This window comes from Microcaecilia unicolor, chromosome 12 (genome assembly GCF_901765095.1).
Source record: "Microcaecilia unicolor chromosome 12, aMicUni1.1, whole genome shotgun sequence".
Lineage (NCBI taxonomy): Eukaryota > Metazoa > Chordata > Amphibia > Gymnophiona > Siphonopidae > Microcaecilia > Microcaecilia unicolor.
The window spans coordinates 68,494,588-68,782,945 of NC_044042.1; the positions used below are offsets into that span (position 1 = coordinate 68,494,588).

Consider the following 288,358-nt stretch of genomic DNA (forward strand, 5'->3'; position numbering starts at 1 on the left):
ACGACGAAAGAAAACTTATCGGGGCAAAAAGCTGGAAGTACGGGGAGGATTGACACGAAACCCGGGGAGGGTTTCCGGAGCACTTCCCGCACTAGAACAAAGCTTTTCCGAAGAAAAAGCACGCTCAAAAAAACTTTGGACGCGCGAGGTCGACTTTCCGGGGCTCGACACGGCGAAAAAACGACCGTACCGAGTGCGGACAAAAGAAGACTGGCCGGCTCGAGCCGGTTTCGGGCGGGAAGACGGCCGCGCATGCGCGGTGCGCGCGGGCGCGCGAGGACTAGCAAAGGACTTTGCTAGTGAAGTTTTCCGATTGGAGGGGCTGCCGTGGACGTCACCCATCAGTGAGAACAAGCAGCCTGCTTGTCCTCAGAGAATATGTATTATATCACTCACATCTTCATTCTGACATCCTTTCTATCTCAGCTATGTTGTTAAAATTCTTAAAATGGCAATAAATTGCAATAAATCACATTTCCTGTTATCAATACAATTTTCTCCCCGCAAAAACTACTTATATATTTCTTTCAACAAGATTTTCCTTTATAGCTTCACTCCATACACTTCAATACAAAAATTTATTATTCACTTTATTTTTTAGTTTTTTTCATTTTTTCATTATGGATATTTATCATCATCATGAATCCTTTATTTTTCTTCCTTTTTAAAATTTAATTTATTTGCTTATTTTATTTATTCATATTCATTTTCTCATCATTTTTTCATTATTTATTTTTTCATTTTGTATTGTTTATTGTTCATTTTTTATTTTTATTTATCCAGGGATATGCTATTTTGAGCTGCTCAAGCTGTTTTTTTATGAAGAAAATTTCTTATATCCTTGTCCTGATAGATTATTTGATAGTAAGTATTACATATCTACTTGTTTGGCAATCTACATTATTTATATCTTTATTTTTATCATCATTTTTAATTACTTTTGAGCTGTCATCTCATTATTTTCATACATTTGTAATTATATATTTGTTCCTCTTCCTTCAGCTGCTCTTATTCAAGAAAGATACAGACTAGGTAGGTGTCCTGAATTTTTTGTTTAATTATTAATTTTTTGTTCAATTAATTTTTTGATTAAATTAAAAAAAATTTAATCTTGCATTAAAACAAATTTTTTTAAATTAATTTTCTATTTATTTTTTCATTTATTAATTGTTTTTTGATCTTCCAATGGTTTTATAACCAATTTTATGGACTCATTTTTATGATTGTGCCCTTCTTTTGCTGGCATTTTATAATATATGTGTTGTTGTTCTGTTGGTTGTTATATTTATATATTTTATGTATATTTACATGCATCCTTATATTATATTTTTGATGAACAGTTGATGTCTATTATATTATATTTTATATGTCTACTGTATATATTTTTTAATTTTTGAACTAAAAGTGACTCTCCATGTTTATAATTCATGTCTATGGTTTACATGTACATTGTAGTTCATATCGATGTTTTATATATTTTTGAACATATTTACAATTCATATTTCACATGTACATTATAATTTCTATTGATGTTTTATATATTTTAGATACACATATATATTTTTATGAAATTTTCATGTTTTATAATTTGACGTGTTTTATAATTTAATATGTTTATTGTTCATTATAGCCCCTGACGCAGCCCTATTGTTGGGCGAAACACGGCCTGTGTCGGGCATTTGTCTTATACACGGTATCTTCAATAAAGTTTTCTAGATATTATATTGATCTGCTAGTTTGTTTTCCACGTCAGTTATTTTTGGTCTGGTCAATTTTTTTTCCATTTTTGCAACTTTCCTAATTATTCACAATGTCAGCGCATATTCTTACCTCAGTACATAAAGCAGAATAAAAATCACAACATAACTTAAAATCTAACATTTATGCTTTTCCCCATTATATCTTGTGTTTCAATTTTGTCTTCGTTTCCTGCAACTAAGGAAACAGGATATGGCCACTAATCTCACAGAAACAAGCAAACATTTCATGTCTAACACAGCAGTGCTAGGAAATTTCACTTATTATCAGAGTAAATTAAAGACATCCTATCTAGCACATAAGGTAAAATTATGTATCATACCTGATAATTTTCTTTCCATTAATCATAGCTGATCAATCCATAGACTGGTGGGTTGTGTCCATCTACCAGCAGGTGGAGATAGAGAGCAATCCTTTTGCCTCCCTATATGTGGTCATGTGCTGCCGGAAACTCCTCAGTATGTCGATATCCAAGCTCCATCCGCAGGACTCAGCACTTAGAGAATTACACCCACAAAGGGACACTCTGCCCAGCTCACCACCACCGAAACGGGGGAGGGGAATTAACCCAGCTCATCCCCACACAAGTGGGGGAGGGGAATCCGTCCAGCTCATCCCCGCGGAGCGGGGAGGGACACCACCCCGCCGATGCGGGGGGATCTGGCTTATCCTGCAACCGCAACCGCGGGAGGAGCTGACTGACCCTAACACCGCCGAAGCGAGAGGGGTACAAAGCTGCCCTACAGCCGCACGAAGCGGGAGGGAGCGCCGGCAGAATTTATGTCTCAATCCAGCCCTGTAAAACGGAGGGGAGAGGAATGCAGCAGCTCACTGTAACACAAACTCGTCTCAACTCTTGAAGAATCCAATTGAAAAAACTTGAACACGAAGTCCTCCTGAACAGGAACTGAAGACTAAACTTGAATCTGAAATGCAACCAGAATATAAACAGTACAGATATCTGGGAGGGGCTATGGATTGATCAGCTATGATTAATGGAAAGAAAATTATCAGGTATGATACATAATTTTACCTTCCATATCATCATGCTGATCAATCCATAGACTGGTGGGATGTACCGAAGCAGTACTCACCCAGGGCGGGACATTGAAATCCCTGACCGCAACACTGAAGCTCCAAACCGGGCCTCCGCCCGAGCAGCCACAGTCAAGCGGTAATGCCTGGAGAAGGTATGGGCCGATGCCCAAGTTGCCGCCTTGCAAATCTCTTCCAAGGAGACGGACCCGGCCTCTGCCATCGAGGCCGCCTGAGCTCTAGTGGAGTGAGCCTTCAGCTGGATAGGCGGCACCTTCCCCGCGGCCACATAAGCCGCTGCAATGGCTTCCTTGACCCATCTTGCCACTGTAGGCTTAGCAGCCTGCAGACACTTACGAGGACCTGCAAACAGGACAAACAGATGATCCGATTTCCGGAAATCATTGGTCACTTCCAAGTATCTGATGATGACTCGTCTCACATCCAGATATTTGAGAGCAGAGTATTCCTCTGGGTAGTCCTCCCTACGAAAGGAAGGGAGACAGAGCTGCTGATTCACATGGAAGCGAGAAACAATCTTGGGCAGGAAGGAAGGCACTGTGCGAATACTCACTCCTGCCTCAGTGAACTGCAGAAAAGGCTCTCGACATGAGAGTGCCTGGAGCTCGGAAACTCTTCTGGCTGAAGTGATAGCCACCAAAAAGACTGCTTTCAACGTCAGGTCTTTCAGAGATGCCCTCGACAAGGGTTCAAAAGGCGGCTTCTGCAAGGCTCTTAGCACCAGGTTGAGATTCCACGCAGGCACCACTGAGTGCAGAGGAGGGCGCAGGTGATTAACTCCCTTGAGAAAACGTACCACATCTGGCTGCGAAGCCAGGGAAGCACCCTTCAGGCGGCCCCTGAAGCAAGCCAGAGCCGCTACCTGGACTTTAAGGGAACTGAGCGACAGGCCTTTCTCCAGACCTTCTTGCAGGAACGCCAGCACTGAAGAAATTGGAGCAGTGAAGGGAGAAAGTGAGCCTGCTTCACACCACGCTGCAAAGGTACGCCAAACCCTGGCGTGAGCAGTAGAAGTAGAGCGCTTCCTCACTCTCAGCATAGTGGCGATGACCTTGTCTGAGAAGCCCTTCTTCCTCAGACGCTGTCGCTCAATAGCCAGGCCGTAAGACCAAAGGGGGAGGGATCCTCCATCACCACGGGACCCTGATGCAACAGGCCCTGCTCCACTGGCAGCCGCAGAGGGTCGTCCACTGAGAGCCTAATCAAGTCCGCATACCAGGGACGTCTGGGCCAGTCCGGACCCACCAGGATTATCCGGCCCGGATGCTTTGCCACCCGGTCTAGTACCCTGCCCAACATGGGCCAGGGCGGGAACACATAGAGAAGCTCTTGTGTCGGCCACTGTTGGAGAAGAGCATCTACTCCCAGAGATCGAGGGTCCCGTCCTCTGCTGAAAAAGCGCGGCACTTGGCAATTGGCCGATGACGCCATCAGATCTAGGCTCGGCTGGCCCCAGCGCTTCGTGATGTCCAAGAACGCCTGAGCCGATAACTGCCACTCTCCGGGATCCAAGGTATGGCGACTGAGAAAGTCCGCCTTGACATTCATGACTCCGGCAATGTGGGCAGCTGACAGCTGTTCCAGGTTCGCTTCCGCCCACTGGCATAGATTCATGGCTTCCTTGGCTAGAGGGGCGCTCTTGGTACCTCCCTGGCGGTTGACATAGGCCACTGCCGTGGCATTGTCCGACAGGACCCGTACTGGCTTCAACGCCAGTACCGGGAGGAACTCCATAAGCGCCAACCGAATGGCTCTGAGTTCCAGGAGGTTGATAGACCACCTTGCCTCTGCAGGAGACCAGAGCCCCTGCGCTGTCCTTCCCAAGCAGTGGGCTCCCCAGCCCGTCAAAGAGGCGTCCGTCGTGACAACAATCCACTCCAGGGTCACAAGAGGCATCCCTGCAGACAACTTGTCTGTCTTCAGCCACCAGCTCAGCGCCTTGCGTACTGCTGGGTCCAAGGGAAGGCGCACAGCATAATCCTCCAACACCGGAGTCCAGCGCTGCAGCAGAGAGTGTTGTAGTGGTCTCATATGAGCCCTGGCCCAGGGCACTACTTCCATCGTGGCCGTCATAGAGCCCAACAGCTGTACATAGTCCCAAGCCCGAAGAGGAGAGGCTACTAGGAACTGGTCCACCTGAGCCTGAAGTTTGACAATCCGATTGTCCGGCAGGAACACTCTGCCCACTTGGGTGTCGAATCGAACTCCCAGATACTCTAGGGACTGAGTCGGGCGCAGCTGGCTTTTCTCCCAGTTGATGATCCACCCCAGGGAGCTCAAAAGAGCAATCACCCGGTCCACAGCTTTGCCACACTCTGCATAAGAGGGGGCTCGGATCAACCAGTCGTCCAGATAAGGATGGACTTGTACTCCTTCCTTTCGCAGGAAGGCCGCGATGACCACCATTACTTTGGAGAAGGTCCGCGGAGCAGTAGCCAACCCGAACGGGAGGGCTCTGAACTGGAAGTGTCGGCCCAGGACTGCAAAACGCAGAAAGCATTGATGAGGAGGCCAAATAGGAATATGCAAGTACGCTTCCTTGATGTCCAAGGATGCCAGGAACTCCCCTGCCTTCACTGCCGCTATAACAGAGCGGAGAGTCTCCATGCGAAAGTGCCTAACTTTCAAGGCCCGATTGACCCCTTTGAGGTCGAGGATAGGCCGTACAGAACCTCCTTTCTTTGGTACCACAAAGTAAATGGAGTAACGTCCCTTGCCAAGCTGATTTTCTGGCACCGGAACGACCGCACCCAGGCGGATCAGATTGTCCAAGGTCTGCTGCACTGCCACAGCTTTGACCGGAGACTTGCAGGGAGAGGGTACAAACCCGTCTCTTAAGGGTCGGCAGAACTCTAGCTTGTAGCCGTCTCTGATGACTTCCAGCACCCAAGCGTCTGAAGTTACCCTGGTCCACTTGCCCAGAAACGAGGACAGGCGTCCTCCAATCTGCACTGGGCCATGGACCAGGACCCCGTCATTGGGTACGAGACCCTGGGGGAGGACCGGAGGGCGCACCTCCGGGACGGCGGTCTCTGCGAAAGGAATGCTGCTTGGGGGAGAAATTCCTCTTGAAGGAAGAGAGGGCAGAGGAGCCCGACTTGCCCGGGCGGTACCGACAGGCTTCCTGAAACCGTCCTCTGGAGATACCGGGGCGAGCACTGGCCCGAGCCCTGACCTCTGGTAACCTCTTACCCTTAGACGTGCCGAGATCGGTCACAATTTTGTCCAGCTCGACCCCAAAGAGCAGCTTGCCTTTAAAAGGCAACTTAGCCAGGCAGGACTTAGAGGCGTGGTCAGCAGACCAATGTTTCAGCCAAAGCCACCGCCGCGCAGAGACTGTCTGAGCCATACCTTTAGCCGAGGCTCTCAAGACATCATCAAGTCTGCCAAATAAGCCAAGCCCGATTCCAGGGCCGGCCAATCAGCCCTCAAGGAAGGATCCGAGGGGGAAGCCCGCTGCACAATCGTCAGGCACGCCCTGGCCACATAGGAGCCGCAAACTGAGGCCTGCAAACTTAAGGCAGCCGCCTCGAAGGACGACCTTAAGGCCGCCTCCAATCTTCTGTCTTGCGCGTCCTTTAGGGCCGTGCCACCTTCCACCGGTAACGCCGTTTTCTTAGTTACCGCAGTGATTAAAGAATCCACGGTAGGCCAAAGAAAGGCCTCCCGTTCACTTTCAGGCAAAGGATAGAGGCGGGACATAGCCCTAGCCACTTTGAGGCTCGCTTCCAGGACATCCCATTGAGCCGAAATTAAGGTGTGCATGGCACCATGCACGTGGAAGGTTCTAGGCGGGCGCTTCGTCCCCAGCATAATGGCGGAGCCAACAGGGGCTGAGGGAGAGACGTCCTCTGGAGAGGAAATCTTCAAAATGCTCATGGCCTGCACTAACAGGTTGGGCAAATCCTCTGAGCGAAAGATCAGCGCTGCAGAGGGGTCATCCGCTCCATCCGAGCGGGAATCCGTCTCTCCAAGGAATCCCCAAAGGACCGTTGGGAGAACTCAGATACGCTGCCCTCATCTACATCAGAGGAAACAGAGTCCTCTAAGGCCTGGGAATCCACCCGAGGGCGTTTACTTCCGGGGGCCTCAACCCCTTTATCAGACAAGGGAGAAGGGGCAGCGTTTTGCATAAGGAAGGCCTGATGCAGCAGCAAAATAAACTCGGGGGAGAAACCCCCCAGACTGTGCACTTCAGCAGCCTGGGCCACAGCCCTAGACGCACCCTCAACCGGCGCTCGCAAGAGCGGGGGAGAAACATGCTGCGCATCCAAGATGGCGTCCGGCACGACACTCCGCGAAGGAGCCGCGCGGGAAGAACGGCGCTTAACTTTAGCCGCTTTTTTGCCGTCGCCCAAATCAAAGGCGGCCATGGCATTAACGTCTCCCAGCTCAAGGGCGGCCCAAGAAGAAGCCGTCCGAGCAGAGTGGCTGGCCAAGATGGCGGAGGCGAGCAGCGGGGGATGGGCGTTTATGGCGGGAAAAACCACCGCACCGGAGGAAGACCCGGGACACTGACCGGCCTCCGAACTGACACCCAACAAGGGCGAATCAGACTTTAAGACCCCCGCATCCCCGCTAGAAGCGCACACGCGGTCCGGGGAGCGATTCTTCGCGCCCTCGCCCTCCGACGCCATAGGCCACGTGGAGATCGATCGGGGAACCCCCTGCCCACTATAAAAAGGTAAAAATTACCTGCTTCTCGCTCCGAGCTGTAACGACCTGGTGTCCCAGTGAGTAGCTGCAATAAACGTTTAAATAAACGTCGAAATAAACGCCTTTAAGGACGTCCAAAATTTTTTTTTTTTTTTTAACGGAGCCAGCGAGAGGGGGGAGAAAAGGAGGGCCCTGGCGCCACCAGGTTTGCACTTGCTCAAGAAGAGCCCTCAACCCCAGGTACTCAACAAAACCTAAAAATTAGGCTTGGAGACCTAGCCAGAGCTGCTGCTGTGTGGGACCACCACCTGCTGAGATAGAGAACATACTGAGGAGTTTCCGGCAGCACATGACCACATATAGGGAGGCAAAAGGATTGCTCTCTATCTCCACCTGCTGGTAGATGGACACAACCCACCAGTCTATGGATTGATCAGCATGATGATATGGAATAGACATTAACTCTACACAGTGCTTTTTTTGTAGACAAAAAGGTACCGGTACTCATACAGTGCCAACCTTAAGGGCTGGGTCACTATCTATGGATCCACCCCTACAGTAACCATACCCATTTTAACAGCCATGGAGCATATAAAAAGACATCATTGAAAATAGTACACAAGACCCTAGGCCCAACAAAAGAACCCCTAAGATTGACCATAAACTAATTTTAAAAATGTAGACAAAAAAAAAAATCATCTGAAACGCCCAAAACCAGACTCTGGCATGCAGAATAACACCAGAAAAACAAAAATATCCTACTACTACTACTTATCATTTCTATAGCGCTACAAGGCATACGCAGCGCTCCCCTTTCTATAATAGTAGCAGACATAAATTTCAAATATTCCGTTGAATACATTACAAATTAACAACTACAAATAAAATAAAAATATTAGCACAGCTACCACATTATTTTATTTTAAAATAAAATTCTTTTTTTTTCTACCTTTATTGTCTGGCTACGTACTTCTTTTCATTTGTGTTGGTCACAGTCTCTGCTTCTTTGTCTTCTCTTAACTCTATTGGCAGGATTTCCTGTTTGTCATTTTTCTCTCCTCCTTTTCCTTTCAGCTTTCTTCCATTTTATTTTCTGCCTTTATCCACATTTAGTTCTTTCTTACTATCCAATCTTCAATTTCCCTCTTTTGACTGTGTCTAAATTACAGCTTGCCCCTCTCTCTCCTCCCCGTATCAATCCAGCATTTCCCCCCTCTATCCTTCCTACTTCCATCCAGCATTTGCCCTCTCTCTCCCCCCCACACATCCATCCAGAATTTGCCCCTCTCTCCTAACTCCCAACTAGCATTTCCCCCTCGCTCTTCTCCCCACTTCCATCCAGCATTTCTCCTTTTTCCCCCCTCTTCTCATCCAGCATTTCTCCCCTTGCCCCCTCTCTGCCTGTCCAGCATTTCTCCCCTTGTCCCCTCTCTCCCCATCTAGCATTTCTCCCCATGCCCCCTCTCTCCATCCAGCATCTCTCCCTTTGCCTCCTCTCCCCATCCAGCATCTCTCCCCTTTTCCCCCTGCTCCCCCATCCAGTATTTCTCCCCTTTTCCCCATCTAGTATTTCTCCCCTTTCCCCCCCTCTCTCCCCATCCAGTGTCCCCTCTCTTCTCATCCAGTATTTCTCCCTTTCTTCCTCTTTCCCAATCCAGCATTTCTCCCCTTGTCCCCTCTCCCCAACATTTCTACCCTTGTCCCCTCTTTCCCTATCCAGAATTTCTCCCCTTGCCCCCTCACTCTCCATGCAGCATTTCTCCCCTTGCCTTCTCTTCCCATCCAGCATTTCTCACCTTGCCCCATCTCTCCCCATCAAGCATCTCCCTTTGCCCTCTCTCTCCTCATCCAGCATCTCTCCCCTTGCCTCCTCTCTCCCCATCCAGCATCTCTCCCCTTGCCTCCTCTCTCCCCATCCAGCATCTCTCCCCTTTTTTCCCTCTCTCCCCATCCAGTGTCCCCTCCTCATCCAGTATTTCTCCCCTTGCCCCCTCTCTCCATCCAGCATTTCTCCCCTTGCCTCCTCTCTTCCCATCCAGCATTTCTCGCCTTCTCTCATCCCATCCAGCATTTCTCCCTTTACCTCCTCTCTCCCCATCCAGCATTTCTCCCCTTGCCCCCTCTCTCCCCATCTTCCTCTCTCCTCCATCCAGAATTTATTCCCTTCTTCCTCTTTCCCCCATCCAGTATTTCTCCCCTTCCAGCTCTCTCCCCATCTAGCATTTCTCCCCTTGCCCCCTCTCTCCCCATCCAGCATTTCTCCCCTTGCCCCCTCTCCCCCATCCAGCATTTCTCCCCTTGCCCCCTCTCTCCCCATCCAGCATTTCTCCCCTTGCCCCCTCTCTCCCCATCCAGCATTTCTCCCCTTGCCTCCTCTCTTCCCATCCAGCATCTCTCCCTTTACCTCCTCTCTCCCCATCCAGCATTTCTCCCTTTACCTCCTCTCTCCCCATCCAGCATTTCTCCCCTTGCCCCCTCTCTCCCCATCCAGCATTTCTCCCCTTGCCCCCTCTCTCCCCATCTGCCTCTCTCCTCCATCCAGAATTTATTCCCTTCTTCCTCTCTCCCCCATCCAATATTTTTCCCCTTCCAGCTCTCTCCCCATCTAGCATTTCTCTCCTTGCCCCCTCTCTCCCCATCCAGCATTTCTCCCCTTGCCCCCTCTCCCCCCATCCAGCATTTCTCCCCTTGCCCCCACTCTCCCCATCCAGCATTTCTCCCTTTGCCCTCTCTCTCCCCATCCAATATTTCTCCCCTTGCCCCCTCTCTACCCATCCAGTATTTCTCTCCTTGTCCCCTCTCTACCCATCCAGTATTTCTCTCCTTGTCTCCCTTCTCCCTATCCAGTATTTCTCCCCTTCCTCCTCTCTCCCCATTCAGCATTTCTCCCCTTGTCTCCTCTCTCCCCATCCAGCAACTCTCCCAGGGCCACTGCTGCTTCTCCCAACGAGCAGCAGTATCGGGCAAATCAAAGATTAAAAGGCGCAAAGCCACAATGCTCAGATGTGTGCTGTCAGCTCTGCTGATCCCCCGCCCTTCTGACATAAACTTCCTCTTCTGGGGCAGGGATCAGCAGATCCAACAGTGTGCGCAGTCCCGCACCTGCTACTCTTTGCTGTACCTGTGGCGCTGCTGCTGATCATTCAGAAAAGCAGCTATGGCCTTGGGAGAGAGGTAGAAGATGGGGGAGATGAGCAGGGAAGGGAAAATAAAAGGTGCAGGTACACTGTACTGGTGCGTACCAGCACAAAAAAAAGCCCCAACTCTATAACATTCAACCAAAGCCATAAATCCCTATTTATTCTATACTACGACAAAGATCAAAATACTTCCTCAAATCCACTTCAGGCAGTATGACAACATAAAACTTATTTCATTAACTCATAACAGATTTAAAATTGGGGAAGAAATTATAGATTAGACCCTTCAGTTATTGAGAGACTCTTTTCTCTTCTTAAGTAATTTCCCTGGGTACAGCCCTCACTGTAATGTAATTTCTATAAACCTTAAAACCCAGACAAACAGGCCTTGCTTGCAAAGGCAACTACATTTCCCAGAAATCTCAGAAACTAACATTGTCTTTACAGCAAGAGAAAACTCAATCCAATGTCCATAGGCGCCTGGTATAAGAGGCTTGGACACGCTAAGCCTCCCCTGCTGTGCTCTGAGAGGTTTAAATTGTTGATTTACCTCCATCCTCACAGCAGGAGCTGCAGTGAAAGCCCTCTAGCCTTGTGTAACCAATTGTAGAAATTGGTTTATGGTTTGTTTACCTTACTGCTGGGAGAGCAGGGGGGGGGGGGGGTTGGCTGGGTTGCCAGGGAGATATTTAAGAAGGATGACTTCCTGACCTGCACTGAGAACAGATAGCAGCAGAATCGGACAACCAGACAACAAAGGTAGAAAAGATCATTTTATTTTCATTATAGTGTTTGGAATATGTCCACTGAGAATCAGGTGCTCAACATTAAAAGTTTATATTTATTTACTTATTTATGGCATTTTATCCCACATTAAACATGAATTAGGGTGTTTTGTGGCTCTACATGAGAATTGTGATGATATGATCCCTTGTTTCATATTGGTGACAGTCTGCATTTTCCGTATGGGTGGTATATTGGTGTATTAGGTTCTGCCCAGTGTAATATTTATGGTACAGTAAGGTTCTGAGTGTGTTTTTGCACAAAGTTGTGCATAGTGTTTTGCAGTTGAGCGATTGTGCTTAGAATATGCTTTGAGCAACCACTTTATTCTTTGACATATGATACATATCTAATATCTAAATTTAATAAAAGGTATTAATTGTGACTTTTATTTTTATTTATTTATTTTTTTCTGTGTGTTATCAGACAATTATGGATTTAAGCTCCACCCCTGGCCCTACCCCTAACCCCACCCCCTTTAGCCTCCCCAAACAGTTGGACCACTGACCACCTATGCCAATGTCACATTCCTCTAACAGACAGATTCAAGAAAATACACACTATTTGTATCATACACAAATATATTATCCTAAATCTGAGGCTCTGTAAAACTTTGCTGCATTTATATGCCATCAGAAGTAACACTACTTTTAAATGTAGTTTGCATTCTTGTTCATACACATCAAAACAATATTATAAAATTTCTCATACTATATGCAAACTGATGTGCTGTGAAGGATTAGAAAACACATTAGACAAAGGAATGTACAGCTCTCATAAATCACACAACTTAGAATTAACATAATAAAAATTGTTTCCTCCTTCAGTTCGCTTAGTTGAATTTATTTGCAAAGCATGGCAAAGTAATATTATTTTAACATTCTTGCTAGGAGAGAGGTACACAAAGAAAAATATCTTAACATGCATTCTTACTCTCTCCTTAAAATTCTAAACATTTAAATATAGCACAGGGCTGTCATCTCTGCTACAGAATTTTTATTACTTCCTTTCCTGTCCCACTAAAAAGGAGAGGCAGACACTTAAAAAAAAAAGAAGACTGCAAACAGCGTTAGGCAAGAACATGCCAGCATAAGACTTTAGTCAGCCTATAGTTCCCTAATCTGGCCACACAACACTTAAACGCTAACAAACACAGTGGAGACCCACATAACAGACACACATATAAACAGGAAATTGCATACATAAAATTCGGAGCAGATTTTTCAACTTAATCTGGAATATTTGACAGAACAGGCTGAGTACTCAAGTTCTGCTCCCTCTGCTCATAGAAATCCATTAGATGGGAATCCTCTAGTATTCTCATTAAAAAGCACTATTTAGAATGATCAAAAGAAAATCTCAGTTTCAATGCATAGTTTTCTCGAGAACATTCACAATTGTTTTCTTTGCAGTTCTGACAGCAGTGCAAGTGAACCATGTCCCTGGGCTGAATTATCTTTTTCATTTAGCAACTCAGAATTTCCTAACTTCAGTGCACTTAGACGTTATCAGCTCTCTTTCTATGTGGTTTCCTGTCACCACAAATTCTACCGATCAAGGCTTTTCTGATTCCCTGTATGACACACAGACTGCTGGGTCACCAGATAAAAAGCGCAGCTTTAGCCCTCCTTGCAGCCGTACATCATCAACAAATAAGAATGAGAGCCTTGCTGCCATGACTCTAATTCAGACTGGTCTCAGCCACTCCTACCCTGTGGCCTCTCTTAACATCTTAATATTTCCTGCAGTAGTTTCCTTTATGTTTAAACAGTTTTTATTAGCATTTAGCATATTAATCACACAACACATTTCGCTGGACTAAATCATCAACGAATTATGCTATATAAGCCAATACAATTCTGAACAGCAACTTCAAACTTTTAATTTCTCTCCCCCCTTTCCCCTCAGCCTCCCCCTCCTACCCCACCTCCCAATCCTCTGGTAATCATACATCCGAATAATCTATAGACTAAGGAGAAATTAGATCTTACCTGCTAATTTGCTTTCCTTTAGTCCCTCCGGACCGGACCAGGATTGGACTGATGGGTTGTGCTCGCCTACCAGCAGGTGGAGACTGAGAAAAAACTCTGACTCTAGAGAGCCAATAGGAGCCCTGGCCATGTGACCTAAGCCTCAGTATTTGAATAACAAAGCAGGAAAGAAAGAAAGACCTTCTGTGCCGTATGGAATCCTAGCAGCCACAAAGCACTCGGCAATGCCAAGTATCAGAGCTCACCAGCAACTCTCACCAGAGAAGTGGTATGGCCCGATATGTATTACAGCTCACCAGCAACTCTCACTAGAGAAGTGGTATGGCTCACTTGTACTATAGCTCACCAGCAACTCTCACCAGAGAAGCGATATGGCTCACATGTAATATAGCTCACCAGCAACTCTCCCCAGAGAAGTGGTATGGCTCACGCATAATATAGCTCACCCGCAACTCTCACCAGAGAAGTGGTATGGCTCACTTGTCTTATAGCTCACCAGCAACTCTCACCAGAGAAGTGGTATGGCCCACTTAAGATTTTATATATATTCCATCAACTGAGCTTACCAGCAACTCTCACCAGAAAAGTGGTAAATCATATTTAAGGTTTTATAGATATTCCAGCAACTGAGCTCAGCCACAACTCTCACCAGAGAAGTGGTATGGCGTATTTAAGGTTTTATAGATAGATTCCAGCAATTGAGCTCACCAGCAACCACCAGAGAAGTGGTATAGACCACGTAAAGTTCTGTATATATATAGTATTGTTCCACGAATCGTAAAGGAATGAATACACTTCCTACTGAATACACTTCCTACTTAATAAAAGAAGCTAAAGAGTAGAGAGAACATGGGAGGGGCCTGGTCCGGTCCGGAGGGACTAAAGGAAAGCAAATTAGCAGGTAAGATCTAATTTCTCCTTCCTTAGCGTCCCTCCGGACCGGACCAGGATTGGACTGATGGGAAGTACCAAAGCAGTAATCTGAAGGGAGGGACCCTATGAAAACTGCAGAGAAATGTTCATGCTGCATAGGCCACCTGGCGACAACTAACATGTAGTGTGTCCCAATGAGCAAAATAAAATGAAACTAGGACTAAGTTGCCAACTTACCAATGTGCACCGAGAGCACCAAAAATCGCCGTAGTAAGAATAGAGCCCGCTTCTGAAGTTGTGGAATATGTTGTAATACGCTGTGGAACTGCCCTCTCAGCGAGAAGAGAAATAGACATTCTCATTTCCTTGATCCTTCGCGATATAGCGGGTTAGAAACAATGAAAAACTTTTACGCCTACTGGCTAGAAGGACAAAACCAATAAGAAAAAAAGGATTGGGAAAGGTGAAAACTTTAAACTACAGCAGACCGAAAAGAAGTTACCAACCGTAGAAGTATTCCACACATAGATCTACTTGCTGCAATGGCTACTGGGAAACACTGCTTGAAGAGGAAAACTTTATAGAAAAAGTTATGGCTACTAGAAAACAGAACTTTAAGAGTCTGTTCACCTAGTTCACCTAGCTGGTGGACGAAGCGGGAGGTACAGGTGCAGGACTCCTTTAAGAAACCGCTTTGACAGTGGATGCTGCATAAGCGTGCGGTTGTCAACAGTATCATGCATCACTGATAGAGCTGCCAAATGAACTCTAATGGATGAGTAAGACAGACAAGATTTCGCAAGATGCAGAAGATATTCCAAAACATGCAAAATGGATACTGTTTGTGGAATGAAGTGGCGAGAGGAGTACCACAGAGTGAACCGTCGCCACTTTGATTCATAGGACTTTAATGTAGATTTCTGTCTGGAAGCAATTAAAACTTGAAGTACTTCCTGCGAAAATATCAAAGATGTTGCAGACCCAGTAACCACGCCATAAGTTTGAGTGACTGGGGGTCCGGATGTAGAAGGGTGCCTTGGTTCTGCGTAAACACCTAGTGAGATGATGGAAGAAACGCATAAAGAAGGCTGAAAAACCCCTGCTGGACGTTGGCATCTGTCCCTGTCTCCGTCAAGACTGTTGCTGAACGGAAGAAGCAAGAAATGTTCGTGAGCCTGAAGGCAAAAAGAGATAGCCCTGAAGTGTCGCAGTGAGGAAGTAAGGCTGAAAAAAATGAGAGTCCATTCACCTAAATGCAGGGTGACACAACTAAAAAAAAATGAGTACAAACTCAAGAGTATACTCTTAACTCCTCCTTGGCGGATGACATAACCCATTGCCATGGCAAGGACCAACATAGCTCTCTCCGCCTTGTTTGTCAGTAGGGAAAACAAAATTCACCCGAAGGTAAAACGAATTGCTGAGGTCCCCCAGAAAAAAAATATATACAAACAAGCTTCTGCCAAAAAGTGTACTGCACGAAGCATCCCAATGACAGAACTAAGGTTCTTGAGATAACTAGATGACACTTAAATAGTGCGATTGATGACCCTGAGATTCGCAATAGGATGAAGGAAAATTCCTTCTTGGGCATTAGAAAGTAAAATTGCATTCTGCAGAATAGAGCGAGGAAATGGCCGAAGGCCCAAGGTCACCAAGAAAAATATAAACTGGGATGTTTGCAGAGGAGACAAAAGACTGTGCGCCAACCTGACTAAACAAAGAGAAAATCAGAGATATCTGATGAGAGATCAAATGAGAGATCAAATGAGAGGCCTGGCTACAATCACCACCCAACCTAGAGACTGTAAGAAATGCAACACCCGGTGCGTGACCTGAGAACTCTGCTGATAAGACTTTCTCCAATTAGGCAGTCGTCTAGGTAAGAATGAAATGACCCTAAGAGCGCAATGAACATCCTCTTAGATCTATAAAAGAACGGAAGAGAGAGTACTGCTGAAAATGACCGGTTAATGCATAAGCAAAAAACTAGCCATTCTCTGGATCCTGAGGAGAAGAGGAAGGGTGACCAAGGACACCAGTTAAATAGGGCTACAAACTCCAACCCTATCTCTATGGCGTTCCATAGTTGGGTAAGTTCTGAATATAGAAAGTTCTGAATATAGGAGTCCACCAGCTATGGTAGTACGCTCCGGACAGAAAAAAAATTGTCCCAGTATGAACGTCTGATTCACCGGCCTGTAATTTCTTGGATCTCCCTAATCCACATACCACTAATCCACGTACCACGGTCATGCGTCCTCCCTCACTGAGATGTAGATTGTAAGCGCCTTTGAGCAGGGAACGTCCTTCTTTGTTAATTTGTACAGCGCTGCGTAACCCTAGTAGCGCTCTAGAAATGTTAAGTAGTAGTAGTAGTACCAGACTCACACCCAATAGATATGAATGTTGAGCTTGTTTCAGGTTAAAACACCGAACCTAGGCCCAGGGTCCCCGGTGTTCCTAGTGGTGAACAGCCATGGCAAATATTGTATGCGTTAGTTTGCAGAATTACTGCAAAGCCTTGCTTTTGGAGCAGAGATTTCTGTTCGATACTCTCGTGAGAGTTTTTTTTTTTTTCTTTTCTTTTCTTTAATGCTGTTCTGGCTGTAGAAAGGTGGACATTTGAGCTTCCCCAGAATGGCAAAACTTATGTACCTATGCCCATTAGATATGAATGCTGGACTTGATGGACTTTAGGCCTTACCCAGCATAACCATACTTATGTACCTATGGTATAAATACACAGGAAGTGAGTGAATCCCCTTCCAATTGAAAGAACACTCTGGAGTGAAGGCGCATAGAATGAAAATGAAAAAGGACAAACTTGGAAATTACCTGTAACGAAAAAAGTGAAGTTGTGCCACAGCCACTTGGTGAAGGCAGTGTAGACAAGACTGTATCTGAATTCAAGAAAGCTTGATATAACATCAGGTCTCTAAGGAAGAGGAAGAGATAGCAGATGGTATGTATAGGCATACTGGACCAAACCAGGATGTTTATAATCTGCCAATGCTGAACTGATAGAGTAGAGACAAACACGAGTAGATGGTTTGAGGACCGTCCACTATCTTTAAGTGAAAGGATGACTTTATTCTCTAAGTGACCATATGTCCTGTAAAAACCAGAAGAAAGCTAAAATGAAAAATGAGAGGCTTCAAGGCAGTTGGAAAAGAAGGGAAGACATGAATAAAGCATGCCTGCTAAGGCAGCTGAGTGATTGGGAGCTTGGTAGACAGGACTGTCCCTCAGAGAATATGAAAGAGCTGATATATCCCCATGGCATCTGAACAATATACTGTATGCCTCTAGAGAAGGCTTCTTAAAGTCTGAAAAAGAAAACACTGTATAACACTACAGCCATTGAGAGTGTCTGTTAAGTTCTTAAAACACTATATAACATCATAGGCATGGAGTAAAATGCTTGAAAGGAACTAATATATTATGGTCAGAATTGCAAAGTACCAATCAATTGACTCTTAGACAATGTAGTCCTATTCACCAGGGAATGAGAAAGACAGAAATTTACTCTATGCCTATAGAGAAAGTTTCTAAAGTTCTTAAAACACTGTATAATACTACAGCTATTGAGGAAAATGCTTGAAATGAATTATGATATTATGATAAGATGTAGATTTTCCACCAGGCAATGAAAAATGACTGAGCACCATAAAAAACTAGTGTTAACAGCCCCGTGACACATAGAAATTTAAAAGAAGAAAAGCTTGTTATGTATTCATATATGAAAGGAGCCCCCTTTCAACCAAATATTGCCTGCTGATGTGAAGAGCATTTTAGAATACGCCGTTCAGCACATACAAAAGTGTACACATCTTGGAGCCGAACTGCTCTATGAACTGTAGCCTTACCTTCAGCAGAGAGATCCCCGACTGATAAGATGGAGGGAGAAACAAAATGGCCGCCGTTCGCTCCACTGGCCCTGTGGCGATCGTCGACAGCGCGCCAGACACCTCCGAACAAGCGGAGCCCAGTGGAACGGCGAAGAAACAACAGCCGGCGAAAAAGGCCCCGAAAAAACTGGAGGCAGCACCGGACCCGAAGAAACCTTGAAGGGAGAGCAAAATTTACACGTTCCGGCTGCGTGAACTGCGCGACGCTGACCGACAGCAGCTGTTTGAACTTTTAAGCCATATCGGAAAAAACAGGTGGCCGCGCTTACGCGGTTCGCACATTTCTTTTTTTTTTTTTTCATTTGTTTAAACTGCCGCCACCAAAACGCAAGAAAATGGAGGAAATTAAATCTGACGAGAAAAATCGCTGTTTAAAGTCACAGATACTGAATTATTTTCTTCTGTTTGTTTTTTTTTTTTTTTTTTATAACCCCTCAATCATAATAAAACACTGGAGCTGCCTGCTCGTTAGAAGTCTGGGGAAAGAAAGGCTGCTTCTTTGAATTTCCTTTTATTTGATTTAATTCTTTTAAAGCAGCTACCTGTTAAAAGTGGCTGCCTCTCCCAAAGACGGTACACCTTTCCAGAGAAAGGGACGGCCCTTCCCTGCTAAGCCAGGGAGATGGGGAGGAAGGGGGGTGGACTCGAGACACCCGAGTTTAACACCCCCGAGGCTGTCAAAGAAAGAAGAGAAAGGAAACCCTGTCAAGCCTCTAAATAAGATTCCAGGCACAGAAGAATTATCACAAATATCTGTAATATCTAAAGAGAAAAGGAGAGAGACTAATGGGCTCACTTCCTACCTGCTGGGAGACTGAGAAAATACTGAGGCTTAGGTCACATGGCCAGGGCTCCTATTGGCTCTCTAGAGTCAGAGTTTTTTCTCAGTCTCCACCTGCTGGTAGGCGAGCACAACCCATCAGTCCAATCCTGGTCCGGTCCGGAGGGACGCTAAGGAAGTACCCATTTAGTACCTCCTATACCCCCTTACCCCCTCTGGGCTTGGACTCTCTACAAATCTCTTCTGGAGCTACCACCCCAGGATGTGGTCTGAGCCATGTGGAGCGGGCCTTCAGGCCATGAAGCACTGGATGATTTTTGTAAAAGCAGGCAGTCTCAATAGCCACTCTGGATGCCTTAAAGGCTGCCTGGCCCCTCCTAGGGCCATAAAAAAGAACATAGAAGTGATCAGAGAGGTGAAAATCATTCATCTCCTTTGGGTACCGGAACACAATCCTCTGGACATCCAGCTTGTGGAGTCTCCTGTCTGCATGAGCAGAGCCTTCCGCCACAAAGGAGGGCAACCAAACTTCCTTATTCACATGGAATGGAGAAACCAACGCTGGAAAAAAATGAAGGGACCATTCGAAGTGCAACTGAGTCCTCCAGAAAGAATAGATAGTCTGCAGCTCAGAAACTCTGTGAACCAAGGTAACTGCAATCAGAAAGACTCTCTTGAGAGTATAGGCCAAACCTAGGGGCTCAAACGGAGCCTTGGCAAGCATTCGGAGAACCAGGTTGGTGGCCCACGAGAGAAAGGAAGGAGGTACGGGGGGGAGGGGCACAGATGCACCATTCCTTTCAGTAAATGGGCCATCTCCCCATGCAAGTCCAGGGAGATGCCCTTCACTTTACCCCCAAAACTGGAAAGAGCAGCTACCTGGACCCTCAGGGAACCCAACACTAGACCCTGGTCCAAGCCATACTGTAAGAAGCCCAGAATATCAGGTGCTTGAGCTCTCTAAGGGGACAGTTAACATCTCACACCCAGATCTCAAAAACTTTCCAGACCGATGTAAGCCAGGGACGTGGAAGACTTCCAAGAGCAGAGTAAAAACCAATGCAGGAGAAAAATTACACTTTTCTAAGAATCTCCTCTCAATAGCCAAACTGTTAGCTAGAAGAGATCCAGATCTTCCATTTCCACCGAACCTTGCTGGAGAAGGCCCTGACCTCTGGGTAATGTGAGAAGGTCGCTCTTCAACAGGTGCACGAGGTCTGAGTACCATGGTCTGCAAAGCCAATCTGGGGCCAGGGCTCCTATTGGCTCTCTAGAGTCAGAGTTTTTCTCAGTCTCCACCTGCTGGTAGGCGGGCACAACCCAACAGTCCAATCCTGGTCCGGTCCGGAGGGACGCTAAGGAACGGAGCTTTGCTCCACGCTCGACCAAGTCCAGTCCAGGGACTGGATAGCCTGGGAGCGGCCGTTAGGCTCAACCAAGCATGTGTGCCGCAGGCAGCAGAGCGGGGAGCTAGGCCAGGGACCAGGAGCACCAGACAGCACAACCTACCATCTGCTGAAGTAGAGAAAATACTGGATCTTTCCAGGGAGCACCACCAGCTAATAATCGTGAGGTCACTGGTAAAACTCAGTTTTTTCTCTACCTCCATCTGTTGGTAGGAAAGGATAATACCCACTTGTGAAGAACAGTTAAGCTAGCTACTAAGGAAACCCAGCTTGTCATGCATTCTTCCTGTAGTATTGTGGTTACACAGCTGTGGTAATCCGTACTGGAGGTAATTTTACAAAGGAATTTCTATACACAAAGCCAATTTTATATGCACAAAAGGCCTTTAATAAAACTGTGCAGCTGTTTAAGTATGTACTCCTACAAGATCTTGGGTACTTATATGCACACTACAGTCAGGTGTACCTAGGGGTGTAGTTTAGGCAGAGCGGGGGCAGAGTTGCAATGCATATGTGTAGCTTACAAAATATGCAGGTATACATGTAGAGTACGCACACATATTTACACCAACTATGGAACAAGTGTAAATATGTGCTTTTCAATTTGTATGCTATTGGGGCTGGGTCTTAAAGCCTAATTTATTTATACAGGAAATAAACACCTATGCTGCCTTTATAAAAAGAGCCTAAAATAGACATCCTTTTATTGAATTATCCTCACTATCACATACATCTTCCAAATGCATTCCTATTAACATCACCTAGAGATTTGTAGTGGTGTGGTAGAGAGGGTCCTTGTCTTTTGTCAGGCATCTGAAGGCTATGAAAATCCTGTAGCAAAAATCGCCTGCTTCCGGATGGTGTTGATATGTAATTAACAAGGTGATTGCTGATGGTCTTCGACACCATGCTTAGCATGCTAATATCCTTCACTGTGAAACACAATAGCAATACAAAATAACGCAGTAATACTTATAAGCCCATGCTGCACAAGGGCAGTTGATAGGAACAATCAAGAATTTGGCTACAAAGCATAAGGTTTCAAACTACTGATTGAGGTCCGCTTTCTCTACAATTTTCTCATGACAATGTAATGGTAGAAAACCTTTGAAAAACAAAGCTTGTAGCTCCTTATGTCAAAAACTAATAAAACAACTAACATATTAAATTAACTTCTTGTACTGAATGACTGAGGGAACTAACAAAAATATATGTTTTCTAAACAATATTCAAACTGTACTACTGTAGCTATGGATAGTTTGGGGACCGTGGCACTGTCTGGTCAATTTAGGATGCATGTTTGCGGATCCATACCTGTGAGTAGTTTTAGTGTTAATATTGATAGTTTGTCCTTTTTGCCAATCTGCACTTCTAATCAGAATAAGGTCTTGCGTTGTAAATCTGAGATAGTAGCAGTTATGATACTAATGGGCTCATTTTCAAAGAACTTAGACTTACAAAGTGTTGAATACAGAACCAGTTACTGATTTAATTTCTTAACGTCTGGTATTTTCACACAAGAGTTTACACCCCTGAAGAAGACAGATGTCATGCCGAAACATAGCTGTGTCTGGTTTTCCCTTGTTTTCAGTCGCTGAGTATATTAAAGAATCATCTGGTTCCTATTTTCACTGATTGATTCTACTCTTTTCATTGACTTTATCAATGAAGATAAAGTGTGGAGATAGAGAGCTCAACTGATTTGTGCCTCATAGTGCTGTGTGCAACAAGTCAGTATCTTGATAACCAAGCAGTAGAAATTGCTTTTAACAATGTAACTCCTGCCTCTATAAATGAAAAAATAGAACATTTGAAGAAACTAACCAAACTGCAAAAAACATGGCCCATGAATAAAAAAAACCAGGAAAGCTAAGTTACTTACCTGTAGCAGGTGTTTTCTGAGGACAACAGGCATATATTCTCACATGTGAGTGATATCTTCCACAGAGCCCGATGCGGACACTGCCAAGCACACTGTCACTTTAAATCTTTGAGGCAATGTCCCCAACATGCATGTGCGGGTGCCTTCCTACCTGACGCTCGAGCATGGGACCAGTAGTACAGTACCAAAGAAAACAACTCCAAGGGGAGGCAGGAGGGATGAAAGAATATTTGCCTGCTGATCTAGGAGAACACATGCTACAGATAAGTAACCTAGCTTTCTCTGAGGACAAGCAGGCATAATATTCTCACATTTGGGACTCACTGGCTACCTGGCTCGCCTCCTAAATGAATTTTGCAACTCAGTAGATAGTGAGCCTAGTGGAAAAAAAGGGCCAGAGGGCACAGTTGACTTGTAAGCAGTAAGAATATTCTGCAGGACTGCTTGTCGAAAGCGGTTATCATGCCTAGAATGCTCCTCCAGACAGTAGTGAGCAGTGAAGATGTGGATAGAACACCATGTAGCTGCCTTGCAAATGTCTTCAATGGAAACAGAGCAGAAATCAGCGTGGAAAAGTCCGTTGGTGCCGCCGGTGATAAAAGTGATACATAAGATGGACTATCTATACCAAATGTTCAAATTGACAGCCATTTGAATGGGACATATAACAAAATTTAATATGCAATGGGAACGCTATAGATCCTGGAGAGCACAAAATGGGATAGATCTGGATGCACCTAAGTTGATTGTTCCAAGATTGTGATTGCCGTACTATTAGACTTCACATTATAAGTCTCCACTAGTAACAAGGGGGGAGGGGGGGTTTGTTACTTGGGTAGGGGAGGTGGGAAATGGGGGGGGGGGGAACTGCTGTATTATGTTATTGTTATTTCAACGTGTAGTACATGATGCATGATTGTCAGTTGGATGTTGTCAACAGGTTCTTGTTAAAAAATCTTAATAAATAAAACATTAAAAAAAAAAAAAAGAAACAGAGCAGAAATGAGCTACTGAAGCCGCCATGGCTTTTACATTGTGAACAGTGACCCGGCCATGAAGGGTCAACCCAGCCTGAGTATACGTGTAGGAGATACAGAGAGGCATAATCGAACGCAAACGCCTATCTCCATGGGCGTTTATCTCCAAGAACGTGTCCATGAAGGGGTGGGCCGAACCGTATTTTCGAAAAAATGGATGTTTTTGAGCTGGGCGTGTTTTTTTTTAGCGATAATGGAAACTAAAAACGCCCAGCTCAAAAACGTCCTAATCCAAGCCATTTGGTTGTGGGAGGGGCCAGGATTGGTAGTACACTGGCCCCCCTGATATGCCAGGACACAAACTGGGCACCCTAGGTCAGTGCGGTGGACTTCAGACAACACTCCCACATGCATAGCTCCCTTACCACGGGTGCTGAGCTCCCAACCCCCTCCCCCAAAACCCACTACCCACAAATGTACAACACTACCATAGCTCTTAGGGGTGAAGGGGGCACCTACATGTGGGTACAGTGGGTTTTGGAGGCCTCCCATTTACCAGCACAAGTGTTACAGGTGGGGGGGGGAGGGATGGGCCTGGGGCCACCTGGCTGAAGTGCACTGTGGTACCCACTAAAAGTGCTCCAGAGACCTGCATACAAGCAGGCCTTTAGGACTTGTTGCTGCTGTATAACATTGGCACACCAGTTGACACCTGAAGACTAATCTCTCCGAAAACGTCCTTTATTGGAATAACCGTGTTTACTCACAGTTAACTGCAGATCAGAGGTTGTGCCCCACTGGCAACGAGTCTCCCTGGTACTGAGATTAGCAGTAGGTCAGAGTTGGCAGAATGCTGTACAATGCCCTCTTTCAGCCACATTCAAGGTAAGAACTAAGTTCTCTAACGTGGCTAACACAGGAAAGGGAACTAAAACTGGCTTACAAAAATGGCCACTACCGCATGGGCTACAACAGGAAACACAACAGGGCACACTCTGACCCAGTAGGCAGGAGGAAAAGCACCATGGGAGAAGAGCCTACCAACTACCAACATCGTGAGACTGTAACACAAGCTAACACAATACCCTACACCCACCACAATGCAATGCTGATGTGACCCTGTACTGCACCCGAGAGCCACATCTGACCCAGGGAAAGGCTGAGAGAGGATCAAACACATTCTGCTGTCATGGAGGTGGGTACGGCATTTGAGGCTGGCATACAGGCTGGAAAAAAAGTTTTTAAAGTGGGGTTTTTTTTGGTGGGAGGGGGTTAGTGACCACTGGGGGAGTCCGGGGAGGTCATCCCCGATTCCCTCCAGTGGTCATCTGGGCAGTTGGGACACTTTTTTGGGACTTGTTCGTGAGAAAAAAGGGTCCAAAAAAAGTGACCCAAAATCGCGGTCAAAACGCCTTTTTTTTCGATTATCAGCTAAAGACGCCCATCTCTCCTCAGCTGATAACCACGCCCCAGTCCCGCCTCCACCACGCCCCCATCAACTTTATTCATTTCCGCGACGGAGTGCAGTTGGAAACGCCCAAAATCGGCTTTCGATTATACCGATTTGGGCGCCTTTGCGAGAAAAACGCCCATCTCCCGATTTGGGTCGAAATATAGGCGTTTTTCTTTTTCGATTATAAGCTGGACAGTCAGCCAGCCAAATTGGGACTGTATATTTGGTGATGGAAATCCCCAATCTGTTAGGGCTAAAGGACACAAAAGGCTAGGAGGACTTCCTATGAGATTTTGTACATTCTAGATAGTATTCTAGAGCACACTTGCAGTCTAAGGTATACAGTGCTGCTTCTCTAGGATTACAGTGTGGTTTAGGAAACAAGACAGGTAGTGCAATGGACTAATTGAGATGGAATTCGGGGTTGGTTTGCAGAACAACCTTGTCATGGCAGAACCTGGTGTAAGGTGGGTCTGCCACAAGGGCTAGAAGCTTGAGGACTCTTCTGAGAGAAGTAAAAACTATTAAGAACACTACCTTATATGTGAGGAACTTTAGAGAACAGGAACGAAGTGGTTCAATTGGAGGTTTCATGAGAGCTGTTAAAATCCCACACCACTGGAGGTGGTTTGATAGGAAGTTTGGTATGAAACAAACCTTCATGAATCTATTAAGGGATGAACTGATACTGGCTTATTATCATAGAAACATGATGGCAGATAAAGGCCATATGACCCATCCAGTCTGCCCATCCTCTGTAACTCCTAATTCTTCCTGTTCCTAAGCGATCCCACATGCTTATCCCATGCCTTTTTAAATTCTGGAACAGTCCTCGACTCCACCACCTCTACCTGGAGGCCATTCCACGCCTCCACCACCCTTTCTGTGAAATAATACTTCCTTAGGTTACTCCTAAGCCTATTCCCTCTTAACTTTGTCGTATGCCCCCTCATTCCAGAGCTCTCCTTCATTTGAAAAAGGCTCTCTTTCTGTACATAAATGCCCTTGAGATATTTAAACGTTTCTATCATGTCTCCCCTCTCTCCTTCCTCTCTTCCAGCGTATACATGTTGAGGTTCATAAGCCTGTCCCTATAATTTTTGCATTCAAGACCGCTTACTAATTTTGTAGCCGTCCTCTGAAACGACTCCATCCTGTTTATATCTTTCCGTAGGTGCGGTCTTCAGAACTTAACGCAGAACTTGGCCGCTCTCACTTAAAAATCGGTGGATAGCCGGTTATATCACCTGATATAAGCGGCTATCTAAGCCGATAAGCAGCGATATTCAGTGCTGGAGAGCTAGCTATCCGGCCCCTAGTATCGTCAGATAGCCGCTTAAGTGCCATTTTAGCGGCCATTTTCCTTTGAATATTGGTCGGACTGCCTTCAAAGTAAGGTCTTGTACAATAGCCTTCCCAAGGGTGATTTTTGAAGAGCTCATAAAACTAAATTCAGATTCCAATCAGGACATACACATCTATGGAGGAGTCACAATCGGTTTACATCTGTTACGTCTGTGCTTTCCTCACCCTCTGGTGGCCAGAACGGGTGGCTGCTATGGACCATCACCTGTTACAGATTTCTGCTCAGTCCGGTGCGGATCTTCCAGGCTGCCAGGTTTGCTTGTGTTGTTTGAGCCTGCACAGCACCCGTAGTTGCCGGGTGATTGCTGCAGCTGAGTTCCAGGTGCTGCTGGGCTTATTAGCCTTTTGGAATCTCTCTGCAGGTGCTTTTGCATTGCGTCTTAGGCCCTGGTATGTGGGTGCTTGTGCAATTCTGCCTGAGAGATTTTGTCTGGACTTGTTTCTGCTTTTGCTGGTTTCCTACCTTTTGAACCTTTGCCTGAACCTGGACTTTGCTTTGCTTGCCGCCTGCCTTTTGAACCTTTGCCTGAACCTGGACTTTGCTTTGCTTGCCGCCTGCCTTTTGAACCTTTGCCTGGATCTAGACTTTGCTTTGCTTGCCGCCTGCCTTTTGAACCTTTGCCTGGATCTAGACTTTGCTTTGCTTGCCGCCTGCCTTTTGAACTTTTGCCTGGACCTGTTTTCTGCTTGCTGGCCTGGAGACCTTGCCTGGATTTGCCGGTACGTCTGTTCTGCCTTGCTTCTGGTGTGGGGTGATTTTGCCTGCCACTGCCACTTCTCGGCGGTGGTCCAAGGGCTCACAAACCTAGGTTCCAGCCTGTAACGTGACAGAATGCAAAGGCCATGAGCTCGGCAGAATCATCCTTCCAGTGGGGTTTCCTGCCCATGAATTTCTCCTCTGTTGACAGTCCTGCTCCCAGCCCGGGCGTAGTTCCTAGTTCCAGTTCGGAATCCAGTTTCAACTTAATGTTTGCACTTGACTCTTATATGACACTCCATGATTACCGTGATAAACTTTTGTGGGATCCAGTCCTGAAGAATACCACTGAAGCTGCAGCAGAGAGAAGACGTGTTTCATGGCTTGGGTTCATTGATAACCCAGTTTCTGCTATTGATCCTTCGACCCAGCTCTATGAGTACCGCCTCAGACTTTCCTTTGATCCAGCCCTGTAGGGTACCCCTGAGGCTGACGCTGAAAGGAGGCGTAGTAGTAGTCCTGAGTTCCAGGCTCGTGCGCAGGAGGTGTGGGACTTTCTGAAAGCTACTGAGTCCCCGCTGAGTTCCAGCCAAGCTTCGGAGCCTGCCCTGAGTTCCAGCCAAGATATCCCTGAGTCTGCACTGAGTTCCAGCCAAGTGCCTGAGCCTGCTCTAAGTTCCAGCCAAGCGCCGGAGTCTTCTCTGAGTTCCAGTCAAGCCTCTGAGCCTGCCCTGAGTTCCAGCCAAGATGTTCCTGAGCCTGCACTGAGTTCCAGCCAAGTGCCTGAGCCTGTTCTGAGTTCCAGCCAAGCGCCAGAGTCTGCTCTGAGTTCCAGTCAAGCCTCTGAGCCTGCCCTGAGTTCCAGCCAAGCTTCGGAGCCTGCACTGAGTTCCAGCCAAGTGCCTGAGCCTGTTCTGAGTTCCAGCCAAGCGCCAGAGTCTGCTCTGAGTTCCAGTCAAGCCTCTGAGCCTGCCCTGAGTTCCAGCCAAGCTTCGGAGCCTGCACTGAGTTCCAGTCAAGATATCCCTGAGTCTGCACTGAGTTCCAGTCAAGATATCCCTGAGTCTGCACTGAGTTCCAGCCAAGTGCTTGAGCCTGCTCTGAGTTCCAGCCAAGCACCGGAGTCTGCTCTGAGTTCCAGTCAAGCTTCTGAGCCTGCCCTGAGTTCCAGCCAAGATGTGCCTGAGCCTGCTTCGAGGTTCAGTCCTGAGAGCGGTCCGAGGGCCGGCGCTGATGTCTGTCCGGATACCAGTCTTGACTCTGGTTCAAGCTCCAGCCAAGCTACCCCTGGTCAGGTTGAGGCTCCTCCGTAGATTCCGTCATTGCTACCCGTGGAGACCTGACTTCCCCGTGGAGGTAGGGGGGGCCTTGAGGAGGGGGTACTGTTACGTCTGTGCTTTCCTTGCCCTCTGGTTCCAGATTTCTGCTGAGTCCGGTACGGATCTTCCAGGCTGCCAGGTTTGCTTGTGCTGTTTGAGCCTGCACAGCACCCGTAGTTGCCAGGTGATTGCTGCAGTGAGTTCCAGGTGCTGCTGGGCTTATTAGCCTTTTGGAATCTCTCTGCAGGTGCCTTTGCATTGCGTCTTAGGCCCTGGTATGTGGGTGCTTGTGCACTTCTGCCTGAGAGACTTTGTCTGTACCTGCTTCTGCTGGTTTCCTGCCTTTTGAACCTATGCCTGAACCTGGACTTTTGCCTTTGCTTGCTGCTTGCCTTTTGAACCTTTGCCTGAACCTGGAGTTTGCTTTGCTTGCCGCCTGCCTTTTGAACCTTTGCGTGAACCTGAACTTTGCTTTGCTTGCCACCTGCCTTTTGAACCTTTGCCTGGATCTGTTTTCTGCTTGCTGGCTGACCGCCTGGAGACCTTGCCTGGATTTGCCGGTATGTCTGTTCTGCCTTGCTTCTGGTGTGGGGTGGTTTTGCCTGCCGCTTCTCGGCGGTGGTCCAAGGGCTCACAAACCTAGGTTCCAGCCTGTAATGTGACAACATCTTTTAGGAAGCCCACCACATCAGGGTGCACTAAGGATGTATGCTGAACATGGCCTCTGTAATATGCAAGTGCTGCTACTTAAAATTTAAGGGAATTAAGAGCCAATTCCTTCTTAAGGTCATCTTGCAGAAACACTAAGATCTGTAGAAGAGAAGTACTGAAAAGAAAAATATTCCTGTCCTTAGACCAGGACTCAAATAAATCTCCAAACTCTTGCATATGCAGTAGAGTGCAGCATTTGCATACTTGGAGAAGCGTAACTATAACGCCCTCAAAATAACTTTTCTTTCTTAGATGCGACCTCTCAAGAGCCAGGCCGTAAGACCAAAGAGTGAGGGATCCTCCATCAGAACTGGACCTTGTCGTAACAGACCCTTGTGGACAGGTAGGTGTAATAGAGAAGCAATCTGAAGACGAATGCGATTCGCATATTATGGATGTCTTGGCTAGTCTGGTGCTTCTAACATTACTGGTCCTGGGTGATGAGTTATGCACTGAAGTGTCCTGTCTATCTGTTATGATTGTGGTCAGAACCCCTCTCAAACTTACCTTTTTCCTGGTGGTCAGCTTAGCTGGCTTCTGTTTCCTTTGTCTGTCCTTTCTGAGCTAGCTCTGTCTCTCTATGCTGGCAGCTTCCAGCAGCATGACTCTAATTGCATCAGTATACTGCAGCTGTGTGTGTAAGTTAGCTCTACCTCTCTTTGGGTGTACTGGCTTCAAGTGCTTCACGGTGCTGCATTGGTGTGGGTTGGGCCTCTCTGGGTTTCAGTGTGCTGTCTGGGGCTAGGGAGTGTGACATCATCAGGGAGGGCCTTGATAAGGAAGTGGTGTTCTTCCTTTCAGGGCCTTTGCAAAGTTTGCTTGAGGTAGGGTGGTGCATGTGCACTTCTGACTTTGTGTCTAGTTTCCCTGTTTGCTTTTGCTAAAGGTCCAGGTTAGTGTTAGTGCAGTGTGCACTTGTGACTGTGTGTTTAGCTTTCCTGCTTTTCCCTTGTGGTTCCCCCGCTTTTCCCTCTTGGTGCTTTGGAAGCATTGTGTGTGTAGGGCTTTGGAAGCTCTGTTGCTGATAGAAGTACTTCAGGGTTTGGTGTTGCTAGGAATACTGCAGATTTGGCTATTAGAAGTACTTCTGGTGTTTGTGCTGTTGGGAGCATTGCAGTCTTTGCTGTTTGTGTTTGGTGCTTTGGAAGCACTTTAGGCTTATGTGTTTAGCTTCCCTGCCTTTCCCTTGTAGCACCCCTGCTTTTCCCTCTTGGTGCTTTAGAAGCATTTCTGTGTCTACGGCTTTGGAAGCTCTGCTGTGTTTGGTGCTTTAGAAGCACGGTTGGGTCTGGTGCTTTGGTAGCACTTTTTGGCTTATGTGTTTAGCTTCCTTGCTTTTTCCTTGTGGCTCCCCTGCTTTCCCTTTTGGTGCTGTGAGAAGCACTCCTGTTAGGTCAGTGCCTTGGGGCACTCCTGTTAGTATTGGGCTTAGGAAGTCCTTTTGTTAGTTTACTGTGAGGAACACTTCTGTTGGTTTAGGGCTTGGGAGCACTTAGGTCAGTTTAGGATTTAGGAGTACTTCTGTTTCCAGTCCTGGTCCCTGTGTCATCCGGTATCCGGTAAGTCCTGCTGGCCACTCGAACCCAAGGGCTCAACCTTTGGGGGGGCAGTGGCTAAGTGCAGGTGAAGCTGTACGGACCAGTCCAGTGTGTTCCAGTCCGGTGTGCTCCAGTCCAGTGTGTTCCGGTCCGGTATGTGCTCCAGTCCGGTGTGCTCCAGTCCAGTGTGTTCCGGTCCGGTGTGTGTTCCAGTCGTGTGTGCCAGTCCAGTGTTCCAGTCCGGGGGATTCCAGTCCAGTGTTCCAGTCCTGTGTCCTCCAGTCCGTGTGTTCCGGCTCGCTGGGCGGTGCCTGCAGTCCCTGCCGGTGCCAATGTGCTTGCCCAGCGTTGGTTGGTGGGTTTTGCCTGCTGCTGTCGCTCCTCGTCAGCAGCCCAAGGGCTCACGTTTGCTCCAGAGCCCGGCCCCGTGAGAACCTGACACTATCATTGGCCAAGGAAAACGAATATACAGAAGATCTGCTGTTTGCCAATTCTGAAGAAGAGCATCTATTCCTTGAGATGCCAATAACTTCCACAAACTGAAGAATTTGGGAACTTGGGCATTCTTCCTGGATGCCATAAGATCCACTGAGATGTGATCAGATTGAAAACTGTTGTCAACAGCTGCCATTCTCCCGGATCCAAGAATATGCTGCTGAGAAAATTTGCTTGAGTGTTCAATGTTCCTGCAATGTGTCTCGCTGAGAGAAGGGGAATGTGAGATTCCACCTAATGAAATAGCAATTCTGCTTCTCTGGCTAGGTGCGCATTCCATTTTTCTCCTTGCCTGTTTACATCCAGAGTGGCTGCCATTGTTCCCAAGACTTGAACATAGTCTCAAGCTCTGGGCTGTAACAGAGAAAGAAGACTGAGGATTTGATTTTGGATCTTTAATTGATGGAGACAACAGAAGAAAGACCTTTCCCTTGGCTTGTATTTAAATTGTCTCCCAGATATTCTAGAGACTGGGTTGGAACCAGCTGACTTTTTTTCGAAGCTGATTATCTAGCCAAGTGACACGAGTAGAGCCACCACTCTTGACATGACTTACAGACTTTCTTGATGGGAGAAGGCTCAAATCAACTAATCATCTAAGTAAGGATGAACTTGAATCCCTTGCTTGCAAAGGGATGCTGCCACCACCATCATGACCTTTGAAAAGGTCCTCAGAGCTGTGGAAAGGCCAAAAAGCATGCCTGTAAACTGGTAAATGCTCTCCTAGAACTGCAAATCAGAGGAACTTTCTGTGTGGAGGCCAAATCGGAATGTGGAAGTATGCCTCAGAGATCCAGAGATGTAAAAAATTCTCTGGGTTGAACAGAAGTTATTATTGAGTGTAACATTTCCATTCTGAAGTGTTGCACTTTCAGTGACTTGTTGACTTTTGAGATCAAATACTTGTCACAACAAACGCCCCTTTTTGGGAACCACAAAATTACTGAACTGCTCCTAAATGGAGGAGTGTCTGCAAAGTTAAATATATGTTTTGACATTTGATAAGGGCTTTGCAGGGAGACTCCAAGAAAAAAAAAATCTGTCACTGGACGACAAAGCTCTAGTTTGTAACCATCCTTTATTAGGTCTAAGACCACCACTTGCTGGATACAAAGACATGTTGCACATGGCACTATAAGGCACAAATCAGTTGCACAGGGTACCATAAGGCACAAATCAGTTGAACTCTCTATCTCCACCTGCTGGCATATGGGCATAACCCATTAGTCTGGTCTGATCCTTTGGTGACGAAAAGGAAATTTCTTTTTACTTCCTGTCATATTAAAACTGTATTAGATGCCTTTTATATAATGGGGTCACCATGTGAAGGTACTCAGAAGGACTTGGTTAGAGTAACTTGCTCTCTTTCAACCAGAGATAAAACAAAAATTCATCAACTTTGCAGCTGAATATGATGTTGTGATCTCTGTGAAAGAAATCCAGTTGATAGTGGCGAACCTGAAGATGTTTTGGTTATCAATTTCATAAGGAGATAGTTAAATGACAGGAGGAATTTCTGTTGTTCAGCTTACCCAAATTCTTAAATATTAAACTGTTTTTACAAAAACAACTCAGCAGATTAGTGCGTGGGAGGAGTAGCCTAGTGGTTAGTGCAGTGGATTTTGATCCTGGGGAACTGGATTTGATTCCCACTGCAGCTCCTTGTGACTGGAAGGAGAAATTAGACCTTACCTGCTAATTTGCTTTCCTTTAATCCCTCCAGACCGGCCCAGGATTGGACTGATGGGTTGTGCACGTCTTCCAGCAGGTTGGGAGACTGAGAAAAAAACTTTGACTCTAGCGAGCCAATAGGAGCCCTGGTCATGTGACCCTAGCCTCAGTATTTGATTAACAAAGCAGAAAAAAGGGAAGAAGACAGTCTGTGCCCCGAGGAATTCAAGCAACCAGGGAGCACTTATTGGAAACGTGCTCTAACAAAGGCTCACCGACAACTCTCACCAGAGCAGCGGTATGGCCTTATCATCATGGCTCACCGAAAACCCTAACCAGAGAATCGGTATGGCCGAACTGTAATGGCTCACCACATACCCTAACCAGAGCAGCGGTATGGCCTGAATGCATTGGCTCACCACGTACCCTTACCAGAGCAGCGGTATGGCCTAACTGTAAAGGCTCACCACGTACCCTTACCAGGGCAGCGGTATGGCCTGAACAGAAGAGCAATGATTTCATTTGATTACTTAATTGTTTTTCTTTTTTTTTTTTTAATATCATTTATATTTTCAAACATATATGTAACCAGCAAAAAACAGCTCTGCAAATAAATAATCTGAACATCCAAATACAGACAGAAAGATAGCCCAAGGGAGGGACCTGGGCCGGTCCGGAGGGATTAAAGAAAAGCAAATTAGCAGGTAAGGTGTAATTTCTCCTTCCTTAGCATCCCTCCGGACCAGCCCAGGATTGGACTGATGGGACATAACAAAGCAGTAGTCCTATGGGAGGGACCCCAGCAAACCCGCTGAAAGTACCCGCGACGCAAAGACCACCTCCTGTCGACAATGAACATCAAGCCTGTAATGTTTAGAAAAGGAATGGAGAGAAGATCAAGTCGCTGCCTTACAGATCTCCACCGACGGAACCAAAGAACACTCGGCCCAGGACGCTGCCTGCCCTCTAGTTGAATGAGCTTTAACAGAGTCCGGGACTGGTTTACCTGCCAAAAGGTAGGCTGACGCTATCATCTCTTTGATCCACCTAGACAATGTGGGCTTGGAAGCCGACAACCCCTTACGATGACCGGGCACCAGAAGAAAAAGACGGTCCGTGCGACGAAACTCCTCCGTAACAGCGAGATACCTTTTAAGCACTCTCCTAACATCCAGAGTATGCAACTGTCTCTGCTCCTGAGTCCCTGCGGCCGACCCCAGAACAGGAAGAAAAACTGACTGGGCCAGATGGAAACGGGACACAACCTTAGGCAAAAAAGAAGGAACCGGACGAAGAACCACTCGCTCCTTAGAAAATTCCAGAAATGGAGATCTACATGAAAAAGCTTGCAACTCCAAAACTCGCCGCGCAGAGGCAATAGCCACCAAAAACACTGTCTTAAGTGTCAAATCCTTCAAAGAACATGATCGCAAAGGTTCAAATGGGGGTTTTGTCAGCGTGGTAAGAACCAGGTTAAGATCCCACGATGGGAAAAATGATCTGACCGGAGGCCGAAGAAGACTGACACCCTTCAAAAAACGGACCACATCGGGAAGACTAGTCAAAGACTTACCCAGGAGCAAGAAAAAGCTGCCGCCTGCACCTTAAGAGAAGAAAGCGACAGCCCTTTATCAAAACCTCTCTGCAGGAAATCTAACATCTGAGCCACGGACGCCCGAAAAGGAAGAATACCAAACTCCGCACACCAGGCCTCAAAAATTCTCCAAGTGCGAATATAGTTGAAAGAGGTGGAACGCCGCCGACACCGAAGCATGGTGGAAATCACTGTCGCTGAAAAACCCCACTTAGCTAGACGGGCTCGTTCAAGAGCCAAGCCGTAAGACAAAATCGAGCTGGATCTGGATGCGGAACTGGCCCTTGTCCCAGCAAAGTCTTGTGAAGTGGGAGCGGAAGAGGAGACGCCACCAACAGACGTTGCAGATCCGCGTACTAAGGCTGTCGAGGCCAGTCCGGTGCCACCAGAACTACCAGTCCTCTGAGTTCCTATATCCTCTGCAGGAGACGACCTATCAGCGGCCACGGAGGAAACGCGTAAAGAAGGCCCGAGGGCCACTGCTGTAAGAGAGCGTCTACTCCCTCTGCCCTTGCATCCTTTCGGCGACTGAAGAATCGAGAGACCTTTGAGTTGAGACTGGTGGCAAAAAGATCCAGAACTGGAGTGCCCCAGCGGTCCACTATCAGCTGAAACGCCTGATCGATGAGAGCCCATTCTCCCGGGTCGAGAGTGTGACGACTGAGAAAATTGGCTTGAACGTTCTCCACTCCTGCTACATGCGATGCTGAGATGGACGAGAGGTGAACTTCCGCCCAGGCTAGTAGACTCTCCGCCTCCCGACACAAAAGGCGACACCTCGTTCCTCCCTGGCGGTTGATATACACCACTGCCGAGGCATTGTCTGACAGGACTCGCACTGCCTTGCCTGCCAGTAGAGAACTGAAATGTTGCAGCGCTAGCCTGATCGCCCTGGTCTCTAGAAAGTTGATGGACTGAACTGCTTCCAGCTTAGACCAGAGCCCCTGGGTCCATTTGCCTAGGCAATGCGCTCCCCAGCCTCGCAGACTGGCATCCGTCGTTAACTGTATCCAACGAGGAGGTTCCAAAGGCATTCCTACAGTGAGATTCTTCATCCTCAGCCACCAGAACAGAGAGCTGCGCTCCCTGTTGCGAAGAGGTAGCCGCATCTGTATCGAATCCCTCTGAGAGGACCACCGGGACAGAAGGGACCACTGAAGAGGACGCATATGCAGCCTGGCCCAGGGAACTACCTCTATCGTGGCTGCCATGGAACCGAGGACCTGAAGATAATCCCGCACCGACGGACGGTGCTGGCGAAGTAAGTCCTGAATCTGAGACCAGAGCTTTACAATCCTGGTCTGTGGCAGAAAGACACAGCCCCGAGCCATATCAAAAACGGCCCCTAGGTACTCCAGAGACTGAGAAGGAACTAACCGACTCTTGGGTACATTTATTACCCAACCTAGAGACTGTAAGAACCGCATCACCTGGTCTGTGACTCGGCAACTCTCCTGATAAGAATTTGCTCTGATTAACCAGTCGTCTAGGTATGGATGAATGAGAATACCTTCCTTCCTGAGGGCCGTGGCCACCACGACCATGACCTTGCCAAAATGCGCGGGGCCATCGCAAGACCGAAAGGCAGGGCGCGAAACTGGTAATGCCGCCCCAGAATCGCAAAGCACAAAAACTTGTGGTGGGCCGGCCGAATAGGAATATGCAAGTAGGCCTCTGTGAGATCCAAGGCTGTCAAGTATTCTCCCTGGCGCACTGCAACTATGACTGAGCGAAGAGTCTCCATACGAAAGCTTGTGACCCTGAGAGCTCGATTGACCACCTTGAGATCTAAAATAGGACGAAAAGAGTCTTCCTTCTTGGCAACTACAAAATAAATGGAATAGCAGCCTAGCCTGTACTCTGCAGGAGGAACTGGACAGATAGCCTGCAGATCTAAAAGCCTTCGTAGAGTGTCCCGAACCGCCCTCGCCTTGAGAGGAGAGCGACAGGGAGACACCAGAAAAGCGTCTGAAATAGGCCTTGCAAACTCTGCACAACCGTCTCGAATAACCTCCAGGACCCACTGATCCGAAGTGATGTGGGCCCACCTCTGATAGAACTGAGAGAGATGAGCTCCGACAGGAACCAGAGGAGAGGCCCTCGCACCTTCATTGGGAAGGACGACTCTGGGCTCGAAAACCTGGATTGGAAAACCCTGCTCCTCTGCGAGGACTACTACTACTACTTAACATTTCTAAAGCGCTACTAGGGTTACGCAGCGCTAAAGACTGAGTCCTATTGCCAAAACGAGTCCTAGGAGGCTGATAACCGCGACCAGCTGAAAATCTACGGAAGCCTCTCACTGAACTCCTACCAGAAAAAGAACCTCGGTTGGCTAGACGAGGCCTATCCTGCGGTAGACGAGGAACTTTGGCATCCCCTAAGGAATTAACCAGCTTATCTAATTCTTCTCCAAACAAGAAAGAACCTTTAAAGGGAAACTTGCTCAACTTTGACTTGGAGGCCGCATCTGCCGACCAACCCTTCAACCACAGAGACCGGTGAGCGGCGACCCCCAAAGCCAAGGACTTAGAAGATGCTCGCAGCAGATCATACAGAGTATCAGATAGAAAAGCTGCCCCCGTCTCAATTCGAGCTACCTCCAAATCGATAGCTTGCAGATCATCCGAAGTCCTGTCCAAGACTCTCTCGGCCCATCTAAAGCAGGCTCTAGCCACCAAACAGCCACAAATGGCAGCCTGTACTGCCAATGAAGAAATGTCAAAACCTGACTTAAGCAGATAATCTAGCCTTCTATCCTGAACATCCCGCAGAGCCGTGCCTCCATCCACGGGCACCGTATTGCGCTTAGTAACCACTGACACCACTGCATCAACCACCGGGACCTTAAGCATAGCTTTATCTGCTTCTGGAATCTGATAAAGACGAGACATAGATCTAGTTGGACGAAAAGCCGCATCTGGGATCTCCCATTGCGCTTTAATGACATCCCAGGTGTCCTGATGCATGGGAAACGTTTTAGCTGCGGATCTAGACCCCTTGATCAAAAAGTCTACCTTAGGGGTCTGAGGAACTGGAGGAAGATCGTCAAAATTCAAAGTAGAGGAGACCATAGCAATCAGCTCCTGCAAATCATCTCTGTGAAAAACTCTAGCTACAGAAGGGTCATCCCCCTGGACAAAAGAAGCAGCCTCAGGATCTGAGGAAGCAAAATCAGGATCATAGCAGGCATTGTCCGTCAGATCCTCCTCCTCCTCTAAATAGGGCATCTCCTGATCCCAAAAAATCCCGTGCAAATCACCTTCCCTCGATTTCAGAGGGAGGAGGAGCAGGACTGGTAGTATCTCCTGCCCCCATCCCTACATCACCTATGTGCATCAAAAACGCCTGGTACATCTGGAGCACAAACTCAGGAGGAAAACCCCCTGCCTGAGCGGGCCCAGATTGTACCAGAGCTGAGGAATTAAAAATATCAACATTTGATGCAGGTAAGATTGCAGGCTGTGAACGCAAAGGCGACTCCGTAGCCAGATTCAAAATGGCCGCCGTTCGCGCCAAATCCGAGAGAACGGCGTCCTGACGCGAGCCCGAATCCTCCGGTACCACAGAAATAGACCGCGACGGCGATCCGAAGTCGGAGAGGAACAATATTTGGAAGAACCGGCGGACGAAACCCCCCCGCCGCTGCCAGACAGCGCAGCGCTTCAACTTCTCCGACATCGTGGAGACGCGCGTGCACGCGCCGGAACGGTTCGCGCCAAAAACTATTAAAGAAAGGACGCTCCTAATCGACAAAAATTAGCGTTTAGCCAACTACACACCCGCGAAAAGAGATCTTAGAGACTCCTGAAGAGCAACTGAAATTCTCAGAGTTTTTCTTTCCGTTCCTTTCTCTTTTTTTTTTTTAAACCACTGCTGCTGATACAGAAACAGACACCATAGTAAACAGACACCAGAGCTGTGTGCTCGTTAAGTGTATGGGGAAACACTGCCTCTGCTTAGGTCTTTCCCCCCCTTTTTTTTTTAAAGTTTTAAACCTGGCTGCCTCTCCCAAAGGCAACAGCCTTTTGCTTGCCAAAAGGGGGCCCTTCCCTGAAAATTGTAATCTTTAGCAGGGAGATGGGGAGGAAAGCAAGGGGGAGGGACCCGGGACACCCGAGTATAACACCCCTGAGGCAAAAGATAAATGCTAACAAGCCTCCAAAGAATTCCTCTGGCACAGACTAAAATAACCACCAAATTTCAGAACAGACAGAAAAAATAAAAAATTTTGAAGATAACAAAGAGAGACTAAAGGGCTCACTTCCTACCTGCTGGGAGACTGAGAAAATACAGAGGCTAGGGTCACATGACCAGGGCTCCTATTGGCTCGCTAGAGTCAAAGTTTTTTTCTCAGTCTCCCAACCTGCTGGAAGGCATGCACAACCCATCAGTCCAATCCTGGGCCGGTCCGGAGGGATGCTACGGAAAAGTCATTTAACCCTCCATTGCCCTAGGTACAAATAAGTACCTGTATATACTATGTAAACAGCTTTTGAATGAAGTTGCAAAACCCACAGAAAGACAGTATATCAAGTCCCATTTCCTTCCCCCCCTTTCCTTCTTTGTGAAAATGGGAAGGGGGAAAGGGGATGGGATTTGGAGTGGCCTAGTGGTTAGGGTGGTGGACTTTGGTCCTGGGGAACTGAGTTAAATTCCGACTTCAGACACAGGCAGCTCCTTGTGACTCTGGGCAAGTCACTTAACCCTCCATTGCCCCATGTAAGGCGCATTGAGCCTGCCATGAGTGGGAAAGCGCGGGGTACAAATGTAATTTAAAAAAAACCAAACCTTCTTTCTGTGGTTACAATCAATGTGATTTACATATTATATACAGGTACTTATTTTTGTACCTGGGGCAATGGAGGGTTAAGTGACTTGCCAGAGTCGCAAGAAACTGCAGTAGGAATTGAATCCAGTTTCCCGGGTCACTGCACTAACCATTAGGATAAGTTTACCATAAAGAACTCTATAATAAAAATAACAAACAGGTGTTGAATTTTTCTGTAAGAGTTGTTTTGACTGATCATAACAAGGTTTAAGATTGTATTTTTGGCATCACTTTTTTGGCACCACCTAGTTTTTGAATCTTGGTGTGACTCTGGTGATTGCAGTGGTCACTTTCGTACACTAGCATGTTTTCTGTAATTTAAAAACATACATGTGAAACTAGAAATATTTATAAGCATGCATGTGAAATTGTAGAAGTACAAATTAAATGAAAATGCATTCAGCTTCAACTAAGCATAATGAAACCGGTACCTTCCCTACTGGCTAGATTTTAAAGTTTTTATGAAGTTTTTCATCAACCTTTAAGTGCTTGCAGGCTTCTGAATGAAATGTGATGTCCTTTCTCTAATGGCCTCACCTGAGAGATATTCTAAGATCATGTAAAAGATCTCCAAAGGCAGCTCTTTAAAGTAGCCAAGCGTTGATAAGTGCTGAGACTCTGTGTCGACATTGCTGCAGAGCTGGGTCTGGCTGGGTCGTCGGTTACTACGCCTGTACTTCAGGTTGGGAATCAAAGTGAAGCTAGTACTTATAAGGGATGTCATCCTCCTGCTTGCCCCATAAATTTGCCCTGTATGAATAAATATAGAGACAAAAGGAAAGCATAGCTGAAGCATACAGTTTTGATGCCTCACTAATTAGTTCAAAGCATTACCAAGCAGAACAAATTTTAGGGGTTTTCCAATGATTATACTTGTTAATTTCAGATTTATATATGAACAACAGTCTTCTTTTAAGTCTTGCATTACTACCTTGATCATGTGGGTTCCCTGAATCAGGCCGTGGCTTGGGATTCATATAGCTGTTTTTTTTTTTACAGTAATCGACTATATATTTAAATGTTATCTGTACCTTTCTGAAATCAAAACTTCTTTGCATTTATCAAACCATTTTGATATCACTTAACCACCTCATGCTTTATGCCAGGGGTAATTAACCTTATTTTTGTCCCCACACCCTTTTTATTGATCAATAAAACCTTCGCATCCCCTTCCTAAATCAGGCGTCTATTAGTGACTACTGACAGCTACGTGTCACTACTGTTAGCTGCTAACACTGCAAACTGCTACTTCTAATATGTCACTAAAATTATAGCAAACCTCAATATCTTCAGCACCTTGATTACTTCAAACAGAAGAGGGTAAACATATATCAGTAGCAAAACACCCAACTCCCTGTCATATTACTTATATTACAGCCAACAGTAGAAGATTGTTATTGGATCAGTCAGAATCGCATGCTACCACCACATTGACATTATACTTAAGCCAAACCATTGGTATGGGTGGGAATGTAATCATCATCGATCCAGCTCTGCAATTTTGTATATTTTTTGTATACATTTTTGAATACTAGTAAAAAAGGCCCGTTTCTGACAAATGAAACGGGCGCTAGAAAGGTTTTCCTCGCAGTTGCAGCTTGGCCTCCTCCCTCACTCCCTCTGATGTGAATTCCAGGCCCCCCTCCCTGTCCTCGGACTTTGGAGTTCCACACCCCTGCGCGTCCGTCCTTCTCTGTCCTCTGAGTTCCAGCCCCCTTCCCCTCTGAGTTCCATGCCCCCCGCTTTCCAGGCCCCCCTCCCCTTCGAATTCCAGGCCCCCCCTCCCGGTGAAGTTCCAGGACCCCATCCCTCCCTCTCCTCCGAGTTCCATGCCCCCCCCTCGTCCGAGTGCCACACCCCCGCGCCTCCCTCCGTCTGCCCTCTGAGTGGAAGCACGACGTGTCTGCCTGCCCCTCGCCGTCGTAAGTGCTGGCTGTTATTTAAAACTTGTTACCCCCTCCCTCCCTCTCTTCTGAGTTCCATGCCCCCCCGTCGTCCGAGTTCCACACCCCGCGCCTCCCTCCCTCTTTCTCTCTGCCCTCCGAGTGGAATCACGACGTGTCCGCCTGCCCCTCGCCTTGGTAAGTGCCGGCTGTTATTTAAAACTTCTTACCTTGTGGTCCGCCGGCAACAGTGAAGTCGAGCAGGCACAGCACGGCGCTCAGACTGCCTTCGCTTCTGTTTTCAGCTCTGCCTCTGGTCCCTTCCTCATTTCCTATTTGCGGAAGTGCCTTCCCTTCTGTTTCAGCTCTGCCTCTGGTTCCTCCTTCATTTCTTGTTTGCGGAAGGGTGGGACCAGAGGCAGAGCTGAGACAGATGGGAAGGGAGTCTGAAGCGCCGCTCGCCTTCACTGCTGACACCGGACCCCGAGGTAAGAATTTTTAAATTACAACCGGCAAGTAGGAAGGCGAGGGGCTGCCGGAGGGCAGGTTGTGGTTGCAGTCGGAGGGGAGAGAGAGAGAGGGAGGGAGGCGCAGGACCGTGTAACCCGGAGGGGGGGGGGGGGCATGGAACTCGGACGGGAGTGGAAGGAGGGAGGGCGGCGTCCTGCAACTTCAAGGGGAGTGGGGCGTCCTGCAACTTCAAGGGGAGTGGGGCCCTGCAACTGGAAGGGGAGGGGGCCTCTAACTTGGAGGGGAGGAGAGGGAGGTAGGAGGGCATGGAACTCGGAGGGGAGGGGGCTGGAACTCACCTCCCCTGGCTGGTGCTGGCTTCCCTTCCCTCTCACGTCCCATTGGTCTGCCCTCTGACTTCATCCCCAGGGCGGACCAGTGGGAAGTGTGTTACAAACCCAGGCATCCAGACGGAGGTGCAAATTATTATATAGGATATGCTCAGTTTCCTAAATGGAGATACAAAAAACTACTTAGCTCCATATGATTTTCTTTTTCACCACAGTGTTCCATAAAGTAGTCCAAAATCAATCAGGAGACTTTTCTTAACAAATAAATAGGCAAGAAAAGTCTCCTTATTGATTTGGAAGAGCTCTCTCTGTGGATTTCCAGTGGTACTTATCCAGATAGCACTGGGAGAGCAAGGGCCAAGCTTGGGCATTCCGTATAACTCTATAGTTAATTGCTGATATTCAGCGGCTATCTGGTTTTATTTGGCCCAGAATGCATTCAACGCATATAAAAGGTCACACCTTGGACCTCCTATCCTACAAGTTCCTCAATGACAAGAGTTTCTTTTTGTCTGATATCAAGTGGTCTGAGGTGCCCTGGTCTGATCACTATAAATTAAATCTCACATTGCACTAGTTGAAATCGGGTTTATCTATCAAAAGAGAACCCTCTTCCAGGGAAGACTGCGCAGACAAATTTCGGAGAAGAAACTGACACAGTCTGCAGACAAGGGATGAGACTGGATTGAGTTGCTGGGAGAAGCAATCGCAATTTTGTGCTGAGTATGATCTGCATGCAGGACTTGAAGTTGTGTGGCGTTATGTTAAGACTGTTAGCAAGTTGCTGAAGGATAGACGTGACTTCCTCTATATGGACATGCCATGTATGGGTAACAGGGTATGTCATGATTGGAGGAGGGGGAAGGTAGGGAGGGGGGGGAGGGAGGGATGGGAAGGGAAAGGGCACTGGGGGGGGATTTGACTAGCGAGACAGTAACAGATAGCTATGACTGTATGCACATGTATAACACTTAATTTGAGAGGTCTTAACACCCCCCAGAAACGTAGACAGGTCTTCAGGGAAGTCATACGCTTAAAAGCAGATGTGCTGTTTATTCAAGAAACTCACCTAAAGCGTAATCATGAACATTTGATGCGTCATAGACGATACCCCATAATGCATGGAGCATCCAGCTTAGATAACAAGAAAACAAAGGGGGTGCTTATAGCCTTCTCGGGCTCTCTTCCCTGGGAGGTCCATAAAGTACTAAAGGATAAAGCGGGCAGATACGTAATAGTGGTGGTATCCCTGTACAACACGTACTATACTATGGTATGTGCATATGCACCCAATGAGGGACAGGGTACATTCCTGGAGGAGCTAGAGAGGCTTTTGCTGAGAACTGCCAAGGGCCATCTGCTTGTGGGTGGGGATTTAAATCTAACAATAGACCCCTTGGTGGATAATTCGGGGGGAACAGTAACGTACGCAAAAAGAGAGCGAGCAGCGCTGAAGGGATGGATGGCACGGTGGGGGCTGATAGACCTCTGGAGAGAATCCCACGGGTCAGAAAGGAACTACACTTACTTCTCCCATAAGTACAACACATACTCTAGGATAGATTATTGGCTGGGAGATGGTCTGTTACGGGAAAAAATGATGGAGGTGGTTATTGAGCCTAGAACCTGGTCTGACCACTCCCCTGTGGTGCTGACTATGAAGATAAGTGAAGGGGGTAAACAGCGGAGGCAATGGCGCTTGAATGAGGCGATTCTCTTGGATCCACAGAATGTATCTGCAATCGAAAAATATATTGGGGAGTATCTCCAGTTCAATGATACGGGTGAGGTACATCCGGTGAACCTATGGGAGGGATTTAAAGCAGTTTTACGGGGACAATTAATAGCCCTTAAGGCACATCTGGACAGGACGAGGGTAGAGCGGGAAACCTCCCTTAGGGGGGAGTTGGCAGAAATGGAGAGATCGCATAAAGCAGACCCGAATGATAGTATGAAGGCAGGAGAGTTACATAATCTTAGAGCCCAAATAAATGACTTACAAATGGCAGAGATCGCGATGCAACTACAACAAACACAACAAGAACACTTTGAATTTGGGAATAGAGCCAGTAGGTTGCTCGCGCTAAAACTTAAAAAGCAGGCCCAACGTAACGCCATCTCGAGCATAAAGAATGAGACGGGAGAACAATATACCCAAACAGAGAAAATAAAGGAAGTGTTCTGGGAATTTTATACACGACTGTATCAGTCGGAACGGGTGGCAGAACCAGAGGAAGTAGCCCACTATCTGCAGGGGATGGCATTCCCAGGGGTGTCTAGGGGGGAGCTGGAGGAGCTATCGAATCCTGTGACCTTGGAGGATGTAGAGAAGGCAATCGCCGACCTCCCTAATAATAAAGCCCCGGGACCAGACGGATTCCCCATTCGGTTCTATAAATTATTCTCCAAGTGGATAGCGCCCCTATTGCTAAGGGTAATTGCCTCTTTTGATGAAGCTCAGGAACTTCCGAACTCCTGGAGAATGGCAGAGATAATCGTGATATTAAAGCCGGGGAAAGATCCAGTGCAGTGTGGATCGTACCGACCGATATCATTACTAAATACAGATTATAAGATTTTCACCAAAATTTTGGCCAAGAGGCTGCAGGGATTGATGCCCTCCTTGGTTCATGAGGACCAGGCGGGCTTTATCGCCGGACGTCAGACTTTCGACAACACCCGCTGCCTACTACACATTATTCAACAAGTTAGGGACGAGGAAGTACCGGTACTTCTGCTCTCGGTGGACGCCGAGAAGGCGTTTGACCGAGTGGAATGGCCCTTTTTGTTCGCAGTACTAAAGCAGATTGGGGTAGGAGGCAAGTTTTTGAAGTGGCTCCGACTTCTATATACCAAGCCAATGGCAATGATCAAAATTAATGGTTCACTTTCTAAACCTTTGGACTTGGGTAGGGGCACCAGGCAGGGATGTGCGATCTCTCCATTATTATTTGCACTCTCAATCGAACCATTGGCCAAGAGAATCCGTGAGCACGGGGAAATAAAAGGGGTGATAAGGGGTAAGCGAGAGCATAAAATTATGCTCTTTGCAGATGATATTCTGTTGACCTTAGCGCATCCGCGACAGTCTTTAAAGCGAGTAATAGAGGCCATGACACAGTATGGGCAATTGTCTGGTTTTAAAATTAATATCAATAAATCAGAAATACTTAACCTTACAACACCAGCACAGGAGGCCCAGATGTTACAGAGGATGTACCCTTTTAAGTGGGCCGAGAAATCTATTCAGTATTTAGGCATTCAGGTAACTGATAGGTTAGAGACCATGTTCCAGGGGAACTACCCCAGAAAGCTGAAGGAACTGTTTGAAGAATTAGACAGATGGGAAGGCATGACACTGTCATGGATGGGGAGAGTGCATGCCATAAAAATGATGTTATTGCCCAAGTTATTATATCTATTTTTGGCTCTCCCAATACCGATCCCGAGCTCCTTTTTCCAACAGCTGAATAGGAAAGTGTTTGCATACATATGGCGGAAGAGACCACCGAGGGTGCGCAGATCGATGATGTTTCAAACACCGTCCAGGGGAGGTATGGGAGTCCCAAATTTCCTCCTCTATTATCAAGCAGCACAGTTGCGGGTTTTGGCCAATTGGTACCCGGAAAACAACAAAAAGTGGTTACATTGGGAGAGAACTTGGCTAGCTACACGATATCTGGGAAATATCCTCTGGTCCCCGGAGAATGAGATAAGAACGGTAATCCGCAGAGTCCCGGTGGGCATAAATCACTTATTGACAACCTGGTTACAGGTTAGAAGGAGGGTGTTCCCGGATAGAAAGTACTTCTTACAAATGGCTATCAGTAGAGCTCCGGGGTTCCCACTGGGAGAGTCTGAGAAGGTCTACCAAGATTGGGCACGCAAAGGGCTGTATAGACTGGGGCAGGTGTGGGAACAGGGATCGATAAAGGGGTTTGCTGAGCTGCAAGAAGAATATGGCCTAGAGGAGCGCGACCTGGTGTTCTACCACTGTTTAAGGAATTTCCTACGCCGGCGCGCAGGGGAGGAACTGGATCTGGTGGAAACAGGATTAGAGAGAGCAATTAGAGAGGGAGGGGGGAAAGGAAGCGTAACTAGAATATACAGGGCACTGCTCTTGCTGGTGACCCCGCAGGATTACTATGTCCATAGATGGGAGCAGGAGCTGAATAGGACCTTCCCCTCGGGTGACTGGATGTATATCTTTAGATCTTTGTTGAAACCTTCAATCGCACAACCACTAATCGAAAATGGGTATAAAATTTTTTACTGGTGGTACTACACGCCGGTAAGGCTTAAACGGATATACCCGAGCCTGTCAGCAGACTGTTGGCGAGAGTGTGGGTCACAAGGGACATTTATGCATATATGGTGGGATTGTCCAAAGGTGAGGGAGTACTGGGCACGGGTGTTACACATGGTTTATACAATCCTTAAAGTGCAATATCCAGGGCGAGTGGAATATTGCCTGCTACATCTTAGACCCCCGGGAGTGAAGGCCCACTTGCATAAATTGGCTGTGCAATACTTTGTAGCAGCAAAAATTGAAATAGCTCGGGCCTGGAAACAGAAAAACACACCATCATTACAGTTGATAACTCAAAAGGTGGATTTCATCTATCAGATGTCAAAATTAACAGCTATGAGAAGGGGGCAGGTTGCATTGTTTCTAAAAATCTGGCAACCATATGAGCTTCTGAGGGAAGAGCTGCTATCTTCCCCGTAGTGCCTGAGGGAGGGAGGGTGGGATGGGGATTTATGTTTGAGCGACTAAAACAATGTTCAGTTAAGCATTGGAAAGCTATATGATGTGTTATGGCTATGATTTGTTTTGTATTCAAAAATTTTCAATAAAAATATCGTTAAAAAAAAAAAAGAGAACCCTCTTCCTACTATTCAAGAGGAGTTGTTGACCCTAAATCGTTTTGGCAATTGTTATACAATACTGATTGGTTAGTTCACCCGGATTCCGTGGATTTTCTTTTGGCATGGGACTCCAGATGCCGTTCAGTGCTGGATGTCTTGGCCCCTTTGCGAATTAAAACCTCCTTTAAGCGTACTTCTACTCCATGGTTTAATCAGGACTTAAAAATATTAAAAACTCAAACTAGGAGGTATGAACGTGAATGGTCCAAATCAAAAAATGAAATTGCGCTTGCTGCTTGGAAAACACAGCGATGAAAATATAAACGTGCTATTAAACAAGCTAAGAGACTTTATTATAGGAAACAAATTACTCAATCTAGTAAAGACCCTAAGAAACTTTATCAACTCATAAACTCACTTCTTGACACTACTGCAATTATATCACCTTCCAACTGCCGATCAGCTCACAAGATATTTCCAAGAGAAAATTTTAACCCTGCGCAAATCACTGTGCCTCTTCCCCACAGACTTTGGCAACTTTCTTAATGACCTTTGATTACTCATCTGTTCATTGCCCTGCAGATCGCATTTGGATCAACTGCACGCCCTTGACTTCAGAGACTGTAGCGCAACTGCTTACAAGGTTTTCAAAAACTTTTTGTAAACTAGATATTTGCCCTAATTACCTATTGTCTTCTCCTCCTACATGTTTTATTACTGATCTCACGTCTCACCTCAATTTTATGCTACAGGAAGGTCGTTTCCCAAAGGATCATGGTAGTATTCTGCTTACCCCAATTCCAAAGGACCCGAAGAAAAAGGCTAATATCATTACTATCGTCCAGTTGCTTCTATCCCGCTATTAATAAAACTAATGGAAAGTATGGTCACTAATCAGCTTACATGTTACTTGAACAAATTCAATATTCTTCACGAATCTCAATCAGGTTTCCGCACCCAACATAGCACTGAAACAGTTCTGGTTTCTCTGTTGTCCAATTTTAAAAGAGAAATCTCTGTGGGCAAAAATATACTTCTACTGCAATTTGATTTGTCCAGTGCATTCGACATGGTTGACCATACTATCCTTCTCAGCATATTAGATAAATTCGGTATCGGTGGCAATGTGTTAAATTGGTTCAAGGGTTTCCTATCATCTAGGTCCCTGATGGCGAACCTATGACACGCGTGTCAGTACTGACACGCGTAGCCATTTTCGATGACACGCGGCCGCATGTGGCCGCATACAGAGAAGCAGCGGCGTTCCTTGCTGACACCCGGGGCGGATCGCCGATGCGCCCCCCCCCAGGTGCAGCGCGACCTCCCCCCCCGGCGAAATCACCCCCCCCCCGGTGCATGTTTACCCGCTGGGGGGGTGCCGTGCACGTTCCTATTGGCTCCCTCCGAGTCCTCTGCTCGTTCCCTCCCTGCTGCTCCCTCTGCCCCGGCTCCTGCACGGCCGTTAGGGGATCTTTGACCTCACTTCCGGCCGGTGGAGCAGACAGCAGCGGAATGCCGTGGGGGCCGCATCTCTGGGGGCCCTGTGATCGCCATTACCAGCAACCACATAACCACAGCAACCATCATCCAATCTACTGTTCTGGGGTGTCGTGGATTTCTAATTGACTGTCATTACTGAGATAGGTGAGGGGGAGGATGGGAGAGGCAAGGGCATGTGCTATGGGTGCCGTTTCCCGCCATTAGAAATAGCGGCAGCCATCTTAATTTACATAAGGTGGTCAGTTAGGCTAGTTAACCCCTAATTGCCTGCAGGGCTAACAGGCTATCTATAATTTTATCTTCTGTCACTGCCCCCCTGATGGAGAACCCAAAAAAATAAAAAAACAAGGTTAAGTAAAGGAAGTGGTAGTAGCAGTAGCCAACCCTTTCAAGAGACATGGACCGAGATGTATGGCATTATAGAAAAAAAAATGGCAGATCATTTTGCGTTCTATGTACTGAAACGGTAGTAAGCAGAACGTGGAATATAAATAGACATTTTGAAACTAATCATTCCCAGCTCTTGAAAAAAAGTGAGGATGAAAGGAAGGAATACATTTCCAGGCAGCTACACTTTTATAAGAGCCAATCTAATTCCATCCTTAAATTTGTAAAAGGTTCTACAAATTTAACATCTGCAAGTTTGAGCATTGCTCACTCCATAGCTCAGCATGGAAAAGCACTCAGTGAGGGAGAATTTATTAAAGAAACTCTCCTAAGATGTGCACCAGTTCTATTTCATGATATGCAGAATAAAGATGCAATTATTAAGAGAATATCTGAGTTACCACTCAGTAGAAATATCATAAAAGACCGAATAATGAGACTGAACACAAATGTACAACATCAATTAAAGAGAGACATAAGTAATTGTAAATATTTTTCGATCTCTCTTGATGAAACTACTGATGTCACATCACATGCTCAGTTGGCCATTATTGGTCAATATTCTGATGGTCTCACAATGAGAGAAGAGTTGATAAAGTTAGTATCAGTGCCAACAAGTAAATCAGGAAGCGAAATATGTAAGGTTGTTATACAAACATTCCGTGACCTAAGCATTGATATCTCTAAAGTTGTGTCAGTGACGACAGACGGGGGCACCAAACATGGTGGGCAAAAAAGTTGGATTTGTCAAATTGTTTACGGAAGCTATTGGACATCCGATTGTGCCTTTTCATTGTATTATCCATCAGGAGACTTTATGTGCCAAGGCAGGATTCACCGACTTAAACGACTTAATGTCAGTTGTTACAAAAATAGTTAGTTAATTTAATAGCTGCTCGCCCCCTTCACAAGCGAGAATTTTCTGCACTTTTACTGGAGGTTGATTCCACCTACAGTGGACTGCTGATGTACAATAATGTAAGATGGTTGAGCCGAGGCAAAGTTCTTGAGCGCTTTGTGGAGTGCTTTGAAGAAATTAAGGTATTTCTTGAGGATAAGGATCTGGGAAACTTTCCTCAGCTCAATGATGATAAGTGGGTCAACACCCTGATGTTTTTTTACAGATCTCTCTGTTCATATTAATGAACTGAACTTAAAGTTACAAGGTTTTGGCAAAAGTATTGACGTTATGTTTGATACATAAAAGCTTTTGAAAGTAAACTTAAAATTTTCAAGCGAGATGTAGAAACTAAAACTTATAAGTATTTTCCTCAAGTAACAAAGTATTTTGAGAAGGCCAGTGCAGCTATACAAAATGAAATGGAACCCTTGCATATAAAGTACCAGCATGTTTTAGACTCGTTACTTGACCAGTTCAGTGATAGATTTAATCAATTTAGAAGCCTAGAACAGACCATGAAAATAATTAAGTGTCCTGATGTAGTAGTCTACAGTAGTTTGGAATTAAATGGTTTCCAATGGATGCAAATTGATGATTTGGAGATGCAACTTGTAGAAGTTCAAGACAGCATCTGGGCTCAGGTGTTTGTCGACTTGAGGTCAAAGCTTGAGAATCTGGAAAGGTGCCGCTTGGAGAATCAAGAGGAGTGCCACTACGAACAGGAAATTTGGAGTGCCTGGAACTGATTACCAGACACTTTTAGCACCCTGAAAAATATAGCAATGGCTTTACTCACAATTTTTCCCTCTACGTACTTTTGTGAAACTTTATTCTCAGCGTTAAATAATATCAAAACCAACAAAAGAAACAGATTGACAGATGAAGTTAGTAGCGCTTGCTTGGGCTTGAAGTGTACAAAATACCAACCTTCAATTGAAGATTTAGCCAATGAAATTCAGCAACAAAAAAGTCACTAATAGGCAGATTAGTTAAAGAATTCCCCCTCCCCCTCACTTATCTTAGTTCACGGCACCCCATACAAGTTAAATAATATCAAGACCAACAAAAGAAACCGACTGACAGATGAACAAAGAAGTCACTAAGCAGGTAAGTTAAATAATTAGTTTTTGGTTTATTAAATACAGTTATATATTACAATTATACATTTTTGTTATTTAAACTATAAATATCGCGAAATTATGGTTTTTTTCTCGAAGTGACACACCACCCGAGTTATGCTCGGTTTTTTGGCGAATTTTAACACACCAAGCTCAAAAGGTTGCCCATCACTGATCTAGGTCTTATCAAGTCAAAGTGAACTCCACTATATCACCACCTTGGAAACCCGTTTGTGGAGTTCCACAAGGTTCTCCTCTATCGCCGATGCTCTTCAACATTATGCTGATTCCTCTCACTAATGCATTATCCAAACATGGCCTCTATCCTTTTATTTAGGCGGATGATGTAACCATATCCATCCCTTTTAAGTCCACACTTTCTGAAATTTCCGGCACAATCCAAGCCAGTTTTTCCATTATGGAATCCTGGGCTAATGCGTTTCAATTTAAACTCAATAAGGATAAAACTCAATGTATTGTTTTTTCTTCACAACATACCAAGTCTATTCCCAAAGCTTTGGTTACTCCTGATTATACCCTCCCAATCTTGAACTGTTTGAAAATTCTTGGGGTCACGCTGGACAACCATCTGTCACTTGATTGTCATGTTAAGCAGATTACGAAAAAAATGTTCTTTTCTTTGTGGAAGCTTAAACGCATCAAACAACTCCTGCCAAAAGATATATTTCGAACCCTGATACATTCCATGGTCCTCAGCCACATCGATTACTGTAGTGGAATTTATGCTGGTTGTACACACTATATTCTGAAGAAGCTTCAGACGGTTCAAAACACCGCAGCCAGACTATTCTTTGGAAAATCTCGTTTCAACAGTGCGCAGCCTCTCCATGAGAATCTTCACTGGCTTCCCATTAAAGACCGTATTGATTTCAAGATCTGCGCCTTAACTCATAAGATCATTTACAGAGAAGCACCAGTTTACGTGTGATTTGCTTGATTTACCTCCTAGAAATTCATTGGCGCCATCTCAAACTTATCTTAATCTGCACTATCCTTCCTGCAGGAATCTAAAATACAAGACGATCTACGCTTCTTCCTTTTCGTTCATCAGCCCGCGAATCTGGAATGCTTTACCGAGACTCCTGAAAGAGACTCCGGATCATCAAACATTTAAAAAATTACTAAAAACTTATTTGTTTAGTAAAGCCTACCCTGAAGTTCACAATGCTCTTTAAACCCCTTTTTTTTCCGTTTTGTTTGTTTTCCCGCTTTTTCCCCTTCTGTCTGCTTCCCTTTTGTTGCTCCTGTATTCCCATCCGTATTCTCTTTTTCCGCTGCTTCTGTACTTGTATTTGTCACTTTTTTCTGGAACAATTTTAACATTGTATTATATAATTTTCTAGTAACTTTGTTAGCCACATTGAGCCCGCATAAGCTGGGAAAATGTGGGATACAAGTGAACCAAATAAGTCAGGAATGCAAAAAAGCTGTCTTAATTTAAAGTGCAAATCTATACAGACAGCGGCTGCATATTGTCATTATCCCCTGGATTCTATATTTGGCGCCCAAAGATCCACACAGAAATTGAAACATATTCTATAACAATGCGCATCACTTAACTGGTTAACAATCAGTGCTGTTAATTGGATGGTAATAAGCAATTATCAGCACCAATTGGCACTGAGATTTATGCACACAACTCACTAAGGCAGGGCCGGCGGAACTCGGTAAGCGTGGTATGGCAGGGGGGCACCTACCTCTGGAGGGTGCCACAAGCCATGCTTACCGCTGCCCGGGAGCTCACCTACAGGCAGCTCTAGGTTCCCACCTGCCCGCCCTCTGCTCCCCGACAGCCCTCCTTTTGTTCCTGCCGCCCTGGGGGGTTTAAATCTTTTATTTTACCTCAGTTGCCGTGGCAGTGGCCGCATCTGTGAAAGCAGCAGGCAACTCGTCTCTAGCCTTCCCTTCCCTCTCAGTGTCCCGCCTTCTTCTGACGTAATTTCCTCTTTCCATGAAGGCAGGACACTGAGAGGGAAGGCTAGAGACGGCGAGCCTGCCTGCTGCTTTCACCGCCATGGCCGCTGCTGTGACTGAGGTAAAAGATTTAAACCCCCACAGGGCGGCAGGAATGAAAATGGGGATGTTGAGGGAGAAGAGGGCAGGCAGGTGGGGCTGGGGTTGGAACCGGAACTCAGGGGCTGAAAAGGGGGGCAGGTGGGGGTGAACGAGTCACTGGACATGGATGGGAGGGGAGGTGAGAGTTGCTGGACATGGATGGATGGAGGGGAGGGTAAGAGAGAGGAGTGTTGCTGGACATGGATGGATGGAGGGGATGGCAGGGAAGAGAGGAGAGTTGCTGTACACGGATGGAGGGGAGGGCAGAAGAAATTCTGGACATTGATGGAGGGGAGGGAAGCTAGGAAGGAAATGCACATGGAGGGGAGGGGATAGAGAAGAAATGCTGGACATGGATAGAGTGGAGGACAGAGAAGAGAGGAGAAATGTTGGACAGGGATGGGGGGAAGGAAAGACAGAGGAAGAAGATGCACACAGATGGAGGGGAAGGGAGAGAGAAGAAATGCTGGACATGGATGGTGGGGAAAGAAGACAGAGGAAGCAGATGCACATGGATGGAGGGGAGAGATTACAGGAGAAATGCTGGTCATGGATGAAGGAGAGGGAAGATAGGAGATACACATGGATGGACGGGAGAGAGAAGAAATTTTGGACATGGATGGATGGAGGGGAGGGAAGACAGAGGAAGGAGATGCACATGGATGGAGGGGAGAGGACAGAGGAGAAATGCTTGACATGGATGGTGGGGAGAGAAGAAAGAGGAAGTGAGATGAACATGAATGGAGGGGGGAGAGGAAAATGCTGGACAGGGATGGAGGAGAGGGAAGAGAGAGGAAGGAGATGCATATGGATGGAGGGGAGGGAAGAGAAGAGAAGAGAGAGGAAGGAGATGCATATTGATGGAGGGGAGGGAAGAGAGAGGAATGAGATGAGGGAAAAGGAAGAGAGGAGAAAAACTTCACATGGATGGAGAAAATAGGCAGAAACTGGATCCACTCTATACTTCCTCCAGTCAAGTCTGCAGAGGACCCAGCTTTTTACTTATGGATGTAGGGCAAGAAATGAAGAAAGGAGGAAAGTAAAGAAATACATGGAAAGGAAGCCCTGGAAACGGAGTTAAAAGGACAGTCAGAGAGCAGCAGAATCAGATACTGGGACCAGCATGACCATAAAAACAAAGTCACAAGACAACAAAGGTAGAAAAAAATAATTTTATTTTTATTTTAGTGTTTGCAATATGTCCACTCTGAGAATTTACATCTGCTGTCTTAATTTGCTATGTATAGCAATGTGTTTCTTTCTGTTTTTTCAGGTATTGTGCTGCATGCAGAGTCTAACTTCTTAGGATTTCAGGTTAATTTTTTTAAGAATTTGAAGAGGGGCTATCTCGGTTCTGCATGTGTGACTGCAAGGCCAAGTGTCTGAATAAGGATCTGTTTGTTAGGTTCTGCAATTTTGATGGCATATTGTTTTTCAGATTTGGTAAAGCTGTTCTCCTAATTCCTGGTCTGTTTGCTAATTTGGTTTGTGTCACTTTGGGTATACTGGAGCTGTAACATCTTACAGAAATTATTTATAATGAAAACAAAAAAACCCCACAAGTTATTTTTCTTCTCCTATACTGGTGTAATATTTTCAGTGATGCCTGTTTAAATATGCTGTGGCTGGTAAAAGGGGTGTGGTTATTGGGGTGTGGCTACTGTAGGGGCACAGCCATAGTGATCCCACCCCTGGATGGGTAGGGGCACCGACTAATAGGCTGCAGGAGGGTGCCAGAAACCTTAGCACTGGCCCTGCTCTAAGGGGGTCTTTTACTAAAGATTAGCTCGAGTTATCTGCAGCAGGACCCAAAGGAATAAAATGGGCCCATCTGCAGATAACTCAAGCTAATCTTTAGTAAAAGACCCCCTAAGAGTATTCTAAAACATGGTGCGCCTAAATTCTAAGTTGCATAGATGAAAAAGAGCATGGCCAGGGGTGGGACAGAGCATGGGTGTTTCTAAAATCTATGTGCATTATTATAAAATACACCCAATCTGTGCCAAATTTAGGCATCAGGATTTACACCAAATAAAATGTGGCCAAAGGGACGCGACCAAATTTAGTTGTGTGGCAAGCTGCTCGGCATATTCTATATACCACGTGGAAATTTAAGTCTATTCTATAAAATTAGAGAATGCACCTAGGCATAATTTTTTTCCATGCAGATTTTTCAGGTGCCATATATAGAATCTAGCCCTATATTCCCAAGTTTGGCCCTCACTCTCTCAGCACTATAAATGCCACTGGTGGTCATATGTATAGCTGCTGACTCCATTTGTTGTACAGCAATGCTGAATATGCATAACAGATTTAAAAGCCAAGGACAGCATTGAAAAAAAATAAACACTAAACACGGCATTTGAATATTGACTCAAACCTGCTCAACTGCTAATATCTATTTTATTCAGTAATTGGTATTGCTGACATTTTGGGGGTCATTTTCAAACCATATGGATGTCTCAAAATGGCCAAAAAAACAGTCATCTGTCAAAAACATCCAAATCGCAATTGCTGAATGCAGAATTTGGACGTACACTGCAGTTCGTCCAAATAGCAAGGGGGCGTGTTGTGGCAGGACTACAGAGGGCCCAAATTTAGGATGTCCAATGGCAAAAACTGAACGGGAAGAAACATCCAAGTCAAAAAAGAAGGGCATCCTAAGTTTATACCCTGGATGTGATTGAAACAGGTTTAAAAGGTCCCCTGATTGAATAGCTGACCACTGGAGGGAGTAAGGCATGAACCCTCTTTAATCCCCCAGTGGGTACTCTCCCCTTCCCTCACCCCTGAAAGTGGCACCAGAAAGAGAAACTAAGCTCTCTGTCAACATCAGATATAATGGGCATTCTGAATACAGCAGCAACTAGGTTTGAAGTGTAGCCTAGTGGTCAGTGCAATGGACTGTAAATTCAAAATCACACTTCAATTCTGTTTTGTTTGCCTTTAAATTGTGAGCCCAGAAACAGAGATTTACCTACTGTACCTGAATATTAAAGACACCTGCAAGCCTGAGTGCTATTGAGATGGTGCACATTCAGGTACAGAAGGTATTTCCCTGTCTCTGGAGGATGCACCATTTAAAATAATTGGGTTGCAGTGGAATATGAACCTGGGTGTCCAAGATTAAAGTCCACTGCACTGACCAATAGGCTGCCCCACTGCTCTGCTGGGGCATCTGTGTAGTCAATTTTGTACAAATGCTGCCAGATGTCCTTATCCCTGTTTTTTTGGTGTTCATAATATGGACATTTTATTTTGGAAAATGGTTGTTCACTTTGGATGTTCTCATTTATTTTTGAACAGGAAACCCTGGCGTTTTTCCTGTTTGAAAATGGCTGTGAGATGGACATTTTGGTTTGGAAATTATGAGCAGGACGTCCCAATTCTGACTTGGACGTTCTTTCAAAAATGCACCTCAATGCATTCTAAGGTTTTTCATCTTATAGCAAAAGGGATCCAAGGCAACTGGCCTACTACATACCCAAGAGATTTACATTTATACTGATCAATCTGGGTACAGTATTTCAAAACTACACATTAAGAGGTAATGCACATCCCATAGCAATTAAAAATGTTATTTCTAACTGTGCTCATGAATAAAAGTATGGGCATATTTCCAAATTTTCAAAGTGAAAGGTGTCTGTACATCTGCTGTCAAAAATTACCCCAGAATAACTATACGGTTACATCTGCACCAGTTCTTTGTGGTATACAATATTTTCTGGGTTAATTTGCACACAGATGATCACATTTTCAAAATCATGCACATGTTAAAACCTCACCAGTGGGAATGCCTCTGTTTGCTGCAAGTAAAAATACGGTGCCCAAATTTGGGTGCCGAAAAGAAATGTGCACTGAGTGCTATTCTATAAACGGTGCTCTGAGTTGGGCACTGTTTATAGAATAGCGTGTAAAACCAGGATCTAAACCCAACTTTTGTCGTGAGGATTTACACTAACTGAAACTTGATGTAAATTCTCATGCATAAATTAGGCATGGATCCCCCAAATTCTATAATACTGCACACATCTTCAGTGAATGCTCTTGACCCGCCCATGCCCCTCCCATGGCTATGCCCCCTTTTCAGTTGTGTGCTAAAACTTTACCCACATCTAATATAATAATTCGCACCTCCAATGTTCTGAAGCTGACTCCGTGGCAGTGAAGCCGTGTAGTGTTCCTGGGTTCCTAATCACACTCGCTCTCACTGCCCCGCCCTCAAAGGGAAGGGAAGCCTACATACTCATTCACTCTCTCACACATACTCACTTCAATCTCACACAGCGCCTGCCACACCACCCCCAGCAACGCTGACCCCCTCCAAGCCCTCCGCCACCCCCTCCCAGTTCGGCAGTCCCCTCCGAGTTCAGCAGCTCAGCAATGCTGACCCCCCCCCCTTTAAGCCCTCCGCCACCCCCTCCCAGTTCGGCAGTCCTCTCCCAATTCAGCAGCCCAGCAATGCTGACCCCCCCTCTAAGCCCTCCGCCACCCCCTCCCAGTTGCAAGTGACCCCCCGCCACCCCCTCTCAGTTCGGCAGTCCCCTCCGAGTTCACCAGCCCAGCAACGCTAACCTTGACTTACCCAGTCGGGGTTACGGCAGCCAGCAGCAGCAGCAAAAGGTGCACAGGCTCGGCCCTTCTCTCTCTCTGAGCTCTGGTCCCGCCTTCATTTCCTGTTTCCACAAGGGCGGGACCAGAGCTCAGAGAGAGAGAAGGGCTGAGCCTGCACGCCCTTTTACCACTGCTGCCGGCCACCGTAACCCCGACTGGGTAAGTCAAGGTGACTTTTAAAATTCGGAGGGAGGGGGCCTGGAACTGGAAGGAAGGGAGGGACGACGACCCTGGAACTGGAAGGGAGGGGGGACCCTGAAACTTGGAGGGAGGGGACGACCCTGGAACTCAGAGGGAGGGGGTACAACGACCCTGGAACTCGGAGGGAGGGGGGGATGACCCTGGAACTCGGAGGGAGGGAGGGGGGCCCCTGGCACACAGTCTCATTCTCACACACACACTCTCTCTCTCACACACACTCGCACCCAGTCTCACTGCCACACACAAACATTCACACATTCACTCTCTCTCACACACACTCTCTCAAACATACACACTCCGAGGAAAACCTTGCTAGCACCTGTTTCATTTCAATGAGAAACGGGCTTTTTTTTTTTTTTTTACTAGTATCTTTCTAAAATAGCGCTTAGCAAGATGCTTGCATAAATCCAAATTGTTGCCAATGCCAATAATTGATTGTTAGCATCCAATTATTGATGCTAGTTGTCTCATTACTCAATTAAATTACACGTGCAATTTTGAGCACCATACATAGAATTTGGGGGAGAATGGCTTTAAAAACTATCTGCCTTAGAAACTCTCCAGCAATTCTGTTGAATCACTCATCAAATCCATATCATCAAAAAATCAAAAATTACCTCTGGACTAGATCTGATTGGCCCATTCTGGGTAAAATATAGCAAAAGAGATTCTATAATATTCAAACACCAATCAGACCCTATTCCATATCAGAAAATTTGGAACACTGATCCAAACTTTTTTTTTTTGACCTGGAATTTGGATTCAGAGACACTGGATAGGAAATTAAGTCTGTCTCATATTGACATAGTCCACATTGACTGATGATATTGATCTTATTATGGCTTCTCTTCTAACTTCCTACTGTATTGTGTGGTATGAGTGGTTCTTACCCTATCATTTTATTGGTGTTCTTTTCAAAAGTTGTTTTTATTGGTTTTATCTGGTAACCACTGTGACCTGTGCACCAGATATGGCAGTATATCAACATAAACATGGCTGCTCCTAGGGGTTTAGGAAACTCATAGGGGATGCTTAAAGCATTAAAAAAGCCTAGCAGTAAAACATTATATTAGATTAGATAAGAATGAATAATGACTTCCTAGATATAGAGCACAACATTTTACAGGATATCTAGATGTGAAAATGGACATTTAGGTCCATGTGTTTAAAACCTCTACAATTTTAGAAAAGTATTGGTGAATGCAGAGCCTTTTCTAAAATAGGTATAGCACTGCCAAAGAATTACTTCCACATCATAAGATGCCATTTTGCAAAAGAAAACATTAAAATGGAGTGGCATCACTTGTGACTTTGCATGTGTAAGTATGTGACAAAGTGCATGTATGTGGGGTACTTACACATTTAAGTGGTAGATTTTGTAAAGCATTACATCTGTGGGCAACTGATTAAGGAAGCAGACTCTAAAACTCTAGCTTTTGGCATTTTGATGTGATTTTGAAAACCTGAGCAGTAAGTACAATTCCCTAAGGTCTCCACCAAACTCCAGGCAAGTTAGCTGTCATGTGTGACTCAAAACAAGTGTAGTAAGTGCTAATGGGAAAAATTTTTAAATAGGGAATGCACACATATTTTGAGAGACCGCATAAAACCAGGTCCAGAACACACCCTGAACTGTCTGCACGAGGCAGCATATATGTATAAGTAGCAAATTTTCTAAAATTGCTACCTATATGTGCATGCTGATTTGAATTTGTAAATCCACCATTTATACATATAAACGGTGCATAACTCTTCTACAATCACTACAAAACTTTGAAATATAGCAGAGTACATGGCAGGTGCTTTCCTTCATTAAATATGCCCTGCCTCCTCATAAAACTAACTTCCCCTTTATCAAATTATTTAAATAGCAACAATTGATGATGTCGTCATGATTTATTTTCTACTCACCTTCCAGGCTCCAGTGTTGCCAGGTGGGCGGTTTTACCGCCCAATTGGGCGGTTTTCCGCGACCCGCCGCGGGAAATTTTTGACCGCGGCGGGTTGCAGTTTTTTGGGCTTCTTTTTTTTCTTTTGGGTGGTTTTCAGGCGGTTTTTTCGGCCGCGGGGGGCGGGGTTAGTGACGTTTTGGGCAGGGTTAGTGACGTTCTGGGCGGGGCCGTGATGGGGAGGCGGGACCGATGACGGCGGGGACAGTGTGATGACGCGGGGGTGGGGGTGTCAGGGGCGGGGTTTAAGTTTGGGCGGGTTTTGGGCTGGATTTAGGCTGGTTTGGGTGGGAAAAAAATTTTCCACCTGGCAACCCTGCCAGAGTTGCCAGGTGGGCGGTTTTCCGCAACCCGCCGTGGGAAATTTTTGCCTGCGGCGGGTTGCGGTTTTTTGGGCTTCTTTTTTTTCTTTTGGGTGGTTTTCAGGCGTTTTTTTCGGCCGCGGGGGGCGGGGTTAGTGACGTTCTGGGCGGGGCCGTGACGGGGGAGGCGGGGCTGATGATGGCGGGGCGGGGTGATGATGCGGGGTGGGGGTGTCAGGGGCGGGGTTTGAGTTTGGGCGGGTTTTGGGCTGGATTTAGGCTGGTTTGGGTGGGAAAAAAATTTTCCACCTGGCAACCCTGCTTCCAGCCTTAGGGGGTCTTTTACAAAGGTGCACTACCATTTTTAGCACGTGCTAAACACTAGACACCCATAGGAATATATGGGCATCATTAGTGTTTAGCGCATGCTAAAAACACTAGCACACCTTTGTCAAAAGGGCCACTTAATTATATAAGCTTAGTAGAGGAAAAGTGTAGAAACCTCATCAATGACACTATTATTATTATGCTATTTTCTACCTCTCTCCCTGCCTCAGTGTCATAGGAGTGGGGTTAACTACAGCCCTTAAAATAAAATGTCAAAATGTTAAAGAATACTCTAATGCAGAGAAACCAACAATACGTTAGAGGAAAAAATCAGTAATACGTAAAATCAAAAGGAAGGCACACCAAATTCGGGTAAAACGTGGATCTCGCGGATCTAAACCGAACGGCCTTAAGTACAGGGAGCTGTAATTGTGCCGGCAGCTCTAGTGACCATTTTCCTTAATTTGGCAATTGTTCTTGTGGCTTGTAGATAATCAATAACACAGGAAATCTATTTGATTGAAACAATTCTGAGAGAAAAACTTGTGATAAACATTTGACTACATCCTTATTTAGGCTGTAATCCTTCCCCCTTCTCCAACCTCAGGGAATGGGTGATATTTTCTTATGCTCACACTCACACACACTGTCGCTCGGGCACTGTCCCCACCATGGTTGCAGCCGTGACCCTTGACAAGGAGGAACATGTTTTTGTTTGGAGGGGCCAAACAAATCAATCTCCAGTCGTGTTCCAAGTTCTCTGGTAGCTGATGCTGTCCTAGGCAAAACATTGGTGAGGAGGCCATGGCCCCTGTGGTCCACCCCATTCCGCTACATATACCTAGCCTCACCTTCACTTCCAGGCCTCGGCCGACTTTGGGCACCTCCACGCCCCCTACCGCTCTACTTGCGGAGAGTTTTCTTCCCTTCCCTCACACCGTCTCCGCGAGCCTAGCAATCGAAGCTCATGTTTCCCGCCCAGCCGCACAACCTACCATGGGACGCCAAACTCGTGACGGCATAGCTAATGGGAAGACAGGAGCGCGCGGCGCCACGTGCCACTGCCAGTCCAGACAGAGGCAGACTGGACTACAGATTACGGCTTATTGTCACACATTCTCTTACTCTTCCCTTTCCGGTCCTTTTGCAGGTTACTTCTCCCCCTAGGGGGGCTACAGCTGGTTGACCACACAAGGGGGATGGTGCAGGGGGCAATTCCTATCAAGTTATGGGTTTTACCATATCTATGGCTCCAGAAAAAGGCCAGATTGAGCCACTCCGTGTTTTACTTCCATTGCTTTCAATGGAAGTAAAATCCGGATTGGCTAAATATCTCCTCTTTTTACTGGAGCCATATAGTAACCAATAACTTACTGTCACGCTCCTTTCGTGCAAAGGGGGCTATTCCTGATGAAAAATAACATATCTCCCCTCCCCCTGTTGCTATTCCTGAAGAAGTTAGATAGATGAGAACAGGAGCCGGCATGACGTCAAAAAGCTGAAACCAATTGATATCCCTTTCCCTCTCCTCTGCACAGCCGTCACCCTGTTTCACGCAAAACAAAGCCAGCAACCCTATGAGCTGCTCTACGTATCCACCTTGTCGTTCTTTATTGTTGGTAGCATTTTTATTTGATCTCACTTATAATTTCAAACATGCCGGCTTGTGCAGCATATGGATGTACACAGAGGAAGTATTGTTTTCATCGGTTAGAGGAGTAATTAGTTCTAAATTGTAAATCATTGTGTATAGGGAGTCCCTGTATTTGTGCAGATCACCTAGTAAAGGACCACCAAAACAGACATCATGTTATGAGAATCTGGTGCTTAACAATCAGACTTACTATTTATTAAGTACAATTTAAAAACAAAACATTAATTAGGTTAAAACCTGGGAGCATTTAACGTCTTTTTTTTTTTCCCTGTGCCTACATCAAAAGAAAAGATGGCATGTGGGAACTTGCTCCCTTTGTTTTGTGGAATGCAGTGGTATATTATACAAATGCACTAGCCTTTTTTTAATTACTACTATTTCACATAGAGGTCTTGAATAATGAGGGAAGGGCTTGCTCCATGCACATGATCTGTCCAGAGTCAGTCTAAATGTGCCAACATTGTCCAGTTCAGCACACTATTGAAGTTCATACAAAAATAATTATGTTAAGTGGAAAATACATCTGTTGGCTCAGGCTGCTTGCTCTGTGAATATTCCATCACTGTTTCATTATTGCTACCAAGTATTTACATATTAAAGGCATTTGTTTTAAACTTTTTTAAATTTGTTTATCCAGTCTTTATATGCACATGGTTTTGCTTTTTAAACCCAAAGGTGAATCCTAAGAGTGGTGGAATGATTAGGTATAAACTGTGTTGTTTCTGACTTGTTTTGAATTGCTTTGGGTCCTACTGATCTGTACATCTGCTGTCTGGAATTTTGGAAGATGGTAATGAGAAAATAAAAATTAAGTTCTGGATGTACTCTGTAGAAGTTGTTGTTTACTTTTGCAATGTATATATGTATGCCTGTTCTGGTGTGTGCATGTGATAATGTTTGAATAACTGTCTATACTTATAGCTATGATTTCAGAACATGCAGTATCATTAAAAGGACAGACTTTTAAATGCCCATTTTGGGTATATATACTAATCTCATCTTTGTTAAATGTTTCAGACATATCCATCTACTGCTCCCATGATATAACTCAATTCTATTATTCTGTCTCACTGTATTTTCGAATATAAGCCACATTGAACCCAAGTTTGATTGGGATAATGTAGGATGTAAATATTTTTTTAAAATCCTTATCCTCCACCTTTTAAGATACTGCCTATCCAGCTGGATGGTGATGGCACAAGGAAAGCAAGTTTGGTTCAGTGAAGATTATCAATAGATTCAGTGAAGACTAACTCAAAATAAGCTGTTCCTTAGCTGGGCTCTAGTATTACCATATTGAAAATGTGACCATACCATGCCTCTGTGGTTATGTTCCACTAATAAGTTAAACAGTTAACTGGCTTTCTTGAAATACAACCTTTGGATGCATGACTAGGAACAAAAACAAATATTTATTTAATTCCTCAGGCACAGCCACAAAACAACCTTTTAGCGTGGATAGTGTTCACAATGAACTCCTTTTATTGTCGACCAGCTAGAAGAGGTAAGATTTTTCAGTTGTGGCACAGTATAAGTCATCACAAGAACAAAATATAAGAAAACCAATGAACTGCATTAGGGGCTTTTAGCCCATTTAGTTATGTTTAATCCATTTGTGTATCTACAATGTAAACTTCTACAAAACAGATAAAGTGAAGATGTGAGTCCATGTGCCCCAGTGAAAGGATAGTTTCATTTTACTTCCGTTTAATTTCAATATATTTCATCTTTATAACACCAGGCTTCCAAAGACAGATTACAACAACAGTTAAGATGATCCCATCAGGAAGCAGAATATCGTTACTGAAATTTGACCATCTGTATTGTATAGAACAGTGTAGTAAAATGAGCACAAAATACAGAGTTTATAACTGCTGTTTCTACCAGCTACAATACATTTTCTAAGCTGTTTTAGTGATATTCAATTTTTATCTACATATGGAAAGTTTTCAAATAAATTAAAAAGCTGTCAAATAAGTAAACAAACAAAAGGAGGAAGACTTCTGCTGGCGGGGCCTCGGGATTCCTACCAGCCAAGGTATTGATCTTTCCGCTGCTTTTGACACTGTCGATCACAGCATACTTCTCGATACCCTGTCCTCACTTGAATTCCAGGGCTCTGTCCTTTCCTGGTTCTCTTTCTACCTCTCCCTCTGCACCTTTAGTGTTCACTCTGGTGGGTCCTCTTCTACTTCTATCCCTCTTCCTGTCGGCGTACCTCAGGGTTCTGTTCTTGGTCCCCTCCTCTTTTCTATCTACACTTCTTCCCTTGGTTCATTAATCTCATCCCATGGCTTTTCCTACCATCTCTATGCTGATGACTCCCAAATCTACCTTTCTACCCCTGATACCTCACCTTGCATCCAAACCAAAGTTTCAGCGTGCTTGTCTGACATTGCTGTCTGGATGTCTCAACGCCACCTGAAATTAAATATGACCAAAACCGAGCTTCTCATTTTCCCCCCCAAACCCACCTCCCCGCTCCCCCCGTTTTCTATTTCTGTTGATGGCTCTCTCATTCTCCCTGTCTCCTCAGCTCGAAACCTTGGGGTCATCTTTGACTCTTCTTTCTCCTTCAACAGATTGCCAAGACCTGTTGTTTCTTTCTTTACAACATCCGTAAAATCCGCCCCTTTCTTTCCGAGCACTCTACCAAAACCCTCATCCACACCCTTGTCACCTCTCGTTTAGACTACTGCAATCTGCTTCTTGCTGGCCTCCCACTTAGTCACCTCTCCCCTCTCCAGTCGGTTCAAAACTCTGCTGCCCATCTCGTCTTCCGCCAGGGTCGCTTTACTCATACTACCCCTCTCCTCAAGACCCTTCACTGGCTCCCTATCCGTTTTCGCATCCTGTTCAAACTTCTTCTACTAACCTATAAATGTACTCACTCTGCTGCTCCCCAGTATCTCTCCACACTCGTCCTTCCCTACACCCCTTCCCGTGCACTCCGCTCCATGGATAAATCCTTCTTATCTGTTCCCTTCTCCACTACTGCCAACTCCAGACTTCGCGCCTTCTGTCTCGCTGCACCCTACGCCTGGAATAAACTTCCTGAGCCCCTACGTCTTGCCCCATCCTTGGCCACCTTTAAATCTAGACTGAAAGCCCATCTCTTTGCTTTTGACTCGTAACCACTTGTAACCACTCGCCTCCACCTATCCTCCTCTCTTCCTTCCTGTTCACATTAATTGATTTGATTTGCTTACTTTATTTATTTTTTTGTCTATTAGATTGTAAGCTCTTTGAGCAGGGACTGTCTTTCTTCTATGTTTGTGCAGCGCTGCGTATGCCTTGTAGCGCTATAGAAATGCTAAATAGTAGTAGTTGCGGCAGGGGGGAGGGGGAAGATCCTGGGGGGGGGGGCAGCGGCCCCTGGCCTGGCTCAGTCTCTCGGCGGCCCTGCCCACAGGAGGTGTGCTTTCTGCATCTATTATCTTTAAGTAAGCTACTGTGGCTATTGCTTTTACAGATGGTTCAGAAAAGATACATCTGTCTGGTAGGTAGCATTGAGTATCACAGAGATGTATGTATGTATGTGGAACGTGAAGCTTTTCTAGAGAATATTTCCATACTTTCCATTCTTTTTCTTTTCTTGAGGCAATGGGGTGTCCCAGTCACTTGTGCTTAGTGCAAGTTCTCTCAATAGGGATCTTCCTTGTATGGTGACTGGAGCCACAAATTCTAGTGTATGGTTTCTCTTTGGTTGAAACCTGGAAGGTGAAGACAACTTTGTTTTTTTAAGGTCTCAGCTGAGTCCAAGACTATGAAACTTGGCATGAACTGCCAACATATCTGTTTTGAGTTCTAAGAACTGTTTTTTTTGGAGTTCTGACCTGAGTGATGGGTCTTCTGGTCTCTCTGCAAGTGCTCCTTCTCTCCTTCTGGGCTGCCTGATCATTGCTGTTTGTGATGTGCTCTGCATTGCCCTCCATCACTTGTGCAATCATACCAAGATCAGTTTTACATTGTGCGGCTATTAAGAATTCATCTTTGAGGTAAGATCAAATATTTCCACTGCAATGCAGACCCCTTATTTGCACTATAGCATTGAGGTTTTCAACCCATCGAAGTTTTCAGGATGACCCCATTGTGGAACCAGGTTATTCTTTGAGCTGGGGCTTGGCATCACTTCCTTGCCCAGCCTATTTATCTTGATGGGGAGCATATAGCCACTATGAAGTCTAGAAGGACAATCTGCCCCCTTAGGGAGGAACTCTGCAGTAAGAGTGTTTATGTGGCTGTTGAAAGCAGGGAAGTTGTTTGCTTTCAAGTGGGTTAAAACAACAACCATATTCTTTATTTTTTTCATGTTATTCTAAAAAATGTAAGAAAAAATAAAGACAAAAGAGAAAAAAAAAATAGGACACAAAAGCAGAAAAGGAAGAAAAAAAGAAACAAAATATAGACAAGCTATTATTCTGAGTGACTGATGACTTCTGTCCTTTAGATCTAGGCTGTCATGGACACATACCAACTTAACTGTTTGATTGGTCTAATTTATCTTCTCTTAACTGGCAATCTACAGAGCAGCCTGTAGAGGATTAAAAAACCCCCCTCAGTGCTCAAATACCACAGAGACAGGTGTAGCAAAACCAAGATCTAAAGAAGAGGCAAAGTAAAATGGAAAGAAGCAACATGTTTTAATCTAACAACTTTCATTTTCCTGTTAAAACTGCAAAAACAAAGCTGCATTAATGATATAGAATCAAGGAATGTAAGTTGTCCAAGTGGTCCTGTTTCCATGGTTACCGTCTTCCTTGCCAGGCCTTTTTTTTTTTTTTTTTGCCTCTTGATTGTAGCTGTCCCATTGCCCACAAGATGGAGTCATAAGACCATATCAGGCTTTTATGACCATTATGCAGATGCTGTCTTTAAAATTAGCACCAGATCTCTTACACTACACAAAACTTAACCTATTTTTGTTTTTCATTTTTATTTTTTGAAACAATACAATTGGAATTTCTTAGTTTTCTGATACAGTAGCATTCAGAACCATTTCTGTCAGAAGAGAAACTTGTTTACCACCAACTCACCACACTCTGGATTCATTTCCCTCTGAGATTTTGAAGTCGCAAGTGCCTTATTATGACATTTATTTATTTATTTGGATTTAACACACATGCTTCACAAGGAAATATGCTGGATTTTTTTTTCTGAACAGCATTGAGCCCTATGGTTTAAACAGGGAATTGGACTTGTGATTTACTCCAAACAAGTTCTGTGAGCTGATGACTTGTGATTTCTCTCTTTTTTTTATGCATGGTGTTCCTTTTTTTTTCTCACCAGCCCCGAGTATTGTGAAGTTCAAGGCATTGTTACACCATGTATGAATTGATGTAATGTTTTTTTGAGTGATAACGTTCCTTTTTGTTGTTATGGCTATTTAATGTTTGCTAAAGTGTCCCAAAAAATGTTTTAGAGACTTCTACTGTTATTTCTTGAATCACTGTGGTGATGTTTTATTTATGTATTTATTTATTTATTTATTTATTTATTTATTGCATTTGTATCCCACATTTTCCCACCTCTTTGCAGGCTCAATGTGGCTTACATCTTTGCTGTTTTGTTTCTTGTTGATTTCCTTGTGAAGACTGGTTTCTTCTGTTTTTTGTATTACAGAGACCTGTTACCATTCCAGGATGTCAGATACAATTGGTGATGTAGAAGGATTAGGATGGTAGAAAAGGAAAGATCTAGACTTCTTGTTTCCTTTATTTGATGCAAGTATAGAAGACTGACTTTATATTAGGTTGAGGTACAATAAATGATTATAGTCATGCTTGATGGTCATGACCTGGAATACTTTGTGCTATAAGAGGTCTGCTGTCCTGTTCAGACTGTATTTGATCTTATATGATGTCCTCCACTTACTAAAAGTAAACAGTTATTTATTTATTTATTTATTTATTTATTTATTTATTTATTGCATTTGTATCCCAGATTTTCCCACCTCTTTGCAGGTTCAATGTGGCTTACAATACATCATGGATAGTGGAAATAAGAAGAGAATAGGCATTTGGTGTTACAGAAGGATTTTGGGTTGCATGGTAATGGAATCCATGATTGTAATATAACAGAAGGCATTATTAACATTTCTGGATATATGTGGGAGTTTCACATGTTTTGATCTTTGTGGTATATCTTGTCGAAGAGATGGGTCTTTAGTAGTTTACGGAAGTTGGTCAGTTCATAGGTCGCTTTTAGGTTGCGTGGCAATGCGTTCCAGAATTGCATACTCATATAGGAAAAGGTTAATTTGTATTTTAGACCTTTACAGTTGGGGAAATGAAGATTAAGGAATGTGTGAGATGATTTATTAGCATTCCTGGGTGGTAGGTCCATCAGGTCTGACATGTAGGCTGGGGCATCGCCATGGATGATTTTATGTACTAGGGTATATACTTTGAACTTGATGCGTTCTTTGAGTGGGAGCCAGTGTAGCTTCTCTCATAGGGGTTTTGCACTTTCGTATTTTGATTTTCCAAATATGAGTCTGGCTGCCGTGTTCTGGGCTGTTTGGAGTTTTTTGAGTATTTGCTCTTTGCAGCCAGCGTAGAGTGAGTTGCAGTAATCTAGATGACTGAGTACTAATGATTGTACCAAATTACGGAAGACGGTCCTTGGGAAGAATGGTCTTACTCTTTTTAATTTCCACATTGAGTGGAACATCTTTTTAGTTGTGTTTTTCACGTGATTCTCAAGTGTTAGGTGCCGATCAATGGTAACTCCAAGAATTTTCAGGGTTTCCGAAATTGGTAGATTTAGTTTTGGTGTGTTGATGGTGGTAAATTTGCTCGTGTTGTGTTGAGAGGTGAGTATTAGGCATTGGGTTTTTTCTGCATTGAGTTTTAACTGAAAAGCATCTGCCCAGGAGTGCATGATATGTAGACTTTGGTTGATGTCATTGGAAATTTCTTTTAGGTCTTGTTTGAATGGGATGTAGATCGTTACATCATCAGCGTATATGTATGGGATGAGGTTTTGTTTTGATAGTAGTTTGGCCAAGGGTGTCATCATTAGGTTGAATATAGTTGGTGAGAGGGGAGATCCCTGAGGAACTCCACATTCAGGTGTCCATGTGGCTGATGTAATCGAATTTGATGTCACTTGATATGAGCGTGTGGTTAGGAATCCTTTAAACCAATTAAGAACGTTGCCTCCGATACCAAAGTATTCAAGGATGTGTAGTAGGATTCCATGATCAACCATGTCGAAGGCGCTTGACATGTCGAATTGTAGAAGTAATATATTCTTGCCGGTTGCAATCGTTTGTCTGAATTTAGTCATGAGCTTAACTAGTACTGTTTCAGTACTGTGATTAGAACGAAATCCTGACTGGGAGTTGTGTATTATTGAGAACTTATTTAGATAGTCTGTGAGTTGTTTGGTTAACCTCCCTTCTGTTATTTTGGTTAAGGGAATGGATGCTACTGGTCTATAGTTGGTTAATTCACTCGCATTTTTCTTTGCATCTTTGGGTATGGGGGTGAGTAGAATGTTTCCTTTCTCCTTTGGGAAGAGTCCATTTTGTAGCATAAAATTCACGTGTTTCATTAGATCTGTTATAAAGTGTTGGGGGGGGGGCCGATTTCATAAGGTTATTTGGGCATATATCTAGTTTGCAATGAGATTTGGCGAATCTTTTAAGCGTTTGGGAAATGAGATCTTCCTATAATATCTCGAATTCAGTCCAAGTCCTGTCTGCTGGGTATACTCCAGGGTCTGGGTCTAGACAGTCTAGGAGTGCAGCGTATTCGATGGGGCTGACAGGTGTTTTAAGTCGCAGTTATCACTCTATGACCTACCTTTGTTCTTTTTGGGTCATAGTTTTTAAGTGATCTTGTTTGTTTATATATTGCCCTCTTTCTTTTTGACCCATTTTCACCAATCATTTTAACAAAGAAGGAACCAGAACTGATTTCCATGAACTTGCTAAGGTCAGACATGCAGTGCCAAACAAAGGAACAGTATCTTCCGTCAAACTGCTTTCACACCCCCCCTCCCCCTGTCATCCAGCTAAATAGGTACACAGCAGGATCCCAGGGAAGCTTCACCCCTAACAAGGGTTGAAGTCTATCCTGTATAGCTTTCCAAAACACCTGGGCTTTATGACAAGACCACCAAATATGGCCCATAGTTCCTCTTTCACCGCATCCTCTCCAACATAATTCTATAGCATATGGGAAGGTGCGGTGCAAGTGAACAGGAGTCAGGTACCAGTGATATAATACACCATAGGAAGTAATTTCATAACAAGGCATCTATGTAGAATGTCTACAAAAGGCACCTATTTATACTTATTTTATAAAGACTACATAGATGCTTAAAATGTGTAAATGTGTGCAAGCATTCTATGCACATGTATGCATATTTTCTAAAATACATGCATATATCACAGCTCCATCCAAACTACTCATTTGGGAATGCCTATGGGCAAATCATATAACAGTAGGTGCAATTTAAAGACATTTCCATGTGTAAAATATGCTTTAAATTTAGAAAAGGCTATATAAAATTACCCCTATAATGCGGTTTATCATATGCAGGACTTAGAAATGTGGAAGGGCATTTTAAAAAAACCGTCTAAGTGCAATGTTCAAAACATCCAGAAAAAAAACATCCCATCTCACAGCCATATTAATATTCTCCTGCAAATTTACTGCTGTAGAAAGCCTAACCAACCCCGCCTCCAAAACCTCCCAAACCCCCTCTGCATAAGAAGTACCCAGTTCAGTTTCCTACTTCTTTCTATGTGCCAAAGGTACCCTCTCAGTATCCTGTAAATACCTATAAAACGTTGCTCCCAGCACCTTATACTCACAAAATCATCACACACTCCCTCCAAAAAGGTCTCCTCCCTACAAAGGATCCTCCTATATCTAGCTGATGAAAGAAAACGTATGAGTTATGCAAACAAGTCTTGAGCTGGAACACCATAGTCCTGGGCAAGGTCCTGAAAAGAAACACAACTAGTGTCATCCCGTACCTGCCTCCAGGTTACTAAACCCCTTCTTGCCCAAAGCCTAAACATTCCAGATCCCACCCTGGGTGGAAATAATGGATCGAAGGCAATAGAGGTAAAACGGGAGAGGTAGTGATCTGAATCTTTACTAACAGAATCCTAATAATGAAAAGTACTTATGATTATTGAACACAGGTTCGAGGCAGACTTCTCATCTTTCCTGGCAACCAAAGGAAATGTGCTAGCTTTTGGGCGCCTGTCAAATATTGTTCTATAGCAACCCATCTCTTCTAAGAATGGTTCTAAAAACCATTCCACTGCTGACCTCACTTGAGTAGCACAGTAGTACCATATAAAGTTCGGGTCACCCAACCCCTCCTTTTTCCTATCATGCTCAGAGCAGAAGGAAGCAGCATGAGGAGGGGAGTGGTGGCACTGGCGGGGTCTTGGTATCCCCACCAGCAAAGGTATGGATAGCACATGCCGGGGGTGGGAGGGAGAGAAGACTGAGTTGCTCTCCACAGTCCACCTCTGGGTACCCCCCATAATTTCAGGGTAGGCTAAGCTACCGGAGCAGAGGAAGCTGGCAAGGAGGAAAAATAGTTTTTAGAATGTCTGCTTTTATGCAGGGAAAAAGCCAGCAGGAGTAGAGTCCTTGAAGGGTGGGGTGTAGTCCTGGTAAGAAGGACAAGAGAATCCCTGGGCAAGAGTTTGTGATTCTGAAGTAAGGTTCTGGAAGAGAAGTTAACTCTTCTTACAAGTTTAAACTCAGAGGGAAGGTTACTGGGGGAAAGTGGAGCTTGTACTCTGTTTGGCACTTTCATGTTGGAGCAATTAGCTAAGAAATGTTTAGTGCTGTGTATTGTGTACCAGGGGCGTAATACCTAAAAATGTTTAAAATACCCATCAACATTGTCTGGGATGTTTAGAAAAGCATAGAATTTACAAAAATTAACCAAATAAAAATTTTAAGAAAATAATTTTAAGAACACCGGTGACAATAGGAGAGTGGCTGCTTAAGACAACAAGGCTGCACAATTCCGTTTCACTGAGGTCTTCATAGCCTACAAAGTAAGACTTATAAATATAAGCATTTATTTTGTGATATTTGTGATCATTATTTTTGCTTATTTAAAGTATTGGAGCATATTGGATAGTCTATTAGAAGAAGCACCATTTCTCTGAGAAGGGACTACCAAATCAGATAAATACTCAGGAGCTAATGCATTTAATATTGAAAAAAGTAAGTATGCATAATTTAAATATTATCTGAGCCTTGATAGGCAACCAGTGAAGTTTTCATAGTAACAGCGAATCACACTCATATGTTGAGACCTGACAAATCAGTCTGGCCACCGTATTCTGATAAGTTTGCAATCTCTTATATAGCCTCTCAGATATTCCCACCAATACAGAATTACAGTAATCTATCCAGCTTATTTTCGAAAGAGAAAAACGCCTATAGTGCGACCTAAATCGGGAGATAGACGTTTGTCTCGCAAAGGCGCCCAAATCTGTATAATCGAAAGCTGATTTTGGGCGTTTCCAACTGCACTCCGTCGCGGAAACGAATAAAGTTGACGGGGGCGTGTCGGAGGCGGAACTGGGGTGTGGTTATCAGCTGAGGAGAGATGGGCGTCTTTAGCTGATAATCGAAAAAAAAAAAAGGCGTTTTTACCGTGATTTTGGGTCACTTTTTTTGGACCCTTTTTTTTCACAAACAGGTCCCAAAAAAGTGCTCCAACTGCCCAGATGACCACTGGAGGGAATCGGGGATGACCTCCCCGGACTCCCCCAGTGGTCACTAACCCCCTCCCACCAAAAAAACCCCACTTTAAAAACTTTTTTTCCAGCCTATATGCCAGCCTCAAATGCCGTACCCACCTCCATGACAGCAGAATGTGTTCGATCCTGTCACAGCCTTTCCCTGGGCCAGATGTGGCTCTCAGGTGCACTACAGGGTCACATCAGCATTGCATTGTGGTGGGTGTAGGGTATTGGGCTCCGTGATTTCATTAGCTTGTGTTACAGTCTCACGATGTTGGTAGTTGGTAGGCTCTTCTCCCATGGTGCTTTTCCCCCTGCCTACTGGGTCAGAGTGTGCCCTGTTGTGTTTCCTGTTGTAGTCCATGTGGTAGTGGCCATTTTTGTAAGCCAGTTTTAGTTCCCTTTCCTGTGTTAGCCACGTTAGACAACTTAGTTCTTCCCTTGAATGTGGCTGAAAGAGGGCATTGTACAGCATTCTGCCAGCTCTGACCTGCTAATCTCAGTACCAGGGAGACTCGTTGCCAGTGGTGGGGCACAACCTCTGATCTGCAGTTAACTGTGAGTAAGCATGCTTATTCCAATAAAGGACGTTTTTGGACAGATTAGTCTTCAGGTGTCAACTGGTGTGCCAATGTTATACAGCAGCAACAAGTCCTAGAGGCCTGCGTGTATGCAGGTCCCTGGAGCACTTTTAGTGGATACCGCAGTGCACTTCAGTCAGGTGGCCCCAGGCCCATCCCCCCTACCTGTAACACTTGTGCTGGTAAATGGGAGGCCTCCAAAACCCACTGTACCCTTCACCCCTAAGAGCTATGGTAGTGTTGTACATTTGTGGGTAGTGGGTTTTGGGGGGGGGGGTTGGGAGCTCAGCACCCGTGGTAAGGGAGCTATGCATGTGGGAGCGTTGTCTGAAGTCCACCGCACTGACCTAGGGTGCCCAGTTGCTGTCCTGGCATATCAGGGGGCCCAGTGTACTACCAATCCTGGCCCCTCCCACAACCAAATGGCTCGGATTAGGACGTTTTTGAGCTGGGCGTTTTTAGTTTCCATTATCGCTAAAAAAAACAAACGCCCAGCTCAAAAACGTCATTTTTTTCGAAAATACGGTTCGGCCCGCCCCTTCACGGACCCGTTCTCGGAGATAAACACCCATGGAGATAGGCGTTTCCATTCGATTATGCCCCTCTATGTGAGTCAAAAACAATGATTAGGCGAGAAGTCTGAAAGCATTAAAAGAAATCTTTTAAGCCTTTTCATTGTGTAAAAGCTTTTCTTTATCACTTGACTAACGTGGGATTCAAAGGATAAATATTTATCAAAAACCACCCCAAGTATTTTCAATTGTTTTTGCAACTAGAATGAAATGTTCACAGACAAAGTAGAAACTTCAAAGGGTTTAAACGAATTACTCAGAACTATAAACTTACCCCCCTGTTTACTACACCATTCTAGCGGCTGCCGTGTGCTAATGCCGACACAGCCTATTCACAGCTTAGTAAATAGGGGGGTTCGTTTTATCATTGTTTAGCTTTATCTTGAATACAGTCTATTCATTCTGTATTCTAAAACCATGGTCAATCCTATGCGTTATTTCAGAAAAAGATTTGGTAAACTGAATAAGTACCGTAACATTGTCAGCATAAATATAGGAATGAAACCCATTTTTAACAAGAATAATGGCTAACCGAAACATTAAAACATTATATAATATTGGAGAGAGAGAGATGATCCCTGAGGGACTCCACACTCTGGAATCCAAGAGGAAGAAAGATTGTTAGCCCTCTTGACTTGGAACAATTGTTCTTAAGAAATACCCCCATCCACTGAAGGACAATTCTACCTAGTCCTTAAAAATCAAGTAAAGATCCACCAAGTCAAAAGCGGCTGACATATCAAATTGCATTACCAGAATTCTATTGCCTTTACTTATTTCTCTTCTTGCATCTGCTAACAATGACGTTACTACCATCTTGGTACCAAAAAGGCTTCTAAAGCCTGATCGGGACTCTGAAAGAATGGAATGACTTTTAAATATTCTGTCAGTTGTATTCTTATGGGTGTCTCTAGCATTAGCGCACACTAAAATTGCTAGCATGCCTACAGCGTGGCTTAGTAAACAGAGCCCTAAGGTTGTACCTGAGGCAAAGAAGGACTATGAGATTTGCCTACAGTCACAAGGAGAGTCAGTGAGATTTGAACCCTGGCTTCCCAATTTCTTTAACCACTAGGCTACTCCTCCACTCTGATCTGAAAGGATACATGGTCGGCATTGCCACAACATGGGAGCTGGTGTGTGACAGAAACCTCCCATGTCTATAAACTCATTTGCAAAATGACCTTTTGTGTATTCTGGGCTAAGTGATCTGCTGTCTTCATCTCACTGCAGAAAATAGCATAAGCCTCTCCATCCCTCTCTGACAGGTATGTCTGGATTGGAACAACATCAAGACAAGTTAAAAGCACAATTTAAGTTCTACATTTAGCCTTAACAGGCATATGACGCCAGTATTGGAGGGGGTATCATAGATTACCTAGGCACTGCTGTTGATAGTAATCATTGACAGCTAAACTACATAGCACTGAGTGTATGCATCAAACATGATAAAAATGTATAGCACCAACACTGTAAAAAGCTCCTCAGAGTTTAGGGGGAAAATGTGAAGGGCAGTTCCATAGGTGTGTTCCAAGGGTGTGTTCTGTTTTGCATATGTAAATGCACAAAATTAGCACTTATGCACATAAGCGCTGTAAGTGCTTTTGTGTAAGGGTATGGTGGGTGGAGCACGGGGTGGGATATGGGCATGCCTCTCAGTTTTGTGCATCGCTTATAGAATACTATAAGTTACGTGTGCCTTTGCAGTGTCTAGGTGTGCCCAGTTACACCAGGTCTATGGCTGGTGTATCTGCATGTGCATGTAAGGCATGCCAATGCTTGGTTACGTAGTATTTTATAATGGAATCTGGGCACACAGATACCATTATAGAATAGATTCTCACTATGTAGCATCAAAAGGATGTGCCCACTTATAGAATTGCCCAAAAAGTGTGCAGACTCACAAGTTCTTACCCCTTTTATGTTTGTTAGAAGGGGGAAAGGCACAGAGAAAAATAAGAGTACAGCAGATTCGGTCTCCTCTACATTTTTTTTTCTGTTTATTTTAGTCTCTTGCTCATTAAACATTTAATTACAGCTTTTCACTTTGCTGAAATGTTGCCTTTCCTTTTGCTATATGAGAAGTCCCTTATTAGGGTTCAGGAGTGCATAGTAAAGGAATTGAAAGCCAGCAAGCAAGTCCAGAAAGTTCATATTGCAATTTTGTTCAACTCTTTCTTCCATTCCTGTACTGTCCCTCCTTCCATCCCTGCCCCAAAGAGAAGGTTTCTGACATAAACCTTGTAGGGAACAGATACTGTGCCTAGCCACTTTATCACTGTTCTGCTTCAATAAGGGCCGTGGGCTCCACCTCTGAGTGTGCTGTGCTGTCAGCATGGTGGTTCCGAAACTTAATAGCAGGCCAGCGGTATGGACAACGCTGTGAAGAAAAAAGAAAGCAAGATAAATGTTAAAAACAGGGCTAATAAGAAGAGCTTGGTGCTTGAGAAAGCCAGTTCTCGTTTCCTCACTGTTAGAAAGGCATTGGAGCATACATCTTCTCCTTTCAGAGTTTTGGATCCTAATTCAGCAGAAATAAATTGTAACCAATTTATTTACTATTATTTATTTAGATTTTGCTCACACCTTTTTCAATAGTAGCTCAAGGTGAGTTACATTCAGGCACACTGGATATTTCTCTGTCCCAGGAGGGCTCACAATCTAAGTTTGTACCTGAGGCAATGGAGGGTTAAGTGACTTGTCCAAGATCACAAGGAGCAGCAGCGGGATTTGAACCACTGGTGCTCTAACCACTAGGCCACTCCTCCACTCCTGAAATAATTTGTGGGAGCAATTCTATAACTGGCTGCTTCCATTTAGATGCCTCAAGGGTGGGTGGTGGGAGCCTATTCTACAGTGGAACCTTGGACCGTTACAGAATAACCCAGTATCATTTGGTCACCTGTTAAGTTAAACAAGCCATAGAGCTGGTGTAAGTGCAGGCACTTAAATGAACCAGGGACACATGTTACTTACAGTATTCTGTAAGTTGTGCACGAAAATGGGATCCCAGCATGCTTCACCATGTGTATACCTCCTGGCAGATATGTGCTATGTGAGATAGTTGCATGTCAGTGTGTATATGCACACATATACATGTATTTGCTAGTATTCTAAATATATACATAGATAACATACTACTACTACTACTACTACTTAACATTTCTAGAGCGCTACTAGGGTTCGGCAAACTGAAGAGTAGCAAATCTCCTGGACCGGATGGTATTCATCCTAGAGTACTGATAGAACTGAAAAACGAGCTTGCGGAGCTACTGCTAGTGATATGCAACTTATCCTTAAAATCGAGCGTGGTACCGGAAGATTGGAGGGTGGCCAATGTAACGCCCATTTTTAAAAAAGGCTCCAGGGGAGATCCGGGAAATTATAGACCAGTGAGTCTGACGTCGGTGCCAGGGAAAATGGTAGAGGCTATTATCAAAAACAAAATTACAGAGCACATCCGAGGACATGGATTACTGAGACAAAGTCAGCATGGCTTTTGTGTGGGGAAATCTTGCCTGACCAATTTACTTCAATTCTTTGAAGGAGTGAATAAACATGTGGACAAAGGGGAGTCGGTTGATATTGTGTATCTGGATTTTCAAAAGGCGTTTGACAAGGTACCTCATGAAAGGCTACAGAGGAAATTGGAGGGTCATGGGATAGGAGGAAATGTCCTATTGTGGATTAAAAACTGGTTGAAGGATAGGAAACAGAGAGTGGGGTTAAATGGGCAGTATTCACAATGGAGAAGGGTAGTTAGTGGGGTTCCTCAGGGGTCCGTGCTAGGACCGCTGCCTTTTAATATATTTATAAATGATTTAGAGATGGGAGTAACTAGCGAGGTAATTAAATTTGCTGATGACACAAAGTTATTAAAAGTCGTTAAATCGCGACAGGATTGTGAAAAATTACAAGAGGACCTTACGAGACTGGGAGACTGGGCGGCTAAATGGCAGATGATGTTTAATGTGAGCAAGTGCAAGGTGATGCATGTGGGAAAAAAGAACCCGAATTATAGCTACGTCATGCAAGGTTCCACGTTAGGAGTTACGGACCAAGAAAGGGATCTGGGTGTCGTCGTCGATAACACACTGAAACCTTCTGCTCAGTGTGCTGCTGCGGCTAAGAAAGCGAATAGAATGTTGGGTATTATCAGGAAAGGTATGGAAAACAGGTGTGAGGATGTTATAATGCCGTTGTATCGCTCCATGGTGCGACCGCACCTTGAGTATTGTGTTCAATTCTGGTCGCCGCATCTCAAGAAAGATATAGTAGAATTGGAAAAGGTGCAGCGAAGGGCGACTAAAATGATAGCGGGGATGGGACGACTTCCCTATGAAGAAAGACTAAGGAGGCTAGGGCTATACAGCTTGGAGAAGAGACGGCTGAGGGGAGACATGATAGAGGTATATAAAATAATGAGTGGAGTGGATGTGAAGCATCTGTTCACGCTTTCCAAAAATACTAGGACTAGGGGGCATGCGATGAAACTACAGTGTAGTAAATTTAAAACAAATCGGAGAAAATTTTTCTTCACCCAACGTGTAATTAAACTCTGGAATTCGTTGCCGGAGAAAGTGGTGAAGGCGGTTAGCTTAGCAGAGTTTAAAAAGGGGTTGAACGGTTTCCTAAAGGACAAGTCCATAAACCGCTACTAAACGGACTTGGAAAACTCCAAAATTCCAGGAATAACATGTATAGACTGTTTGTACGTTTGGGAAGCTTGCCAGGTGCCCTTGGCCTGGATTGGCTGCTGTCGTGGACAGGATGCTGGGCTCGATGGACCCTTGGTCTTTTCCCAGTATGGCATTACTTATGTACTTATGTAGGGTTACGCAGCGCTGTACAGTTTAACAAAGAAGGACAGTCCCTGCTCAAAGGAGCTTACAATCTAAAGGACGAAATGTCAAGTTGGGGCAGTCTAGATTTCCAGAATAGAGGTAAAGTGGTTAGGAATAGAGGTAAAGTGGTTAGGAGCTGTGAAATAAAGTGGGATATAAATACATGAAATAATAAATAAATAAATGTTAATGCCTACTTCAGAGTAGCCTAGTGGTTAGTGCAGTGGACTTTGATCCTGGGGAACTGAGTTTGATTCCCACTGCAGCTCCTTGTGACTCTGGGCAAGTCACTTAACCCTCCACTGCCCCTGGTACAAAATAAGTACCTGAATATATGTAAACCGCTTTGAATGTAGTTGCAAAAACCTCAGAAAGGCGGTATATCAAGTCCCATTTCCCTTTTGGTGGCCAATGTGAAATAAGTTGGTGGTCTCAGTCTAGTTCCCAATTAATTTATTTAAAATCATTTTAATTTATTGGATTTATTAACTGCCTTTATGAAGAGATTCACCCAAGGCGGTGTACAGCAGGTATAGTTTAACATAAAACTTACAATTTTGTTAACAGTATAACAATAGTAAAATAACCAGGAATAAACATAAATACAATAAGGCCCTCTTTTATCAAGCCACGCTAGCAGCTGTTGCGCGGTAATACCGACAAATCCCATTCAAAGTGAATGGGCTATGTCAGCATTACCGCACCGGCAGCCACTAGCGCGGCTTGATAAAAGGGAGCCTAAATGAGGTAAACTTGAAAACAGTAAATTGAAACCTAATAATAGAACTATCGTGAAACAGTATCAAAAATATACACATTTAACAACACTGGAATTCAAATACCAGAGATATAATATAGTGTTAGCATAATACTAATGATACACTGCTTGCCCTGGGATTTGTAGTATGGAATGGTGCTACTCTGAGAATCTGCATGGAATCTTGTCACTCTTTAGGATTCCAGAATCTTCCTATTCTTCGGGGTTCTAATGGAATGTTGCCACGATTTGGGTTTCTGCCAGGTACTTGTGACCTGGCTTGGCCACTGTTGGAAACAGGATACTGGGCTAGATAGACCATTGGTCTGACCCAGTATGGCTACTCTTATGTACTTATGTACCTAATAAGCATGCATTAGAACATAATTATTGTTCATATCACTAAAGCAGACAAAGAAATTGGCATACTAATTGGCAGCCTGGGCAAAAGGTCAAAGATTGGATCTCATGGAAACTAGTGTGCTTTCCAGCAAAGGGTTCTGAAGTATACTCAACGTGGGAATGAGGGAAGCTTGGACTGTGGATTTGTTTATGTATAGTTCAGTTTCAGTGCTGCTAACCTGGCACTCTCTCCAGCACAAAATTCATTAGAGTTTTACAAAATTATAAAGCTATTTAAATATGGCACCTATGTTGTTTAATTTATTTCCAGATTTATAACCTGCAATCACAGCCAATAAGGCTGCCCGATACAGTTTATAAATATGCAAGATACAGTACAGTCTTGATTATCCAACGTAAATGGGACTAGAGTACTTAAAGAATAAGTTAACCCTTTGCACACCTTTAAGATCTCTGAGGTCCTCTCAAGGATCATCACTATCTGTACCCTCATCAAAAGAAATTAACAAAATTCTAAGTTTTATGTTAAACTGTACCTACTATATACCGCCTTGGGTGAATCTCTTCATAAAGGCAATTAATAAATCCACATAAATAAAATAAATAAACCTGTTGTTGGATAAGTGAAAAAGTTGGATAATACAGAAAACACTGCATTAACCTGTCAAACAATGCATAAACAAAGGCATAGCATTCTTGATTTTCAAATATTGTTATAAAACAAAGATTTTTAATAGAAATAAACGTGATGACATCACCGGGGGGGGGGGGGTTCTGTTAGATTAGCGAAGGCTGGATAATCGAGACTGTACTGTATATGAAATTTGGCAGCATTCTGCATGAGACAACAGCACGTGAGGGCTTTGAAAGAACAATTCTGAACTGATGTGTTTTACGTTTGGAAATGAAGTCTCTGAGAGATTGTTTTCTCTACAGGTTTTCCTGAGCAGGGCACCTCGGTCCCATTTATTAGGCACGTTAGAAGAACTGCTCTCCTAACTCCTAGACTAGCAGAGGAGCAGTCCTGTTCTCTCCACTGAAGGTCTACCAATGGATAGTTCAAAGATGTAGGTATGACCACTAGCAGGAGACACCCACAAACTCCAACATGGCTCGAAGTCTAAGCTCTTCTTAGCCTGTAACTGTGCCATAGGATCAGATGAAAGCAGAAAATAAGATCTATTTAGAGCATTGCATCTATAGCAATAACTTGTGTTGCTCAACATTTTCTGCTTCATTTAACTAGATGGGAAGGAAATGGACGTAAAGGATGTGTTCCCTGCATGAGACAATTCACTATGACAGAGTTTAACTGCGTGCAAATATGAACACATCTCAGCACAAGTAGACTTTAAAAGGGTAATTATATACCTATATTTACCAGTGCTTTATGCAAGCAAATGTTTACAATACTAGCACATACCCACAGAAATACTAGCAGGGCGCCTATGTACTATTCTGTAAATAGGCTTCCAGTAGAATACAAGTTACACACCTAAAAGTGAATAAAAATGCCTTTATTGGCAAATATCAATAATATCAGGATTAGTGGAGGAGTAGCCCAGTGGTTAGTGCAGTGGACTGGGGACCTGGGTTCAATTCCCACTGCAGCTCCTTGTGACTCTGGGCAAGTCACTTAGCCCTCCATTGCCCCAGGTACAAATAAGTACCTGTATATAATATGTAAACCACCTTGAATATAGTTGTAAAAGGAGGTATATCAAGTCCCATTTCCCTTTCTATAGGAACAGATGATCAAGGGACTTGACACAGACCCACATTTTGGCGCTACTGTGCCTGCTTCAGGAATCACAATTTTATCAGAATTCTGCTTTGGTAACAAGTTGTTGTTAAGGATGCAGCACTGAAATGCAGCAACAAATAGGTGAATCACATGTACATTAAAACCCTTATTGCTTGACACGCAGCAGTGTACAACGCCTACTGGACAAGTCAGCGCTACTGGAAGACCATTCGTCTATCCCTTTTTTTTTTTGCCTGGATTGTTTCCGTAGGGTTGGGTTGCCCTCTTTGCTTTGTGTTCTATTCTGTAAATATCCACTTAACATACAGAGCAGGTATTTGCAAGGAGAGGCATAAAGAAGCATGGAACATGGGCTGAACATAGGTGAGGCTCTCGCTTTGGCATATAACTTACAGAATATTGTATGTTATGCATGTTCCTGCTGCATTTAGATGTCTGCGCTTACACCAGCCCTAAATGTTATGCATACCGATAATGGGTTACACTTGTATGCTATAACAGAACCTAGGCGCCTGGGTTCGAGTATAGAATAGACACCTATCATGCAGCCTTGGGGCATTTGAATGGAGGTGCCCAGTTATAGAATTGCCCCATAACTGTTAACTGGCAGAGCTGGGTATGGACATGTGTGTAGATTTGCATGGGAGGGAGGGTAAGGAGAGAAACGATCAGTTATTTAGGGGGGAAGTTATCAATACAGGCTACTGTTGAGATGGGTTATTTTACCACAAGTCGTGCTATTTTAGCACAGGTTTTCATGGCATGAAACTTGTAAAGTAACCTGTCTTAACAGCAGCCCATGTTAATGGAGTGAAGGAGTGGCCTAGTGGTTAGAGCACCAGTCTTGCAATCCAGAGGTGGCCGGTTCAAATCCCACTGCTGCTCCTTGTGATCTTGGGCAAGTCACTTAACCCTCCATTGCCTCAGGTACAAACTTAGACTGTGAGCCCTCCTGGGACAGAGAAATATCTAGTGTACCTGAATGTAACTCACCTTGAGCTACTACTGAAAATAGGTGTGAGCAAAATCCAAATAAATTAATAACTTCCCCAAGTCCTACCATCTCTATTACAGCACAAAGAAGGATGAAACAAAATAATGGCTGTAGCAGTCATAGAACATTTAAAATGTTCATAGGCAAGGGAACTTAACTCTGCTTCTGAAATCCACACCCTGACTCCAAGCTATCAGTAGCTGAACTGTAGCGCATCAAACTTTCAAGGTTATTTGTTCCAGCTGCCCCAAAACAGTAGGTGTGGCACAAGACACTATTGAAGCCTCTGACATGTTGGGTACTCTTACAAGTTAAAACAAAATTCTAAAACGTGTTATTGCAAAAGAGGGGGAGGTGCACTGAATCAATACATTTATTTGTACTTTTCAGTCTAGATTCTACTTCAGTTGCATCTCACCCTTTAATTATTTATTGTAAACATCTTTTGATCATTCTTATTCTGGTTCAGTTAAAACTGGCTTAGCCTTAAAAGGATCCAGAGAAACCAACAAGATTATTTTTGCAAAAAAACATAATTTGTTATACTTTATTTTTTTTTTATTGTAACAAATACAATACCAACATCCTAACACTTTATTCCACTTTGTTGCACTCATGATCCCTCCCCCTCCCCCAAAAGTTACATCAGTATCCCTGTCATGCTCAACGTTAGTGTTACAGCTACATAAATGCACACTTGTTTCAAACTGTCTCAGCGTCACCATGCTCCTAAGTCTCCTCACTCTTCCTCTAGCTCTCCTCTGGGTTTCTGGTAAGTTTTACTGAATGTTACATCCTAGCTGGCCTGCTTTGTCCAATCCTCAAAAGAAGCCCGTGTTTTTAGAGAGGTGTCCAACTGCCCCCTCTGAATAGTCATGAGCTTGCTTAGAAAGTAAATCTGTTAAAGTCCTTGATATATGATAGATTTTCCTGGAATGGGGTTTGTACTCCATGCCTGCTCTAGAAAGCCTTTTATGGCAGCAGTCTGTGTCATGAGCATCCTTGTATGATGAGTATCAATTTTGTCAGGCAGTGGTTGCAAGAGAAAAAAACGGAATTAGAAAAAGTTTTAGTGGAATTAGAAAAGGTTCAAAGAAGAGCGACCAAAATAATAAAGGAACTCCCCTCATATGAGGAAAGGCTAAAATGGTTAGGGTTCTTCAGCTTGAAAAAGAGACTGATGAGGGGAGATATGATTGAGGTCTACAAAATCCTGAGTGGAGTAGAGCAAGTAGAAGTAAATCGATTTTTTTTTTTTACTCATTCCAAAAGTACAAAGACTAGGGGACACTCGAGGAAGTTACATGGAAATACTTTTAAAACAAATAGGAGGAAATATTTTTTCACTCAATGAATGGTTAAGCTCTGGAACTCTTTGCTGAAGGATGTGGTAACAGTGGTTAGCATATCTGGGTTTAAAAAAGGTTTGGACAATTTCCTGGAGGAACAATCCATAGTCTGGAGGAATAGTCTAATGTTGATTCTGGTGACCTGGGTTTGATTCCTTGTGGTCTTGAGCAAGTCACGTAACCCTCCATTGCCCCAGGTACAAACAAAAAAAAAGTTAGATTGTGAGCCCTCTAGGGACAGAGAAAGTATCTGCATATAATTTGTATAGTGCTGACTATATCTCATAGTGCTATAGAAATGATTACTAGTAGTAGTCTGCTATTGAGACAGACCTAGGAAGCAACTGCTTGCCCTGGCATTTGTAGTATGGAATGTTGCCACGATTTGGGTTTCTGACAGGTACTTGTGACCTGGCTTGGCCACTGTTTGGAAAACAGGATACTGGGCTAGATGGACCATTGGTCTGACCCAGTATAGCTACTCTTATGTTCTTATATAGCATAACCACCAAAGCATCTGTCAATTACAGACCCTGGAAGAAGCAAGTGAGAGGCTGTGAGCTTGCCTTCATTGTAGCTCAGTATGAGCTGTAAATGGAATCAGCTTCTGGGTGAAAGAGTGAGATACAGTGAGAGACACGGGATACAGCTACAGACACCAGAGTGAAGAGGTCAGCATAGATCTCACTAGTCCAAGTTTATTCTTTATTCTTGGAGTGTCTGAGGAGAAATGTTCAATGTAGTATAAAATATCTCATAGGAGCCACACAAGACTCACATGGCCATGGGATTCTCTACAATAGTGCAGAAGGGAGCTTTTAAAAAAGGACATTGTGTTTATGCTTATTTCAGTTCTTGATATACTTTTTTTGCTGACAAACAGATTCAAACCAGTTTACAAATTTAAGAATGCCAATAATTATTAACAGGAAAGAATCACTCAAGAAAAAATAGGTCATGCAATCTGAGTAATAGCAAGCACTGGATCATTCCACCCTACTACTACTAATCATTTCTATAGTGCTACTAGATGTATGCAGTGCTGTACACATATATAGGTACTTTCTCTGTCCCTAGGGGGCTCACAGTCTAAGTTTTTTTGTACCTGGGGCAATGGAGGGTTAGGTGACTTATCTAAGATCACAAGGAGCTGCAGTGGGAATTGAACCCAGGTTGCCAGGATCAAATCCTGATGCACTAACCATTAGGCTACTCCTCTACTCCCACTCAAGTCCCATCATGTCCCAAAGGCAATCTAAAAAAAGTGAGTTTTAGTAAAACCGTAAACTTTCTGTGTGAGAGTTCAGAAAGAATAGATTCCAGGAGGTCATTCCATAACTTAGGAATCAGACCAAAAAAAGCTGAATGGTGAGTTTGTCTCATAATGTGTCATCTTAGGTTCAGAATGAATCAGCCAGTGTGCATCCAAAGATCTAAGTGATTTCAGAGGAATGACAAGAGATGACAAAGAAGGGCATTTTCGAATGGGGACAACCATCTCTAAGGGCGCCCAACTCTAAGGACGGTGCCGGGAAGGGGCGGGGCAACACATATTATCGAAACAAGATGGATGTCCATCTTTCGTTTCGATAATACGGTAAGGGACGCCCAAATCTTGATTTGGCCTGTAAAAGTTAATCCTGAGTCAATAATGACCCCCAGGTATCTAAGGGAGTGAACTGGTGCCATAGGTAGTCTGAAAGGACTGTGTTAAGTTGTGGCTGAGATAGTAGTCCCGTGATCCAACAGACCACTGTTTTACTTGGGTTCAACACTAACAAGGAATGGGCAGCTGAGGAGGAAGTGAGCTGGGAGGGAGGTATTAACGCTCATGTTCATCAAAAAAAGGACAGAGCAGTGATTCCCAAAGCTGGTCCTGCAGGCGCCCCAGCCAGTCAGGTTTTCAGTATATCCAAAATGAATATTTATGAGATAGATTTCCATGTGATGGAGGCAGTATATGCAAATCTCTCTCATAAATATTCACTGTTGGTATCCTGAAAACCTGACTGGCTGGGGTACCTCCAGGACCAGCTTTGGGAACCACTGGGATAGAGTGAAAGGTACATATTGACACTCACCTCAATGAAGAACAGGGCAGAATGGGAGGTGGGATGGCTGTTAATGTAAATTCCAGCCAGGATGATGGCAGCAATGAGCAGCAGAGCGAGGACAATCCCTACAATGGTCCCTGCATGTACTGGAGAACCATTTTGCACTGAAGGGACATCATTTCTTAGCCCTGGAATGAAAATAAATTCTTATATTTAAATCTTGCCCAATTATAATATCAGGGTAATCTTTCACAGTAGTGAGATGCTGCCTTATTCCATTAAGACGTCAGAAGTAGGTGCTTTACCGAATATTTGTATTCGATTCAATAGTGCCCCGAATACATTATTCGTATTTGGCTGTATAGTGATTTAAATTTAAATACAAATAATCCAGGGCTCTGCTGTGCTAAATCCTGCTAAAATAAACACAATTAGTCTCTGATTTCACATTGCTTCTTTTATTTTCTGTTATGTTAAAGCTCAGTGCCCATTATGTGTATTCGGTATTCATATTTGGCGAATAATATTTTTTATTATTTGTATTTGGACAAATAGTAAAATATGGTCTTCGGTACCGCTCTAGAAGTACATAGCTTGTTGATCCTCTCACTCTTAGAATGTGCAAGATAAAGTGAATTCAGCTGATAGTCAACCGGCAGAGATCAGTGTTTTACTGTCCGTCACCGACTGTATTCCCAGATATTCAATGCTGGGGCCATGTCCAAACACCGGCATTGAATACCTGCTTGTATGTTGGCTGCTAAAACTTATGTGATTTAGTGCAATATTCAGCCCTTAACCGCATAAAGGTACGGCTGCTCTTTATGCTGTTCAATTTATGCAGTTAAGGGCTGAATATCAGCCCTTAACCACATAAGTGCTGACTCCGCCCCTGAAATGCCCACAAGTTAGCCAGTTTCTGCATAGGTGTTTACTGTGGATAATCAGTGGCACTAATCAGTTAAGTGTCGCTGGATATTTGCATTTAACCCCAGACAAACAACTTAAACAGCTAGGAGTGGAATATTTTTCAAAAGCATTTGTGCAGGTAACACAATGCTTTCATAACATTGTGTAGCTTGCATGCACATAAGCCTGTGCATAATATAACTTTATCTGGACTGAGTGGAGGCATTCCTGGGGGTTTGCATTTACATGCATACTTTGTAAAAATTTGTCTGAATGCATATACATTAATCCAGGAAATTTGTGTGTGTTAGAGAGCACATGAAAAAAGATATAAATTCCCTAGGGTAACTTTTAAAGTGAAAATATGCACATAATTTCATTTTGAAAATTCACCAAAGCCTGCATAGGGAGAAGTATGTGCATACTTTCTGGGGTAATTTTATAACTGTCACGACTCAGGAAAGGGGAGCCCTTGGGCCACAGCTAGGTTGACGTTGCCCAGTCAACCCAAGGGCTAGCTGGGCCCCAACTGACTGCAGACAAGTCACCTGGACTAGGCACAGGCTTAGCAGGAACTGAAGACCAGGCTGGAGTTGGTATTAAGGCAGACTAGAGATTAGGCAGGCAAGGCTGGAACTGAGTCCAAGGCAGGAACTGGAGGCAAGACAAGGTTGGAGCTGGGAACAAGGCAGGGCTGGAGCTAGATGCAAGGCATGCGAGGCTGGAACTGGGGTCAGGGCAGGCAAGACTGGAGCAGAAGGCAAGACAAGGCAGCAGGACTGACAACAGGGTAGACAAGCTTGAGTTAAGGCAAGGCCGGTTCAAGAGACCTGTTGCAAAGGCAGTGTGAGAGAAGATCTCGTCGCCCCAGATAGGCCCAGCGGGCTGACATCAGCCAGGCATGCCCAACCCATTCACCCACCGCGGCACTCTGAAAAGACATGCTGCCATATGTATCTAAGGATGCTGCTGGCCGTCACCAACAGACCACCAATGGGGGATGTCCTTATTCATGGGAAAGGACCTAGCCTGCCGCTGAATCCCCTTCACCAAGGGATCCACCTGTCTAACCTCCCCCAAAACCGCCTCTGGCTGATCAAACTTGAGGGTGGAAGAAATCTGCTCAATGAGCTCCGCAAGCTCCTCCCTGTGAAAAATCCGCACTACAGAGGGATCCTCCCCCGGGACCACCAACTCCTGATCCTGAGGCCCCTCAAGCCCCTCAGGGTCCCCAATATCACTGAAAACACCTTCGGATCCTACCGGGGAGAACCCCTCCTCGTCATCCCACTCAAACCGGGGCCTCTTTGCCAGCGCCGCACTAGCCCCCTCCCCTAAAGATGGGGGACCAGCCTTCCAGGCTTGAAAAAGGGTCCAAACAAAATCCGGAGGAAAACCAACGCCTCCTGTACCCTCAGGCACCCCCTTCGGAGCCGATCCGGGAGCAGCAGGGCCAAAAACAGCTGATTCCGCGGGACGCGCGGAATCCAAAATGGCGGCCGTTCCCGCCAAAACTAAATTTGTTGAAACCGTCCCTGCCGGTGCTCCTGCTGTCCCCGATGCCCCCGAACTAGCTGGGGCCTCCGCAACCAACACCGGGGGTGCCGCCATCGGCGAGGCCTGCTTTGGTTCGCCGCACAAACGGCACTGGCCTCCCGGCGCTTCTATGCCTCGGCGCGAGCACGCGCGACAGCGGAGCAGTTTGCCTGCCATGCCCTCGAAGCACACCACCCGCTGTGCTGAGCGGCGCACACGCTGTCTCTCACAGCTTCCCCCCAACAAGAATCGCTCTGCTCTCTTTCGCTATCGATAGGAAACGAACCTGCCGTCCGTTCCTATCTACATAAAGCCTCAGACGGCTCTTAAAGAAATATCACCCAATTTCTCTTCCTTTCTCTCTTTCTGTCTGGCAGCTGAAAAGTGGGGGGCTCTCAAGGCTACAATCATAGAAAGCAGCCGAGGCACAACGCTGCCAGCATCTCCAAGGAGAGCAGCACAGGGGGAGGGACCTGAACACAGGTGTAACACCCCAGGGGGAAAAACTGGGCCCCACCGGACCCAGGGCCCCGAAGCACTTTTTTTTTTTTTTTTTTTTTTACCACGTACAGGGAGTAGTCTAAACTAATAACTTAGGCAATAAGAGAGGAAACTCCTCAACTGAATAATCAAACTACCTCACCAGACTATTGAAGACTGCACAGGCTGTCCATCTACCTCTGCTGAGACTGAGAAAATACTGGCTAGTGGATGTACTGCACAGGTTATATATACAGTATTCAAAAGCTCAGTGTTTCTCAGTCTCCCTCTGCTGGTAGGAGGACATAACCCATGCGTCTTGACCGGTCTGGAGGGTCGTGGAGGAATGGGTCTTTATAAAATAGGCTGGTAGTCTTCTACAATCTAATAAAAATACTTGTATTCTACAAATGCCTTCAGTTCTATGTGAATTACATATAAAAAGAGACTAGGCAAACCTGGGAAAATACATTAAAAACAACCAAATTAACCATTAAGAACATAAGAATAGCCATACTGGGTCAGACCAATGGTCCTTCCAGCCCAGTATCCTGTTTTCAACAGTGGCCAAGCCAGGTCAAGAAGCCTTCAAGTGGCATATATGGAAGATCATTGGTTTTGCGTTTTTTCGCAGTGACGTCTCGGAAAAGACTTCCGGCTAATATGCATAAAAAGAGAGCGTCACCACAAGTTACCTCATAGTCATGAGTAATGTGAGAGTAATGAGAGGCTGAAACAAAGTCAGGATCAAGACAGAAGGAAGTCGGCAGCAGAAGGCAAACGCTGCAAATTAATGCCTTTAACCCGAGTCCCTGAAGAAAAGACATTGAAACCCGTGGTGCCGGGCGTCTTCTAGGGGAAGGCAATTGGACATTTTCTTGTTATGACTCAGCAAGCCCGAGCATTTGGACTATAAGATAAGTGCATGTGAATCTGGTCACAGTGTTATTATTATTATTGGCTACAATTACATATCACTTTAAGTAGAGGTGCAGAGGGTGAACTTGTGAATTGAATATTGAAATCATATGAATCCAAGCACACAAAAAAAATGTAAAAAGAGTTACCCAATGAACGAAGTGCTGGACCACCGGGCAGTTATATTATGTGTAAATCCTTTTTATTGGCAAAAAGAAAAACCAATACAATAAAAATTATGTACAAACAATCCACTGCATCTGCCTCTTATATTTTCTAATAGTAACTCCCCCCAGTAACCCCCACCCCACCCCTCAGCCATCCCTTCCAACATTGCACCCCTATCATATCCATATTATCATATTGAGATACTATGGGAGTGGGAACTCTGAGGGTGTACTCAAAAAATGGAAAATATATATATATAAAACAATCTTTGTAGCCTAAACAGTGATTTTTTTGATTTTGGATTGGGTAACTTTTAGTCCTGCTTGGGATAGTAGTTACATCATTGTATACCAGAGACCGAAGGATTTTTTGTATTAGTATCTGAAGGAGAACAAATATCACACTACTTTCACTGCCTTAACCATGATACAGATATCAGTGTTTGCTATGACCAAAGTGCAGATGCTGGTGACAGGACTTACCATCTCCTGCATTCTGGGTCATCTTGGTGTCATCTGAAGTGAAAAGAAAAAAGGGTAATGTTTAGTGCTGTGGGATTTCTCATATTATTTCCCCCTATCTCTCTATATAAAAGGCACCACCAACGTTCTAAATGAAGCCTCCAGCCGGAAGTGTGAAGGGGGAGAGATATCCGGTTTCCCCATGAGTGTCTGCCCCGCTCTCGCTCTCTCTGTAACACAAACAGTGAAGGAAAACACAGCAAAGCACGAAATCAAATCGCTCTCTCTGTAACAGTGAAGGACTCAGAGGGGGGAGGGGAGAGAGGGCAGAAGCCCTCACTATCTCTCTAACACAAACACAGCACAGCAAGAAACTTAACACTGAAGGACTCGACTCCGAGGGGGGAGGGGACAGACAGCACAGGGGAAGGGAGAGAGGGCAGAGGGCAGGGACACACACACTCCCACATGCACACAGAAGAAAACCTTGCTAGCCTCCGTTTCATTTGCATCAGAAACGGGGCTTTTTTACTAGTAAAGCTATAATTGATGTTGTTGCTCCTAATTTTTCAGTTACTACTCCTGTAGCTATTTCGTTTGCATATGCCATACATAGCTGAGCAAACATCTCTTCTGCTACACTGGCAAAGCCAGTATTTTTCTACATTTCTGAGATAGCCAGTGAGGCAGAAGAAACAAGAGAATGAAGGATCCTTTTACAAAGCAGCAGTAGGGCTAACACGTGAATAGCGTTCGCTAAATCAGTGCTACCAAAGGGGTAGCGCAGGCACCCAGCAGTAATTCTGAAGTTGGCACAAGTTGGTTCCCGCAGTAGGAAATAATTATCTACAGTTGGGGCATTCTCAGTAGTAATCGGCAGCGCACCCACATTGGCGCGTGCTGCATGATTACCGCGAGAATAGCACGCGAGCCATTACCACTAGGTCAACAGCTGGTGGTAAGGGTTCAGGCATTAAATAGCCACACGCTACCTTTAATTTTAGTGCATGGCCATTTACCTGCCCAGTGGCGTAGCCAGTATGGGACCATGGGGGCCTGGGCCCCCATAGATTTGCCCCTGGACCCCCCTGCCACCACCCCGCCCGACCCCCCTCCCACTGCCAACCCGCCGTCGCCTACCTTTGCTGGCGGTGGACCCCAACCCCCGCCAGCCGAGCCGAGGTCCTCTTCTTTCCAATCCCGTGCAAGGCTCCGTTCTAGTCTGACGACGTCAAACTCACAGAAACAGAAACTCCAGATCAGCCAGGCTTCGTTCTGTTTCCGTGAGTCTGATGTCCTGCACGTACAATGTGCAGGACGTCAGACTAGAATGAAGCCTTGCGCAGGATTGGAAAGAAGAGGACCTCGGCTCGGCTGGTGGGAGTTAGGGTCCCCCGCCAACAAAGGTAGGCGACGGCGGGAGGGGGGGAGGGCGGGTCAGCAGCAGGGGGGGGTCAAAGTTGGTGGCAGGGGGGTTCGGCAATGGTGGGGGGTCAGCGGTGCCAGGGGGGCTAAAATGTGCCCCTCACCTCGGGCTCTGGACCCCCCCTCCCGCCGAAGTCTTGCTACGCCCCTGTATACTGCCCCATTGAAAAATGGCTTTTTTTCCCCAGCTGCGGTAAAAAATGGCCCAGTATGCCCCCAAAACACATGCCCACACTACCGCAAGCCACCTTTTTCCGCAGCTTAGTATAAGGACCCCTGATTTTGTTGCAAGAGTAGTATATCAAATGTCCCTTGAAAAAGAATGGTTAAGTTGAAATGCAACCAGGTTGAATATATTACTTCTTACTAATGGTTTTTGTATTCATTCTTTCTGATTTTTAAATAACATAGTTTTATCTGTTTATTTTTTAAACTAAATCAAGTTTTTTTTCTGGGATTCTGATAAAAAGTGACTGGTCAATATTGAGCTGGTGGTAGTCAACATTTCTGTAAACACTGAACGTAACTGGTAAACGTAGACCCAGATGTTCAGTGCAAGACCCTATCTGTACCCCGGCACTGAATAACCAGGTCTTTGGCATAACCCGGAAGGTATGCATGTATGGCCAATATTCAGTGCCATACCTGCTGAGCTAACCAGGCATAGTTAGGACTGTCTTTTAATGCGGTCCTACGTGACCAGCTATGTGGCGCCAGGGCTGACTACTGCTGCTGCCCACATAACTTCTGGCTCCTCTCCAGCTCTGCCCCGGATCCCCCTGACCCTAAACAGGAAAACACCTCTATGCGAAATCCAAGGAAAATGAAGATGTAGAAAGTGTGACACAAGCTTCAACACAGAGAGTGTCTATCACAAATCCTTTATTGCACCAAACAAAGACCTGACATGGGGCTGTGTTTCAGCAGTAAGAACCGCCTACCTCAGGGGTCAAAATTACAATATTTATTGCTGATTGAGTTGGAAATCAATGGTACCCAAGCAGTGGCGATTTTTTTTTTGTGTGCATTTTGAATCCATGTAATCCTAATTTACACAATTGGACCAATACCTTTCCTATTTGGGTACCATTGATTTCCAACTCAATCAGCAGCAGATACTGTCTGGAGGAGTTCTTGGGGGGGGGGGGGGTGGCGTTAGGATGGGAATTAAAACAATGTGACTTTCACCTGCATTTAGTGAAGGTGTTTCTGGGGATGACTTTAGGGTGGGAATTGAAGCAACAAGCGTACTTTCACTCGCATTAAGCAGAGGCATTCCTGGGGTATTAGGGTAGGCATTACAAAACTGAACATACTTTTTGCCTACATTTAGCAGAGAGATTCCCAAAGATTGAGTTAGGTCAGGAATTGTAAAAATGTAATTCTATTTGCATATAGTGGAGATGTTCCTTGGGGGGGGGGGTGTTAAAATAATATATTTTCTTTTTTTATTTTTCAAAGTATGCACAGTGCTGTTTTCACATAAAATACAGAAAAGGGAGGTTGAAGTTTCTATGGGCATTTTATCCTTAGATGTTTTTGAAAGGGAAAGTACATATATACTCTCCTTTCGAAAACTGGTTTAAAGTCCTGTGAGCAATATGAAAATTGTTCCTATTGAAAATTGTTACATATCATGTATTTAGGTTGGGCAAGAAAAATAATGCAGATTATTTTTACTGAAAATAGTACACACAGAAAAAGTAGGTGCAAATATCCGCAGGTACTCTGTAGCCCTGGCAGGTTTCAAATTGGAAAAAAAAGGATGAAGAATTTGAGCATCCCTCCCCAGTAATTACATCTTTCAAATAGTGGTGTAGCTAGGACTAAATGGGCCCTGGGTGGAAAAATTAAGATAAGCCTCCTATAACACCATCTCTCCCAAGAAAACCAGTCATATTAAGAGAAATAGAAAAATGAAATACAAGCTATCAGAAATGCACATTTCCCAAAGCTGACATATTACAATGAATAAATTCAGAAAAAAAAAATACTTTTTTCTACCTTTGTCATGTGAGCATTACTTTGGTCCCAGTGTCTCTTTTTTGCTTTTCTCTGTTTTTCTTAACTCTCTTTCCAAGGTCTCCTATCCTTTTGGCATTTCTTCTCTATGTTCATCATTCATCTTCCCTCTGTGTCCTTTATCTATCCTATCCAGGATCTCTCCTCTGTGTCCCTATCCCTATTCTCTCCCCATGTTCAGCATCTGCCCTCTATATCCCTATTTTCCCACCATATTCAGCATTTCTCCTTTGTGTCCATATCTTACTCTGTCCAGCATCTCCTCTGTGTCCCTGTCCCTATGCATCCTCCATGCCCAGCATCTCTACTCTGTGTCCGTGTCCCTCGCCATGTTCAGTTTCTCCCTTCTCTCTTCCCTTACTCCTGCACCCCCCATTCTGGGTCCAGCACCTTTCCCCTTCTCTTCCCTGTCACCCCCACCCCAGGGCCAGCAGGTAACCACCCCTACACATCTCTTCCTCTTTCACCCTAACCCCCCCTCATGGTCCGTCATCTCCCTCTCTCTCCCTCCATTGGTCCAGAATCTCTCCCCCTCTGTTCCCCCTCCCCTTTTGGTCCAGGTCTCTCTCTCTTCACTCTGAGTCTCCCACATCCAATATCTTTTCTCCCTCTTCCCCACCTCCTGCTTCTGGTCTCTCTTCTAGAGACTATACTATTCCCCTGCTTTCAAAGCCATTGCTGTTAGCAATCATAGAGAATTCCCAGTGTTCCCTTGCTTTCACTTAAATTAGCTGTTTCTGTTTAGGGGTTATTAAGTAGTGAGAGCAAAGCAGTTCCAGTCATGCTTAAACAAGATCGTTCTGCTTTAATAGGATAAATGTGAAAGGTTTGTGAGGACTTAGGCCAGTGACCCAGTCTTCTCATGCTGGAGTCCAGGAATTAAGGCTTCAATGCTGCCCTGAAAATGACGCTCCAGAGGAAAAACAAAATCTATGATTACATTAGAGCAGTGTTGCATGACACTCTATTCTGCTTGAGTAGCCTTACAAAAGAGAAGGGTGCCCATCTTTCGACACAAATCGGGAGATGGGCGTCCTCCCAGGGTTGCCCAAATCGGCATAATTGAAAGCCAATTTTGGGCATCCTCAACTGCTTTCCGTCGCGGGGACGACCAAAGTTCATGGGGGCATTCGTAAGCATAGCGAAGGCAGGACTGGGGCGTGCCTAACACGTGGGCGTCCTCAACCGATAATGGAAAAAAGAAGGGTGTCCCTGAGTAGCACAGGCAACTATACTTGGTCCATTTTTTGTTATGACCAAGCCTCAAAAAGGTGCCCGAACTGACCAGATGACCACCGAAGGGAATCGGGGATGACCTCCCCTTACTCCCCCGGTGGTCACCAACCCCCTCCCACCCAAAAAAAAATTTTTAACTATTTTTTGCCAGCCTCTAATGTCATACCCAGCTCCATGTCAGCAGTATGCAGGTCCCTGGAGCAGTTTTAGTGGGTGCAGTGCACTTCAGGCAGGCATACCCAGGCCCATCCCCCCCACCTACCTGTTACACTTGTGGTGGTAAATGTGAGCCCTTCAAAACCCACCAGAAACCCACTGTACCCACATGTAGGTGCCCCCCTTCACCCCTTAGGACTATGGTAGTGGTGTACAGTTGTGGGGAGTGGGTTTTGTGGGGGTTAGGGGGGCTCAGCACACAAGGTAAGGGAGCTATGCACCTGGGAGCAATTTGTGAAGTCCATTGCAGTGCCCCGTAGGGTGTCCTGGAATGTCAGGGGGACCAGTGCACTACGAATGCTGGCTCCTCCCATGACCAAATGGCTTGGATTTTGTCGTTTCTGAGATGGGCGTCCTCGGTTTCCATTATCGCCAAAAATCGGGGACGACCATCTCTAAAGACAACCATCTCTAAGGTCGACCTAAAGTTCGTGATTTGGGCGTCCCCGACTGTATGATACTGCATAATTTTAAATATAGCAGTGCATAGGGCACATTTTTGAAAAAGTGTGTTTCCCTCTATAAAGGCAGCAGATACAGGTCTCAGTCAGTTCTCAGGGTAATTTCTCATTCCATACCTTCAGTGGTGAGGCTGTCAACTGAGAGCGAAGAGCTACATGTAGAAAACTCTCCATTGGACGGTGTCAAGTCTGATGTGGAATTATATGGATCACTCTGTGCAAAATCCTCACAAATGCTCTCCTGGGATTGAACAACATCAGAGAATATTTCTTGTAAGAGAAAGAGTTAAAACATCTACTTAAGAACATAAGCCTTCCTTGCCATACTGGAACAGACCAAAGGTCCATCAGGCCTAGTATCCTGTTTCCAACAGTGGCCGATCCAAGTCACGAGTAACTGGCAGTATACCAAAAGAGTAAAACAGATTTTATGCTGCTTATCCTAGAAATAAGCAGTGGATTTTCCAAAACTTCCCAATAAGGCTACCACACTGGAGCTGCAGAAGAGACTTGAACATAAATAAGACTGATGGAATAAGTGAGAACCACCCTTTTATGATGCTCCTTGCCAAACAATCCACTTACCCATCCTTTTAAACTCAGTGGTTAATTCTTCCTGTCCCCCCAATAAATATAATCCCTGCCCATAACAGGTCCCATTTATAGCTATGCATACATATTATCCCATCCTCACCTCTTGTGTGCAGCCATAGGTCAACCACTCTTGGCGGTAGCGGTCAAAACCACTGGAGCATCTACAAAGGAAAAAGAAAGAAGATGCTCCTGTGGACTCAGGTCATTATGTTTCTAGTCATCCTCTCAGCAAGGATGAGTATGGAAAGGTCAGTCTGGTTGTGCGTGGGCAAGTGCCTCATATGTATTTATTGTGAACTGTAAAACACATACACATACATATTCATATATTTCATTTAACTACACAGCATCTAATGTATTAAAGGTTTTCTTTAGTTTTGAACCTATGTAATAAATACTTTGATAAATTAATGATGATAAGAATATGTTGTGTGGAGGCTTGTTCTGGTCTGTTTTATGTATACACTCAGTTCATGTGAAAATATATGCACGCATGCTAACATATGTATGTTCTATATGAATGCATGTGTATATGTATGCTCTGTATACATATATTTATGCATTCATAGGAGGATATATTTTTTCACTCAACAAATAGTTAAGCTCTGGAACTCGTTGCCAGAGGATATGGTAACAGTGATTAGTGTATCTGGGCTTAAAAAAGATTTGGACAAGTTCCTGGAGGAAATGTCCATAGTCTGCTATTGACATAGACATGGGGAAGCCACTGCTTGCCCTGGGATTGGTAGCATGGAATGTTGCTATTATTTGGGCTTCTGCCAGGTATTGGTGACCTGGATTGGCTACTGTTGGAAACAGGATACTGGGCTAGATGGACCATTGATCTGACCCAGTGTGGCATGTTCTTACATTTTTATACCAAGCGAAATCATACCTTTTGCGACACACCCCCTGGCACTACCACCCCACCCACTGCACCATGGCCAAGAAGAGGAGACAATGGATATGGAGCATTATTGACTCTTCCACCTCCCTTATGCCCTGTGTGGCTGCACCACTTGCACAGACGTCAGTACAGTCTTGATGCTCTGTCTAGCCCTGCTGTTACAATGGGTTCTACCAAGGAGACTGGAGAAAGAACAGGAGGTGGCAGGAGCCTGCTTGACCCATTCTGTGGGCTGAAGCCAGTAGGCGGAGATTTCAGCCATATAGAGTCACCCAAAACAATAGCAAATACCTATTAAAACAATAGGAAACGCTTATTAGAAATAGCGGGCTGCATTTGTGTGGTCCATTTGTAAAAAGTCTAGAGGTGTTTCAGTTGGATAGGCAGTGCCTTAAAATGTGAAGGATAAAATATTGTATTATTTATTGTTTTATTTATTTGACGTTTATATTCCACATTATCCCAAGCAAACTTGGCTGATGGGTTGTTGTTACAGCCCCAGAGATGCCAAAGTTTGCAAAAAAAAAAAAAAAAAAAGCTCCAAATGATCTTGGCTGACTTTAAAGGTACACATGAATCTCATTTGATATTCAGGTTTACCAATCAGGAAGTCATAGAGCATCAGCAAACTGTCAATGCAAACTATAAACCCCTGAAATCCAGTTTCATGAACCGACATAGTAACATAGGAGATGACAACAGATAAAGACCTGAATGGTCCATCCAGTCTGCCCAACAAGATAAACTCATTACATAAGGTATGACGTGCTACTTCATATGTATCCTTCATCTTGATTTGTTCTTGCCATTTTCAGGGCATTGACCATAAAAGTCTGCCCGGCACTGTCCTTTTTCTAAAACTTCTGAAGTTGTCATTGAATCCCCTGAAAAGCTCCACTCCAACCCATCCAAATCTATTCAGCCACGATCAGGCCACAGACCATAGAAGTTTGCCCATCACTGGCCTTGTTCTCCAACTTCTGAAGCTGAATTTGTCCAGCCACAATCATAGCACAGACCACAGAAGTCTGCCCAGCATTGGCTTTGCATCCCAATTACCGGTGTTTCCACATAATCTCCACTAAGCTTCTTTGGATCCATTCCTTCTAAACAGGATTCCTTTGTGTTTGTCCCACACATTTTTGAATTCCCACCACCTCCCGCAGGAGGGTATTCCAGGTATCTACCACCCTCTCAGTGAAAAAATACTACCTGACATCATTCCTGAGTTGCCCCACTCCTACAATCTCAATTCAGGTGCTCTAGTTCTACCACCTTCCCATCTCTGGAAAAGGTTTGTTTGTAGACTAATACCTTTCAAATATTTGAACATCTGTATCATATCACCCCTGTCTCTGCTTTCCTCCCCTCCTATCTAGTACATTTCTTTTGGATTTCTGCACCCCAAATGTATCACTGTTCACTTCTTGGCATTAAATTTATCTAAAAAAAACCCAAAACATTAAGAACTTCAATCAGTTTTTAAAAATTTTCCTTTTATTAAATCAAATTTTCAAAACATTTTCAAAAACGTTGAATTATGGACTGAATAGTTGCCGGGACTCAACATTAATCGGAGTTTGTTCAAAGAGATGAGGACTACATGCTATATCGGACTGCAGACTACATGTTATATTGGAAGATACTAGAAAACGTGGTGAAAGCTTAACATAAGTGCAATTATTTTGGTTATCAAGATGGACATTTAAGCATGTTATTAGCATATTTTCGAACAGCTAATTAAAATAGGTCAGTAATTATGAAGCAGCAAATTTGCAAATAAGATAATGTTGAAAACAGGACTGGAAAATAAGTTTTGTAAGTTAGTCTTTTGAATACAAGGTATCCAGAGTCCATTAAGCTCACTTATAATTTTTGGGCTCATTAATATTTTTTGAAAATTTGTTTTAATAAAAGGAACATTTTTAAAAAATGATTGAAGTTTCTTAGGGGTCCTTTTACTAAGGTGCGCTGAAAAATGGCCTGCGCTATTGTAGACGCGTGTATTAGATGCACGTAGGTCCATTTTTCAGCCGAAAATGGACATTCGGCAAAATAAAAATTGGGGCATGTCAATTTTGGGCCTGAGCTCTTACCGCCACCCATTGACTTAGCGGTAAGGTCTCAAGCATTAACCGAGCAGTAATCATCTGTGTGCATACAATGCTGATTACTCCCTGGTTAGCACCACGTGCCGGAAAATAAAATATATTTTCCATCGCGCATAGTGGACATACAAAAAAAATGAAATTACCAGCCAAGGAGTCTTCCCTCACCAATTTGCTTCATTTCTTTGAAGACATGAAAAAACATGTGGATAAAGGTGAGCCGGTTGATGTAGTGTATCTAGATTTTCAGAAAGCTTTTGATAAAGTTCCTCATGAGAGACTCCTGAGAACATTAATGAGTCATGGGATAGGAGACAAAGTTCTGGTATGGATTAGGAATTGTTTATTGCACAGAAAACAGAGGGTAGGGTTAAATGCTCATTTCTCTCAGTGGAGGAGGGTGAACAGCCTCAGAGATCAGTACTGAGACTGGTGCTATTTAACATATTTATAAATGATATGGAAATCGGAATGATGAGTGAGGTGATTAAATTTGCAGATGACACAAAACTATTCAAGGTTGTTAAAATAAGTGCAGACTGTGAAATGTTGCAGGATGACTGGGCATCCAAATGGCAGATGAAATTTAATGTGGACAAATGCAAGGTGATGCACATTGGACAAGAATAATCCTAATCAAAGTTACCCAATGCTAGGGTCCACCTTGGGAGTCAGCACTCAAGAAAAAGATCTGGGTGTTGTTTTAGATAATACACTGAAATCTTCTGCTCAGTGTGCAGCAGCAGGCAAAAAAGCAAACAGGAATTATTAGGAAAGGAATGGTGAATAAGACTGAAATTATTATAATGCCTCTGTATCGCTACATGATACAACTGCACCTTGAGTATTGTGTTCAGGTCTGGTCGCTGTATCTCAAAAAAGATATAGCGGAATTAGAAAAGGTTCAAAGAAGAGCTAAAGGAAATGGAACTCCTCTCGTATGAGAAAAGGCTATAGGGCTCTTCAGCTTGGAAAAGAGGCAGATGAGGGGAGATATAATTGAGGTCTACAAAATCTGGAGTGGTGTAGAACAAGTACAAGTAAATACATTTTTTACTCATTCTAAAAGTACAAAGACTAGGGGATGCTCAAGGAAGTTACATAGAAATACTTTGAAAACAAATAGGAGAAAATATTTTTTCACTCAATGAATAGTTAAGCTCTGGAACTCTTTGCCGGTGGACGTGGTAACAATGGTTAGCATACCTGGGTTTAAAAAAAGGTTTGGACAAATTCTTGGAGCAAAAGTCCATAGTCTGCTATTGAGACAGACATGGGGAAGCAACTGTTTGCCAAGGGATTTGTAGCATGGAATGTTGCTACTAATTGGGTTTCTGACATGTACTTGTGACCTGATTTGGCCATTGTTGGAACACTGGGCTAGATGGATCATTGGTCTGACCCAGTATGGCTACTCTTATGTTATGTTCTTTATAGAACTGGAAAATGTTGGCACATTTAGACTGACTCTGGACAGAACTTCTGCATGAAGGTAGCTCTTCCCTCATTATTGAATACCTCTCTTTAAAATAGTAGTAATAAAAAATATCAATTGCATTTTTATAATATACCACTACATTCCAGAAAACAAAAGGAGAATGTTCCCACTTACCATCTTTCTCTTTTGATCTACACACAGGAAGAAAAAAAGATTTAAATACTCCCTGGTTTCAACCTAATTAAGTTTAAAAAAAGCACCTTTATAGTTAAAAATAAAAACTCTGAATGTTGAGCACCTGATTCTCATAACATAATGTCTGTTTTGGTGGCCCTTTACTAGGTGAAAAAATCTCAGCACCAATACAATGACTGCTATGGTGTCCCTATAACCAGCCCCTCCAAATGATAGAATGATTACGATTTAGAACTAATTTCTATTCTAGCCGATGAAAGGCTATTCCGTTGTGATAGTTCCTCTATGTATTAAAACAATGAACAATGACAACTTGGATGCAGCAGCTGATCGTTTGCCTTATTTTGGGTGTACCAATATGGTGGCTGTAGTGAGGGTGCCTTATGACATCAGGCCATCTCCTGTTCTTTCTCCAGCCTCCTTGCGTTCTATGCAATTTGATCTTGATAATATTTTACTGATTGTTGTATTGCTATTGTCTAGCATTGTGGGATTCTTTTATTGGCAGGAAAAATGACTGCCTTCAGTTACTAATTCTAAACTTTTATGTGCCACTAACACTGCTTTGTTCTTAGGGCATTCTAGGATATATGATTAAATGCAAAATGCTAACATGTGACATTTCTTCATAGCCAGGCTGTCACACAGGGGAGCACATGGGGTTAATTATCTACAGCCAGTTTTTGCAGTATGAATGTTCCCACTGGTTTTCTACAAAACAAATTATCTGTACACTACTTTTCTCAGAAATGAGACAATGCAAGACTGTTGCAAATCTCTGAAAAGGTCAAGTCCTAAACAAGGGAGAGAGCAAAGCTAAAATTCCCATGGAAATGTGTTGAAGATACCAAAATCCAGCGTTGAATAATTGTCAGAAACAACTGCAGGTCCTCTTTTCTCAAGCGGTTCCCGGTGTGGTAATGCCAACAAAGCCAATTCACTTTGAATGAGCTCCGTCGGCATTGCTGCGCAGGATCCACTAGCATGGCTTGATAAAGAGGCCCCAAGTTATTTGTTTATTATTTGTTAGTTAATATTAAAATTGTTTTCTCATTTGAATGAACAAGCATGGGCTTCTGGGCAAACTATGAAGCCAGCATTTATTAATTTATTGGGATTTATTAACTACCTTTATGAAGAGATTCACCCAAGGTGATGTACAACAGGTTTAGCTTAACATACATAACTTAATTGTATTCACAGCACAATAGTAAAATGTTCAACTGTCAGCAATAATGTACAGAACAATGAGGTAAACTTGAAGACGGGCAAATTAAGTGCTAGTAATAGTGGTGATGTAATAATAGAGAATGACAAGGGGATGGGGCGGGGACAGATCCCGCAGGGATGGGGACAGATCCCACGGGGACGGGGCGGGGATGGGATGGGGACAGGGCCCATGAGGACGGGGACAAACTGTCCCCGTGTCACTTTCTACTTTGAAGCCTGTTAATGAACTGGACTGTTATTTATGTTTGATTGATGCAGATGACAATATTTTTATTTTTTTTGGAAAAACAAGCAAACATGCTGGCCACAGCTAGCAAAATTTGCATGGTGGATCCTGTACATCCTGCTACCAACACATCTTCTAAGAAGACATCTTCTATTGCAGGAAGAACTGTGGAAGACAGGAGAGCTAGACTCAGTCCTGTGATTGTTGATGACTTCTTATTCATCCACAAATTAAAAAATCATAACAGTGCTTTATAGGGCTTATTTCTCCCCTCTGGGGCATACAGAACGGGTTGTATTTTGTACCCTTGGACATTTTAACAGGGTGGATTAGGATTCCTTGGGGTAGTCAGCTATTGTTGGGGTTGGAAGGGTAGAGGGTGGTGGTGGTAGGAGGGTTTATTATTGCTGCTCATTGTTATTATTGTTTTCTATTTGTAATTTATACACAACAGTTGCACAGCATATTGTTCCTTTTTATACTTTAATAAAAAGATTTAAATATAAAATAAGTGTTCGAGGCTTCTGCAGGTGAGGACAGAGCCCATGGAGACGGGGCGGGTACTGGGACAGAACCTGCGGGGATGGGACGGGGATGGAGACAGGGCCTGCGGGGGCCTGTGGGGATGGGATGGGGATGGAGACAGAACCCACGGGGACAGGGACAGATTTTATCCCTCTGTCATTCTCTATGTGATACACGATCAGATATATACATATTAAAACAGCACAATAGAACATTCATATAACACGAATATGATAAATATCAGCAGATACAGCATATTAGACTCCAATAAAGAACATTTATATAATAGAGATATGATACTCACAAAGTCAGAAAAATACAAATGAAACACCTTGACAGGCACACATTAAAACAAGTTTCAAGTTTTAATAATATTTGAGGTACTGTCCATCAAATATGTACTTCTAGGCAGTTTACAATATTCAAATGAAGAAAGTATAAGAAAATACAATAAATTCAGTAAAGAAGGAAGAAACAATAGCAAAGATCAGAACAGTAGCTGCAGAAACTGAGGTATCCACCATCGAATGCAAAGGTAATAGGCTATGAAGGATATGCACCCTGAAATAAAAAAGTTTTTAAGGCAGATTTAAACCTTGCAAAGGACCCTCAAGTCTTGAAACTGAGGGGACAGCATTCCACAAAGTAGGGCCTGCCACAATAAAAATACGGGGTCGGAAACAGTTATGACAAATGGTATGGCGGGAAAGGACTGTGAGGTTATTGGCCTAGGAGGAGTGGAAGGTCCTAGCAGGAGAATAGGGTGTATGTAAGCAAGAGAGATATAGAGGGACGCCAGAGTAAAAGGCTGTATGAACCAGGGTAAGCAGTTTAAAAGTAATCCTAGAAGCAATTTGCAAGCAATAAATATCATGTTTACAAGATCCATAAAGCAGAGTTACAGTAATCTAACCGAGTCATCACAAATGAGTGGACCTGGCTTATCAAAGAGGTGTTGAATAGAATAGGTCTGTCTGAGTCTTAAAAAAGGAGATTCTGATATTAATAAATTGTGCCTGGAAGCTCATGGTATCATCAAGGAGGACATTTAAATAACACAGATATGATGATTACAATGTCAGTACAATACAATGAAACATCTTATTAGGCAGCCAAGAGGGCAAGTGCAGTTGAAACATATAGACAGACAATTTGGTTAGGTCAAAGGCTTAGGTCAGGAGTGTGGGGCCTACTATTAAGAAGGCAGCTGGTAGGTGTCACATGCGATATTCTTTGATGGGAGTACAGATAGTGATGCTCCTTGAGGGGACCCTAGAGGCCTCAAAGCTGTATGGAAGGCTAATTAATTTATTCTTTAGGTACTCAGCCCAAATTGTCTGAGGGTCTTATGGCCAGTGCAGTTTTTTGCAGGAACGGTGTGATGTGGTCACATTGCTTGCAACTCTTTATTAGAATATGCATTAAAAAAATATGTGAACATTTGAGAGAGTCAGATTTTAGGACAGAGTTGTTGCAACCCATCTATTAGTCATGCTGCCAGCATTCTGAATTAGTTGAAGCTGGTGCAACCTTTTTTGGGTTGACCAATACATAGGGCATTACAGTAGTCTAGCTGTGACATCACAACATGGATCATTGTGATCAGACTCACCTTCTCAGTAAATGAAAGATTTTGTAGTTGTTGCAGGTGACAGAAGCAGTTTTTAAAGGTTTTTGAATTTGCAGGATCAAAGCGTGTGTTTGCTCAGGGTAATATATGTCATTCACTCAAAAAGTGGGGATGTATCAGCAAAGTCAAAGAATAAAGCATTTACCTTTGAAGGACATGGCACCACCTGCAGCTAAGAGTCGTATCTGAGGTCTTGCACTCTTCACAGCTCTGATGCTGCAGGCAGGCTACAAGATATACACAAAGAGAAAGAGAAAAGGGACATCCTAGCATGCGTATTTATTTACAATTTTAATTTGGCACCATTACAATAAGAAATATAAAATAAGAATAAGGGATATATACATAAAAATATGTGAACAGTTGAGAGAGTCAGGTATTAGGAAAGAGATGAGGATTGTTTGAATGCAACATTTTTTACTGAGGAAAATACAAAGGGCACAGTAACCACAAATAAAACAGAACTCACAAATTCCATATTCACATTGCTATCTCTCTGAAAAAGCTGTGGAAACATAAAAAAATAATGGAAATATTCCAAGTCACACACTCACTATAAATCCATCCACCCATAGCCAAGAAATTTTTCTCCTCCCTTCCCCCTCCCCCTCCAGTATGTTATATTTGTGAGAACTTCCATGTGCCGATCCAATAATTCTTTGTTTTTGTGGCTTATGAATCAACTCGAAATACATAGAAAGTCGAAAATCACTAGCAGCTAAAAATATTAGCTTGGTACCAGCCGGGACATATGCTGAGGTCATCTCAGGGAACACTTTTACAGAGCTAAAACCTTCAAAGTACAGCTTTCTGGACAGATTTGCCACCAAATCTGAGGCTAGAGGACAATTACTTGTACACCCAGAAAAAAAACTGAAAACATGGCTATTTATAGGTGGGAAGTAGTAGATCTTGATGGTGGGATGAGGGATCTAAGACTCTATTAAGGGACGTTTTTGGATTGTGGGATGTTCTCTCTGGGGTGAGTGAGGATTGCGATTTGGGGGTTATGTTGATTGTGGTGCTTTTATTTACCGTAAATGATAGAGGGGAAGGAACTATTCCCATATGAGGAAAGATTAAAGAGGTTTGGGCTCTTCAGCTTTTAAAAGAGACAGCTGAAGGAGGATATGATCCTGAGTGGTGTGGTGCGGGTGGAGGTGAATCAATTTTTCACTCATTCAAAAAGTTCAGAGACCAGGGGGCACTCAATGAAATTGCATGGAAGTATTTTTAAAACAAATAGGAAGAATTATTTTTTCACTGAAGAATAGTTAAGCTCTGGAACTTGTCACAGGAGGATGTGATAATGGCAGTTAGCATATCTGGGTTTAAAAAAGGTTTGGACAAGTTCCTGTAGGAAAAGTCCATAGTCTGTTATTGAGATAAGTACATAAGCACTGCCACGCTGGGAAAAGACCAAAGGGGACACTGTCATACCGGGGTACAAAGTATATCGTAGTGATAGGGTGGACCGGACTGGTGGAGGGGTAGCATTGTATATTAACGAGAGCCTTGACTCAGATAGATTACAAATTCAGCAGGACACAAATCACACCTTTGAATCATTGTGGGTTGAAATTCCATGTATAAAAGGGAAAAAAAACGGTGATAGGAGTGTACTACCGTCCGCCTCGCCAGGATGAGCAGGTAGACACAGAAATGATAAAAGAAATCAGAGACGCGAACAAAATGGGCAATGTGATAATAATGGGTGACTTCAATTATCCAAATATAGACTGGGTAAATGTAACATCGGGACACGCTACAGAGATACAATTCCTTGATGAAATCAAGGACAGCTTTATGGAGCAACTGGTGCAGGAGCCGACGAGAGAAGGAAAAATTCTAGACTTGGTCCTTAGTGGAGCGCATGATCTGGTGAGGGACGTTATGGTACTGGGGCCGCTTGATAACAGTGACCATAATATGATCAGTTTTGATATCGACCTTGAAGTAACTGTACACAGAAAGTCAAATACGTTAGCGTTTAACTTTAAAAAAGGAGACTATGATAAAATGAGAAGAACGGTAAAAAAAAAATTTAAGGGGGCAACTGAGAGAGTAAAAACTGTACAACAGGCGTGGACGCTGTTCAAAAATACCATCCTGGAGGCCCAGGCCATACATATTCCGTGAATTAGAAAAGAAAGACGGAACTCCAAAAGACAGCCGGCCTGGTTGAAAAGTGAGGTGAAGGAAGCTATTAGGGCTAAAAGAAACGCCTTCAGAAAATGGAAGAAGGAACCGTCTGAAAATAACAAGAAGCAGCATAAGGAGTGTCAAAGCAAATGCAAGGTGCAGATAAAGAAGGCCAAGAGGGATTACGAAAAAAAGATAGCATTAGAGGCAAAAAATATAGTAAAAATGTTTTTCGGTATATTAAAAGCAGGAAGCCGGCAAAAGAATCGGTTGGGCCGCTGGATGACCGAGGGGTAAAAGGGGCGATCAAGGAAGACAAAGACGTAGCGGAGAGACTGAATGAATTCTTTGCTTCGGTCTTCACCGAGGAAGATTTGGGTGGGATACCGGTGTCGGAAATGGTATTTCAAGCGGACGAGTCGGAGAAACTTACTGACTTCACAGTAAACCTGGAGGACGTAATGGGGCAGTTCGGCAAACTGAAGAGTAGCAAATCTCCTGGACCGGATGGTATTCATCCTAGAATACTGATAGAACTGAAAAATGAGCTTGTGGAGCTACTGCTAGTGATATGCAACTTATCCTTAAAATTGAGCGTGGTACCGGAAGATTGGAGGGTGGCCAATGTAACGCCCATTTTTAAAAAAGGCTCCAGGGGAGATCCGGGAAATTATAGACCGGTGAGTCTGACGTCAGTGCCGGGGAAAATGGTAGAGGCTATTATTAAAAACAAAATTACAGAGCACATCCGAGGACATGGATTACTGAGACCGAGTCAGCACGGCTTTTGTGTGGGGAAATCTTGCCTGACCAATTTACTTCAATTCTTTGAAGGAGTAAACAAACATGTGGACAAAGGGGAGCCGGTTGATATTGTGTATCTGGATTTTCAAAAGGCGTTTGACAAGGTACTTCATGAAAGGCTACAGAGGAAATTGGAGGGTCATGGGATAGGAGGAAATGTCCTATTGTGGATTAAAAACTGGTTGAAGGATAGGAAACAGAGAGTGGGGTTAAATGGGCAGTATTCACAATGGAGAAGGGTAGTTAGTGGGGTTCCTCAGGGGTCTGTGCTAGGACCGCTGCTTTTTAATATATTTATAAATGATTTAGAGATGGGAGTAACTAGCGAGGTAATTAAATTTGCTGATGACACAAAGTTATTCAAAGTCGTTAACTCGCGACAGGATTGTGAAAAATTACAAGAGGACCTTACGAGACTGAGAGACTGGGAGGCTAAATGGCAGGTGACGTTTAATGTGAGCAAGTGCAAGGTGATGCATGTGGGGAAAAAAGAACCCGAATTATAGCTACGTCATGCAAGGTTCCACGTTAGGAGTTACAGACCAAGAAAGGGATCTGGGTGTCGTCGTTGATAACACGCTGAAACCTTCTGGTCAGTGTGCTACTGCGGCTAGGAAAGCGAATAGAATGTTGGGTATTATTAGGAAAGGTATGGAAAACAGGTGTGAGGATGTTATAATGCCGTTGTATCACTCCATGGTGCAACCGCACCTTGAGTATTGTGTTCAATTCTGGTCGCCGCATCTCAAGAAAGATATAGTAGAATTGGAAAAGGTGCAGCGAAGGGCGACTAAAATGATAGCGGGGATGGGACGACTTCCCTATGAAGAAAGACTAAGGAGGCTAGGGCTATTCAGCTTGGAGAAGAGACGGCTGAGGGGAGACATGATAGAGATATATAAAATAATGAGTGGAGTGGAACAGGTGGATGTGAAGCATCTGTTCACGCTTTCCAAAAATACTAGGACTAGGGGGCATGCGATTAAACTACAGTGTAGTAAATTTAAAACAAATCGGAGAAAAGTTTTCTTCACCCAACGTGTAATTAAACTCTGGAATTCATTGCTGGAAAATGTGGTGAAGGCGGTTAGCTTAGCAGAGTTTAAAAAGGGGTTGGACGGTTTCCTAAAGGACAAGTCCATAAACCGCTACTAAACGGACTTGGAAAAATCCAAAATCCCAGGAATAACATGTATAGAATGTTTGTACTTTTGGGAAGCTTGCCAGGTGCCCTTGGCCTGGATTGGCCGCTGTCGTGGACAAGATGCTGGGTTCGATGGACCCTTGGTCTTTTCCCAGTATGGCATTACTTATGTACTTATGTACTTATGTCCATTAAGCCCAGCACTCTGTCTCCGACAGTGGCCAATCCAGGCCCCAAGAACCTGGTAAAATCCCAAAATTTAATAACGATCAATGTACTTTTCCTTCAGGAATCTGTCCAGACCCCCTTTAAACTCAGCAAGGCCAGCTGCCATCACTCCGGCAATGAGTTCCAGAGTCTAACCACGCGCTGAGTAAAGAAAAACTTTCTCCAATTTGTTTTAAACCTACCACATTCTAATTTCATCTTGTGTCCCCTAGTTCTATTATTGTTAGAAAGCGTAAACAAATGCTTCACATGGGGGAAGCCCATGCTGCCCTGGGATTGGTAGCATGGAATGTTGCTACTAATTGGGTTTCTGCCAGGTACTTGTGACCTGGATTGGCCACTGCTGGAAGCAGGATACTGGGCTAGATGGACCATTGGTTTGACCCATTATGGCTATTCTTATGTTCTTATTGTGAACCACACTGAGCAGCATTTTTACTGGGTGTGTGGTATATAAGAAATAAGTGAAATTAAATGCTACTTATTTAGTTATTTAAAAAGCCTTCATACCACAAGTTGAAAAAATAATTCTGTACCGTTTACAATGAAAACAAGTAAAGTACAGCATCACCATACTGGGGCAGACTGAAAGTCCTGTATCTGGTTTCCAACAGTGACCAATCCAGGTCACAAGTACCTGGCAAGATTCCAAAAGAGTAAAACACATTTTATACTGCTTATCCCAGGAATAAGAAGTGGATTTTCCCAAGTCCATCTTAATAATGGTTTTTGGATTTTTCTTTTTGGAACTTGTTCTAGAGCTTCCTTTCAGTTGAAAGAGGCTCATTTCCTGTAAATATATAACATTGAAGTATTAAGATGTCTCTATCATAAAGTCAGACAGGGGAAGGCCATCTGGTCTTCTGCTATCTGACCATCATCTGAGAACTTTCACACTGAACTACCCTCACCCACGGGCTTGTTCAATCACCACCAACACATTTAGGAATCTTCAGGCTATTCAATTTTGCATTCCCTCCACATCTCTCCTCTGATCCTCTATGTTACCAGAGTCTGTCAATGAGGTAGTCTCCTCCTATAATACTGTATTCTCCTCTTTTGGACACTCTCACTTTTCCTATTCCCCATCCTGTAAGACATACCAAACTCCAGCTGTGGCTGACCTCCAGAATTTGCTACCTATGTTTCTGTGCCTGCTCTGCAGAGCACCTTTGGCTAAAGTCCTGTGTTCATGCTATCTTTATACATTTCAAATTCTTGCTCACTTCCTTGTACTCTGCTGTTGTACTTGACAAACAAGCTTATTATGTTCATTTGACAAACTTCTTGCATCCAGCCTTTGCTGTCTCTTTGCCACACTCAACTCCCCTCCTCAAAAGATCATACTACAAAACTAAAATCGGACCAAACTACAAGGACACACACAAATTATTCCAACTCGTAAATAAACTACTAAATACCACACCGATCACTACTAACAACATAGACACCCCATCAGCAAATAATCTTGCCAACTACTTCAAAGAAAAAATTATAAAACTACGACTCATGATTCCTATCAACTCAACTGAATATGCAAACCTACTCGAGTGTTTAGATCCAATACCTGGAGAACATCCAGCAGACCGCTCATGGACCAACTTTGAAATACTTTCGACTGACAACATTTCCCAATCGCTCGGAAAATACGCCAAATCGCAATGCAAATTGGGCATCTGCCCCGCTAACCTTATAAGATCTGCCCCTCAACAACACAAAGCATACATCTCGAAGCACTTGAATTACATGCTACAAAATGGGCTCTTTCCAAAGGATAAGGGCAATATTTTACTTACCCCTTTACCGAAAGACGCAAAGAAAAATACAAATGACTTAACCATCTACCGTCCAGTGGCATCTATTCCGTTGATAACTAAACTTATGGAAGGCGCCGTGACAAAACAGCTTACTAACTACCTAAACGAACACTCAATTCTCCATCAATCTCAATCAGGATTTCGGTCGAACCACAGCACTGAAACAGTACTAGTGACCTTAATGAACAAATTTAAATAAACAATTGCAGCTGGCAACAACATACTGCTACTACAATTCGACATGTCCAGTGCCTTCGACATGGTCAACCATGAAATATTACTACATATCCTAGAATACTTTGGAATCGGAGGCAACGTTCTTAATTGGTTCAGAGGATTCCTGACCGCAAGGACATACCAAGTAACAACCAATTCGACTACATCAAACCCATGGACACCCAAATGTGGAGTTCCCCAAGGATCCCCACTCTCACCAACCCTCTTTAACCTAATGATGATACCCCTAGCCAAATTACTAGCAATCAAAACCTCAATCTGTACATATGTGCAGACGATGTCACGATTTACATCCCGTTCAAACATGACCTAAATGAAATCACCAAGGAGATCACCCAAAGCTTCCAAATCATGCACTCCTGGGCTGACGCATTTCAGCTAAAACTCAATGCAGAAAAAACACAATGTCTTATACTCACCTCACAATATAATATCAATAAGTTCACTACCATAACCACACCTAATGTTTCCCTCCCTGTCTCAAATACCATTGATCGAAATCTTACACTTGAAAGTCACGTGAAGAATACAACCAAGAAGATGTTCCACTCCATGTGGAAACTCAAAAGAGTAAAACCTTTCTTCCAAAGATCTATTTTTCGCAACCTGGTACAGTCAATGGTACTAAGTCACCTAGACTATTGCAACGCACTCTACGTCGGCTGTAAATAACAGACTATCAAGAAACTGCAAACAGCCCAGAATACAGCAGCCAGACTCATATTTGGAAAAACAAAATATGAAAGTGCAAAACCCCTAAGAAAAAAATTACATTGGCTCCCACTTAAAGAATGTACCACGTTCAAGATCTGCACAATTGTTCATAAAATTATCTACGGAAATGCCCCATCTTACATGCTAGACCTTGTAGATCTCCCACCCAGAAATGCCAAAAAAACTACCCGCACATTTCTGAATCTACACTTCCCCAGCTGCAAAGGAGTAAAATACAAACTATCACATGCATCCAGCTTTTCCTACACGAGCACGCAACTGTGGAATGCACTACCAAACAACCTGAAAACAATTAACGAAATAACTAACTTTCGCAAATCTCTGAAGACCTACCTCTTCAACAAAGCCTACCTTGAGAACCAATAACTTGAGTATAACACTCCTTCACTCAAACCTTCCCTGAAAGTCTTTTTTCTACAATTGTATGATTAGATCCCTTTGTTATCCTTGATCTTTTGTAACACCAATTGCTTCTTTGACATCCTTTATCTTTTATAACACCAACTGTATCTATTACCCTGGAATGGTCATGCCATAACAGGTTTGTGTAAGCCACATTGAGCTTGCAAATAGGTGGGAAAATGTGGGATACAAGTGCAATAAATAAAAATAATAAAATAAAATAAAGTGCCTTTATCTCCAACCCTCCCTTCACTTTCTGCCCAGACTTTGGCTGACTACATCCATGGCAAGATCTGCAGGGTAAATCTTGAGTTCCCCACCAGGTCACCTCTACCTCCCGTGCCTCCATTTCATTCTCACCCTTTCTTCCTTTTCTAAAATTACAGAGGAGGAAACTGCATATCTTCTCTCCTCTTACAAACTTACACTTGTTTCTCTGATTCCATTCCCTCTAAACTACAATACTCTATCCCAGCAGTCATCCTCCATCTGTCATATCCTCAATCTATCACTTCCCACTGCATCTGTTCCTGATGTCTTCAAACATGCTGTGATCACACCACTCTCAAAAAAACCTCCACTGGACTCTATCTGCCCTCCTTACTCTCACATCTGAGCTGCCATTCACTGCTGCCATCTTGATGTTCAGTCTGGCTTCTGCCCTTTACATTCTACAGAACAGCGTTGCCAAAGTCTTCAGTGACCTGTTTGTGGCTAAATCTAGTGGTCTTTACTCAATCCTCATCCTTCTTGACTTACCACCTAACTTCTTGATATGCTGATCTTACTTAGATTTCAAGACTCTGTTTTGTCTTGGTTTTCTTCTTTTCTTTCTTATTGCATGTTTAGTGTATGCTTTAGTGCAGGGGTGGGCAACATTTATACACAGAGGATGTCAGCACTAGTATTATCCCTAGCAGACTGCAACATTATATAATATCAGTACCAGAAATGAACAGAGCTACATAGACTTTTTATGCTGAATAAATATACAAGTAAAAAATTAACTAAAAATTGCTAGAGTGGCTATTCTGAAAATATTTGCAAAATACAGTATTTAAAATCACCAAAACTCTGGTTAATGATGTTTCCTGTATATACTTCCCATAGCCTCACGAGCTGCATAAAATTCAATGGCGGGCCATAGGTTGCCCATCCCTGCTCTAGTGGATCTTCCAAGAAAACAACAAGGTAACTGATCTGCAAACTCCAAGATGAAAAACAACCAAAGCAGATACGTGGATGAAAAAACAATATTTATTAAAAATAGGTGGAAATAAAATTAGAAAGCCCGACACAGGCCGTGTTTCGCCCAACTGGGCTGCATCAGGGGCTACAAGACAAACAATATAATAACACTTATGTCATAAAAGTGTTATTATATTCTGGTATATATGTACATATGATTTGTATAATCAGTGCATATATTTATGGTTTCTTTATGATATTTAACTTATTTTAATATATATGTCTTTTCATGGTGTTCAGTGTTATTAGCTGAGATTACATTTTTAATTTTAAATTATTAATGTGTATGCAATTGTTTGTCTTGTAGCCCCTGATGTAGCCCTAGTGGATCCTCCTCCATCACCTTCCCTCTATCAGTCAGTATATTTCAGAACTCTGTCTTGAAATCTCTTCTCTCTATATATTTATTCCGATTTGTGCACATAACTCAAGGTGTCATATATAGAATTAGGTGACTTCCATGCAAATATGTCCATCTTAGAGCCATTTATGAAAGGGAAATTCAGACATTTTTCTTGTTTGAAAATGGCTCGAAGATGGATGGGGTTTTTTTGGATGTAATGAGCTAAACATCCCAATTCTGACCTGGATGTTTTTTCAAAAATGCCTCTCAATATTACTGGTAAAGCCCTGATTGGCTTAGAACATATCTAGCAGATCGAGCGTTTAAAGTTCCCTGGCACAATGCCTTTTCCTCATCACATTCATTACCTTGTAGGCTTCCACAGGGTTCTATCTTGGTCCTCTATTATTTAATGTTTTTTTGGCTCCTCTTGCTCCTTGTATTCAGTCTTTAGGTTTTCTTCTTTTTCATGTATGCTGATGACATTCAGCTGTTGGGTACTGTTGATTCTATGTCTCCAAAGTTCTTTTCATTGCTTTCCCATAAACTTGACACCACTGCTGTGTGGATTGCTAATAATGGCTTATCAATAGAAATCAAACAAAATAAAACATGGAAAAGAAAATAAGATGATACCTTTTTTATTGGACATAACTTAATACATTTCTTGATTAGCTTTCGAAGGTTGCCCTTCTTCGTCAGATTGGAAACCTTCGAAAGCTAATCAAGAAATGTATTAAGTTATGTCCAATAAAAAAGGTATCATCTTATTTTCTTTTCCATGTTTTATTTTGTTTGATTTCTATTGATAACCTTAAGAGTGGACTAACACGGCTACCACACTCCTCTACTTAATAATGGCTTAAAATTAAATCCACAATTTCATTTTATACATTTGATATACTGTAATATACAGTGTTTTTGTTCTGTTCAGTTATAAAAAAATTTCAGTAAAAAGATTGAACGTATCAAAAAAATCTTGCAAACATAGAAGGCATCCTTTTTTCTTGTTATACAAATCAACCAGTAGTGACTACACTTTCAATCCAGGGATGTCCTATTAATCTTAAAGACCATGTTAGGATTCTGAAAGTTGTTCTTGATAGCCATCTTAAATTCCAAAACATATTTTTAATGTTGTAAACAAATCATTTTATACCTTACAGCAGTTACATGCCATATATTCACTAGTAAATTGTTCTGCACCTTATCTTTTTATCCACTCTTTGATAATATCATGCTTGATTACTGCAACCCCTTGTATCTTAGCTTATCTAATACTCAAATTAGGCATTTTCAGATGACACAGAATACATCGGTGAAGCTGGTAACCCATTTTCTTACAGCTGAACATTGGCTTCTGATCAGCTATTGTCTTCATTTCATAATTCTAATACTGGCTCATCACTCTCTTCCCTCAAGTTGTCCGTTGTTTCTATTTGATCATTTGATACTTTATAAACCAACTTGTCTTCTCCATTCAGCCCAATAAAGCCTTTTGGTGGTCTCTTCCCATCATCAGATTTGGGCTTATGAAGAAAAATACAGTTGCTTTGGTGTGGCAGCTCTTACCTTATGTTCCAAAGTATATCTGGTAAGAACAGTCATGCCAAGTTTAAGAAGACACTAAAGACCTACCATATTTCAGCTGATTTCTGCCAGATTCATTTTTATTGTCTTATTGGTTCTTACCATCTTTCTTTTCCCAATTTATACCTTTTACCACGTTCTCTGGCAAATCTGTCAGCAGCACTTTCTCCTTTATTTTGTTTTAATAGTTTTCTTCACTGCACTTCCTTCCTTTTGTATTTTAATTGTAAATTTTAATTGTTTTTACTTTATTACTTTAATTATTGATTTTTTTGTAACCTAGCCCCCCCCCCCCTTTATTTTCTGCTCTGTTTATTCCTATGTGATTTTATTCTGGTCAATATTCATCTGACAGTTGGCAGCATTTTTTTTAAATGCTGACCATCACCGGTTAAATTAGCACGGGATGTTCAGTACTGGGCCATGTGTGGGTACCAACATTGAACATCTGGCCTGATCAGACTGAAGCTAGCTGCCAGAAGTTATGTGGATCCTGACCAATACTCAGCTGGGACCATCTTAAGATACTTATATTGGTCCTGGCTGGGACCTACATAAGAAGAGTCTGCATACAGAAACAGAGAAAAATATAGGCAAATAAAGACCCCCCCCTCAATATACAGAAACATTTAACCAGCCAGGATAGGCACCTGGCCGGTTAAATGCCCCATAACTGGCTATCCAGCAACATTCATCAGGGGATAACTAGTTATCTCCCACTGAATATTGCTGGTTAGTGGGTAGCGGATAACCGGCTATCTGCTGATTTTCAGCCTGAGTTTAGTGGCCAAATATGGCCTTTTGAAATCGTGGGATATCTTTGGCTGGTTTCAAGAAAACTGGATAAGTCTAAATATCTACTTAGCCAGTTATGTTGAAACCGGCTAAAAATAAACCGGATATTCAATGTCAGTCACTGGAAACAGCCTGACATTGAATGTATTGCCCCTATATGTCCTTTCTTCCGAGGTATATATATTGAGATTTTTAAGTCTGTCCCCATATGCTTTATGACAAAGATCACTGACCATTTTAGCAGCCATCTTCTGTACCAACTCCATCCTATTTATATATTTTTGAAGATGCAGTCTCCAGAATTGTACACTATATTCTGTGAGGTTTCACCAGTCTTATACAGGCGCACCATCGCCTCCTTTTTCCTACTGGCCATTCCTCTGCGTATGCACCTAAACATCCTTCTAACTTTCGCCGTCACCTTTTCTACCTGTTTGGCCACCTTAAGAGTATCACATACGATCACACCTGCTCCTCTTTCATGCACAAAAGTTCTTCACCCCCTAAATTGTACCATTCCCTCAAGTTTTTGCAGCCCAAATGCATGATCCTGCATGTTTTAGCATTAAATCTAAGCTGTCAAATTCCAGACCATTCCTCTAGCTTTCACTAAGTCCTTCCTCATGTTATCCACACCTTCAGGGGTGTCTACCCTATTGCAGATTTTGGTATCATCCACAAAGAGGCAAACTTTACCAGACAGCCCTTCAGCAATATCACTTACAAAAATGTTAAAAAAGAACTGACCCAAGAACCGAATCTTGTGGCACACCACTGGTAACATCCTTTTCCTCAGAATGAGCTGCATTACCACTACACTCTGTCACCTTCCACTCAACCAGTTCCTAACCCAGCCAGTCACTTTAGGGCCCATACCAAGGGCACTCAGTTTATTTATTAGCTGTTTATGCGGAACTGTGTCAAAGGCTTTGCTAAAATCTAAATACACCACATTTAGCGCTCTCCCTCGATCCAATTCTCTAGTCACCCAATCAAAGAAATGAATCAGATTTTTCTGACAAGACCTGCCTCTAGTGAAACAATGTTGCCTTGGGTCCTGTAATCCATTGGATTCTAAAATCTTTACTATTCTCTGTTTTAAAAGCGTTTCCACTTACCATAGAAGTCAGAATTACCAGCCTGTAGTTCCCAACCTCTTCCTTACTTCCTCTTTTGTGGAGAGGGACCACATTTGCTCTTCTCCAGTCCTCCAGGACCACCCCTGACTCTAGAGAAGCATTGAAAAGGTCAGCCAGTGGAGCCACTAGAATTTCCCTAAATTCCTTCAGTACCATCGGATGTATGCCATCCGGCCCTATCGTTTTTTCCACCTTTAGTTTAGACAGGTCCTCACAAACAAAGTCCTCTGAAAATTATTCAGGGACTACCACTCCTCCATTCCTATTTGTGTTTGTCTTCTGCGGTCCTGCTCCTAGTCCTTCAGCTGTGAACATAGAACAGAAATATTTCTTAAGCAATTCCGGCTTATCTTTATCAGCTTCTACATAATCCTTCCCTTCACCTTTGAGTCTCACAGTGCCACTTTTGCACCTCCTCCTATCACTAACTTATCTAAAAAAAAATGTCTTGTCCCCCCCCCCCCATTCTACTGTATTGACTGTTTTTTTTTCTTCTATTTGCATCTTTGCTTTCCTGACTACTCTAACAGCTTCTGTTAGCTTTTCTAGATATTGTCGCCTGTTTTCCTCTTTCTGCGATCTCTTGTAGTTTATAAAGGCTAGCCTCTTTTTCCTTACCTTTTCAGCTACTACTTTTGAGAACCGAAGCGGCCTGCTTTTCCTCTTACTTTAATTTATTACTTACTTACATTTGATATACCACTTATGACCAGTGGCATCTGGGCAGTTTGCAATACTTTCCTTACAAAAAGGTTTGTTGCCCTTATAGTAGCTCTTTTCATTTTCGCTGATCGCTTTCCAAGTTCTTCCAGATGTTCCCATCCAGACAGCAATCCCTTGAGGTAATTCCCCATCTGAATAAAGTTAGTTTTTTTTAAAAGTCTAGAACCTTCACTTTTGAATGAACATTCTCCACATCTATCTTAATATTAAACCACGCTATCTGGTGATCACTGGATCCCAGATGATCACCTACCATAACATCAGAAACATGTTCTCCATTAGTAAACACTAAGTCCAGTATGGCCCCATTCTGTAAGGGTTCCATTATCAACTGCTGGAATAGTTCCCCCTGTAGAGAATCCAGGATCTCCCTGCTTCTAAAAGACTCTGCAATAGGGATACCCCAATCAACATCTGGCATATTAAAATTACCTATTAGTAGTACTTCCCCTTTCACAGCTATATTTTGAATGTCTTCAGTTAAATCTATGTCCACTTCTGTCTGTGAAGGATGCCTGCATATCACACCAATGTAAATACATTTGCCATTGCCTCTTTTCAGACTGACCCACAGTGCCGCCTCCTTACCCTGTAGGTCCTGCAATTGTGTGGCTTTAATATTATCCTATATAATAAAATGTACCTCCAACATTCTGAAGCTGACTGCATGGCTGAGGCATTCCTGCTCTCTGTATCCATCTTCTGAATTGACATCATGTACTTCCAGGTTCGTCACAAGCAGAAGTGACCAACCACACGAGGTTTCTCGGCTTCAGAATGTTGGAGGTGCATTCTATTAAATAGGATTGGTCAGTTCCTTGAAGCACAGCCAGAGCTCAGCGTCCTGCACAGTAACACTCAGACACCAGAGAGAGAGGGGGGGGGGGGGCCTGACACCAGAGAGAGGGAGGGAGGGGGGGGGCCTGACACCAGAGGGGGGGAGGTATCTCTGTCACACACACACTCTCTCTCTCACACACTCTCTCTCTCACAGTCAATGTCTTTCTCTCACACACTGTCTCTCACACACTCTATGTCTCACACTGTATCACATTCACTCTCTATGTGTCACACAGTCACTCACACACTCTCTTGGTCTCATACACTCAGTCTCACAGAGAGTCTGTGTCTCACACACACTCTCTCTCTCGCACACACTGTATCTGTGTGAATCACATTCTCTCTCTCTCTCACACTGTGTCTCACATATGCACTTGCACACACTCTCATTCTCACACACACACTCTCTCTCACAGACACACTCGCACCCAGACTCACTCTCTCTCTCACACACTCGCACATTCACTCTCTTTCACACACAGTCACTCTCACATACACTCTCTCAAACATACACACTCCGAGGAAAACCTTGCTAGCGCCCGTTTCATTTGTGTCAGAAATGGGCCTTTTTTACTAGTCTTTAATATATAATACCACTACCCCTCCCTTTCTTCTTACCCTGTCTTTCCTGAACAAATTGTAGCCTGGTATAACTATATCCCAGTCATGGTTCTCTGTGAACCATGTCTCTGTGATCACCACTAAATCCAAATCAGCCTCTTTCATCACAGCTTCAAGATCTAAAACCTTATTTCTCATACTTCAAGCATTAGTATATACTGCTTTCCAGACATTGCCCCTTTTTCCCATTTGTGTAGAGGTATTTAATGCTTCACTTACTTGAGGGCTTGTACGTACCTGGGGGCTTTATCACCCTGCCCCAACAATTCTAGTTTAAAGCCTTGTTCAGTAGGTTAGCCAGTCCGCTGCTGAAAACATTTCTTCCCTTCTTTGATAAATGGACACTACCTCTGCTCAGCAGCCCTTGGAAAAACATTCCATCATCCAGAAAGCCAAAATACTCTTGATGACACCATCTGCGCAGCCACATATTCATCTCCAGGATGCGAGCTTCTCTGCCTTGGCCCCCTGAGCACTATCCAATCCCTCCTCCTGCCCCTCCAAACACCATCCAATCCCCCTCCCCCCTGAGCCCCAGCAGGCTCCCATGGGCCCACCAACCAGCCCTGGTGGTCTAGTGATCCTTGGGGTGGAAGCAAAACCCAATCATTTCTGCCTCCCTTGCTGTTCCTAAGCAAAAATGGCCACCTCAACCTCTAGTGATAGTCTTGTGATACTACCACTAGAGGTTGTGATGGCCATTTTCACTTAGGAACCATGAGAGGCAGGAGCGAGTGTGTTTCGCTTCTGCCCCAAGGACCACTAGACCACCAGGGCTGGTGGGTAACCCTATTGAGGGGGGGGGGGAGCTCCTGGATATCAGAGGGGCAAGAGGGGGGATTGGATGGTTCTCCGGGGGTTGGAGGGTGGTCATAATTTGTTTTGAGGGCAGCAGGAAGGAGGGGCAATAAGCTTCAGGCCACAGCTGACAGCTATGTGGATGCCGGGTGATACTCAGTGCTGGCACCCACATAGCTAACTGGGCAAAGTTAAGACTGCTATTTATGTAATCCTACATACCCAGTTAGCTATGTGGGTGCTGATACCTGCATAACACCTGGTTCTTCCCCAACTCCACCCCCTGTAATGCCCATCTCCTGCCCACTTTCAGCATGGCTATTAGGGCTGATATTCACTGTTAAGTGGCACTGAATATTGGTGTCTGGCCCACTGAGCATGATTTAAGCAGACAGGAGCCTCTCCTGCCCTTACACATCGCTTTGAATATGTGCGGCCCCTTGTATTTGTGTACATCGCTTAGATAAATCTATTTTATCGGCCATATAACAACTTAATAAACCTTAACCCATAACCATAAATTCTCTAAGTGTAGCAAACTAATTAAAACAAATCCTTTCAAACAAATTAGTCCCAGTTAAAACAAGGGTACTGATGCAATTACGGGCCAGAGACACATGCAGCCTAAAAATAAGCTAAAGTTGTTGTAAAGATACTCTTGTAACTTTAATAGTGATGAAATCCAAGTCATAAAATACCTATATAAGTCAGAAATGTTGCAATGGATGAATGCTTTTGACAGCAGTAGGACTTGCCTGTTTATTAAATTTGTGCTCTTTGACTATTGTGCTAGTAGAATTTGGCTGTTACATAAGTTCATAAGTGTTGCCATACTGGGACAGACCGAAGGTCCATCGAGCCCAGTATCCTGTTTCCAATAGTGGCCAATCCAGGTCACAAGTACCTAGCAAGATCCCAAAACAGTACAGTACATTTTATGCTGCTTATCCCAGAAATAAGCAGTGGAGTTTCCCCAATTCCATTTTAATAATGGCTTATGGACGTTTCTGTTAGAAAGCTATCCAAACCTTTTTTAAACCCTGCTAAGCTAACTGCTTTTACCACATTCTCTGGCAACGAATTTCAGAGTTTAATTACACGTTGAGTGAAGAAATATTTTCTCCAATTTGTTTTAAATTTACTACTTTGTAGCTTCATTGCATGCTCCCTAGTCCTAGTATTTTTGGTAAGAGTAAACAAGCAATTCACGTCTACCCATTCCACTCCACTCCATTTTATATACCTCTATCATATCTCCCCTCAGCCATCTTTTCTTCAAGCTGAAGAGCCAAAGCCGTTTCAGCCTTTCCTCATAGGGAAGTCGTCCCATCCCCTTTATAATTTTCGTCGCCCTTCTCTGTACCCTTTCTAATTCCACTATATCTTTTTTGAGATGCAGTGACTAGAATTGCACACAATATTCAAGGTGCGGTCGCACCATGGAGCGATAGAAAGGCATTATAACATCCTCATTTTTATTTTCCATTCCTTTCCTAATAATACCTAACATTCTGTTTGCTTTCTTTGCTGCCTCAGCACACTGAGCAGAGGGTTTCAAAGTATCATCAACGATGATTCCTAGATCCTTTTCCTGGACAGTGACTCCTAAAATGGAACCTTGCATCATGTAGCTATAGTTCGGGTTCCTCTTTCCCACATGCATCGCTTTGCACTTGCTCACATTAAACATCATCTGACGAAATCACGTGACGCCATGACCAGGAGCGGTTGTTGAAACCTCCGCTCCGGCCAGCTTACCCACTTAACCCTCAAAATCCAGGGAAACGCCCCAGTAAAGAACCGATAGACACCTTAACCCGCAAGAAGAAGGGAAGGTAATTAAATCGGCGCTACTTACGGAAAAATCCATGGCGGCGAAAAGTGTCCGCCGAGACAAAGAAAAGACGCGGGCCGGCGAGGAAAAAATGGCGGCGCTGGCGAGCCCGGCGGCGCCGGCCTTGAGCTCCGTGTGGGTAGCGGAGGTGGCGGCGGAGGTGACGGTCGCCATGGAGCCTCTGCTGGATCGACGATTGGGGCCCATCGACAGTAAAATAACGTTGGTCCAGGAAAACTTGGGACAGCTTACTAAAGAACTAGCGGAGTATCAGCAACGTCATGGAGCTCTCGAAGACAGAGTGCACAAAATGGAGGAGGAAAATATTAAGCTTAAAACCATGGTGGAAAGCTATGAAGGAAAGCTTGAAGACCTCGAGAATAGATCAAGGAGGAATAAGGTAAAATTATGAATAATCATACCTGATAATTTTCTTTCCATTAATCATAGCTGATCAATCCATAGACTGGTGGGTTGTGTCCATCTACCAGCAGGTGGAGATAGAGAGCAAACTTTTGCCTCCCTATATGTGGTCATGTGCTGCCGGAAACTCCTCAGTATGTCGATATCAAAGCTCCATCCGCAGGACTCAGCACTTAGAGAATTACACCCACGAAGGGACACTCTGCCCAGCTCACCACCGCCGAAACGGGGGAGGGGAATTAACCCAGCTCATCCCCACACAAGTGGGGGAGGGGAATCCGTCCAGCTCATCCCCGCGGAGCGGGGGAGGGACACCACACCCGCCGATGCGGGGGGATCTGGCTTATCCTGCAACCGCAACCGCGGGAGGAGCTGACTGACCCTAACACCGCCGAAGCGGGAGGGGTACAAAGCTGCCCTACAGCCGCACGAAGCGGGAGGGAGTGCCGGCAGAATTTATGTCTCAATCCAGCCCCGTAAAACGGAGGGGAGAGGAATGCAGCAGCTCACTGTAACACAAACTCGTCTCAACTCTTGAAGAATCCAAGTGAAAGAACTTGAACACGAAGTCTTTCTGAAATAACTGAAGACTAAACTTGAACCTGAAATGCAACCAGAATAAAAACAGAACAGATATCTGGGAGGGGCTATGGATTGATCAGCTATGATTAATGGAAAGAAAATTATCAGGTATGATTATACATAATTTTACCTTCCATATCATCAAGCTGATCAATCCATAGACTGGTGGGATGTACCGAAGCAGTACTCACCCAGGGCGGGACATTGAAATCCCTGACCTCAACATTGAAGCTCCAAACCGGGCCTCCGCCCGTGCAGCCACAGTCAAACGGTAATGCTTGGAGAATGTATGAGCCGAAGCCCAAGTTGCCGCCTTGCATATCTCTTCCAAGGAGACGGATCCGGCCTCTGCCATCGAGGCCGCCTGAGCTCTCGTGGAGTGAGCCTTCAGCTGGATAGGCGGCACCTTCTCCGCGGCCACATAAGCCGCTGCAATGGCTTCCTTGACCCATCTTGCCACTGTAGGCTTAGCAGCCTGCAGACCCTTACGAGGACCTGCAAACAGGACAAACAGATGATCCGATTTCCGGAAATCATTGGTCACTTCCAAGTATCTGAAGATGACTCGTCTCACATCCAGATATTTAAGAGCAGAGTACTCCTCTGGGTAGTCCTCCCTACGAAAGGAAGGGAGACAGAGCTGCTGATTCACATGGAAGCGAGAAACAATCTTGGGCAGGAAGGAAGGCACTGTGCGAATAGTCACTCCTGCCTCAGTGAACTGCAGAAAAGGCTCTCGACATGAGAGCGCCTGGAGCTCGGAAACTCTTCTGGCTGAAGTGATAGCCACCAAAAAGACTGCTTTCAACGTCAGGTCTTTCAGAGATGCCCTCGACAAGGGTTCAAAAGGCGGCTTCTGCAATGCTCTTAGCACCAGGTTGAGATTCCACGCAGGCACCACTGAGTGCAGAGGAGGGCGCAGGTGATTAACTCCCTTGAGAAAGCGCACCACATCTGGCTGCGAAGCCAGGGAAGCACCCTTCAGGCGGCCCCTGAAGCAAGCCAGAGCCGCTACCTGGACTTTAAGGGAACTGAGCGACAGGCCTTTCTCCAGACCTTCTTGCAGGAACGCCAACACTGAAGAAATTGGAGCAGTGAAGGGAGAAAGTGAGCCTGCTTCACACCATGCTGCAAAGATACGCCAAACCCTGGCGTAAGCAGTAGAAGTAGAGCGTTTCCTCGCTCTCAGCATAGTGGCGATGACCTTGTCTGAGAAGCCCTTCTTCCTCAGACGCTGCCGCTCAATAGCCAGGCCGTAAGACCAAAGGGAGAGGGATCCTCCATCACCACGGGACCCTGATGTAACCGGCCCTGCTCCACTGACAGCCGCAGAGGATCGTCGACTGAGAGCCTGATCAAGTCCGCATACCAGGGACGTCTGGGCCAATCCGGACCCACCAGGATTACCCTGCCGGGATGCTTTGCCACCCGGTCTAGCACCCTGCCCAACATGGGCCAGGGCGGGAACACATAGAGGAGCTCTTGTGTCGGCCACTGTTGGAGAAAAGCATCTACTCCCAGGGATCGAGGGTCCCGTCCTCTGCTGAAAAAGCGCGGCACTTGGCAATTGGCCGATGACGCCATCAGATCTAGGCTCGGCTGGCCCCAGCGCTTCGTGATGTCCAAGAACGCCTGAGCAGATAGTTGCCACTCTCCGGGCTCCAAGGTATGGCGACTGAGAAAGTCCGCCTTGACATTCATGACTCCGGCAATGTGGGCCGCTGAAAGCTGCTCCAGGTTCGCTTCCGCCCACTGGCAAAGACTCATAGCCTCCTTGGCTAGAGGGGCGCTCTTGGTACCTCCCTGGCGGTTGATATAGGCCACAGCCGTGGCATTGTCCGACAGGACCCGTACAGGCTACAACACCAGTACCGGGATGAACTCCAATAACACCAACCGAATGGCTCTGAGTTCCAGGAGGTTGATAGACCACTTGCCTCTGCAGGAGACTAGAGCCCCTGCGCTGTCCTTCCCAAGCAGTGGGCTCCCCAGCCCATCAAAGAGGCGTCTGTCGTGACGACAATCCACTCCGGGGTCACCAGAGGCAATCCTGCAGACAACTTGTCTGTCTGCGTCCACCAGCTCAGCGCCTTGCGCACTGCTGGGTCCACGGAAGGCGCACAGCATAATCCTCCGACATCGGAGTCCAGCGCAGCAGCAGAGATAGCTGTAGTGGTCTCATATGAGCCCTGGCCCAGGGCACTACTTCCATCGTGGCCGTCATAGAGCCCAACAGCTGCACGTAGTCCCAAGCCCGAATAGGAGAGGCTACTAGGAACTAGTCCACCTGAGCCTGAAGCTTGACAATCCGATTGTCTGGCAGGAACACTCTGCCCACTTGGGTGTCGAATCGAACTCCCAGATACACCAGGGACTGAGTCGGGCGCAGCTGGCTCTTCTTCCAGTTGATGATCCATCCCAGGGAGCTCAAAAGAGCAACTACCTGGGCCATAGCTTTGCCGCACTCTGCATAAGAGGGGGCTCGGATCAACCAGTCGTCCAGATAAGGATGGACTTGTACTCCTTCCTTTAGCAGGAAGGCCGCTATGACCCCCATTACTTGGAAAAGGTCCGCGGAGCAGTAGCCAACCCGAAAGGGAGGGCTCTGAACTGGAAGTGTCGTCTCAGGACTGTAAAACGCAGAAAGCGTTGGAGAGGAGGCCAGATGGGAATATGCAGGTACGCTTCCTTGATGTCCAAGGAAGCCAAGAACTCTCCTGCCTTCACTGCCGCTATAACAGAGCGGAGAGTCTCCATGCGAAAGTGCCTCACTTTCCAGGCCCGATTGACCCCTTTGAGGTCGAGGATAGGCCGGACAGAACCTCCTTTCTTTGGAACCACAAAGTAAATGGAGTAACGTCCCTTGCCAATCTGATTTTTTGGCACCGGAACGACTGCACCCAGGCGGATCAGGTTGTCCAAGGTCTGCTGCACTGCCACAGCTTTGACCGGAGACTTGCAGGGAGAGAGTACAAACCCGTCTCTTAAGGGTTGGCAGAACTCTAGCTTGTAGCCGTCTCTGATGACTTCCAGCACCCACGCGTCTGAAGTTATAGTGGTCCACTCGCCCAGAAACGAGGACAGCCGTCCTCCAATCTGCACTAGGGCGTGGACCAAGGCCCCGTCATTGGGTACGAGACCCTGGGGGAGGACCGGAGGGAGCACCTCCGGGACGGCGGTCTCTGCGAAAGGAATGCTGCTTGGGGGAGAAATTCCTCTTGAAGGAAGAGGGGGCAGAGGAACCCGACTTGCCCGGGCGGTACCGACGGGCTTCCAGCCACCGTTCTCTGGAGGTACCGGGACGAGTACTAGCCCGAGCCCTGACCTCTGGTAATTTCTTGCCCTTAGACGTGCCGAGATCGGTCACGATTTTGTCCAGCTCGACCCCAAAGAGTAGCTTGCCTTTAAAAGGCAATCTAGCCAGGCGGGATTTAGAGGCGTGGTCAGCAGACCAATGTTTCAGCCAAAGCCACCGCCGCGCAGAGACTGTCTGAGCCATGCCTTTAGCTGAGGCTCTCAAGACATCATACAGCAAGTCTGCCAAATAGGCTAAGCCCGATTCCAGGGCCGGCCAATCAGCCCTCAAGGAAAGATCCGAGGGGGAAGCCCGCTGCACCATAGTCAGGCACGCCCTGGCCACATAGGAGCCGCAAACTGAGGCCTGCAAACTTAAAGCAGCTGCCTCAAAGGACGACCTTAAGGCCGCCTCCAATCTTCTGTCTTGGGCGTCCTTTAGGGCCGTGCCACCTTCCACCGGCAACGCCGTTTTCTTAGTCACCGCAGCGATTAAAGAATCCACGGTAGGCCACAGATAGGCCTCACGTTCACTCACAGCCAAAGGATAGAGGCGGGACATAGCCCTAGCCACTTTAAGGCTCGTTTCCGGACATCCCATTGAGCCGCAATTAAGGTGTGCATGGCATCATGCACGTGGAAGGATCTAGGCGGGCGCTTCGTCCCCAGCATAATGGCAGAGCCAACAGGGGCTGAGGGAGAGACGTCCTCCGGAGAGGAAATCTTCAAAGTGTCCATGGCCTGTAAAAACAGGTTGGGCAAATCCTCTGGGCTAAAAAGCCGCGCTGCAGAGGGGTCATCCGCTCCATCCGAGCGGGGATCTATCTCCTCCAAGGAATCCGCAAAGGACCGTTGGGAGACCTCAGACACGCTGCCCTCATCTACATCGGAGGAGACAAAGTCCTCCAAGGCCTGGAAATCAACCCGAGGGCGTTTACCTCTGGGAACCTCAACCTCTTTATCAGAAGAGGGAGCAGGGGCAGCGTTTTGCATGAGGAAAGCCTGATGCAGCAGCAAAAACAAACTCGGGGGAGAAACCCCCCAGACTGTGCACTTCCGCAGCCTGGGCAACAGCCCTAGACGCACTCTCAACCGGCGCTCGCAATAGCGGGGGAGAGACATGCTGCGCATCCAAAATGGCGTCCGGCGCGAAACTCCGCGAAGGAGCCGCGCGGGAAGAACGGCGCTTAACTTTAGCCGCTTGTGCCGTCGCCCAAATTAAGGGCGTTCATGGCATTGTCTCCAACCTCAAGGGCGGCCCACGAAGAAGCCGTCCGAGCCGCGTGGCCGGCCAAGATGGCGGAGGCGAGGAGCGGGGGATGGGCGTTTATGGCGGGAAAAAACCGCCTCGCCGGAGGAACGACCGGGACATTCATCGGTCACTAAACTGTCACCCATCAAGGGCGAATCAGGTTGTAAAACCCCCGCATCCCCTCTAGAAGCGCTCCAGCGATCCGGGGAGCGACCCTTTGCGCCCTCGCCCTCCGACGCCATATGCCACGAGGAGAAGAATCGGGGAACCCCCTGCCCGCTATAAAAAGGTAAAATTACCTGCTTGCCGCTCCGAGCTGCAACGAACTGGTGTCCCAGTGAGTAGCTGCAATGAACGTTTAAAGAAACGTCGAATTAAACGCCTTTAAAGACGTTTAAAAAATTTTTTTTTTTTTTTTTTTTTAAACGGAGCCAGCGGGAGGGGGGAGAAAAGGAGGGACCTGGTACCACCAGGTTTGCACTTGCTCAAAAGAGCCCTCAACCCCAGGCCTCAACAAAACCTAAGGATTAGGCTTGGAGGCCTAGCCAGAGCTGCTGCTGTGTGTGACCACCACCTGCTGAGATAGAGAACATACTGAGGAGTTTCCGGCAGCACATGACCACATATAGGGAGGCAAAAGTTTGCTCTCTATCTCCACCTGCTGGTAGATGGACACAACCCACCAGTCTATGGATTGATCAGCTTGATGATATGGAACTTAAGATTGGTGGGTCTGCCTGAGGCTTTGGAGACTGTAAACCTGCGGGTATTTTTGGAAAAATGGCTGCCAGAACAACTACAACTCCCAGAAGCCCTGGGAACTCTCCAGATAGAGAGAGCTCATCGAGTGGGGCCCAAGCCTGTGGAAGCTACACGTCCGAGAGTGGTGATCTGCCGCATCTTAAACTTTGCGCACAAAGAGGCAATACTGCAAGCTTTGAGGAAAGATCAGGAGCTGCAATATGGGAACAAAAAGATCTTATGCTTCCAGGACTACTCTGCTGCGGTGGCGATGCAGAGAAGGAAGTTCTCGCCTATATGCACTAAACTTTTTGAAAAGAAAATTCGATTTGCACTGCAATATCCAGCTAAACTAAGAGTCACCTATCAAGCGGTTACACAGGTTTACACAACGACCGAACAAGCACAAGCTTTTTTGAACTCTGTGGAACACCGCTGACAGAGAGGTTAAATGGAAGCTCAGCAGATATCTAATGGAAGATGAGATCGAGGGGCACATGGATAAAATATGTTGGATTACAAAAAGTTAATTAGATTTGGAAGATGTTCAGACCCAATTTGATGGGCGGAGTTGATGGTTCGATGGGATTGTGGCCACAGGAAGCAGCCTGGGAGAACATACTAGGCAACTAGAATTCCTTGGGCACGAGCTGCAGAATGGACTGGGCAGAAGTCTGGGATTATTGCATAGAATACTACAGAGCATCGAAGCATAATCACTGCACCGAAGAATTGAGGCGATTTTTGCCCAAGCGGCTTGGATTAATATCAGAAGGACACTACAGGAGGCCAACCCGGGGATATTCTCGCAGAGGGCTGCGGAGGATTCTCCCTACAGATCAGAGAGACAGCCTGAGAACTCTGGAATAAGGTTTTGTGTAGTTTGTTAAATGCTGTTTTTTGGACAAACTGGAAAAGTTACATAATCATAAATTAGAGTCATACTGAGGAGAGGAAGTCGAGGGGAAACACTTTGTGTTAGTTGGTATACGAGAGGAAGGGGGGTAGGAGGTGTTAAACGTGATGGTCTCTTTTAGAGGCCTGGGTTTAGAAGAAGGGAAGTTGGGGTTTAAGGGGATAGTTGGGGTTCATAAAGGGGAAGAGGGGGGATTTGGGGGATGGGGGGGATTGAGACCTGGAAGAGACGGCGACTGGGGTTTGAGAATGAACTAAAATGGCTAAGGATAGTGCATGAGGAGGGGTGGAGGCTGGGACATCCCTCTTCTATGAATAAATGGCATACATCTTGGGATCAGATTTTTTATGTGACCTGGGTCCACTAAAAATAGTTACATGGAACGTGGGAGGGATCTCGTCCCCAATTAAACGCTCAAAAATTTTACAACATTTACAAAGACATAAAGTAGATATAGCCTTCCTTCAAGAAACCCATCTATCGGCTGGGGAACATGCTAAATTGCGAACCTGGTGGGTGGGGGATTGTGTATCGGCAGCGGCACAAGGAAAGAAAGGGGGGGTTGCCATCCTGTTTCGAAAAGGAATAGTGGATAAGGTGGAAGTGAACTTCACAGATCCAGGGGGTAGATTTCTGCTGTGTGAGGCCCACGTGCAGCGCCAAATTATGTTGTTTGGCAATGTATATGCTCCGAACCAATATGATCGGAAGTTCTATAAGATGATCACTTCGCGACTGTTGCTGAGCAAATCTTTGCCCATAATAACAGGGGGAGACTTTAATATGGTGATGGACCCCTCGATTGACAGTACTGGGACTAGGAGGAATGAGCTTAGACAAGAGTCGCGGGGGCTGCCTAATCTTTGCCGACAGGTGGGGCTAGTGGATGTCTGGAGGACTCTCAACCCGCAGGGGAGAGATTACACACACCTCTCGAGGGCGCACGGCACACAGGCTAGAATTGATTATTTGTTGATTTCAGAACAGATGTTCAATTCAGTGACGGCATCTGCAATAGGAGCAGATGTGATATCGGATCATGCTTGGGTGGAAATGAGCTGGACGCCTCGGGAAGAGAGGGGAGGGGCACAGAGATGGGTGTTTCCCACAGAGCTATATCGGGATCAGGGTTTCAGGGCCTCCATACATCAGAGTTGGCGGGATTATAAAGTACACAATGCAATGCACGTTGAAGATCCGGTTCTGTACTGGGAGGCGGCTAAGGCAGTATTTCGAGGAGACATCATTAGCTATATGGCTCACAAACGTAAAGCTAGGAATAGAGAGATATTGAGGGTGAGTCAATTAGTATGCCAGGCTCGGAGAAGATATGGGCAACAGGCCTCCACTGAGAATAGACAACATTTGATGCTCTTGCAGACTAAATTAAATGAAATACTTCATTATAAGGCAGTTAAATCGCAAATTTATTATAAATATCAATTATATAAGCATGGGAATAAGTGTGGTCGTTTGATGGCGCGCCTGATTGCAACCAAACAGGGGAAAACCAGGATTTTGACTATGAAGAAGAGGCAAGGAGAGCGAGTCCACACGGACAAGGAAATTAGCGAGAGTTTCTACCAATATTACAAAAAATTGTATGAGGCCCCGCCAGATGATGGTCTGACGGGAGACTCCTACTTAGATCAGATGGGTTTACCAACGCTATCCCCTCAGGAGGCACAACAACTGAATACTCCCATTACACCAGACGAGGTGTTTCTGGCGATTAATCAAAGTGCACTGCTTAAGGCGCCGGGAGTAGACGGCTACCGAGCGAAGTTTTACAAGATCATGGGAGAAGAGATCACTGAGCCCTTAGCTGCAATGTTTAACATATTAATAGAGCAGGAAAGGATGCCTCCGGATTTAAATACAGCCTGTATTATAGTACTCCCCAAGAAAGGGAAGGACCCGGAACTAGTTGAATCATATAGGCCCATTTCGCTGTTAAATTATGAAGTGAAATTGATGGCTAAGATCTTAGCGAACAGATTAGCGAGAATTTTGCCGAACCTTATACACGACTCCCAGGTGGGGTTTGTGAGGGGACGGAAAGTCACTAAGAATGTTTGCAAGGTGCTGGCCTCATTAGAAGCCAGATGTCGAGGGAAGGAAAATTCTTTGTTAATAAGCTTTGACGCTGAAAAAGCTTTTGATAAAGTAAAATGGAATTTCCTATATGCTGTTCTTCAGAAATATGGCTTCACGGATAGATTTCTATCAGGGATCAAAGCATTGTACTCAGCGCCAAAGGCTAGAATATCGGTAAATGGGATTGAGACACAAGATTTTGAAATAGGCCGGGGAACACGCCAAGGTTGCCCTCTGTCACCGTTATTATTTGTGCTATCACTGGATCCCTTATTGAGAGAAATTGAGGAACAGAAAGCGGTGGCAGGGGTAAAGATAGGAAGCGAGGTCTTTAAGGTAGCGGCTTTCGCAGATGACATTTTGGTCCATTTAACAGACCCACAAGAATCCCTGAACGCTCTATTAGAGATCTTCTCCGAATACGGAGACTATGCGGGCCTCAGTTTGAATTTAGAAAAATCGGAGGCCTTGGCCTCCTCAGAGGACGTGTGGAGGCGGTGGAGAGGCGAGTTCCCTCTGAGAAAGGTACAAACCTCTTTTAGGTATCTCGGAATCTTGATGCCTATGGATCTCTCGCGGTTGTATGATCTGAATATTACTTGGTTGTTAGAGGAGACCCAGCAGGTGCTACAAGGATGGATGGATTTGCCGTTATCAGTGTTAGGGAGAGTAAACATGATTAAAATGGTGTTGTTCCCCAAATGGCTTTATGTGATGCAGACCATCCCAGTTTGGCTTCGACGGAAAGACCTAAAGAGTTTTTACAAGCTTGCATCAAAGTTCTGCTGGAGAGGCAAGAAGCCGCGGGTTCGCTTCTCACGATTAGTGGGGAGCTGGAGTCGAGGAGGAATGGGCATGCCAAATTTAGAATTATACAATAAAGCATGTCATTTGAGATATCTGGGAGATTGGTGTTTAGACACGCAGCAATACACTCCTACGGCGCTGGAGGCAGCGCTTTGGGAACCGCATCATCTTTTTTCGCTTTTACACCACAAAACACGAGACCTACCGGAGGGATTCAGTAAAAGTGTGTTGTTGCGCTCTCTCCGAGAGGTGTGGGGAGTGCTTATTCGTCAACTGGGGGGGGGGACCCCACAACAACAGATTTGATAACCATACGAGGGAACAGTGCATTTTTACCAGGACTGTCAAGCCGATATTTTGTGGAATGGGCTAGACGGGGAATTTCTAAATTGGAACACCTGGTGGGTGAAGATGGGCAGCCTCTTACCGACGAGGAGTTATTGGGAAAGGTGGGCGACTCCTGGGGGAATAGATTTGCTATACGTCAAGTGCGACATTACCTCACTTCTTTACCGACAGATCCTTTGAGAACTCAGTTGGGGGAAAGGATACGGGAATTTTTTCACTCTTTTGGTGAGGGAGAAATCACAATATCCTCGCTTTATAAAACAATATCAGGATGGCTGCCCCCCAGGGACTATAGACAGCTGAGGAGTGCTTGGGAAAAGGAATTGGGAGTTGCAGTGACCTCCTGGGACATCACTAAATCAATAGCACGAATACCCCTGTTAGTATCAGATGCTCGTTTGAGAGAATGTGCCTATCGTTGCATCCATAGGGGATATGTAACTACAGCTCAATTAGCACATATGGGAGGAAATCGAAGCCCGGACTGTCTTAAATGTGGAAGACATCCTGGCACAATGCTGCACATGTTTTGGAGCTGCCCAATTTTAAAAAGGTTCTGGGCTCGAGTTCGAGGATTTTGGGAGGAGCGGTTAAGGCTGCGGATTTTGGGGACAGTTGAGCAACTGATTTTAGACATTCCGGGGTCCTTTAGAGGGCAGAATCGTTTTGAAACATTAATGCTCCGTAAGATGAGCCTCTTGGCCAGGAAATGTATTTTACAGTACTGGACGGTCAAAGATCCTCCGGCATACTGGCACTGGAGAAATCAGCTACATCAGTTGGTATCGTGGGAGGCGGGGGAATCTAGGTTCTCGCAGAAAAAGAGAGTTACATTTCTGGCTATCTGGGGCCCTTATTTGCAAAGTCTAAGCCATAGAGGCCGTAGTTTGCTTTTAAATACAAGGTGAACTCTACGGGCTGAACTGAATGGTTATCCAGGTCTGGGGTAAAAGGGGGGGGAAGGGAGGGAATGGGAGAGGGCGGGGGGAGGATTGGTATACTTGAGGGGATAATAATGTTGGCAAAATTTATAAATGCTGTATGCTAGTTAACAATTGTTGTATATTTAGACTGAAACAGAGCTTGCATGACAATGTTGGTGTTGATACAATGTCAATAAAAAACGTTTGAACTAAACATCATCTGACTCTGTTGAGGTCATATTTGAGAGGTTTGTGGTTGGACCTGGTAAAGATAAGCAGCAGACAGAGTCTAGCCAATAGCAACGCTACTCACTTGGCAGTGGTATGAACTCCACAGCAGTTGCACTAGTAATTTTGCTGGTGTCCAGCTCTACACGATGATACTCATAGATGGTCCTTCTGTGTGATTCTAAACAGGGCAAAGATGAATTATTATAACCTGTGTGATCCCTGTCCCACTAATTCCATAACCTGCATACACATTTCCACATTTAGGGCTGGATTCAGTAAATAGTGCTCAACATTCAGCGCCGAAAAAAGTCGGTACTAAATGGTATTCTACAAAGGGCTCTCCACAATCCATGCTCAACTTTGGGCGTGAGGACGTACACCAACTGAAACCAGGTGTACATCCCAGCACACAAGTTGGGCATGGATCCGACCTATTCTATAACACTGCATATCTTAAGGGCATGATCCTGACCTGCCCATGTCCCGCCCATCGTTATTAAAAAAAACCAGCGTTTTCTTGAGAGACTGTTCCCAGAATCAAGCTTTCTATGTTTTTACAGCCACACCGGCCTGGTTTATTCTGAAGTTGTACATCAGCTGGTAACCTATTGCCCCTGACAGCCATTTTTATACTGGCGAAACATGGACATGTCGAGAATTTTATGTTGAATACCTGGGAGCTTTTAACCTATTAATAAAGACATTGTTTTTTTAATGAGGTCTGCCTCATTGTTTCATTTTCCATATTGGATTTGGTGGACCAACTGCCATGTTGCTTTCTGCCTCCTTTGCAGATCCACGCGGAAACACTTGTTCTATAAATGGGCATGTAAGTGTGTTTTCGCGTGGATCTGCCATTTCTGTCCCGTTTCAGCACCTTGCATCTGTTAGAACGCCTCTGAATATTGCCAGTACCTGGCCCCTCCCTGACTCTGTCTGGTTTGAAAATAGGCAGCTAGAACTGATATTCAGCGGCACTGCCTGGTTAAGTGCTGCTAAATATCGAGCCGTTTAAACTAGACAGAAGCTAGAGATTGACTTTACGTTTCATAAATTTTCCTAGATCCCCTTTAATACTTCCAATCCAGATGGTTAGAAAATATTTAATAGAAACTCTGGGAACGCCTGAGAATTCATTGCCACCTATAACCCATGCTTATTATATACAAGTGGATGGGAATATCCCAGAAAATTTACTGAGGCAAAATGCAATGAATCTCACGGCATTCCTTGAGTCTTCTCTTGAGGTAATAACCCAAAGGACCACTTTACTGGTCACATTTGCGTTGGAAATAGAGACGCTGTGCTCAAACTTTCTTTGAGACACTTGGATTCGCTGTTTTTGGGTTCAAAAGTTAGAGTATTTCCTGACTTATCCAGGGAAACTCAGAGGAGACGCAAGATGTTCTTGTTGTTACACCCTAGGGTAATAGCAATTGGGGCAGACTTTCTTCTCAGATTCCCATGTATATGTAGAATAAAATTTCAACTTAAACAATATCAATTTTTTGAACCAAAACAGCTGGAGGACTTTATAATAAGCAGAGAAAAGGTCAGAGTACAGGTTTAGTCTCATATGTAACACTGTATGGCAGATTAGAGTAAGCCACTCAGGAATTAAGCTGTTTTTTTTTCCCCCTTTTGTGAAATTGCTTAAGATTTAAGTATAGATATTTCCTTTTTCTTGGATCAATTACTAAATTTGTGGGCGATAGTTGAGTGCCCTTGAGGTCGATTATATCTGTATATTGAATGATGATTTTTCTTTTGGTGTATTTTCACTCATAAGTATATATTATGAATGTTAAAATTAATAAATAAAGAATTTAAAAAAAGCTAGACAGAAGCCTTTCCTGTCCAGATAAATTGCTTTGAATATCAGGCCATATGTTCTCATAATCGCTTACCCTTACCCCATGGCAAGAATACATCAGAGAGCACTTCTACCATCAGGGGCTTGCTGCCCAGCACTTTACAACTACTTTTAGAAATATAAGTTAATTGCCCTCTTCAGCTGAACATGACTGATTTCAGATTTTAAAAAAAAGCAAATTAAACTGAATTAAGTTCTTCTAATGCAGGATTTCACGATACTGTGTGATACACTCTACCCCTTACTTATTTCTGTGGGGTGGAAAGAGTTCTGTTTTGGGAATGTTAAGAATGCAGAACAGGCCTCTTACGGCCTTCTTAATGATTTCCAATAAAGAAATAGGGGCCCTTCTACTAAGGCACGTAATCGCCTATTTGTGTACAACGTGCGTCGAATTGGAACTACCACCCAGCTACTGCATACCCTGGGCGGTAATTCCATTTTTGACGCACGTCCAAAATGCGCGGTTGAAATTTTCAACTGCGTGGTGCTTAACCAGCGCTAATTGGCAGTGTATGTGCGCTGACAATTACTGCCTGGTTAATGTGTGAGACCTTACCGTCTAAGTCAGTGGGTGGCGGTAAGGTCTCATGCCCAAAATGGACGCGCGCTGGTTTTAATTTTGCTGCATGTCCATTTTCGGCCACAAAAAAAGGCCTGTCAGTGGACCTGCTGATGTCCAAAACACGCACCTACACCAGCGCAGTCCATTTTTCAGTGCACTAAAAAAAAAGCCACTGTCGTATTACTGCATCTGTAATAATGTTTCTTATTTCTTTTGCAATTGATTTATGAGAATAGATTTTACAAGAACCTGAAGCAGTAACAGCTGATTTTTAGGGAGTTTGTTTTCGAATTTGGTGAACTCTTTATGAAAGTGAAGAGAGAAACGTCTCTCCATAGTCTCTCTGCAAATTTGTATTTTGTGTTGTCTTTTCTTTCAGCCTTGTTTCTCTGTCTTATTCTCACACTTTTAAAAACACTAAAGAGAATTAGCCACTCCCCCCCCCCCCCCCCCCCCCCCAGTGAAAGAATAAGCAAGCAACTCACCGGGCACATCAGAGGAAGGATTGAAGATCATGAAGGCATCAGAAATACCAGCTTTCACCGGGTGTTGTACAGGGCTGATCTCCTCCACTGCAATGGGAATCTAATAACGGACAGAAGAACTGTGTTAACATCTTAAATTGCCAGTTATCTTTGAAGCAATGAGATTCTGAATTTAGGGTTACAGTTCACATTTAAAAATGACAGAGGTTTTTGTTTTAGTAACATAGTAGATGACGGCAGATAAAGACCTGCGTGGTCCATCCAGTTTGCCCAACACGATAACTGATAGCATATGATATGATGTGATACTACATGTGCATACTTGAGCTTGAACTGTCCTTACCATTTTCAGGGCACAGACCACAGACGTCTGCCCGACACGGGCTTAATTCTCAGCTGTTGGAGTTGCCGTTGCTCACTCCAGCCCAACCTGCTCTTTCTAGCCATAATCGGGACGGAGACTGTAGACGTCTGCCTGGCACTAGCCTGGCACTAGCCTTACTTCCCAACTCTGAGTAACTCTTAGGAAGCATGTGGCTGTGCTAAAGCTTTCTGTAAAGGGTACACTCTTCCTCCACTCGTCAAAACTGTAGCCAATACATCCCAGGACCAAAATGCACACTGATTTATTTCGACACAAACTCCTGCTCCTAATAAAACTGGTACTGATTTGGGGCCACTGCCAGAGGGGAAAAAAGGGAAGCAGCTATTATTCTGTACAACACAACAGTGGGATGAGTTTATCCTCTAGATAATCTTTGCTCAGGACGTACTCTCCCTGCACTTCTGAGAGACGTCTTTTTTTTGCATTTTTTTTTTTGCTCTGCCGGCGCTCGTGTTTTTTTCCCCCTTCTATTTAGTCTTCACCGCGCCACTTACCCCTCCACAGCGAAATTTTTCTATTTTCCTGGTTGCCGGAGAATCGGGACGTCCCTTTAGATTAGGCTCCTCTTCCTGGTCTCTTCAGCCAATCAGAGCGCGTTTCGCTGACAACAGCCAGCTAAGCCCGCTTTGATTGGCTGAAGAGACCAGGAAGAGGAGCCTAATCTAAAGGGACGTCCCGATTCTCCGACTCAGGTACCGAAGGACTAGAGAATGCAAGTGAGCTACAACGAGTAGCTCATTTGCATTCCCTATCGTTGATGCATTCCCGTTCCCTACCGATTCGCTATGGAATCGGTAGGGAACGGGAATTACCAATGTCTTTAATGCATCTGGGCCTCAGTCCTTGTCTCCATGACCTCCGCTGGGAGGCCATTCCATGCATCCACCACCCTTACTGTGAAAGAGTATTTTCTTAGATTACTTCTAAGCCTCTTTCCTCTTAACTTTATCCTATGCCCTCTCATTCCAGAGTTTTCTTTCATTTGAAAAAGGCTCACCTCCTGTACATTAATTCCACTGAGGTATTTAAACATCCCTATCATATCCCCTCTCTTCCGCCTCTCTTCCAGTGTATACATGTTGAGGTTTTATGATAGGAACCACTTACCAATTTTGTAGCTGCCCTCTGGACTGACTCTATCCTGTTTATATCTTTCTGCTTTTAATTCCTAACTTGTCACCTGCTCGTAACCTTTATCTTGTCTTCCTCTCTTCAATAGTCCCCTTTCCTTGTGTGTCCTATCTGTCTGTCCTACCCTTATCCCGTATTGGTCCTGTCTGTCTGTCCTGATTTAGATTGTAAGCTCTTTTGAGCAGGGACTGTCTTTTCTTCATGTTCAATTGTGAAGCGCTGCGTACGACTGGTAGCGCTGTAGAAATGATTTGTAGTAGTAGTAGTCTGTAGGTGCAGTCTCCAGAATTGCACACAGTACTCTAAATGGGACCTCACCAGAGACTTATACAAGGACACTATCACCTCTTTTTTAGGGCATTCTCACTACCAAGCACTAGAAGGTTCCACTCTGTCACATGCAGTGGTGTATCGAGGGTTGGGCAGTGGGGGCAGTCCGCCCCAGGTGCACGCTGCGGGGGGGGGGGGGGTGCAGGGAGCAGCTGCATGGCTGTCAGCTCTGCTGGTTCCCTGCTGCCTCTGATGTCACTTTCTGTTCCGGGGCAGAGGGAGCAGGGAACCAGTGGAGCCGACAGCCACATGGCTGCTCCCAGCACCCCAGGAGGTAAAAACAATGCACGGGGGGGGGGGGGGGGGGGGGGGGGGGGGGGGAGTGGGAGGTGATGCATCAGGGGGGGACGCTGCACCCAGGGGGGGGGGAGGGATAAACTGCTGCATTGGGAGGGGTGTGCAGCAGTGATCTGCCCTAGCTGGCAGTCGACCACGGAACACCACTGGTTATATACGCTGGAAGAGAGGAGGGAGAGCAGAGACATGATAGAGACATTTAAATATCTCAAGGGCATTTATGTACAGGAAAAGAGCCTTTTTCAAATGAAGGAGAGCTCTGGAATGAGGGGGCATACGACAAGAGGGAATAGGCTTAGGAGTAACCTAAGGAAGTATTAGTTCACAGAAAGGGTGGTGGAGGCATGGAATGGCCTCCCGGTGGAGGAGTCGAGGACTGTTCCAGAATTTAAAAGGGCATGGGATAAGCATGTGGGATCACTTAGGAACAGGAAGAATTAGGGGTTACAGAGGATGGGCAGACTGGATGGGTCATATGGCCTTTATCTGCCGTCATGTTTCTATGTTCTATGTTTCTATATGGTTCTTGCAGTAGATACCACTCACCTCCTTGTAGCCAAAGACAATTCGACCATCATGGTACAGAGCAGCTTGGAAAGTGAAGCTGCCAATGCTCTCTTTTTCCTGAAGGTGGACACGGTCCCACTGCACCACAAAGACAGTCCCTTGAAGAAAGGAGACACCATAGAAGCTTATGGCTGGTGCGTGGGCACATGTGGAGCATAGAAGTGAAGCTGGATTAAGAAGACTCAGGCTCAGCTATGTGTCTTTGCTGCAACCCAGAATAGTCCCAAGGACAAGGCAGTTTGTTCTTATCTGAATGTATCCCAGAGCCAACATGTATACCAAATAAAATTTCCATTTGACTAACTGGCACAAAGTTCTGACCCCACCAAAAGCAAAAAAAACAACTCAATGTGACCATTAAATCATCCATGCCAAACCACTAATGATACTTTATACCAGCAGCAGCAAATCTGAAAATAAAGCACTAGATGGAGTATTGTTAACAAATGTTTGGAATCATTCAGGGACAGCAAAAATCATTGTCTACATGACAGTGCCAGGCCTGTATGGAGGCACAGCTTTCTAACTGAAGGTTCAAGTAAACTAAGGAGCTCTTTCACTAAACAGCAGTAGCAGTGTACCACCGTGTGCCAAATCATCCCTACCGCCGGACTTGCTCAAGAGCCCGGCGGTAGTTTTTATTTTTTTGTTACATTTGTACCCCGCGTTTTTCCCACTCATGGCAGGCTCAATGCGGCTTACATGGGGCAATGGAGGGTTAAGTGACTTGCCCAGAGTCACAAGGAGCTGCCTGTGCCTGAAGTGGGTCCAGTTTCTGGCGCGCATTGATTAGGGCGCTAGAAAATACTGCCGGCCTACTGCCAGAGCCACTACAGGCGGTAAGGGCTCCATAGGAAATGGCCGCACAGCAAGTGTTTAACTTGCCGCATGGCCATTTTCTTTCTTTCTTTTTTTTTTTTAAAGCCCTTTACCGGTAGCAGTAAAAGGGGGCCTCGATGCGTGGCAAACCTGCATGCTGATGCCATTGCCTGGCCCCTTTTATCGCCGTTTGGTAAAAGGATCCCTAAGTTAAGTAATCCTTTTGCATAACTACTCTATATACCTTCCTACCTCCATTTCTCCGCTCTCATAAACCTTCAACATTTTGGTTGAATCACCAAAATATTTGGTACCTGGAAATTCATATCATGTGTTGAGGTCTCCTACAAGACCACCAGGTTTCCAGCAACATTTGCGGTAAATATCTAAAAAGCCTGAGAGAGAATATTATTATCTTCGCTCTTGTGTCCTGCCCTCCCATCCAGGGTACCAGAACATGGAGTGACCAGGCATAAGTCTGAACTCTGTGAGTCCAGTGGTTACTTAAGTTTCCCCCAAATGGAACTAGCCTCTCTCCTGTGTCCAGGGAGAGGTAGACTGTGTTGAGTTTAGTATCTCTAATTGTTTTGAAAAGTCTACTCTTACACCACCAGGGAATCTCTAATGGGTTCCTCCCACAATTTCTTCCCTGCAGATTTGCATTCAGCTAGTTGCTTTTACTGTTTTGATAGATGAACTTGGATAAATCTGTGAAATTCATGTTGGGCAGATAATGAGAAGATAAAAGGGAGCTTTGGGGAAAATTATAGCTATTAATTTTGTAAGGCGCTGGCAGTTGAAATTCAGGCAGAATGCTTATAAATCCAGTACAGGTCAAATGATGTCATTTTAACATAGTTTTCATGATATTTTTCTTTAAGAAATACATTATTCATATTTGGCCGAATAGCGATTTAAATTCAAGTACAAATAATCTGAAACTCTACTGTGCCAAATCCTACTGAAATAAACACTTGATCTCTGATTTCACACTGCTTCTTTTATTGTTTGTTATGTTAAAGCTCAATGCCCATTATTCAGTATTCATATTCAGCCGAATAATATTTTTCATTAATCGTATTTGACCGAATAGTAAAATATGCTATTTGCTAGCCTTTCCATTTCCTGAGTGCAAGAGTCAAGGTTGAAATTAAATATCTATAAGGAACTTGAGCTGTTTCCTGGCACTATAAGCTCATAAAAATCAACCCATATGGTTGTGAGGATGACATCGGCTGCCCTTCTTACCTCATGACACATCTGGAAGAGTTCTTCACTTCAATACATATACATAAAGGTGTTGCTGATGCTGTCTTCCATGAAGGATTAGGGTATCTCTCGCTAATAAAGCCCCTGCTGACCCAGATGGGGCAGATCTATATCTTCCCTCTCAATATTTCCTACTAGAATGCAAGTCCAATGTTGCATAGTAATGAAGTCAAAGGAATGCATTACAGTATTTAAGTAAAAATTACAGTACTTTCACTTGTAATAAGTAACATGAACCAGAAATACCTCTTACTATAAATGAAGTGAAATTTTGGTGATTTTGTAGTACTTTATCTTATTCCATAATTATGCGAGTACTAGACTTTCATTACAAGTACTTACATGTAATGCTGAAGACGCCATTTTTGATGCATCTTTTCATCTTGTGCCCAGGCCATCAGCAAGGCAGGAATAACCTTTTAGTGGGTCCTAGGCAAACAAGTACATAGGGCCTCCCATCATAGCATACCACCATAAATACACTTTTAAAATGTCCACAGATGGGGGGGGGGGGGGGGGGGGTGTCCTGTGGTTCTGGGAGCAGTTGACAACTGACAGAAGAGGAAGCAACAGGTAAAAAGTATTCTTCACTAATACTTCTTGCTAAAAGGAAGAAACTGCACAGGGGGGTGGGAAGAAGAGACAGACCTTTGTGGGCAGCGATGGCTCTGATCTTCCCTCTCCCTTTCTCCTCACTCCCCTCCAACACTTCTTTTTGCCAGCAGCAGGTAACATACCAAAAACAAAACACTTTCTTGGGAGCCACTGAACTAATACATCTGAGATGGCCCCTTCCTAAACACTTGTGCCCTAGGCAGCTGCCTATTTTGTCTAAGCGTTAATCCTGTCCTGGCCATCATGGCATCTGCTGTCATTAAGATACTGAAGGCTTGTAGGATAAGGGAGCCGCCATTTGCTGATGGGTAAAAGGAAGAAGAGGGGCTTTCCCCAGCAGGCAGAATATTTTCAGCTGTGATTTGATTTGTGAATGCTATAGGAGGAGCAGGCAGTGTACATAAAATTAAACAATCAGATGGAAATATGGAGTTGAACAATTTTGGATAGCTCTGAGGGTGTTTTGAAAAGAGATATGCCCCGTGGTAAAGGAATAAAAGGTTACTGCAGTCTCAGTACTTTTACCTTAAAAGGATTATTTTGCAGAATAGTTTAAACTTTTATTTAAGTATTGTGACAAGCACTTTACTTGCACTTAAGTACTGAAATTGGCATTTTCTTTTACTTGCACTTAAGTACTTTGGCCCAGTACTTTTGGCAACACTGTACAAAGTCCATGAAGTTTTTGGACTACCCCTTCAACCATGCTCTAAGAGCCTTTAAGCACTTTATGAGAGTTTGCTGGCACTGGGGGGAGCGATAATGACGTATCCTTGGGGAAAGATGTTGACATGTACTAATGATCTCACCATTATTGAAGTATCTGACAGTGGAGTTCTTGGAGAAACTGGGGTTGAAGTTAGCCATGAGCGGAGCCACATACTGAGTGGCTGTTAGCATCCGATGTATAACGTCTCCCATAAAAATAAAACCTGCACTTAAAGAAGAAATAAAACAGGCTGAGAATTCCACATTGGTTTCTTCCCCCAAGTACCAAAACCACTCATCTGTTTACCCCTCTTTTCAGATTGCGACCTGCAATTGTACCCTCATTTTTGTATGACCTTTAATTCAAACTTTGAGAACCTGTTATCTTACTTGCCTACCTCACTCTTTAATGTTCTTGTCCTTCATTAGCCTGTGCTGCTGTCTTCATTAAAACTATCCTGTCTTTGAAGAGTGTCCTTAATGTAGGGGCAGTTATGTGTGCCTTGTGGGTGTAAATGCACCAATTATATGCCCAAATGCACTACCTGCTATGCTATTTTATTTATTTATGTATTTATTTGCATTTTGCTCATACCTTTTTCAGTAGCAGCTCAACATGAGTTATATTCAGGTACACTGGGTATTTCCCTGTCCTGAGGGGCCACATGCTAAGTTTGTACCTGAGGCAATGGAGGGTTAAGTGATTTGCCCAAGATCACAAGGCAACAGTTGTGAGATTTGAACCAGGCACCTCTGAATGTCAAGACCAGTGCTCTAACCACTAGGCCACTCCTCCACTCCATTTTATAAGATAGTGTGTAAGTGCTATGGCATGTAAGTGCAAGGGGAACATAAATATGGGTGGAGCATAGGCTGGCTATGAACGTGGCACCAACTTATGTGCATAACGTATTGAATACTATAAGTTATGTCCACTGCATGGCGCACGCCAAGTTACGCCAGCCACAGACCTGGCATAAGTGATCACACCTAAATGTAGGCGATGCTGACACCCTAGTATTCTGTAATGGAATCTTGGTGCCAAGATGTCATTGTAGAATTGGTGCTAAGTGCACAGTATTGAGTTATAAAATTACCCCCTTTGTGTCTTTCTCCATCTGTTCCCCACATGGATGAGATGTACAAGTAATTTTTGTTAAACAATATTAACATATTGGCACTCTGAAAGGAAAGGACATCTAGGACAACTCTGTCTGCCCACCCAATCCAGTTCTGAGTACCTGATTGAAGGAAATACTCACCTCCTGTTGCTATGGTAATCTGACGAAGATAATGACCATAGAAGGGAAAATCGAATGAAAGGACCACTCTCTGTGAGGAGACAAAGCATAGAGAGAGATAACTAGCAGAATTTAGTACTAAATAGAAACATAGAAACATGATACAAACATAGAAACATGACGGCAGATAAAGACCAAATGGCCCATCCAGTCTGCCCATCCTCTGTAACCCCTAACTCTTCCTTTTCCTAAGCAATCCCACATGCTTATCCCTTGGCTTTTTTTTTTTTTATTTTTTTTTTTATATCTTTATTTATACATTTCACATATACAGTACCAAGAATACCTCTTGTACAATCAAGGAGAACTGTAAGAACATTGTTACACAAAGAAAAATCTCCATCAACATACTCTCCCGCCTCCCCTGTTAGTCCACAACTAAGGCCAGAGACCAAGCCACTATTCTGGGAAAAGTAAAACCAAAATTAACCCACTCACAAAAAGGCACTGAAGGGAGTCATGGAAGGCCATTATAACTGAGGTGGAGATGTAACCACCGCCCCAGGTGCCGGAGAAGAAGTCCCCCTGCCCCCCCGGGAATCCAGGAATGCTTTTAATTGAACCGGTTCAAAAAACACATATTTTACAGCATTCAACTTCACCACACATTTACAGGGATAATTGAGCCAAAAAAGGCCCCCCAACTGAAACACAGTGGGGCGCAACTTAAGAAAAGCTTGTCGCCTCCTCTGCGTTACCTTGGTCACATCAGGATACATCCGTACTTGTACATTCAAAAACTTTTCTTTCCGATATTTAAAGAATAACTTCAAAATCCTATCTCTATCTATCTGTGTAACAAAAGTCACTATGAGGGTAGCTCGCTCCCCTTGCCCCTCTTCCCCCTCCAACTCCCGAATAAAGTCCAAGGTGTCAAACCGCCCAGCAGACTCCTCGCTAGCAGCCCGCTCTCCTTGAACCCCTCTCTTAAAAGGCTGTAAGTAATAAATCTGCGAGATAGGCGGGCATGCCGGCTCAGACACCTTCAACACCTCAAAGAGGTATTTTTTAAAAGTCATTATCGGTGCAGTCAACTGTTGTTTAGGAAAATTGATCACTCGCAGAGTATTAGCCCTCTGCCGATTTTCAAGCGCCTCAATCTTCCTGTGCAACCATTTATTATCAGTAATCATAGTAGTCTGTACTGCCTGAACCGATTTAATAGCCAGATCATGGGCCTCCGCTCTTTCTCCCACAGTCTTTATTTGCAAGCCCAATTGAGTAACAGTCTCGGTTGGAAGCTGAGAGGCCTGTGACAATAATAACATTTTCTGGGACAATGAAGTTTCCAAAGTAAGCAATGCATCCCAAATAGTTTCCAGTGTAAAGTTTGGAGGTTTTGGCAAAAGTGAAGACTTACTCAAAACTTCAGCACTCCTCTGGGATCCCACAGAGAAGCCGGCCTCCTCCTCCATCTGTTGCCCCCCTGGAGCGCCGCCTCCCTGCACGCTGGAAATCTCCCCTCCCGGGGCCTTCTGTGCACTCCTGCCAAGAGCAGGTCCTGACTCCGAGCCATCCGCCCCCTCCTCGGGGGCCAGGAAGCCCCGTCCGCTCTCGGCTCTCATCGTCGCCGGCATGGGAGGCGGTTCCCTCACCTCCTGGCTGAGCTCCGTCTCAGGCAGCAGGGACGCTTCGCCTCTCTCCGCCCCTCCCGGCAGCAAGACGTCCGAGTTCAGCTGACTGCCTCCCACCACCACGAAGCGATCCATCGCGCCTGAAGCGGGTCCCGCGGGCGCCCCAGGACCAGGCACCCGCTTACCCTTCCGCTTCGGCATGCTAGGTAAACGCTATTGTAGGAAAACTCCACCGAGCTACTTCGCCGCGCTCCCTTCAGGCCGCCATCTTGGTCTTCAGCTCTCAAGTCATCCCTTGGCTTTTTAAATTCTGACAGTGTCCTCAACTCCACAACCTCCACCGGGGGGCCATTCCATGCTTCCACCACCCTTTCGGTGAAATAATGTTTCTTAGATTACTCCTAAGCCTGTTCCCTCTTAACTTCATCGTATGCCTGCTCATTCCAGAGTTTTCCTTCAGTTGAGAAAGGCTCACTTCCTGTACATTAATGTCCGGAAGCTTTAAAGTCATCAGACACAATCACCCCCAAGTCCCGCTCTTCCTTCATACACTGAAGCACTTCACCCCCTATACTGTACTATACTGTAAATGCAGGAAACTCTACAGACAAGAGTTCAGGAGGACTAGCAAGGTATCTGGAGGGAGCAGGGTAGGATACGGTGCATGGATCCACAGAATGGGCAGGTTTTAAGATCCCAAATGGCCCAAGCTTGTGCCCCCCACATGGTTGAACCCGTTTTTGGAGAAAAGGAGAGTATTTCTGAACTTTTCATCCAAATTAATTACTATGTTAGGTATGGGGACACTTATGTCAGGTTCCTGGCGAGGGGTGGCATAGATATTCCTTCTTAATTTTCCTAGGCAACCCATAGCTTTGTAATTTCTTCTATAGCCCAAAGAGGGCACTACTAGGGCCCAAACCAGCCATAGTTCCAATATTACAGTTAGATGTAGGTGTCCTCTGGAGTAATGGATGGTAGATTATGGGCATCTTTTACTAAGGCGTGCTCATGTTTTTAGCGCACGCTAAAATTGTGGGCGCACTAAATGTTAGAGATGCCCATAGGAATGCATTGGCGTCTCTAACGTTTAGTGCACCTACAATTTTATCGAACGCCAAAAACGTGAGTGCACCATAGTAAAAGATCCCCTTACTTCCTTGTAATCAAGCAAATGGACATGATGGGGTCAGGATGGTGGTGACAGATAGGGGCATGTGGATATTGCAACAAGAGAAGTTATGGGAAATGTGGTGTAGCTTAGAAGATAGGAAGGAGAGGGAGAGCTACAAAGAGAAAAAGTAAGCATCAGGGGAGATACTTATCTTCAAAAATATGTATATTTTTAATGTTTGAGTATCTGTTTCAGTATCTGTAATAGGTTAACAGACAGCAAAATTCTTAGCTGTCATTGGCATTATTAGTGAAATCAAATAATACAGAAAGACTTTAATTCACAAGTTACATAGTGCATAAGTGCAAGGACAGACACATAGGAGGCTCAAGGACATATCAAATATTTACATGCATAAGTTATAGAATACTTGCATGGCATTGCATGGCATAAATGGGCACGCCTCAATGTTAGAGCGTAAATACTGACTTGTGCTAGCATTCTATAACAGAATCTGGAAGCCCAGATTCCATTATAGACTTCATGATCAGCGCACTGCATAAATTTGGAATCTGGAGGAGAGAAGAAAACCCCAGAGCCCATGGGAGCTAACTCCAGGCTCCCGGCATCAGCGGACCTCCCCCCCCCCCCCCCCCCGCCCCGGCCCCCGGTATCAGCGGACCGTTCTTCCCCCCCCCCCAGCAAGAGAGTGCAGGCTTCTGGCTTGTTTTTTAAGAAAAAAAAAGCTACGCCAGCTCGCATACACGCAGCTTGTACACTTAGCAATGGGCTGCTCTGCACATGCTCAGCTGGCTGACTGGCTTCCCCCATATTGCATGCAAGTAAGCTGGGTCGCAAAAGCAATGAACAGCTCATTTGCATGTGATTCTCTTTCAGAATCCATCTGTATTTCCAAATCGGTAATTTTTACAGATTTAAAAATAAAAATGGATTCTTAACAGGGATCTTAGTGCACCTGGGCTTAAGTATACTGTTTAATGTGGATTTGGATTGAAATATGGATGTTAGATTTGATTACTCACCTTTTCTAATGTGCACACTCTATTTATCTTTCCAGCAGTATATAATGTTTTCATACATTTAGGGATAATTCTATAGTTGTATATCTATATATAGGCACTAGAGGGTGTCTGATTGGCACCTTTTATTTATTTGTTGCATTTGTACCCCACATTTTCCCACCTATTTGGCTTACATAGTACCGTAAAGGCGTTCACCAATTCTGCTATAATTAGTTACACAATGATGTTATGGTCGAATAAGGTTCATGTGGAACAAACATATTAGGGAATCATATAGAGGAAGAGTTAAGTTATATCCATTACGTTCCTTGGTTTCGTGGTGTTGCAGGGTTCAGGTATTTAAGTAGGGTCGGTAGGTTGAACAAGTAGGTTTTTAGTGATTTCCGGAAGTTTAGGTGGTTATAGGTTGTTTTCATGGCTTTTGGTAGTGCGTTCCATAGTTGTGTGCTTATGTAGGAAAAGCTGGATGCATAAGTTGATTTGTATGTGAGTCCTTTGCAGCTTGGGTAGTGGAGGTTTAGGTATGTTCATGTTGATCCGGTTGTATTTCTGATCGGTAGGTCGATGAGGTCTGTTATGTATCCCGGGGCCTCGCCGTAGATAATCTGACGAACAAGGGTGCAGATTTTGAAAGCAGTACGTTCTTTGATTGGGAGCCAGTGCAATTTTTCACAGAGGGGCTTGGCGCTTTCAAATCGCGTTTTTCCAAATATAAGCCTGGCTGCCGTGTTTTGAGTGGTCTGAAGTTTCTTTATGAGTTGTTCTTAACATCCCATATAGATTCCATTGCAGTAATCTAGGTGGCATAGTACCATTGATTGTATCAGGTTCCGAAATGTTTCCCTCGGGAAGAATGGTTTCACACATTTGAGTTTCCACACTGAGTGGAACATTTTCTTGGTTGTGGATTTCACGTGGCTCTCTAGTGTTAGGTTGCGGTCGATTGTAACGCCGAGGAGTTTCAGGCTGTCTGAGATGGGAAGGGTGTAGTCTGGGGTGTTTATATTTATGGGGTTGTTCACATTGTGTTGGGATGAGAGGATGAGGCAGTGTGTTTTATCTGTATTAATTGAAATGCATTTGCCCATGAGTCCATGATGTTCAAGCCGAGCTTAATTTTGTTGGTGATTTCTGTCAGATCGTGTTTGTAAGGAATGTATATTGTAACATCGTCCGCATAGATGAAAGGGTTAAGACCTTGGTTGGATAAGGACTTGGCTAGTGGGGCCATCATTAGGTTGAAGAGGATCGGTGATAGTGGCGATCCTTAAGGTACTCCGCAGTCTGCTTTCCACGGTGATGATATGTTTGAATTTGATTTCACTTGATATGTTCTAGTGGTTAGGAAACCCTTGATCCAACTAAGTATATTTCCTCCAATCCCGAAGTAGTCTAGGAGTCTTAGTAGTATATAATGGTTTACCATGTCGAATGCACTGGTCATGTTGAATTGGAGGAGGAGTATGCTTTTACCTGTTGCTGTTTCTTGCTTGAATTTCGCTAAGAGAGTGATTAGTACTGTTTCAGTGCTATGGAGGGGGATAAATCCTGATTGTGATTCATGTAATATTGAGAATTTGTTTAGATAGTCGGTAAGTTGGTTGGTTACCATGCTTTCCATCTGTTTGATTACCAGTGGGATAGGTGCTACTGGTCGGTAGTTGGTGATTTCGTTTGTATTTTTCTTGGTGTCTTTTGGTATTGGGGTGAGTAGGATGTTACCGTTTTCCTTGGGGAAGAGACCTTGTTGAAGCATGTACTTTAGGTGGGATGTGAGGTCAGTTATGAAGTGGTTAGGGGTGGATTTTATTAGGTAGCTGGGGCAGGTATCCAATTTACAGTGGGTGTTAGAGAATCTTTTGATTGCCTGGGTGACTGTTTCGATGGTGAGGAGACTGAAGTTTGACCAAGTTCGGTCAGCTGGGCATTCTATGGGGGTTGGATCTAGATTATTGATGAAGTTTTTGATATCGGTATTGTCCTGAGGTAGCGTGTTGCGTAGGTTTGTAATTTTTTCATTAAAATATTTAGCAAGTTTGTCTGCAGATAGCATGTCTGTATTGGTTGTAGTGACCGCTGTAGTGTCTAGTAGTTTGTTCACGAGTTGGTACAGTTTCTTCGTGTCTTTGTGATCAGGCCCTATTTTAATTTTATAGTATGTCTTTTTGGTTTGTCTTATTGCGTATTAGTATTTTCTTTGTATCTGTTTCCATGCATTGAGTGTGTGTTCATCTTTTATTTTTTTTTCCATGCTCGTTCGAGTTTCCTGGATTGTGTTTTTAGTGTTTTCAGTTCATCATTGAACCATGGTATAGCGTTATGCCTACGTGATGTTCTTGTACGTAAGGGTGCTATTTCGTCTAGTATACTTCTGCATCTTTTATCCCATTCTGTGAGATAGTATGTGGAGTCCGTTTGTGCTGTCCATTTGTTATTGTATATCTATATCCAGAATGTTTTCGGGTCTATTTGGCCTTTGGTGCTGTAGGTTGTGTGTTCTTGTGTGTGGTTTGAGCCCTTCTTCCGCCATTTTAGGGATAGGTTTAGTTTGTAGTGATCGGTCCATGGTGTTTCTGTCCAATTGATATCTGTTATTATTAGGTTCTGGTCTGTTGACAGTTTGTGTGAGATGAGGTCAAGTGCATGTCGTTTGACATGGGTTGCTTGCATTTGAGGCCATTTGAGATCCCATGAGTGGAGGAATTCCTTACATTCTCATGCGTTTGTAGAGTTTGGGTCTTCTAGGTGGAGGTTAATGTCTCCTAATATTAGTATATTGGCGTTGGTTGCACATGTGTTCGAAATGAAGTCAGTGAAGATTGTCTGGCCTTCGTTCTAATTACCTGGTGGTCTATAAAACAAGACACAATTCAAGTAATCAAGCAGGTTTTGTTGCGGATTCTGATTGAGGCAATTTCAAGTTGGGGTGTTATGGACTCGCAGTGGTTTCGATGGTAAACTGGGATCGATAGATTAATGCTATGCCTCTGCCTCTCTTTTCCTTTCTGGTCCAGTGAGCGATTTTATATCCTGTGGGGCAGAGGTCTAGGATTATGGGGTCCTTTAGATCATGGATCCAGATTTCAGTGATGAAAAGTAGATCAAGGTTTTCTGACGTGATCCAGTCTGTTATTATTGTTGTTTTGTTTACTACGGATCTGGCGTTGATGTAGCCCATTTGAATTTTTGGTGTGGGTCGTCTGTGTTTGGTGTTATATGGATTTTTGTTAGTTGTCATTTCTTTGTTATTTTGGTTTGTTATAGGGTTTCTTTCCCTTCTGTTGTGGTTGTCCGCATGTTGGTGTTTTTCCTTTGTTTTGGTTGTTGTCGGTTTGATGAGGTGGAGTGTATCTAATCAGTCTTTGGTGATTATGTAGTATGGGGATGATGTCACTTTCTGCAAGTGGGGTAGTTAGTGTTAGATGGATCAGTGATAAGGAGTAAATTGCTAGAAGTAATTTGATGGTATTCATTTTGGTATTAGTTCAATTGGGGCTCCTGGTATGCCGTGTTCGATAGGGTACGTGGTTGGACTTGGGTCTTTGTTTTTTTTTTTTTTGTACATAGGTACTGATAATTTACTCATAGTCAAGTGAATTGGAGGTGTTGCTCCAGGGCGCAGTCTCCGTGACTCTGAGAGCTGTAACAATGGTTGGAGGTAGGAAGCTGTTTAGATATATTCCTGTACATGTTTTTACGTCCTTTGTGCGTCTTTCCAGAAATGCCCTTCCATATAGTCGGGCTCAGGTGCGCTGTCAGGTTGCTAAGAGTTCGTAGCTCCTGTACGGCGCTTGTGGGTGGGCAGGAGCTGGGAAGAGGAAAAGGCAACGGCCTGGGTCTCGCGGCCGTGTGGTCCCTGGTATGGAGAGGGTCGGTCGTCTCTCGTTGCTGCAGGAGGGCAGTGGGTGCAGCTTGCCTGGTCGCCCGCCACTAACCGCTCTCTAACTAGTACCTTTCTCACCGTTCATCATCCGCCGCTCTCCGACCGGCACCACTCCGCCGCTCCAACGCTCCACCGAGGCCTGGAGCTCACATGGGCACTGCAAGGTGTTGCCCACGACTCCTGGATGCAGGAGGTCAAAGGAGGCAATCCTGAGGGCAGACAGGAGAGAGCCCCCGTTAGGTGTTGGGGAGGCCGCTGGGAAACCAGAGCGCCCCGCCAACATCACGCCAAATCCCTTCTGACTCAGATCCACTTCAGGACTGGAGGGCCTCAGCTACAGAGCTGAAGAGAGGGGGTACGGGTCCATCTCCTCCCCGATTCCCGGCCCGGAAAGGTTAGCGCAACCGCATGCCTCGATCCCATTTAAGGCATTTGTACCCTGCATTATCCCAAACAAGTTTGGGTTCAATGTGGCTTACATCAAACTAGTAAAGCAAATTACAATAAGATAACTATAATGAAAATACAAAACAATAATAGGTAAAAACATCCAAGCAGTAAGATGACTCACTTTGAAATAATGAATTAACTAAAAGAACAACAATCACCAACAGTGGCGAGGAATTCCCTAAATAAGAATGCTTTCAACAATTTACAAAATTTCAAGTAGTCAGTAACATATCTGAGTGATTTTGGTAGGGAATTCCATTTCCTAGTAGCTTGGTATGTGAAGCTTGCACCATGAATAGATCTATAACAAAGATTTTTACTGCACGGAAAATGGAGGAGAAAATAGTCTCTCAATGTCGGATGAGCAATACATAAAGGTAATCCTAATAAGTATTGCATATGGAGGGGCAAAATGGAAAGATCGTCCAAGTACGAATTAGGGCGTTCTTACGATAACGTCCAAAAATAGACCTGTATAATGGAAAAATAGTGTGGGCGTTTTTCGACAATCGATTATCCCTGTAAGAAAACAATCAAATGACGAGCGCATAAGCGTGACTAAATTGGGCGCCCTAACACGGTCGACTATTGCAGGTGCAAACGACCAAATCACGTGGTGTGAAAAATAATGTACATAGGTGTATCGTAAGTACAATACATGTTGTTCATGCCATCTGGGTACGGAAATATATGAGGAACGCATATATGTGTCAACTACAGACATATCATGCTGCTCCGCCCATACTTCCATCATATGTGCCCATCTGAATATCCGGATCTGCATGCACTGTACACCTACTGCTCCACCAAATCTTCCATCATATGTGCCCATCTGAATGTCCGGATCTGCATGCACTGTACACCTACTAAACATGCAGTAAATGCATATTGTGTATATGTGAAAAGGGTCGGGTGGGGTGCGTCATCTATATAAGGCACGTTTCACACTCCTGCAGGCATGTGCACGTCAAAGACGTCTATGCTTACGAGGGCGTCCACGTGCTGATAGCGGCCATATATGGAATGGTCATCCATATATGGAGCTGTGCATGAAACGACGTCCCTCACGCAAGGTCGTCTATATAAGGCACCTCTTTTCCAACACGTGGAAAAATGGCACAACGCAGGGAGCCAAATTTTGGAGAAGAGGAGAGCCTGCTGCTTGTCCGGCTCTGCCTAAGGCACCGCCATCGCCTTTTCATCCAGCACCACCACCTGCCCCCCAGGCTGCAGGCCATGCGAGCCTGGTCCCGCATCCGGGAACGATTGGAAAGGTAAGGTTATGGCCCAACCCCCCTCCCCTCCTGTACCTACACATATAACAGCTCCGTCATCAATGTTACCAGCAGTAACTGGAGTGTCCATGCAAGGATCATGAGTAATATAGGAACATGCACAATCACTAATAATTTGTATGTTATTTAAACGACCACCATGATAACACATATGTAGTTTAACAAGCATACATTAGAATGTATACAAACGGTACTGTCTGGCCTCATGCCCACCTCTCTGCCATCATCTGCATAGGAACCAACTCGGTGGCTGCTGTGGGTGCTTCACCACCCCACCCCCAATATCAAATATGTATGGAGGGAGGGGTCATCTCCACTGGGGGTTCCACCCCCCAAAATGTTAAAAAGGTGGCTCCTATGATTCACTACCAATGGAGGTGCCCCCCCCCCCCCAACACTGTAGACCCTCTCTCTCTGGTATGTGAATAGCAAATGAATGTGTGCAGAGGACAAAAAGGACCAACACCCCTGACCCCTGCTCTACAAACTTATATCTTACAGACGCTTTGGAGTCCACCGGGACCTCGAGTCCTTAAGGAGGCGGTTCCGGCGGGTGAGGCGGGAGAGGCCTGAGCTCATCCGGGCGGTGCGAAGGCACCTCAGGGCTCGCCGTAAGTATTCAAAAACAGGACACCTGTACACATTACTACATACATTTCATGAATAAAGCAAATGTGTTGTACAATATCACTTCCCATGTGCCTAATAGCCACCTAGTAAGTAATACCATATCTGTCCCAGATCAAGGATGCAGGTTGCAGGGGTTCTCCCATGAGCATGCTTGCAACGTCCGACCATCCTCCCGAGATGAATGAGATGATATGCCACACTTTACTATTCCCCTTATTGTGGTGGCTGATTACTGTGTCCTGGTACAGCTGCCTGAGGCCCTACTTTTACTGCATGTTATGGCCTAAATCACATAAAAGAATTGTGCTCAACACCCTTCCCACTGCCCCCCCCCCCCAATAACTCCTACAACAACTGCCCATCAACCCCTCGTTGCATTTCACAATGCAAACATGCTGGTCAGCAATGAATTTGGTATGGCCACATGTCCTGCGTGGTGTGTGTCAGAGGAGGGTCCAGGGTTCTGTTTCATGTCATCTGATGCAGCTCATTCCCCATGGGCATAGGCTACGCCTTACCACACCCTGCCCCATGCCACCCAGCTACTGCACTATGCAAGCCATGGTGTATGCACTGATCTCAATCACACTCCTTTTACATACACAGGGCTCCACCAGCAGGAAAGTGAGCGCCAGGATGAGGAGGGCCACCACCCCCAGGAGGAGGAGGAGGAGGAGGAGGAGGAAGAGCAGGAGGAGGGGCACATGGAGGAAGAGGAGGAGCAGGAGCCAGGCCAGGAGGCGGGCCACCAGCAAGAAGAGGAGGAGGAGGACTCGGAGGAGGGAGTCCTTATTATAGACCTGCATGAGGACCCCTCCCCACCTGCAGCACCATCGCCTGGCCCACCTCCATCCCCTGGGCCAGCTTCTGTGTCCCCTGGCCCACCTCCATCCCCTGGGCCAGCTTCTGTGTCCCCTGGCCCACCTCCATCCCCTGGGCCAGCTTCTGTGTCCCCTGGCCCACCTCCATCCCCTGGGCCATCTTCTTCCGTGTCCCCTGGCCCACCTCCAGCCTTTGGGCCTGCCACTGTGGTGCGCCTCCTGCAGCAGCTGGTAGATGGCCAGCAGCAAATTATAGTTGGCCAGCAGCAACTTCTAGTTGGCCAGCACCAGCTGCTGCAGGAGGTGACAGCCCTGCGGCAGGGCAATGAGCAGCTCCAGGGCCCACTAAGGGTACTGCTGGGGCTGCTCATTGCCCTGCTACAGAGGGCCTTACTAAGAGGGCGTGGCCGCCCTTAATTTAAATAGGGGGGCCTGTTGGTGTTGTGTGTGTGGGGGGAGGGAGGGAGGGAATTGTTGGGGTTGTGTGTGTGGGGGGAGGGAAATGTTGGGGGTTCTGTGGGGGGTGGGGGAGGGAATTGTTGGGCTGTGTGGGGAGGTGTGGGGGGGAGGATGGCATTGTTGGGGTTATTTTGTAGGGGTGGGGGTGGGGATGGGGCCAAATAAATTTTTGTTATAATATAACTATCAGGGTGTGTGTGTGTGTTTGTCTCCCTTGTGCATTACATATCACCAAATGGTGCTGTTGAGTTGAGAGGAAGGAGGCAGCAATATGCACAGCATTAAATGTGCTGTGTGAATGAGAAGGTGATGTATGTCTGAGAATGTTGGCCAGACAGAACGCCACCTGTTCATTCCAACCTGCATGGCCCATATGTGCAGGGGGGTTGGGCCAGGGAGGCTGGATGGATATTTGTGTTCATTAATAAAAATGGCCAGCCAGCATCTCTCTCTCCCTTCCTCCCTCCCTCCCCTCCACCATACTGACCCACAATACAGAGTGCCATCAATAAGAGATTAATAGTGTACCACGTGTGATCTGCCAGGTACACACTTCCACATAACTCCAGGTACCACATACAAAGTGTTTGCTGTCTGATGGACACATATCCTTACCCACAAGCCACATTGGTGGGGTGGGGGGGGGGGGGGCAAGAAGGACCTACAATACAAACAGCTGGCTCATATTTTCACATTGAATACATCAGCTATGGTATATAATGCTGAGGAGCAAAAGGGAAACAATGGGAAACCCAATAGATGGATGGTTACTTCATCACAGTTGCAATGTAATACTTGTGTTAGGGAAGGCCACAAATAAAAATGGTGCTCATTATTTGCAGGTGTGATCACACTTTCTCCAGTAGTTGATCAAGGTGTGTTACATTCAAGTATTCTGGGTTTGTGTCAAACTTTGTCGCTGAACTGACTTGCCTTAGGTGGGATTTGAACCAGCAACCTTATGATTATAAGGCTGGTGCTCTAACCACTAGGCCACAGCAGCCATCAGGCTTTAGCCACCACCAGTTACTTTGGGTTGGTACCTGTACACACACCCCTTTCCCTCACCACCACGTCATAGGCCTCAGTGGCACTACCTGTAGCCACCTCTATCATTTTGTCCAGGCTACCGATTAAAAACAATGTAATGTGCATGTTCCCTACCCTACTACTACCTATGGAGCAATTTAGGAAGGTGGTCCATAATGTGCTATACACATCGATTGCATTAATCATTCTCCCCTCCCCCGCCTATGGACCTTGAGAATGGGTGGCCACTTCATAAATGGGGACTGGGGTACACCACATAAACAAGGAAGATGGAACCTACCGGGAACCAATACAGCACCTCCAACAGCTGGCCCACACCACTGAGGACCTGCCAACCCCACAGTACAGTGCACAGGAACCTGGTGAAAACAGAGCTACCTAACATCTGACTCCAGACTACATACATACAGTGAATGCACACTCCTTGACTATGAGCACAAAGAGAAGAGGTGGCAGACAAATGAGAGCTTACCATGAACGTCTGTTTCAAGACTGTGTAGTGCGCCTTTTATCTTCTGGAACATTAGCTGCACATCTCCCTGATTGAAATGACCCTTACCGAGGGGTGCTTGATTTGGGGTGAGTGTAGCAAATTCGTGGCCCCCACACACTGCCTGCTACAACCAGGCAGAGAGAATGGGAGAAAGGAAGGGAGCATCAGGCGATGTGGAAGACAGGAAACGGAAGGCGTGGTGGCTGAGGGCCAACAATAATTCCCCCCCCCCCCTAAATACACAGGTGTACCCAAGCATGCTAAGTGAGGGTAAAACCCTGTAACTGATTATTACGAACATCGGGCAAGGTCTCAGTGCAGGAAATGGCAGGTAAAATGGCAATGAAGAAAGGGAAGGCAGGTGGAGACGCCCATACTTATCTACTCATAATCGAAACCATGTGTTCCTAATCGCTATCTCAGCTGGGCACGCTTAGGAATTATGTGTATAATTGAAAAAGTAGCGCCCAAATCAGAAACGCCTATTCCCCCGTCTCAATGGGCGTTCTTGGCGCCTATATAAACGCCCACTCCGTATTTTCGAAAACACCATTGGTACAATGCCACCACGCATGCCGCCGACCCGGAAGGGTAATTTTCTCGAGGCAGAGGTGGAGCTCCTGGTACAAGAAATTGTACAGCGGCACCGGAGTCTGTTTGCTCCCACAGGGCAGAGGCTGGCAGCAACAGTAAAGCAGCGGGAATGGGAGGCAGTACGGGACAGCCTGAATGCTGTCTTCCATGCTGGGAGAGACGTGGAGGACTGCAAGAGGAAGTGGCGGAAGCTGAGGAGGGATGTTCGCAGGAAGGCAGGGGCCAATCCCCCAGGCAATGACACTGCCAACCTTACACCAATGGAGCTGATGGTGTACTCCCTCCTACCCCAGGAGGGCATCCACGGGATTGGCTCCATGGACACCTCGGGCCAGGCTGAGGACTCGGGTAGGTGTTTCATTATGCAGTTGGGGTATCTGTTGTGCTGCAGTACACTTGTGTTATAGAAGTTGGGGTCAGGGGGAGGGAGGTGAGGAGTGGGGGGCAGGAGGAGGGAGGTAGGTGGAGGTGGGGGTGGGAGTATCTCTGGCTGTCTTTCTGTATATTAACAGGCCACCTTTATGATGCTGTTGTGACCTGGTAACCCCTACTCACTAGCTCTCTACCCTTACTCCCTATCCCTACCATTGTGATTGGGTTTCCTCTTACTTGTCCTGTGTGCCCATATTTATAGAATTAATTGTAAGCTCTATTTGAGTAGTGGTAGTGGTCATGTGTGTTATAGGAGCAAGCAGACAGGGTGGGTGCTGTGTGTGTGTGTGAGCACCCCCAATATTGAGGAAAGATCATGTAGCTGTGCAGGGAGGAGTGTTGGTCACTGGGCTTAGCACCCCCAATACTACTTTCCAGTTGGCTCCTATGGGTGTGTGTAGGTTACTACTGTGGCAGAACTCTGGGGGCCGTCCTTCCCTACTACTCCCTCCTATTTTCCCATTTTACCAAACTGTGCCTAGTTCCTCCTGTGACCTCTGTGCTCTACTGAGTGAGGGACACATGCATTCAACTGAAGGAGCCTGTAATGGGGGTCATAAAGCAGTTCTATGCAGTTTAGCAAGTCAGTAGTAACACAACACATGCTGCAATGTTGTTCAATTTAACAATTATACAACTAACAGCTTGTGCACAACGTTGTGAGTGGTGTCCTTCTCGTGGCTGCTCATCCACCACCTCTACCCAGCTGCCTGCGGGCCTCTCTCTTTTGTACCCGTGTCAATTCCATTTCTCCTCACCATCTCTTTGCTGGGTCATCAGGTTGGGGGACATACCAATGTATATGAATGCTGAAAGACAAAAGTGGGTTATTTGCACCAACACTATTCCTCTCTTGTGCTATACAGGTGAAGACTCAGAGGAGGCTGGCCCTAGTGGCCTGCAAGGCCAACGCCCTACACCATCCGTCCAGCCTCAACCTCCACAGCCTGCAGTCCAGCCTCCACCACCTGCACCAGCTGTGCATCCTCCGCGTCCACCACCACCTGCACCAGCTGTCCAGCCTCTACCACCACCAGCTGTCCAGCCTCTGCCAGCACCACCACCACCACCTGCACCCCAGCCTCTGCCAGCACCACCACCACCACCTGCACCGGCTGTCCAGCCTCTGCCAGCACCACCACCACCACCTGCACCGGCTGTCCAGCCTCTGCCAGCACCACCACCACCACCTGCACCGGCTGTCCAGCCTCTGCCACCACCACCACCACCACCTGCACCAGCAGAGGCCGCACCTCCAGCACCGGAGGACTTTGGTGAGGAGGAGGAGGGCCCAGCTCCCCGCCAGAGGCCATCCGCCCAAAGGAGGCAACTCCTGCGGCTGGCCACGGAACTACTCCGCCACAACGTGCGCTTGGAGGAGTACCGCCAGCAGAAACTGGAGCTGCAGCGCCAAGCACTGGAGGCACAGCAGCGAGCACACCAAGAACTCCTCCAGGCGCAACGTGAAGGCCACCAGGAGGTGCTCCAGCAACTGAGACGGCTGGAGCAGAGCATCCAACACCTGCACCCTCAGGGCACCGCGCCTACTCCAGCCCCCGTGCTGCTGGAGCAGCCCCTGCCATCAACCTCCTCCTCCACTGACCACCAGCAACCACCAGCTAAGAGGTGGGCATTGCGCTCCTCAGCCTCCGCACCCACTCCTGCTGCTCCCATTCTGGGTCCTGTGGCCAGACCACTACAACCAAGAAGGTGGCCCGATTTCCACGGTGCAGCCGAAGCCGCAGGCTGCCGTGGGGATAGAGAGGAGGACACTGGGAGCAGCAGCTCCGAAGAGGGGGAAGAGACTTCCCGTGCAGCACCAGCTGCAAAGGAAGGGCGTGGGAGGGGTAGGAGGGGACGGGGGAAGGGAAGGGGAAAATGATGGGACATGCTGTAGGGTGAGGGTTGGTGGGAGGGGGGTGGGTGTGGGAGGGGGGGGTGGTGGTGGTGGTGGTGGGGTTCACCAAACACATATGCACTGTATGTAAAAAATAAATGCTCACTTACATTCACATAAAACTTGTTTCAATGAGTCTTTGTCTTGCTCTTACGCCAAGCTGGTAGGCATTGAGCTCTGCTCTGTGGGCTGGGGGTGGAGGGGGCTCCTCTTCCAGCTCATCTGGGGCCTCTTCTGGTGGTGGCTGTGGCTCCTCTGGGAGAGGCTGTCCTCTGCGCTGGGCCAAATTGTGTAACATACAGCACGCCACAAAGATCTTGGCCACCTTTTCTGGACTGTAGAGCAGCTCTCCTCCAGACCGGTCCAGACAGCGGAAGCGGTTTTTCAATAAACCAAAGGTGCGCTCAATGATCCCCCGGGTGCTGCGATGTTTCCTGTTGTAGGTTTCTTCTGGCCCTGGTTGTGGGTGGATCAGGGGGGTCATGAGCCATGTCCTCTGCGGGTAGCCTCGGTCACCTTTGCAGAAAAGCAGAATGAGATAGATGAGTGTGTATCGCTTGGAGCAGGTACAGGGGGGGCGGGGGGATTTGGATAGTGGGTTGTGGTGGAGGAAGCCAGGGCGGAGGGTTGCCCAGTGGAGGAGGTCTAGTATGGGTGGTACATGCATGTTGCACTTACCTAGTAGCCATCCACCAATGAACTCCCCTCGCTCGAACCTGCGGAAGATGCCCGAGTGCTGTAGGATGTAGGCATCGTGGCTGGAGCCGGGGTACCTGGCACACACGTCTAATATCTCCCCCTGGGCATCACATACAACTTGCATGTTCATAGAATGAAATGCCTTCCTATTTCTGTAGGTGGCTTCGTGTGCCCGGGGGGGTCTGAGGGCTACGTGTGTGCAGTCTATCACACCGATGACCGAGGGGAATCTAGCAACAGCATAGAAGGTGGCCATGTTGTTGTGCAGAGCCTGGGGGGTGGTGGGGAAAGTGATGTAGTGTGAGGTGTGAGTTATGAAGGCATCCAGGAACTGGGTGAGACAGTGTGAAATAGAAGCCTGGGTGAGGCCTGTGTTAGCAGCTAATACGGATTGAAAACTGCCAGTGGCCAGGACAGAGAGAGCGGAAGTGATTTTGAGGTGGGCAGGGATGGGGTTATTCCTACGTGTCTGGGGCTGAAGGAGGGGTTTCAGCTGCTCACACAGCTGACGAATGGTGGCCCTATCAAACCTGAACCTTGTTAGACACTGCTGGTCAGTGAGTTGTAGGAAGGTGGTGCGGGGCCTAAACACTCGGGGCCGTGAATACCTCCTGCGGTGGGTGGCCTCTTCGTGTAGCATGAATGCCACAAGTGCATTAAGTGCATCCATATCCCCACCACCAGTGCAAGTATTAGGACTAGTAGTCAAACAGCAACACACACAGATCTGTCACTTCCAGGCACTACGCCCCTCTGGCCACTCACTCGCCAAACAGTACAGGCACACAGAGACAAACGGAGGTCAGGGAATACAGTATACACGTGGGAAGAGTGAATGGGGAGGGATAGGGGGAGAGGGAGGGGAAGGGGCGATAGAGCAAAGGAGTAGGAGTAAGGAACGGTGAAAGGGTAAGACACAAAAAGAGGCAGGGCACACAGACGACCGTCACAGGTACTGAACACGCTCGGCTTTCTCTCTGCAACCACCACTTCAGCTCTTCCACCAACAATATCGCCACTCTCCAACTACACACAATCGCTAATGGGTCTAAAGACGATTTCCTCCTTGCTCTGGTCGCTTTTATTTCGGGTCCATCATATTACGCCCATCTTCCCGCCCAACCAGAGCCCTTTCGCTATTCGTTATACGTTGTACCCGTCCACGTCGTATCACCGCCCCTAACACGCCCCCGACACGCCTCTTATTTGGGCGTTTTTACGTCCACGTACGAGCGACACGGACGCACTGAAACATTGCTTTCGATTATATGGATTTACTCGTTTTTGTGAGATTAACGTCCATCTCCCGATTTAGGTCGGCTCTTGGGCGTTTTTCTCGTTCGATTATAAGCAGGATAGTCAGGTAACAGACCAAATAAAATTTGATAAACAAATACACATAATTTAACGGTAACTCTTGCATTTATTGAAAACCAGTGCAGTTTGATTAAAAGAGGAGCTGACTTAGTGAATCAAGTGGCTTTACAGGTGAGATGAGCCACAGTATTCTGAGCTGTTTGAAGAGACTTTTAGTCCTGAGTAAACAGCATTACAGTAATCAAATTTGGATAAAACTAAAGATTGAACTAAAGAGCAAAAAAGCAAGTTAGAATAGAAAGGCCTCAGTCTTTTCAATCTCCACAGAGAACTAAAGACACTAGAAATCACCACAGCAACCTGAGGTTCAAATGATAGGTATTGGTCGATAGTTATTCCCAAGATCTTCATGGTGGTAGAAAATGGGTAGGACACATTATCGATAGTGAAGTTTTTATTAGTCATTGGGTGGGCAGAATTGGTTAGGATTAGGAACTGGGTTTTATCCTTATTCAGTTTTAATTTAAAATTGGCAGCTCAAGATTCCATCAGATCCAAGCTGGATTTAATTCTAGATGCTTATGTTCCTTTATAGAATACTAGTATACAGGCATGTATGCACTTTGGCAAGAGCATTTATGCCTGCCAGAGATCTGACATAAGTATTGCTATACTGGGAAAGACCAAAGGTCCATCAAGCCCAGCATCTTGCTTCCAACAGTGGCCAATCCAGATCACAAATACCTGGCAAGATCCCAAAAAAGTACAAAACATTTTATACTGCTTATCCCAGAAATAGAGGATTTTCCCCAAGTCCATTTAATAATGGTCTATGGACTTTTTCTTTAGGAAGCCATCCAAACCTTTTTTAAACTCTGCTAAGCTGGCTTTACCACATTCTCTGGCAATGAATTCAGAGTTTATGCACCTGTGTTCCAGAGATACGTGCATAACCGATAGCATTCTACAAATTACACATGTAACTTTTTGCCCCAAGCATGCTGTGCCCAAACACCACCCATGTGGATGCCCACCTACACACTATTGGAGATATGTGCAGAGTTATAGAATAACATTTAGGTGCATATCTGCTAGTATTCTAAACATTTACATGCATAACTGGCCTAATGTATCAAATTTATCTCTTCAATCACTACAATCTTGGGTTAATAAGATGGATGGATAAACTACAGCAATCACATCCATAGCCCGGAGCTATACTTTGGACTTGCTCCATAAATTTGGGAAATGTGATGCAATCATTTGCCACCTTCAATATTTTTGCTTGGAATGTGACTCTATCTTGCACATTCCAAAATGTCCACCATCACATGTTAAATGGCGTTTTACTGTGTATAAACATGGGGGATGTGTTGCTGCTAATTGGGTTTCTGTTAGGTACTTGTGACCTGGATTGACCACTATTGGAAGCATGATACTAGGCTAGATGGACCATTGGTCTGACCTAGTATGGCTATTCTTAGGTTCTTATGTTAACGTTTCCAAGGCAATGAAAAGAGGCTCACCGAGGCTTGCCGATGCGTGTTGGACAGGATTCCGTGCACTTTCACTTGCGTCTTCTTCATCTCATCAATGTCCAACCACAGCTCCTTAGCTCGGTCTTCACTTGCTCCATAAATTCGGGAAATGTAATAACTGTGATTATCTTCCTATAATTAGTGCAACAACAACAACAAAAAATCACTATTAAACAGGAGAAACCTCACTTACATGAATGACCAGCATTTAAAAGAAAAGTCCCAAACACATCACTGAGGAATAAATTTGCCAATGTGGTTGGTATATAAAGATGATTCCAGTGTTTATTCAACTGCTTGTAAATGCAGAATAATTCTATCTTTCTGCCATCCTTAATCGAACAGGAACACAGCTTATCATGAACAGCACTTAAGGAAAGCTTTTACCAGCAAACATGAAGTATGAATAAAATGCTGTTTACAAGCAGATACAATCTGGTACGGTGCGAATATCATGTCCTTGTGTTTATAAACAATACAGGAACAAGAAGTGCACTGGCAGCAGATAGAGGGACTGGTGCAAGCCGTGCTTTTCCGTTTATTTAGACATTTATAAACCATCCTCAACTTGGCTCTGTACAACAAATATATATAGAGCAGAAACTATATTGGATTCAATAAAATCAAAACCAAGCATTTACAAATATAAATAAATTATACAAATGATATGTTCTGAGGTTTTTTGGTGTATATACAAAGACTCAGGAATTGAGATGTAATAACACCTTCATAGACATCATAGCACGCCCTGCCTCCTCCTGGTAAAGGACTGTTCAAAGTCTTTCTTCAAAATGCAAAATTGCAAAAACATATGCACTATAAAGCTGCTACTTAGCTTGAGCAGTAGATTTAATCCCATTGCTTGACGTGTATGAAACGTTCAGTACAGCTTCCTGGTCAGTGCAATACTTTTCTAGTGCAACTTGTTTCCAATCATTCACAAAACAAAAAAAATCAAAAAAACAATTTCCCAAGTTCCCTTACATGGGCCATGTTTCGCCATCAAAGCGGCGTCTTCAGGGGAACAAAAAATACAGCAGCTTTGGAAGGAACCCTCTCCAAATCGATCTATGTCCTGTGACATCCAATATAGTTTCTGGTCTATATATATTTGAAATATAAGGAAACTGAATTTAAAGAACACCCAATAACTATATTAATATCTGTACAACAAATGACAAACTGATGCAATAACTCCTGGCCCCAGATGAGCTTGTAGGTACCTAAGGCAACTGGAGATAAACTGAATTGCCCAAGTTGACAGCAAGTGCAATCTACTGTTTTTCTGGTATTTTGCACTGAGTAGCAGTCGCACTGTGTAGCTGGCTATTCTTTGAATACTATGATGTACTATGAGTATTTGAGGGAGGGGGAGGGGAGGGTTTTTTTTCCATATACTGTCTATGGTGGGACATTGTGTTAAGCTTGGATCTCCCATGTCCTGGCTTGTTTTGTTATTGAAGTAAATTTTATTAGATTTTAAGGGTAACGAACATCCAAATGCAATACAAAATAACAATATTTTATACCTTCCATTCCATAAGAGAAACTATATGGTAATAGACAGTTCTTATAAATGTATCAATAATGTAAAACAATAAGACATGTAACTGGAGAAAAATTGAATAATGTTATAGTGGTTCAAAAGTTTGAATTGAGTGAATACACAATCTCAACAAATATACAGGTGAAATTTATATGCACTTTAATGGAAGTTATATGAATTTGAATAGTAGATAAAAAAACAAACAAGGAGGAGAAGTGGAAAAAAAGGGAGGGGATATAGATATTATGCTCAGGTGGCTATTTAGCAAGTCCTGGGTTGTTTTATTTCTTGCCTTTGACGGTTGAATGCTGTGCATCTATATAAACATATCAATTAAAAACTATAGTTAAAAAAAAAAAGATGACAGCAAGTGGCAGTGACAGAAGCAGGGCTTGAATGCAGGTCTCATGGTCCCCAGCCCATTTCTGTAACTGCCAGGATTTTCAAGTTGTACCAGTTTTCAATAACCGGCTCTATTTTAGCTTTGTTGTTTGGTGCAGATATATGGGACCTGTTCATGCAGATGAGGTTTGGGGCTTGCTTCCCTGTCTCTGTGACAGAGCCTTCACTTCTCTCTCTCTCTCTCTCTCTCAATAGAGCTCTTATCTCAGCCCTTACCACTACAGTAAAATCCAGGTGAGAAGATCTAGCAATAACTTCACCAGAAGCTGTTCTGCTTGGTATCTTAAGCTGTTTTGGTGCTGCCTATGGAGCACACAGACAACCTCACAATAGACTTCCCTTGGTTATGGCCACAATACTAAATCCAAAGAGGGAAAGGAGCGCATTAACAATGCAAACAGATTCTTTCTAGGCCATATTTGGGGTAGATAGATATGGATATCCCACTGTGTGGTTTTCTGCCCGGCTGACGGAAATATTTTATGGCAGTGGTGCACCATGGGTCACCAGTGCATAGGGACCAATGTTTACATTTGTACATGTCCCCACAACGCACATCACAAAGACCTTCTACTTTTGTTTTTTTTAACCTTCTGGCTTCTTCTCCAGTGCTCCCTCAAGTGAACATCTGGGGCCACTGCCTTCAGCAGGAGTTGGCAAACACTTCCCCTTAGTACAGACCTGTATAAAGCAGTTAAATTAGCACATCAACCAAGACTGCCTATTGGGTATCTCTTTATCCTTCTTTGTCTGTTTTAGGATGAATATATGTGAAGTGGGCAACCTGCTGGCATCTCTCCTCTCCTCCCTTACTGAAGAACACAATGCTTACAGTGTCACCTTTATTCATTATTTCCAGCACTGGTATCTCCCAGGCTTACAGCTGGAGCTGCAGAATTAATCTTCAAGACAAAGTGGCAAGGGGGATATACAGGCTGAAATTTTCACAAAGCTGCCTACTTTTATGACTGTGTTGCCTTTTCAAGATTTGCTAATGCATGCAGCAGTACCCACATACTTTGCCCCACTAGGCAGGGGAAACTATCCAGTGTTTTAGAATATTATTGGAATATTCAGTATGCAAAGTTTTCTCCCCTGACCAGGCTACACCCTTAGAACGTCTGCCTTCAGAATGAACTTAGGTAGCTAGGATTAGGTGCTTCGCATAGAGTCATTTTCTAACAGTGGGTCTAGCTTCCTACTTCTGCTTTTAAATATTGACTTTTAAGGAACCTAGGGGTCCTTTTACTAAGGTGCACCAAAAAATGGCCTGCGCTGGTGTAGACGCGTGTATTGGACGCACGCGGGTCCACTTTTTCAGCGCACCTGCAAAAAAGGCCTTTTTGGGGGGGGGGCCAAAAATGGACGTGCGGCAAAATAAAAATTGGCGCGTGTCCATTTTGGGCCTGAAACCTTACTGCCACCCATTGACCTAGCGATAAGGTCTCACGCGTTAACTGGGCAGTAATAGTCTACGCGCATACAATACCGATTACCACCCGGTTAGCACCACACACCAGAAAATTTCCAGCACGCTTACCGGACACGCGTAAAAAAATGAAATTACCACTCGGGCCATGCGGTAGTTCAAAATTGATGCATGTAGGACGCGCGTACGCGGCTTAGTGAAAAGGGCCCCCAAAAGCAGAAACACTAGTTAGTTTTTTTTTTAAATACCTCTTTTCTTGTTTCTCATACTGAAATCAATAGTGCATCTCACTTTACCCACTCATGTACGTGCAATAAATTCACATGCATGTTTGTATTAATAATGTAAAGAACTATCCATTCTGTGTGACTATGGACAGTATGTAACTATACACTCACACAATTTATTGTGAATACACACAGACCTAAAGCAACGGAGGGTTTTGGCAATTTGGTCAAGATCACAAGGAGTAGCTGCAGGACTTGAACCCTGGCTTCATTCATTGTTAGCCCGTTGCTTTAACCACCAGGCTGTTTTTCTTACTGCTGTGATCCCTTCTTGGGAAAACTAAGGATTGTTACCACAGCCTGAATGTACTGAGCCACTATTTATGGGGTGAGCTGTGCCATATCAGCCTTTTCTGTCCCAGATGCAAATTTCTTCATCGTCCAGATGTTGCCAAGATAAACTTCCGGTTCCACCCTGGTCTCATACTGCCAAGCTGAACTGGCCTTAAACTATATATTGGGAGAAAAACATCCAAAATAAACCATTAATTTAGGGAGGGGCTTGCTCTTGGACAGCATCACCAAGAACAGTAGGTTAAAGGCCAGAAATGGCCCTGAGGAATTGCAAGATTCAGCGAGTTATCCAATGAGAGTTGCAGCCCCCCAGCAGAGTTTTCTTCTACATCTTTCATCTTTAGATTTCCTGGGGAGGGGGGGGGGGGGGGGGGGTAGAGTCACATTCCATCCTTTTCAATTTGCCAAGAATTTAAAGCAAAAATACTGAAAGTGGCAAATGATTGTAGCCCAAAGTATAACTCTGGGCTGTGGATGTGATTACTACAGTTTAGTCAGGAACAGACTTCTAGGGATGAAACAGCATCCTGACAGGAAAACCTGAAGATTCACACTACAGAAGTGTAAAGTCTTCCTACCACCGTCATCCTTTTTATAAAGTTCATTCATAGTGGCAAGAGGATGGAATAAAGCACTGGGATGAGCTGAGGAAACTTTTCTGCATGAGGGTAACATGCACAGTTTATTTCCTCAATATAGGGCATGGGATATCCTGCACAGAGCAGTAGATAGAGCCCACATATCTTGCTGTGCACACTGGATGGGTCACTCTGGTCTTTTTTGTTACTGTTATTTTCTTTTGCCTGACAGTTTCCACCTGCCTGTCTGTGCTTCTTGCTAAATTGGAACTAGGCTCTTACTGAGAACAGAGTCAAGGCTGGCTTTAACCATTGGACCAGGAGAGGCCCAGGCTCAGGTTGCTGGTGATTAAGGGTGCCAAAATACCCAGCCTCTGACCTCACCTGGTTTCGCCTCCCCACCCAGTCTCTCCTTCGCTTTCTCCCCACCCCTGGTCCTGTGTCTCTGTCCCCCCTCAACCCGGGTTCAGCATTGCTCCTTCTCCTCTCTCACAATTTATGTTATTTGCGTGCCGGGGGAAGTGTGCACAGATGCCTGAACTACCATAGGGCATCTAATTGCACCCTCTGATAGTGCACTGTGATGCGTGGGAAGCACACATTAGTGCTTTCTTACACTTATTAAAAGGACCCCTTAGTGTGTTTTAGTAAAAGGACCTCTTTGTGTGTTTATGCGGTGCTTTAAGTGTTGCTTGTATTATCTTTATTGTATGTGTTAGTTGTAAACTGCCTAGTTCTGTTATTGTTCTGTCTGTTTACATGTCTTATCTAGATTGTAAGCTCTTTGAGCAGGGACTGTCTTTTTGTGTATGGTGTACAGCGCTGCGTATGCCTTGTTGCGCTATAGAAATGATAAGTAGTAGTAGTAATGTAGAAGCCTGCCCTTGCAGATCAGCAATGCGGCTGCACAGGCTTCTGTTTCTGTGAGTCTGACGTCCTGCAGGACGTCAGACTCACAGAAACAGAAGCCTGCGCAGCTGCGTTGCTGATCTGCAAGAGCAGGCTTCTAGATGGAATGTTGCTAGTGGAGGAGTGGTTAGTGCAGTGGAACATGGAATGTTGTTACTATTTAAGATTCTGGAATGTTGCTATTACTTCAAATTCTACATGGAATGTTGCTACTATTGGAGATTCTAGATGGAATGTTGCTATTCCACTAGCAACATTCCATATTTAGACTGTGAGCTCTTTGAGCAGGGACTGTCTTTTTGTGTATGGTGTACAGCGCTGTGTATGCCTTGTAGCGCTATAGAAATGATAAGTAGTAGTAGTAGTAGTGGTCCTGTAAAATTTACATCAATTGCCAATAGCAGCAGCAGCAGCAGCAGCAGCAGAACAAGCTTCCTTTGGCCAGTTCCTGAGCCTTCCCTCTGCTGCCTCCTGCCACAAAAAATTGCATCAGAGGAGTCAGCATGAGGCAGAAGGGAGCCCCAGGGGCTGGCCAAAGGCAGTCTGTCCTGTTGCTGCAGCTGCTGCTATTGGCAATTGACGTAAACTTTACAGGACCGCAGCAGGAGCGTGAGAGAGGAGAGGAAGCAGTACCAGATCCACATGGAGGGGGCACAGAGAGATCGGACGGGTGGGCGGGGAGACACTGGCCCAAGGGAGGGAGAGATGCTGGACCCACAAGAGGGGAGGGGCACAGGAAACAATGCGATGGGGGGGGGAGGTGCCACCAAAACAAGTTGGTTCAGGTTGCCACTACCCCTTGAGCTGGCCCTGTATAGAGTCTTCCTTCACAAGTACTCCAAGTCCCCCCCCCCCCCCCCCCCCCCCCGGTCTCTCTTTCTTAACCCCTCCTTTTCCCCATGCAAGTCAATCACTGTATCAGAGACTATAGATTGAGGCTTTCTTTAGAACCTACCTGCACCCAAAGTATGGCTAATAGTAGGTCGATATCCAAAAGAGTTTCTTGGTTAAATCTTACCTTTTCAAACCTCCACCCCCCCCCCCTCCCCTTCCGCAGGTAAAACTGTTAACCCCACAAATTCTGCCAGGTAAGAAGAGGAGCCTGGACATGTTTTTTTTTAATATTTAACTGGCTACTGGGATAGAAAAATAGAAACAGAGAAAAATGAAGGCAGATAAAAACCATACGGCTTATCCGTTCTGCCCATCTATACCATCTACTATCCCTTCATCTCCCTTAGAGATCCTATGTACTTGTTCCAAGCTTCCTTAAAATCAGCTACAACGGGAAGCCGTTCCACTAATTCACCACTCTTTCCAGGAAGAAGTATTTCCTTAGGTTCCTTTCAATTGAAAGAGACTCACCCTCTATGCATTTATTCCACAAATGCTAAATGCCTCTATCATATCTCCTCTCTCTTGCTTTCTTCTAAAGTATACATATTGAGGTCTTTAAATCTGTCCACATACATTTTAGGATGAAGACCACTGACTATTTTAGTAGCCACCCTCTGGACCAACTCCATCCTGTTTGTATCTTTTTAAAGGTGTGGTCTCTGGAACTGTATATAATACTCCAAATTAGGTCGTACCAGAGACTTATACAGAGGCATTATTATCTCCTTTTTCCCGCTGGCCATTCCTCTCCCTATGCAACTAAGCATATTTCAGGCTTTTGCCATCACTTTTTCTATCTGTTTGGCCACCTTAAGTTCATCTCATACAATTACACTCGAGTCTCGCTCCTCTTTCATGAACAGAAGTACTTCACCCCCTAAACTCTACCATTCTCTTGGATTTTTGTAGATCAAATGCATGATCTTGCATTTTTTTTTAGCAATAAATCTTAGCTGCCAAATTCTGGACCATTTTCCAAGCTTTGCTAGATCCTTCCTCATGTTATCCACATCATCAGGGTGTTCACCATATTGCAGATTTTGGTGTCATCTGCAAAGAGGCAAATGTTACCAGCTAGACCTTCTGCAATATCACTTACAAAAATGTTTTTAAAAAACTGGGCAAAGAACCGATCCATGAGGCACAGCACTTGTAACGTCCCTTTCCTCAGATCGAGCTCTGTTTACCACTACCCTCTGTCACTTTCCACTGAACCAGTACCTAAACCCAGTCAATCACTTTAGGACCCATATCAAGGGCACTCAGGTTATTTATAAGTTGTCTATATGGAACTATGTCAAAGGCTTTGATAAATCTAAGTTCACTACACATAGAGCTGGATTCAGTAAATGGCACAAAAAAAGGGAATAGGACTTGATATATTGCCTTTCTGTGGTTTTTGCAACTACATTCAAAGCAGTTTATATAGTATATACAGGCACTTATTTGTACCAGGGGCAATGGAGGGTTAAGTGACTTGCCCAGAGTCACAAGGAGCTGCAGTGGGAATTGAACTCAGTTCCCCAGAATCAGAGTCCACTGCACTAACCACTAGGCTACTCCTCCACTAGCAACATTCTATGTAGAAGCCTGCCCTTGCAGATCAGAAATGCGGCCACGTTGCTGATCTGCAAGGGCAGGCTTCTACATAAAATGTTGCTAGTGGAATGTTGCTAGCACTGAACCTGCTATCGAGCGGGAAAGAGCGGGGTATAAGTGCCACAAATAAATAAATAGTCGCCCTTCGCTGCACCTTTTCCAATTCTACTATATCTTTCTTGAGATGCGGCGACCAGAATTGAACACAATACTCAAGGTGCGGTCGCACCATGGAGCGATACAATGGCATTATAACATCCTCACACCTGTTTTCCATACCTTTCCTAATAATACCCAACATTCTATTCGCTTTCTTAGCCGCAGCAGCACACTGAGCTGGCTATTGTAAGCAGCCACATTGGGCCACGTAAATAACTGGAGTATCTTTGGCCACTTTAAACTTAACCGGCTATTTCTGAATATTAACTTAGCCGGTTAAGTTTAAACCGCCCAAAAATAAACCAGATATTCAGTCACCAGAAACTGCCCAGCACTGTATTCAACCTATTGCTAGGCTGACCACTGACCGCAGGAGTTAGTCGGGCTCCCTCCCACGGTCTGAATATTGGCCCCTCTGTGTCTATATTGAGGAATGGAGAGGAATTATAAATGCTGGAGCTGTAAATCTTCCTTTCACAGTATCCCCTAGCTGTAGATCACCCCAGGAGCAAAAGCCAGGCTTAGAAATTGAACAACGCTACCACCAGTTCATCAGACCTCATATGAGGAAAGGCTAAAGAGGTTAGGGCTCTTCAACTTGGAAAAGAAACGGATGAGGGGAGATATGATTGAGGTCTACAAAATCCTGAGTGGTGTAGAACAAGTAGAAGTAAATCGATTTTTAACTCGTTCCAAAAGTACAAAGACTAGGGGACACTTGAGGAAGTTACATGGAAATACTTTTAAAACAGGAGGAAATATTTTTTTCACTCAACGAATAGTTAAGCTCTGGAACTCTTTGCTGGAGGATGTGGTAACATCGGTCAGTGTATCTGGGTTTTATAAAGGTTTAGACAAATTCCTGGAGGAAAAGTCCATAGTCTGCTATTGAGACAGACATGGGGGAAACAACTGCTTGCCCTGGGATTTCTAGCATGGAATGTTGCTACTAATTGGGTTTCTGACAGGTACTTGTGACCTGGCTTGGCCATTGTTTGGAAAACAGGATACTGGGCTAGATGGACCATTGGTCTGACCCAGTATGGCAACTCTTATGTTCTTATGACCAGCCCTACTAAAGCTTTTTACAGCTTCGAGAGCACTACTGGTGAAGTCCAGCCAAGCATCAAACATCATCAACCTTATCTCAGGTCACTCTGACATGGTGAAGTTTAACTGTTCAGATAATTACAAATACATTAGGTCAGTCCAATAAAAAAGTACGATTTGCAACTAGTTCATTGACATTTAGTTTTTAAGAAAGCCATACTAACCGAAGAATCTCATTGACTCCTCCTGGTGTGATTTTTATGCTTTCCTATTTTTTCATGGAGTTCCATTCTCTGCTTAGTCACTTAGGAGTCCTTTTACTAAGGTGCTCTGAAAAATGGCTTGCGGTAGTGTAACATAACTAAAGCTTAGCTAGAGTTATCTGCAGCAGGGCCCATTTTATTCCTATAGGCCCTGCTGCAGATAACTCAAGCTAAGTTTTAGTAAAAAGACCTCGTAAACTTGTTGGTTCTTTCCAGAGGTTTCTCAATGGTCGCACTATCACACTTTTATTCAGGTGACTGGGCAATTTTCTTCCAATCTGTAGCTATGGGAGTGTAGTCTTCCCTATTCAATGCCCAATCTTGTAGATGACATGATAAGCTGGACCAATTATATATAATAATGTTAGATTAGGAAGACCAAACCCCCACTGTGGCAATTTCCATGCAATTTCTCTAGTTTACAAAAGGCTGTTTAAATTATACCATCTAGCTATATGGATAGCAGCTGGATAGAGCCGGTGGCAGTTGCTGCTTTCCACATATATTTAGCGTCACTCACTACACAGCAGCGCTGACTAGATGTAATATATTTAAATGTTGTGGCCAGAATTTTAAAAGAAAGCAGTATTGACCTGGGTTTCAAGTTCCCAAAGACTTTGTGGTGTAGTGTCTGCTTTGGCTGGAGATGTCAAGAGTCAAGCAAAGCATTCTTCACCCTCTCTCAAAAATCATGAAGTAAAAATTAGATCTCCATTCTGCCTGTGTGCAGCTGCTCTGGGATTTCTAACTTGTCTCTGTTATAGTTACTGGTAAATTGCTGTTCTTATTTACTCTGACTGTAAGGAGAAAATGGTTATTGAAGCTCAGGATGGGTTTATCCAGAGGTCATCTTGTGTCCATCCATCAAAGTCATATTTCCTTCCACTGGAAGCTCTTTTTGAATGTGGCATTACAGGACCATATGTTGACTATTGTCTGATGCAGGACAATGGGACACCATCATGTACCAGAGTATTATAATAAATAACATTAAAACCCATTCAACTTCTCCACTCTCATTTATCCTGTCCACACTGCTAATAAAATCCCAGCTGCCAGCCACAAGACCACCTTCAAGATTTCTCTTTATCCAGGACATCCTTTTTTGTCTTCCTCCCTTGTAGCCCACATAGTTCCCTCCTGAACCTACCTGTCACATATCTAACCACAAGACTCTGTAACCAATAGTGAGGTCATTACCCAAACAGCCAGCTCTCAGGTCCCCTGTGTAGCCTGCCAGACAGACCCAGCTACCTGAGTACCTGCACTTCCACTAACTCTTCTAGTTAACTGTCAGAAAAACTCAGTCGCTAGTTTGATTCTGTCTAGTTATCATTTTTACTGAACCTACCAGGTCCCTCGCATAGCCTGCCAGAAAGATCCGACTACACGACTGTCTTTATTTCCACTAGAACTGGTAAAAGTTGACAGAGGATTTACCTGGTTAAAAGTGGATCTTAGGAAGATAGCTCTCACTTATTTAATTCCCTCCCCCACCCCTTTTACCCAGCTAAGGGGGAAGTTATCAATGCAGGCTACTGTTAAAGAAGGGCTATTTTACTGTTAACCCCAGTTATTAGTAACTAGGCCTCTTTGTATAAAATGGGGCTTGTGCTAAAATTGCATGAGTTAGTGGTAAAATAACACATCTAAACAATAGCCTACATTGATAACACACCCCTAAATCTGTGTGAGTAGTGACTTTACCTACACAAATATAGACAGCTCAGAAAGGCCAGAGTCTTCCCAGGATTTTTTTTTTTAAGATTTAGCTGAGTAACTTGATATTCAGAGCTTCTTGGCTAAATTGTGTGACAGCTTTATCCATACAGATACATGTCCTAAATCTGCCCATGCACAATTTGTACAGGGAGGTTAAGCTGGCAGGGGTCCCCAACCCCCGCCAGCTGAAGCCTTTCTCCAGTGATGTTCTCTGCACATTGCCTGCCCTGCTTCCCCTCATGTGACATGCATGCTCAGTTTTAGCGAAACTGAGCAAAACCGAGCATGCATGCGACGTGAGGGGAAGCAGGGCAGGCAATGCACAGAGAACATCACTGGAGAAAGGCCAGCTGGTGGACGTTGAGGAGTGGGGACCCCAGCCAGCCAAACCAGGGGCTCCAGATCCAATTTGGGGGGCCCAGGCCCCCAAGGCCCCCGTAGCTATGCCACTAGGACTCTAAATTAAAGTGTTGTTGAATATCCAGATAAGCATGCTAACTTTACTCGGTTACCTTTAGCTGGTCATCAGCCTACCAGACAGACCTAGCTGCTAGTCTGTTCTCCCATTGCAGCCTGTCATTCAACTCAGCCATGTAGATATCTATGTTCCTGATAGGACTTCTAACATTTCATATTGAACTTCATTGCGATAAATTCTGGCAGCTCCAAAACCCATTGTTGAATCAGATGAAGATGGCTGTATTATTGCTTAAACGGAGCAGAGAAGTTTAATGGTTAGAGCAGTGGGCTGGAAACTAGAAGACCCAGATTCAAATCCCATGGCAGCAAGTAGTGGCCTTGCACAAGTCACTTAACCTTCCATTGCCTTGGGTTTGATGCTTGGTGGGTTTCTGCAGCAATGCCAGTCCTGGCCATGCTCCCTTATGTTAGGAAGCAGCAACATGGGGGGGGGGGGGGGGGCTCATACTGTATGGGAGAAGGCAATGGTAAACCACTCCTTCATCATGCCAAGAAAATCACAAAGGGGGAGGGATCCCTCATTTGTGTGGTCATCAGGTGTCAATTTGACTCAAGAGCTCAACTGGATCTGGGATGCTTTAAAATGTTGTAACAGCATGCTTTCTGCTCTCCTTTAGGGGGTTTTCCTTCTATCTCACCTTTGCAGGTCTGAGGCCTGTTTAGGCCTGACTCATCTTTGCTGAACTCTAATATGGATTCTGCAGCCTGAGAGGCCTGGATACAACATGAACCAGCTTTTCTACAAAGAAAACTACTTCTTGGCACAGCTGTGCTAGTGACTTCATTCAAAGACATGATGTTTACTTGCATTAGCCTTCGAGTTTAAAATTCCATGCCTTCTTACATGCCATTGCTACTTAAACTGCAACCATCTATAGTTATGTGTGTATGAGCTGGATAAGGGCTCCAGATGCTTTCGTCATATGCCAAATGCCTGTGACTTGGTATGTCTGCATTATCTTTCTTGTCTGTCCATCCACTACCTCCTTCTGGCCAAGAGATTTGGTTTCTATTCTCAAGCAGCTTTGCTCAGCAAGATATATGGAGTATATAGTGCACCTCCTAGGAATCAGAGCTGGCAAAGGTCCCTCAAACAGACAGATACACATATATACCCTAAAGGAGAGGCAAGATGGTGCACTAAATGTTAGAGATGCCCATGCAATCCTATGGGCGTCTCTAACATTGAGCATGCCCACAATTTTAGCGCATGCTAAAAATGTGAGCGTGCCTTAGTAAAAGATGCCCACAATGTTGTTGCGATCTATGGAAAACAGCAGGAGTTCTTCAAGTGAAATTATACACACCAGAAAATTTGGGTTGCTGCTAAACAGGAGCGCGAGTGAGAGAGGCAGAGAAAGGAAGATACAACAGGAGAAAGAAGTATGGCGATACTGAAATAGCACAATCAAGAAACAGATGAACAAAGACAAAAAGGGGGAAGGAGAAAATGTAGAGGAGAGAAGGGAAATAGCTGAACATAACTGTAATCACAGATCCTAACTTGCCATGGTCTCTCCCACCCCCCTCTGTGCACCACACCCTGCAGCTGCACATCACACCCAGGCCAGAGGCTGGCTGTAGGCCCATATAGGTTTTGGCTGCTTCTCCTAAACTAGCAGCTGCACACCAGTCACTGCCAAGTCCAAAGCTTCCTCCCAACTCCTTACAGGGTTAACTATCAAACCTAATCTCAGGTCTTCTCACAAGGCCTTCAAGTACCTAATCACTCTTCTTCTGTTTGGGGAAAGTAGTCTGTGTATTGCCAGGCCTTCAAACTCCCTCTCATCTATAGAGGATCCTCTGTTTCACACCAGGAGAAAACTTTTTTTCTCTCCCTTCCTTCCAGAATTCCCTTTAGAGGAGAAAGAAGGAATGTGTGAAAGAATGGGAAAAAGAAGAGGAAGATTGAATTCTAAAAATGTGGAAACTGATATTCAAAGGCTTTAGCTTCTAACTTTGCGAGTTATGCTCATAAATTGGCCTCTTTGAAAATGTACTAGGGCTGAGTGCATAATTTTATCCTCAAAATTTCACTTAACTCCTAAGGGGTCAATATTCAAAGTGATCTAACCAGCCATAAACGGCTCCTGGCCAGTTAAATTGCTTGTTCAGGGATAACCAGACATATTCAGTGGCACTTAGCTGGATAGTGTAGCTAAAAATGTCCAGTTAGCGCCCAACAGTTTGCCATAACTAGGCACATTCTGGTTTCAATTTTACCGCAGGCCCTTTTCCTGGCCCACTGGAAAAAAAAGCCCTTTTTCCCAGACGCAGTAAACACTGGCCTGGCGCGCACCAAAAATACGCACCCAGACTACCACAGTCCACCTTTTGCCACAGCATAGTATAAAGACCCCTAAGGAGCATAAAGTTAGGAGCTCATCTTTTCTTGAATATTGGGCCTATGTGTTCTAACCTATTTTAATCCTTGCTCCCTCACCAGAAGATTCTATAAGGGCACTAGAACACTGCAGAGAGCTTCCTACATAAGTACATGTGTTGCCATACTGGGACAGACCGAAGGTCCATCAAGCCCAGAATCCTGTTTCCAACAGTGGTCAATCCAGGTTACAAGTACCTGGCAAGATCCCAAACCAGTACAATACATTTTATGCTGCTTATCCTAGAAATAAGAAGTGGATTTTCCCCAAGTCCATCTTAATAATGGCTTATGGACTTTTTTTTTTTTTAGGAAGCTATCCAAACCTTTTTTAAACCCCTCTAAGCTAACTGCTTTTACCACACTCTCTGGCAATGAATTCCAGAGTTTAATTACACATTGAGTGAAAAAATACTTTCTCCAATTTGTTTTAAATTTACTACTTTGTAGCTTCATTATGTGCCCCCTAGTCCTAGTATTTTTGGAAAGAGTAAACAAGCGATTCACATCAACTCATTCCACTCCACTCATTATTTTATAGGCCTCTATCATATCTCCCTTCAGCCATCTTTTCTATGAAGAAGCTCACCTTATAAGAGAAAATTACTTGACTGTGAAGCGATGTTTCTTTAAAAATTACTTTTATTTCTGTATTTATTACTTGACTTACCACAGTAGCACCCAAAGTGAGGCCCACAAAAAACAATAAAAGAGTCATGTACTAGCAGTGTGCACTAATGCCATTAACACATCTTAGTGCATATTTTATTCCTACGGGTCCTACAGTGAATAATCCCCTAGATTCTATAATCAGCGACTAAAGTTGTGTGTTCATATCTGCATGCATTGTCGATTTGTGTGTGCAACTTAATTGTTTTAACAAGCTAATCAGTGCTGATAATTGGCCGTTAACAAGCAATTATTGGCACTAATTGTCACTTATTAGAATTTGCGCATGCAACTTTCTAAGCATATTCTGTAAAATGGTGCATGTAAATTCTAATGTGCAGATCACAAAAGGGAGTGTGGCTATGGGAGGGGCATGGGTGGGTCGTGGGCGTTCTGAAAATTTACACGCAGTGTTACAGAATATGCCCGATCTGTGCCTAAATAAGATGTGGACATTTACATCAGGTTTAGTTGATGTAAATGGCTGCACCTACATTTTGTTTATTTAGATTTTGCTCACACCTTTTTCAGTAGTAGCTCAAGGTGAGTTACATTCAGGTACACTGGAGATTTCTCTGTCCCAGGAGGGCTCACAATCCAAGTTTGTACCTGAGGCAATGGAGGGTTAAGTGACTTGCTCAAGATCACAAGGAGCAGCAGCTGGATTTGAACCAGCCACCTCTGGATTACACGACCAGTGCTTTAACCACTAGGCCACTCCTCCACTCTGTCATGGGATGCCCGCTATACATATTCTATAAACCACGCCTAACTTTATGCGAGGTTTATAGAATAACGCTTAGCGCATTTTTTTCCAGCGCTGATTTTTTGGTGCCATATATAGAATCTGGCCCAATATGCATTAATCATTGGTAAGTGACCCCCTACGTGCAAAGACATTGCAATAATAGCAAAATATAACATTTTCACCTGAGGTAAAATATAATACAAATTTCAAGAAAGTGAAAAGAGCCTCCTTAAAGTAGTACAGAATGGCTCATTTCCTTTCAGACACCCATCCTGCCCCTTTCCTCCCAAGACCCTGGGAAGGGATAAGAGAGATAATGGCTTCCAGCTGCTCCTGCCACTCCTCCTCTCCTTCAAGGTGCTAAACTGCAGGCACAGCTGCTTTGCTAAGGGCCTCCAGCTGTGCATGCACACCTGCATATGGACAGACATGCAAACAGGTGATTGAACCTTCAGCAACAGGTGCTTTTTGCTTGTGACAAAACAGGTCTACCAATAGAGTAAATCAGACCTAACACAGTAGATACAATTAGGGCTTCTGATTTTAGGTTTTAACCAATAATCAAGCACCAATAAAAAAAAAGTCCCGATGCAAATAATACAAATAATACTTAGATTGTGAGACAGAAAGTACTTGTACAGAAATTTGTGTGTGAACCGCTCTAAGCCTATGTGCAATAAATAAATAAATAAATAAAAGGAACTAGATGTTTCTTGCATAAATACTGGAAACCCCACACTTCCTCTAGAACTTTTCCCCCCTCCCCTGACCTGCCTTGTATTCTCCACTTAGTTTTTGTGCCTCTACTGTGTTGACAACCTCTAAGTGACAAAAAGTACATTTTTTATTCCACCGGAAAAGATGCCAAGGCAATAATAATACCTGTGGCAAGAAAACGCTTGGGGGGGGTGGACTTTTGGATAGGGATGTAACTGTTCATTTCTGTATTGTGGTCTCCTTTGTACAGAAACAATGCAAGCCAGGAATGTGAGAGTCTGCAGTGACGGGAATCTTACAATTATGTAGTAGGGGAAGGATCTGGAAGGAGGAGGTTTCAAAATGATGTGCAAAGTGATGCATGTGGGAAAGAGGAACCCGAACTATAGTTACGTGATGCAAGGTTCCACATTAGGCGCTGAGGCATCCAGGCAGAAAACCTTATAGAGTCCCTATTTCAGTGCGTCCATATCAGTTTACAAATTGCTGCAGATCAAGTCGAGTATGCTACTACTACTACTTAACATTTCTAAAGCGCTACAAGGGTTACGCAGCGCTGTACAATTTAAACATAGAGGGACAGTCCCTACTCAAAGAGCTTACAATCTAAGAGACAAGTGAACGGACAGTCCGATAGGGGCGGTCAAATTGGGGCAGTCTGGATTTACTGAACAGTAAGAGTTAGGTGCCGAACGCAGCATTGAAGAGGTGGGTTTTAAGCAAAGACTTGAAGATGGGCAGGGAGGGGGCTTGGCGTAAGGGCTCAGGAATGTTGTTCCAAGCATAGGGTGAGGCGAGGCAGAATGAGCGGAGCCTGGAGTTGGCGGTGGTGGAGAAGGATACAGAGAGGAGGGATTTGTCCTGTGAACGGTGGTTACGGGTGGGAACGTAAGGAAGTTCACAGGTCAATATTTCTTGTGGTTCTCATTTCAGAAGTATTTCTATTGGATATGGTTGCTGTAATATCTTCTTGAGTTAGGTACATTTTGAGATTTTTTTTATATATAAGTGAAAACATTTGAAAAAAGCTCTTTTTAAATTTTGTTAAAAAATATATAAAGATTGATGACAAATATTGGTATAAATAACTCTATGGGTGATTTTTGAGGTCAGTACTTGCTGATGGTCTGACACTTCATAGTTTATTATTATGGTAAGCGTGCTTATTAGATGTTTGATCTTTATTATAAAGCAAACATGCAAACACAGGATAAACTATAAATGCCAGACTACTCTGGATAATCAATATCAGGTTCTCAGGTACCAAATGAAGTGCAGTGAGATAGTGAGCACTACATTCTTTCTCTTCCTATGTCTAATCTACCTCATACATATGGAAAGCAAATTATGCAAACATCAAGACCCCCCACCCATGTTTCCCACCCCTTCTCTGATCAGGCTATGATTTCAAGCCTAGCTTACCACAATCTGTGTTTCATTATTTAGAAGAGTGTCTATGGCCAGGGTGCCACCCATCAAATCCTGAATGATTCTGGCACCCTCAGATTCCTGCTGGTGGGTTGAGGTCTCCCGGGTTTGCCGCTTCCATTGCAGCAGTTTCTTTCCTTCCCTTCCTCTTATGGAGCTCCTGTAGAACCATCCTGTGGAGAAATAAATCTCAGTAAAGCAGGTCTGCGAAATTTAGAGGATTCTCAACATTTGACCTGTATGGGACAGGCAATCAACAGGAACCATGGACTCAAGGTTTAATAACCATCACACAACCAAGACATGTTACAAGTAAAGCGTCTATGCATCCTGCAGAATCCTATGAGAAAAGATATTTTATTATGTTTTCTGCACCTATGAGTAGTAAGTGCCCTAGTAAACCTTCAGCCTTAAACCCCCCTCAATTAACTTTCAGGATCCTAGCCTGCTGCCTAAGGCCAGCTTAACCATTGGACCAGTTGAGGCTCTGGTCCAGGGCACCAGTGATTAACGGTGCCAAAATACCCAGCCTCTGATCTCACTTGATCTACAGATTAAACCTTTTCTTCCCTCTCCTCCAATCCAGTCTCTCTCCTCTCTTCCCTCTCCCTGCAGGTCCGGCACTGCTCCCTCATCTCTCTCACACCCCTGCGGTCCTGTGAAGTATACATCGGTCGCCAGAGGCAGCAGCAGAAGCATGACAGGCTGCCTTTGGCCAGCCCCTGGGCCTTCCCTCTGCTGCTTCCTGCCTCCTCTGATGCAATTTCCTGTGGGCGGGTTGCGGCAGAGGTAAGACCCAGGGCCTGGCCGAAGGCAGCCTATAATGCTGCTGCTGCCAGCAGCCAATACAAACTTTACTGGACCGTGGGGGAGTGAGAGAGCAGTGCCAGACCCAAGGGGAGGGAGACAGAGGATGGAGAGACTGAATGGGGGGGGGGGGGGGGGAGAGCGGGGACATCAGAAGGAAAGCAATGGGGAGGGGGTTGTGTTGCCAAAGCAAGTTGGCTCAGGGCGCTACTATCTTTGAGCCAGCCCTGCTGCACCCCCTCCCCCAAGATTTTGATAATTAAACTCAACAGTCACAATCATCACCCAGAAATCCTATAAACATGCAGCTTAAAGTGTGCGCTGATGGTTCTTTGAGTTAGTGTGGCTGTCAGGGTCTATAGTTTTGCTTTAACTGCAGCTACTCTTTGCTGCAGCCTTGGGTGACCACCTAGCCTTTCCTAATGGTAAGGGAGGCCCAGCCTGTACCTCAGTAAAGAGCTGGTAGTAAATGGCATTTTGCACATCTCAGAATTTTTCTATGTATGTATTATATTTATTTGCCTTTTTGAAAAGATTTACTCAAGAATGTTAATAGTGAGACAGCTGATGCAGACTTTCTACCCAATTGTGAGTGTGGAGGGAGGGGGGTGTAATTTTATAAGGGCATTTCTATATATATATATATATAACAGTATATGTGACTAAAATGATTCTTATAGTATTATCCCACATGTAAAAGTACACATGATGACAAGAATGCAGGTATTTTCCACACAATTTGAGTGTAGGTATGTTGGGGGGGGGGGGGCAGAATCTAGGTATAGGGTGAGTGGAGTCAAGATTTTTGCGTGAACCTTTCGCATGTGAACGTTTGCTTCATTATAGCTGCTATTTCTGGAGCTTTCCCGGAACGATTTTATAAAAACACATCAGTAGACACAAGAAGCATGAAAAGTTTCTTTCTAAACGCCCACGAATAAGAAAAAAGCACAGTTAATCATGGGTGAGCTTATGTGTCATGCAGCCTCATGGTGCATTGCACAATCTGCTAGGCAAAGCCCAGCTGGAGTCTGCAGGCTTTCCAATCACCAAAAAAAAGATATGGGCTAAGCAGGATAGAATATGTAACCTCCGTATTTACGGAGCTTCATTGGCTCCCAGTTAAATATTGCCTGCATTTGAAATGTCTCTTTTTAAGTTCTTAAATTGTTGCATTTTACATCTTCACATGATCACTTTGCTATCACGTGCTGCGAGTGAGGGTGCTGGGCAACTCAGGGGGGAGGGGAAGACATCTTTACTGCAGAAGCGGAGCCAGGTTGAGTCAGGTTGACGGCGCGGGGGGAGCGAGAGTGGATTTCCGCCGGCGCACATTTTCAGTGCAACACAACGAGAAAAAATAGTTGCCAGAGCTGGCAGAACTCGGTTTGGGGGAGCGGCCGCTCCCCTGGAGCCCCACCTAGCTATGCCACTGCTTGACTGGTAAGTTGAATACTGTCAGCAATACTTGGGGATAATATATGGTTTTAACCAAGACTCCCATCTTGTTTGGCTACCTATATCATTGGCATAGTGAAGACTTGACAACCAGTGTTTAAGCATGGGTGGCTGGGGCCCACACAGAGTGGCGGGCCCGGCTTTGGCCACCTTGTTGGGTAGGCTGGATGGACCTTGCCGGTCTTTATCTGCCATCATGTATTGTGTTACTGTGAGCTAGCTGACTCCTTGAATGCTTATCATCCACCTCAGACAAGGCATTTGAGCACTCAGCTGCAGCTGATAATTCCAGCACTAGAGACAGAGAATAAGGAATTCACTAGACTTTCTGTGATTTCTGTTAAAGGATCTGCCTGTGGAGCAGGATTTGGTCTTTAACCATAAAAGCCTAAAGACTAATTTGTTTAAATTAGCATTCGATTAGTCATAATGTTTTTAACAGATGACCCCTGTTATGAATTACCTGCTTGTGCATTTGCTTAAATCGTGGTGTGTCTGTATGTTTATTTGTCTAGCATGTTTTGTATTGCTATTGTTTAGTGGTTTGATTTTATTAGTGTCTTTGTTATATATATATTATATGTTCACATGTTCAAATTGTTATGAATTGTAATCCACTCAGCAGTTTGTCGATAGGCAGCAGAGGATAAAAGAAATTAAATGAAATGTCAAGGACATCTTCAGAACCACAGAGTATTTACAGCTGGCACTGAGCAATATAAAGCAAAACAATCTTATTCTATTTTGCTAGGGTGGTTATCAAGTAGCCGTGAGAAGAAACATGTGTACGGATGTCAACTTCCACAAATCATCTGCAGTAATTTTGGAAGATGTGGTATTCAGTTAAGGACATCACAGTGCTCTAATAAAATGAATTGGATTGGACGCTTTTTTAGCACAATAAAGAAAATCTTTTTTGGGGGGGTGAAAGCGTGAGACATGCAAGACAGCTGGCCACCATGAACTAGTCAGAGCGGTTTCTGCTAATGTTTCCGTTAGATGCCCCCTTTCTTTGAACCTGGACAATTAACTGTAGTACTCTACCCAAAGGAAAACATTTTCTCGGTAAAGCAATGTACAGTTAACTAACCTTCTACTAGACAAATGATTAGTAAAATATGAACCTCTGTTGCAAAAGTTTAGCAAAGTTATCAACGGTAAAGGACCTATGTGAATGAGAAAACTAGATCATAATGAGGAGAAATGAGGTAACAAAACCTACAGATCAACACATTGCCATAGCTGGATGAAATCGCACGGCTCCTGGTCTCGGAAAACAAATTAGGCAACAGTCAGCGGGAAATGCTGAACCAGCAATTTATTAACAGTAAAAATATCTCTAGGATAAAACCAGAGACTTAGTTGCAAATGGTTCCCTGTCAAGGTAATGAACCTGTAACATTCTTCAGGCAGGGCAGAATCACACTCATTTATTCAGCCAATTAATTCCTCAAATTGATTGGCTTCCTGTTGGACCAAGTGTGTTGAAGCAGGAGGGAAAACTTGCTGTGAGAGAGTAAAAAAGATATTGGTACAAAAATTTATCCATACGTGCTGCTGATTCTCATCTAAAAATTTGATATACATGTTGAGGGCCTTTAAGTGTTTAAACAAAAGGTGCTATGCAGTACATTCTTGTCCATTCTAAAAGTCCACTCCAATACACTGACAGGAAGGCAATAAAATTATTTGTTACTTTATTACTAGGGTCTATGGTGAAAGAGTGTGGGATGCTCTTTACACCTGTCATATGTGGGCTCTGTAACACCCCAAAATGTAACAATCAGGTGTAAATTCTTTTATTGGGCCAGGAAGTATGAAAACCCCCCACCCCCATTAATAGCCCAAAGTGAAAGGATCCGGTAGCAAGAGAGATTTCAACCCCCTAGCCTAATGGTTAGTGCAGTGGGTTGGGAACTGGATTTGATTCCCACTGCAGCTCTTTGTGACCCTGGGCAAGTCACTTAACAGGTACAAAAACTTAGTTTGTGAGCCCACTAGGGACAGACAAAGTACCTGTATGTAATACATAAACTGCTTTGGTTGTACCACAGTATATCAAGAATCTAATAATCACCCTGACAAACATAAATAACTATTATGCCCTCAACATGCATGTGCACTGAAACAAGTTTTGTAAACAGGTTTGTATCAGTGGAGTAACCAAAACAGATTGGGGGGGGGGGGCAGCAGATACCTTTCTTTTGCCCCCTCCTCCCATGTCTGTCTTCCTCCTCACTTGCCCTTTCTATCCGTTAGTACTAGCCAGTGTGTTTTTTTCTAGCAAAAAAGGTGCCGGTACTCATATGCCAGGCCACCTTTCAGGGGTGGGGTGATCACTGAGGGACCCACCCCATAATAGCCAGGCCCCCTGCAACCAGTCATAGAATCTATGACAAGGCAGAATTGGTGTGTAGAGCCTAAGATTTTTCATTAAAACTTGGGTTCCATGGGTCAATTTTAGCAGACAATGGAAAAGGAGCTGGTACTCAGTACCCCCTCAAAATAAAAACCCTGGTACCAGCTAACCATTGAAAACCTGTCTCTCCACTTCTGACTGCTGTATTCTAAATACCTGTATCCATGCACATCAAAACCTTGTGAGTTGTACATCCTATTGAAGTCCTCACAGGATGAATGGGCTGTGCTGCCCATGACCTTTTGCCATGTGCGTAGATACGGGCATTACAGGACCCTCAAAATGAAGCAGTTGGAAGCAATGGGCTCACGGCCCTCAAGTATCTTCAGTTGATGGGGTTTGGGAATCCCACCAGCTACAGTATTCTTTCTGGAGACACTAGAGTGATGTGATCCAAAAATGACTCCCCTTGTTTGCATTCTCCTACTCCCATCATACTTCTAAATTGTTTAGAGACAAGGGACCTTCCAGGGGGAGGGAGATGGACTTACCAGCACCTTATGCGGAGTATCAGATTATATAGAGCCACTTCATGTTTGTCAGTTTGGGCTGGATTTTATGGGTGAGATTGGAATTTCCTTTCAGCTAGTGTGGACGATACTCTTGTAGGTTTAAGGTTCACATTAGTATATGTCAAGATAAAAAAATACTCTAACTGGCCTAAAACCAGTGTCAGCTAGGTCAGAGGCTGGTGTTCTCTGCAGTGACCCCTTACCCTGAGGTTCTAGATTAAGATTACCAGATGTCCCTGATTTTCAGGTTTTGTCCCTAATTTCATATTCCTGTCCCTGACTCTTTCCTGTTTGGCAACCTTCTGTCCCCAACTGTAGTAGAGGTACTGTGTTGTAGTTTGGCATTGCCCCACCTGCCTCCCCTCAGGTAGTCCAGCAACCCCTCTCTTGCCACATATCTGGGATCAGCTCCATCCCTCCCTTTGTGATTTCTTCTTTCTGGTGCCAGCATTGCAAAGTACAATGGAGTGATGCAGAGCCTCCCCTCAAGTAGGCTGCATGTCTCTGCCAGGTCCCGCCCCCCCCCCCCATGACATCATTTCTTGTTGCCATGGGAGAATTTGCTCACTCCACCCTGGCACTATGTATATAGAAGTGGAGGACTGGCCTAGTGGTTAGAGCACCTGTCTTGCAATCCAGAGGTGGACAGGGTTCAAATCCCACTGTTGCTCCTTGTGATCTTGAGCAAGTCACTTAACCCTCCATTCCTCAGGTACAAACTTAGATTATGAGCCCTCCTGGGACACAGAAATATCCAGTGTACCTGAATGTAACTCACCTTGAGCTACTACTGAAAAAGGTGTGAGCAAAATCTAAATAAATAGAAAGCAATTCTACAACTTGGTCCCAAGATGTAGATGCCACAATGTGGAGAGTTTAGTGCCAACTCTGTAACAGTACTTCAACATGCCTAAGCTGTTATTGAATACTAGCACTTATGGCTGGTGTAAGTTGGAGGCATGGGAATGATAGAACCAGGGCTGCTAGACATACAGGATAAATTAAATAAATCCAGACATCATTTTATTTTATAAATGTAAGCATCTGCAGATAAGCTCAGATTTTAGCTGTATGACTCTAGACGCCAACAATTGAAAAAAAAAGTATTTATAGCAGCAATAATTAGTGATGCATGAGAAGCAATATCCATGCATTCCTGATTCTAATATAAACAGCTCTGAATCAGAGACAGGGAATGAAAGAAGAGTCGGTCAGTCGCAAGGGAGGGAAAGATGTCTAAATAAATGTTGTAGTTTATTGGGTTTTCTCTAACATTTTTCAGTGGGGTCTTGTTGTGATTGGAACATGGGATGAGTCTGCTAAGAGAGACAGCTCGGAGCTTGAAACCACCCCCACACTCAGATAAACATTCATTTTTAATCAGTGATTTCCTACCCAGTCCTCCCAGCAATGTCACAATCCACTGTCTGTGACTTTATCCTCCTGTCTACCCAAAGATTACCGGTAACTATCCTCACTTAGGAAGCTTCACATTCCTAAAGCACATTGTTTTCTTTGTTGCATGTAATTTGATGTTCAACTGATTTTGCAAAATGATATGCTCATGCTTGCTAGATTATGTTAGTGTAATATTAGCAGTAACGCTATTTAATATAGCAAGTGGGAGGACAAGCAGTGTTATTAAATCACAGTGCCTAGCTGTTTTTCCCAAAAGAGAAGTTTGAAGCCAAAAGCAGCTCTGAATAGAAGCATTCCAGTGTGAGCTTTATTTTTTTTTTTAACAGCAAAATACAACAGATGATAGCACAAAAAGATCAACTGACCCATCCAATTTTTCTAATTACTCATGTGCACACTGAACGTGGCTATTTTACCCAAGGTAGATTTTCTTGTCTTCTTTCTGTACTCTGCCCTCTTGGACAGCAGAGCATACTCTGGCCTCTGTTTAGTTGACATCAGCATCCTTTGATTTCCCACATGTGATCACAAGGCCCCACATTAAAGTAACACTGCTTACCTCTAATGTGGTTCTCTGTGGACAGCAGAATAAATAGCCATATGGATGGATTAACTGTCCTAGAATTCTTGTCTGAGCATGTGCTGAACCCCCCCCCCCCCCCCCCCCAATTCTGTTCTTTCTGACCAACCTTAATGAATGGATCCTCTTGCTGGCCTCAAATTCTTTTATCTTCTCTTTTATTATTTTGTTTCCCTGACTTAGAGTAATTTCTTCTTTTGTTAATGTTTCTCCCCTTTGTTTACTCCATTTAATTTCTGCCTTCTCCACGCCTTTGATGCTCCCCTTATTTCTTGCATAGGTGCATGCTGACGCCTGGACCTTGAAGACAGAAGAGACTTTACCACTAGAATTCCTGCCGATGTTCGATCTTTGCTAGGGGAGCAATTGATTGCTCATACTGCTCTGTTTCTTCTGGATCTCTCATGGAATAGCTGTGGGCAGACTCACACTTCAAGTGATCTCCCCATCTGCTGAGCCTCCTTCAGACCTCAGAGTCTCTTTCTGTTCTGTCTAATGCCTGCTCATATCTGCAATTAATCTCAAGAGATCTCACTCCATTGAGCTTGCTACAGCCAACAATAATCCAAACAATCGCCAACACCTGTGTAGCTGTTACCTAAACATTACTACTACTACTTATTATTTCTATAGTGCTACTAGATCAGTGGTTCTTAATCCAATCTTCAGGACACACCTAGCCAGTCAGGTTTTCAGGGTACCCAAAATGAATATGCATGACGTAGATCTGCATACAATGGAGGCAGTGCATGCAATTTTATCTCATGCATATTCATTTCGTTTTAGCCAAACCTCTGAAGATGCCTAAGGGTGAAACGCAACGTTTGCGTAGGGTTGACGGTATAAGAAATTGGATATCAGACCTGTGCCAGTGATTATCTTTGGACGACAGCTGATTGAAAGCATATCAGGCACGCTTGGTTCAGCACGCAAAGTTCAAGGGAAGTTTCTTTTCTACAGAAACAGCATTAAGGTTGAACAAGGACTTTTGCTTGTATAATCGGGACTACACATAATTATAACTAGTTTTTGGCTTAAGAAGAAGCCCCAACAGCACTAATTGCACAAGAGTGACAACACACTATAGACATTTGCGATGTGTGTGGGACTTTGAATTTTTATATCGAGCAGTCAGTGATATCATGTTAGTTATACAGGCTTGAAAATAAGGAAACTGTTGTTACCTTCAAAACGTGCACCTTATATATTGTAGTAAGGTGTAAGCAATGATAGGAATGTATGAATGAGAGGAGTGTTTGAATGGTGAGGATAATTAGTACATGATATATACATGAGATATATATTTAATTTGAGAAGTGTTAAGATTTAAGAAATAAATGCACATTGAAATATCAAAGAATAAGGTGGTCACTGTATGGTACATAATGAATATTCATTGTGGATATTGTGAAAACCTGACTGGCTAGGTGTGTAAGAGACAGTCCCTGTTTGACAGAGCTTATAATCTATTATTAAAGATTTCTGATCTGAAGAAAGGTTACCTTCAAAAGCTAATCAAAAATGTATTGTTAGTCCAATAAAAAAGGTAAGATAAGTCACGTAGCAGAATTTTGAACACATTGAAGGGGAGAGAAATAGTTTAGTGGGAGACCTGTGGGAAGCAAGTTGCAGTAGTCTAAATGGAAGATGATGAGAGTGTGAATAAGGGTTTTGGTAGTGTGCTCAGAAAGAAAGGGACAAATTCTGGTGATATTGTAGAGCAAGAAATGCCAGGTTTTAGCAGTCTGTTGGATGTCCGCAGAGAAAGAGAAGGAGGAGTCAAAGATGACCCCCAAGGTTAAGAGCTGAGGAGACAGGGAGGATTAACCACAGAAATAAAGAATGAGGGGAAAGGAGAGGTAGGTTTAGGGGAAAAAAGAAGAATCCCAGTCTTGGCAATGTTCAGTTTCAGGTGATAGAAGGCTATTCAGGCAGCAAGGTCAGACAAGCAGGCTGCGACTTGGGCTGGATTCCTGGTGTAGAGAGGTAGATCTGGGAGTCATCAGTGAAAAGACAGTAATGGAAACCATAGTAAGAAATCAGAGCACCAAGGGAACAAGTATAGAGAGAGAAGAGGTCCCAAGACAGAGAGCCCTGAGGATCACTAACTAGTAGTGTGATAGCAGTGAAGGCTTGTTTTTTATTTCAGTAATTCCTTTCAAGTATTTAAAGGTCTGTATCATATCCCCTTTGCCCCTTCTGTCCTCTAGGGTATACATGTGAAGGACCTCCAGTCTCTTCTCATATGTCTTCTGATGGAGACCTTTTACCCTTTTAGTCACTTTCCTCTGTACCAACTCCAGTCGCATTATATCCTTAGTTTTACAGAGAGAAAGGGAAATGGGACTTGGTATACCACCTTTCTGTGGTTTTTGCAACTATATTCAAAGCGGTTTACATGGTATATACAGGTACTTATTTGTACCTGGGGCAATGGAGGGTTAAGTGACTTGTCCAGAATCACAAGGAGCTGCAGTGGGAATTGAACCCAGTTTCCCAGGATCAAAGTCCACTGCACTAACCACTAGGCTACTCCTCCAAATACAGCCTCCAAAACTGAACATAAGTGAGGTCTCAGCAATATCTTGTACTAGGGCACTATGATCTCCATTCTGCTTCTTATGCCTCTCACTATACAGCCTAATATCCTTCTGACTTTGGCCACCAATTTTTCACATTATTTCTCTGTCTTGAGATCCTCAGATACTATCACTCCAAGGTCTCTCTCCTGGTCTGAATTCATCAGACTCTCTCCTCTTATCACATGCAACTCCTTTGGATTTTTGCACCCCAAATGCATGACTCTGGAATTCTTTGTAGTAAAGCTTAACTACCAAGCATTTGACCATCCTCTGTTTTTTGTAGATCACTTTTCATTTTGCCTGCTCTCTCTGAGGTGTCCACTCGATTGCAGATCTTCAAGGCATTAACAGAAAGACAAATTTCCCCTTCTAGTCTTTCAGAGATATTGTCCACAAAGATGTTGAACAGAATTGGTCCCAGGACTGACCCTTGAGGCACTCCGGTACTCACATACTCACTTTTCTTTCTTCCACATGAATACCATTTACCACTATCCTCTGCTGCCTGTCAGTCAACCATTTTTTAATCTAGGTCACTGTGGGACCCATCCTCAAGCTGGTCATCCATCACCTTTTCCATGAATATCATGGCATTACTCCTGAATCTACCTTCTCAAGGTCTCATATTATGAATAGAAGAGAGGCCTAATGGTTGGAACTGTGGGCTGAGAGCAAGGGAAGCCAAGGCTCAACATGGAATGAGTCTCGATTGTATGCAAATCTGCCTCATGCATATTCATTGTGGATATCCTGAAAACCTGACTGGCTGAGTGTGTCTCGAAGACTGTGTTGAGAACTCCTGATGTACACTGATGGTTATTGAGTAATGCAGTGGTTCCCAAACCTGATCCTGGAGGCAACCCTGCCAGTCAAGTTTTCAGGATATCCATAATGAATATGCATGAGAAAGATTTGCATACAGTGCAGGTAGTGGAAGCAAATATCTCTCATGAATATTCATTGTTGATACCCTGAAAACCTGATTAGCTGGGGTGCCTCCAAACCCAGTTTTGGGAACCACTGGAGTAATGTACTGTTTTCTTTCATGTGTTTTTTCTTGTTTAAATATATTTTTTTCTTTCTCAATACAAAAAAGTGCTTAAAATAAACATTTTTTTAAAAAGTCACAAATTTGACATGAAGAAAATATGACTATTCAATGAGTTTGAAAATTAAAGCCAATAGCTTTCAATGACAAACAGTTACAGGCTACCAAATGTTGACCCTCTCTCCCATTCCAAAGTTTGGCCGAATAGGCATGTGGGTAAGCCACTGGGGTCATAGCCTTACCAAATATTTTCTCTAACAAAGCATCAGCAATGAGAGAGCTTGGGAGTAGGGCCAAAGATTTGTTTCTTTGGTCCTTCCAATCAAATAGTGTTCCACTGCCCCTAGGTTCAAATAACTGAAGCAGCCAACCAAAAAAAAAAAAAAAAAGAATCCATCCAAACCACCTTCCTCTATTCTTTTGAAGTCACATGCTCACCCATCCCACACACACCCATGATCACCCACACACTCACATATCCTCACAATTCCATGTAGCCACTCGCCCCCAACTAACACATACCTTCATGCCCTCCAAGAACACCCCCATATATAGAAAGATACAATCCCCCACACTCAAACACACACATGCACCTCTAATACACACACACACACACACCCTCTGCCTTCGAAGATACCACTCCCAAATATGCACATACACCCACCCAGTGATCATCTCTTCCTCTAGAACAGCTGAGTTCTAAAGTCAAGGCACTTAAAATGATTTTAAATGAACTTTTATTTTGGTACAGCCCTGTCTCATTTCTTCCTGCAAATGTATCTTTTCCTTCTAATCAGGACTTTAAAGACTGGACATGTTGCAACAACTGAAATAATGAGGCGTAGTGTGTACTGAAATGTAATTTAAGAACCACAACACCCTCTTCTCCATATTTCAGATGGAAAACATACTCAAAGACATGTCTCTGCATGTTTTCCCTACTTGTTTCTACCAATGATGTCTCTTCCTGTACAGGATCCCTCTGAATTTTGCCACGGTCATGTCACACTGTTTTTCTATCTTGAAATCATAGAGGCTCATTTTCAAAGCACATAGATTTACAAAGTTACATATTCTGCTATGGAACTTTGTAAGTCTATGTGCTTTGAAAATGAGCCCCGCAGTAACCTAGTAGATGGCTACAGATAAAGACCTGTACAGTCCATCCAGTCTGTCCAACAAGATAACTCATAGCATAAGGTATGATGTGATACCTCATATGTGCACCTGATCTTGATTTGTCCTTGCCATTTTCAGGGCAAAGACCGCAGAAGTCTGCCTGGCACTGTCCTTGTTCTAAAACTTCTGAAGGTGTTATCGTAGCCCCACTCCAGCCCATCCAAATCTGTCCAGCCATGATCAGGGCACAGACCGTAGAAGTCTGCCCAGCACTGGCCTTGTTTTCCAACTTCTGAAGCTGCATCTGACCAGGCACAATCAGGGCACAGACCATAGAAGTCTGCCCAGAAGTCTGCTCATCTCTGGGAACAGGTTTGTTAGTAGATTAATACCTTTCAAATATCTGAATGTCTGTATCATATCACCCCTGTCTCTCCTTTCCTCCAGGGTGTACATGTTCAGGTCCTCAAGTCTCTCCTTATATGTCTTGCTAAGCAAAGCCCATACCATTTTTTGTTGCTTTTCTCTGAACCACTTCAAATCTTTTTATATCCTTAGCAAGATATGGCCTCCAAAACTGAACACAATACTCCAAGTGGGGCCTAACCAATGACTTGTACAGGAGCATCAACAACTCCTTTCTTCTCCTGGTTATACCCCTCTCTATGCATCCTAGCATCCTTCTGGCCGTGGCTCAGGGGTGTAGCCAGACAGCAGATTTTGGGTGGGCCTAGTCAAGTAATGGGTGGGCACCAAGTGTTCTCCTCCTCCCCCCCCCCCCCCCAATGTGATGAGGCCAGTATCAGCAGCTTAGGAAGCTTAGACTGCTGAAGTGGAAAGCAGTGTTTTCAGCACCATCAGGGGGAGGTTTTCAGCTGGCGAAGCTTGGGATCCCCACTAGCTGGCACTAAATATGTGCTGCTGTTGGGTGGGCCTGAGCCCTAAGTGGATGGGCCCCGGCCCACCCAGGCCCACCTGTGGCTATGCCACTGCTGTGGCTACTGCCTTGTTGCATTATTTTGTCACTTTGAGATCCTCACACACCACCCCAAGGTCCCTCTCCTGAGCCGAGCTTATCAATCTCTCTCCTCCTATCTGGTACATCTTTTTTGGATTTCTGCACTCCAAGTTGCATCACTCTGCACTTCTTAGCATTAAATATTAACTGCCAGGCCTTTGACCATTCTTCTAATGTTTGGAGATCTCTTCTCATGGTTTCTACTCCCTCCAGGGTGTCCATTCTATTGGCTATCTTTGTGTCATCTGATAAAATCACCCAAAGCCTAGTTTCTAGTCTGCAGACATCAGTAACTTACTCCCTAATTTATACTGTTTCCTTGCTGTGGTGTTTTGCCGAAATCTGCAGACTCTGTCTGGGTTTAATGCCACTTGGCAGCAAAGATAAATGACCTGATAGCATCTCATTCTCTTCTAGAGAGAGAATCATGAGTTTGTTTTGAGTTCTCTGCAATGTCATAAAACTTTTCAGCCAATCAAGATTCAGAAATTCCTTCCTCAACCCTTTGCAAAAAGGCCCTGTACTATAGCTTTATTTAAACTCCTCTCCTCTGTAAAATGAGCCCAGGCTAAGGTCAAGCCATATTCTCATACTAAATATGCGACTTCAGTGTCTGAAGCTGACACGCTTGAATCCCACAGAGTTTTTACAAGGTGTATTTTTTTTTCATTCGCAGGGTCTAATAATTTTTATTAGCTGTCACTAAAGATCCAGCACCCCAAGCAGGTCATGGTCTGCATTTCATTGAACCACTCCATTAACTCAACTCTTCTCGGTTTTTGGAACTTTAGGTCTCTCTCCCTATTCCATGTCCCACTAGGAGTCACCACTCTGTAAATGCCAGCTTCAGTCTCTAGAGCAGCTTGTAAAATGGAGGTACATGAGTTAAATTCTCTGGTGGCAAGATGTGAAGAATGATTGCATTTAATTTATCTTTATTTCAAGCCATGTTTCATTATGGCAAAAATTGGCTTATTATTTACAGCCAGCTAATCCTTTTAAAAATACATTACCAATAAATACAGGACAATGACTTGAGCAGTGCACTGTGAGACCATCTTAAACAGATAAACACTGCTTGCTCCCTCATCATCCTTGCGTCCACGGTGCACTCCACATTACTACCCTTTCTCATCACTACATCTCAACCCACAGTATCCCATATCTCCACCATCTCAGTGAAGAAAAAAACTGTAAAATAATAAAGCTACAAAGAGAAAGAAAGAAAGAATAAGAAGGCCAAGATCCGTCTGTGCCACCTCTCACCTCCTGGCCCCTGATTTCATTCCTGCCGTGGTGTTCTGCTGAGGTCTGCAGACTCTCTCTCTCAGCTTTGAAGCAAACAAACCAAAAGCATCTCACTCCTAAACCCAGGGAGAGAAGCCAAAGCCTTGGCAAAGGAGCATGTCTCCTTTTCAAGGGCCCCATCAGAGTTCCCTATTCCTACAACCACTGAGGTCACTGAGATTAGATGAAAGTCTGTGATTACATAACCCAGCTGACAGGAAGAGAAAACAGCAATAATGAAAGAGAATTAGTGGCATTTCTGCTTTGGTTAGAGGTAATATTAGCACTGGGGGCTGCTGCCATCCCTGTGGCTAAAATAAGCATGGGTCCTGAGAAAAATAAGGTGCTGAATCCAACTGAAACAGAAGGAATCGTGCTATTAGGTTTTCTATCTAACTCCATGTCATGAGAAACAAGCTGAGCCAGTACTGGTTTTCTCCTACTGCATGCATGGATTTATCTCCCTGAGGAGATCAGAGCTGCATGCATTGAAGGGAAACTGGGACGAGATTAGATTGTTCCTTGGCATGGAAGCAGATGGCAAACCCTACCCTAGTCTATGGAAAAGTAATCCAGAGATGAAATAGGTAGGGAAACAAATGTGGATCTGTATTGAAAGGAAGCCACTTGATAAACTTAACCAGAGTTTGCTTTCCACATAAAAGATTCCCTTCCCATGCTTAGAACCACATAAACAGCTGGCTGTATTTTATTCTTCCAGAAGCAGTCCATGTCAACTGCATAAAGGCGTAACCCTTGAGCAATGTCTCTTTGAAATATATTAAACAGAATCAGCCTCAGTACTGACCCCTGAGGCACTCCACTACTCACCTTCCTTTCCCCCCCCCCCCCCCCGAGCAGATTCCATTTACCACCACTCTCTGTCGCTTGCCGGTCAACCAGTTTCCAATCTAATTCACCACTTTGGGTCCTAAGTTCAGCCCTCTCAGTTTATTCATGAATCTTCTGTGAGGAACCGTATCAAAGGCTTTGCTGAAATCCAAGTAGATTATATCTAGCACATGTCCTGTATCCAGTTGTTTGGTCACCCAGTCAAAGAAATCAATCACATTTTCCTTTGGTAAAGCCATGTTGCCTTAGATCCTGCAATGCATTGGATTCTAGAAAGTTAACTATCTTTTCCTTCAGCATCGACTCCATTATTTTTCCTACCACCAACATGAGGCTTACCGGCCTGTAGTTTCCCACTTCTTCCCTAACCCTGCTTTTGTGAAGAGGGTCCACATCTGCTCATCTCCAATCCTGCGGACCCCCTCCTGTCTCTAAAGGTCTATAAAATATATCGTTGAGGTCCCGCCAGGATTTCTCTGAGCTCTCTCTCAGTATCCTGGAATATATCCCATCCAGCTCCATAGCTTTGTCCACTTTCAGATTCCCAGTTGTTTATAAACGTTTTCTTCCATGAACAGTGCAATATCCACTCCATTTCCAGATACACCCTCGTCAGACGACTGTGCTCCTTCTCCAGGTTTTCCTCCATGAACACTGAAGAGAAGTATTTGTTTACCACGTTCGCTTTATCCTCATTACTTTCCACATAGCTATTCTCAGCATCTTTCAGTCTTACAACTCCATTCCTATCTTTTCTGCTCTCCCCAATATATCTGAAAAAGGTCTTGTCACCTCTCTTTATATCTTTAGCCATTTTTTTCTTCCACCAGTGCTTTTGCTAGCTGTATTTCCCTCTTCGCATCTTTGAGTTTAATCTGGTAATCTTTTCTGTGATCCTCTTGTTGCTTTTTCTGTATTTCTTGAACACAGCCTCTTTTGCCCTTATTTTGCCCTTATTTGTATTGCTGACAGGCCTGGTTTTATCAAATTATATCTATGGACTTGTAGGTCTGATTTTCCTGAAATAAAGTAAGGCTGTAATTGCCTGTATGTGGAGGAGTGGCCTAGTGGCTAGCGCACTGGTCTTGCAATCCAGAGGTGGCCGGTTCAAATCCCGCTCCTGCTCCTTGTGATCTTGGGCAAGTCACTTAACCCTCCATTGCATCAGGTACAAACTTAGATTGTGAGCCCTCCTGGGACAGAGAAATATCCAGAGTACCTAAATATAACTCACCTTGAGCTACTGCTGAAAAAGGTGTGAGCAAACTCTAAATAATTAAATAAAACCACACTCTGCATGGAAGAAAGGAAAGGAGCCAGCTGGCAACCTACTTTGGAAATTAGTGACAGTATTACACCCTTACATCTCAAATAGGAAATTGAAAAAGACAATGTGAAAGAAGCTGAGTAAGGTTGCAAGGGCCATGCGCCAGCTGGAGCTGTGTGAAGCCTGGGGAAGAGGGGATTCCCTTAGAGCGGGAGTGTCCAACCTCAGTCCTCGTCAGGCCAGGTTATCAGGATTTCCCCAATGAAGATGTATGGTAACCATCTATGCGTTTGGGAGAGCAGTTCTAGCTCACCACTGCATCGCTGGTATTTGACTACCCCACCACCTGGATGAGCCAGTAAGTGTATCTATGATAGCATGTTAATGTTTAATTTTGAGAGTTTTTAACAATGATATATATTAAGTAGAATTATAGTTAACCCACTGTTATTGTGTTTAGAATTCAAGACCCCTGATGACGCTTTTATAGCGAAACATGAGCATGTTGGGTCCTGGTCGTATGGTGGAATACTATAAGAATAGAAGAGATTGAAACTCTAATACAGATGTAACTACATTTTCAAAAAATATATATATCTGGAACACATGATACTGCTAATGGTGAAAATGGACAGTTTTGGATGTTGCTGACTGACATCATCAATGGTTGTTCAAGATTTATCACTAACGTTACAATGGTTTGTTGGAAAAAAGGACAGAACTATTTTACAAGTTGGTGATTCAATGAGTCTGATTTGAAGCAAGGCTGAATCCTGTGGGAGACTCTGGAGCAGTGGATTAACACATGACTAAAGAGCTATGATCACACATTGATGTAAAAGATTGCCAGATATATGCTATTTGAATGTGTATTGAAAGAGTATTGTGGAGAATTGTTTGGTTTTAAATGTATTGGTGTATGGATTGGTTAATAACTATGGGTTAAGGGAATGGATTTTATTTTAGGAAAATTGTATTGATCTATTAATAAAGAAATATATTTTAAAATGTTAAACAGTTACTAGTGAGTAATTTGTAATGAATATGTATGAGATCTGTTTGCATACAATGGAGGCAGTGCATGCAAATAGATCTTATGCATATTCATTGGAGAAATCCTGAAAACTCAACTGGATTGTGGCCTTCAAGGACCGAGGTTGGACAGCCCTGCCTTAGAGCAATCTATCCATCAGTGTTTAAAGATGTATTCTCAGTCCTCAATACTTTATTCTGATTCTTTTCCAATAGTGCAAATACAGCTGGGTGCATGGCTCCTGGCCAGTTCAGTCCTTATGATAGGGGTTGTTATATACTGCATAATGAGGACACAGGATACCTCACCAGGTAGAATCATGGATAACTGAGCTAAAGTTTTAAGGACCATCTAGGACATGTTTTTATATGCAAAGATTGTGCACGTCAAGCTTCACATTCACAATGAAGAGTGAAGTTTAAGGACAGGATTTCTCACACCTGTCCTGTGATTAGAGTTACCATACGTCCGGTTTTACCTGGACACAGTGGTGTGCTGGTAAATTTGTAACAACAGGCTCTCTCCCTGGTCCACCTTGGCACCCCCCCCCCCCCCGTCTACCGCTGCGCCCCCCCATCCACCTCTGCCCCCCCCCCCCAAATTGCAGAGCTGGCTATAGCCGGGGGGGGGGGGGGGCAATGCATTACTCTCTCCAGGAAAAAAAAATTAAATGATCCCAGGTTCCAATCTAATTCATGTTTAATGTGGGATAAAATGCCATAAATAAGTAAATAAATATAAACTTTTAATGTTGAGAACCTGATTCTCAAAGTGGACATATTCCAAACACTATAATGAAAATAAAAAAAAATTTTCTACCTTTGTTGTCTGGTGACTTTGTTTTTCTGATCATGCTGGTCCAGTATCCAATTCTACTGCTATCTGTCCTCTTAACTCCGTTTCCAGGGCTTCCTTTCCATTTATTTCTTTACTTTCCGCCTTTCTTCTTCATTTCTTGCCCTACATCCGTAAGTAAAATCTGGGTCCTCAACAGACTTGACTGTCCAGTGGATCCAGCTTCTGCCTATTTTCTTCATCCATGTGCAGTGTTTCTCTTCTCTTCCTTTTCCTTCATCTCATCTCCTTCCTCACTCTTCCCTCCCCTCCATCCATGTCCAGCAACCCTCCTCTCCTTCTGCCCTCCCCTCCATCCACCCATGTCCAGCAACCCTCCTCTCCCCCCTGCCCTCCATCGACCCATGTGCAGCTGATGAGATCATATATAACGTGTCTCCAACTCACTAACCGGTTCCCGGATTGGCAGCTGCACCGCTCGCAGTCCCGAAACTGAAGGCCATGCCTCACGCTGTAGCGAGGTGGAAACAGTGGAAATCGCTCACAAGTTGTTAATACTGTCGCTGCAATGTAGTGGTGACAGGAGAGTGAATTTCCCGCCTCTCTGAATTGTTTTTTTTGTTTGTTCCTGTTGACAACAGGTTTCTATGTCTCACTGCTCTACCACCACTCAGTTCCCATCGTTAGCCGCTGCACAAAGAGAAGTGGTGTGCAGAACTCCGTGCATGTGCTTATTCAGAACGGTCATCTGCTTCCGGTGTTCCACCGTTGTGCGCGTGCTCCTTACGGGTTGCTGCAGCCAACTCTGGAGCAGTGGTTGTTGATGAGAGTAGATACGTGAAAGAGTAGCAGATAGACAGTTATTGAAATAGCTGCAGGTTAACGATCTCTGTCTTTTAGTAGTGGAAGGACAGCTAGTCCGTTCGTTTGAAGCAGTTTACCCTTAAACTACATTACAGTGGATGTGCTGGGTTTGATTGCTGGAGCATTGCTAGGACTAGGAGCGCTTGATAAAAGTCCTTTTACAGCACCATGGACAGATGTGCCTCCAAGCTCAGAGGACTGCAGAGTCGGGCATGGGGAGAAAAGGAAAATAGATGTCAGACCATGAAGGGAAGAGAAGGAACATAGTTACTGGAGTACCTTGCCTCTTGCCCTTCCCGTCGCCTTCTCTGTTTATTTTTTTTAAAGCAGTTAACACGTCAGCAGGAACAGGCTGCTTCAGCCAATCCCAGGGTCTTTCCTTCGGTGTGTTCCGCCTCCGAGGGCTGAAGGAAGGCCCCTGGTATTGGCTGAAGCAGCCTGTTCCTGCTGACGTGTTTTTTTTTAAAGCAGTGTTAAGCGCGGGTTCGCGCGATGCTAAGAGCCGGGGGGGAGGAAGAGAAATTAGAAGACATGCCGTGTGTGACAAGATGGCCCAAAAAACCACAGGGGACGCGCCCATTGACACTGCCAGGTGGGGACCAGAGCCCAAATTTTGAGAGCCGGTTGTTAAAGTAGCTACTTTAACAATCGGCTCCCAAAATTCTGAAAAAAAATAACAACAGGCTCTCGCGAGCTGGTGAGAGCCGGCTCCAGCACACCACTGCCTGGACATGTCCTGTTTTTGAGCATATGGCAGGGCAACCGGGTGGGTTTTGCCAGCCTGCCCATTTGTCTGGATTTACAGACGAATAGGCAGGCTGGCGGGAGGACGGGCAGGCGGGTCTAAGGTTGTCCTATCCTCCCCTCCCCTCCTTTACCTTAGTGTGGTGCTCTGGTGATCTAGTGACCTCTTTGGTGCAGGAAAGAGTCCCCTCTTTCCTGCCCGGCGCATCTGCAGACTGTCTTGCTCCCAGCGCTGCTTCAAAATGGCCGCTGAGAGGTCTTGAACAACAAATAAGGTAGGGATATTTGCCATTATTTTATTTTGAAAAAAATTTACTTTGAAACTTTTGTAAAACTGTAAGAAAGCTGATGAATGAGGTACACATCTAGATCTGCTCACATATAGGGAGTGACAGTCTTTCATGTTGATTTTGAGTTAGGCATTAGGTGTACAGAAAGAAGATGATCTTATATCAAGATTCAGATCAGAGGACCAGAAAAAGGCACCCACTGCAAGACAGAGAAGATCTGCTCAAAAGAGACAAGTGACTGCACCTGAAAAAGAAAGAGAAAATTATTTTATGCAAATCAATTACAAAGCACAGTAGTATTGAAAAAATGCTTAGGGGCTTTTTAACTAAACCATGGCTTAGCATGTCCTAATGTAAGAATTACTGTGTGCGAACCCCATTTTTACTGCATCCTCCAAAAAAGAGCTTTTTACTATTTTATTTTTGCAGATCTTATTCTAATTTTTCCATTAGTGTATAAGATTATTTAAGGATGCGCGAAGTGCTACTGCATTAACCCCCTGTTAACCAGTTAGCATGCACTAATGTTAACACGCTAGGTGGTGCTTCCGTGCCCCTTCCAAAATATATATATATATATATATATATATATATAATAGCACACGACTAGCATGTGCAAACAGGAAAATTACTGCAAGATGCTTTAACGCGTCCTGCATCTTTTTCAGCATGCTAAGCCCATGTTAGGGCTTAGCGCACCTTAGTAAAAGGGCACCTTAGTGAAAAGGAAAAACTCCTTACTTACCTGAAAAAGAAAAATTGAAGCAAGTTCATTCCTGTAAAGGAAAAGGTGAGCAATAAGTAAAAGCCAGTAACCTGAAACTGGAATTTAACATTCCAAGCTACAGCAATACAAAATACTTACCTGGACTGTGTTATTTGCTGAAAACCTATAAAGGGAAAAGTTGTGTTTATAGAACATTTAAAATTAATTTGGAAAGGTTTGGGCTTCATTAAAATTGAATTTAAACTTATCTAAGGCAAGTGGATATTGGAAATACTGAACTGGGTGATAGAACTGTAACAGTAACACAGTGAAATATGTTTCCCATACTGCACTATTACAACATTGGACGTTATATTTAATGTAACATCTTAGCACTTTTTTGAAATTGCACTTTATCATCTAGTGTTTTTCACTGATATAGCACTTTAACATCCGCTGTATTTTTAAGATATCAGAGGCCCTTTTACAAAGTTGCGGTAAGTGCTAACACGTGCTAAAAGTGGCCTATCGTGGGGTCCTCTCAGGCTTCTGGCAGTAAGTTTTGCATGTGTGCACGCTACTCGTGTGTTTGGGTGGAAAGTAGGTGTGGCTATGCTAATCGGCTAGCGCGTGGGCATTACCACTCACTAACTGATTAGTGCAGGGTTAGCATGAGCCCTTACTGCCTACAAAATAGGTGTTGGTAAGTTCTCACACGTTAACTGGAAAATTAGCACATGGCCGATATTGCAGAAATGTCAAAGTCGGCCATTTACTAGCAGCGCTGAAAGTGGCTTTAGCACGTGAGAAAGCAGAGTCGCTGAGAGACTGAGCCAGGCCCGGGGCAGGGCCGCAGCTGCCTGAACCCCCCCCCCCCCCCCAGGACTACCGCTGCCACCACAACCCCAGACTACCGCATAGCCAGACCACAAATATTGGGGGGACCAGAACCCAAAGTGTGGGGAGGGGGATATTTTGCCCCACCTCCCTGCCCCCCCCCCACCGCAACTCCACATACCTTGACTGGCAGGGTCCCCAAGCCCCACCAGCAGAAGCCGTCCTCCAGCGCTGTTCTCCACCGCATTGCCTGCCCTGCGGCTGCTTTTCCCCTCATGTTTGCATTGGGATGTATCATTATTGTTTTATTTAACTGTTTTTATTATGTACAATTAATGTATCATACTGATTAACCCTTTGGCTAGTTCAATTTGTGCACTTGGGTTGGCTCATCTTTTCTACACAGTCGCTTTCTATTGGTCCATTGTATCTTTAAATCGCCTTGTCGCTGTCATACATATGCATACCCTTTTCATACATATTCATGTAAGTCATTTCTTTACCATGTAGTTATGTCACTGTCAGGCTCATTTTCGAAAGAGATGGACGTCCATCTTTCGACATAAATCAGAGCATGGATGTCCATCTCCCAGGGACGTCCAAATCGGTATAATCGAAACCCGATTTTGGATGTCTCCAACTGCAGTCCATCACAAGGACGTCCAAATTTCAAGGGGGCGTGTCAGAGGCGTGCCTAAGACTTGGACGTTTTTGAGCCAAAATCAAACAAAGCAAGGACGTCCTAAAGTAAAACTTGGACGTTTTCACCCGGACGTGTTTTTTTTTACAAATAAGGCACAAAAAGGTGCCCGAAATGACCAGGACCATCGGAGGGAATCGGGGATAACCTCCCATTACTCCCCCAGTGGTCACTAACCCCTCCCACCCTCGAAAAACATCTTTTAAAATATTTCGTGCCAGCCTCAGATGTCATACTCAGATCCATGACAGCGCATGCAGGTCCCTGGAGCAGTTTTAGTGGGTACTGCAGTGCACTTCAGACAGGCAGACCCAGGCCCATACCCCCCCTACCTGTTGTATTTGTGGATGAAACAGCGAGCCCTCCAAAACCCACCAGAAACCCACTGTACCCACATATAGGTGCCCCCCTTCACCCATAAGGGCTATGGTAGTGGTGTACAATTGTGGGTAGTGGGTTTGGGGGGCTCAGCACACAAGGTAAGGGAGCTATGTACCTGGGATCAATTTGTGAAGTCCACTGCAGTGCCCCCTAGGGTGCCTGGTTAGTGTCCTGGCATGTCAGGGGGACCAGTGCACTAGCAATGCTGGCTCCTCCAGATGACACGGACGTCTTTGGTTTTGAAAATCGTCAAAAGTCAAAGACGTCCATCTCTAAGGACGTCCACATCCAAGGACGTCCTTGGTATTTTCGAAATGAAAGATGGACATCCATCTTTTTTCAGAAAGAGAGCTCTACAACATGAAGTTGAAAGGGGTAGACTCAGAAATACAGTAATAAAGTGTTTATACACAGAAAAGGGAGTGGGTGCCAGTGGCTTAGCCGCTCCCCCAAAAGGAGTTCTACTAGCTCCTGCGCCTATTTTTTTCTCAATGTGATGCATTGAAAATGTGCGCCAGTGCCGGCGGAAGTCCGCTCTCGCTTCCCCCGCGTCGTCAACCTGGCTCCGCTTCTGGTGCATGAAATAATCTTCCAGGGGAGGTGCTAGAAGGAAAAGATTAACAAAATTCAGGAGACAGGTAGATGGGATCCTTATGTGTGGGGAATCAGGGGGTTAATCTGGAGTTCTGGAAAAGCAGTTCTGTCCTGGAGGCTCACCTACCCAGTCGGTCAAGATACCCATAATTAATATGCAGGAGGTGTATCTGCATACATTGTGGCTGGTTAGGTGCACTCCAGACAGGGTTGCCATCACTGAAGCACAGTTTGGTAGGCAAAAGGAAAAGTCACGGGCAGAGAAAATGGGCCCTGTGGTCTTCACCTCCCATCAGATTTGCTTTCTTATCTTTCTCTCCACATCTATTTAATTTCTTACATTTATGGGGCTTTATTTCTAGAACATTCATTCTTTTTATGCTCTCAAGTGTCCTTCTTTTATAAAACCCTTCCCTTTGCTTCTTTTTCAACCAACAATTTGGTGTTCACACACTGAGTGAATTAATTTTGAGTACAGGTTTCAGATTATGAATAGAACTGCACCATGTTAGTTATTTAGCACAGTGCAGAATAGGAATTTCCAACAAGCTTATAGATGCTGCATGTAAAAGTCAGCATTTAATATGAGTACCAGTAATCGCTGCTAGGATGATCTGGATTACTGGACAATAAGAGGACATGGAGAAAGAGGGAATAAGAGAGAGCGAGAGAGATTGAGAAAATATTGAGCAGAGCTGTGTGATCCTCTGATCAGGGGTGTAGCTACGTGGGGCAACGGGGGCATGGGCCCCCGTAGATTTGGCCCTGGCCCCCCGCCGCCAACCCCTTCGACCCTCCCTCCCACCGCCAACCCTCCCCCACCGTCGGGTACCTTTGCTGGCGGGGGTCCCCAACTCCCGCCAGCCGAAGTCCTCTTCTCCGGCGCAGCCACATTGCTGATCTGCAAGGGCAGGCTTCTGTTTCTGTGAGTCTGTGCAGGACGTCAGACTCACAGAAACAGAAGCCTGCCCTTGTAGATCAGCAACGCGGCTGCGCAGGCTTCTGCTTCTGTGAGTCTAAGGTACCCGGTGGCGGGGAGGGTTGGCGGTGGTGGGAAGAGGGTGTTGAGAAGGTTGGCGCTGGGGGGGGTCAAAGGTGGTGGTGGCAGCCAAAAATGACGGTGGGGGGTCGGCGGAATCAGGGGGGGGGGCTAAGATGTGCCGACTCACCTCGGGCTCTGGACCCCCCTCCCGCCAAAGTCTGGCTACGCCCCTGCCTCCGACACCAACATGAATACTCCCACCGGAGTTGTTCTGTGTCTCACATCTTTCCATTAGTACTTAGCATTCAGGGCACTATCTAGATCTGGGAATGTGGCTCAGGGACTCTATAAGTAGCGTGGAAAAATCAGTGTCGGAAAAGATCGGTGTGGAGCGCTATTCTATAAATAATGCTCCGGGTTGAGCACCATTTATAGAATAACTTTCTGTGCTAATTCCAATGTCCCAAGCTGGGCGCTAGTATTTATGCCGTCTGAAACCTGGTTTAAATGCCAGCACCCAACTACTGGCATTTTGGAGCAGCAATGAGACAATTCTATAACCTCGTGCACAACTTTTCAAAACATCCCTGCCCCTCCCCTGGCCATGCCCCCTTTTGAGTTGCATGCTAAAGTATTTAGGTGTGCAGGGTTATAGAATAGCACACAGGTATATGCAGGCGTACATCCTAATTATTGCCAATTAACTATAATATTTGACTGTTGCCATCAATTAATTGTTAATTAATTGCTTGCTAGCTAATTAAGATGCACACACATCTTGCAGCCATGCTCAACTTCCAGCATCATATATAGAATTCAGGGGTTAGTGTATGCCAGTGAGGAAAAGTTATAGAATTAGTGTTCAATCTAATTATTTATTTATTTTTGTTACATTTGTACCCCGCGCTTTCCCACTCATGGCAGGCTCAATGCAGTAGGCAATGGAGGGTTAAGTGACTTGCCCAGAGTCACAAGGAGCTGCCTGTGCCTGAAGTGGGAATCAAACTCAGTTCCTCAGGACCAACGTCCACCACCCTAACCACTAGGCCACTCCTCCACTGTTGCTACTATTTGAGATTCTACATGGAATGTTGCTATTCCACTAGCAACATCGGCCCTTGCAGATCACCAATGTGACCGCGCAAGCTTCTGCTTCTGTGAGTCTGACGTCCTGCACGTACGTGCAGGACGTCAGACTCACAGAAACAGAAGCCTGCGCAGTCTTCTACATGGAATGTTGCTAGTGGAATAGCAACATTCCATGTAGAATCTCCAATAGTAGCAACATTCCATTTAGACTCTCCAATAGTATCTATTTTATTTTTGTTACATTTGTACCCTGCGCTTTCCCACTCATGGCAGGCTCAATGCAGCTTACATGGGGCAATGGAGGGTTAAGTGACTTGCCCAGAGTCACAAGGAGCTGCCTGTGCCGGGAATCAAACTCAGGTCCTCAGTTCCCCAGGACCAAAGTCCACCACCCTAACCACTAAGCCACTCCTCTTAGGAGGTACAATGAAATCCCACTGACCCCCATATCAATCAGCCTTGTCATACTAAATATTTAACCAGGTTTTTAAAAATCCCTATTATTAAGCTTTGTAATTTCACTGTTAGACAAGTGCCTTACTCTGTCAAGTAAGATTGAAGTACACACGCTGAAGCATGCTAGAAAGAGATGTCAGTGCTGCTTTAACACATGCACAATGCCCAGGGCCAGAAGCAAAAGCTAATCCCAAATTTGAGATATCCAAAACCAGGAAATCTGTAGATCCTCAAAGTCAATGGATCCTCTGTCATCCCCTTGTCATTAGTTATGAATGTTGCTCTTGTCCAATCCATCCTTTCCTCTCTAATGCTCCTTGGAGAGAGCATACATTTAACTCACTTCTGGGGTCAGAGAGATGGGTGGAGGAGCATTTTCGAACGGGGACGCCCATCTCTAAGGACGTCCCGGCGAAGGGGCGGGGAAACTCGTTTTATCGAAACAAGATGGGCGTCCATCTTTCGTTTCGATAATACGGTCAGGGACGCCCAAATCTCAGCATTTAGGTTGACCTTAGAGATGGTCGTCCCCGGTTTTTGGCCATAATGGAAACCGAGGACGCCCATCTCAAAAACGACCAAATCCAAGCCCTTTGGTCATGGGAGGAGCCAGCATTCGTAGTGCACTGGTCCCCCTCACATGCCAGGACACCAACCGGGCACCCTAGGGGGCGCTGCAGTGGACTTCAGAAGTTGCTCCCAGGTACATAGTTCCCTTACCTTGTGTGCTGAGCCCCCAACCCCCCCCCCCAAAACTCACTCCCCACAACTGTACACCACTACCATAGCCCTAAGGGGTGAAGGGGGGCACCTACATGTGGGTACAGTGGGTTTCAGGTGGGTTTTGAAGGGCTCACATTTAACAGCACAAGTGTAACAGGTAGGGGGGAATGGGCCTGTGTCCGCCTGCCTGAAGTGCACTGCACCTACTAAAAACTGCTCAAGGGACCTGCATACTGCTGTCATGGAGCTGGGTATGACATTTGAGGCTGGCATAGAGGCTGTCAAAAAATGTTTTTAATTTTTTGGGGGTGGGTGGGAGGAGGTTGGTGACCACTGGGGGAGTAAGGGGAGGTCATTTCCAATTCCCTCCTGTGGTCATCTGGTCAGTTTGGACACCTTTTTGAGGCTTGATCGTGAAAAAAAATGGCCCAAGTAAAGTCGGCCAAATGCTCGTCAGGGATGCCCTTCTTTTTTCCATTATCGGCAGAGGACGCCCATCTCTTAATCACGCCCCAGTCCTGCCTTCGGTACGGTGCCGACACGCCCCTGTGAACGTTGGTCATCCCCGCGATGGAAAGCAGTTGAGGGCACCCAAAATCGTCTTTCAATTATGCTGATTTGGGCAACCCTGAGAGAAGGACGCCCATCTCCCGATTTGTGTCGGAAGATGGGTGCCCTTCTCTTTTGAAAATTCCCCTGACAATCTTACTTCCTACCACAGAGAGGCAGTATATCCAATTGCATTACCCTCACCTTACCTTACTACTACAGATTTCTCTCCCTGTTCCCCTCACCCAGCCTGTCCCAAACCCACCTATCCTCATTGTTTTTCACAGCCCTTTCTCAGAGGGTAGGTACTTGTGGAAGCTTGTACGGTCAACCCCCTCATATGAAACTGGACAGTAGCAAAACAGAAAAATGTGGGTCATGTAGACCACAGCTGAAACCAGTTGTGCACATGGGGCACAATAACAGAGCACACTTCATCCATCGGAAATTGTGTAAACACTACAGCATCACTGGACCAGAAAAACACTGATCACAACTCTGACAGAGAAGTAGAGATTGAAGAAGTTGTGATCACCTGGGCCTTTCCCACTCCAACCCACAGAAAGGTTGAGGCCAGAAAACTGGACATTCTGATAAAAAGAAAAACAAAAGAATCGTATCACCAACAGAAGTGTCAGTATTATGCCACACAATGTGTGCAGGAAAAGATCATCAGGTACCAAGAGATGCAATCAGAGACCACATAAAGGACTAAGGGGCCCTTTTACTAAGGCACGTAGATGCCTATGCGCATCCAACGCGTGTCAACTTGGAACTATTGCCCGGCTACTGTGAGCCCTGGGCAGTGATTCCATTTTTTTTTTACGTGCGTCCGATACACGTGGCAGAAAGAGCTTTTATTTTCTACCTTATGGCACTAACCAGGTGGTAATCGGCAGTGTACGTGCACTGATGATTACCACCCGGTTAACACATAAGACCTTACCACTAAGTCAATGGTGGTGGTAAGGTCTCAGGCCCAAAATGAATGTGCCACACGTCCATTTTCAGCCAAAAATAAGGCTGAAAAATGAACCTGCATGCATCCAATACACGCACCTACAACAGGGCAGGCCATTTTTCAGTGCACCTGTAGTATAAGGGACCCCTAAATTCTATATACAGTGAAACTCGTTTTCGTCGACAATCCGTCCGAAAACAATCAGCGAATCCGAAGCCGATGAAAAACCGAGGCAATTAACGAGGACACCAAAATCGGGAGAAGGACGTCCATCTTCCGATACAAATTGGGAGATGGACGTCCTTTTTTGACGAAATCCGAGGCAACCGACGAAAACCGAGACAAATTTCTAGTCAAAAAATCAACGAAATCCAAAACCGACGAAAACTGACATCAACAAAAACCAAGGTTTCACTGTATGGCACCTAAAAAAATTAGCACTGAACCCCCTTCCCCCCCCACCCAACCCCCCCCCCCCCCCCCCCCCCCACACCCCCCCCCCACCCCCCCCCCCCCCCCACTCGTGCTATTCTATAAATCACACTTAAAGTTAAGCACGGTTTATAAAATAGCACTTAAACCAGAGAACGACAACCCGAACCCTCGTCCACTCGCTCGTTACCTCTCGTCTTGACTATTGCAACCTTCTCCTCGCTGGCCTCCCGCTTAGCCACCTATCCCCCCTTCAATCTGTCCAAAATTCCGCCGCACGTCTTATCTACCGCGTGAATCGATACTCTCATATCACCCTCTCCTCAAGTCGCTTCACTGGCTCCCAATCCGCTACCGTATACAGTTCAAGCTTCTCCTATTGACCTTCAAGTGCACTCAATCTGCTGCCCCCCATTACCTCTCTACCCTCCTCTCCCCGTATGTTCCCACCCGTAACCTCCGCTCTCAGGACAAATCACTCCTATCTGTACCCTTCTCCCACCACCGCTAACTCCAGACTCTGCCCCTTCTGCCTTGCAGCACCTTATGCCTGGAACAGACTTCCTGAGCCCATACGCCATGCGCCCTCCCTGCCCATTTTCAAGTCCTTACTCAAGGCCCATCTCTTCTCCCTTGCTTTTGGCGCCTAACCACCTTCCCCATTCCTGTTACCTACATTGACTACATAGTCTGTTACCGTTAGATTGTAAGCTCTCTTGAGCAGGGACTGTCCCTCCCCGTGTTTAAACTTGTACAGCGCTGCGTAACCCTGGCAGCGCTATAGAAATGCTAAGTAGTAGTAGTAGTAGATTTAGGCTTGGCCTTTTACACCAATGAAAATGTAATGCAAATGCTCACACCTAGTTGAGGAGCAGATCCTACCTTATTCTATAATTAAAGGAACATCCCAATCCACTCATGACCCTCCCATTTCCATATCCCCTTTTTTTTTACTTGCTCGTAAAATGTAGGCATGGATCCCACCCCTAAAGTTACACACATACATTTTAATTTTTAATTGTTGTATTTATTTCTTAGGATTTGTTTACCACCTATTTGAAGGAATTAATTCAAGGCAGTGTACAGTAAGAACACATCAAACATGAGCAATAGGCAATTACAGCAGTAAAAATATTCAAACAACAATACAAAGTATGGCATAGTATACTGCTTACAATGTCAACACAATACGTAATAGAACATTTTAATTGATAGTGAAGGGTAAAGCAAAGATGTAACATATAGATAGGTAAGAGAGTTAGAAGAGTTAGAAAGTAAGGTGACTAAAGAAAGTTGCACATGAGGTCTGAGAGATGGTGAACAATGATAATATCTTTCTCCCACCTAAGACAGTGATGTGTTTCAATATCTTTGGTATTTGTCCCTATGGGAGACTTGAGGTCTTGTTTGTTTAAAGTATCTGAACAGGTAAAAGTACTGCAAACAATTTTTTCAAACTATTCTTTTTTTGTGGGTTTACTTAGCTTTTATAAAGTTTGAGGTCCCTTTTAGCAGAATAGATTTAACATATAGATAGGTAAGAGAGTAATTAAAAAGCCAATTATCAGCGCTAATTAGCTTGTTATTCAATTAAACGCCCAATTTGTGCATGCAATTGTTAGCGCTTTTTATATGTCAGGGCAAAATGTGGCTGAAAGATAAATAGAACTAATTATATTGGGCACCACTGAGATTGATTAAAAACAAACTATTTCTGAGTATGTCTTGATTTATTGCTGTATATACTACATCCCATGAGCTCCAGAAAGAAACTTTTGGCACAATGCAGAATTAAGATAAACATTAGAAGTAAATCTGAGAGGATGAAATCAGACCCGACATATCCAAGTTTAGGAACAAAATTCATGTTACAATATGTGCAAAACAAACCCATTTGGAGATGCTACCCTGGGAGAAACAAATGTAAAACCAAATAACACTGTGATACCAGAAAAAACACTGGGATCACAGTATTGACAGAATTGCATAGAACGAAGAGCTTTGACCAGGGCCGCCGAGAGGGGGGGGACAGGGGGGGACAAAAGTCCCAGGGGCCCGGGCATGTGAGACCTTACCGCTAGGTCAATGGCTTGCGGTAAGGTCTCAGACCCAAAATGGATGCGCGGCAATTTTCATTTTATCGTACATCCATTTTTGGCAAAAACAAAAGAGATGCTTAACAATACTCCTGGTGCTTACTGCTATATATGTATTGCCTCAGGTGAATTAAAAAAAAAAGAGCATTTTTTGTAGGTGCGCTAAAAAATAACTCTGCACACGCCCAAAACACGTGTCTACACTACCGCAGGCCATTTTTCAGCGCACCTTAGTAAAAGCACCCCGTCTTCTCATCAGATATGGGATGGATGGAGGATGGCAGGGACACAGCAAGGCACATGTCGGCTGTGACAGGTATAGCCGAGCAATGTCAGAAACTGTTAATTCACATCCCACGGCAGTGCCCAGCCTCCATCATTTGAATGGTTCATCAGTGATTGAGGTCTGCCTCTCATTGTACTGACAGGCATTGCAAGTACCAATCAAGAGCCAGAGTAGGAGAGATGCAAAAACATAGCAGAAAAGAAATAAGTGGTTCGGTTTTATTTATTTATTTTTATGACTGCAGTGGGGGAAAGTAGGCAAATTTGGAAAAGGTCTCAGGTTGGTGACCTATGCGAAAATAAAGAAGGAAGCAGCAAAAAGAAAGGGGGGGGGGGGGGGATGAGAGCTTTCAGTAAATCTGCCCTGAAAATGGGAAATCAAGACTGTGCGAAAACAAGAGACGGGTCAGAAGAAGGGGTATCGATAAAACCCTTGTGGAAATGTACACGGTAGTATCAAAGCGCAAGAAATTTGTCCAAAACAGCGAGAGAGGAAGTACTACAACCCTAAAAGCTGATGTGAACTCAGACATTCGTGTGATGACTTAGGGGCAGGTGTATCACAGGTACAGCATTAGTGTAAAATCTGGGACGTCCTGCGTGAAAAAGGCCAGTTTAGGGAGCATACAGGGAATTTGTGTTAGTTACAGCCAGAACATCTCAGCCTAAGGCCTCCCGCTCTTCCCGGAGGAAGGTGCTGTCTACACCTCCTGGGATGCTGCGCAGGGCAAGGCTCCTACTCGTGCTCCGAGCTGACACCCTGCGGTGAGAAACTAGCGTCGGAAGCTCTGCTGCTCAACCTACCTGTGTCCGTAGTGGCCTCTTCGAGCAGACACAGCAGAAGCAGAATCCCAGGCTGCATCGTTACAGCTCTTCAAACTTTCGCCCCGTCCCTGCCGGAGCCTCTCGCTCTCTCCCCCCCCACTATGGCAGATGCCTGTGAATGTCCCAGGCGGAGCTCAGCAGGAAGCTTTATAGGCTTGGCTTCAGCTTTCCCTCAGCGTCCGATCTCCAGTCCCCTCCCCTTGGACGGGCTGCAGGCAGAAGCGCTACCGAGCCAGGCGTGGGCTCTTTGCTGTCCGTGCCCGGAATCTAGCCAGAGAGCTGCGGCTGCGGGAGTCGCTAATAAAGCGCAGAGGACACCGAGCGATGGAGAGAGGGGAACCTTGGTGCCCCCTTGCGGCTTTCTCCTGCTAATTATCACTAAACTAACTGTACAGCGCTCAGAGAAAGCCGATAGCAGAATTCATTTGACCCGACTTAAACAACTGCATCCTGCAACACAACGATACTAATACTCGAACTGGGCTTAACATAACGCTTCCTCCTTTCTATTTCCTTTATGTGTCTGTCACACATGCACTCTATTATACCATAATATCACTCTGTATTTGTCATACCGGAAAGGCGATCGCCTCACGGTACAATGTAAGCCACATTGAGCCTGCAAATAGGTGGGAAAATGTGGGCTACAAATGCAACAAATAAATAAATAAATTCAAAAATGATAACCTGATCTTTTAGCGTTATATGGAGGCTGACTTGAGCTCTGGGTTCGTGGGGGTCTGTCAGATGAAGTGCTGCTTTCTTCTCCTGAGCCCATCCCTTGGCTTTCTGTAGCAGTACTAGATGGAGAACACCTCCAAATTATCTACCTCATACGGAGGACTGTTTGCACTGACACAATACAGGGCTGATGCTCTTAATTTCTGCAGGGTCAGGACATTCATACATATTGGTTATTAATACTCTTCCTTCTTACATAAGTATTGCCATACTGGGAAAGACCAAAGGTCCATCAAGACCAGCATCCTGTTTCCAACAGTGGCCAATCCAGGTCACAATACCTGGCAAATCCCAAAAAGTACAAAACATTTTATACTGCTTATCCCAGAAATAGTGGATTTTCCCCAAGTCCATTTAGTAACGGTCTATGGACTTTTCCTTTAGGAAGCCGTCCAAACCTTTTTAAAACTCCGCTAAGCTAACCACCTTTACCACATTCTCTGGCAACAAATTCCAGAGTTTAATTACATGTTGAGTGAAGGATTCATTTTAAATTTACTACATTGTAGCTTCATCGCATGCCCCCTAGTCTTCATGATTTCCTAATTGGGTGTTTTCAGACTTGAATAATCAGCTCCTTAGTAAATGTTGAATGTTGCTGCTGGTCTTTGGGATTCTACCTGCGACCTGGATTAGCCACTGTTGGAAAGCAGGATACTGGGCTAGGTGAACCATCGATCTGTCCCAGTACAGCAGTTCTTATGAACCATTAACAGCTAGCGTTGGGCAGGGTGAAATATTTTACTGATAATCTCCGCCTGGTCCCCACCCAAGAATATTAACACCAGCTGTGTAAATAATTAATTTGCAGGGTGTACATCATTAAAACTTCATCTGCTTGCCAGATGAAAATCTTCAAACAACACCAATGGTAGTTGATGGAGGAAAGAAGGTGCTTATTAAGGGAGGTGGGACTGTGTTAGCCTCTGGGGCCCAGATGCACAAAAATTAACCAGCCAGCAACAAGGTTTTTACACTGGTTTTAGCCGGTTAAGCGAGCACGGAGATCAGCGAGACATGCACAAAGGAGGTCTGCGGGCTCTTTTCCTGTCATGGTAGCAGCTAATAATAATTGCATGCTAAGTTATTTAAATGAGCTACTTACCATTCAAATGTGCATTCTGAGTAATGCACAGCCCTTTTCCTAGCAATGCACAGAAAGGACCACCTACCTTAACGATTACATTTTTATGGGTGGTCAGGAGCCGTCGGTACTGCTGTTTCCTTCTCATTACCTCAGAAATAGCAGCTGCCTATTGGCTGAGGAGAGCTGTAACATCTCTAGCACCCCCACCCCCCTCCCACTCGCTAAGCAACCCTTCGCTTTCATGTCATGGTAGCAGCTAACCATAATTGCATGCTAAGGGCCCTGTTTACTAAGCCATGCTGTAGGCGCGCTAGTGTTTTTAGCAGGCGCTAATGCTAGGGACACCCATATATTCCTGAGTGTCTCTAGTGTTAGCACACGCTAAAAACATTAGTGCACCTTAGTAAACAGGGCCCTAAGGGGCCCTTTTACTAAGCTGCAGCAAAAGTGGCATGCGGTGGTGACAGCATGTCTTCTGGGCATGTGTCAGGCCAATTTTTACCGCGTCCTGAAAAAGAGCCTTTTTTAAGGGGTCGGAAAATGGATGTGCAGCAAAATAAAAACCAGTGCAAGTTCATTTTCAGCTTGAGACCAGTGGCGAAGCTATGTGGGGCCACAAGGGCCTGGGCCCCCATAGATTTGGCTCTGGACTCCCCCTGCCAATGACCCTCTCGACCCCCCTCCCGCTGACAACCCTCCCCCACCGCCACGGTCGCCTACCTTTGCTGGCGGGGGACCCCAACCCCCGCCAGCCGAGGTTCTCTTCTTCAGGCACACGGTAGCTGGCCAGTAATTTGCGAAAGGTGCCCCTAAGTTATTTAAATGAGTTACCATTCAAATGTGAATTCTGAGTAATGCACTGCCCTTTGACTAGCGATGCACAGAAAGGACCGCCTACCGTAATGATTACATTTTTACGGGTGGTCAGGATCTGTCGGTGCTGCTGTTTCCTTCCCATTATCTCAGATATAGCAGCTGTTTATTGGTTGAGGAGAGTTGTGGCATCTCTAGCGCCCCTTCCCCCCCCCCCCCCCACTTGCCAAGCAGCCCTTCACTCTCTCCTTCGCCTGGCTTGCTTCCCTCCCCATCAACACCTGCTCCTCTGCTGCCGAGGGTCATCGGGCAGGTCTGGCCGCAGGAAAGGGAGTGCTACAAAGGAGACAGCTGGCAGTGATTTAAATATGTTTGAAAAAAAAAAAAAGCTACACACTGCTTTCATACATGCAGCTTGTATGCGTACATGAAAGAAATCTGCAGTATGTGCAGAGCAGTCACGCTTAGCGATTGGCTGTTCTGTGCATGCTTGGGTGACCAATTGCCTTCCCCCCTGCCGACCTGCAAACTGTTTTTGTGAGCAGTTCATTTGCATCCTGTTTGTGTTAAGCATCCTTTTCTATTTCCAAGTCAGTAATTTTTACAGAGTTGGAAATAGCAGTGCTTTAACAGGACTTTGATGCATCTGCCTGTGGGAGCTGAGAATGAGCCAACAATGCCATGTAAACTTGAGGATAAAAGGCATGACAAAAGCCACATTGTTTGTTTTGGGTGGTTTTGGGCCTGAAGGCTATAAGGAAATTAGATTAAATTAGGCTTTGCTTTCTAGCTGTCCAGACCAGGCTTGAACTGTATTTTTAAAGAGAATTAGGGGCTCATTTTCAAAACAAAAAAAGTCAAGGTGGCAGCAGAACATTTTTCTCTCAATAACATCCAAGTTGCAATTTTCAACACCCTGGTTTTAGATGTTTTGCTCCACAGTTTGTCCAAATTTCAAGGGGACGTGTTTGGGGATGGGACATGGGTGGTACCAAAAGATAAATGTTTTTCTGCAATAATGGAACAAAATGAAAATGTCTAGGGCCAAAATTAAGATGTTTTTGGCTAGACCACCTGTTTCAATCGTGACTAAGTAACTAAAAGGAGCCGTAAATGACCACTGGAGGGATTAAGGCATAAACACCCTTACTCCCCCAGTGGTCACTGATCCCCTCCCACCTCCCAAGGTTGTGAAAGAAACAGTACATAACAGCCTGTATGACAGCTTCAGATGTTATTACCGGTCCTATTGGAACAGCAAGCAGGTCCCTGGAGTAGCCCAGTGGTCAGTACAGTGCATTGTAGAGAAGGGAACCCAGGCCTATATCCCACTCTAACTGGTACACTCATGGTGAAAAGTGTGAGCCGTCCCAAAACCCACCAAAAAACTACTTTACCCAATGTAGGTGACATCTGCAAGCATAAGGGCTATTGTAGTGGTGTATAGTAGGTTTTTGGTGGGTTTTGGAGGGCTCACATTACAATATAAGGGGCTAATACTGCGATGTGTACCTGGGACTTTTTATGTGAAATCCACTGCAGTACACCCTAAGGTGCCCCACTGCTCTGCTGGAATGTCTGTGTGGCAAGCCTACTAAGAATGCAGGCTCCTCCTACATCCCAATGGCTTGATTTTGTGCATTTCTCACTTGGACATTTGTTGTTGTTTTTTTTTCAAAAATGGTCCTAAAAATAGGCACACTGAGCACAAAAATGTCTAGCAAATGGCCATTTTTGAAACAAAAAGTTGGACTTTTTCAGGTTTGAAAATGGCCATGTTCGCTACTGGATTTTTGGACATTTTTTGCAAAATGTCCAAAATTGGATTTAAAAAAATCAAACCCCACAGTCTCTGGTAACAATCAATCAAATTCATATACTGGAACCAGGACAATCAGCTGTAACATAGGCATCAAGAGGACAGGTACAAATCAAAGTAGGGTATACACAAAAAGTAGCACATATGAGTTTGTCTTGTTGGGCAGACTGGATGGACCATGCAGGTCTTTTTCTGCCGTCATTTACTATGTTACTATGTTAATGGCAAAATCCAACTGTCTTCTGAAATTCAATATTAACTATATGTTCTTTAAATTTTCGAAGATTTTAAAGAGTGCCCTCAGACAAATATCCACTTATTCAGGCAATACTGGTTTATGCCAAGTGGTATAGCACTTCTTTCGTCAGGCTACTCTTAGATTTTTCTTATATATATAAAGTGCTATTGCCTATGTAGTGAATACTAATTGTGCATTAAATAAATCAAAACGTGAACTTAGCTTTAAAGGTGATATCATTAAAAGGCTTCACTCTTCACAGGTCTTTAAGTTCGACCCGTATCCCGATGAAAGAAGTGCTATACCACTTGGCATAAACCAGTATTGCCTGAATAAGTGGATATTTGTCTGAGGGCACTCTTTAAAATCTTCGAAACTTTAAAGAACATATAGTTGATATTGAATTTCAGAAGACAGTTGGATTTTGCCATTGATGCCTATGTTACAGCTGATTGTCCTGGTTCCAGTATATGAACAAAATTGGATTTAGACATCGTACTGAAAATGCCCCACTTAAGCTGTCAACATTATTGATCCAAGCTGGGGTACCAAACAACACTGCAAAGTGGAGCTGGAGTGTTTACTCTAGGTGAGATCATGGGACAGAAGAACCGTGGTGCAAGATCAGTTAGGTCACATTGATGTAGTACATGCCCCTTCAGAAAATGCAACATGCTTAAAACTCTCTACCTGGTCCCTTTTTCCAGTTGCTTTTCTTAGTACATAAGTATTGCCACACTGGGACAGACCAAAGGTCCATCAAGCCCAGCATCCTGTTTCCAACAGTGGCCAAGGATTCCAAAGACTGAAAAGATTTATAAATCTTTTCAGTCTTTGGAATCCTTGGTCGTCCTCCCACTTTTCTCATTTCTTGTTGTTCTTCAACAGTGGCCAATCCAGGTCACAAATACCTGGCAAGATCCCGGAAAACTCAATACATTTTATGCTGCTTATCCCAGAAATAAGCAGTGGATTTTCCCCAAGTCAATTTAATAATGGTCTACGGACTTTTCCTTTAGAAAGCCGGCCAGACCCTTTTTAAACCCCGCTAAGCTAACTGACTTTACCACATTCTCTAACCGCCTATACCACATCCACAGGGGTGGTGACCTTTCAGGATTGCCTCCTCAAACTGAGATCTTGAGGTTAGTAAACATATGAAGGGTCGCTTGGTGGAACTAACCCCTAAGGCAGGTGTTAGTTATGACTAAACACAGCCCATGTCGGATCATCAACAAAGTCAACTTGTTCCATTCTTGAGTTCCCATTGTGCTTTTTTCTGGATTTTCTTTTCAGAAGGAGAGGAAATGTTTCAAGTTGGAATCTCAAGTTAAGAGCAGGGCCGCCAAGTAGGGGAGTAAGGGGAGCAAAATTCCCGGGTCCCGGCCTCCAAGGTGGGGGGGGGGGGGGGAGAATCCAGCAGCAAGCTTCTTCCTGCTTCTGAGTCTGTTTTGTCTGTCACCTATGTGCCAGGACCCGGATGATTGCATTAATGTGATAAACCAGGTTGAGCCTGTGCTTCAAGGCCTTGTGTTAGTGCTAAATCCCCTTTCCTTTGACTGTGGAAGGAGGGGGGAAAGGGGAGATTCTGGACTGCGGAGGAGGGGGAAGGGGAGATGTAGACTGTTCTCAGCTCTGTTTTGGCCTGTCTGTTTTAAGAAAATGTCAGAATTTAGAATCTGTACTTACCTCACACCACTGTGGGAACATAGCAGGACCACAGCCTGTGGTGTGTGACATCTGTGCCATGAATAGAGGGTGGATGAGGTAAAGATGAAGGGGTGGGTGTTAGGCTTTTGTTAGCTGAAACAAGAGCTCAGTGTCAGTGACTGATAAAAGTCTGCTTGAAGGGTTCTGATTACAAAAGACATTGGGGGAAAAAAAGATCCTATCTGGCATACTAAAGTCGCAGCCAGTTAAAAATTAAAAAACAAAAACCCTGGGATTTTGATGTAAAATTATTTGGTGGATTCAAACCATTATGGGCAGGCCAGGCTGGACCCAGTATCACTCCATGAACAGAATCAGACCTGCAAATACAATCAGAAGTTCACAAATGCAATGTGACAGAATCAGAATTGGCTCAGCTTGGCCCTTGGATCCTGTGTGAACCCAGAGGATCCACCTACCCACCCTCCAAACATGGTCAGGATCAGGGTCATAGATCTGATATAATACCACCATTCTATGGTATAACCAAAGCAGTTTACTTATGGTCCCCTCTCTTGTTTGTTGTTTGAGAAGACAATGCTTGCAGCTAGAGCAAACTCCAGTGGAAAAGACCTCAAGGCCTGACACAAGGAACTTCTCTGCTTCCAACCTCAAAAATACTCAGATCCGGTTCTTGGAGCCGAGACCAGCATTTATATGACAATAATACCACAGTACATCTGGGATGAAGGATAATGAGAAGGCTTGATATCTCCCAACAAAACCCAAAGTACATCCTCTGCGTAGTACTGGCAGCCTCAAACTGTAACTCTTGAGACACCCCCAGGAGAATTGCTGTAAGCCTCCTGGCTGACTGTGAAATGCTGCAGCACACTTGGAAAGCTGCCAGAATGTGTTTAATGGTATCTTTTAGCCAACACAATCATCATCCCTTTGCGTGTGCACCAGATCCAGATGTGTTTGTAAATTATAGGAGATTTCTTTTACTGTAAAATAGGGGGAAACAAATCTTCGGAGATGACATCACCTTATTTTAGGCTTCTCTTCCCAGCTGTTCTCTTAGGTTGAGTCCAAGTGGCAAAGTAGCTCAAGAAGTAATGGGGAGGGGGAGGAGGAAGGGGAAGGGAGAAGAAGGGTGGAGAACATAAGTGTCTGCAGGGTCAGCCTAAGATATAGGCATCGCTATGGGGGTGCAAATGCACCCCCCCCCCCCAAAAAAAAAAATCTTCATTGCACACCCAGTAAAAGCTGTGGCTCATGGCTGCCCAACTCAAGGAGGTTTAATGACCCGACTTGACTTTTTTGAATGGCTCTCAAGGTCCTGCAGCTCCCTCCCTCTCTCCCATGGCAGCGATTCCGATAGGCTGCCTGCTGCTGATCAGGAAACCTTCTCTCTGCTGTGTCCTGCCCTCTTCTGATGCTACTTCCTATTTCAGCCTGGGTGGAACATGGCAGAAAGAAGGCTTCGAGATCAGATGCAGGCAGCCTGTAGGAATCACTGTCATTGCTAAGGGTGAAAGGGAGGGAGCTTCTTCAGGACCATGGGAGCCTCCTTAACTGAGCCCAGCTTACTTCCCACAGACCAGGAAGGCTGCTTGGACAACGGGAAGGGGGGGAGATGAAGCTGGATGGGACTCGGGAGAGCAGAGTAGTACCTGGATTTGACTAGTGTAGTAGTGGGGGGGAGGAAGGAAGGGAACACAGTAGAAGCTGGATGTGACTAGGAAGGGGAGGGGAACAAGGCAGAAGCTGAATGTGACTTGATGGGTAGAGAAGGGAACAGAGCACTAGGGATGTGGCTGGTGGGAGGGGGAGTACAGCAGAAGCTGAATATGACTAGGAGGGGGGGAAAGAACAAGGCAGAAGCTGGATGGAACTGGGAGGAAGGGAACAGGACAGAAGCTGAATGTGACTCAAGGGGTAGGAAAGGGAACAGTCTAGAGCAGAAACTGGATGGGACTAGGAAGAGAAAAGGGGAACAAAACAGAGGAAAAATTGGACCTGAAAGAACTGGGACTTGGTATTCAATGGGAGTGTGTTTGGAGGCAGAACAGGGAATTATGAATGGGAAGACGGAGTGGGAGTGGGAATTTGGAGGGATAGTGAGGTGAGGTGTGTGTTAGGGAGCGGTGAGACTGATAGGAATTTTGAGAGGAGTAGATATGAATGGGGGGTTGTTAATTGGGTTAGGAATATGAGTGGGCATGTGAAATTGGGGTAAGAAAATGGGGATGAAGTATAGGGAGAGGGTGAGACATAGTGTGGAGGACTGGAGGGAGGATGCTGTGGAGGTATGGGGATACTGTGGAGGGGTATGAGAGAAGAAGGGGGTGAGTTTTTCAAAGGGCTGAATGAGGATAGAAATGAGATTAAAAGATGGTGACAGAGAGGCAATAGGATATAGAAGAATGGCCTTGAGGCAAGGGAGGGAGGGAAGGAGATTAGAGTCAGTGAGGGTCAGTACAGAGGATGGAAATGGGGTTTAGGGAGTGGGTGAAAGTGAGGGAATAGGAAACTGAGGATGGGGAGAGACAGGAGGAGCAATGGAAGTCCTACAAGTGGATGAGAGGGAGATAGGAAAAGCTGGTAGGGAGTTGAGGGGTTAAATGAATGAAAGGGAAAATCAGAAAGGAGTGGATGTAAAGGCAAAGAAGAGAGAGGGGGGAAGAAACATAAAAATCAATGCTAGACAGATGTAGAGATGGAAGGGAAGATGATAAGAGGAGAGAGAAGAAATGGAAAAGGCCAAGTGGAAAGTGGAAGAGAACCCAGAACGAAGACCTCTCACCTGGGGGTGATGTGGCAAGTATGTGCCCTCTACGCTGCTCCTCTTGGCAGCCACGATTAGCCACATCATCCTCCACTCTCTAAGCAAGAACTTCCACTGCTCATTTATCTTTTAGACGTGACTGTTACTGAATGACATTTTCACTGCTGAGGGTATTGTTTTTATGTACTAGCTACCTCTCTTCTATCATTCTTACTAATGCAGGCAAACCCCCAGCTAATGTAAAAAAAAAAAAAACCCAGCCCCAAGCAACACACAAACACAAGCACCTCAGAGCCAAACACACACATATTCACACGCAGACACCCCCTAGCCAGAAATAACCCCCAAAAATGACCAACCTAAGGGCATGGATCTTCTACTATACAATAACAATGTGGATAATGGGGATACCAGAAACAACTCCAACTGAATGGAACAAAATACCAGTACGCATCACAGGAAGAAGACACCCACTCCAACAACTAGAAGAGCCCAATCACCACCTAAACATCAACACAGTGGCAAACTAACAACCAGCAACATGAAACCAAACAAGAACACCCAACAAAACCACAACAGCAAAACAGGCAGACCACACAGACAACTACAAACTGTTAAAAACACCAACATTAAACATGACACGTATGTCCCAATACAAATAGTTTACAAAAAAGCGAAATCAACAGTAAATAAGACAACGCTACTAAGAGACTGGATAGAAATGGAACAACTCGGACTACTGCTCATAACTGAAACATGGCTGAACCTTGAAGACTACCCTGCACTACTAGACCTATGCCCACTAGGATACAAAATAATACAGATCAACAGAACCAAAAGAAGGAGAGGAGGTGTTACAATAATATACAAATCCTCCTTCACAGTAGAACCTGTCGCTAAACACACATCCTCAACAATTGAAATCCTGGCATGCAAAATCACTGACAAAACACTAACTGACCAATTATGCATCACATTATTCTACTGCCCTCCAGGAAGCTGGACAAATGCCCAAGATGATTTCATGGACTTCGTATCACACATCTGCACACACCTTAATGTCCTATTAATACATGACAAACCTGCACCTAGAAAAACAAAACGACACAAACACCAGAACACTAATGAACTTCATAAACCAATGAAACTTTACAACAGCACAAGAAGTCTCATTGCACACGAAAGGACACCAATTACACATACTAGCCCACAGATTCTCAATGAGTAACAACCACATATTCACAAACCACACATGGGAAGAGGTACCATGGTCAGACCACAGTAAGCTCACCTTCACACTACAATGGAAAGAAAATAGTAAGAAAAGAGAGCCAAGAACCCAACACACATTCACAATCAGAGGAAAAGTAGACAACCACACATTCTGGACAACAACAATGAATAAACTCAACAACATACAACCCGAAGATAAACACTTCATGAGAAACTGGGACAAAACAAGTGAAAACACACTAAACAAAATAGCACCACTCAAAACAAAACAAAAATCACAAAACAACCACATCCCTTGTTTAATGACAAACTACTACACATGAAGAAACTCTGTAGGAAACTTAAAAGAACATGGGCCAAAAACAAAACAGATGCAAACAAAACCATATAGAGAAAAGCCATATGAACATACACAAACAGCATAAAGAAAGCAAAAGCAGAACACTACAGTACATATACGAACCTTGACCAGGCAATATTCGAACTCATGAACAAACTACTGAAACCCCAGAACATATTGGCGACAACTGAAAGACCATCAACTGCAAACGAGCATGAGCAAAACTTCATAAACAAAATAAACACAAGATCAAACCTTGCCAAAGCACAAATAAACATATCAGACTACCTACAAGACTGTGAAACACACAATAACCACACCGCAGCAGACAGAATATGGACCACGTTCAAACCACCCCAACTAGACACAGTAAAGATACTACTGACAAAATACATGTGTGCATATTACCTACTTGACAAATGCCCCAACTACATGATGAAAAACCCACCAGACTGTTTCATCAAGTACCTCACCAAACACATCACATCACATGTTTGAAAGAGGTCAATTTCCAACAGACAAAGGCGACATAGTACTCACACCTATCCCCAAAAACATGGCCAGCAAGATCAGCAATATCACAAATTACAGACCAGTAACCTCAATGCCACTTCTGACCAAAATGATGGAAGGTCTAGGAACACAGCAACTAACAGAATACTTGACAAAATTCTCAATTCTTCATAAATCCCAATCAGGTTTCAGACCACAACACAGCACAGAAATGGTCATAACCACCCTGATAACAAAATTAAGAAGCATAATATGCCAAGGACAAAATGTATTACTACTACAATTCGACATGTCAAGTGCGTTCGATCCAGTAAACCACACCACACTAATGACACTGCTTGACAACATAGGAATTAGCAGTGCAATGGAAACATGGTTCAATGACTTCCTAAAGATCAGATCCAACATTGTAAAGATGTCCAATCAAACATCAGCCTCATGGATCTCTGAGTGTGGGGTACTACAGGGATCGCCAATATCACCAATACTGTTCAATGTAATGATGACACCACTTGGAAAAAAGCTGGAATTAATGGGTTTCAAGCCATTTATATATGCAGATGACGGCACCATCTTCATACCTTTCCAAAACAATATCACAAACATACAGGAAAAATAAAAAAAAGGATTGGACCTCATGGAAGAATGGGCAACAACTTTCAAACTCAAACTGAACAGAGACAAAACCAAATTCCTAGTACTATCCAACCTACATAATCCCACATCCTACCAAAAATTCACAATCAACAAACAAACATACCACATCAAAACACAATTTAAAATACTAGGAATCACTCTCGACAAACACCTAACACTGGATAATCAAATATCAGCAGTAACATCAAAATGCTTCAGAACACTATGGAAACTGAGAAGAATAAGAGACTATTTCCATAGACAATCTTTCCAGATACTGGCCCAATCAATTATACTATCGCAACTAGACTACTGTAATGCAGCATACATAGGGTGCAAGGAAAACACACTAAAATAGCTGCAAGCAGTCAAAAACATGGCGGCAAGCTGATTTTCAAGAAATTGAAATATGAAAGAGCAACCCCACTGCTTGAAACACTACATTGGCTACCAGTCAAGGCAAGAATATTTTTCAAAGAGAGCATCCTAATCGTCAAGATACTATTCGGAATGGCACCCGATATATGGTTAACATGAGTGAACTATACTCAAGAAATGCCAGCCCAGAAAACAAAAATTACCTACTCCTACATCTATCCAACTACAAAAACACCATCTACAAAACACAGCAGGATTTAGCTACCTGGGTTCCAAATGGTGGAACTTGATACCAAAATCCATAAGAAGCATCACAAATCTCCTCCAATTCAGAAAAGAAATGAAAACCTACCTCTTCAAAAAATTCTACAGCTATTCACAAAGATATTGTAGCCTTCCTTTCAAATCTACCTCTTCAAAAACTATGGGGTCTTTTACTAAAGATTAGCTTGAGTTATCTGCAGCAGGGCCCATAGGAATATAATGTAACAACTCAGAACCCCCATCAGCCAAATGCCCTAAAAAATAGCCAGGTTTTTAGCAAATTCTTGAACTGGGGAGCAGATGCCGACTGGCGCATAACCAGTGGTAATGAATTCCACAAACAAGGACCAGCAATAAAAAGAACTTGACTATGAATTTCCTCCAAACGTACCAGATGAAAAGATGGAATGACCAATAAATTCTGGTTTTGAGACTGTAACATCTGAGGACAATAGGTATAAGGCCTCAGGAGCAATATCCTGCCACACTAGAAACACCAGTAACAAAAGTTTAAATTCAATATGCTGTGCCACAGGCAACCAATGCAACAACCTCAATTGAGGCATAATATGCGCCTCCCGACCCAAACTCAAAAGAACCCGTGCAGCAGAATTCTGTGCAACTTGCAAGGCCTGCCAAAGTTGTACACGGCAAACCACATAACAAAGCATTACAATAATCAAAAGAAGGTGACACGTTTTTATTTAATACTTTTTAAAGATTGAAATGTGTCCACTTTAAGAAATGTACATCTTTTCTATTTTTGCATTTAACAGAGTACAGGACAAAATGCATTTCTGTTTCTCTTTTACACATATTTTCATTGCTTACTTAGAGTCTCACTTTCTCGGGGGTCACCATTTCAATTTTTGTCTGCATGGGTTTTTTTTTTAGGTTCCCCTATTTTGTATGAAGTAAGGTTCTGTCCATGTTCTGCATGTGTGACTGAGGTGAAGGATTCTGCTAGCATACAATAATGTCTGTGTAGGAATCTGTAACAATCCAGCTTGTTCTAGTTTCCACTGGTAGCGCTATAGAAGTGATTTATAGTAGTAGTCGTAGTAAGTATATTGGTGCTTTAGAGCCCAGTGTAATATTTATTTTATAACACTGTCTTTTCATAGGTTTTGAGTGTCTTTTTTCAGGGCCTTGTGTTATTTTGCAAAGTGTCTGGCCCTTTTTGAAAGCAGGCTATGGGGCAAAGGCCACCATTAAAAATGCTCAGGACTAATGGTCTCTACCAGAGGCATAGCTAGGTTGGGGTGCAAGGGAAACAGCTGCTCCCCCAAATGAATTTTGAATGAGACAGATGGCACCTATGCGGATCAGCCCTTCAGCCTTGCACTGACACTTATTTTACAAAAGATCTGCTCCCCCTGATGTCAAAACCTGGCTACGCTTCTGGTCTTCACATCCTATAGAGTCACCACACAAAAAACAACCTTTCTGCTTTAAAGAAAGTGTCTGGCACTGGAAGGAGCATGTACTTTTCCCTGAGTCGATGTGACTGAAGATGTTTGTATGGTATGTTGTAAGGGGTATAGATCCATTGTTGGGGAATATTGTGTAGTGATGCAAAAATGGAGGTGCAGGGATTATATTGAGGTTATCTCCAATCCTGGAGAGAATCCAGACTTCACTTCCATAAAGAAGAATTTGTTGAATGATGGGGGGTATCAGTTATAATTGTGTTTGTACTTGGTAGCTAAAATTGGCTATGATGGGGAGAGGATCTCTTTATGTATAGGCAGCTATGGTGTCTTATATTGCTAATTTAAAAGTGGGGGGAAAGAAGGGTATAACGTGTGGAAATGTCATTTTGGCTTGCCTCCCCATACCTAGCTTGCCGGAGGCAGCATTGAAAGCAGCAGCAGGCTCGGCTTCAGTCTTCCGTTCCCTCGCATGGTTCCACCCTCTTCTAATGTATTTCCTGTTTCCGCAAGGGCGGAACCAGGCGAGGGAAGGGAAGGCTGGAGCCGAGCCAAGCCTGCTGCTGCTTTCAATGCTGGCGCCGTGACGAGGAAAAATACAATATTTAAAGGCAGGGTGGTGGCAGGAAGGAAATGAGGGCTATCGGAGAGCTGAGGGCAGATGGGAGATGATGGATGACCTGGGGAGCAGGGGAGCTGGAAGAAGGCAGGAAATGTCTGACGTTGAGTGGGGGGAGGGGCTAGAAGGGAGATGGTTGACATGGGCTGCTGGGGGGGGGAGGCTGGAAGGAGATGGTTAACATGGGTGGATGGAGGGGAGGGCTGTTGGATTATTTGTAGTAAATAATTAGCAGATTTTAGTACACACAGCTTCAGCTTTAGAAATGTTAATTTCTTTCTTCATCTCTCTCTCATTCACCCCTGAATAATTCACTGCTGAGTCACTTTAAAGTTGAAGTAACAAAACATCTGTTTACTCACAGTTTGTAGTTAGATTATAATCAGACAGGCTTTTATATACATATTACTATACATTTGTATTATCAGCTCCTTCCATGTGCTTAGATGGTAATGGATGCTCACACCACCATAGATCCTCTCAGGTTAGGAGAGAACATGAGCTCCATGTGCTCCATGTGCTGCATCTGCTGCATCTAACCCCCACAGGAAGTTGCATAGCTATGTGACCTCTCTAAGTAATTCACATCAGAGGTCACAGAGTAATCACAGAGAAATAATAGGTGACAGTCAATGCATGTAAAATACAATTACATTCCAACAAACCCCTTCTCATGCATAACTGTCATGCAATTATTTATTCATACAAAGTCCAAGCTTTATACGCAGATTCACAAAATGTTCTCTGTGTAACGGTTTGGTCATGATGTCAGCTGTCATCTCACTGGTGTGACAATAGTGTAGACTGATGACCCCTTCTTTCGCCAACTCTCGCACGTTGTGGTATTTCGTTGCGATGTGCTTGGTGCGTGACTGAACCTTGTCATTCTGTGACAGTCGGATGCAGCTCTGATTATCTTCCATTATCTGGATTGGTCTTTTTTCAGCTATTCCGAAATCCAGCAAAAGTTTTTCAATCCACATCAGTTCTCTGCACGCTTCCGATACTGCCACATATTCAGCTTCTGTAGAAGACAAACTCACAATACTTTGTTTATGACTGGCCCATGAAATTTGTACATTTCCATACATAAACACATATCCACTTGTGGATTTATAATCAGAATGATCCCCTGCCCAATCTGAATCACAGTAACATATTAGTTTTGGATTACTATTGGCTGAAATCTTTAATTTACAATCAATGGTACCCTTTAAATACCTTACCATCCTTTTAACTGCAGTCCAATCTGATTTGGTAGGTGAGCTGACCCTTCTGCTCAAAATTCCTACTGCATTTGCTATATCAGCCCTGTATGTGGTAGCTAGATATAAAAGCTTACCTATGGCTGATCTATATTGGATGTTATCTGGTAAAGGTTCTCTTACTGTTTCATCCTTCAGAAAATCAGTGATCATGGGAGTGCTTACAACTTGGGCATCTTGCATACCTAAACTTTCAATAAGCTCATTTATTTTCTGCTTCTGGCTTAGAAGATAAGAACCATCATTTTGTTTCTCAATTTCTATACCAAGATAGTATGACACATTACCAAGTTCTTTTATCTCAACATTGAGGTTTAAACATTTTACAATGTCCTTGTACTCTTGCTCACTTTCGCTTGCAATGAGCAGATCATCAACAAAAGCTAAAATGTATGCATATTGTCCATTTCTGCACCTAGTGTACAAGCATTTATCTGCTTCACCTTGCTTAAATCCTAAATTTGTCAATATTTCATGCAATTTTTCATTCCAACATTCTGCACTTTGCTTTAATCCCCAAAGACCTTTGTTTAATTTACACACTAGCTGTCTTTGTTTTGTATTTATGAAACCTGTTGGTTGTTCCATGTACAAGTCTTCAGTTATTTCTCCATGAAGAAACGCTGTTTTCACATCAATGTGTTTGACTTGCATGCCTTTTGAGACTGCAATGCTCAGAAGTGTTCTTATTGTCGTGTGTTTCACTACAGGTGCAAACACTTCATCAAAATCTTCTCCATATTTTTGAAGATATCCCTTTGCGACTAATCTGGCTTTATACCTTTCCACTTTTCCTTGTGCATTCCTTTTTAACTTGAATACCCATTTGCATCCTATAGCTTTCTTGCCAGGAGGTAATTTTGTAAGAATCCAAGTATTATTTTTATCCAATGCATCAATTTCTTCTTGTGCAGCTTTATGCCATTCAGCAGCTTCTTCTGCTGGCATTTTCTCAATCTCATCCCATGTTAAGGGCTCTTGAGCTTCTGCTGACTTTGTTAGGTAAGACAGTCTTGGGGGTGGAACACCTTTGTTTTCCCTGGATGAGCGTCTGACAACAGGTTGGTCTGACCTTTCCGCATCCTCTATATCTGAGAGTCCTTCTCCAATTGATTCCCCTTCTCCAACTGTACTGTCTTCTTCAATGATCCTTTCTGTGTCTGCTTCCTCTGCCTGTTCCTCGTTAGATACAGATGAGTTGCTTTCAGACATCTGCCTTGGTATGGCATTTATATACACTGGCATGTCTATTATGGTTCTAGTTTCATATTCTGGATGATAAGGCTCATCTGGGATAATCCAGCCTTTATCAACCCTTTTGTTTTCATCAAAATATGTAACATGTCTTATGCCAACAATGCCAGTTTTCAGATTCAAAATTCTATATCCTTTGTGTCCTGGAGCATAGCCAACTAAAATGCCCCTTTCTGTTGTGGAATCCAGCTTATGCCTTCTTTGCTTTGGTACATGAGCATATGCTGTACTTCCAAATGTTCTTATGTGTGACAGGTTTGGCTTCCTACCATGCCATGTCTCATGTGGTGTGCGCTCAGCGCCTTTAGTTGGCATTCTGTTTTGTAGGTACACTGCTGTGAGAATGGCTTCCCCCCATAGTCTTTTAGGGAGATTGCTATCTGACAGCATACATCTGGTCATTTCCACAAGTGACCTAAATTTTCTCTCTGCAACAGAATTTTGCTCTGGTGTATAAGCTACTGTTGTGATATGCTGAATGCCTTCTTGTTCTAGAAATGTGCACATGCTTTGTGAAGTGAACTCACCACCATTGTCGGTCTGAAGAACCTTTGGTTTTCTTTCAAATTTATTGCTCACCATGGCTACGTATTTCTTCAGCATGTCTGTGACTTGACTTTTCTCTTTCAGCAAATAGGCCACACAGTATCTAGAGAAATCATCCAAGAATATTAGCACAAATCTGTTATTTCCCAATGATGGGATATTAAACGGTCCACATAAGTCACTGTGTATTAAGTCCAGCACTTTATTACTCCTATTTCCTGTGTATGCAGGAAATGAGGGTCTCACACCTTTTTGAGTAACACAGTCTATGCATTTCTCCATATTACCAGCATCTGCACTTATCTGAATGCCGGTGGCCAGTTGCTTACTGTAAAGATCCTGGATCACCTTAGAATCACGATGTCCCAGGCGGCGGTGCCAGATTTCCAGACTACATTTACCATCATTCTTCCTTACTTGCGCCATATGTGAGGCTTCACCTGAAATGTTCAGCTTATAAACATCATTATGCATAAAAGCTTCAGCATACACTTCATCATTTTTAGAGATTGTGCACTTACTGTTTTCAAAATGAATCACAAATCCCTTCTTATCTAATGTAGATACACTAAGCATATTGCAAACTGCTTGGGGAATATACAAAACATCACTTACAGGAATTTCTTTAACTTCATTAGACACTTTGCATTTTAAGAATCCAATTCCTTTTGCTTGGATCTTAGCAGTCCCTGCGTTTGCAGTTTTAAGAATACCTTCCTCTGGACACATTTCCTGAAAGAAATCCTTACAATTGGTTAAATGGCATGTGCTCCCCGAATCCAAAATCCAAGTACTTTCATTTGAATTATTATTTACCATAGTCAAAGATTTTTCTGCCATTAGAAAGCCCTTGTGTTTATCTTTGTCCTTCATACATTTCCTGGTTTGAAAATTCTTTAGTTCCATTGGCTTAGGTGAGCTAGAGGGAGTGTTTTGTGTTTCCTTACACCATTTAGATACATGTCCCTCCTTTCCACATGAGTAGCAAATCAGCTTGCCCTTGGGTGGAGTTTTCCCATAGCTCCGCCTTCCTCTGTTCTTTGCCAAGAAATTTGTTTCATTTCTCTCTGACTTGCTTTGAGAACACATCTCCTCAGAATCATTTATTATGCATTCCTGCCTTAGTTTTGATGTTGCCTGTTCAAAAGATTGCCCTTCAATGGCCTCATTTACAGACCTAAAAACATCAAACTTCTTTGATAGTGAGGTAAAAAGAAATGCTCTTTTCAATGCATCACACATGGGAATTCCAGAAAGTTCTAACTTTTGAAATGAAGACATAAGATGCATAATGTGATCATTACATTTACTTTTATCCCTTAATTTGGTTTCATTCAACTCTGCTAACCAAATTGGTTGCTGCTTTGCATATGTAGTTGCATACATAGTTCTCAGTTTATATAAAATGTCCTTTGGTGTATCTTTTCCCTCCACTAATATGGCTTGTTTCTCTGAGAGAGCTTCCAAAAGCATGCACTTCACATAATAGTTTGCATTGTCCCATTCAGCCATATTTTCAGCTGTTCTGTCTTGGTCTAAGCATATATCTAATCTTTTTGCTCGAAGGAGACATATGAATCTTAGTTCCCACTGCTGATAATTAAACTCAGTTAATTTAGGCACCTTGAGAGAATAGAACAATGGTGAATTTCTTCCCTCAGCCATTTTCTTAGCCTTCTGTCTGCTGTGTGGGGGGAGAGAGAGACAGACTGAATCTTTCCTTTAAAACTTAAGAGAAAAATGTGGCCTTTTTTCTGCCTGGTAATATTTCTCTTCTTTTTCAATTCCTGGCCCTGGGCCCATAACCCTTTTGTTGGATTATTTGTAGTAAATAATTAGCAGATTTTAGTACACACAGCTTCAGCTTTAGAAATGTTAATTTCTTTCTTCATCTCTCTCTCATTCACCCCTGAATAATTCACTGCTGAGTCACTTTAAAGTTGAAGTAACAAAACATCTGTTTACTCACAGTTTGTAGTTAGATTATAATCAGACAGGCTTTTATATACATATTACTATACATTTGTATTATCAGCTCCTTCCATGTGCTTAGATGGTAATGGATGCTCACACCACCATAGATCCTCTCAGGTTAGGAGAGAACATGAGCTCCATGTGCTCCATGTGCTGCATCTGCTGCATCTAACCCCCACAGGAAGTTGCATAGCTATGTGACCTCTCTAAGTAATTCACATCAGAGGTCACAGAGTAATCACAGAGAAATAATAGGTGACAGTCAATGCATGTAAAATACAATTACATTCCAACAAGGGCAGGGGGGAGAGGAGAGTTGCTGGACATGGGTGGATGGAGGGGAGGGGAGAGGAGGGTTGCTGGACATGGGTGGATGGAGGGGAGGGCAGGGGAGAGGAGAGTTGCTGGACATGGGTGGATGGAGGGGAGGGGAGGAGGGTTGCTGGACATGGGTGGATGGAGGGGAGGAGAGAGGAGGGTTGCTGGACATGGGTGGATGGAGGGTAGGGCAGGGGAGAGGAGGGTTGCTGGACATGGGTGGATGGAGGGGAGGGCAGAGTGAGGAAGGAGATGAGATGAGGGAAAAGGAAGAGAGAAAAACTGCACATGGATGAAGAAAATAGGCAGAAGCTGGATCCACTGGACAGTCAAGTCTGCGGAGGACCCAGCTTTTACTTACGGATGTAGGGCAAGAAATGAAGAAGAAAGGCGGAAAGTAAAGAAATAAATGGAAAGGAAGCCCTGGAAACGGAGTTAAGAGGACAGATAGCAGCAGAATCGGATACTGGGCCAGCATGATCAGAAAAACAAAGTCACCAGACAACAAAGGTAGAAAAGATCATTTTATTTTCATTATAGTGTTTAGAATATGTTCACTTTGAGAATCAGGTGCTCAACATTAAAAGTTTATATTTATTTACTTACTTATTTATGGCATTTTATCCTACATTAAACATGAATTAGGGTGTTTTGTGGCTCTACATGAGAATTGTGATATTATGATCCCTTGTTTCATATTGTTGACGGTCTGCATTTTCCGTATGGGTGGTATATTGGTGTATTAGGTTCTGCCCAGTGTAATATTTATGGTACAGTAAGGTTCTGAGTGTATTTTTGCACAAAGTTGTGCATAGTGTTTTGCAGTTGAGGGATTGTGATTAGTATATGCTTTGAGCAACCACTTTATTCTTTGACATATGATACATAGCTAATATCTAAATTTAATAAAAGGTATTCATTGTGACTTTTATTTTTATTTTATTTTCTGTGTGTTATCAGACAATTATGGATTTAAGCTCCACCCCTGGCCCCACCCCTATCCCCACCCCTAACCCCGCCCCCTTTAGCCTCCCCAAACAGTTGGGCCACCGACTGCAGAGTCCACTGAGGGGCCGATGCACATTTTAGATCCCTGATGCAATAAGCAAACAACATGCAATTACTACTGTGTTAAAAATAGTGCATTTCAGAAAAAAAACAGCATAAATACTGCAGTAATATGCAGCTGTTTAATGCAAATAGCTCTCTTCCTGTGGTTCACCTCATACACCGACAGGAAGGAAAACATAAAAATAAACAGCCTGCCAGGCTGTACGTCCCCTCTCCTGCCAACACCTGTGGTCTATTGGACCCCCCCCCCCCTTCCTCCCGCTCCTGACCCGACTTCCCCTTGCCCCTGAAACACAAGCCCTGGTAGTCTAATGGAACCTCACTTCCCTCTCCCAAATGCAATCTCCTCACCTAACACACAAAAAATAAATCCCTGGTAGTCTAATGAATATTTCCTTCCCTCATTAGACTCCTAGACCTTTCCCACCCCCCTCCAAAACTGGAGCAATATCCACTTACTCCTGAGTTCAGGGCCACCATAGTCCAAAATGGCAGCGCTTGACCCCCATGTGGCGCATCCTGGGATGCACTGCATGGAGTCGGTCAACCAAATAAGGGAATACTTGCCTTATTTGGCAGTCGGGGTGGACTCTGACAAATAAGGTAAAAATGTCCTTATTTGGTAGACTGATCCCACACGATGCATCTCAGGTTGCACTGCTAGGGATCAGGCACCACCATTTTGGACAATACAGTACTGAAGCAGCAGCAAGTAGGCATTGCTCCTGCCTTGCAACTTTTGGAGGTGGGTGAGGAAGGTTCAGGGAGGGGAGAAGGGTCACTCGACAACCAGGGATTTGTTTTTTGTGTCAGGGGGAGGAGATCATGAGGTCCACTAAATTACCAGGTACTTCTGTGTTGGGGGAGGGAAGGAGGGTCCACTAGGCCATTAGGAATCTTGGGTCATCTGACTTGAAGTGTCATACCAACTTCAGATGACCTCAACCCAAGCTGTATGCCTCCCAGACCTGGTGTTGTAGCCTTGCCAGTCTCCTCAGGCTTTAAGTCTTCTGCGCTCTTCTCTGAATCAGTACAGAATAGCTAATGAACCAAATGTCCACGGGTTTCAATGTGCTGCACACCGATCTCTAAGAAAGACTTTGTGCAGGGTTAAGGAGGCCGGCGATGTAATTACGGAGCAGCCGAACCTAACATGGCGGCTGCCTCGTGTTAGCTCCCGGCTTGAATCATGCCCACTTCCGGCTTCCCCACTCTCTTAGGTGACGCAGAAGGAAGACCCGCAGCGTCATTGGCGGGGAGACCGGAAGTGGGCGGGACCTCAGCGGGCGGGCTCCGTGCACTGCTTAAATGTTCGCCGGCGAGACGGAGAGAGTCTCTCAGCAGCAAGCGGGCAGTGCACGGGTTTCCCCTCCTCTCCCTCCCCCTAGAATGTTCTCGAAGCAGACAGGAGGCTGATGGGATAGCTTGGCTGTCCGGTTCAGATAACCGGGGCGGAATTAAAAAATGTGAATTTATGTCATATCATCATGGTTTCTAATGTTAGCGAGCCTGACCATGCCAAGTTTTAAGTATCCAGTAGTAAGATGATTACCCACGCCTATGCATGAAGGCTTGTGCCATAACTGTATGCGATAACTGTATGTCATATCGCTAGAATGCGGATTGTTAGCGAGCTTTATCATGTTAAGTGAGATATACAACGATACGTTTATTAACCACTTCTATGCATCAATAAAGGTCCGCGATGATTGTATGGCCGTGGGAGTGTGGGAGGTCCAACGGGGAGGTCATAGGGTATTGCTGTTGTATCCCTCTATGACTGTTCTTATCAATTCTTGTATGCTGTCACAGCTGCGGAGGCACCCGAGCCTGAGAACCTGGGATGTGCCAGAGCGACAGGCGGAAGGAAGATCGGCACTTCTGCCAAGGAGCTGGGGCGCTCGTCGCTAGCAGACCAAACACCTCGCTGGTTCGCATGGCAGGTGGAGCACTGGTCTGGGAGCGCAGTTCCGAATCCGATGGACGCACGGCCACACTGGGGGCGGAGCATGGCTGGCCGCAGCGCTGGATTGAGAAACAGGCTCTCTAGCTGGAAGGCATGGCAGAGAGCAGGATCATCGGCAATTCCAGGTCCAGGGCTCGGGTGCTTCCTAGGGATTGTTAATGTGCTTTGATGTGTTTACAATAAAGCTGTGGCCATTTATTCCCAAAGAAAATCCTGTTTCATGCTTGGTCTGTGGGCATGACGGGATAAGATGAGGGAGGGGGCGTGAGCGAGTGCAGCCTGCCCATGTTAAGCTTATGTGCAAAACCTCTTTTCTGCTTTGTACGTCCAAGCTACGCTAACCCTGCATAAAGCCCCGGTGTACTTTACTGCACCGGCCCTTCAGCGTTTCTAGTTCTTTTTTTGTAAGAGCACTCTTCTTCCACCGCATCTTGATGCAAGACTAAGGGGTAGTTTTTTTAAGCTGTGGTAAAATCTGGACTTAACACAGGTTAACGCAGGACTTTTTCCTGTGTGCTACACTCAGACTGAATGTGGCATTTATAGGGCTTTTCCTGTTATCTTAATTGCAGGTCATTCACTAATGTTCCCATTAGTATGTGGTACCTGCAAAGAATTTATGTGGGAGTACTAAGTTATGACATCCTACTTAGGAGGCAGACAGTGCTCCAGTGTGAGCACTCTGCTATCCGGTTAGTAACATAGTAAATGAGGGCAGGTAAAGACCTGTATGGCCCATCCAGTCTGCATAAACTCATTGTACATGGTATGCGATACTTTATATGTATACCTGAGTTTGATTTGTCCTTTCCATTCTCAGGGCACAGACTGTAGACCTCTGTCCAACACCGTTCTTGTACTAAAAGTTCTGAAGCTAACATTGAAGCCCCTTAAAATTTACACGCCAGCCCATCCTTATCTATTCAGTCACAATCAGGGCACAAACCATAGAAGTCTGCTCAGCACTGGTTTTGCTTCCCAATTATCGGTGTTGCCACCCAATCTCCACTAAGATTCCGTGGATCCATTCCTTCTAAACAGGATTCCTTTGTATTTATCCCACACATGCGTGAATTCTGTTACTGTTTTCACCTCCACCACCTCCCATGGGAGGGCGTTCCATTTATCCACCACTCTTTCCATGAAAAAATACTTCCTGATAAAACTCCTGAGTCTGCCTCCCTTCAACCTCAATTCATGTCCTCTAGTTCTACCGCCTTCCCGTCTCCGGAAAAGGTTTATCTGCGGATTAATATCTTTCAAATTATTTGAACGTCTGTATCATGTCACCCCTGTTTCTCCTTTCCTCCAAGGTATACATGCCAGATAATGCGGATCTGCCCACTCTCTGCCCCTGACACACCCCCTCCCAAAAAATATTTCTAAAAAATCAGTAATGTGTGGGTTAGCATGCACAAAAAGGTAGCCTGTTAGTGTGCACTAACCACACGTTAAGGAATTAACACCCTGTAGTAAAATGACCCCTAATACATTTTCCCCCTTTTCTCATCTATATTTATTTAGATTTACCTCACACCTTTTCATTGTTAGCTCAAAGTGATTTATATTCAAGTACAGTAGGTATTTCCTGGATCCTGGAGGGATTACAATATAAGTGGAACACTAGTGGGAGGGGTGGAATTTGAATTCTGGCTCTCAGCCTACTGCTGGAACTCTGCTCCTTCCTTCCCTCTCAGCAGCTCATTTACTCCCTTCTCAATGCATGCATGAAGGTTTGAGGGGGGGGGGGGGGGGGAGACGAATCCGTGATCATGCTCCTAGGACCCAGTGCCTCATTTTTAGGAGATTGAATAGAGGAAGATTTTTAGGGTGGCAGTCAATGCCCACCCCTTCCCCAGGCATGTAAGCTCCTGATACTCCGATCCTGCCAAGTCACTTGGAGTCCAGGGTGAATGCAGAGAAGCAGAGTAGATCTGCACTGTACACGCAATGCCGCCTACTACATCTGCCTTCCGCACAGCTCCAGCTGTGTTTATGATTTTGTAATTTGAGTCTCATCCTATGTGTACATTACACTTTCCATTCCTATCAGCTTGTAAGGTTGCCAGGAGAGAATGAGGTTATGAAAGAATGTTTTATGCTCCTCACTCCAACCCCCCCCCTCCCTCCACTACTGGATAAAAAGCGGAATGGTTTGTTATACAGCATTTTTTCAACTTAGCAGGCATCGCACATACAGGTACTGTAAACGGGCCTGCTGCTCCAGTATGGGGGAGGAAGCCGCCTCCCGCGAATAGCCAGATCTTCACAAACTGCCACCAGGGGATACTTCAAACCATTCCTTTATTTTTCAGGTTAATGACCAAAACTTCACTCCAGAGCCCTGGGTTAGGGCTTCTCAGGCAGAGCTGTTCTGCCTTGCTTAGTACATCAGCCCACTAAACACAAAGTCTGTGCCCCTTCCCTGAGGGGGAAGCAATAGTCCTTTTGAAATCCCTCCTTGTTGTCAAAATCAGTAGCAAACAAACAGTACCTGCCCCCAAGCAGGATTTTCCCCCTTCATAAACAAGCCTTTCAAATTCAACAGATTTTCTCAAAATAGTCAGGTTTCAGTTTGGGAAACAGGTTTGTAATTCTCCCCAGCAAACTTTCCAACAGTCAGGGTTTCTCCCAAAGCAAAGTCCCACAAAAGAAAGCAGGCTTCTCTATTTAAGCAGGGTTTAAACCAAAATAAATTCCAAACAATGTAGATTTGCAAACCTTCAGGTGCTGCGTTCCTCAGTGCTCTCAAGCTCCCATTCCATTGAGGTTTCTTCCCCCTGCTCAGCCTCATTAACCCCCTCTTCCATCCAATCCATCCAATGCTCCTCCTGGTTCTCACCCCACCCCTCTCTAATACAGGTGGGTGGCATGATATACTGCTTGCGGGTCCAGGGGAACTGGGCTCCTTCATTTTCCCTCCCTCTTGTGGTCGGAGATGGTATTTGGCTAGCTTGCCTATCCCCAGGGCTCCCCCCTGTTGGGAATGGAAATGCATTCTCTTCTTTCGTGATCACCCTCTACCTTCCCTCTTGCAATGACTTCTGGTAGATGTAGTTTAGGGTTTTGCTGCTTCATTCTATACATCTCGGATGTAGCCTTGTCACAGTACTACAATATTTTAAAGCCCTCAGGTAATTTTTCTGTGCATTTACCAAGATCTTGCAGTATGTAGAGACTCCTAATATTACTGGAGATCCACCTTGGCACAGGGCCAGCCTAAGGCTATCAGATGTCCTACGAAAACCTTTAACCATAACCCCCCTGGAGGCTCAAGGCCCTCCCCCTCCCCAAGGTGTCCAGCATTTCCTCTTCCCCTCTTCCAAGATGTTCATAATCTGCCCTTCCATTCCCTACTGCCCATCCCAGGTGTTCAGCATCGGCCTTTCCTTTCCCTACCAATAGGGTTGCCATATGGCTCCTGAAAAAGGAGGACACATTGATCCAGTCCAGGTTTTGCTTTCATTGAAAGCAATGGAAGTAAAACCCATGGGTTTGATTCCCACTGCAGCTCCTTGTGACTCTGGGCAAGTCACTTAGCCCTCCATTGTCCCAGGTACAAATAAGTACCTGTATACAATATGTAAACCGCTTTGAATATAGTTGGACAAACCACAGAAAGGCGGTATATAAGTCCCATTCCCATTCCAGACTGACTCAATCTGTCCTCCTTTTTCTGGAGCCATATGGTAACCCTACCTGCCAACCTTCCTGAAAGGTGTCCAGCATCTGCTGTCCTTTGCTTACTCTCCTCCCCCTGTTTACAGCAAGTTCTAATCTCCCTGCTTCCCTCCCACTGCTGGGCCTACCTCACCCCTCCTCCTACTCACTGTCATTGCTGCTCTAACCAAAAGTCAGTGTGGCTTCCTGTTTTTGGTGGTGGTGGTGGTGGTGGTGGTGGGAGGGGGCTAGAAGGTAGCAGGCCTTGAACATGCTCAGGCTGATTTTTGTTTAGAGGCTATGACTGCTATGGTGGTGCCGCCCCCAAATTGTACCACCACAGGTAAATGGCACCTAAAAAAAATCAGGAGATTCATTGGAGTGCGTGGAGTGGGAAGCAGGTACTGGTGTGGATGGCTGCTTTGCCCTGTAACATCAGAGGAAGTCCTACCCTTTCCTTAACTAGCCTCCACTACCGTGGAATGCAGGACAGTCATCGGAGTGCGTGGAGTGAGTAGTAGGCACCGGTGTGAATGGCTGATTTGCTCTGTGACATTAGAAGGAGGTCCTACCTATCTCCTTAACTAGCCTCTACTACCGTAGAATGTGGGCTTGTGCCCATGGGCGTATGACCAAAGGGGCAGATCCTGCCCCTTTGGAGCACCTGAGGAGTTTGGAGCGCGGCATTCTGCTCCACAATAATGCAGAAGCGTAAAAGTGGTAAAAGCAAACTAGTTAAGATAGGAGGAATTAAGGGACCAATGGACTAGCATATTATTCCAACAATGGGCCCTGTTTCATTGGGCACTGTAAGCACTGCTTTGTCCCCGGAAATATCGCTATCCTCTGGTGAATGAACCCCACCTATACAACAAGCTTTAAAACGGGAGAAGCTGGCTTTCTCCTAAGGCGAGGTTATCAATAGAAATCAAACAAAATAAAACATGGAAAAGAAAATAAGATGATACCTTTTTATTGGACATAACTTAATACATTTCTTGATTAGCTTTCGAAGGTTGCCCTTCTTCGTCAGATCGGAAATAAGCAAATGTGCTAGCTGACAGTGTATATAAGTGAAAACATTCAAGCATTACTATGACAGTCTGACAGGGTGGGAGGATGGGGGTGGGTAGGAGGTATGCATGGGGACATCAAAGCATATCATTGATATTCTAACAGGATAGGTGTGGATAGGTGAGGGGAGGGTGATCAACAGAGAAATACAGCTTTATGGTTTATAATGGGCTAGGAACCCCAATCCTTGTTAAGTCCTTTCTGTTGGGTGTTAAAATATTCAATCATTCTGACTTCAAAGGTCTTACGTTCTTGTATGGTTTTAAAGTTACCTTTCAGGATTCTCACTGTGAAGTCACTGGTACAGTGTCCTGGTCCTGTAAAATGTTGACCAACAGGGGTGGGAGCCCTACTGGCACCAGTATTGTTCATGTGATGTCTATGTAAATTGAATTTGTCTTAAGCATCTGGCCTGTTTCTCCAATATAGCATCCTTCGTTACATTTTTTACACTGAATGATATATACCACATTGGAAGATGAGCAAGTGAAAGATTCCTTGAATATCTTTCCTTTGTGGATGACTGTGGGGTCCTGTGAAATGTTTTGGCATAGTTTGCAACTGGATAAGGCGAGGTAAAGTTACCCTGTACAGAAATTAGTTCTGGAGAGGGTTCTTCTCCTGATTCTTTAACCAAGTCAGGATCAGTATCTCTGACCACAATTAAAATTCCTACTCCTGTTTCATTTCCTGTAAATGAACCTGGAGCTACTGCTAGTGTAACAGCTATTACAAATATTACTTTAGGTGATGTTTGGTTGGTAGTAACCAGTATTAAACACAGAGGGAGAAAGTTTCTCTTTTTGGTTTGGTTAAGGATAGGTTTAGTAGGTACTAACTGGAAGCCAAGACTGAAGATTACGGTTCTGCTGGTTCAGATCCTGACTCTGATGTGGTGTTCCTGTCCGGAAGTGAGAAGGCCAGCCAACGTTCAAGCAAGCACTGAGAAGAAGATTTAGTTGTTTGTTTTTTTTTTGTGTACACACATTTTTCCTTATTTCTTTTGAAGACTGTAAACGTAAGTTCGTATATCTTCACCAGGCTCCTTTTTCCGGTTATAACACTCTTCCAATCGGTCAGTGACAGGCACCTTATGACCATACATAGTCTTTAGTACCTCAAACAGATCATCTACTGTTTTCTGTGACCCAGTGGAACAAATTGAGCAGTGCCTCTTGCCTGGCCATTCAGATGGACTTTCACTATTTCAAGTTGATCTTCTGGAGGGATGCGGAGAACCTTCAGTACAGCCTTGGTCCTCTCTATCCACTCTTCCACCGTGTAGTCTCTGTGCTTCTTTAATGTGCCTGCAAAATCCAGAATCTTTTTATCTCGAGGGATATACATGGATGTGGGTATCTGAGGTCCCTCCAGGAATTGCTCCATAATCTGCCGCTCCTGCTACTACTACTACTACTATTTAGCATTTCTATAGCGCTACAAGGCGTACGCAGTGCTGCACAAACTTAGAAGAAAGACAGTCCCTGCTCAAAGAGCTTACAATCTAATAGACAAAAAATAAAGTAAGCAAATCAAATCAATTAATGTGTACAGGAAGGAGGAGAGGAGGGTAGGTGGGGGCGAGTGGTTACAAGCTCCCTTCTTTGCTCTTCCTGCATCTGCCTTAGCGCCTCCTCATGGCACTGTAGCTCTTCCTCCTGCATTTGCAACCTCTCCTTAGGTTTTTCTTTTTTTTGTTTTATTTGTTTATATTATAGTAAATAAATAATCATAAAATCAAAAAACAACATTAAGCAAAACAAATACGACACTACTACTGCTGCTAATCATTTCTGGAGCACTACTAGATGTATGCAGTGCTGTACACATTATATGCAGGTACTTTTCTCTGTCCCTAGAGGGCTTACAATCTAAGTTTTGTACCTGGGGCAATGGAGGGTTAAGTGACTTACTCAAGATCACAAGGTGTTGCAGTGGGAATTGAACCCAGGTCACCAGGATCAAAGCTTGCTGTACTAACCATTAGGCTACTCCTTCACTCCACTGTACAATGATTACTTTATTTCAATCAGCTAAAAGTAAATTCACTGCTTCAAATCATAGATGCATTTACAAATAAATACATTTTCAACAATTTCTTAAATTGACTTGTATTCCTTATTGTCCCGATCAGTTCTGGCAACAAGTTCCACAATGTTAGACACGCTAAAGTGGATCATCTGCAAAGCTGGAATAGATAATAAACCAGACTCCACTGATCTCAGAGGCCTATTAGGTTGGTAAATGCGAAGAACAGTTCTCAAATAATAATCAGCACCACACCGTAAAGCTTTGTGAATCAAAAGCAAAATTTTAAAATGAATTATTTTCTCCACTAGTAACCAATGGAACCCCTTCAGTACCATGGAGATACGCTGAAATCATGACAAACCAGAGACAAGGTGTGCCACAGTGTTCTGGACAATCTTCAATGCCCTAATACTAGACTTTGCCAAGCCCAGAAACAGGGCATTGCAGTAGTCCAGAGCACTCATTTCCAAACTTTGAACCAACAGTTTAAAATCCTCCACAGGTATGCAACCCTTCAACATGCTTAACATCTTCATTTTAAAAAATGAACCCTGCACTACCTTTCTAATATGATGCTTAAAACTCAAATGAACATCCAAAATAACCCTCAAATTATGAACCTCTTGTGTCAAGCGAACTTTATTCTCACAAAATTTAATCGTTTCTGGAACCTGCTGCTCACCATGTCCGCCCAAAAACATAAATCTTTGTTTTAATCATTTTGTTAACACACCAAAAATTGACTGTACAAGTACATCTTCAATAGATGTATCAAAAGGAAATAAAATTGAATGTCATCTGTATAGATCCTATAATGAATATGAAGAGAGCTCATCAGACGACACAACACCAGAGTCAGGGATGAGCCCTGTGGCACTCCCGTCCTTAAACCTCTTTTCTGTGAAAACTGATCACCCCTTCGTACCGCTAACTTTCAATTATTCAAAAAAAGAAACAAATCATGACAACACGTCACCTGTAATACCACACATTCTGACTCTATTTATTTATTTAGATTTTGCTCACACCTTTTTCAGTAGTAGCTCAAGGTGAGTTACATTCAGGTACTCTGGATATTTCTCTGTCCCAGAAGGGCTGACAATCTAAGTTTGTACCTGAGGCAATGGAGGGTTAAGTGACTTGCCCAAGATCACAAGGAGCAGCAGTGGGATTTGAACTGGCCACCTCTGGATTGCAAGACCGGTGCTCTAACCACTAGGCCACTCCTCCACTCAGCAACATTCCATGTAGAATCACCAATAATAGGAACATTCCATGTAGAATCTCCAATAGTAGCAACATTCCATGTTCCACTGCACTAACCACTAGGCTACTCCTCCACTAGCAACAGAAGCCTGCCCTTGCAGATCAGCAACGCGGCCGCGCAGGCTTCTGTTTCTGTGAGTCTGACGTCCTGCACGTACGTGCAGGACGTCAGACTCACAGAAACAGAAGCCTGCGCGGCCGCGTTGCTGATCTGCAAGGGCAGGCTTCTACACGGAATGTTGCTAGTGGAATAGCAACATTCCATGTAGAATCTCAAATTTTTATTTATTTATTTAGATTTTGCTCCCACCTTTTTCAGTAGTAGCTCAAGGTGAGTTAACATTCAGTTACACTGGCTATTTCTCTGTCCCAGGAGGGCTCACAATCTAAGTTTGTACTTGAGGCAATGGAGGGTTAAGTGAGTTGCCCAAGATCACAAGGAGCAGCAGTGGGATTTGAACTGGCCACCTCTGGATTGCAAGACCGGTGCTCTAACCACTAGGCCACTCCTATATCAAAAGCCACAGATAAATCCAACACCACTAAAAAATAGCATGAAGAATGATCCAAACCCTGTCTCAGCACATCCAAAGTAGAAACTAGCAAGGACTTGGTACCATGGGCCCTGTGAAAACCATACTGAAAAGGATCTAACATATGTACTGATTCTAAATATCCACTCCTATTCACTGTCATTGCTACTCTAACCAAAAGTCAGTGTGGCTGGTGTGGGAACTTGAGCATCAGTACATGCTCAAGACCTGCCGTGTTCTGTCCCCTACAAAGTTCCTGTTGTTGGTGGTGGAAGTGGAAGTGGGGAGGGAGTTAGAAGGTAGCAGGCCTTGAACATGCTTGCGCTGATTTTTGTTTATTGGCTATGACAGCTCTGGCCCACTCTTCCATGCTGACAGTCCCAAAGAGCGCTCCAAACCCCTCCAAGGAACCAGGTGCCATTCAGAAACCAATGGTCAGTAACTGCAAGGTCACATACACTCTGGGAGCTCCAAAACACATATCCTGTCTGTGACGCCAAAAAGAACAATCTGTAACGCCACCTAGCTTCAATGCTACTCTGTCTCAGTGAATGGTCAAGGTAGTTTAGGTTCCCCTAAGTCAGAGCACCCTTCCACCTTAAGGCATTACAGATGCCTTAACCCCATGTAAAATCCCTGAGTGTGTGATAACCAGCAGTCACCAAACAGCAAGGGGCTTTATCCAAGTGCTTTCAAATGAATACATTAAAGTTTATTGCACAAAGTGGTATTAAAATATTACAGGCTTCTCTAAAAAAAAACAACTGCTAGCAGCTCTAAAGTGCTTAACAAATTAAAACATATGTTTAAAAATGAGGTTACCAGACAATTCTGTTACTTGCAGGTATGGATTAAAGTGCCTCATATCAAATTCTTTTCTCAGCAAGATACCCAGGATTGGACCAGAATGCTACATAGAACAGTCCTGACCATAAGGATGGAGTCAGATAAGTACCTCAATATTCTCATTCCCTTCAGCCCTTACACTAAGCTGATAAGAATGTGTTGCTTTGTGTTTTAAATCCCCTTTTTCCTTGTTTTGTCTTTGCAGCTCAGTGATGACTGAAACAGCATGAGCCACCTAACTCAGGTAAGTATGTTTGCCCTCAAAAATGCTAAGAATGTCCCGATAAAAATGAGTTGCAATTTAGCTTGAATACTCAGCTGATAAGCATTTAAGGAAAATGTCCCAGAAGTAAAAATAAATTCAAAAGAAATAAGGTAAACAATAGAAATAAAAGAAAAGAAAACAGAAAAGAAAATAAGATGATACCTTTTTCATTGGACTAACTTAATACATTTTTTGATTAGCTTTCAAAGGTAGCCCTTCTTCATCAGATCAGAATTAACAAATGTTGATAAATAATGTTTTATTTTATTTCTATTGATTACCTTTAAAAGTGGACTAACACGGCTACCACATCTCTCTACTCAAAATGAAATAAGGAAAATGTGTGCACACAAAAGGGAAAAAAAACATTCTCTTCCCAGCGCTTGCTTGAACATTGGTTGGCCTCCTCACTTCCGGACAGGAAGTGAGAAGGCCACATCAGAGTCACCACATCAGAGTCAAGAACTGGAACCAGGAACCAATAGGACCGGGATATTCAACCTCAGATTCCAGTAAGTACCTACTAAACCTATGTCCCTCTGTGTTGCAGTCTGAGTGTGCCCGCTCTTCGTGGCAGGAATGTAATTGAATCTAGCTACTAGAAAATAAAACATAAGCCTGAATTTCTATATGTTTCCTAATTAAGGTCTATCCCTTTTCCTTGACTCCCTCAGATCCCTCTGCTTAATCTGACAGCCTCTAACCTGACTGAAACAGCCTGGGATGCTTGGCTAACTGCTCAGGCTACTAAACAAGCAGGCTTCCACTATTCAGCACAGCGCTGCTGAGCACCTAAAATCCTGAACTCTTTTCCTTGAAACAATGAAGGAAATTTTAATTCCTTTAAAATTAGTAAGAGCACATTTACAAGTTCCCCTCAGAACCAGGACCTATTCTTACAACTGTCCCTATCAACAGGTTTTCCCACAAAACCATTACACTTCAGAAACCTTCTGTCAACTGCTTCTGGGCACGGCCTTTAGGGCAACAAACAAATCAGGCTTCTTTCCCACTAAGCCCCTCACAGGTTTTCTTATAGGATCAGCCTGCCTCAGTAAAATATTCCCAAAGGCTCATAAAATTTGCCAGCTATTGTCAGCACTATCAAAAGTACTGAAACTAATTTTCCTCACAGCCAAATTATTTAAACACCTACAAAGCCTAAAAGAATTCTCTAATCTGCCTGCTCTCCGAACAGCAACCTTCCCTCACCAATCTCAGTTCCCAACTGAACTAACTGCTGCCCAAGCCCTTACTATAACAACAGAGACCCTGCTGGCATCATCTGACGCCCACCAGCCAATCTACAGCTGAAACATAGAACTTTACAGTTTCAGAAGCATGGAACTCAAATTTTTACAGTACCCAGCTCCATTTTGAAATCCCAATTCCCCATTGACTATAATGGGAAAAGTACATTTTCCTTAATTTTTCCCCCAAAACTAATACAACACTGCCAACCTGTGCTATGGTACAGGAGCCTAACAGCAGTATTTTTTACAGATTGTGTCACGGAACCCAGAATGGTGAGCCCTTGGGCTGCAGCCGGGATGCAGCAGACAATTCCTCTGGGGAGGCGCAGAGCAGAGGCAAACCAGGCACTGAATACAAACAGGATACCAGACATGGCAAATAGACAGAGCACACTCAAGACCAGCAACAAGCAAGACAATACACAAGGCAGGAATGGGATTCAGGATTCTCAAACAGGATTCAGGATTCTCAAACAGGCTTGACGGGAACAGGATTCTGGATCGGGTTTGGCTTAGCTTGACTGGAACAGGATTCTGGAACAGACTTGGCTTGGCTGGAACAGGATTCTGGAACAGGCTTGGCTTGGCTGGACTGAAACAGGATTCTGGAACGAGGGAAAAAAGGGAGCTAACTATAGGAACACACTCTAAGCTGAGCCATTCAGCACTTAGGGAAAGGGAAGCCACTCAAAGGAATACTCTAGGGTGTGCCACACAGCACTAGTGAAAAAGGGAAGCCAACTATAGAAATACACTCTAGGCTGTACCTTACAGCACTCAGGGAAAGGGTAAAGGAAAACCACCTATAGGAATGCACAAGGCTGTGCCACAGAATCAAATAACAGACACTAGAAACAAAGGGAAAATCAAGCAAGCAGGGAAAAACTACATACACAACAGAAAGAAGCAGGGCTTGCACTGCAGTCAAAGGTATAAAGCATACAAAGAAAAAAAACCAAACAATGTTCTTACCAGAACTCAGCCAGTACACACAGCCAGGTAGGGAAGGGAAAGACAGGCAGAGAGGGCATACCCAGCTGCACGGGAGCAAGGTAATCAATGAAAGCAGCTAAGCTGTGAAGGCAAAGTAATCAAGAAATGCAGCTGGGCTGGCAACAACCAGCTCTCTGAACAGTGAAAGGTATCAAGGGAAACCACACTAGGAAACAAAACAGGTTTAAGCCCAAGAGCCTAGAAACAAGAAAGGAATCTATTCAGGTTCAGACCAGAACCACACACAGAACAGGACTTTGCTTGAGGACCAAAGTTAACAAACTAGTAATCCATACAGGGTAACACCAGAACAACACACACAGAGAAACAGAAGAGGGCTTTGCATGAGAGCAAACCAAAACCACTCACACAGGGCTCAGGGCTGTACCCAAAGGCATAGCATAACAAGAAGACCAATTCCCCCAGAATCAAACAACAGCAGGGGCGTAGCCATGGGTGGGCCTGGATGGGCCTGGGCCCACCCATTTTGGGCTTGGGCCCACCCAGCAATGGTGCACCTCATAGACGCCAAACCGCAACTTCTGCTTTCCCTCCTCCGTCCTCCCAGCTGCCTGCCGGCGCTCCGCAGGCTTTGTTCCCTCTCTGCTCCCTCCACTGTCATCTCCGTCAAGCAGCGCGGCACCGGGGCCGTCCGCACACTGCTAAGAGTGCTTGCGCTGGCCCTGCCTCTTCAGGAAGATTATCGGAGGTGAGGCCAGCTGGAAGGAAGCGTGCTGACAGACATGGCTCTGTTGCAGAAATGCAGAGCTGGACTGTGGTGCCGCCCGGCGGGGATGGAAGTGGGGGAGGGTCTGCAGCACACTGGCAGGTGGCTGGGAGGTGGGAGAGAGCAAAAACCACAGCGGGCGGGTGGGTGGCTGGCGGAGGGGGGGGGGAAGGTGCAGCATGTCAGCGGGTGGCGGGGAAGGTGCAGCATGTCAGCGCGGGGGGGGGGGGAGACAGGAGCACTGTTGGGATCAGGGAGTGAGGGTAGTGCTAGGTGGGGTGGTGGAATAATTGTTCGATGTGGGGGGAGGGATGGAGAGATGCTGGGCAAGGGGAAAGAGAGGGAGAATTGTTGGATATGGGTGGGGTTGGATGGGGAGAGGGAGGGAAAGGCTGCATGGATGGTAGAGAAGAGAAAGGGGAAAATGCTGAACAATGGGGGAGGGGAGAGAGATGGGACAGGAAGATGCTGGTGGTGGGAGGTAAAAGGGATAGGGAGATAGGCTAGAGGGTGAGGATGGGAGAAAGAGGGAACAGATGCTGGGCTGGAAGGGTGGAGGGAGGGAGACAGTGGGAATGGTGGAAAGCATGGGGGAGAGGCCCAGGGAGTGGAGATGGCAAGGAAATAAATGAGAGAACAGTGATTACAGGGGTAGAAATATGGTAATGATGCGTAGATTGAAGATGGAAAGGAATGATAGGCTGGGAAGGAGAGAGATGGGGAATGGGAGAGCTAGTGGGTGAAAGGAAATGGAAATGTGATAGATATCTGAAAAGTAAAAATAAGGAAAAGATTTAGAAAAAGGATGAAATTTGAATGTACAGAGGCAGAAAAGAAAAAAAGAAAGAAAGGAAAGAGCTAAAATGGAAAGATCAATATTTCAGAGGCAGGTGTAGTGGGGAAATGAAATGACAGGAGAAAGAAGACAAATGGACAGCCACTTGAAGAATTAACAGAAGACAGACAGGAAAGCGGGAAAGAGAAATTGGAACCAACATGATGGAAAAATAAAATGTCCAAACAATAAAGGTAGAAAATCATTTTATTTTGAATGTTTTAAATGGAATATGTTAGCTTTGGGAAATGTGCATAGTGGATGTCTTTTTATTGTGTTAAGTAGAAAAGGAAATGCGCTTTTTTTTTCTCCAGTGTTGCAGTGCATGCTGAGGATTCCCAGTTCAATTTTGTCTACATATTTTTATTTCTAATTTGTGATCCCTTGTTCTGTAATTTGTGAGGGTCTGTCAGTGTGACTGTAACGGCGGATGAAGAGATAGGAGAGAGAATTGGGGGCTTCTTTATTTTCTGCCCTGGTCACCAGCATGGTTAACAGCAGCCCCCTGACCCTTGCTGTGGCTAGTGGGGATCCCCAAGCCCTGCCAGCTGGGGATCTCTTCCGGGGCTGGCTGGAGCTGCCTTCCGCCGAGCTTGGCAGATGGGGGCAGCATCCTGGAGCCAAGGACAACTAAGCATGTATGGGGTGCTGGCATCAGTGGCTCAAGGAGTTGCTTCTGCCTGCTGGGCTTGGTGGGGAGGAGTTCTGGCCATCTCTGGTGGAGGTCCCCAGCTGATGGAGATTGGGGATCTTCATCAGCTAAAGTATTTATATTTTGAGTTGGGAAGTGCTAGGGGAGAGGGGGGAGAGAGAAACTTTTGTGCCCACCCATCTTGTGCTCAGGCCCACTCAAAATTGGTTGTCTGGCTACGCCACTGAACAACAGTACAACAAGAAAAAGGAAAATAGACCTGTTGCAAAGGCAACGCAGGAAAGCTCCCTGCATCCTTATAAAGGAGTAGGCTGATGATGTCACAAGTAGGAAATGAAGCAAAAGCAGGGAGACCAAAGCGAAGCTTGGCTAACAGGAAGAACAACAACAGGAAAAAAGGCAGACCGGAGAAGGTTACAGAGCTAGATACAGAGAAATAGTAGGTCTGAACATAAGGGCATGGCCACAACCGTGACAGATTGAAGGCGCCACATTGTCACACTGGTCAGGAAATCTGTCACACTGGTCAGGAAAAGTGAGCCCTTGGGCCGCTACCGATAACCGGCAGCGGCAGGAGAACCACCCAAACAGGCAGCAAGGCGGACCACAGACAGACGGGCACAGGCCAGACTGGAGCAGCTGGACTGGAACAAAAGCAATAAGCAGTAAGCAGGAGAACAGTCCACGAATCAAGCAGAGTCTTGGGTAGGCAGCAAACAGTAGAATAAACCAGGAAACAAGCAGGGTCTAGCTGAAACTGAAAGTAGCAAGGTTAGCACTGCAACAAACTCTCACAGATGAAAACTCTTCTGAGGACCTCTGTTGCAAAGGCAAACTAGAAAGGTTCCAGGTGGTTAATAAAGGCAAAATACCAGGGAGGTTACCAGGTAAGGGTGCTGCTTAATGCAAAAAATCCCAAGACTGGAAGATCCGGACCGGAATGATTTCTGGAACATGGGAAACAGCAAGCAGACAGTCCATCACAGCCACCAGGACTGAACACTGGGTGGCAAAATGAATGAGAGCATGGAACATGGGCACAATCGTGATACACATGAGAGTTTGGTTGATGCCAATGTAGGCAACATTACAATAATAGTAGTAGATGACGGCAGAAAAAGACCTGCATGGTCCATCCAGTCTGCCCAAGACAAACTCATATGTGTATACCTTACCTTGAATTTGTACCTGTCCTTTTCAGGGCACAGACCATATAAGTCTGCCCAGCAGTATTTCCAGCCTCCCAACCACCAGTCCCGCCTCCCATCACCGGCTCTGGTACAGACCGTATAAGTCTGCCCTCCCCTATCCTCACCTCCCAACCACCACCCCCTCTTCCCCCCACCTGCTCCGCCACCCAATTTCAGCTAAGCTTCTGAGAATCCATTCCTTCTGCACAGGATTCCTCTATGCATATCCCACGCATGTTTGAACTCCGTTACCGTTTTCATCTCCACCACCTCCCGCGGGAGGGCATTCCAAGCGTCTACCACCCTCTCCGTGAAAAAATACTTCCTGACATCTTTCCTGAGTCTGCCCCCCTTCAATCTCATTTCATGTCCTCTTCGTTCTACCCGCCTTCCCATCTCCGGAAAAGATTCGTTTGCGGATTAATAATCTAGCTGGGAAATAACCAGAGAAAGTAACAGTGATCCTCATCTTCTTGCAAGGTCCTATTCATTTGTATCAGAGCCAGCCCAACCATTAGGAAACAGTAGGCTGTTGCTTTGAGTGGTGGGTTCGGAGAGGTGGCAAAGAGTAGTCAAAGCAAAATAGTATTTCTGACAGTTGCACAAACTCAGACAAACCAACAGAACCTTCTTTTATCTGCAGGGAAAGTGAACACATACATACATGCAAAGTAAAGTTTAATATTTAAAAGGATGAAGTCTGATATACATTTCTACAGGATTGTTGTGGGAGGGGTAGTGACTATTGAGTTTATTTAACAAATCTGGGAGGAGGGGTGTCATAAGACTGAATGTGCCCCTAGGGTGCTCAGTATCATGGCTCTGATTTTTAAGAAATAAACTACCTTGATATTTGTTTAAAAGGTGGTATAGAAACTAAGTAAACACAAACTAACTAATGTCAATATTGATTGTTTCATTCTGTGCAGTCTGCCTGAGAATTATTTATTTTAGATTCACGAAAGCTATGTTCAAGTAAAACATTTTTGTTTGCATGTTTTTGGGGTTTTTTTTTTTTTTTTACAGATGGGTGATTTATAATATGTTGATGGAATTGTGCAGGCTTGGAGCACTTTGACAAAACAATTCTGTACAGAGGAATTCAAATCTGCCAAGCAGGTTGATTGGTTCCTGCTGTTACCATTTTGGTTTGCAAATTTGGGACACCTGAGCAGGGCTGGGTGGGGTGGAGCCTCCTCCATGCAACTTTTGACCATAAAATTATAATCTACTAAAAATAATATTCCTTTCCTTTAGATCTTAAAGTCCATGCCTAAGAGAAACCAGTCATTATTCAGTGAATGGTGGTCAGTGTTTCCTTAAGTGCTGGCTGGATTATACCTGATACTTAATGCTGGCCCTTATTCAGGCACTAGCATTAACATGAGAGGGAAGAGGGGAAATGCAATCGGCTGGAAGCCGGGCAGCCACAACCAGAGGTACAGACCTCTCGTTAGCTTTCCCGGAGTTTTCCTGCGTTAGGGCAAGCGGAAAACTTTAGTGCATCTCATTTCAATAGGGTTTCTAAACAATTTGCTCATCTGCATTCCGTTTTTGTTTGCTGCTACCGTCGTTGGAAAATGGCCTTTAATGCATACCACGGTTAAAAAGTTGTTCGTTAAAGGGTTGTTAAAGGGTCGTTAAAGGCACCTTTAGTTTAGTGCATCTGGCACCTTAGTCTGGGCAGCTGCCAGGAGTTACCTGGATAGCACCAATATTCAGCAGAGTACCTGGATAACTACCCAGTTAACTTAGGACAGTCTTTTATTCAGGTGCTGCCACTGAATTTTGGTGGTGCCCAGATAACTCCCAGCTCTGCCCTGAATCCCCCCCCCCCCCCCCAGACTGCCTCAGTACTTACTGGACAGTGTTGCTTGGATATACAGCGGGAGTCATCCAAGTAGGAGCCTTTCCTACTCCAATCTCCCTTTGAAAATAGACTTCATTGTATTGGGGTCCAGTACAACAGGTCTTAGGCTGGTTGATATGGCCCATACAGAATACAATGAAAAAAGCCAGGTCAGCTGACAAAGTCCAGCTGTTCAACATATAACATTATGTAGGGCATGTGTTCAGGTTCTGAACTTTTGAACTGGGTCCCAAGTCATTTTGGGGGCAATTCTGTAATCGAGGCCTAATTATGTGTGTGAAAGTTTTGAATAATGGCATTTATGTGTATATGCACCTAGAATTGTCTTATACTGTTTATCTTGTTATATCGTTACTATGCTTTATCATTATCATATAACCCAAAATCCTTCTGTAATGCCAAATCTCTAAACTGTCCTATCTCCACTATTCATGATGTATTGTAAGCCACTTTGAGCTTGCAAAGAGGTGGGATACAAATGCAACAAATAAATAAAAATAAATACAAAATATGTGCAAATGCCAAGTTAGCTGCCAGTTAACATACATAGAGGGGGGCATACACATTCCCAGGGCAGGATTAAAGCATATGCAAACTAGGCACATGCCTAGGGCCCGCATATTCAGGATGGCCCTCTCAAATGTACTAATTCAGTGGCTTCCAAGGCATATATTGCCCTGGCAAGTCAGCTGCTGGCAGAAAGACAAGGGGGAAGGAGGGGTGGCAAGGGTTAGAGTCATCACTGCCTGCAGAGGTCTACTTGTTATGTTATGTTATGTTATGTAATAATGGATTTATAACCTGCCAACTCCCTCAGTTGACGTTCTAAGCGGGATACAAAAAGAGAACTGTTATTTTATCAGGATTTACATCTATTCTAAACTATTTCTCAAGAGAATTAGAAAACAGACAAATCTTTGCCATTTTACAAAATGAAAAATAACTTCTTAAAGAATGGATTTCATTAGGAAGTTAATAAAGAAATAAAGACATAGAAAAGAGGGAGAAAAAAAATGCGTTAATCCTCACGTTTCCAACTGTTGGAAAAGCCAGAAGCAAATGGTTACAACTCCTAGTTACTGTAGTAAAAGCTTAGCAGTTTAATCAATTGAGATAATCCTTCTGGCAGTAGCCTTCTAAGATCTTAAACATTAAACATACCACCTTGAAATTATCCTGAGCTCCCACTGGTAACCAGTTTCAGCTCCACCAACAGAGGTGTAACATTGACTCTTATTTTACTTATTTCTTGATTTATAGTATATCAATCTAGCTGCTGAATGTAGAATTAACGGAACCTTACTAATCCATTTTGTAGCAATTCCCAAGTTCAAGGAATTTCCATAGCCCAGCAAAGCTAAAATTGATAACTGAACGATAATTCTAAAATGATCCTGTGCACTGCCCTCCACTCAACTGGAAGAATCGGAAATCAGTGAGTTCTTCTTTTCTGCTGGTTTTCTTCTGTTGTGCTTGCAAAGGGTTAATTATGTCCTGCAAACATTTACACCAACTCTATGGCTTGCATATGTGCTTGTGCCTCATTTTTAAGTACTTATATACCCATCTAGTATTCTATACAAGAAAATAGGTACTTATGTTCCTATATAGAATAGGCTCCTACCAGATGCCCTTATAGAATTGTCCCTCTTTGCACTGATGAATCTATCAGACAATGAAAATTATCCAACCTTTGGTGTCTCTGGCTTGATCTTATTGGTCAACATCTCTCTCTCTCTCTCTCTCTCTCTCTCTCTCTCTCTCTCTCTCTGTCATGATCATGGCCTCAGGGCCTTTGCAAACTGTCACAGTCAGGACCTCGAAGGCCTTTATAAACTGTCACGGACTCAGGGAAAATGTGAGCTCTTGGGCAGCTGCTGACAACCGGCAGGACTGGAACAGACTAGAAGTGCAAGAGCACAAGAGAGCCGTCCGTAGCATGCGCAGAGCAGCCACGCATAACGATTGACTGTTCTGCGCATGCTGAGCTCACTGACTGGCTTCCCCCATATCGCATGCAAATGAGCTGGGTCGCAAAAGCTACGAGTAGCTCATTTGCATGCGGTTCTCTTAAATCCCTCTGTTTCCGAATCGGTAAATTTTTACCGATTTGGAAATACAGACGGATTCTTAACAGGACCTTTGTGCATCTGGGCCTTGGGAATTTACGCACACATCATAATATGTGCACTTAAATTCTAATTAATGCCAGTTAATGTCAATAATTGCTTGTTAATTGGCAATCAGCACTGATTTGGCTTGTTAATTATGTTGCAGTATAAATCCAGTATACAACTGGATTTGCACGCATGACCTAAGTCGCGATATATTGAATCCAGGGATAAATGTGTTATGTGTCCCTAAAAAGCTAAAGGAGAGACTTTATTGTTCAGAAAAATGTGTCTTTTTCCAAGGAAGTATATTCTGCAGTGTTAGACTTCTCCGGACCCTCCAAGTTATTGGCAGTAGAGAAATCAGCTTCATGCACCAACTGTATTGGAGGCAAGGGATGCTGCCAACTCTTTCAAACAAAAGAAGTATTTTTTTTAAATATATATTTTATTGCAATGGTCAAATGCAGTAACAAGACACATTTCTTGATTATATGGGATCTCTAAGTCTCCAATTTTCAATTTGCTATAAAGCTGTCTAGATGAGTGGTCATCTGTGATACCATTATTCTAGAGAATTGATCTTATATCAAGGGTAGCTGGGGGGGAAGGTGGGGAACTAGTATCAGGAAGCTATAAGAGCCAAAGCCCTCTTTTTGCTATGAATCGTGCTCTAATTTAGGGTTTGGGAGAGGAGGGATTCAAGTTAGGGATAGGGGTACTGATTTAATGGAATTTGAAATCTGTTTTGTATATGTTTCCTTTGTTATATTCTTTAAACTGAATAAAAATTGTTTGAACATAAATGTGTCATGTGTCCCTAAGGATCAGACATGTCAATAATAATAAACCTTTCCAAACTAACACATGATAAAAAAAAATAGTCTAGAAGTGTTTATAGAAGAACACAACCTTGTTTTATGTATTAGGTCATTATGCTGCACCACTTCACATGGCCAAAGTTTCAAAACACATTGTAGGGGGCACCTCAATTTGAGCCAGAGACCTTGTGATCTGCAGTCAAACGCTCTACCACTGAGCTCAGGCAGGGAGTCCTCCTTTACAAGTGTGATGAACCTGGCTGTCTTTCTGTGTACTCATATCTTCTGCTAAGTTACATTTAGTATTTATACTATGTATATGTCTAGATTTAGATCACATCTTTTAATTCAAATACTTGTTCCCCTATCCTCAGAGAGCTCACAATCTACTGTTACCTAAGGCAATGAAGATGGAGGAAGGTGCAGTAACGTGCCCAAGGTCACGCGAAATATCAGTGAAAGAAGTGGGGATCTGAGCCTTGGTTTCCAGATTGCAGCTATAATCACTTGGCTTAATTTAATATAACTTAATATGAGAATTTATATTCTTTTTAACCACAGAATAATTCAAGGCAGATTACATAATGCATAATAGTATTCAGTGCAGTTTTTCTAGCAAAAAAGGTGCCGGTATTCAAATGCCAGGCCACCCTTCAGGGGTGGGGTGATCACCGAGGGACCCACCCCACAATAGCCAGGCCCCCTGCAACCAGTCACAGAATCTATGACAAGGCAGAATTGGTGTGTAGAGCCTGAGCTCTTTCATTAAAACTTGTAGTCCAATTTTAGCAGACAATGGAAAAGGTGCTGGTACTCAGCACCCCCCTCAAAAAAAGCCCTGATAGTATTCATACAGTGTACTATAACTCTAAAAAAACAACAGAAAATAATATTAACATTACATCATTCAGTTAGAATACAGCCCTATGTTTAGGTCCCATAAAATTCCAGTTGATAGTATATACAATAAGTGGAGGATAATTCCTCCAGTCAAAATAGATTGCTGTTCTTCCAAAAGGATCTAGCGTGGCTAAAATCATAATACAATAACATTCAACAATATCAAAATGCAATAGTATAATAAAAAAAATACAGTGATCTCCATCATCACCTCACTCTCACCATTGTAAAGGAGAAAACTAACAGTCCTCCTCTCCCCTCCCCCCCTCTTTCCTCTGTACACCACAAGGCTGCCTGTAAATCTCCATGAGCAGGTAGGAAAGCAACTGTGCTGGACCCAGTTGGAGGCACATGGTACAGTGGCAGGAGCAGCAGGGTTATGAGTGGCATCAGCGTTGTTGGTATGAGCTGGCACCAGGGGCATAGCCAGAGAACAGATTTTGGATGGGCCTAGGCAAGAAATGGGTGGGTACCAAGTGTTCTCCCCCTCCCCCAATCACCACCAAAAAATATCTCAGCAGGTGGGAAAATGCTTCTTGCCACCTTGGCAGTCTGCAGTAGGCATACACTGAAAACAGAGCATGCGCAGATGCCAGTATCGTGGAGGTAGCATTTTCGCTCCCATCAGGGGGAAGACTTCAGCTGGCAAAGCTTGGGATCCCCATCAGCTACCGCTAAACGAGTTCTACTGTTGGGTGGGCTTGAGCCCTAAGTGGGTGGGCCCTGGCCCACCCAGGCCCACCTGTGGATATGCTACTGGCTGGCACCCTCTTCATGCAAGGAGTTCTGAGTGAAATGCAGAGCTACTGGGGGCAACAGAGCATACAAAACCAGGGCAGCCCAAGGCCCAGAGCATTTTCAGCAGCCAACTAGGCATTTGAATGACCACAGGGGTCTTTGTTGTCTGACTCTTCCAGCGCATGCCTGGTGAGGATAGCCCACAGGATGAGGGCCTGATAGAAGGTGGCGCTCCATTGTAAGAAATTCCGCTGGCAACATGGAAGACTGCTGCAGGCAATTCTAGAAACTCCCACAGGAGGGGAAAGGGTGAGCTGTGGAAAAAGGTAAAACCACTCAGGGGGCCTGCCCAGGGGATCAGGAAATAAATTTAGAGATCCAGGGGCAAAAGACTGAAAGTGTGAAGTCACAAGGGAGGCAACCACAGAGTCAATGCTCGTTCCCACTTCGGTCTAGGAGCATAGGTAGCTGAGGATTGAAGCCAGAAATCAAGCAATCCAAAGAAAGGAAAGGAAAAACACCACAGATGGAGGAAGAGGCCTGGTATCAGGAAATAGAGAGGGGAAATCTGGGGAAGAGAGCAGGGACACCTGTGGAAAGCCAGAACACACATGGGGAAAGCCTGGAAGCACACAGTTGTACCTAACTGGATCCATGGCAGCGCACCTGTGTTCAATTCTGGTTGCCGTATCTCAAAAAGGATATAGTGGAATTAGAAAATGTGCAGAGAAGGGCAATGAAAATGATAAAGGGGATGGGACGATTTTCCTATGAGAGAGGCTAAAGCGGCTAGGGCTCTAGCTTGGAGAAAAGACGTCTGAGGGGAGATATGATAGTGGTCTATAAAATAATAAGTGGAGTAGAACGGGTAGATGTGAATTGTTTGTTTACTGTATCCAAAAATACTAGGACTAAGGGGCATGCAGTGAAGCTACAAAGTAGTAAATTTAAAACGAATCAGAGAAACCTTTTCTTCACTCAACGTGTAATTCATCTCTTGAATTCATTGCCAGAAAATGTGGTAAAGGCGGTTAGCTTAGCAGAGCTTTAAAAAGGTTTGTACGGCTTCCTAAAGGAAAAGTTCATAGACCATTATTAAATTGGACTTGGGGAAAATATTTCTGGGATAAGCAGCATAAAATGTTTTGTACTTTTGGGGGGATCTTGCCAGGTATTTGTGAACTTTTGGTCTGTCCCAGTATGGCAATACTTATGTACTTATGTCTAGCAGAAATAGAAAAGAGGCTGAGTTACCTGACTTGACCCCTTTTAACCCTACCTGCCAGACTAGATCCAGATGCAGGTACCTGTGGTTCTGATTTCCCCATTGTATTCACTAAGAAATGCAAGGCTGTAAGTCCCTGCATGCATTAGGATAAGCCAAGGACTGGATCAACCCTGTCGGGTGAATCTGGACCTAGTTGGCAACTCTACCTGCTAGTCTACCTCCACTTTGGCACCTTCCATGCTCCAAGTGCCACTGCTCATTAGTCACAGCCCAACCCCTAGGAGGGGCAAAAGCACCTGGTTATTTTTGCCTCCTTTGTGTATTTGTGTAACTAGGGAATGATCAGCATGGAAAATCCAAGGCAGGTCAGTGGAGAATACTAGAGGAAGTGGTGGGTTTTTGGTGTTTTACATAGTAACATAGTAGATGACGGCAGAAAAAGACCTGCACGGTCCATCCAGTCTGCCCAACAAGACAAACTCATATGTGCTAGTTTTTGTGTATATCTTACCTTGATTTGTTAACTGTCATTTTCAGGGCACAGACCGTACAAGTCTGCCCAGCACTATCCCCGCCTCCCAACCACCAGCCCCGCCTCCCACCACCGGCTCTAAGCGCTACAAGGGTTACACAGCGCCATACAGTTTAACAAAGAAGGACAGTTCCTGCTCAAAGGAGCTTACAATCTAATGGACAAAATGTGCAGTCAAACATATTGGGGCAGTCTAGATTTCCCGAATAGAGGTATAATGGTTAGGTGCGGAAGGCGACACTGAAGAGGTGGGCTTAGAGCCTCCCTTTTTTTGATCAGGGAGTTTCTTTCTATGCCTTTTGGCATCCAGCTCAGACGGAATCGTGGGATCTCTAGTTTTATATCCCCTTCCAAACTCACTTTACTTCAGTCACTGAAGACTGGGGGCTACACACCAGTTGCCTTCCAGAATCCTACAGTCATGGGCCTGGCCTTGAATCTAGTCACTAGGCATTACCCTTAAGGAATGACTATGACTCCCCTTTCCTCCTGGGAGCTATGAACACTGCCTCCACAGAATCCCATGCCCCAGCTGTCGAAGGCAGTGGATGGCCCTGGACGCCCAGCTCCATCTGCCTTCAGTATATGAAATTTCCAAAGCAGAGTGACAGCCACTCATTCATTCAATGTTTGTTTATTTATTTATGAACTAGGGGTGCTTTATTGGTGTTAATCAATTCAAACCTAAAATCTGAAACCCCGATTATAGAGTGGTACTTCTATGAAAATACCCTGGTCAAAACATCACCCTCCTGGAACTGGGTAACTTGCAGCTGTGGATGTGCTCTGTGTTAGTCCACCAGAATATCAGAAACAAAAGCAAACAAACCTGTTCTGGTTCTGGATGAGGCACTGTGGTGGGATAATTCCTGCTCTAATGATTTGGAACGCTCTGTATTGTAGTATTCTCAGGGCCAGCTTAACCCTTAGGCTGCCTCTGGGGGGCAGCAAAGAGCAGCTGTAGTTAAGGCAAAAACAATAGATGCTGACAGTCACATAAACGCAAAGCCCTAGCAGCCCTCTTTATATCATTGGTGGGGAGCCAGACAGTTTCAGAGAGCAATTTGCTCAGGTAAATAGCTTTTGGAATTGCCTTCATCTATATACAAAATAAAACTGAATATTTACAATGATTATGTCCAATTCTGCATTTTTATAGGACTGTTTTGGCAGAGGTGGCATTGGGGCGATTATGATTGTTTTAAAACTAAGCAGGAAGTGATAAATAACCAGTTCTGCTCGTAAAAACTTCCTATATGTGTTTAATCTGAATTAAAAGAGGAATACTCAGGACTAGTGCAATGGTGTTAAGTAAGGAGGTTTAGTAAGACAGGAGATGACATGACATCGCAAAGCTGAAGCTGGTTTCTCCCATCAGCCGCCATCTTGGTACTTCCAAAACAAACTATCAGCTGCTGCATCCATGTTGCCATTGTTCATTGTTATTAATCCTTCTTGGTAGCCAGTGCCATAGAGGGGCTTGGTACAGAGGTGCCTGGCTTGGAAAGTGGCCAGAGGAAAAAGTAGCCAGCGCTGTAGGGGGGAGTGGTTCAGAAGTGCCTGGCTTGGGAAGTGGCCAGAGAAAAAAGGATGTGTCAAGTTGTGGTATAGGGAAGACACGGGGAAAAGAAGGGTAAGGGAGGTACAAGAAGGAAGAAGAGGCTGTACACGGTTAGTCAGTACATTGCTGTCAAAATCCCAAATGAACAGCAAAGTCTTATGCCAGACTACGCATAAGCCTTTGCTTATGTGGGGAGACTTGCAGCAGGTCACCGTTATGAAGAAACAGTGTGTTTTAAGCCTGTAAAATGTATTAGATATTTTCCTGTTTTAATTATGTCCTGAAGTATATTTCTCCTATTTGGCCAGCAGGTGGTATTTCTTTGCTGAAAAGCTGTTATAGGGAACAGAATGTTCATTATTTAACACAAGCAGGAAGCAAGCAGCAGTATACTTTTAAAACTTGTTGACTGGGCTCTGATTGGCTTGGAGTTTGAAAAATTACCCAGTAGTACTGGCTGTTGCTTCAGTCTTAGCCCAGGAGAAAAGAGAGACAGATCTCTTTGCTGAGGCTCGGTGAATTATGTATCCTGATCTTCCCAGGTACTGTTTAGACAGTATGTAAATATTTAGTTAGCATTAAAATTGATCCATAATTCAGTTACCTGTTATTGTTTGCTGATTGCCCATTTTTTTGGAGTAGAGGAGTAGCCTAGTGGTTAGTGCAGTGGACCTTGATCCTCAATTCCCACTGCAGCTCCTTGTGACTCTGGGCAAGTCACTTAACCCTCCATTGCCCCAGGTACAAATAAGTATCTGTATATACTATGTAAACCACTTTGAATGTAGTTGCAAAAACCACAGAAAGATGGTATATCAAGTCCCATTTCCCCTTCCCTTTCTGTTCATTGTTCCAGTGTGACAATAAACCTGTTTATTGTTGACTCTGCCTGTCTGGACTGATAAAGAATCCTGGTGGTTTGTGTGTTGGGTCTGTGAGTGCTTTCTGGGAACTGTGGGACCACTGAGAGTGTGGCTCTAGTAACTTAGAAATCACTGGGTAAATTTGAGAGCAGGAGACTTGCCCAAAGGCGGTTGTGACCCTGTCGGTGGGAGGAGGATGCTAATGTAAAGCACAAGCAGAAGGTGCAGGTGGACCTGAGCTGTGCTGGGGATAGACCCTCTAAGTGGCTGCGGAGTAACCCCAGGCAGGTGGCTAGGCATTTTGTGATAACCGTATTCCCCATTCTGGAAAGAAGGATGGAGGGGAGGATAATGCCACCACAACTCTATCCTCCAACTATGGTGCTGGTTGACATAAGAAAAGCCAGGGCTACAAGACTGCCACTATCACCACCCCTCCTGCACTACCTAAGCTAGGCAGGGAAGAGTAACACCAAAAAGACCCAAAAACGTTATCCTCCACCTTTTCAGGCAATGCTTATCCAACTGAAACAACTTTAGACTTTTTACAGATACACCACAATGCACCACACATAGGCAGTCATAAGTGTTTGCTGTTGTTTTTACATTGAAATATCTTTTATTTTTACTTATGATGACAATAAAGGCATATAGTGCAGGCAGCCCTGAAGTCTACCATACAGCATTGCAAATAACAAAGCAAGCTCTTGAACAATGAAATCCTCCTCCCCCTTCACAGAGCTGCCAAGTTATCCGATTTCAAGAGGGAGATAATAGGCCAGTCCTGGCTTTCTGGCAAGCCTATCATGACGCATTATGGGACTTGCAACTCTGAGTTCAATAGGTAAAATCATGGACTGTAAATCCCATACTACTTTGAGGTACAAACCTGCCAAGTACAGTCAAACCCACTTAATATCACATTCAAGGGACCATTCAAATCACATGACATGGAACAGAGTTGACTTTAACAGGAGTAGACATTTAAAGTGCACTAAAAGCAGAGAAGACAGAGCCAGAGGTTTGTTTTCATATTTCAGCTTTTATTCAACAAAGTTGACACACTATACTTACAGTATACAGAACATGAAAGGGCAGTAACATTCGAATCAAATATGCTGGTCTGCAGCAGAAAAAAAAATTGCATGATTTTACACTGTGTGAGATTCAATGGCTTGTTAATTAAGAAGTCCTGAATATCAGCCACAGCATTGAAAACATCCTCCTGTACATCTGTCAAACTGCCAATAACAGCACGTACCATTTCGAAAGCCGTCACAGACTGAAGCAAGTGTAATAGTGGTCATTTCTTTAAAGGCTGTTTTGTCCATTTCATCTTCAACACATTCTGCACCCTCCAGAGCACACTTGTCATTGTTTTTCAAGCAACGTAGCGATATCTTCAATGGACTGTGTGTTTCTGTTGTAATTAGTTCATCAGCAGCAGTTACAAATTCTTCAAAGGTCACTGAACCCTCCAAAATTGCAGACCACTCCTCACTGCTCAGCATGGGTAAAGCCTTATCAATGTTGATTGTGTCGGCCGACATTTTCAGGTGTATGCGATGAATAATCAACCTGTGCCTTGTGAAAACAGTTGCTGATTGTCACCTGGCTAATTCAATTCTATGCAACATGCGTGAAGTCCATGGCAATATTGACATCAATGTCAGCTGATCGCTTCTGTTCAATTGCACGCAGAATATGCCGCATAATTTTGTTTTCTGTATTGTTTCTTGAATGCATAGTTGAAACCCTGGTCACAAGGTTGAATCACACTGGTTGTGTTGGTAGCAGAAAGACTTGCTTTGTTGTAGTCAGGTTAGGGTTACCATATTTTGTCCCCCAAAAGGAGGGCACATGCCCCGCCCCACCACACACCCAACCCCTCCCCCTTTCACACCCTCGCTCCGCCCCCTGTCACCCCTCGCTCCCCTGTCACATTTTCCCCTCCCCGTCACCCCCCTCCCCTTACCTTACTAGTGCCCTGGTGGTCTAGTGACCTCTTTGGGGCAGGAAAGAGCCCTCTCTTTCCTGCCCGGAACGCTGCCCTGCATGCATCCTTCTTGTTGCTGATCCTCGGCGCCGATTCAAATGGCCGCCGAGAGTTGAAGTCTCACGAGGTCACTTCAACTCTTGGTGGCCATCTTGAATTGGCACCGAGGATCAGCAACAGGAAGGATGCATGCAGGGCAGCGCTCCGGGCAGGAAAGAGGGGGCTCTTTCCTGCCCCGAAGGCAGAAGAGGTCACTAGACCACCAGGGCACTAGTAAGTAAGGGGAGGGGAGGCTAGCAATCTGCCCGTTTGTCCTGAATTCTTAGGACAGCCCGCCCGCCAGCCTGCCCGTTTGTCCAGAAATCCGGACAAACGGGCAGATTGGCAAAACCTGCCCAGTTGCCCGGACATCCCTCAAAAAGAGGACATGTCCGGGTAAATCCGGACATATGGTAAACCTAAGTCAGGTACTGATGTCAGTGAGCGCTGGGCAATTTTACGCAAGTAACAGATTTTCCTTTTTCTTTTGTTTCATCTTTTTGTCAAATGCAACCACCCCAATCTTCAAACAGTTCTCCTGTCATCCACGAGTGTTTGCCTTGTAGGTCACAGGAATGCTTTTAACATTTTTGATGTTGTGATGTTCTGATTACAAACAGTGGGCACTTGTCAGCAGTGGTGTAGCCACAGGTGGGCCTGGGGTGGGCCGGGGCCCACCCATTTAGGGCTCAGGCCCACCCAACAGTAGCACATGTTTAGCAGTAGCTGGTGGGGATCCCAAGCTTGGCCAGCTGAAGACTTACCCCCTGATGGTAACAAAAGTGCTACTCTCCACGATACCGGCACCTGAGCATGCTCATTTTTCAGCACATGCCTGCTGCAGCCTGCTAAGGTGGAAGAAGCGTTTTCCCGTCAGCTGAGATATTATTTTGGTGGTGGTTGGGGTGGGGGAGAACACTTGGTGCCCACCCACTTCTTGCCTAGGCCCACCCAAAATCTGTTGTCTGGCTATGCCCCTGCTTGTCAGTGCCAGACATGTTGCAGCAAGTTGCAGCTTTTAGGCAGTCCTTTGCTCTTTTTCCACCGTGGTACTTCTGTTGTTTGAAGCACAGCCTTCGGTCTGGTAACGGTTTGTAGAAGATGCCAGTTTCATCCATGTTGAACAGGTCACCTGGTCTGTAGCCCTCCGTTATTTTTGGCAAATGGGAAAGCCAGTCGTTTGCTGCCTCCTGCACACTCACCAGCAGAAACCTTGAACACGACATTATGGCGTTTTTTTTTTTTTAAGTGTTCAAGGAATCCATTGGAACATTTCCATTCAGGTAACCCCCATCTCTTTAGCCAGATGTTCAGAAATCTCTGTAAACATCGACCCACTTACCAGAAATTGTGCAGCGGGGGTCTGTTTAAACCACTTTAACAATGCCTCTTCAACATCCGTGTACAGGCTAGTCCACATGCATGCGCTTATTATAGCCTACTGCTGCTAGTGACAAATGAAAATCCTTTATTATTTTGTCCTGATTGTTAGCTAGTTTTGACACAGTGGAAATGCCAGTATCAAACTTTTCTGCAATGTCTATGCACTTACAGTTGTTATCTAGCATCTTTATAATCTCCATTTGTGCATTTAAGTCCAAATCGACACGCTTACTTTTAGCCACCATTTTAACATGCGTGTGTAGACCGACATGTCACTGCTAATCGGAATCTGCATGAAGCTACAGCTGAACTAGTATCTGTCATGTGATAAAGAAGAGCACTATGATTGGCTGTTTTAGCGGCACGGATTGTCACTTTGTGCATTAAGTGGTAGATTTTGGATCACTGAGCAGCTAAAATTGTTGATATTAACCAACCGATATGTGACATTAAACAGACCAAAATTAGGTGGAGTAAGTCCTTGTTAGTTACAATGGGCACTGACTGGGGATTACAAAAATGTTGTGATATTATGCGGGTGTGATAGTAACCGATGTGACATTAAACGGGTTTGACTGTATTCCATTTTCAGCAGGAGACTCATGCTTTTGCGGGTCACCTCCAGTTCCACTGGGGAGTAAAGATCTCCTGCTGAGTAGCCTTCCTCTCCATCGGCAGCGGGAGATGCATTAATAAGATGTCATCTCCTGCTGCCGCAGGACCAGTCTCGGGATAAAAGCTGCAAAATCTCATGGTCACACCTCTCCTTAAGAAGCCTTCACTCGACCCTACTTGTCCCTCTAATTACCGACCCATCTCCCTCCTCCCTTTTCTCTCCAAATTACTTGAGCGTGCTGTTCACCGCCGCTGCCTTGATTTTCTCTCCTCACATGCTATTCTTGAACCACTACAATCTGGTTTTCGCCCTCTCCACTCAACCAAACTGCTCTTACTAAAGTCTCCAATGACCTATTACTGGCTAAATCCAGAGGTCTCTATTCCATCCTCATTCTTCTTGATCTTTCCGCTGCTTTTGACACTGTCGATCACAGCATACTCCTTGATATCCTGTCCTCACTTGGATTCCAGGGCTCTGTCCTTTCCTGGTTCTCTTCCTACCTCTCCCTCCGCACCTTTAGTGTTCACTCTGGTGGATCCTCTTCTACTTCTATCCCTCTGCCTGTCGGCGTACCTCAGGGTTCTGTTCTTGGTCCCCTCCTCTTTTCTATCTACACTTCTTCCCTTGGTTCATTAATCTCATCCCATGGCTTTTCCTACCATCTCTATGCTGATGACTCCCAATCTACCTTTCTACCCCTGATATCTCACCTTGCATCCAAACCAAAGTTTCAGCGTGCTTGTCTGATATTGCTATCTGGATGTCTCAACGCCACCTGAAATTAAACATGACCAAAACGAACTTCTCATTTTTCCCCCCCAAACCCACCTCCCCACTCCCCCCCCCCCCCCCGTTTTCGATTTTCTGTTGATGGCTCTCTCCATTCTCCCTGTCTCCTCGGCTCGAAACCTTGGGGTCATCTTTGACTCTTCTCTCTCCTTCTCTGCTCACATCCAGCAGACCGCCAAGACCTGTCGTTTCTTTCTTACAACATCCGTAAAATCCGCCCCTTTCTTTCCGAGCACTCTACCAAAACCTTCATCCACACCCTTTGTCACCTCTCGTTTAGACTACTGCAATCTGCTTCTTGCTGGCCTCCCACTTAGTCACCTCTCCCCTCTCCAATCGGTTCAAAACTCTGCTGCCCCGTCTCGTCTTACGCCAGGGTCGCTTTACTCATACTACCCCTCTCCTCAAGTCGCTTCACTGGCTCCCTATCCGTTTTCGCATCCTGTTCAAACTTCTTCTACTAACCTATAAATGTACTCACTCTGCTGCTCCCCAGTATCTCTCCACACTCGTCCTTCCCTAAACCCCTTCCCGTGCACTCCGCTCCATGGATAAATCCTTCTTATCTGTTCCCTTCTCCGCTACTGCCAACTCCAGACTTCGCGCCTTCTGTCTCGCTGCACCCTAAGCCTGGAATAAACTTCCTGAGCCCCTACGTCTTGCCCCCTTCCTTGGCCACCTTTAAATCTAGACTGAAAGCCCACCTCTTTAACATTGCTTTTGACTCGTAACCACTTGTAACCACCCTGCCTCCACCTACCCTCCTCCTTCCTGTACACAATAATTGATTTGATTGCTTACTTTATTTTTTGTCTATTAGATTGTAGCTCTTTGAGCAGGGACTGTCTTTCTTCTATGTTTGTGCAGCGCTGCGTATGCCTTGTAGCGCTATAGAAATTCTAAATAGTAGTAGTAGCTCTTATCGTGAGGCTGGTCTTACAACAGCAGGAGATGACAGACATCTCCTACTGCCTGAGGGCAGGGCCGCCGAGAGACTAGGCCAGGTCCAGGGTAAGGGCTCCCCGCCTCCGCCCCCCTCGCTGCCGCTGCACCCTGTTGCTCCCCCCGTCACTGCCGCCCCTGTCGCTCCCACCACCGCTGCCACCCTCTGTCGCTCCCCCTGCTGCTGCAGTCCCCGGTCTCACCTGCCTGCCTCCTTGGATCCGGGCCCCCTGCATTCAAAGTGGCAGTCGCAGATCTCCTCTCTTCTGGCCTTCCCTCCCTGTGCCCCGCCCTTGTCTGATGTAACTTCCGGTTTATGCGAGGGCGGGACACAGAGAGGGAAGGCCAGAAGAGAGGAGATCTGCGACTGCCACTTTGAATGCAGGGGGCCCGGATCCAAGGAGGCAGGCAGGTGAGACCGGGGACTGCAGCACTGGCGGCCTGACCCCGGCACCGGGCCCCCTTGGAGGCCCAGGCCCGGGGAATTTTGTTCCCCCTGCCCCCCCCCCCCTCTCGGCCGCACTGCCTGAGGGGCATGACTGGACATAGTGGAGCATGGCCGAGCAGAATGAGGCAGAGCTAGGGGTGTGGCTTAACATCTCCCTCTCAAAGATTGGGCCTCCTTGCAGCTCTGGAAGTGTAAGTTCAAAACCAGGATGGACCAAAAAGTCTTCTTCCTGGAACTGAGTAACTTGGCAGCACTTCTCTTATCCTCCACTTTATCAGAAATGTCTCTTACAGGGGCGGGAGCACTATAAGGGCTCCATTGAGCACAAAAAAACATATAAACATCAAGCACCCTGTCTCCATGAATATGGGGGCAGAACGTGGTGATTACGGGGGAGGGGGCTTAGGCCACCTCACCTTTGGCTAGGGCCCCCTCTGCTTTCATGTCTAGCTGGGATGCCAAGCCCCGCCAGCCGAAGACTTCTGCTGCCTGAGTTGAGCCTGTGCTGAATGAGCAGCACTTAACTTAGCAGGCGTGCTTTGGCTGATAATGCCGGCTGTCTTGCGCATGCTCAGTTCAACACAAGCTCAACTCAGGCGTCTTCGGCTGGTGAGGCTTGGCATTCCCACCTGCAAAGGTAATAATTTATTGTGGCTGGAGCTGCAGAGGGGGAGGGGGAGAGAATATCAGGCCCCTTCTGTCCACCTTTAGGAACCCCACAAGATGGACTCTGGCTATGCCCCTGTTTGCAGCTATCCAGAGCTTTCAACCACAAATCATGATGTCGTCAAGCATCTGCTGTGTGTATGTTGATGCTCAAAACCCCCGCCAAAAAAAAAACATACGCTTTTAGATCCCCAGTAAAAGTCACTGATTTCTAAATAGCGAGTGATGCTGGAAGGAAATCGCATGCAAATGAACTGTACGCAATTTCAACAAGCAATCCATTAGGGAAAATGCCTAGTGCATGTGTAGAACAGTAACTTGCAAAGCGTTGATGCGCATACCTAGAATCATGTGCGCTGTGGATGTGCCTCCACAGTGTTCCAATGGCAAATTCTTTCTGTAGGGTTCCATGGCAACTTTCTTGCCCCGGGGGCCTTACTGGTTTTATATGAAAGCCGCACGTGTACCGTGGACGTGCCTCCACAATATGCTACAGACATTTTTTGTTCCAAGACACTTCAATACACACATGCAAACACAATAGCAGACTGCTCCGCCAGGAAGCCACCATTATGCTACGGCAGTTCCTAACCTCCTGTAAAATTCCTCTCGTTAAGGGTGGATGATCCTTCTGAACATTGCTCAGAATGTGAATTGGACTACAAATCAGCTCATTGTTATACATTTGCATTGGATTCTCATTGGCTGCTGCCGTGAATGGTAAACAGCACACAGAACCCCTTTGTGCATTTCTCACTGAATACCGTGCTCGCTAAACTGACTAGAACAGTCAAGATCGCACATTGCTGGCAAGGTAAGTTTTGTGCATCTGGCCAGCCCAAAACTTGACCTCCCCATGTGAGCAAAGCATGTCATGGCCACTGGGCCAGTCCCCCTTTCACTATTTGGTTTTATATGTGTGTATGAGTCATGCACTTAGGTGCAAAAACCCAAGGGAACAGTATAGTATAGGGGGTGAAGTACTTCTGTGTACGAAAGAAGAGCGAGACTTGGAGGTGATTGTGGCGGATGATCTCAAGTGGCCAAACAGGTAGAAAAAGGTGACAGTCAAAGCCAGAAGGAGGATCGGGTGCATAGGGAGAGGAATGGCCAGCAGAACAAAAAAGGTGATAGTGCCCTTGTGTAAGTTTCTGGTGAGGCCCCATTTAGAGTACTGTGTGCAATTCTGGAGACTACATCTACAAAAAGATATAAACAGGATGGAGTTGGTCCAAAGGGAGGCTACAAAATTGGTCAGTGGTTACTGTTGCAAAGCGACGGGGACAGACTTAAGGCTCTCAATATGTATACATTAGAAGAAAGGGGGGAGAGAGGGGATATGATAGAGATGTTTACATACCTCTGTGGCATTAATGTACAGGAGGTGAGCCTCTTTCAAATGAAGGAAGACTCAGGAATGAGGGAGCATAGGATGAAGTTAAGAGGTTATAGGCTCAGGAGTAATCTAAGGAAGTGCTTTTTCAAGGAAAGGGTGAAGGATGTGTGGAATGGCCTCCCGGTGGAAATGGTGGAGTCGAGGACTGTGTCCGAATTTAAGAAAGCGTGGAACAGGCACGTGGAATCTCTTAGGGAGAGGAGGAGATAGTGGTTGCCGTGGATGGGTATACTGGACGGGTCATTTGGCTCTTATCTGCCGTCACGTATCTCTGTTTCTTTCTCTGTTTCTAATTTTAATAATTTACCTTCCAGACATTTAGCACTTCTCATTTTTAGCACCTGTTCTCCTGGACTTTGCACCTTCAGATCTGGGCTTAATTAAGAAATAGGACAAGTCTTTGGGATTGTGTTAGACTGGGAATTGTGCACAATAGCTGAAGAGAAAGGGGAGAGGGGTGGTGAGGAGTGTGAAGACTATGAAGTAAACATTCCATTTGCAGCCCATTAGAAGTACCCTCCTGTTATTGGGACAATCTTTTAGATAAACATGGACACAATCCCCTACTTTAGTGTAACAATAGATCCTGATGAAGGAATCAGACTTCTTCCTCATTTTTTTTTTAAATAACTTTATTAAAGCCACTGACAACAAAGAAACAACAGTAGAAACAACAAGGAAACTATCAATAGTGAAGTGAAGCAGAGCCACTGAAAGGGGGGGACAAGATTCCCCGGGCCCAACTTGCAAGGGGCTCCCTTGGTCTGTCTCTCTCCTGTTTCTGTGTGTCGGGACCCAGGTGACTGTGTTAGTGCGATAACCCGGGTCCCAGTACACAGGAGCAGGAGAGTATCAGACTAAGGGAGAAGCAGACACAGGAAGGTAAGGAGGCGGGGGTGGGGTTGGCGCCGGCCCAAGTGGGGAGGGTGGCAGCCCAAGTCGAGAGGTTGGTGGCTGCGGCCCAAGTGTGTGTGTGTGTGGGGGGGGGGGGGGCAGCGGCTGTGGCCTGAGTGGGGGGGCGGCAGCAGTGGCCCCTCCATGCCCCGAATGGGCCCAGCTCTTTCTCTCGGCGGTCCTGCAGTGAAGCATTTACAAAAACCCTAGACAGAAACTAGATGCCTCCCAGAACAAATGGTGACACAAAAAAAAAAAGTCCATGGTTTTTAACCAGTAAATGGTGGAAGATACTCCAGAAATGCCCTTTGACATTCGCTAGCATAGCTGGTGGTTCCATTTGAGGCTGAGGGTGAACCCTGGGCCAGGTACACACATTAATTCAGGTGTCTGTGGCTAAACTGTCAAAATCTCCTCACCATTTTCTCTCCAATCACAATGAACAAGTATAAAGGGTCCTTAGTGGCTAGCTGAATAGTCTTTGCACAATTTCATGGATCCCTCGTTGGAAAAATCACTACTGGAGGCTATTAGGAGTTTGTATAAAATCCACAGCTATTGGGCCCTTTCCCAAGTAATTTAAAATATCAGAACAATGAAAACACAAGACTGTGGTCCATAAAAACAGTGGCAAAAAATCTCAAACTTCCTCACGTTATGAATGTCCCTTTGTGGTATGCTGTCTTCTACATCTCTTGCTCTCCTTTTCCTGTGGATGGGTTTTGTACCCTTTTAAACACTAGTCTTTTGGCAGCCCAATCTTCTCTTTCACATATAAGGCATGAAAAGACCCTTTCCTCTTCTTACCCACTTTCTCATCTCAGCTTATACAGACTCTTCTTTCCTTTTTGGGATTTAATACTCCTCTCTTCTGGACTAAGTAAGCAGTATGCACCCCGACTGGGTCCTCCCTCCTGTCACACCAGCTCTCCAGCATGTCCTTTGGCTCTGGGCTACCTTCCTCTCTCTTGTTGGATGTGGAACTAGCTGCAACTTTGCTCTCCTTATTTCTCTTTTTGCATAGGATTTTCGATCTTTTCTTCTCCTTTTGGGCATCTTTGGGGTTCAGCTGTGGATTAGACTTCCAGCTTCTCTTTCTCTCCACAGGGAACTAGGTCCCACTCCTGACCCTTCCCTTCTCTACTTCTCTTTGGGTTAAAGGATCAAGGTCCTGATGGGGTCCCTGGACAGGAAACCCACCACACCTCCCACTACTTCTTTAATTGGACTTCCCCCGTTGAGAAGCAAGAAAGGACGACACTGGCCACCACTCTACACCCAATGTTATCCTTCTTTTCAATCTTCAAGGCACTCCTTCTACTGGGGCTCCCAGAAAAACACCCTTTCACTAGTTTGACTGATACTTCTCTAGAGCAAGGGCCCAGAATGTTCTTCCTGCTACTGAAGGTACATTGTGGCATCCTGCTACACTAGGTAAAGGGTCATGGATTTGAAATTCCACCTTTCAGTGATTTGACCAAAGCAGTAGAACCCAACTGAAAACAAGATCTTCAGTTTCTGCGACCAAAATTGGCTGCTCAGTTTCAGCAGAAATCAAAGCCAAAACCAAAACTGCTCCCCCCCAACAGTCCCCTTTCCCTTCCCCCACCCAACCAAAAAGAGCCCCCTTCCAGACCCACCACCAGCAGCAGCCTCCTCCCAAAGCCACCACCCCCACTCCCCTGTGGCAGCCCCCATCTTGAACCCACCTCTCTGGCAGCAACTCCCATCTGGGCCTACCTTATTATTGATGAGTAGTGGGTGCAGGAGCATCCCCAATTGCTCCTGCACATGGCTGGCTCCAAGTCAAAATGGCTGGTGAGACTGCCACTGGAGGTCCTAGCAGCCATTTTGAGATTGGAACCAGCACAGGCAGGAGTGATCCTTAGTCACACCTCCTGCCTGTGCCAGTTCCAATCTCAAAATGGCTGCCAGGACCTCCAACAGCAGTCTTGCAAGACTGCCGTTGGAAGTCCCAGAACACATTTTGACCTGGAGCCAGCTGTGCGCAGGAGTAAGTGGGGGTGCTCCTACCCATCAACAACGAGGGGGCTCCCTCTGAGGAGGTGGATCCAGGAAGCTCTTTTTGGTTGGGGAGGTGGAGTTTGGAGGGAGTGGAGGCTGCGCACATAGTTGTGCACAAACATTTTTGACGTAAACCGAAATAAGGCCAAACACAGATTTCAGGCCAGTTTTGGCACTAAAACTGAATCCAAAATTCGATGGCCTCTTCAAAGTGGTTTATATATATTATATGCAGGTCCAGCACTTTCTTGTGGTATATATGGATCAAACGTGTCAAGATATTCCTGCTCTTTCCCATTTTGCATGTGGGACGGTTGCTGCTTTGCCTCTTCTCTTGGTCCTTCTATGCATTCCTTGATTTAAAACTGGCCATGTCTATGGTACTGGTGCAGGTATTTCCATGCTTGCTAAATGCAATGATACCTAACCTTGTCCTCCTGAACACTCTGTGGTCACAGCAAGAGATACAATCAAATACCAACATAAAGTTCAAACACAACTTGAGGTCAGCCCCCTCTCCTGGGTCATAGGTCATAATGGCCATTGTGACCTCTGGGTGAGGACCAATACAGGGAGCAAGGACCAGTTACACAAGGGCAGGCTAGGTTTTAAAAATGTTCAAAGCAGGTACAGTTATGGAGAGACAGAGAGAGAGAGAGGAGAAGGCAGAAAGAGGGAATACAAGGATAGGGTTTGTGGGTAGGAAGTGCCATCAACGGAAAAGGCAGCAGTGAAAGGTTAGCAAGAAAAGGAGAGTAGAGACTGTTGTACAAGAGCTTTCCAGATCCTGCACTGGATCTTTCTTCAGATAAGGCCAGTCTCATCAGAAGGTCTGGAGCTCGTACATAACTGAATGCTTTGCTAATATCTACATTGGTGAAGTAAATGGTTTCAGAAGCTGGAGGGCACCAGATCTCAGAAGCTCCGCATGGTCAGGTTTGGCTAGAACCTGGGTAAGGGCTCCCCGAGGAAGATCTGATACTACGTGCTGCAGGAAGTAATGGCAAATCTCTGCTGTATTTTGTTAAGCTTCCCGGCATCATGATGGTACCAACTCCTACCACCTAGAAATGTGTAGAAAGAAAATAGGGGGGGGGGGGGAACCAACTTGTAAAGAATCCATTTTCCTCAGAAACCAAATAACTTTTCACTACAATAAGAAGGAAACTAAACATAAAGTTGTATTTGGCTTTATAAATGATCAGTCGCACCAGAAGTGTCATAAGGAAAGATTCCACTCCCTGGGCCCTTCTTTGACAATAGTTACCCTGGGGTATGTGGCGCCTGTAGTCTGTTTTAACAAATTCTCTCACTTCTTTGACTGGTAATTAAACCTAATAACTGCTTAGCTCATTACCCAAATCTGTGTAGCAGAATTTAGCTTAACCCACAGCTACCTAACAACTGCCTGCTCCCTCTGTACCAAAATTGAGAGCTGGTCTGGGGAGCTGTAAATCTCACCCCACTGGCCGCTTGTTCAGCTATCCCCAGGGACAAAAAAGATTAAGATAGAGGTACCAGGCTATCACCCAGTATTTCTTAATAGCTTGTTGTTTTGCAGGAGCAGGAGGCTGGCCTGGTGATTAGTTGAAGTTCTTAATACTGTTAATACTGTTTGCCTCCACCTTCCCATTATGGAGGCAAACAGTTGTAGCAGCAGGGCACAGAGATACCAGAGCCATATAAACTCCCCAGTGTCCTGCCATAGTACACACTCATGCTCTGCTTGGATCACGGGGATGTCAGCCTTGCTGCGGATGTTCTGCCTCCTGAGTTTCCTGCCAGCCTTACAGGGCTCTATCTGGGCCTGGATGCTTTCTATGCCATATGAGGCCTCAGAGGAGGCCACAGCACTTTTAAGAAGTGCTCGCCCTCCGGTCAGCATGCAGGAACACAAGGTAAGCAGAGCTGGGCCATGTGGAGCCTGCGGGCTTAGCCGTGGAATCCCCGCAGGCTGAACACTGGTTGTATGCGCCGAGGAATTCTGATGCACAGGGGAATTCTGCTCGCACAGAAAGACACAGCGCAGGTTGTATTAAACGTATGCTAACAAGCTATTAAGGTATTCTGTGCAATGCAGCACCGCCCACTTTTTACTCACGCACAACGTGAGAATTTTTCTGAGAGGGGTCGGGGTAGTAAAGAAGGTTTTGCAGAGAGATTTCTTGTCAGTCCTTCACATCTAAGTGCTAGTTTTGTCTCATCACGCAAGCGGAAGGAAGCCCGGGCAAGTTTTAAAGGCAGATGGCAAGCAACAAACATGTGCGCGTTTCTGAACAAAAAAATGAAAGTGAAGCACAGGTCGATGCCTGCTCTTCTGCGCCTGAATATGAACCTGAAAAAAATTTCAAGTGCAAACATTTTATGCAAGGCTGACATTTAGGCGTAGAAGACCAAGCGCCAATGTATGCTGACACTTTCGGTTTGGACACGCGCACAAGAAGCTGCCCTTACTGGAAATCTTATGCGCATGTCTCCAACAGCACACGCCCCCACATTGACCACAGGTTTGCTGTGCAAAAATTTTACATGTAATTTCTTCTTGCATGCCACGATATTATGCTCACAGTAGAAGCCACACGTTCAGACGTCCAATCACAGCTCTACCACAAGTCTTTCTACATTGGGGCCCAAGTGGTGGATGTAGTAAGCTGCTGACCTAGAGTTTCTTTTGTAACAGGAAGTCACAAAGTACAGTCAAGGTTTTATTTCTTTGTCATCTCTTGACATGAGAACATCAGAGTCCTTTTAAGCTTTCCTTATTTCTTGATTTGACCCAATACTCATAGGTTGTGGAGGTTTATATAGGAAACCTTCTTTGGGTTCTCTCTTGATCATTAACGTTAACAATATAACTTATATTCTGCCATATCTTTCGGTTCGATGCGAATTACATGTTAAAAGTGGCTGGATATTTCCAGGAAATACAGCAAGTATCCATCATATTAATACATAGTTACAAACTTTAAATCAAAAAGTATAAACACAATGTCCCAAAGCTACTTATTTATTTATTTATTTATTTACCGCCTTTTTGAAGGAATTCACTCAAGGTGTACAGTAAGAATAGATCAAACATGAGCAATAGGCAATTACAGCAGTAAAAATATTCAAATAACAATACAAAGTATGGCATAGTTACTGCTTACAATGTCAACACATTACGTAATAGAACATTTTAATTGATAGTGAAGGGTTAAGCAAAGATGTAACATATACATAGGTAAGAAAGTAAAAAGAGTTAGAAAGTAAGGTGACTAATTTAAAGAAAGTTGCATGTGAGGTCAGAGAGATGATTAAATATTATCTCAGCTAGGGTAGGAGTGGATAAACATGTCCCGCTGCAGTATGTGCAGCCCGTGTCACTCCCTGTGTGTGTGAGTGAGACTAACAAGTTTAGAATTCATAACACGTTTCCTAAACAAGTATGTTTTAATTTATTTTTGGAAATGACTATAACTTGTAGGAGAAAGCAGAAAAGTGGAATGAGAAAAGATTGTCCAGTAACTTAGATCTTTTCATAATCTTCAAAGAGAGAAAGGTGAACAAACCACTTCTGTTAAGGAAACAAAATATGATGGAGCTTAATCCATGAAGCACCTTATAAACCAAGCAAAAGAATTTAAACAGAACCCTGGCATGTATAGGAAGTCAGTGACTTCCTAAGATACAGTGGCTGTACACTCGCCTGCCACATGCTGACAGCTGATGTCTCTCTGGTTTCCTCCTAGGTGTCATGTGATCAAGAGCGTAGCTGTGGGAAAGGGCACTTCTGTGACCAGCACTTTGGACTGTGCGTTCCTCTGCGGCAGGAGGGCCAGTACTGCCGGAAAGACTCACAGTGCACCAGGGGACTCGGCTGCATGTTTGGCAAGTGCCACAGGATGTCACCAGGGGGCCAAGAAGGTGATTGAAAGCTTATAGAAATCGAAACATTAAGCAGCCTGTACAACAATTAATTTAAAGAGTTGGTCAGGCTAAGATCCATGGAAGCCAGGGTTCAAATCTCACTGATACTCACATCCATTGTCTCAGGTTCAAACTTAGGGGCTGATGGAGAAAGCTACTGCAAGCCAAAGCGTGCGGTTAATGCATGGTTTACGTGTGCTGGCCACATAATGCAGAAAAGGGGTTGAGCGCAGAGGTTAACTCATGATATACATGGGCACTCATTGCATTAACATGACTGGTAATGAGGCCATTAAGTCAGTCATTCCCAACCCAGTCCTCTGGACACACCTAGTCCCATCAGATTTTCAGGATATCCACAATAAATATTCATGAGTTAGATTTGCATGCGATTGAGGCAGTGCATGCAAATCTTTCTCATGCATATTCCTTGTGGATATCCTGAAAACCCAATGGGACTAGGTGTGCCCCGAGAATTGGGTTGGGAATGGCTGTATTAAGTATTCTGCAGCAATGCACAGAAGGAAACAATGAGTTTTCATATATGAACAACATGAGAAATTTTCCACGAGGTCTGGGGCAGTGTAGAAGGGTTGTTCGAGAGGATTTAGTACCAGGTTTTGGGGTTCAACTAGTACTTTTGCCTTTTTCCTGCAACTTTGAAAAACAGACAGGAGTGGCCTAGTGGTTAGGGTGATGGACTTTGGTCCTGAGGAACTGAGTTCGATTCCCACCTCAGGCACAGGCAGCTCCTTGTGACTCTGGGCAAGTCACTTAACCCTCCATTGCCATGTACCGCATTGAGCCTGCCATGAGTGGGAAAGCGCAGGGTACAAATGTAACAAAAATAAAATAGATACTATTGGAGATTCTACATGGAATGTTGCTACTATTGGAGATTCTACATGGAATGTTGCTATTCCACTAGCAACATTCCATGTAGAAGGCTGCGCAGGCTTCTGTTTCTGTGAGTCTGACGTCCTGCACGTACGTGCAGGATGTCAGACTCACAGAAGCAGAAGCCTGCGCGGCCACATTGGTGATCTGCAAGGGCCGATGTTGCTAGTGGAATAGCAACATTCATGTAGAATTTCAAATAGTAGCAACAGTGGAGGAGTGACCTAGTGGTTAGGGTGGTGGACTTTGGTCCTGAGGAACTGAGTTCGATTCCCACTTCAGGCACAGGCAGCTCCTTGTGACTCTGGGCAAGTCACTTAACCCTCCATTGCCTCATGTAAGCTGTATTGAGCCTGCCCTGAGTGGGAAAGCACAGGTTACAAATGTAACAAAACAAAAAAAACAGCTCATGTGTGAATGTCTGAACAAAAAAGAAAGTTCCAGCACACATCTGTGCCTGCTGCTCTGTTCATAAATATCAGCCTTGCAAACATGTTATGCAGTGCATTTTTTTCTAGCAAAAAAGGTGCCAGTACTCAAATAACAGGCCACCCTTCAGGGGTGGGGTGATCACTGAGAGACCCACCCCACAATAACCAGCTCCCTGCAACCAGTCACAGATTGGTGTGTAGAGCCTGAGCTTTTTCATTAAAAAACTTGGGGTTAGCAGACAATGGAAAAGGTGCCGGTACTCAGTACCCCCAAGTACCCCCTCAAAAAAAGCCCTGATGTTATGTGCAAGAAACTTTGGGGAGGCTGATATTTCTGTGCTGAACAATAGGCACAGATGTGTGCTGGCACTTTGCTTTGCTTGAACATGTGCACAGTGAGCTGTGCTCACCACAAATGATCCTTTGTGTGCATGTGTCTGGCAGGCTTCCCAGGATTAGGGTGTAAATTCTGTGCACTTGACATTAACATCTCATTAGCTTACTGCAGGGGTGGGCAACCACGGTCCTTGAGGGCCACAACCCAATCAGGTTTTCAAGCTTTCCACACTGAATATGCATGAAGTCTATTTGCATACAATGGAAGCAGTACATGCAAATCAATCTCATGCAATTTCATTGTGGAAAGCTTGTAAACCCGAATGGGTTGTGGCCCCTCGAGGACTGGGGTTGCCCATCTCTGGTTTACTACATCATGCGGTTTTAATTTTGTGGTAGAAGCCGTGTGCTCCAGCCGTGCTCAGCTCTACTGCGTGGCTTTCTGTCCCTTAATTGGGACTCTAACCCAGTCCTCAGAACACACCAACCAGTCAGGTTTTCAGGATATCCACAATGAATAGGCATGAGATAAATTTGCCTGCACTGCCTCCATTGTAAGCAAATGTATCTTATGCATATTCACTGTGGGTATCATGAAAACATGACTGGCTGGGTGTGTCTCAAGGACTGAGTTGAGAACCCCTGCCTTTGATAACAAACCATCTGGGACAGGAAAATACCTAACTTTGGAAGGCTAAGTTCTTTGAAAATATTGCCTTGAGCTGCCAACAATCATAAGAACATAAGAGTAGCCATACTGGGTCAGACCAATGGCCCATCTAGCCCAGTATCCTTTTTCCAAACAGTGGCCAAGCCAGGTCACAAGTACCTGGCAGAAACCCAATTTGTGGCAACTTTCCATGCTGCCCCATATCTCTCAATAGCAAACTATGGACTTTTCCTCCAGGAACTTATCCAAACCTTTTTTAAACCCAGATACGCTAACCGCTGCTACTACTGAATAAGGTGTGAACTAAACCCCAAATCCCCCTCCTTATGCAACAGAAAGTTAGGTGCTTACAGGGTACATTGTGCAGGCTTGTAGAGGTACATTGCATGTTTGAGAATCTATGCCTGTGTTTTTCAATACATGGGCCGATGTATTGCAGTCTGGAGGAGTAGCTAGTGGTTAGTGCAGTAGACTTTGATCTTGGGGAACTGGGTTCAATTCCCACTATAGCTCCTTGTGACTCTAGGCAAGTCACTTAACCCTCCATTGCCCCAGGTACGAATAAGTACCTGTATATACTATGTAAACTGCTTTGAATGTAGTTGCAAAAACTACAGAAAGGCAGTATAGCAAGTCCCAGTTCCCTTTCCCTATGTCAGATTCTACATGGAGTTTTGCTAATGGATGGAGCAGTAGCCTAGTGGTTAGTGCAGTGGACTTTGATTCTGGGGAACTGGGTTCAATTCCCACTACAGCTCCTTGTGACCTTGGGCAAGTCACTCAACCCTCTATTGCCCCAGGTACAAATAAGTAGTTGCACAAACCACAGAAAGGCAGTATTCAAGTTCCATTTCCCTTTCCCTTTTGCTGCTCATAGATGGATGTGCATGTCTCAGCATGTTTGTACAAAAGGCTGTTTGCATTGCAAGAGGTGAGAATGAATAGATTGCAAGCCGGAGATCCTTCCATCCAGATCTCTCCTTGCTTCTGCACACTATGCTTTATGTCCTCTCACAGGATCCTTCATCTCCTCTGTCTGCAGGAGCCCGGTGTAAGCAGGATAAGGACTGTGGCACTTCAATGTGCTGCGCTCGACATCATGGTGAAACGGTCTGCAAGAAGCGTCTCAAACTGGGTGACAGATGCTACATTCCAGAAGGGGGTCTCGCCTTCAGCATCAACCAGATCTGTCCCTGTCACGAAGGTCTGATTTGCCGGACTGGGGAGCTCCCAAAAGGGTATGTACCAGCATTGCTTCTCTTTCAAAGCGTTCTTGATGCACCAGTGAACTAAAGCATTCAATTGACTGCCATATATTTTTATTATTTATTTTTCTTACATTTGTACCCCGCACTTTCCCACTCATGGCAGGTTCAATGCAGCTTACATATTACCTGGGGCAATGGAGGGTTAAGTGACTTGCCCAGAGTCACAAGGAGCTGCCTGTGCTGCTGTGGGAATCAAACCCAGTCCCCCCCCCCCCCCCCCCCCCCCCCGGAGGACCAAAGTCCACCACTCTAACCACTAGGCCACTCCTCCACATCTCTAGCCTGAGCCCTTTCATTTCTGACCTTATCCAGACATTACTGCTTAGAGCAGTGCTTCTCAACCCAGTCCTCAGGGCACACCTAGCCAGTCAGGTTTTCAGGATATCCACAGTGAATATGCATGAAATAGATTTGCATGCACTGTGGATATCCTGAAAACCGGACTGACTGGATGTCCTTGAAGACTGAGATAAGAAGCACTGGATTAGATAAACAGAGCAGGCATACCTTCTCCCTCACCACCTGATGCCAGGACACATTCATGGACAGCTTCTGGGGCAGCTTTCATGCAGGCAGATGATTGTATTGGAAACAGAATAGAAAAGCAGTGTACTGTAGCTCTGTGTACTATCAAAGGTGGCCACCAGGGGGCTGCTTTTTAATGCTGCGCCTAACTGTGCTTTCTTCTACCTCATCTCCCATTGCAGGAAGAATTTTGAATACTGGCAGAAGGCAGAGGACTGGAGATGCCTGAGGCTTTCTCCCTGACACCTCGCCTAAAAGGAGACACATTTCATATTATTCTTTGTACATACCTTGTAAATACAAGACACAGCTGATGGATTTTCTAAATAAAATGAGCTATAGAAAAGGTTTGTTTCTTCATTTATTGAGATTTTAAAGTGTGCTTAAGCAGATGTTGCTCCCAAGGAATTTATTATTACACCCCACCTCCTATATAATGATTTCCCACCTCAAATAAAGCACATGCAATAAAGGCAAAGTGCTACCTGCTGCCAGCTGTATCATATTTTCAGAGACGCCAAGAGTGGCCCATCCCAAAGCTGGAGATTTATCACCGCAATGCTGGAAACTGAAGGCCAATGAGTGAGTTTTTTTTCACGGGCCCCAGCCATGTCTAAAATTAGTTCTGGCAGATCCACATTCCAAAAACTGACATACTCCAATCAATAAATAGAAAATAACATTCTTTTTTCTACCTTTGTTGTCTGGTCATTTTATTTTCTTATTGTGTTGGTCCTAGTCTCTGGTTTCTGCTTTCCTCTTTCTTCTTTTAACGGTCTTGCCAGAGTCTCCTCATCCATTTGGCACTTCTCTCCATGTCCACCATCCAAACCAGCATCACCCCTTGTGTCTTTGCCCCTATCTTCCCTCCATATTGAGCATCTCCCATTTGTGTCCCTATTCTTGCCCTGTCCAACATAACTCTTCTGTGTTCCTATGCCCCCCCCCCATGTGTCAACATCTCTCCCTCTCTCCTTTCCCTCCTGTCTCCCCCCCCCCCCCCCCAGGGATCAGCAAGTGCTCCTTTCTCCTCTCTCACTCCAGTTCTGTATCCCTTTGCACGTACAGCACCTCTCCTCTTCCTTCTTTCCCTGCAGGTCCTGGTATCTCTTCCTCTCCCCTATCCATCCTGGAAGCTCTTCCCCCCTCTCCCATCTTGGCTTCTCTTCCTGGTAGCTGTCTTGGTCCTCTTCCTCTTTTCCCTCCATCCATTTTGACATCTTTCTCTCCCTCCCCCACCATCCCAGCATCCTTTCTTTTCTCCTCCCCATGTGCAGCATTCGCTCCTCTCCCTTCTCTTCCATCCACGTGCATTTCCCCCTATTTTTCCCCTTCAATCCATGTGCAGCATTTGCCCCCTCCTTTCCCTTCCCTTCATGTGCAGCTCCCCCCTCCCCCTGCAGATCCACAGCTTTCTATCTCCCTCTATCCCCCCTTCCCTCCTGTGGGTCCTGCGTGGTTGTCTTCCTACCTCCCCCTGTCCCCCTCCCCAGGCCCTACAAACTTGCAATGTTCACTGGAACCGCAGGCAGCGATTACAGAGGCTCCCTTAACCCCCCCCCCCCCCCAAGGCTTTCCTTCTGCTGTGTTCTGTGACTGTCCATATGGCAACAGGAAGTTGTGACAGAGGGAAGAGGTCTGCCCAGAAAGAGCCTGTTGTAATAGCTGCTTGCAGTGCCGGTAAACACTACAGGTTTGTAGAACTCGGGCTGGGGGTGTGGGGCAGAACAGAGGTTAGGTAGGAAGGTATCTCTGGACCTGTGGGAGGGAAGGGGGCTAGAGGGAGGTATGTGGATGCCAGATTGGTGGGGAAGTGTGTGGTGCACAGCCAGATTCCCGGGAAACAGGGAAGGAGTCAATACGCGAGATTGGGCCCCTTAAGTATGTGAGCTGGAAAAGGGGACCGAATGCGTATATCACATGCTGAATGCATGTGACTTTGCATGTCTGTATTTTGAAAGCTCACTTGTCCAACTTTTTACCATTTCACAGTTGTGCAGAACTTCCAAGTTACTCAGTTCCAGCAGGCAGATTTTAGGCCAGCCCTGGAGTTCTGACAAATGGCAATTCTGGTGCATTTTGGGACTTTCAACCTCACCAATTTGCTTCATTTCTTTGAAGGCATGAAAAACATGTTGATAAATTATAGGATAGGATGCAGTGTTCTGTTGTGGATTAGGAATTGGTTATTGGACAGAAAACAGAGGGTAGGGTTAAATGGCCAAATCTCTCAATGGAGGAGGGTGAATAGTGGAGTGTCACAGGGATCTGTACTGGGACCGGTGCTGTTTAACGTATTTATAAATGATTTTCAAATTGGAATGACAAGTGAATAAATTTGCAGATGACAAAACTATTCAACACATGCGGACTGTGAAAAATTGCATGAAGATCTTAGGAAATTGGAAGATTGGGCATCCAAATGGCAAATAATATTAAATGTGGACAAATGCAAAGTGATGCACATTGGGGAGAAAAATACAAATTATAGTCACTTGATGCTAGGGTTCAACTTGGGGGTCAGTACTCAAGAAAAAGATCTAGGTGTCCTTCTAGATAACACACTGAAATCTTCTGCCCAGTGTGTGGCGGTGGTCAAAAAGTAAAACAGGTTGCTAAGAATTATTAGGAAGGGTTGATAAATAGACTGAGAATCTATAATGTCTCTGTATCGCTCCATGGTGCAACCTCACCTAGAGTACTGCGTTCAGTTCTGTTCACCGTATTAAAAAAAAAAAAAGATATAGCAGAATTAGAAAAGGTTCAAAGAAGAGCAACCAAAATAGTAAAGGGGATGGAACTCATAAGTAATGCCACACTGGGAAAAGACCAAGGGTCCATCAGCCCAGCATCCTGTCCACGACAGCGGCCAATCCAGGCCAAGGGCACCTGGCAAGCTTCCCAAACGTACAAACATTCTATACATGTTATTGCTGGAATTGTGGATTTTTCCCCAGTCCATTTAGTAGCGGTTTATGACTTGTCCTTTAGGAAACCGTCCAACCCCTTTTTAAACTCTGCTAAGCTAACCGCCTTCACCACTTTCTCCGGCAACGAATTCCAGAGTTTAATTATATGTTGGGTGAAGAAAATTTTCTCCGATTTGTTTTAAATTTACTACACTGTAGTTTCATCGCATGCCCCCTAGTCCTAGTATTTTTGGAAAGCGTGAACAGACGCTTCACATCCACCTGTTCCAATCCACTATTATTTTATATACCTCTATCATGTCTCCCCTCAGCTGTCTCTTCTCCAAGCTGAAAAGCCCTAGCCTCCTTAGTCTTTCTTCATAGGGAAGTCGTCCCATCCCCGCTATCATTTTAGGCGCCCTTCGCTGCACCTTTTCCAGTTCCACTATATCTTTCTTGAGATGCGGTGACCAGAATTGAACACAATACTCAAGGTACGGTCGCACCATGGAGCGATACAATGGCATTATAACATCCTCACACCTGTTTTCCATACCTTTGCTAATAATACCCAACATTCTATTCACTTTCCTAGTCGCAGCAGCACACTGAGCAGAAGGTTTCAGCGTATTATCGACGAAGACACCCAGATCCCTTTCTTGGTCCGTAACTCCTAACGTGGAACCTTGCATGACGTAGCTATAATTCGGATTCTTTTTTCCCACATGCATCACCTTGCACTTGCTCACATTAAACGTCATCTGCCATTTAGCCGCCCAGTCTCCCAGTCTCGTAAGGTCCTCTTGTAATTTTTCACAATCCTGTCGCGATTTAACAACTTTGAATAACTTTGTGTCATCAGCAAATTTAATTACCTCGCTAGTTACTCCCATCTCTAAATCATTTATAAATATGTTAAAAAGCAGCGGTCCTAGCACAGACCCCTGAGGAACCCCACTAACTACCCTTCTCCATTGTGAATATTGCCCATTTAACCCCACTCTCTGTTTCCTATCCTTCAACCAGTTTTTAATCCACAATAGGACATTTCCTCCTATCCCATGACCCTCCAATTTCCTCTGTAGCCTTTCATGAGGTACCTTGTCAAACGCCTTTTGAAAATCCAGATACACAATATCAACCGGTTCCCCTTTGTCCACGTTTGTTTACGCCTTCAAAGAATTGAAGTAAATTGGTCAGGCAAAGAGGTTATGGTTCTTCAGCTTGGAAAAGAGATGAGGGGAGACATGATTAAGGTCTACAAAATCCTGAGTGGTGTAGAACGAGTAGAAGTGAATTGATATTTTACTCTTTCAAAAAGTACAAGGACTAGGGGACACTCAATGAAGTTACATGGAATTTATTTATTACTTGATCTACCGCTAAAACTGATCAGATTTAAAACAAATAGGAGGAAATATTTTTTCACTCTAAGAATAGTTAAGGAACTCATTACCGGAGGATGTGGTAACAGTGGTTAGCATGTCTGGGGTTAAAAGAGGTTTGGACAAGTTCCTGGAGGCAAAGTCCATAGTTTGCTGTTGAGACAGACATGGGAAAACCGCTGCTTTGCCCCCCCCCCCGGATTGGTAGCATGGGATGTTGCTACTAATTGAGTTTCTGCCAGATACTTGTGACCTGGATTGGCCACTGTTGGAAACAGGATATTGGGCTGGATGGACCATTGGTCTGACCCAGTATGGCTATTGTTATGTTCTTATGCACTAGGCTGGGGTGGTCAGAAGTCCAGGACTGTCCCAAAATCTCCAGCCTGGAACTGGGTAACTTGATGTCTCTGCAGTCCCCCTCTCCTTTTTATAACCACCCTGTCTCAAAATAAATCCCCCATTAATGAATTGTAGACTTCAGCAATTCTAACTGACCCTTTGAAATAAACCAGATAAAATTAATAAAAAGTAGTGGTAAAAGGTAGGTGGATTTTTTTTCTCTAGACGTGTCAAATAATTGCTGAGAACCGCAAAACAATTTGTAAAAAACAACCGACTGGTCTTGAAAACAGGCCATGCGGCAGAAATTCTGTCATGTGCAGAATGCGTCATAGCACCACAAGCAATGAGGGGGTGCATGATAACAAAAAAACCACATGGCTAACGGCACTGGGAGTGCGTAACACTAACTGGTTTCACAACCCCGGGGGAACTCTGCAGAAGTGTGGAAGTGCTTTCGTTCATGACAAGGAAGTGGCTTCTGCTGACACCTGTGCTACAGGATGATCAGCTGGTGAGCATGTGTTGCAATCACCATTCAGCATACAGACGAACCTTCTAGCCTAAGACTCAGCCCAGCTCCCAAGCACTGGGAACTAAGCCAGAGGCAACATAGCCACTGCTTTTACTGACATGAAATTATTTTTTTTACAGAAAAGTCCATAGACCGTTATTAAATGGACTTGGGGAAAATCCACTCTATCTGGGATAAGCAGTATAAAATGTTTTGTACATTTTTGGGATCTTGCCAGGTATTTGTGACCTGGATGGCCACTGTTGCAAACAGGATGCTGGGCTTGATGGACCTTTGGTCTTTCCCAGTATGGCAATACTTATGTACTTATTATTAATACTGTTCTAAATTGTTCTGACATCAAGCAAAACCTGCATACGTGTGTGCTTTGACCTCCATCACTTAGGGTAACCACAGAAGAGCGATGCTGTGGTCTTTTCCTAAAACGTTTTAAATAAACTTCTCAGCGATGGTATGATGTTGAATGTGTACAATATGAAAACGTGTCTTGTGCTTATAAAAGACATTTGTTCTTCATACTCATCCAAAATATTGGAAGGAGATATTAGACTGTCTCTGGCTTTCCAAACTGACATCCCAGAGCATTAGGCAGGTTCTCATCTGGTTGAAATCAGCCCTACAGATGTCAGATGGGGAGGGGGGGCTGTCTTAGTGTCTCCTTTTAGAACAACTCTGGTGCTGCTGCTCTCCAACCTGAGAAAAGTAATCGATGCAAGGACCAGGAGACACAAAAAGTCTCTGTTAATCAGGGTGGATGTCAGCATTTTGCTTCACTGTGCTCTGGTTTCCTCCTCACCCTTCTATTCTTGAATTGTGTATTTATTTGGATTTAGTTCATACCTTTTCCAGTAGGAGCTCAAGCTGAATTACATTCAAGTACACTAGGTATTTCCCTCTCCTTTACCATTTTCGGTTTATACCCGAGGCAACGAAGGGTTAAGTGATCACAAGGCACAGTAGTGGGATTTGAACTGTGGCTTCCTTGGCGGTCTGGTGCTATAACCTTTAGACTATTACTCCACTCCATCCTGAGGCTTTCTTGGGCAAGTCAAGTATTGTGTGTCTGCTAGGCTGCCACTTCCCATTTAGCTCTACACTAGTTACAGAATTGGTCATGTCATGCAACACAACAAACTAAAGTACGTAATGGACATAACACAACTCTTCTGTTGTACGATTCAATAATGTGGCTGTACCACATGAACTCTATCTAACCACACTATCACTTTGTATTTGTTTACACCCGAGTCTGCAAACGCCTCTCTGGTACTATATAAGCCACATTGAGCCTACAAATAGGTGGGAAAATGTGGGATACAAATGTAATAAATAAATAAATAGTCTGGGTTTCCTTTAGTGACTTATGAGGTGGCTGTAGCTGCTCCTTCCCAGTAGGGCTCCATAGCATGGAGCATTGTAAAATTTCTTCTGGATAAAGGGACAGAGCATTATCCACAAATCTCCACTGCTAGGGAAGGAAACCAACTTTCTGGGAGATGTAGCAAGAACGTAGAAAACATTTATAAAGTCTTACATTACAATAGAAATTTTTTTTCTTGGGGGGGGGGTGCAGGACACCTGATAAAAGCCATTTATTTACAACAAAGCATGCAATTGTCCTGCAACCACAGGCCTGTTGGAGCACCTTTCTATCACGATTATATTACACAGTAGGCTCAAGGAAAATGCTGCCTGCCAGTACTAACTTGAACCCTCAGAAACCCAGATTCCAATCCTTCCACATGTCACTTAGCCCCACTCTGGAGCAGGGACATTGTAAACCTATGTTTTATCATCTCAACATTCCAGGGTAATAACATCCAACAGCTGGATTCAGAGAACAAGGCAGGAACTGGGGACGATAATACTGTGAAATTTATAGATTCAGCCAATCTGGAAGTACATTTGCTCTCTGTTATACTAATTACCAAATGATATCATGGTTGTGTAACAGAAACACGTTGAACAGCTTCCTCCACTTCCCCAGGCCTAACATCCTCATGGGATTTCCAAGCAGACAGAATTAACTCATTGCTCTGTTTGCATGAGTCAGCTCCTGACGTGGCAGGTGAGACCTGGCAGCAGCCACAGGAGCCCATGTTACTCACAGCCCAGTCAGATCAGGGCGGGTTGTGCAGCACACACAGCTACAGGTGCTCCGAAAGGCAGCATGTTAATAACTTCCAGCACCTGAGCAGTGAAACAGAGTCACAGACTGGAAACAACATCCATGGGGGGAGGGGAGGTTCTCTCTGATCTTGAACCCAGCTCAACTCCTGCTCTCACTGCACACCTTGTCCTGCACTTTCCTTCTGTTTTTAAGAGCTTATGTTAGGGCCAGCGTAGGGTAGAGTAGGGGATAGCAATGTGAAACCCTGGATTTGATTCCTCAGCTGGATGCTGCATAGGAGGGGCCTCAATTCTAACTGCAGAGTTAACACATCATGGTGAAACTTAGGGTCCATATAAGTCCAGCTCCACCTGGAGATAGAGCCTGGTCACCAGCTGAGAATCACTGCTGCGGTGACTGGGACAAGGCAAGGGGAGAGGAAACAATAAGCAAAGTGTTCAGTTTACCAACAGACAGCAGAACAGATCACCCTCTTTCTAGAGCTGTCAATATGCCTTCCAACAGCTAAACCCTTGTTTGGTGGAGATCATGACTTTAAGAGTATTGGATGAAGTTGAGGAAATTCTATTGTGTTACCAGCTGTAATTGCAGCTGCTTTACAGAGTTGACAAGTTATACCAGTGCCAAGAGGGAGACTAGGCCAGTTCTGGCTTTGAACTGACAATGACATCCCAAGGCAGTGTGGGAGTTGAATCTCAGGAACTACATCTGTGCTTCAGGTCCCATAATGCATCAGGATGGGTGAGTCAGAAATCCAAGACTGGACCAAAATCTCCCTCCTGAAATCAGAGGAGGCAGCTCTGTG

At 44.6% G+C, this 288,358-nt stretch overlaps 2 protein-coding genes across 5 annotated transcripts in view; both read right to left on the reverse strand.

The window, feature by feature from the left end:
- The window catches only part of FBXO47 (F-box protein 47), a 250,634-nt gene extending 189,759 nt beyond the window's left edge, over positions 1 to 60,875 (reverse strand). For 2 of the 3 annotated variants that reach the window (XM_030221121.1, XM_030221124.1), the window contains exons 1-3: positions 60,667 to 60,732; positions 39,426 to 39,638; positions 21,117 to 21,287 (exon numbers count right to left, since the gene is read on the reverse strand). In XM_030221121.1, coding sequence (XP_030076981.1) covers positions 21,117 to 21,287; positions 39,426 to 39,612 — 358 coding nt within the window. In that variant the 5' untranslated portion in view covers positions 39,613 to 39,638; positions 60,667 to 60,732. Of the gene's footprint in view, positions 1 to 21,116; positions 21,288 to 39,425; positions 39,639 to 60,666; positions 60,733 to 60,810 lie in introns of those variants that run through there. The other variant, XM_030221122.1, reaches the window with a different exon arrangement.
- Positions 60,876 to 75,333: 14,458 nt separating this feature from the next.
- PLXDC1 (plexin domain containing 1) lies at positions 75,334 to 212,403 on the reverse strand. Of its 2 annotated transcripts, XM_030221048.1 has the most exons (14): positions 212,103 to 212,401; positions 180,408 to 180,586; positions 162,842 to 162,985; positions 143,526 to 143,595; positions 142,365 to 142,487; positions 138,832 to 138,950; positions 136,143 to 136,242; positions 133,302 to 133,397; positions 104,311 to 104,392; positions 96,007 to 96,067; positions 95,430 to 95,553; positions 89,974 to 90,006; positions 85,508 to 85,668; positions 75,334 to 75,734 (listed from the first exon to the last, which is right to left on the reverse strand). In XM_030221048.1, exons 1-14 carry the CDS (start codon positions 212,158 to 212,160, stop codon positions 75,630 to 75,632), a joined length of 1,455 nt encoding a protein of 484 aa, XP_030076908.1. In that variant the 5' UTR covers positions 212,161 to 212,401; the 3' UTR covers positions 75,334 to 75,629. The 2 variants fall into 2 exon arrangements, with proteins under 2 accessions (XP_030076908.1, XP_030076909.1); XM_030221049.1 differs by lacking the exon at positions 85,508 to 85,668 and having other exon boundaries at positions 212,103 to 212,403.
- Between the last annotated feature and the right edge of the window lie 75,955 nt (positions 212,404 to 288,358).

What these genes read in the sequence shown, in the direction of transcription:
- PLXDC1 (XM_030221048.1), bottom strand. Translation starts at nt 212,160, where the DNA reads ATGCAGCCTGGGATTCTGCTTCTGCTGTGTCTGCTCGAAGAGGCCACT. An exon ending in AGAGGCCACTACGGACACAG is followed by an intron (nt 180,587 to 212,102) that starts GTAGGTTGAGCA and finishes ATTTCTCCACAG; the next exon opens with GATGGTTCTACAGGAGCTCC. An exon ending in GATTACCATAGCAACAGGAG is followed by an intron (nt 142,488 to 143,525) that starts GTGAGTATTTCC and finishes CTTTAAGTGCAG; the next exon opens with GTTTTATTTTTATGGGAGAC.